At 48.8% G+C, this 239372-nt stretch overlaps 14 protein-coding genes across 19 annotated transcripts; 6 read left to right on the forward strand and 8 right to left on the reverse strand.

The window, feature by feature from the left end:
- The first annotated feature begins 24104 nt into the window (after window positions 1–24104).
- On the forward strand, window positions 24105–31966 carry LOC148837161 (profilin-2). 2 transcript variants are annotated; one of them, XM_088915082.1, is made up of 3 exons: window positions 24105–24671; window positions 26992–27184; window positions 30036–31966. In XM_088915082.1, the coding sequence occupies exons 1-3, from the start codon at window positions 24543–24545 to the stop codon at window positions 30131–30133; spliced, it is 420 nt and encodes a 139-aa protein (XP_088771208.1). In that variant the 5' UTR covers window positions 24105–24542; the 3' UTR covers window positions 30134–31966. The 2 variants fall into 2 exon arrangements, with proteins under 2 accessions (XP_088771208.1, XP_088771209.1); XM_088915083.1 differs by having other exon boundaries at window positions 24126–24671; window positions 29702–31966.
- Window positions 31967–33674: 1708 nt separating this feature from the next.
- Window positions 33675–70945, reverse strand: rnf13 (ring finger protein 13). 3 transcript variants are annotated; one of them, XM_088915079.1, is made up of 10 exons: window positions 70764–70945; window positions 64312–64446; window positions 63705–63785; window positions 56908–57033; window positions 46484–46571; window positions 45522–45612; window positions 44568–44673; window positions 43976–44069; window positions 36382–36462; window positions 33675–35341 (listed from the first exon to the last, which is right to left on the reverse strand). In XM_088915079.1, the coding sequence occupies exons 2-10, from the start codon at window positions 64423–64425 to the stop codon at window positions 34956–34958; spliced, it is 1167 nt and encodes a 388-aa protein (XP_088771205.1). In that variant the 5' UTR covers window positions 64426–64446; window positions 70764–70945; the 3' UTR covers window positions 33675–34955. The 3 variants fall into 3 exon arrangements, with proteins under 3 accessions (XP_088771205.1, XP_088771206.1, XP_088771207.1); XM_088915080.1 differs by having other exon boundaries at window positions 70555–70906; XM_088915081.1 differs by lacking the exon at window positions 70764–70945 and adding an exon at window positions 66375–66461.
- Window positions 70946–78383: 7438 nt separating this feature from the next.
- commd2 (COMM domain containing 2) lies at window positions 78384–82795 on the forward strand. The gene is made up of 5 exons (XM_088914586.1): window positions 78384–78585; window positions 78976–79053; window positions 79217–79299; window positions 79791–79964; window positions 81746–82795. The coding sequence occupies exons 1-5, from the start codon at window positions 78519–78521 to the stop codon at window positions 81941–81943; spliced, it is 600 nt and encodes a 199-aa protein (XP_088770712.1). The 5' UTR covers window positions 78384–78518; the 3' UTR covers window positions 81944–82795.
- Window positions 82796–86994: 4199 nt separating this feature from the next.
- wwtr1 (WW domain containing transcription regulator 1) lies at window positions 86995–134367 on the forward strand. Of its 2 annotated transcripts, XM_088915085.1 has the most exons (7): window positions 86995–87873; window positions 116936–117072; window positions 120559–120672; window positions 126217–126428; window positions 130675–130808; window positions 130962–131074; window positions 131464–134367. In XM_088915085.1, the coding sequence occupies exons 1-7, from the start codon at window positions 87467–87469 to the stop codon at window positions 131643–131645; spliced, it is 1299 nt and encodes a 432-aa protein (XP_088771211.1). In that variant the 5' UTR covers window positions 86995–87466; the 3' UTR covers window positions 131646–134367. The 2 variants fall into 2 exon arrangements, with proteins under 2 accessions (XP_088771211.1, XP_088771212.1); XM_088915086.1 differs by lacking the exon at window positions 120559–120672 and having other exon boundaries at window positions 86998–87873.
- Window positions 134368–136675: 2308 nt separating this feature from the next.
- Window positions 136676–141229, reverse strand: LOC148837165 (transmembrane 4 L6 family member 1-like). The gene is made up of 6 exons (XM_088914283.1): window positions 141086–141229; window positions 140881–141033; window positions 139890–139979; window positions 139271–139413; window positions 137328–137385; window positions 136676–137023 (listed from the first exon to the last, which is right to left on the reverse strand). The coding sequence occupies exons 1-6, from the start codon at window positions 141227–141229 to the stop codon at window positions 136676–136678; spliced, it is 936 nt and encodes a 311-aa protein (XP_088770409.1).
- Window positions 141230–142888: 1659 nt separating this feature from the next.
- Window positions 142889–148085, reverse strand: tm4sf4 (transmembrane 4 L six family member 4). Its single transcript, XM_088913712.1, has 5 exons — window positions 147788–148085; window positions 146267–146356; window positions 145201–145334; window positions 144105–144294; window positions 142889–143290 (listed from the first exon to the last, which is right to left on the reverse strand). The coding sequence occupies exons 1-5, from the start codon at window positions 147959–147961 to the stop codon at window positions 143273–143275; spliced, it is 606 nt and encodes a 201-aa protein (XP_088769838.1). The 5' UTR covers window positions 147962–148085; the 3' UTR covers window positions 142889–143272.
- Window positions 148086–151050: 2965 nt separating this feature from the next.
- On the forward strand, window positions 151051–169122 carry LOC148837167 (uncharacterized). Its single transcript, XM_088913902.1, has 11 exons — window positions 151051–151150; window positions 153893–154046; window positions 155075–155228; window positions 157097–157303; window positions 160050–160202; window positions 161037–161124; window positions 161612–161783; window positions 162900–163056; window positions 163594–163764; window positions 165496–165580; window positions 166462–169122. The coding sequence occupies exons 1-11, from the start codon at window positions 151051–151053 to the stop codon at window positions 166701–166703; spliced, it is 1683 nt and encodes a 560-aa protein (XP_088770028.1). The 3' UTR covers window positions 166704–169122.
- Window positions 169123–169795: 673 nt separating this feature from the next.
- On the forward strand, window positions 169796–177014 carry tm4sf1 (transmembrane 4 L six family member 1). Its single transcript, XM_088915087.1, has 4 exons — window positions 169796–170058; window positions 173082–173171; window positions 174794–174936; window positions 175645–177014. The coding sequence occupies exons 1-4, from the start codon at window positions 169882–169884 to the stop codon at window positions 175844–175846; spliced, it is 612 nt and encodes a 203-aa protein (XP_088771213.1). The 5' UTR covers window positions 169796–169881; the 3' UTR covers window positions 175847–177014.
- A 2344-nt stretch (window positions 177015–179358) lies between these two features.
- On the forward strand, window positions 179359–192722 carry cp (ceruloplasmin). The gene is made up of 19 exons (XM_088915088.1): window positions 179359–179545; window positions 180898–181142; window positions 181601–181813; window positions 182228–182401; window positions 182891–183145; window positions 183602–183767; window positions 184314–184453; window positions 185283–185423; window positions 185912–186126; window positions 186616–186766; window positions 187515–187727; window positions 188190–188400; window positions 188850–188989; window positions 189433–189561; window positions 189794–189900; window positions 190555–190774; window positions 191224–191363; window positions 191756–191918; window positions 192603–192722. Exons 1-19 carry the CDS (start codon window positions 179388–179390, stop codon window positions 192671–192673), a joined length of 3252 nt encoding a protein of 1083 aa, XP_088771214.1. The 5' UTR covers window positions 179359–179387; the 3' UTR covers window positions 192674–192722.
- hps3 (HPS3 biogenesis of lysosomal organelles complex 2 subunit 1) lies at window positions 192498–208382 on the reverse strand. 2 transcript variants are annotated; one of them, XM_088915090.1, is made up of 18 exons: window positions 207839–208382; window positions 206644–207159; window positions 206107–206293; window positions 204747–204835; window positions 203935–204121; window positions 203555–203636; window positions 201786–201943; window positions 200862–200963; window positions 199184–199292; window positions 198544–198731; window positions 198067–198244; window positions 197194–197424; window positions 196304–196492; window positions 195582–195776; window positions 195374–195481; window positions 195048–195254; window positions 194316–194406; window positions 193307–194185 (listed from the first exon to the last, which is right to left on the reverse strand). In XM_088915090.1, exons 1-18 carry the CDS (start codon window positions 208053–208055, stop codon window positions 194058–194060), a joined length of 3162 nt encoding a protein of 1053 aa, XP_088771216.1. In that variant the 5' UTR covers window positions 208056–208382; the 3' UTR covers window positions 193307–194057. The 2 variants fall into 2 exon arrangements, with proteins under 2 accessions (XP_088771215.1, XP_088771216.1); XM_088915089.1 differs by lacking the exon at window positions 200862–200963 and having other exon boundaries at window positions 192498–194185.
- Window positions 208383–209801: 1419 nt separating this feature from the next.
- Window positions 209802–214847, reverse strand: fetub (fetuin B). Its single transcript, XM_088915094.1, has 7 exons — window positions 214585–214847; window positions 213961–214074; window positions 213209–213296; window positions 212923–213089; window positions 212570–212683; window positions 211791–211889; window positions 209802–210458 (listed from the first exon to the last, which is right to left on the reverse strand). Exons 1-7 carry the CDS (start codon window positions 214795–214797, stop codon window positions 210153–210155), a joined length of 1101 nt encoding a protein of 366 aa, XP_088771220.1. The 5' UTR covers window positions 214798–214847; the 3' UTR covers window positions 209802–210152.
- A 115-nt stretch (window positions 214848–214962) lies between these two features.
- Window positions 214963–220501, reverse strand: LOC148837172 (fetuin-B-like). The gene is made up of 7 exons (XM_088915091.1): window positions 220085–220501; window positions 219333–219446; window positions 218696–218783; window positions 217621–217787; window positions 217369–217482; window positions 216979–217062; window positions 214963–216373 (listed from the first exon to the last, which is right to left on the reverse strand). The coding sequence occupies exons 1-7, from the start codon at window positions 220286–220288 to the stop codon at window positions 215969–215971; spliced, it is 1176 nt and encodes a 391-aa protein (XP_088771217.1). The 5' UTR covers window positions 220289–220501; the 3' UTR covers window positions 214963–215968.
- Window positions 220502–222904: 2403 nt separating this feature from the next.
- On the reverse strand, window positions 222905–228306 carry LOC148837173 (alpha-2-HS-glycoprotein-like). Its single transcript, XM_088915093.1, has 7 exons — window positions 228024–228306; window positions 227317–227427; window positions 226386–226470; window positions 225711–225877; window positions 225503–225619; window positions 224362–224448; window positions 222905–223546 (listed from the first exon to the last, which is right to left on the reverse strand). The coding sequence occupies exons 1-7, from the start codon at window positions 228243–228245 to the stop codon at window positions 223208–223210; spliced, it is 1128 nt and encodes a 375-aa protein (XP_088771219.1). The 5' UTR covers window positions 228246–228306; the 3' UTR covers window positions 222905–223207.
- Window positions 228307–229169: 863 nt separating this feature from the next.
- On the reverse strand, window positions 229170–237631 carry LOC148837174 (fetuin-B). The gene is made up of 7 exons (XM_088915092.1): window positions 237325–237631; window positions 234978–235088; window positions 233270–233357; window positions 231584–231750; window positions 230878–230991; window positions 229992–230075; window positions 229170–229700 (listed from the first exon to the last, which is right to left on the reverse strand). Exons 1-7 carry the CDS (start codon window positions 237526–237528, stop codon window positions 229323–229325), a joined length of 1146 nt encoding a protein of 381 aa, XP_088771218.1. The 5' UTR covers window positions 237529–237631; the 3' UTR covers window positions 229170–229322.
- Window positions 237632–239372: the final 1741 nt, after the last annotated feature.

Below are 239372 nucleotides of genomic sequence, written 5' to 3' on the forward strand. Positions count from 1 at the left end.
GTTAGAAAATGTATGTTTTAAAAGTACAAGACACAAGGTACAAGACATACCACGCACCATGGGGATCTACAAAAAATTAAGGAATGTCATTTTCTGCTGGGAGGGATAAAAATAAGTGATGTTCTGCTCCCTAGACTGAAGCTTGGTGTGATGGTCAGTGCTGCTGCCTCACAGCCTGTGCCCTGGGTTCGAGTCTGGCCGCAGGCGTGTGCTGTGTGGAGTGGCTGGCTGGGATCCCATCCTGCTTGGAGCCCTTCTCCCCCGGGACAGGCTCCAGGGTGTCCCAAGCCGGGCCAGGAGGCAGCCGTATCACGTATCACACTTTCTCATTCACATGGGGGGTCTCCTTCGGTTTTTCTGTCCGACGGGTTTCAAAATGATCCACAAGCATTCGTGGCGCCTCTCCTCTCCCGGGGGTTAAAGCAGACTGCACTCTGGACTGTGCGGCTCTGTCACACAGACTCTTCCACTCGCTTTGCTTGCCAAATAGGAAACATTGTTATTTAACTCTGAGCAAGTTACCTAACAGGATCACTTCTTAAACAAATGCTGACACTGTGCTTCTTTCTGTAAGCTAACCCACTAAAATGAGGGTTTTACTGAATAATCAAACACGCACCGCCAGGCCCTACAGCCATTCAAACCTTTTTATGAGTGTAGTTAGAGTCTGCCAGACTGATGTTGCAATGGTTCCCAGGGAAGCTGATTCAAGATGTTTGATTGATATGGTTTTATTAGGGTGCCAATTACTCTGCTCTGAAACTGGCTGTACCTAAGAGTTCTCGGCCAATTTCAAGAGGACTGTTTCACCCTCTCGGGTTTGGTCACGTGAGTGTATTTGAAACTTTTCTACCTTGTTAAGCGGTTAATTTTGTTACATTTCTCTCCGCTTCCAAAGCACCCAGCGGCCCATAGCCATTCTCACTTGGCAGTGGTCGTACGAGCAACGCTATCCATGTAATCACAAAGGGACTAACCGCAGCTCGGTTTACAGCTCAGAAACCCCCGTCATCGTGAACAGCCACAAAAAGACATGAATTCAATGTCGTCAGGTTTTTACTTTGTACAAAACACTTCCTGAGGCTCAGAAGGACAGGAGTTTGCGGCTCGGTCTTTGTGAACTGCGTAGAAATGCCATCAACACTTTCTATAAATGAGACAGGAAATACTCCAAGACACCATTTCTGGAGAATATGGCTGATGTACCACCCGGTGGTACATTTATTTTCCTCCTCTGTTTTTTTTTTCAGAGTGGGTTTAGTAACCAAAGGACCATTTACATTTTTTTTTTGCTTGTATGCTACAAGGTTCTGCCTTCATGCACAGTGTGGACCTTTCAGCAGTAACTGGTTCCAAATGTTCCAGGGGCTTCTCTAAACAAGGGTAGTTTATTTTAGCTGAATTTCACGTTCTGCCTTGAAGACGAAATTGAGCACGTTGAGCAGTCAAGTTTGTTTCCACCTGGACTTTGCCCAGGAGAGACTTGGCAAAACCTGAGGAAAAAACAGAGTTTTGGCCCCAGACTCACTAATCAGCTTCTGAAGGCCATTACTCTAGGCCTTCTGGGATTTTGTGAATCGGCCTCAATCTTGTGACCCTCAAGAAAACAGCAAATCATGCAAACATGTGGTGTTTGTCACAAGCGAAGGGGTTATTAATAGAAATTTATTTTTTTAAATAGCATCCCCTCTTTGAAGCTTTGTTTGTCCAAATTAATTATATTTAAATTTTTCCCTTTTTCACATAAATTCTTATCCTTCGTCCATCCACGGAGAAATCGTTTCTGTTGCTGGGAAGACAGCTAAAAGGGAAACCGATCACGTTGTGGTGTTTATTTTTAAGTTACTAACAGATGAAACAATCTGTAATTTGAAAAAAAAAAACTATTCCTTGCATCTCTTACCCTAAAAATAACCCATAGCCTTCGTGCAGTGTCAACATAGCTCACAGGGAGGTAAGAGATAATTGACGAAGCAAAAAGTCCACATTCCAAAGGTATCCATCAATCAAAAATATTTTGAGAGCCAATAATTATCCAGAAGTGGTCAAATGCAACAATGCACTTCAGCCCTCCTCTTCACATGCCATCCGTCACTCGTCTGAAGAGCAGGCAGTCCCTCCTGTCCTTTGGTGAAAGCGACAAGTTCGTGTAGCACTAGGAAACAGAAGGCAGGACCTGTGCGTGGCTATTCTGCCAACTGTGGTCCTGTGCCAAATCGGGGGACGAAGACGTGGTCTTGGACGAACGCTAGGAGGCCGAAGCCGGGAAGGTTCCGAGGAGGCGATGTACCAAAACGGGAGGCGAAGGCGTAGTCGAGGACGAGAGCGAAGAGTCGAAAATGACAGGACAAGAAAAGCACACATGTTTTTTGTCAGTGTTTAAATTCAGGTTAAATAATGGGTTAAACTAAATTTGTGCTCTCAATGATGCAATGCTTAATATTTTCATACCCAGATGAAAAGCATTACTCCATCCCAAAAGAACGTAAACACAGCAACATTTAATAATACACTAAAGCTAAAACAGCACTCATTGTTTTTAATTAACTATTAAATATAATTATTGGATGAAAGTGTTTCCACACTGAAAATCTAAAATGCAGAAATTATAGTGAGAAGCTCATGAAAACATAGTCCAGAAATTATATTAATTAATTTTAATCCCTAAGGTATTTATTTAATATTCTGGGTACTCAGCATTGTTTTTGTACTATTTCCCTATGACACTGTAGTCTCATTTTCCGCAAATGTAATGTGAAGACTGCTTGTAATGAAGATACACTGAACACGTTGTTTAGTTAGATTCTTCTGCAAGACAAACAAGTTACGTCCTTGGAGCTCACAGAGTCGGGCAGAATTCTGAGGGAATTCCTGCACGGACAGAGGCTGGAGTTCTGCCCCTTGTGAGGATCAGGGCGACGCTTGCAGGCCTGAAGGGCTCCTCGCCTTCAGGCTCCTGTGGAGATGAGCGGGGTGTATTTCTCACCTTGGCGAATGGAGGCACAGCGATCGAAGATCTTGGCTCTTCTCAAGGAAAGGACGTTCTGTCCTCATGTGAGAAATTCTCTCAAAATTGGTCTGCATGAAGTGTTAAGGGCAAAAGGTCCCGTTGATTGCCTGGGGTTGCTAGCAGAGGAATGGAATGGGCCTGGGATTTATACATCATGGAAGGAGGACTTCCAGCCCCCTCTCTATTATGCATCTGTCTGGTGCTTTTATCCAAGACAACTTACAGGCAGGTAATACACTATTGGCACAGGTGCAGGTTTATTCCATGCTGAAAAGGATAAGAATTTGTTTCAGCTGTGGAGCCTTCCTAGTGTGTCAAAGACACCTGACACCCGCCTGAGGAATGCTCCGCAGCTGAAACATTTTCTGTTCCTTTCTTCATGGAATAAACCTTCACCTGGTCCTTTGCAGCCCACGCCTGCTGATGCAGGTCCCTACCTGGACGTGTACAGCTGTTGGCACCCGTTGATACAGCCGGGCCTCTGGGAGCCCTACAGCAGCGGTGAAACAACCACCTTCTACCCAGGAGTCCAGAGCCCCGGGAGCTGCTCCGCACTGCCCCCTGCAGGAGAGAATTCTGTCAAATCGGGACATTGGACCCGGTCTTCAGAAGCAACAGTGAAGCGCAGAGGACCCAGGCGGAAACGACATGTAGGGGCTGTAAAAACCAAGAACGGGGTCGTTGGAGTCTGGAACAAGCTGCCCAGCTCCTTTTTGGAAACGTTTGAATGGGAACGCAAGATCTACTCGCTACTATTAAAAGTCTAGATGGGCGTAATGGCTTCCTCTCATTTGTAACCTCTCTAATGCTCCTGTGTTACTTAAAGAACACCCCAGAGTACTGAGTGAGCAGCACTGACAGACCCAGGTCAACGGTGATCAGCTCAAGCGATGATATTAGCCCCTTTTTTTAAAAAAAATAAAAACGCCTTCTCACGGTGTGTAGTGTATAGTTAGCATGCAGGAAGTGTGACTAAACTGTCAAACAAAATTTATTCAATCAGATTTAACGGAAGAAAAACAAAACCTATGCAAATTTGCATTTTAGGCTGGCGGACTATGGGAAACCACAGAACCATGTCGGTAGATATTCTCGGCAAATCGCTTGTCCGCCCCTTAACCTTGGCACGAACATCTGGCGAGATACAAATTAACAATTTGGACGGCATGTCTCAGGAAATACAAGCAACATGATTGTACCCGAGTCAGAGCGATATCAGATGAACGTCTTGTTAAAACCAGAAGGAGATCATATCGCCTCCCCCACCCCGCCAACCCTATTCTTAGAGTTTACACAGTTCACATAAAAGCAAACCTCAGCAACTGAAATAAACGGGAAAGCTGATCGACTAGTGCGGGTCGCCAGCTTTCCTTCCCGCCTGTGCAACGATGAATGTCGCCGCAGGCGGAGTATTTATAGAACAGGGGTTATAGATACACCTGGCTTGGAGGCAGGGGTGCGAGACGGTCCGGTTTTGCGCGATCTCGTCTCGGCTTGTCGCTGCCTGTCGGCTCCCAGCTCGAGGAATCTCTCCGGGCCCTCGGAGACGCCCGGGGCTCTGTCGGTTCGGGGGGATCCGGCTCTGTTCTCAGCCCGGACCCCCTCACCTGCCCGGGTGCGGGGCTGCTGCGTACGGGTGCTCTGACCCGTTGCAACCCGTGGTGGGAGGGAAAGGCGGCAGCTGACGTGAAACAACACTGGGAAAAGAACACGCACAGGCGCTTTCAGAGACACCTCTTCTTTTCTTTGTTTTCAGAGACGCCCCCTCACACACACACTTTTTTTTAAAAACAAAAAATACAATGAAACAAAGTTTCTTTCCATCAGAACAATTGGTGAGGCTCCTTATCACGCTAGGCACCCGCAGCACCCTCAGTAGAGTTCGGCCCCGGTCCCGAGACCGGTTCGAGAAAGAAGCCGCGTTTTTGTCAACAGGATCCAACAAGAGTCCCGCTCAGCTGCGGGTGGTAGATTTCAATATGAAAAGGGCGCTCGGTGATGAACGATAACGCGACGTACAGTGATGAATATACTGAATGTGTGTATGTGCATGGAGGAGGAGCAGGTGAGAGGTACGGTAAGCGCTCGGCTCCTGGTACCCAGACGGCGGTTCCGAAGTGGACGAGAAGGCGTCCGCTCCTCGATGCCTCACCAGCCGCGCTTGGAAAAGACTGCAGGTACCAGAAAAGAGCGACCGGCGTACCCTCGCCGCAGGATCTCCATCCTGACACCGTGTCCCGTCATACGGACTAACCAGGCTGCGGACAAGGTCCCGCTCGCTGCAACCCTGCAGCGCTCAGCTCACCCCAGCCAGCAACGAACCATGTGCTGGCAATCCTCGCTACAAGGAGCACAAACAAACAGACGTTTTGCTCCTGTCTACAATGTTAAACTTAAAGAAGAGTGAAGTGAAAAATCTCTATAAAACACACCTCAGCCTTTTGCACTCACGTAACCCGAATAAACACCTTTAAATAGGGAACACAAACAGCAAAGCCGTCATATATGTCCTATCTGATGAATAAACCTTAACTGTCTGTTTTCAAACTGTGTTTAATTACACTAATTAGGTGGGGGGAAAAAAAACGCTTTCTGGAAATGCGACAGGGTACGCGGTATTACCAAGAGTGACCGCTGGGTGGATCCGCTGCGCAATGACACTAGAAACACCCGCTGTAGTTCGAATCTGTGGATTTACTATGAACAGCAACAGTCGAGAGAGACTTAGATAAACAACGGGTTTTGTTTTCATATGAAGAGCGGTCTATGTTACAGGGTGCTAACGATGCATGCCAAGCTGGGTTAATCTGTGCACAGGTTTATGACGAAATGTTTACACTGTGTTATGTCATAGATTTTATTTACAGTATGAGGGTTGTTCAAGATACTCAGAGCTCTGGAGATGGTGACCCAAAGACTACACTCTGCACGATGCCTTGTGGAAGTTTCAAAGAGGGTTCAGATCACGCACTGGTCTTCCTGTTTATTTTTTTTTTTTGGTTTATCAAACTTCTTTGTAAATACTTTATTTCAGGCATTGGGCTTCATTGGTCCTCGAACCCTGTTCTTCAAGATCCCCAGTAAAGCAGGTTAAAATCAGGGTATCATTAAATCTCCAGTTTTTGCGCACCTGAAATGCTTTAACTGTGATCCGTTAAACTTCACACATCACTTTCAAAACTGCTCTCTCCAATTCAGAGTCAGGCTGGCCAGAACCCATCGCTAAGCTCACACAGACACACACACTGACTCAAACACACAGACACACACACACACACATGCATCAGGGCCAGTTCCACGATTCCGACAATTCGGACTGTGGGAGGAAACAGGAGCACCTGGAGAAAACCAACAAGGACACAGGGAAATAAGATCAGATCACTTTATTGGCCCTATACAATTTCTTGTATTAGGAATCTGTCTTTCCACAGACCCCAGCTTGCTCTCCATGAGACACACAGACAGGGAGAGAAGCTGGGGGTCAGAGCGCAGGGTCAGCCATTTATACAGCACCCCTGGAGCAGCTGGGGTTAAGGGCCTTGCTCAGGGGCCCAGGGGAGGAGGATTCCCCTGCAGGCCGCGGGATTCGAACCGGCAACCTTCCAGCCACAGGCGCAGAGCCTGAGCCACAGTGCCACCCAAATCATACAAACTCCACCCAGACAGCACCCTGGGAATTGAACCCAGGGCCCCAGTGCAGCAAGGCAGCAATACTGACTACTGCTCCACCCTCCCACCCTCCCGTTAAAACATCTGAGGAGTTAAGATGATGTAATTTAGCGATCAGCTGGAAGGAAAAATAGAATAACCTCCAGCCAAAGTCCAAAGCTCCCTTAACTGTGCTCCCATGTTCTTGTTAAATTGATCAATAATTGAATGAATCCATAAGTATTCTTGATCTTTGTACACCGTGTGATTTGCGTGACCCACCAGACTAATTGGTCAGACGTCCTGAGTCTTGCAGGGCAGGATTTCTGGTCTGAGGCTTCTTTGAGACAATTCAAAGAATTCAGTTAAAATCTTGCCCCCCCCCCGCCCATATTCAAAATGTGTGAAACTGGTGCTTAAGAACAGATCAGAACTCGTGCAGCGCCCAGTGTGCTCTCTGATTTCTGTTTCAACCTGTGCAGTCAGCGAACCCACTACCCTGGGTAATCTCTTAGCTGTGCACACGGACAGTCGATCACTCACACCACTCACTTCGGTAAAAGGTACAGTGAAGTATAAAACACACCAAGACCTAGCTAGAATATCTCAGTGAAGTAGTTAATGAAACAAACTACTTAGACCAACTTATGTCACAAAGGTTGGGGCCCATTCTGGGAGCCACTGAGCTCAACCAGTCCCTTTGATAATGAGAGGCTAAAAGCTCCACCTGTTTCTTATCTCATTTTTAATCCCCTGTGTTTCTTTGTTCCAGTTGTGTTAACTCCACTCTTGCTAATGTTTCTGTTTGTTTTAGCTGTTTTTTTACCTTTTCCTGTAAAGCCCTTTAAGAGGGTCCGTTTGAAAGTGCTATATAAAACAATTTGTTGTTGTTGTAATAAAGAACCGGGAGATTTTATTTTGAACAACATGATGGTGCAGCTTGTTCCACACTCCTACAACCCTTTGTGTAAAGAAACGTGCTTCCCGTGGAATCTTTGAGATGTTGTGGGGCAGACTCAGAAATGCTTCAAAGACACCCCGCTAAGTGAATAGGGAATTCATACACACAGTAGGAGCCCTTGCAGTGGCGTTTATAACCCCGCTGTTCGCCAGCTAGGTCTGATGCGGCTGTGAGCTACCAAACATCCAGGAGATCTACTCAGCTGGATGTCTGAAGAAGGCCAGGTCCATTCTCAAGGACCCCAGTCATCCCAGTCACAAACTGTTTTCCCTCCTACCGTCCGGTAAACGGTACCAAAGCATTCGGTCCAAGTCCAACAGACTACGGAACAGCTTCTACCTCCAGGCAATAAGACTGCTAAACAGCCAACCTGCAGCTCCTTCAGCAAATCCCCTGTAACGGCTACATGGACGCAGTTCTCACTGTATTCAGCATACTTCACTGCTTGGACATAATGTAGCGCATACACCCTGGACTTTGTCTGAGTTTATTTTATTCAATTTATATGGCACTGTTACCTATCGTTACGTCAACCTTATTTTGTAACTTTAATTTTGTGATTTATATCCCTCCTCCCCCGGTGCGCTCGTAGAAAGGACATTTCATTGCCAGAACCACTGCTGCACGCTGTATTGTTGTGCATTGGATAAATAAACCTCGATTGATTGGTTGGTTGACGTGATGTGAAGCGCGTTCGATGCGCCTGGGGAAGAGCTGTAGTGACAAAAGGTTCACCGCCAGAGGCCGCCAAACCCGACTGCGCATGGTTGGAGCTGTGAGGCGTGTGGATACGTGCAGCGTCATCACGGGGGTCTGGTGTGTGCCTAACCGGCCTCTCTGCGCGTCTTTACGTCCAGAGCTCTCTCCTCTGCAGACGTTTGCGTTTACTTGGCTTTCCGTTGCAGCTTTATTCGCAAATCTCAGTGAAGCCGGGGGCCCGCTCCTGGAGCCGGTACTTTCCGCCGCGGCTGCAGTGCACACGGATCCCAAGTCCACGAACAAGGGATCTTCGACAATGTCTGGTTATTTTTTTGGCGCTACCGAAAGCGCCTTCCTTTTTGCGCCATTAATCAGCTGTCCCTCCCAAGGAAGCAGGTGCTGCAGGCTGGTAGTCATTTCCTGTGACTCTGGTCACTGCAGGGGCGGTGAATTTGGCTCCCGCGCTGAACTGCCCTTCAGGACTGGGCGCACCTTTAACGTTCGCCACAAGGGGGCGCTTCCTTACCTGGAGGGTGGTCACAGTAACTCAGAATATGCCGTATTACACTACAGTTCGAATTTGCGTGAAGGTCGCCTTTTTGTGTGTGTGCAAGATTAGCACTCTTGAGTATTCACAGAAGGGGTACACATGGAGGTTGGGTTGGGGATGGGCTCAGCTGGGATAAAGCCAGGGTCTCAAACTCCATCCCCGAAGCAATTAGTCCAATTATTTAATGAGCTGTGCACTCGGGATGCTGCTCGCAGACCTCTGATGTGATTTATGAGGAACTGTAAATTCAATGAAGTGAAGTTCCTGTTGTAATCAACTGTAAAAGACTTTAAAAAAAGTCCTATGCGTTGCTAATTTAGAAAATAAGAAGACAAATTGTTCAATTGGATACTCCAAATGGAACAATAAACAAAAACACAAAGTCCTCCAGTCACCCTGTTTGAGATGCTGGGTTAGGCTTAATTGTCAAATGTCAAATTCAGCATTATCCCCAAGTTTTGTGATAGTAAACCAAAACTTGGTTTATGTTATAATAGCATAAAAAAGCATTGTTTTTCAAGCATATTGCAGATCACTGCATGCATCACATACCAACATTACCCTGATTTTTGTGTGCCAGCTACTCAGGAAGAGGCAGAGAGCAAGCCTGGTGGGAGATCGGTGCACTAGCCAGGCTGCCCTGGGCTGGAGAGCTCCACTTCGTGGGTTGATGGGTCAAACGCTGGCCGCAGGATTGTCACGGGGGCACTCAGAGTGTACTGTTGATTTTTACCATCGTGCTGTGTTGAAAAGCCTTTTTAAAAAACAATGCTCAACCTTTACACCTTTATTTCCATTTCCTGTTAACATTTTTCTTCCTGTCAAGTGCCTCTTGTTTTTCAAGGCACTATGTTTATTATTATTATTATTATTATTATTATTATTATTATTATTATTATTATTATAGATTGTTTTGGCCTGTCCAGTGCCGCATCATCTGGTCTTCAGGGTGTTAGGTCACCTAGTTCAGCAACAGTGACTGACAATCCCAGACCTGCTTTCTGGGCAGGAGTCCAGCATGCCACACTAGGACTGCATTCCTTCTCTAAGGGCTGCTGCCTGCAGAGTGCACGGAGGTGCTGTTCGACGTGTTTGAAACCAGGGACTCCAGCTCCTAGCCACTGTGCAGTGCAAGCCCCTGCAGGCAGGGCTGTGAATGTGTCAGGTGGTAGGGACACTCCCAGCCCTTCTGCGTGGAGATGTTCGTGTGTTTTACCCCCTCCTCTGCTGCTGCGCTGGAATCCCTGCAGTCTTGCAGCCCTGACTTATCATAATGAGGCCATTGTGACTTTAGACATGGATTCTCTCAATAGAGAACATTGATCTTCACAGCGAGGGGGAAGTGTGATTTAGCCACAAAGGACATAATCTATTACCAGAGGATCCTTTCTGTAGCACATAAAAAAATGTTCAGAACCGATAAACCCTCATTATGTGCGGAAATGTTTTGATACAATTGAGTCACAGGTGCTTTCAACATTGTGCAGATCTTTCTAAATGCTCTGTTAATCAATGATCTATCGGTTGTCTTATTGATGTCTTAATTTAAGACTGAGAAGCCCCTATTGAACAGGGAGCTGTATTTTTCTTTTATTCTTGTGACCTGCGTTATCTGAGCAGATTGACAGAAAGTGATGATCTTCTGCCTGAATTTCTGATAATCCTTTAGATTTTTGGGGGAATTTAGACGTTCTAGATTTTACAGGGTGTGTTTTAACCTCCCTGAACGTCAACTGCCCTGCGTTCAAAGTCGTGTTTCAACTCTCCCAGAGTTTCATAAAAAAATGTAAAGACATTTTCAATTTTAAAGAAAATGTCAAACCGGATTTTGGGAGATGGTCCAGTTACAAGCAACCACATAACCTTAATGGGCTGGAATGAAATTCCAGGAGGAGAGCACGGAGTTCAGTCAGCTTGTAACACAACTGGATACATTTATCTCCCAGACTGTGACCCATATGACTGCCATTCAGTTTTTGTTGAAGTATCTGTAACTTGCATCTCTGCTGCGTTTTTAGTCTCCCTTGATTGATCAGTGCCTCACCCCAGCACAAGGCTGCAGCGACCTGTTTTCCAAGGAGGGGTCAAGGTGGCAGTGCAGGCCTGAGCAGTTCCAGGAAGTGCCTGGGTGAGGAAGCAGGCAGGTGCACTTGTGTTCGAGGAGCAGGGCAGAAAAGGATATTCGAGCTAAAACAACAAGTCGGTGGTTGAATTAAAATAGTACAGGGCCTGCCAAAACCACTGGAGTTTTCTTCTGTTACTTTCAGGACTTCAGCTTTCAAACCTAAGTACGAATTTAAAGCTCCATCTAACTCTGCAGTGATCCAATATATTTAGAATCCTCTACTTATTTTTTAGGGATTAGGAGCTGATGCTGTTGCATGGCTGAACGGCTGGCCTTAAGAGAGAAAACGTTAATTCCAGTGAAAGGTCACCTCTACTACTCGTGCGCCACTAGAATAGGGATTTATCCCAGTAATGTGGAGATTGGAAACATGAGAAAATGACTCAGTAGCCGTTAGGTACAAAGCATGGATCTGGAGTTACATCAGGAATTCATCCAGCTACTCTTCTGTCGACTGATTTCTCATCCTTCCCCCCTCTAGTCAGCGCTGACTCTGCGGAACGGGGCTGTGCTGCCTGTGACGTGTTCAAACCCCAGCGACTCAAATGGCGAAGGGAAGGAGGAGTCTGCCTCCTCTTCCTCACTCTCCCCTGTGTGCGGCCACAGGCTTCATAATGGAGAGCTGAGAGGTGAAAACGCACAACTGCCTGTTCAAGATTGGCTGTGTGTTTATTTTATGATACATTTATTTAAGAAGAAACATACTTATTTTATAAATGTATACATTTTATTATACACCCATCCCTCTAGTATACAGCTAACATATCTTTCACTATTCTTCTGTTTCTGGACATAACCCTATCCATTAACCATCCACACGACTCTCTACCTCTGTCTATTACAAACCCACAGATTCACACAGTTACTGTATCTCCTGTACAGCTCCTTTCACCCCACAAATACTAAAAACTCTCTCCCTTTTCACAGTTCCTCAGGCTCCAACAACTAAGCAGTGATGACAGGGACTTCCATAACCAAGCATTCAAAATACACTCTTTTTTCATTAACAGAGGATACCTCATCCATGTTTTTGATTGGGCCCTCTCCCAAACCATAAATACCCCTCGGATTATTAACCCAATTAGGGACTCCTGGACCTATCGACCTAACGCCCTTTCTATCCTCAGGACTATTAATGATAACTTCTCCATCTTACAGGATGATCCCTCCACCAGTGCCCTTTTTTCTGACCGCCCCATCATCTCATATCACCGACCACCTAATCTGCACAACCTTCTTGTTCACAGCTCCCTTGACTGCCCTCAGCAACCATCCACACCAGGCACGTTCCCCTGCAACAGAGCTCCCTGGATCGTCTGCAAATATATATCCAATACCATGCTCATTCAAGGCCCCTCTGGACAATTCTGAATCACTCAGATGACATCTTGTACCTCCAGCAACCTTATTTACTGCATCTTTTGCAGAAAATGCCCAGGTATTTACATTGCTGAGACAGGAAAGAAACTGGGAGACCCTTTCAGGGAACGATGCCAGGGCTGTGAGGATCAAAGATCTCTCCAAGCCCAAAGTTTCCCATTCCACCTCTAAAGTCCATGATCACACTGATCTTTCCGTCTGTGTCCTTACATCCGAAACAAAAATTATCCTGAAACGAGGATAACACCTTCCCCCTTCTCTCAACGAGAGACTCATTTCCGTCGAATCTATTCTATTCTCTCTTCATTTGCAGGTTTTGACTTCACACCTCTCTCGACTCCACACCACCTGAGAGTCGATACTGCTTCTCTTCTGCTCCCAGCTCCTCTCCTCTCCCAGCTTTTGTTCTCCCATGCTTTATCAACTGCTGGTTTTACTCTCTCCTCCACACCCGAAGAAGGTTCCACAGCCGAAACATTGTGTCTCTTTTCTTTTCAGCATGGAGTAAACCTTTACCTGTTGCTTTGCAGCCTACGTATGCAGACGCAGCTACCTGCTTGAAGTCCTTTACACATTATTATCAAATTTCTCAGCTCATTATTATGTTTTTACATTTCTCGTGACTAAGAGGTCAAGGAACGCATGCAATATGCAGGCCGGAGTGTCAGACCAGACGTGCCACGATCTGGGCCTTCTGAGGCAGAAGTGCATGCCTGTTCTTGTTCATACAGTAAGGACATGAAGTAGCTGTGCTTTAAGTCAGGCTCAGGGCTCATACTGTGACTGACTGCTGTGTGTTTCACACAGTAAAGTGCTCTCTCTTGCACTGCTAGCCAGAGAAAAAAGCCAGGCAGGGATATTGAAATCCTCACCTGTACATTATTTTCCATGCCTGCCTCATGCTTGTTCAGACTGCGATCTCCAGGCATGTTTTTTATCTTAGAGAAGCGAACGTGACTGACATCAGTCTCCTTGCACTTTTACAATCAGTGATGTGGGCAGCCGTGACTAACCCTGACTCTAAAGTGCCTTGAATGAGCGTGGTATTGGATATATATGTACAGGTGATGCAGCGAGTTGTGTTGCTGGTGTGGATGATTGCTGAGGGCAGTCTTCTCTGGTCTATTTCTTCTGCCAGTCCAGAGTTCTGTTGGAAGAGGCTGCAGTACAGCTCCCATCTCTGCGCCTACTGGGCTTTGTTAACTCCCCCCAGAGCCGCGTGTGCATGTGTTTAATATTTCTCCCACGGAAAAACGGCAGAGGACAAGCACGCCGCGAGGGACATCTCCTTCGGAACCTGAGCTGGAGTAGTGGGGTTGCTTGCAGCCTCGATATCTTGCTCCCCTCTCCTTTGAGCTCTCAGGCTGCGCTCCTTCTGAAGGGCTCACTGCCGTGAGAGAGGAGAAAGACGCAGTGGAGGTATAGTGAAACCATGCAAACAAAAAAGCACGGGAGAGTGGAGAGCCTGTGGGAAGGATGGAGAATGCCCATGTCAGCTTGTGGTGGCAACGTTCCACCTGGGCCGGCCCAGAACCAGTCCAGCGCCCTCAGGGGACACAGAGGACACCTGCTACAGGTTGAACACACCGTCGCTGAACCTGCGCGTACAGATCGGGCACTGTTTCACACACACCAGGCACTGGTGTCTCAAGAGCTGCTAATGTGTTACCCCAGTGTCCTGGCCAAATTTCCCCCTGGCCTTTACCAGTCATGGCCTTCTAATGATCCCCATCTCTGAACTGGCTTCATCACTCTGCTCTCCTCCCACTGTGAGCTGGTGTGTGGGGAGCGGACTGGAGCATCTTTCAGGTGGGGATGCACACTGGTGGTGCTGGAAGGGATCCCCATGACCTGTAAAGCACTCTGAGTTGAGTTTCCAGAAAAGCGCTATATCAATTTAAGGATTATTATTATTATTATTAATGTATTACATAAATGATAACGTTTGGGAATTTCTCACTCTTTCACGCGGCCCATGATGGATTTTTGTAACCAGCCCGGTCCGTTCTGGGCGTGTTGTGATTCCCCTTGTGACTGATTTCCCATTTGCATTTCCTTTACTACTTAGTGTCTCAGGCAGCATTCTGAAACCTTTAGCATGCTGCTGGGTTTTTAAATACCACTCTGCTACTATTTTAAAGGAAACATAAATATGCGTGCCCTACGTATTTTAGATATGCTGGAGTGGGTTGCTGAGTGGGATCTTGTGGGGTACCTCCGCTGACATACACGAGAACTGGACGTCATGCGACTTCCTCTGCGATGCGGATTCAGATTCTGAGGTTTTCTGTCTGGACAGACTGAATAAACGACGTGACAGCGTGTTCTCACTGGCATCTGCTATTAAACAACAGCCTGGCCGTCTGCCGGGGGAATAACATTATCTTTCTGTGAGCAAAGGGCTGTGAAACAAACCAAAGAGCACAATTAACGGAGAACGGCCTTGTTAAGAGATCTTCGCTTCGGTGCGTTTCCTTCCCAGCGCCGAGAGGAGTGATACGTCTGGGAATACCAGTCCTTGAGTGTCATTACGTCATCATCCACATACAGACCACAAAGGGAGCGGGCGGATAATTTCCTTTTTATTTCATGTATCTCAGCTCTTGAAAAGTGCGGTCTGCTCACAGAACTCTCCAGTGGCAGAAGTTGTAGCATGTCACGTCGGACACGCCTTTGTTAGTCAAGGGAATGTTCCGTCTCAAGGAGACTGAGGCTCTAGTTTCGGGGTCTGGCGATATTGAAGACCGCAATTCCGGGTCGGACGGAATAAGTCACCGGCGCCGATGAGGATGAAGATGCAGAGCCGGACCCGCAACGCCTCGCCTTCTGGCACGGGCTGATTGATCTGTGATTGATCTGTGATTGCTGCGGGTTCTGGGGCGAGGACAGGAGCCAGTGGCGTCACCCATCCGCGTCACGGTGCGGGCAGCGGAGGCGTGACTGTGGTATAGCAGTCCGGAGACTCCGCTGGGGTTGCGATGTGAATCTTCTTAGCCGATGGCCAGAGTCGGCTTTAAAGAGTATGTTCATATTGATATCAATATATTAAATAGATATACCTGTTGTGTAGAGCGTGGATAGAGCAGTTACAAGCGCACATGTGCTTATCAACGCGTTTTGATATTACTCTATATTTTTTTTATCATTTGAAGACAACACTTTCGTGCTTCATATTCCGCGGTTTTTTTCATTATTTACGAAGAAGGCGGGCGTTTTGCGTCTTTTTAGAGCGTGATTTGTGTTTCTCATGTATTATTGACACAGAGCACTTATCGACTATGGTGTGCTTATCCCACCCCCTCCCCTCCACTCAACAGAGCCGATTCGTCTTGAAAGAGATACTGCCCAACGGGAGCAGTGTTATAAAACAGAACACTGATAGAACCACAGTGATAGTGAGTAACTATCAAACTATCACTGACGAAGTACAGGCTCAGTGACCACAGCCTGGCCATAGAAACTGGGCAACAAAGGCAGACCTGGCTGCCCAGAGAGGACAGGCTCAGTGACCACAGCCTGGCCATAGAAACTGGGTAACACAGGCAGACCTGGCTGCCCAGAGAGGACAGACTCAGTGACCACAGCCTGGCCATAGAAACTGGACACAGGCAGACCTGGCTGTCCAGAGAGGACAGGCTCAGTGACCACAGCCTGGCCATAGAAACTGGGTAACACAGGCAGACCTGGCTGTCCAGAGAGGACAGGCTCAGTGACCACAGCCTGGCCATAGAAACTGGGTAACACAGGCAGACCTGGCTGTCCAGAGAGGACAGGCTCAGTGACCACAGCCTGGCCATAGAAACTGGACACAGGCAGACCTGGCTGCCCAGAGAGGACAGACTGTGCTCCCACTGCCAGCGGGGAGAAATAGAGACAGAGGTGCACTTCCTACTGCACCGTGACAGATACTCTGACAGAACATTCTTCCCTAAATTCAGAATCACAACGGGTCCCAATCCTACTGGGAGAGGGAGGAGGGAACTCAGCTGAACTAACAGCCCAGTATGTGATCTCCTGTCCCAGCCTGAGGAACAGTGAGCCTGTCTCCCAGTAATGCTCAATATGTTTGCAGTATATGTAAATCTTATGATATGTCTTTGGTGTAAATGTCTGTAATATGTCTGTAGATTTTATTTGTTGTTTTGTTCCATGTGAATTTGCTTTGGCAACACTGATTGTACCCATCGGTCATGCTAATAAAGCACCTTGAATTGAATTGAACTATCTCCCTCTCACCGCCACACACGCGTTTTGGTATCAGCTTTACCCCGGGCTTTCTTCACAGGCGGAGCAAGGACACCTCGTAAACAACGTCAGCCTCCGCCTCGACTTCTTATCCCGTCTTTGAGGAGGTAGCTCCTGCTGTAGGAGTCCATTTGCCAGATTCAGTCCCAGGCAGTACTCTCGTTGATGTGGACGACAGAGGAGCAACAATCACTGTGAAGCAGGTTCACGTTCGGGGATTGTAACCAGGGAGTCGGGCTGTCTAGTCCTGCCGCTGGAGAAGCTAGTGTGCTGATTTACCGCAGCCGAAGTAATAGAGATTACCGGATAAACTGTCCCCGTGTCATAACTGTAAATGCAAATTTACTCTCAATCATTTTGCCTGGTTAAACGATGGATTAAAAAACCTGGATACTTTAGATCAGGGATGAGGTCAGGCTCAGAGTCGACTCCCAGAGAGCCCGGTGTCTGCTGGTGTTCCAATCTCGCCAGTCCATTGAACCATGAAACTGGCCATTATCCAGCCAAGGCAAAGGTGTCTAATAAATAACGACCTTAACCCCACTGTTGTTTACTCAAAACACAAACAACGTCTGCTGTTGTATCTCTACTCCAAATATTCACTTCATTGGAGACAATACGTCACGCGGAGCCGGGCTAGAAATATTAGGACTATGCAGCTAATTAAATAATTAGCCCCTGACCTGAGAATGTGGATGGAACAGAAACTAAAAGAACACCAGACCCCTGCCTTTCATCCTCCCTTCTGCTCCTGCTTGTTTTCATTCCGCCACAGCTCTTTCGCGGCTTAATTAAATCCATTAGTGACATAATTGGTTTTAATTACCACTGTCTGCACGGCTTTCGTCTGAGCCTCCCAGAAATCCTGCAAGGCTGTCTCCTCAAGAGGACGTCTAACTCAAGCCAGGCCGGCAGACCGCAGCGGCTGCTTTGACCCGGGTCTCGAGGAAACCAAACCTCACTAAAAAAGTCTCGAGGGGAAAACGGCGTTGAATGTCGGCCTCTTCAGTCGAGCCCGGAGGAGGTCAGGGTGCAGGAGGGGTTGTCTTTGTTTGCTGTCCAGCCAGAAGGTGACACAGCCTGTGTGTGAAGCCCTCTCTGGCTCACCTGCTGCTACTGCCTTGTCTTATCGGGCCCTGAATCGCCAGCAACATACCATGCCAACATGCCAGGGCCCAGAGCAGCCGGAAGAGGCCCTTCCCTGGAGACCAACAACTCTGTTTATTTAGCTCCATTGTTGACATGATATGGAACAGGAGCAGCGCTCGGTAGCCAAGGAAACATGTGCACTCGGTCAACAACAGCGCCACCGTGGCCGAAGCAGAGTGCATTGTGGTCCAGCGCGGGGGACAGGCCAACAGATCGAGCTCTTTGGCAAGAAAGAAAAACACGCGGTCGAAAAACAATTAATTCAATCATTCTGAATGAAAAGTACAAACACCAGCAGTTGTGGAAGTGGAGATTAATTAATAACAAAAATGCAAAAGGATAAACTGAGCCAGTGCAGTAACTCTGTGGATTTATCTAAAAATCCCTCACGCTGATTGCTGCTCACAATTCTGAGATGCTACATAATGCAATGGTACAGTGTCACATTAGATTATCATAATATAGCATCATGGCAACACAGCGGCGCAGTGTGAGTATTGCCACCTCTCAGCACTTCTGCACACAGCATGTTCTCCCCCTGTTTGTGTGGGTTTCCTCCCTGGGCGCTCTGTTTCCTTCCGCGCTCCAGAGGCGTGCTGGATAACTGCCTTCTGGGAAAACTGGCCCTGGTGTGAGTGTGTGTGTCTGTGTGTGTCCTGTGATGGACTGGCGTCCCGTCCAGGGTGTGTGTGTGTCCTGTGATGAACTGGTGTCCCGTCCATGGTGTGTGAGTGTGTCTGTGTGTGTTCTGTGATGGACTGGTGTCCCGTCCATGGTGTGTGTCTCTTGTGATGGACTGGCATCCCGTCCAGGGTGTACCCTCCCTTGTGCCCGATGCATGCTGGGATAGGCTCCGGCTCCCCATGGACCCTGTACTGGACAAAGAGGTTAGAAAATGGATGGATACAGAATGTAATATATAAGGATAAGGGTCCCCAAAGGAAGCTGAAACGTTTTACTCATGACTTGGTGAAATCAGAGGCTTGCTTCCCCTTTCCTCCGCACTGACGTGGCGAAGCTGGCCTTGTCGAGAGATGTCGTGGCCCACCACGTGAGCGCCAGTCTCCTGCCGCCCGGCCTGCACCCCAGCCTGGGGAGGCCCTCCCTCCAGAAAGGGACAGGCGAAAACCTTCCTCTGGAAAACCCTCCGTTCCCTCCGCTCGGCTTCCTCACATTACTCCCCGCTTCCTGCAGGGCGATGAAGCGCTGGCCCTGAGGATCCCCCGCTGCAAACAATGAACTTCCTCTCCGATAAGGATCTTAGGATTGTCCATCCAGCTCTCTCGAAGTGAGAAACATCCTTCTCCATGGAACAAAAGAGTCTGGAAACGCCTCTTTCAGGAACGTTAAGGACTATGCCTCTGCGTCCGATATCCTGTGATGGGGCTAATGGAAAACAGCAGGAAAACAAACGATCTTTTGCCTCCACATTTTCAATCACAGGAATGACTGTAAATCACCTGCCTGGAATGTTTTAACAGTTAAATCCGTTTCGGCAGATGCTCCCTCGTGTTACCTTTTAAAGATTTTCAGTCACATCTTAGCTTCTGTTGTGTCAGGTTTCCCAGTGTTGAGCCTTAAAAGGGGGGAAAGAAATGCTCATACGAGTTGGCTATTATAACGCTCATGCTGTGTGACTGCTGAGAAACTCCTCGTGCTGTGGGATGTCAGTTTAGAATCGTTTTCGGGATGAGTCTCTCATCAGAGGTGTACCTGGCAGAATATGAAGGGAGAAACGCACATCAACATGTGTAGAGTCACCTGCACCCTCGCCTGAGGTCAGGTAGGACACAGCGGTGAGCCAGCACCTGACCTGGGGACTGTGCAGCAGCAGCCTTCTGCCTGGCCAGCTCACCTGCCTCACAGCCTGATGCAGTACAGGAAACTTTCAACACAGAAAATAACCACAGCCCTTGGCCTCAGGAGTCCTGCACGAGGAGGTGACGAGAGGAAACGTTGGTACGAGGGGACAGGTCAGTGAGAAGACCGGGTGTGTGTCCACAGCAGTCAGTTGCGTGGCAGTTCGTCTCTCAGGGCCTACAGTGTGCTGCGCATCCCTTTGGAGAAAAGGAGAAGAGCCAGCAGGGATCAGAAGGCGTGGCCCATGGGCAGCGGCTTGATGCCACCTGGATGGGTCTCCATCCATTGACTGTACCATCCGAATTTGTGTCCCAAACTGCGGGGACAGCTGTGAGCTGCTCCGCTCCATGTTGCCCTGTGCGACTGTCATGTGACGTGTCAGGTGACACGTGCCATGTGATGTGTCATGTGAGGTGTCATATCAGGTCCCAAAGCGTGTGCGAAAACATGTCAAGTCTCAGGAGACTTCACTTGCAACTTCGGGTGGCAGCGCAATTCTGTAATAAAACAAATTAGCTCGCATGTATAGCTCATTATTTCTGCCCTAAGTGTGATTATGAATGGCACAAAGTTAAAATGTGAAGTCCCTGGACCTGCTATGTCCTTCCTATTCTTTCATGAGAACTCTTTCCTAGAATGCTGCCGATGAAGCTGGCTCACACTTCCCTGTCGTCTTCAGTTCAAGGAGGATTTCCATTCTCTCCCAGCTCTGGGGCAAATTCGTAGGACCCTCCTTATGCCCCGATGTTCCCAGGGTCCCAGCTGCCTTGTAAGATGGACCTTACTCTGAGGTGCCCTGCAGTGTCGACAGTGCCCGTGATGAAGCACAGTCTGCTCCTCAGCTGTGATGCAGCACAATCTCATTTCCTGTACACGCATGGATGTGAGGACGAAGTGGGCGAGAATACGCGACAAGATCGAGGGGAGTCTGCAGTCAGTCCCCCACCCTCCCCGTCTCACAGCTCCAGCCCAGCAGAGCAGACGCAGGCCGTGCTCAGCTCCTGCCTGTCCAGGGAGGAATGACAGAAATGCGAGGCTGGTTACTGTCCTGATGGTTATCTTCATGTGACACGGGATGTGGAATTGTGTCCCAGCCTCCCAGGGAGGAGGGAGTGCCCTGTGGGAATTAGGAAGGAGGCAGTCCTCATGGAAGAGCATGTCAAACCGGGAGCTGGAGGCACTTCTCTACGCAAAGGGTTGTGGGAGTATGGAACAAGCTAGCCAGCCACGATTGTCGAAGCCCATACTGTCGATTTTCTTTCACGAAAGGGAAGTAAGGGCTACTAAACCTCTCATTTGTAACTTTCCACGCTTTCTGGGGGTGTCTGAGGTGGGATCTCAGCTGTTATCTTCCCTGGCTGCTCTGTGGGCAGCCTGCGGCTTTGTTCTGTGATGAACTCCTTGCAGGAGGAAAATAAGGAAAATTAATGCTTTTCCTTGGAGGGAGTATTTTTCCACCAGCAAGCATTGAAGGGAAAAATGCTGACTGCTATACATGTGAACTGCGTATTTGTGATATTTAACAGATGCAATTGAATATTAAAGTTCAAGTTTTTTTCAGCAAAAATAACTGATTTTTATTGTTTTAGTCACCAATATTAGAATTTTAGATTCTAATCAGTGGTCTGATGCTTTTTAAAAGCTGTTCTCATGTTGTAGCTGTGTTCTTTTCTTTTGCTGAATCTCAAAATACTCTTTTAGAGGAGGAAAAAAAATGTCCCACTGTAATACACACCTGATGTAATCTTTCTTTTTGTCTGAAAAGAAATCTTACTAAGATTTGCAGGCTGTGTGTTTTCTTTATAGATCACAGCAGTCAAACTGTATTTAAACTTCAAGTCCCGCATTCTTGAGAGGAAAGCCAATCTTGAACGATCTTTTAATGCAATTTTAACTTTTTCATTTTACTTCTCAATGGTTCTTCAAATAGGCTATTGACTGTTCAGCTTCCAAGAGGCCTTGAGTGGGATTGTTATGGCTGGAATGATGGCCGCTTTGCAGTTTCGCTGAAGGAGAACACTTATTGAATTAAAATCTGTCAATTTATCGCTCTTTATGGAGAGCTACAGAGAACGTATACCACCTATAAATATGAATTCTCCGACAGGAGAAACTGTGTATTGCGGTGAGCTCTAAAACAGCAATACGCTTTGGTCTTGATAAGGGCGCATGCAGCAGTTGAGAACTCTAGTCCTCATCACAGCCCACAGTCATGACCCTCTACCCCTCTCTCTGCCTTTACCTGCCTCTTGAGCGACATGGACTTCATTCAGGGCAAAATCTTTGATATACCTGTAGTGTGTGACAGTGGGGCCTGTGGTCCACAGGAAATTGAGAACTCTAAATGGCTTCAGGGGAATTAAAAGGCAAGGGCAACACAAACAAAACCCCAGTGTGTTTGAGTGTGTGTCCTGTCTGTCCCTAATGTCTCTCAGCTTTTGTCTCAGTGCAGAGTTCTGCTGATGCTGGACCATGGCCGGTGGCTGATACTGGCAGCTGGTCCATCATCTCCGACTGTGAAGTTCTCTTCCCAGAGGAGTTAGGGAACGCGACTATCCCTGTGATTCGCCTTGAGACTTTCAGGCACCTTTTAAGATGTTCTTCCCAAAGATTGACTTACTGTCTGCTTTTAAAAGCCAGGACCGTCTTACATTGAGACAACTGAGGAAGCAATGTAAAATCAGCAATATGTGGACGCAGACATAAAACCTACAAGAAATAGGGGGGGGGGGGCAAAGTGTGAAGATTAAATGAGGGGGACCCCCTGTGCCCCCAGCACAGCGGAAAATGCCTCCCCAGTGACAATCCAGTGCTACTGTAGCAACACCCCAGTATTTATTAACACACAGTGCTTTGCAGGGTTGGCTTATTTCATTCTGCTCAATTTAAAACACTTGTTTTTTAAAACATTGATCTCACTTATTTTTTCATTGTCTATGCCATAGTTTCTAAATTAAAAAAGTATGTTTTTTCTAAAAAAGGAAATATTCCAAACGTTTGTCCTGTGGGAATACGTCTACACGGGTTGTAGTGCTTTGAACAGGAGAAAGCTAAGACAGTAATCGCTGTAAACAGTGTCAGGAGATGCCCCATGCCCATACAGCGACTGATGGGAACTTAGTCAACATTTCGTGCTTGGATTGAGCTGGGTCCTTCCCTGGAATATCAGCCTGAAACAGGGGTAACGCTCCTAGTAAATGTATTAAAAATGATTTTGCCATCACACGGTGTCACTAGACTCTAGATTACACTAGACTGGAGTGGACTGCACTGGAGTGGACCAGTCTAAACTAAACTGGACTGGATTTAAAAGGACTGGACTGGACTGTGCTTGACTGGACTAGAGTGGACTGGACTGAATTGTGGTGGACTGGACTAGACTGGATTGGACTGGGCTGGACTGGAATGGTACAGGGCTGGACTGGGATCGACTGGGCTGGGGGACCCTGCTGTTTAAGGTCTGGATAGTGGTGGATGTCTTTCACTGGGCTCAGCCCCAGATGTAACCGGTTCTGTGTGCGCACTTTCAGTGACCGACTTGAACTTCACCCTGAACAGGTCTTTTAGGGGCTCCTTGACTGCCTCCAAGGCCAAACTAAAACACACAGAGCTGTGGAGACCGGTTGGTTCCAGGGAACAGTTTCTACACAAAAAATAAGTTTATCCTGAAATAAAATTATTTTATTAAATAATTAAATTAAATTATCCTGAAACCCCCTTATTACTTTGTCAAACACAAATGCTCCCTCAGTAATTGATTGATTTGCAATATTTAATTTGGGTACCCTGCATTGACCGTGATTGTGTTACCTAAACTTCGTGTGTAAACAGATTTTCATAGTATTAGGCACAATTAAGGTCCGATTAAACTTTCCTACCGAACTTTTGATATTGTAGAAGTAGCCATACAATCCTTATTATCTATGTCAAAGAATTGTGTTGGGGTTAGGGTCTACATGAAAGATTGAGGAGAACGACCCAAAGTTTATTTTATAGAGGGGCTGGGGGGCAGGCAATTCGGGTGCTCTACGCTGGGTGTGCGTGCAAGAGCTTAGCAGACGAGCCGCTTTCCCCTTCATCGGAATAACTAACCGCCGCTTTTAAATATCAGATTGGATTATTATTAAGCGGGGCAACTTGGAAACCTCCCCCTTGCCAAAAAAAACATGAAACCTCCAAAAACTGCAAAACTGTTTTGTTTTGTTTTTTTTTTTCCCGTCCTCCTCCCACTCCCCCTCCCCACAACAACATAGAAATATCTCCCGGACCGGGTCCGAACCCGACCCCGTCCGGCAAGGGAAGGTGAAGTTCAGCCACGATCCAGACTGTTCCCCACCCGGACCTTTGCGGCTCTCCCAACACCCCTCCTTCTCCGCCGGCCCTTTCTCCCCCCCCCCTCCTCCTCTTCTTCTTCCTGCTGCTTGATCCCTCCGCCAGGCTATGGGAGGCGAGGCGAGGCGAGGCGGGCCGGGCCGCAGCGCAGCCGCGCGGAGTGATCTGGCGAGGGACTACACCCCGCTCGCGCTCCGCGATTTTACTCGGCGCCGCCGCGCAGCGCGAGCTCAGATCCGAGCGGGCACGAGACGGAGCGCCGGGCTGTGGCTGCCGCTGGAGAGACGCTTCGACTTCAGACTGCCCCCGTCCTCCTCCTCCTCCTGCTCCTCCTCCTCTTCCAAACGCATCCGACACCGCAGCGAGGCGTTTAAACGCGGCCAGATCACCCTCAGCAGCAGCAGCAGCAGCAGAAGAAAGCATCCTTCCCGGCTGGGTTATCTTTTTTTTTCCCCCCTTACCTCCCGGCTCCCTCCCCCCAGCAGCCAGCCCGCCTTCTTGCAGCTCTCCTGCTGTCTTTCCGCGTCGCCCGCTTTTCCGCCGGTCGTGTTCCAGAGGGGGAGAGATCGAGAGAGACGCAAGCATGTCCTGGCAGAGCTACGTGGATAACTTGATGGCCGACGGCAGCTGCCAGGACTCCGCCATCGTCGGTTACACGGACGCTAAGTACGTCTGGGCCGCGTCGGCCGGCGGGACTTTCCACAGCATGACGGTAAGCCGGGGGGGGGGGGCTTCAGGGCAGCCCGGGGATCGGCCTGTCGGTCCCCTCTCCGAGGAGCAGGCCTGGGCCGGGGCCGGGGCCGGAGGGGCCCGCCCGGCTGCGGGCCTGTGGTCCGGGGAGCCGCAGGCCGAGGCCCGGCGCTGGGGGTCCGTTAGATCTTTATTCCAGGGGAACTTCCACGGGGGAAGGAGGAGGAGGGAGGGAGGGAGGGGCGACAAACGGGATAACAGCCCCCGATGCCCTCTTTATTTCCACGCGTGGGTCGCTTCGAAACGTGCGGTGTGGGAAAGGAGGAGGAGGAGGAGGAGGGTGGGGGCGATGTGGCTTCGTCTGTTTTCTGGGGGGGGGATTCCCCCCCCCTCAGCACTTAAATGTACGGGTGTCTGCGACCGGCAATGCGGGAAAAGGCAGTGGTGGTGTGTGTGTGTTGCGGGCGGGAGGAGGGGGGGGGAGCCGAGAGAGACGATGAAATCAGGCCGGCCGTCCAGATTCGGAGAAAGTTACGCCAAGTTTCTGACGTAACCCGGCCGGGCGAGCGGGGCGGCTGCGGTGGGGACAGTGCGTACCGGGGCTTCGAGAATCCCGGCCGCGCTGTCGCGGCTGCCGCCTCCTTCGTGCTGCCCAAGATGGCGCCTCCCCGCGCTGGGTTTTTTTTTTTATTCATCCTAATAGCCCGGACTCCTGCCCGGCAACTCGCCGCATTACGTCCAACAATGCGGTGTTGGGGTTTGTTTTTTTTTTTAAAACCTGCTGTCGTCTCGTTTTTGCAGCAGCTATGAAGCGTCCGTTTGTTTTTTTTTTTGGGAGGAGGGGGGGGAAAGGGGGCAGCACCTTTTGTAAGACGAGTGAGAAGGCGAGAGATCCACCATTTTGTACGGACTGATCGAGGTTTTCTGCGAGCCGGTGCCGCTGTGTTTCGGTGACCCGGGGGTGCCGCTGGGGCTCCGCCCGGGTCGCCCTGCCCGTCCGTGGCGCGACGTGTCGCGGCGGCTTGGTTTTCTTTTGACCGGCGGTTTCCGAGCCTCGGCCGCATCTGTAGCCCGGCCGCTCCTGGGATGGGTGTTCCCACATGGCGACACGCATCCCATCTTTCTACCCCCCCCCCCTCTTGGATTTGTGGCTTGTTGACATGCAAAATGTCCTCCCCCCCCCCCCCCCAAATAAAAAGCTCTAGCGCGGATTGCGGATCTGGATGCTGGTTTTAAATGATGCATGATCTTAAGAGTCGAGATTCTCCCCCCCCCCCCCCCCCCCTTTTGTCCGCTCGGATCTCATGACAGCGGCCCTCAAAGTCATCGCCTTCGCCTGAATGGCTGTGGTCGCAGGGATTGTGCGAGTGGAGCGGACACGGAGACAGGGAGGAGGAGGAGGGAGGGAGGGGGGGGTTATGGCCGGGCCTGCTATGACTGTGCAGTTCTGCTGGAGGGCGACGCCTTCTCTTACACGGGTAGCTTTCCTCCAGGAGGGGTGGGGGAGGAAAGGGGGGAAAAAAAAAAAACCCCGGCTCGCAAACCAGCCCGCAGCCTTAATATCATCCCCCCCACCCTCCTCCCCACTCCTGAACGCGGACGCGCAAGGAACCTTCTGGACTGCGGCCGCGGCGTGGCGGCAGCCCGCATGGCCCCCCGGGCGTGAGCCGTGTGCGGGCCGGGCCGGGTCGAGCCCACTTGCACATTGGTCCCGTGCAGGAAACTGATGCATTGCTGTCTTTTTGTGTGTGTGTTTTTTTTTTTTACCGTGGAACTCCCTTTAAAAAAAAAAAAATCTCAGTAGCTTAAAAATGCCGTCGCCTGGGGTGACGTCGTCGTCTCCCTCCAGGTGAAGCGGTCAGTCCGCGTTGTGTCCGGCTCTTCCAGGCACAAAGCGTGGCGCTCTCATCAGAGCAGGGCTGCCTCGCTCTGCGTGCTTTCACTGGGCTGGGACTGCTGGGCCGCATCTCCAGACGGTGGGGTTTTTTTTCTGGGGGGGGGGCACCTCCTTGATGGGGCCAGTTCTCTTTATTCTTTGGATGACCTGCCACTGTGGTGGGTTTCACGATGCACCAGGGGCTGCTCTTGCGAACGTGATGGGGGGGGGGGGGGGGGAAACGATGGTGTTGGTCAGCGGTTTGTCCCCTGCACTGCATTTAGAAACAGCTGATCTGTCCATGTAGAGGAGGTTTAAGCGCATAGGATTAAATTCAGATATGACTGGGTCCAGTAAGGTTCTTCAGAATTTGAATTTTTACTTGCAGGATGACGTGAAAACATTGATGAGGGTGACATTTCTTAAATTGTGCAACATCTTAGTTCTTTTTTTTTGTACTTTCTAGCCCCAAGAAATTGATGTGATAGTTGGAAAAGACCGAGAGGGTTTCTTCACCAGCGGTCTGACCTTAGGTTCAAAGAAGTGCTCTGTGATCAGAGACAGTCTTCATGTTGAAGGGGACTGGACAATGGACATCAGGACAAAGAGTCAAGGTGGAGAGCCAACATATAATGTTTCTGTAGGCAGAGCCGGCAAAGGTAATATACTACTTTTTATATAAAATAACTTCTTAAATTGTAGATCTAAGTTTTAAAACAGATTATTCCAAGTTTCTCTGAAGTGCATGACCTAGAATCTTTTAAGTCTGTGGGATGAGCAACTGTATTAGTTTTTCAAAACGTAATGTCATTGGTATAGTTTTAAAGATCTCTTTCCTCAATATGTATTGGGTACTAGGTGAGACTGCTTTTGAGTTTGCTTCATCATGCTTGGCTCTTCCTAGTATGAGTGAGCAAAATGTCTGATACCCCAGCATCTTGTTGGGGGGGGAGGGAAGTGAGACTTTCTGTATTTGGGTACTGATCTTAGGTTTACCAGTTCGTATCTGTCTAGATCTGGATGTCAAAATCTGTAAAACGGTTTCCAGGATATTATTTCCTCAATACAAGCTTTTTATACAATTCAACAGGCTATTGGGTATAAAACACCTCGGAACACTTATCGGCACAAAAGTGCTGATGATTCATGATTTAATAAGATCTTGAGGAGAAATGTAGCGGGGGGGGGGGAAATCAGTTCCTTGCTGAATCCTGGATATCCAATTCAGCATTGTGCCTTTGTTTAGTATGCCTGTATGGTCCCTGTTCTCCTTGACAGACTAAGGAATAGAGTGATTCTGATTCAAACCTCAAACACCTTTCCGTGAATTATCACTACTAAACTTCACAGGGGAGGTTCTCCCCACTTTGTGCCAGGTGTCTCAAACCCCTTTCCTGGAGCTCCTTGTCTTCTGATGGTTGTTCCAGCATGAACACTTGACTTGGACTCAGATTAGTTTAACAATCGGCCATTCTACACTCTGTGACAGTACCTTCACTTCATTAAAGGTACATCAGAGCTAATTCAAGGCCAGATCATTGGTCTTGCTTAGCTAATTAGACCCACCCAACTTGTTACATAGTTGTACGAAAACTGGGAGACGCTAGGCCCACCAGGCTTTGAGGTTGAGACCCCTGCTGTATGGTTTGACACATCACTTTTCTGCTAAATGGCTCATCTTGGTGGAGTTAAGTCTACTGACAGCTGCATGTTTGTGTTCTTACTCGTTAACATTTTATTTTATACCACAGCTAATTTTAATTAGACCTTGTACATCCTTTTCCCCAAATTCTGGGTATTTTTCTGGTCCAGAAAAAACTATTTCTGGACACGAGCAGATCAGTTACTCGAAGACCTGGCGTTTGAAGCTCTACTGGCTCTACACAACGCAGGCATGGGTGGAGCCAGGCTCATCTACTCACCTCAATATAAAAATCAGACGTATTGAGGAAAGAGATCTGAATAAGTATAATGTGTTAAGTCAGTTCCACGTTGAAACTTTAAAAACTTTTTTCTTCCTCTCACCTTAAATATGAGGTTTTCAAAAGACTCATTTGGTCCCCATAAGAGGAATTATAATGTTCCATTCTTGTCAATCCACCTTATTGGCATCAGTGCTGCGTGGACAAACCTAGAAATTACACTTGCCAGCCACTTTCTCCCCCTGTAACGTTGTCATACTAATAGTGAACTAATCTCTTTTCTCCCTGGATTGTTTGCCATGCTGCTTGGCGTGGGTGAAACAGGCCTTGGTAGCCAGATGAGAAAAAAGTAATTTTTAACATCCAATGTGGATTGGAGGTCCAATTGGTTCTAAAAATAAATGCAAGATGCCAGACTAGAACCCCTGCAGTCTGTAAAGAGGACTGGTAACCGCTTGCTTTGGGGGGGGGGGGGGGGGATGCTGGCCCCCCAAAAAAATCAATGCAGTTGAGCAGTCTCTGGAATTAGGAGTTCCCTCAGACTGTTCCTGCGGCTGTTTTGGGATTTTATCTCCAGAGCATCCAATATAAGAGGACTTAGACCAGTTGAACCCTCTTCTGAGTGGGCTGGTCAACTCCTTTAACTGGTCTCAAGATGTTGGAGACTGGTGGCCCAAGGCCCTTAAGGCAGCAGTCCTCACCCTCCACCCCAGGTATAGTGGTTTACTTCTGATGCCCACCTACTCACTGACCACTTGCAGTGGTGGAGAGTCAGACATGGCTCTAGCTTTTGTAAAACAGCCGAGCTTGCATTTGCACTTGCAAAGCTCTGAACTCGTGATTCTGAGGGAGCCTCTCTCTCTCTTTCTGAGAGGCAGAACATAGCCTGTTCTATCTCCACTTTGGCACGTGTTGACAAGAATGGCATTTCTCAATTCAAATAACATGGATCACTCAGGCAAAACTTAATCTGCACATTGGGGCAAGTTCAGTTAAAACATTTATAGGAGCTTTAATTCACTTGCTCTCTGATCTGAGTATTAAGCACTGGTGATGGTGAAGAAAATGAATGCTTTGCTACAAAGTTTTTTTCTTTCGAAACAATATTAAACAACCTTATAACCTTGATCTAATCTTAACTTTGTGTCCTGCCAACTTTTAATTTTACAGTTTCTTTAACTTGAATACTTATTCTTCCTAACCCCTGTCACGTGCCGTTTTTCTAAACCTCCCTCTCTATCTCTTTTCTTTCAGTCTTGGTTCTTGTAATGGGAAAGGAAGGGGTCCATGGAGGAGGCTTGAATAAGAAGGCATACTCAATGGCAAAATACTTGAGGGATTCGGGGTTCTAGTTTAAAGTCAGGCTCGTTGTCAAGTAGTCAAATCGGGAGTAAAACAAAAAAACACAAAAAAACTAAAATTGCTATTAAGATTTCCCCTCTCAAGCAGTCACGTTAATGTCTTGGAAAAATTAATAGCAATGGAGGGTAATGGGGTATTTCTCCTTTGTATCCCTGTGTTAGTGGGGAAAGACTTTTTTTTTCCAGTTTTGTTCACTTTTGTTCTCTTGTTTCCTTGTGTACTCCAGCATTGGTTTTAGTCATGGGAAAGGAAGGTATCCATGGAGGGCAGCTCAACAAGAAAGCATTTACCATGGCTGAATACCTGAGGAAGTCTGGATATTAAGCAGCCTGTCCCCACCCATCTAGCAGCTCATTCTCATCACTCTGTTGCGTTGGCAGTGCTACCATGCTGTAGGCGGTAGTTGCTTTTGTTTTTCCTCCCGTTTTTTTGCCTCCCCTTCACTCTAATATCCTCGACTCTCCACCTCCTTTCACTTGTATGCATTAACACTGTGTAACCAATCCCATTCTGGCACTACTGTTCGCACCATAGTTAACACACGCATGTTATTACCGTGACATCGCAAACAAAAAAAAAACAACCAAAAAAAAAACAAAAAAAGAGAAAAAACTTAAAAGGAAAAAAAACTGGGCCGATTTATGTTAAATCTGGGCACTGCTTGGCATTAACATACAGAGGACTGTAGGTCAATGAAGTGTAGGTTAAGAATAACTCAACAGCTGATGTTTTGTGTGAGGGTGCCGGTAGTACAATCTTGGATTGATCAATGCCTTCTGAGCAGTAACCAAGCTCATATTGTCTTCCTTTTCTGAAGCATGTCTTGGAGGGAGAACTGCATGCATATCTTCTAGCTTATCTGACTTGTCCACTCCCTGTCCCATCAAAAGCTTAGATCTTCCCTCCCCCCCCCCCCCCCCATTATCTGACTTCATTCCTTGTAGGTTACACTACACCAGCACCATCACTACACCAGGAGGTCTGCTTTCCTCTGTTGTCAACCACTATACCTTTCTTGTTCCTTTCGATTCCTGCAACTGACATGAGGGGGGGGGAGTTTCCCCCCCAAGTTGCAGTACTTTGCCTTTGCTGTTGTACTTAGACATGGTCTTACAAGTAAATGGTTGTGTTGGATTGTTTTTGAGTGTAATGGCAAAATGCCTAAATGTTGAGGTGTGGGTACACTTGCCACCCTAGGCCCTCTGTCATATCCCCCTATTAGGTTCTCCACGGACATTCCATCGTTACAATAGCTCAGGCACTTAAGTATTTTTGCCAGCTCCTGTAATATACTTTTTTTTTTAGAAAACGCTGCCGTTTTGGACAGTAGCTATCCCAACATAACCATCTGGAGTATGTTCATTTTCTTTCGTAGGACCAATTTCAGTTGCAGCTTGGGATTTTACAAAAAAAATTGCTCCAAGTCATTGTAAAGGGTGACTGCTCGCTTCAACCATACACAGAAATGTAAAACGCTAACTTTTTAATACACTATCAAATAAACAGTAATCTCAACGTGCTGCTGAAATCAGTGTAAGAGTTGGACACAGCAGTCTCCTCATTTGACAACTGTTCTGTTTCAAACTATTTGAAATGAATTATTGCATTTGACCCTGTAAGCCCAGGCTGTGGAGAAAACTGTGGAATAAATTGCCTTGTGCTCTAGTTATCCCAAGATGTGGTATCAAGAAACTGTCTGTCAAAGCACGGTACTAAATGTTATGTCCAACTTAATTTTAAGAAGGAAAAACCCTGAAAGTTAAACTCTGTATACACTAAATAAATGGGAGATGGTATTGGTTGGAATAAGAAAACTTTTGGTTGTCTTGTGGAAAACTTTATACAAAATCTATGTATCCTGTGCCATAATATAGATATAATCTGTTGCTATTGTGAGATGGATTTTAACTGCTGCCCAGAAAAGTCACCCGAATGGCACTTCCTTAGGGATATTTTAGTGCAAGCTCGATGTTCAGGCCTTGTGGAATAATGTACAGATTAAACAGATCTTGTTGCTGATTTATGTTCACTTCTTTCCCTGCACTTTTTCTTACATCTGGGGTACAGTCTAACTCATCTGATTTATTATGCATACAAATGCCATAAATTGATAAACCACCTTGTTTACAGACAGATCAAATAAATTTATTCCAACCAGATCAATTGTAGATGTCGTCTTTGTGATTTGCCTTCATGCCGAGTGATAAGAAGATTCCAGAAACCTAAGTTTAAAAATTGGCTAAAGTCAAACGCCATTCAAAACATTCTGGAGAGCGAGAGTGCTTGGCCTTGCATTTAGACGTTCTCTCCTGCCCTCTAAATCCAGCGGTTAATTGGACTGTCAGGCTAAGGATGCTTATGTGCTTGTTAGTGAAACAAGATACCACATGCAGAGTTATGGTTTCTGTAATTGGTGATTTGAGTGCCAAATTCAGAAGCCTGATTTTGTTATTAGTATGTTTTTTTTTTGGGGTTGAAAGTGTATGTGTGGGGTGGGGGAGTCTTTTCAAACTCTTTAAACTACAATTTGCCAATGAAATTAGGTGATTTAATAAAGTTTAAAACTAATAACTGGGGGCTCATTACTTGAGGGGACAGTTGGGAGAACATGAACTGATATCCCCCAAGGTTGGGTAAAACCCAGATTATCTTAAATTTCACTGTCGAAGAAGGGTGGCTAGAGGATTGAGCGTTCCACCTTTGGAGGTGGGTGAACTCGAGGGGCTGTTCCTGTTCTTGGAGACATCCCTTCGCTGAGCTCCCCATTGTCGCACCACGGTGACCTGGACTTTTTTCCCCCCATTCGTTTCTGTCTGTAGACATGGTAAAAGCTTGCTTGTGCCTGAGGCCCATTCCATCACACGTCTTTTTAAGGCCCTAAGGGCATATCGTTTAAAACTGAACCAGCTAAGAGGAATTTTAAAACCCTTAAGAACAGAAGGGGGGGGGGGGAGTGCTCTTGTATGATGAATTAATGGGCCTTGTGTGGGATCTGGAAGCTTTCCATTATTTTAATCTGGTAGCGCACCAGTCGCTGGGCTCCTCCCAAATGGACGACACTGCTTCAGAGCTTGAGGGCAGGAGGGAGTTCTGAAGAGGCCGGCGCTGTCAGAGCCGGTACCCCAGGGCGCTCCTAGTGCGACCTCAGTGCTGAGAATGGCATGCTTGAAATAACGCGGGTAAGGCATGGAAACCTACCTTGTACAAAGGGCAATGGCGGTGGTACTGCTAGTGCCCCACCTTAACACCTTTGCTCACCTGTAATAAAGCAATAACATGGCCGTGTCCTGCACAGCTGCTGTTCTGTAATGAACTACAGCTTAGTGGGGTGCCAATACTGCATTGCTGGGAGATGTCCAGGAGAGAGAGAGAAGCAGTGTGGGTGATTGGTTCTTCCTGGTCCTGGCAAGATTGAAAATGTACTTTTCTCATCTATTTGAGATTGATCCCTAGATCTTAATTCAGAATTAGCTTGCTTGAAGTTCTGCAACACTGTTTTAGCGGTGTCAATTCATGCATTCCCATAAAAATTGCTGTAGCTGACCATTTTGTCTAAAGGGATGTTCAAGGGTCCCAGTTTTAACTTTTTAATAGTTTTAAAACAGGATTGACTAGCCTTTGAAATGACGATTTGATGCTCATGTGCTGTAAACTTTCCATAATGTCACTTTAAAACATGATTACTTGATATGTTTTGTGTACTAAAAACATTTTAGTTTAGACTTAATGGAATCATTAATTACAAACTTTGTTACCAGTCAAAGATGAGGTGTGGCTGAGCACTGCTTTGGTTATTGTACGGCAGTGCAGTACAGGAGCAGTTCAGAATAGTAGGAAATGCTGCAAATAACCAGTCAGGATCATCTTTAGTAAAAAACAATTTATGGAATTTAAACTTTAATTGTAATTCTAATACAGAGAGGGTGGTTGGAAGAAGCAGAGTTCACACAGGTATAGCTTACAATGAAGGCAATGGGAAAGACATTACAACATACATTGTAAAAGATGAGGCTTGATTAAAAAAAGGTATGAATACACCATTCGTCTTCACCTTCAGTCCTTAAGATATTAAAAGAAAATGTGTCCAGACTCCATCTACACAGCCCATTTGCATCGGTCTTTGAATAAAGATTGTGAATGACGGGTCGTTTTGTGTTTCGTGATCATTTACCAAAGAAAAGCCAAACGACGACCAAATCAACTTACATTACGAACAAATCGTTTTTAAGGGCGGACATTTTCTTTACCACTTATCCCAATGCTCGTTATCTCAAATGGCTTTGAGATGATGCCCAAGAATCATTTAAATGCTTAAGTACCCAACCATCTCAACTGGGAGCGGCGGCTATATTTCGACTATAAAAACTAACCCCTTGTCGATTTAAGCAAGGTGTGGTTTTGTCATGTGTCCCATGAATACAAGATTATAAGAGTGTAGAAAGAGTCAGGTCCTTTGACGACTCGTGTGAAATATGGAACAATGTACCATCACATTATTTCAGCACATACAAAACCACTGCACACGGTGGTTGATTAGGACTACGATATGCAGCGGATCACATATGTAACGCTCGTTTTAAGTAGAAAGCTTTGGGACCTTCTGATACAGAGGCTTAAAGGTATGTAGGCTAGAAGAATACATTTTATTTAAGGATTTTATTTCCTTTTCTATACAGGATATGTACATGTTTAAATTGCATCTCTTCATAAGTTATGGCAGGTGTGCAGTGTTATAAAAGTGGCATAGCATTGCGTTACTACAGACACTACAGGGCCCTCTGCGACGTGCCCTCTCCTCACAGTGAACACAGTGCCCACGCTGAACCCCTCTGACTGTCGGTCAACAGCTGGTGCACAGCCTAGCTCTGTGTGGCCCCAACAAGAGCCTGGGCTCCCAGCCGTGACCCCTGGCCGTTCAGACGTGACCTCTTCGGTACAGCTAACACCACACCAGGCATGTCCACACACTGATGGACCCAGTACCCGACACACAAAATCGCCATCTTCTCGGTTTAGTAAGCAAGGCTGTGAAACTCGGACAGGGTAAGAACAGGGATGTGCGTCTGAAAGGAGGTGTGGGGGGGGGCGGCGGTGCCGCTCGCTCCGGTGGGATCGTTGCGTTCGTGCTGTAAAAAACCCGTGGGGGTCAAGCGCTGGCGTGGTGGCTGGACGTCACGGGCTCGGGGCGGCTCTGCTGCAGCTGGACCACGACGGTCTCCACGGTGACCTGCTCCTCCTCCTCCTCCTCGCTGCTGTCCGCGTCCTCGTCGTCCTCGTACTCGGAGGACTCCTGGCCCGGGTCGCGCTGGGACAGGGAGCCCGACATGGTGCCGAAGGAGTGCGCGCTGGTGGAGGCCGAGGAGCGGAGCAGGGGCGTGCTCTCCGACACCTCGTCGTTCTCCTCGCGGCCGCTGTCCGCCTCGTCCGTGTCCGAGTCCGAGTCCCCCATCGAGGGCACCACCTTCTGCTTGCACACTGGGCACGTCTTCTTGGTCTTGGTCAGCCAGGGGTCCACACACCTGCAGTGGTAGGCTACGCGTGCCGGGGGGGGGGGGAGAGAGAGAGAACGTCAAGAGAGACCCGCTGCCGGGCTTGGCTTGCACATCTCCCCCGAACAGCACAGCGTCTGCACCCCCACCGTCGTCAATAAGGGCGATCGGCACCAGCATGGCCGGCGGGGCGGCCTGCACTCCAGGCTGCTTGCTGGGTGTCGTTCTGGGAGCCCTGTATTTTGCAGCTGGCTTGGCGACGCAGGAAATGTGTGAGTCAGGAGGGCACATTCCCATGCTGATAATATCGCGGTCACACTCGGGAGAAACCAGTTTATGGACATTGAGAAGTTAATCGCAAAAGCAAAAACTACAAAACAATAATGATACATTATTATTTATTATCCTCCATGCTAGACTTGTTAAACCTCTTCACTGGAAAAATACTAAGCATTCTGGAAGGGTCAGTTACTGACAATTCAAGCTTTAGGTGTATAAATAGGGCATTTTACGGCTTTTCAGATGTCCGTTTTTGTTACACTGTTTCTCTCCCCATTTTCCCAGAACTCGCGTTTTAAAATGCTTTGAAAATCTGTTTTTTTGCTCTCTGGTATCCTACAAGGGGAGGTTTTCAAGGTTTTATCTGTGGATTTTGTCTGGATTATTTAAATTGCTGATATCCCAACTTCTGTGAAATTCCATCCCATCCACGCACTTTGCAAAACAGTAAACCAAAACCTCTCTCTTGAGCCTCTCTCCCATACCCAATAAAAGAAAACAAACTTCCACAACATGACAAATCTCTCTCTTTCTGGCAATCCCGGAAAGCAATGGAGGGGGCACCCTGGCACACACAGACACACACTCACACCCTCATGCCAGAAGCCAATTAACCCACCTGTGGAAGGAAACCGAAGCACCTGGAGGAAACCCCCATGAACCAGGGGAGAACATGCAGGCTCCACACAGACAGCACCCTGGGGCCCCAGCATGGTGCCGCCGTGCAGTTCTCCAGTAACGCGTGTGTAGCGGAGGGAGAGGCAAGGGGCAGGCGGCGGACAGACGGACGCGCAGCGCACTCACCGTGAGAGCAGGGCAGCACGCGCAGCTTGTCTCCCTCCTCGTACTCGTCCAGGCAAATGGCGCACACGTCGTAGGCATCCCCTGCAACGACAGGGGGCACGCGTTACCCCCCTCGGCTCTGGACGCAGGCCAGTCAAAACATCTCGCCCGACGTCTCGTCATGGTGACCAGCCACACCAGGTGTCGACAGTGAGACCAAACTATACATGCACAGTGTGTGCGCGCGCGGAGCGGAGGGGGGTATTTTAGTAAAATGGACTCTAAGAGGATTAAAGTGTCTTTGTGCAATTACCTCTGTTCGGAAACATGGCACTGAAGAATCCAGTCTGGGAGACTAGCTGCAAAAAGAAGCCTTCCTCCCGGAATCCACGGGTGTCTGCGTTTCGTGTCTGCAACCCCTGAACTGCGACACGAGTTTCACCTCAGGTGACCCCCAGCTGCCCCCCTCTGGGCTGACACGTCTCAGGGTGGCGAGCTGGACGCCTGACACGCTCCTGTGATTTCAGTCACGCCGTGCGCAAGTTATCCGCGGGTGTTTCCAACACTCATATTTGAGACCTGAAGCCCCTTAGTTTAGAGGAAGGAGTGACCGGCTGGGGCACTAGCTGGAATCGGGTGACGCACGCCACGGTGTGGGAGAGAGGCCGCGCAGGAGGGCAGGAGGGCAGGAGGGCAGGCTGTCAGTTCCCCGCTGAGAACCGGGAGGCAAGAGCTCTGCGGCGCAGAGATCCGAGAGACCCAGTGGGGCACAGAAGAGGTCACAGTGGGGAGGCGATGGGCAAAAAGGGGGTAACTGGGCAGAGATGCGAGGGACACATTAAGGCCCAGATAACTGACTTTCCTGAATTCCAGTTCCCAGACCGACTAACTGCAGTGAAACAGAAGGGGCTGCGCCGAAATGCCCTTGCGTGTGCCGTTAACCTTCGAGCTCGGATAATAGGGGGTGAAAGTACTCCAGCGATGACCTCACTCTCCGGAAGAGGAGCCCGGACACGCCTGTTGGAGAGCGAGGGAGGAGGATGGAAGTTCCTTTTTCAGGTTTTCAGTCTTTTAAAGGACTCCTGCTAGCACAGGCAAGCGCTTGGCATACTAAGCGCAGGAGTTTGTGACGCGCCACTTCGGAGAGCAAACATCTTCCCTGAGCCCTTCTTTTTTTCGGGGGGGGGGTTGGAGGAAGGGGGAGGGCCCGAGAGGAGGGGAGTGCTCTGATGACATCCCGGTGTTTATGTAAGAAATGAGCATGTTTTTCCCCCTGCCTCTGAGACACTGCCAAGACTTTACGCGACCATATAAGGCAGCTTCGTAATTATTCCTCTCCGCCCTGTTCCTCACGCTGCTCTCGGCGACAGGACGGCCCAGGGGGCTAAGAACAGCTTTTGCGTTTAAAAACAATAAAAAAGCTTAATGAAGTCTGGAGTTTACTAGACCTCCATAGGGATGAAGTGGCATAAATCTGAGCTGCAAAAAAACCTTCTCCTTTACCAGCCTATAACTGAACACCCTACAGGAAGAGTGAGCTCATGCATAAGAGATTAGAGGTACATTCCTGTATGACTTGCAGTGCCTCCGTTTCCAACATAACCACGTTCAGCGCTCGACTTTTTCTATACCAGCAGCAAAACAAAACCTATTGTACTTCCAGCGGTTATCTGATCTTGGGAGACCACTCAATCTCTGTATGACTAGAATTCTTGAAAAGCCAAAAGGAACAATAAGCCATCACAGCGCTAAAAAAAAAGAAAAAAAGAGGTGGATAGGTTTGTAGACGCATCTAATTGTTACAGTTCAGGTGGGTAGCTGCGTCAGCATGCGTAGGCTGCAAAGGAACAATAGGTTTATTCCCTGCTGAAAAAAAGAAGAAAACGCAACGTTTCGGCCGTGGAGCCTTCTTCAGGTGTCACCTGAAGAAGGCTCCACGGCCGAAATGTTGTGTCTTTTTTTCAGCATGGAATACATCTAATTGTTACCCCAGGACAACCTAAAAGCATTTGGGGATCCTGTTGTATACTGTAATTATGGGAGCACAGTAGGACAATAAACTATCTGCTAAAATAATTCAGATCCTCTTTGTTCCGTTGTCTTCTCTTTTGATAACTCATAAATGTGCATGACTGTCGTTCTCCTACACCAGCACACACAAAGCCTCGTCAGCTAACACACCATGAAATGAATCATCCATTAGCCAAGAAAACAAGGATTTAAGGAGGGGAAATACAGAAGTACCTAAAGCACAGAAGAAAGGAATCCTTGTTTGAAACTGGGGGAAATTCTGCTGCAAAACGACTTTGCATCCGACTCCTTGAAAACACTCCATAAAAACACTTGTGTGCAGGACCCCGAGTTGCACCAGAAAGGCCTGAACTAGCTTGGATATAAGCGATATAAGTGAACTTGCACAACGTTCAGCTGTCTGGAGGTTTGCTGTGCTGTGTGCTGCCCACATCAGGACTCTGTGACTAGTGGGTGAGTAAGACCACTGAGTACAGTCATGCAGCGTTGTCCTCTGCTCAGACAGGAAGTGGTGCCCAGACCAGCACACGTGGAAGATGAGGCGTGTGCAGCACTGAGCTAAAATGCAAATGGCCATATTTGGAAAACTGTTAGGTTTCTTTATTTTCCTTTTAATAACGGAAAATACAACTGCCTGAGGTTAAACAAAACACAATTTAAAAAACAACAACTTTGAAATGTCTATCACTAACTCTTAATTCAGTGTCCTGAAAAATCTGTTGGGTGAAACTTTGTTGGTTTTTGTTTTCAGAAGGAAGTTCTAGTTCTATCTGGGCTTAACTTTTCAGCACCAAGACAAAAAAAATGATGTGGCCCCAACTCACTCCGGCTGCTATCCCAATCCTCTACAGACAAGACCAGACCCAGCTGTGAAAGGGACTGATATGGGGCTTCCGGGCCTCGTCTCTGTGCAGAGTGAACAAAGTGCACCTTCAGAACATGCCGCACCTTTGCAAACAAGCCAGATGGATTCACACATTGTTTTACACCTCGATCTTCTCCAGCAGAGCTGGTGCCGAGAGCCGAATGCCACTCCGCCAGTGCTCCCCTCCTCCCTCTGCTTTCGCTGGAGCTGCAGGGCGGCTCCAGCAGATATGATCAGCTCCCCTCAAGCCGAGCTGTACAGCCAGCCGGCCGAAAACCAGACGGAAGAATGCTCCTCAAAAGGGAAAGAGCTCCGCTCACGGGCTCCGGGACATTCCTGCAGCGCTGGCCAGTGCGGTGCATGTTCTTCAAACACGGGCTGTTCTCACTGCTGCTGTCAACGGAAAACTCAACACCGAATTGACTGAGTGACTCACACGCTACTGCTTTTACATGTGAAAATAATCCCCCGTCACAGCTGGAACCCTGTCATTTAAAATCGCACAGTCAGGCTTGCTGTCAAGCTGACATCATGCAAAATGACTTGTAGATCTTGTACTGCAAAAAAAAATACACCTGAAAATTGTAAGCTGGGAACCTCTCCTAAAACACACATCATTCAGATCCTCTTTGTTCTGTTGTCTTCGCTTTTGGTAACTCATATAGATGCGCATGACTGTTGTTCTCCTGCTCCAGCACACACAGAGCCTCGTCAGCGAGCACACCATGAGCCACTGACTCCGAGCTGGACAACACTCGCGTGCTTCTCAAATTAATGCCGCACAAACCGCGCCCCCCTCAGACCCGGCTCGCACACAGACCGGGGGCAGGAGCGAGAAAGACTGCCTCACCAGCAGGATCAAGGGGGCAATTCAGGAAGGTCAGCTCAAGCCCACAGCCGAATGCGGTCAGAACGGTCAGATTTGGTTTAACACGGGCTTAATCCTCTGAAAAGGGCCACGACACGTGTAATGGCCAAGCATTCCGATACTTGGCTTGATATCTTATACAATGGATGGCACCTGCCACGACACATTGTCCTCGGTCAGCAAACCGGGTCAACGGTCTGGAAATTCCTGTCCAGAGGGATAAACGCCACCTACTGGTCGACCACCACTTATATCACCAACCCGGTTTTCCTTCTCGTCTCCAAACCCAGTACTGACCAGGCCTGGCCCTGCTAGCATTGCTAAACTTCCAAGAGCTGACAAAGGAAGGCTACAGGATGGTACCACAGATCATCGTCTACCGGAGACTATCCCGGTCCAAAACACAGATAACGTTTCAAAAAGAATAAAACTGTACTCTTTACTGCAATGAAACAACTTTAACAGCAAAGGACAAGATACTTCCTTTGGCAAACGTGGATTTGAATGATGAGAATGCCTTGCAAGAAAATGTTGTGTAGCAGAAAACCAATATGAAACATCAACAAAAAAAACGTCCTGGGAGCCTGGGAGGCCTATTCGGCCGGAGCCGGGTGGCTGGAGGGTGTATGGGCAGTTGTGCTCTGCTCTGTTTATTCGATGTGTGTGTGCGTGCTGCCATCACCACTGTCTGAAAGGAAATGCCGGAACGTATTCTCCTGCCTCAGTGCTTCAGTGTGAGACATGAAAATCCGACATCTCCTCACGCCTACCTTTTTATTCCTGCCAGTTTCTTAATTAGCACTTGAGTGCTTCGCTGTGTAAGCAGGAGAGAAGAGAAACTGTTTAAGAATCCTCTGACATCCTCCAGGATTCTGAAAACTCAGTACGGTTCTTGTGGGGGGGGGGATTAATGACTGTTTATTCCTGGAAACGTGAATTTAAATCACATTACTACGCTATTTTCTTGCCAGTGTTGATAATGCAATCTTTGAAGTTTACAAATAAAGCTCGTTACAGAAGAATGTGAAAATAACCCAGACATTAACACGCTATTAAAGAGGAAAACAAAGAGGAACAGGATTATCAGTCTACAAAGAGAAGCCAGACTGATGTGCAGGACTGGGCTTTAAACTGAAGAATAAGACACAACAGTCCCTGTCATTTTAACTGCCTTGCTCACAGTCTCTGCACCTGGCATCTGTGTTTTCTGATGTGTAAAAATAAAATGTTTAGTTTTGGCATGTTCATTTTTGGATAAAAGTGTGTGGTATGTGTTCATTTGTTGCAGCTGAAATCGATTTCTGTATTGAAATTAAGAAACCCAAGAAGGTAATCAATGATGCTTAGAGGCATGCCATAGTTTAATTCTTTTCCCTTTTGCTGCTGTGCACTTATTAAGTCTTTTAATTGCTATCTGAGTATTTATATTTGGGGTTTCAAAGAACACAGCCCTTCTGAATGGAGGCGACTGTATTTTGATTCAATTTGACATGATCTCATACCAGCCGGACTGACGCAGATCATTCGTCCTTCAGGGGAACAGCAACTTGACCAAACCTGCACTTCCATAACTGCAGGCTCTGTTAAACCAGTTAAAGGCTTGGTAAATAAATAGCCATTATTGTGGATCACACTTGACTTTATGCAGGAATAAGTGATAATAATAAGCACACTGATGAGGAATCATGTGGTCACTGAAGAATAATCTGCTACTTGAGCAATCTTATTACTGTGGCGAGAGATATGAGCTCGTGTATCTAAAATCTACAAACAGGCAGTGTGCTGCTGACGAGCACAAGACTCATTGCCTAACAGCCTGGTTCAGTGCAATCAATCCAAAAACATCCAGCTTCAACATGTGTTGTTTTGCATGTAAGTCTATTGGTTGGTGCTTAAAAATGATTAAATAAATAATATCTAGGGGTACTCCACCTAGAACGAATTCAGAAGTTGCTCAGGAAATTGCGTATTTTTTACTGTTGCTAAGAATGGACTGAGGAGAAGCTGACCTAAATACTCTCAAACTGAAACTGATCTTCAGATCACAAACTACTTTACTACCAGTGATAAAGTACAGCACAGCCACTCAGAAGGCATCAATCCACTAACAACCAGATATTTCAAAGTAACACTATGTTTTATTGAAGGTTTGGTCAACGAGTTTGGCGCACGCACTCAAAAGTTATTCCCGTCATACAAATACTCTGGATGGATTAATTTTAATTGCACTGTGCAAAAAAAAACAAGGACAAAACAAGAAAGACTGACAACACCCACCTTTCTTCAACAACACCAGGTAAGAATTCAGACAAGGACTTTGGCAGCAGGCTATGGGAGTGAAGCAGATGAAAACTGCGCTTTGCAGAGCAGTTTTGGGCAGCCTTGCACAGCCCAGGAGAACAGGAGGCTGTCTGCTGCCAAGGCAGCTCGCTTTTTAATGCTGGAGGTTCTGTCTGCTAGAGCCCTCACCGGTGGCGCTCGATCGCATGTGCGGCCCAGCCAGCGCTCGCAAGCCGCTGCCCAGAGTCTGCCTCAGCCTCCTGCTTCGCTCTGGGGCCGTTAGAGAGGCAGGAGTCTCCATCACAAGCTCCGATTTGCTACAGGGGCAAGGTCAGCGTGCAGAGCTGAGAGAGCAGCGCGGAGGAGGCAAGATGGAAACCAGGGGCGCAAATTCATTTAGAGAAAACAGCCCAACACAGGGGGGGGTTTCAAGCAGTTGTAACTTGCTGCATGAGCTAAACTGTCCTAAATCTTTGAAGGCTATTCTCCGTCACCTGACCTGGACAGGACACTCGTCTCCCCTGTCGCAGGGTTGGCCAGTTTTGTCCAGACGAACACGAACCTTGTACCAGCACGGGTTTCACTCGTGCCTGTAAGGACCCAGGCAGTGTTTTTCCTCAGTGCCACTGGACGCCAATCAGGCTCAAGAGGGGGGTGGGGGCTCTCCAGCAAGCGACATTGTGTCCGGCTCCAGTGGTGCAGGGGTGCGATTCTGTGGTCTGCTTTTCCAGACATTAATCCAATGAGCTCCTTGCGGAGAGCTCCTACACATTCCTGCAGCCAGCGTCACATCACCCAGAGGGGAAAAAAAAAAGAGAACTTTGAGCGTCTGAAAAAAACGTCATCTTCTGCGCGTTCAGCCAAACGAGTGACGACATCGTGCTGACTGCAAGCCGCACGAGAGACAACGCCGCAGAGCTGGAAGCTTTCAAAGGCTTGGAAACTCGGTGAAAAGGCAGCTCTTATCTACGGAAGCATGAGGTAAGGCACTGGAGGCTCGGATCCCTGTCCCAGGAACAGATGAAAAACCACGTGTGGGTTAGTTAGGGGGTGAAACGGTCACCGCTGTGCGCTGCGCTCTGTGCTCCACAAGCAGCTGATTGTTCTAGTTTACCCTCATCCCGGATGAACAGTACCTTCTGTATCTGTTTCGCTCACTGACAACCCAGCTTCTTCATCCGTCTTGCGCTGGGAGGCCTATTTAAAGCTCCTGACTTGTCTTCTAACCTTACGCATGGGCTCACCTTGGGTCAGATGTGTTATCTGCAATGTGTGCGTCTCTCCCTGCCTGCAAAGCAAGCTTCCCGTCTGGGGCAAATAATGCAAGCAGGTTCTCTGCCACGCGAGCAACACGCGACGCAACATGCGCCGAACACGCCATGGAACACGCCATGGAACACGCCATGGAACACGCCATGAACAGGGGATGAACAGGGGATGAAGGCACAGTCCTCAGAGGACCTTCACACCAGCTGCGTCTCCCTGACTCGGGGAGCTGACGTCCGCTCCGCGGGGGGGGTGGGGGGGTTAGGGCACCCCCAAGCGTGGCTCATCCACGGGGCAGCTCCTACCTTTCTTGTATTTGTGGACCGGCAGCTTCTTCAGCTGGTCCTTCCGAAGGCGGCTCCTCCTGGCCCGGTGCCTGTCCTGCACGAACTTTGTGATCTGCAAACACGAGCGGAGAAATGACCGGCCCTTACAGGAATCGTCCAAAAAAAACAACCGATTCAAAGATTGTTTGGGCTGGCTGGAGCCTATCTCGGCCAGCAAAATTATACTTGAGAAGCTACGGTGAAAAGACAGACTTTCAGAGAATCCTATGCAGTGTTCGGGCAGTGAGTCCCGCAGACGCTCCGCTGCACACGAGAGGCTCTTTCACCCGCTGAGTGGAACCTGAATCAGCAGGGTTCAGATTCAGCGTTGGGCTGCACTCACGCAGTAAATCCCTCAGACTGCCTGGAGCTGGACTGTGCAGCACTTAATACAGGAGCGGAAGAACCCACGGTGCCACTCTAGATGTCACTGGAAGCCCGTGCGGCTGAGAGAGGACAGGAGTGATGTGCCTGTGCACGAGCCGCGCGTGTCTGTCAATACTGTCTGTTAGCACCCGGGAAGACGTCCCGGCGAATAAGGCGTCACAGGCAGAGGGAGAGAAGGACTCACCATAAAGACCACGATGAGTATCAGGCAGATCCCGACGATGATGAGGAAGGGGATCAGGTAGTATTCCAGCGGCAAGCTGAAGTCAGGCATGAGCACCACATGGCCGCTGGCAAACAGCAGAACAAGAGTCAATTCACTGAGACTCTTGTACGGAACAAACAGAATAACAACACCGACAAAAACAAGAAGCAGGGTCATTGAGAGCTGTCTTTCCCCCCAGTCACACTATTCTGCCCAGTCTGGACCGCTCCACTCCTTTACAAGTCAGTAAAACCCCCCACATGACTGGAAACTGCTCGCCCTGGAGCTGTGCCGGTCCCTATACACCTTCGCTCCTCGCCAGTGATGCCCTTTTCCTGCGGTGCTGAACCCCCTGGTGGTCGCGAGTTTTATCGCTCTGCAACATGCTGAACTTCCTGCTATCTCTGCTATCGAAAAATTACTTCCATATGCCCTTCCAGCAAAAGGCCTCTGCTGCTTAGAAGACAGCGGGAGGCTATTTCTTGCACTTTTCTCACATCCTCTGCCACGTTTCTAACGATCCTGACGCAGTGCTTTTTTGGACTACAGGCCCAAAGAAAAGAGTTAAATAGTCCAGACGTATGGAATCAATAAGCTGCATAAGCACTTTTCTGTCTCAAAGAAAACACCAGTAGCTGCTCATAACACCCCCATTTCTCGTTTTACTGAAGAGCACCCCAGAAACGCAGTGTGTCAAAGACGAGCGCGAGCTAACAGCAGGGAGCCATGAAAGAGTAATTTTAACAGTAAAAAAATAACACTTAACAGCTAACCAAAACTAGGAAACAAGGAGAAAAAAAAAATAAACTGCTACTTCCTCAGAGGTGCTACCGTACGTGCAGTCTTCCAAGAGAAGCCCCAGCCCCAGCAGCCTACAGAGCACGCTCCGCTGAAACTGTGCTCGCCTGAGTGGGACAGAAGGCTGAGAATTACCCTTTCTCATACACGTAGTCCTCCTTGAGGGACCTGGCAGTGTCTTCGCCCACGAACACCGAGGGAATGTCTATCTGCTTTAAAATGTCCACTGCAGGAAGACAGAGAGGGAAGCAGACGCGGTCAGAAGCTATGAAATGAAATGGCGGTGAAAAGAAAAACTGTGAATCGGCTGTGAAAGGTCAAACATGACCTGGCCTAGCAAAATTTGCACACTTCTCATCCTTCGGGTTTTCCAGGGAATACTGTATTTTTTTAAAACAAACTTTCCTCCTTCAATGCAGCTAAACATGTCGGGAACACCTTGATCTACAGGGCCCTGTTCCTGCAGCGAAACCAGTGCAGCTGTGGCTCTCCGGGATTCCAAGACCCACGGGGCACCAGCAGGCGGACGACGGAAACCACTAGGAGGATTGGAGGTGGGGCTGAAAGACCACCCCCTGCAGGACGGGAGAAAGCACACTCCTGCCCTCCTGCAGCAGAGGAATCGTGATCTGAACAAGTACTGCACAGCACCTCCAAACAGCACCATGGGTGGATTTGAGAAAAGAGCACCCACGATTGAACACTGTTCTGAAAGCAGCTGCAGAATCAAACATGACCTGCTCACTAAACACAAGGACAGAAATAAACTACCCTCTCAATACCGCAAACAAACAACACACCGCACATGCATTCCAAAACTAAATAAATTCCGTTTTTGCTGCGCATGACAGGACATCAAAAGACACCAGAACTTGATAAGATTTCTTAATTAAGGAATCAATGGACATCTATGAAAAATCAGTTGCTGTTACCAAGGGTGGAGAGTTTTAATCAAAAAGGGTTGATAAGGAGAGGGGCTTTCGCATCACTGTGTTACTGCCAAACGAGAAACAGAAACGATCACCACTGCAAAACGCAGCGCTGCAGCTCTGATGCACCTGTTGAGAATACGATGCACGTCTTTGAATAAAACTCACAGTCGTTGGATCCCATGCTGATCAGGTCGTCAGAGTCCACATTGTGAACTATGGCTGCCTTGTACCCCGCCTTCTGCGCATTCAGAACCTGGGGAAACAAACCTGGGCTGAGAACCGCAGAGAAGAGCACAGAACGACACACACACCCGTCACACAGATCCAGTCATCGCCACGCTGCGCACGACATCCAGCTCTGTTCCTTCGGCCCTGCCCAGGGGAGGGACAAGGCGCAGGACAGCGTGCTGCAGGCAGCCGAGGCCGGGATGTGAGCAGGGGCGGGAGGGAGGAGGAGCGCCTTCAGCCTCTCCCCCGGTGTGCGGCTCCAGCCCGGACTGTGCAGGAGTGACCGGTATTCCCTGTGCACGCCGGGCTGTGCGTCTCCAGCGCTGATCAGCAATGCGAAGAGCGTCTTCTTCCATAATATTGCCTCCGGCCTCATCTCTGCAGGCCGAGGTGAAACGCAGAACTTTGTTCAAACCATGTTTTTGCATCAGGACACAGCGCGACACGGGTTATAAGCACAGAAGCACCAGAATGCAGCTTCCCCCCCCCCCATCAGCATTCAGCTCAGAAACACTCTCTTCTGCAGCAGCACTGCTGTCTAGGAATAAGCATCTATACCCACACCAGCAGCTCAAAAGATCACAAACAGACTGAAGCACAAGCGTTTATTTTTCATTTTTTAGGCTTTTACTACCGCAACGGACATTTGTACTACCTTCGGAATAAAGCCTGAGAGAGCTTTTAAAATATCAGGCTTGTCTGTCATCTTGGAGCTGAAAACGGAAAAACAACAGGAAGGGGAAGAGCTGCAATAATAAAAGCAATGCCTGTGTTTAGAAAAACGACAGTACAGAGTACTTTCAGAAGGAAGCCAGGGTAAAATCGACACCATCTTTTATCACACCAGTCGTGGTACAATGACAAATACACCAGTTCAATTTCTCTTTTCCTCACACTGTACCTCTGGCTAGTGCATCACCACCAGAGAACACACAACAGACTCAAAAGGGTTTTAAGTGACGCCGATTCCTGACAATACAGGAAACAGCAGGGCCGTCCGGATGAGGCTATCTCCTGACAGGACACAGTGGCACAAGCCGTAGACAGGCTAGGAAGGCAGAGACAGGGTCACTCTCATCCACTCGATATACGGATCCAGTCATCACCCCCTGATCCACCTGGAGCCTACACAAACCCAGATCAGGTCAGATCAGATCAGGTTCACACCACATCTTTTTCTGGGATGCTATTCAGGAACGGTTACAAACGACAGGAGAACGTTTGCGCTATGCAGCCCAGTGGGTAGACGGCAGCAAAGAAAGCCGAGAATCCCCTCCAGCTGTTCCCAGAAGGAAGCCATCAGCATGGCGGCTAGGCAGCCTGCTCCTCCCTCCCACAGGCCTTTGGCTGAAGAGGTGCCAGCTGTTCTCAGCACTTCAATGCACTTCCCCTTAACTCTTTACTTGGGCCCTTCGGTTCTCTTCCACTGCTGCATCTGAAGCTCACCCAACAGCACCGGCGCCTTCGAGGAGCGTGAGTAATTGTATGAGGTCCCCTCACAGTCCCCTCTGTGCAGGGCTACAAATTGTTCAGGCCTACAGCCTGCCAGTGCAGGACATTGAGGACCAGAATGGATCTGGCTGCTCTCCCTAGGACTGATGCCAGAGCTATGTGTCCAGTCTGCTGCCATTTTAGTCATGCTCGGGCATGCTCAGGCATGATAATGATGTCAGGTCAAGAGCAAACAATGTGATTATATGGGCTGTCAAGTGGCCCACCCCTTGGAGGATGAAGCCTTTTCTCACTAAGGCAGATAGCTGTGCCTCATCACACCAGCTAGACAGACTGTTAACACACCACTTGTGCATTAGTGATCAGTAAGAGTAATAAGATATGGCTCTATAGATCTGGGTATATGGAGAGGGAGAGTTTTCTGGGCCTCCCGGTGTTTTACAATCTAGAAGCTCCATTAAAATCAACACAATTCTGGAATCCAGAGTGCCAATGGCCACAGAAAGCAGCTGCTTGCTGCTTCTTCGTCACTGCCGCTACAGAGGACGTGCCATGCCTTTGCTGGGCCCTGTTAGCGGAAAACTACAGAAAGCACTGCGGCTTAAGTCAGGCCTCCGCAATGACGCACAAACAGCTTCAGGAGAGCCAGAGATCTGCTTCTCAACACAAAGGCCTTTGGGCTGCGGCCAGAAAATTTGGCACAAACCTGTTGTCATGCGTCTCTGTGCCACTTTTCAAACCTTCTGAACACTAAAAGAGTGACATCAGGAAACCAATGAAAGAAAGCACAAAGAAATGCCCGCGAATTTAGTGAAGCGGACCAGAGCCCCCTGAACTCACCGAGCCACACCTCTGTCACTCAAAGGGGGTGACAGGGCTGTTTCCTGTTGCTGTGGAATCGGGAACGCACACAGGCAGGAAAACACGGAAACACCCTGCTGGCTCATCCCTCACCCACTGGGAAACCATCGTCTGTGGATTTGGATGCTGGGCTTTTTGTGACGGCTCCTCTGTGCTAACGTGCACCTCCTCTTCAAACAACATCATTAAGAATAAAGGAAGACAAGACGCAGAGCGTGCAATAGTCATACTTGGATCAGTAGTGCAATAGTCATCCTTGGATCAGTAGCAGCTCTCGGATGCTTTGAGACTCTTGATTTTCTTCGTATGGCCACAGTGCACAGCGCTCAACAGCGCTCAACAACAAAGTCAATCACACCTCTGTCCAAGCCCGCAGCAGGGCCGAGCGGACTTCACCAGCGACAAGATCCGCTGTCTGCTGCAGCGATCGAGGAGCTTAACGAACACCAAAGGGCGCTTTGATGCCGAGGTACTTTATTCTAACGGGTCTGGTGGGTAAGCGGGCTCAGGGCACGACGTACGGTTCTGCTGCTTCCAGCCTCCGTTTACAAACGAGTTGCAGACCAGGGCAGCTCTCCGGAGAGCAGACCGGCACAGAAACGCTGGGCTACACATCGACAGGGAGAGATAAGCGACGTTTACAGTTGACAGTGCACAGGCACGGGACGGGGGGAGGGGCGGGCGATTTGAAAGAACAGCCGGCGTGGCCAGATCTACCCCGATAAAACACCACGACAGCTTTCCAGACTCCCACAGCCCCGTGCGGAAAAACGAGCCAAGAAACCGCCGGAACAGACACGGAAAGAGAAAAATCCTGCTGTGTTTTCACATTTCACGTAAGAAGCTTGAAAAAATGAGCAGACAAAGAGCTGCACGCACATACAGCTGGTTTGTAACAGGAAGCCCTTCCACAGCACGTAAGCCCCACATCAGGAGCTGAAGGAGGGGGGCAGACGGGTCACTCACACACCCTAGGGACCTCTGACACACCGCTGCAGCAGCTGTGAAGGACCTCAAGGCTGACACTATGAGAGGTAAATGATGGCGGTATTTTTAGGTTACAGTTACAGGCAGTATCATGCAACTAACCACTGAGTGGGGAAGCAATACTTGACAGACAGGCTGCAGAGGCAGCCACACTGCAAAACTTCACACCTGCGCCGCCGACAGGCTCCACCCAGGAAGTGATGTCGGGCAGAAAAGCACCGCAGGTCACAGGGTTTACTCTGTTCCTCTCGGTCCAGCTCCACACAAAGGTTTGATGTTGAGCTGTTTTGTTTCTGCGGAGCTGAGTGGCTTAGTCTCGTGTCACAGTCAGAAACGAGGAATTGATCGTTTTGCCGTCTACGTGTTCTGGCCAACAAAATGGAGTGGAAAGGTCTGATAAATGCCCTTTTCTCCTGACGCCAGCCTTAACACTGCTTCAAAGTGACCAGGACAATACTGCTGGAAACAAAACTGTTCTCTAATGCTACTACAAATCTTGCCAACACAACAATGTGCATAAAAGTAACTGACTGGCAGGCACTGACTTCACTCGCAGAATGACAACCTTTCTCACTGACCAAGCAGCACAGTTACTGCCTTTATTTGAGCAGGTAGTATTTTCCACGCTGGTAATTACATCCATCAAATGTTTTTAGGAATCAGTTGGCATTGGCGAGTGATGTGAAAAGGACATTTTGATGGTGCCGCCTTCTGTCAGGATAATGAGATTGACTGCCGTGTGTGCACACACGGCATTTAATTTGGAAAGAAGTGCAAGATGGCAATAGTCTTTACTGCCACAGTAAGACAGACACTGGGGTTTATGAATAACCCCCACAGCATTCAGGATCCCAGGTCAGATAACCAGATCGTGTTTGTCTCCGCTGTCAAGCCACTAGTTTGCATCATGAGGGTGAATTATAAACACAGAGTACTCCTGGGTGGTGGCAGCACTTTGCTTAATCACGAGGCAGACAGAACCTTAAACTCTGCCAGGCCTCTGTTCCATCGCACCACATGCTAATACTCCCATCTTGAAATCGTGTTGGAACAACCGACGTGCTAAAAAAGAAAAACAACAAAAAGGGTTTCAACGGGGGGGGGGGAGGGTGAGAAAAGGTACCTGTTTGCGACACGCAGGTATTTGTGTGTGTAAAAGAAAAAAGTTGAGTCTCTTTTTTTTTTTGCACCAAACTGCAGCTGCAAAATCTAACCATATGATTCCCATTACATCTAATGACCCTATCAGAAGGCATGGGGAAAGTATCCATTTGTCTTCCTGTTCCCACACTAAAAAACTAATTCTCATTCTACATCCCACTTAGCAGAACACCACAGATCGCCGTGAAAAGATAAGCCACTGTGACCACCCACTTCATACTTTCTACCTTGGCCTCATTTCTGGACCCTAGGCCAAGCTAAATGTGTGCCTAAGCCACACGGACAAGAGACTCTGCAGAGCTTGCAGAGAGAAACTAAGACAGTTTGCCCTTTTCTGAAACATCTCGCGCCGAGATCGCGCCAACGTCGAATTAAGCAGCAGGACTGGTTCAACCATTTTAGTTGAAAAAAATGGCTATTATCAGCCCCAGTGTGCAAAATGTCAGCTACAGGAAATTCACTCCTGGCTTCATCGAAGAATGCTTGTAGAGGCCAAGATGAGCACATTCCAGGCATTCCGGAGACAGCCAGGCCGAGCACTCCTCCTCTGCAAACAGGGGAGGCCGGGGAACAAGACTGCTGTGGCCAAGAATGATCGATAATCCCTAAGGAAGACCAGCAGCCCTTTGAAACAGCTCTCCCCTCATCACAGCCTTCAGCTACAATGCATTTTCAAAACAAGCAAACAAAGGAACGGTGCCTCTGTACAGGAATTCAATTACACTACTGCCATACAACAAAGGCGTCGCACGTCTCCGAGTTTCGGTCCGAGAGCTACAACAGCTCATTCCTCCATTCATATACTTTTCCTCCCAAAGCTTCAGACCACAGATTTTTTTGTCTCGGCTCTCCTGCCTGAAGGTTCTGGCCTGCAATGGTGTAATTTGCACAGAATCGGATCTTCGCAAATCTGATATGAAAAATCCTCTTACTGCAGTTTTATGAAGCACCATGCTGTTGTGGAGAAGAGAATAATTCGACCAGCTGTTGAAATATAACCTTCTTTTCCCTTTTCCACTGCCCTTTGAAAGGTCATTTATCTGAGTGACAGGGCACCATGATACATATACAGCCCTGTCCCTTGATGAAAAGGAACCAGGATAAGTGCCTCTGCAAGATGAAATGGTTTCCTTGTGAACCGTTTTCACGTGCAATTCATTGGTTCGTGACCAGCACTGAGCCTCTGCAGATTTCTACAGCTTCTAAAAGCGGATGTCCCTCTCCTCAAAAGCTCCCGCCTTCTCGGGCATTACAGCCAGGAAGAATCCTGAAAAGTGACGGGATTTGTAGCCCTGACCACCGGCTTTCAATTCCACCACCTTTTCAATAATAACCCAGAAACTGAACTTGATGCTTACGATTCCCTCTGGTGCGTTCTCGGAACAGTGGCGGAACATGCCAGACCGACCTGTCCTGTCCGATTAAGCTCCACGTTCCTGTTCTCTTTCCGTCTTTAGCTTCGCTTAGGTGGGTGCGAACCGCAGAGCAGGTTAAGTCCGAAACTGCAAACACCTGGCTCTGTAGAGCTCAGAGTCTTGACTGTAGTTAAACTACTTAATCACAGTACGTTGGTGACTCCCCAGTCACAGCAGTCTTTTGTTCTTCTGCTGAGTTTTAACCAGGCTTCACGGTAACCCCCAGGCCCAGGCTGCAGTGTCGGTACACATAGCCAGGCATAGTTCATTTCAGCTGCCACTACTGACAGCCCTGTCAACACATCCTTGAGTTTCAAATAATTAAATGTAAGTATTGAAAACAACACACCGAATATCAGGCAGCTTTCTGACTGTCACTCCTGGGGCAAGAGCAAAATAATACTTAAGGCCTTTTAATCTAAAGCGACAATTAAAGTTTTTTAAAATTATTCAGAATTTCTGGCTCTGATCAACTTGCATTACAATTACAATCATGCCTTAAAAAGGACTGTAATCGGTCCATTGTATCATTACAACGCATGATACGTTCCCTAATTCATAATACATTGTTTCACTGTTCAATGATATTACACAAGAACACGTTCAGTACAGTCTTGCCACTTTAAATACGCAACGGTGACAAAGAGATGATGGTTATAACACATCACCAAGCATAAATCTGAGCAGACACAAACATCTCGGGGAAAAACCTGCCTGTCTTAAAATAACGGCAATTGGGCAGCAGTGTTGAGGAATGGTTATACTCCAGACTGGAGGGTCACCAGTTCAGATCTCGAGTGGGACACAGCTGTTGTGCCCTTGACCAAGAAAATTCTCTCTGGTAGATGTCCTGCTGTATACATGGGCCTCCAGGCTCCTTGCTAGACTCCCAGAAGGCAGTGAGGTGAGAAGAGATTGCCACCAGGAAGACTGATAAAACGAATAAGCCCCAAAAATAACATCAATAACAATCACGTCACCACCACCACCAATAACAACAACACAGATGGCCAGGAGGACAAAGGGCACGGCACAGCTCAGATCTGGCTGGATTAGTCCTGGAGAAGGGGCTACAGATGGGTGTTAGTGGGCCAGAAGCCGCCCATTTCTAACCAGGCACTGGACAGAACTGGGAGTCTATCTTTCTCCCGAACATCTCTCATTAGAAACTCGCGATGAAAACTGTGAATTCGTCACGCTGCAAACTCACAATGCGCTCGGCAGGGCGTGGCCCGTCTGACCCCGCGGTGCTCTGGGTGGAAGCCTACGTCCGCCACCACAGGGCCCTGCGGCCTTCCTCTGGGCAGCTCGTGGAATTTTCCAGCGGGCCTCCAGTGCTGCTGTGCTCATGGCAGGAACAACAGCCTGCTGAACAGAAGGCAGAGTCTGGCTCTGCACAGTGCTCACAGCCAGGCCGATGTGTCCATGTCAGCTCTGCCCCGAGCAGGGTTTCTGAATCTCATATTACCTACAAGTCTGTCTCAGCTGCTCTTTATTAATTTCAGCATGCACAAGGAAGATGTCCTTAAATGTTATATATATTTCCCAGTAAGTTATATTATAGCTCTGTCTTTAATCAGGGTACCGATTCTGAATCTATGGACAAATACAAATCAAGAGTTACGAAGTGTAACAACTCAGTGAAAAAGAAACAGGTGACAGCTGAACTAAGCGTGCTCCGGTTCAGATTACCTTCAAAATGGTAAGTGTGGTCTTATGACAAAATATTCCTGCGGTATTCTGCAGGATCAAGACAACGAAGCGGCCAGCAGAAACAGCACAAAAGGCCCTTGTCAGGTCACCACGTTCCCTACAGTAACAGCTCATTAATACATTAATACAGCCACCAGTAAGCAACTGGAAATAACCTGCCCCACACAAGTTATATCTCAGGGCTCTGCAAACATGATTGGTGTCAGGAGAGTCGTTATTCCCTAAACCCTGTCTGGGTGGCTCTCAGTTTTCCAGGCTTTTCCTTGGTGCAAAGCAACACAGGGTTTCAAAACTTAAATGGTTATAGAAGTGCGCAGGTGGAGATTAGATAAAAATATTGAAACTACAGGGAGGGGCTGTAAACTGATAAAACTGTTTGATGTTCTGGGTTGCTATTTTGCTTTGTATTGTATGTGACACATACACATGACTCGTACCACCACTCCCTCGTCTCATGGGTGGAAAGAGATCGTTTCCTAAAAGTGTCTAACATCAAATTCTCCTGCAACTGGGAAAAAGAGGCATCATAGATCAAATCTGGATGTCTTTTCGGACAACGTCTTTCCTATCTTTACTGCCTGAGACGAAAAACGCAAGAAAGACACTGGATTTAACAAGCAAAGCAGAGTAGTTCACGTTGAAAGCCTAGGCAGAGTGAAAAATGAAAGAGTGCACTAAACAGCTTCTTTTTTATTCAGACTTCATTTAAAGCTGATGTTTTGGTTTTTTTGGCAGGATAAAAGAGCAGGAGTGACTCATTCACATTTCATCCAGGTTCTATATCCTTTGACTAAATAATAATAGCCTATTTCAGGCTTGTTCAATCAGCAGTTCTGACTCGAGAACCGGCTGAAAGAAAGTCCCGCGCCGGACCCTCGCTGGGCACCCAGCCAGCGGGGAGAGAGAGAGAGAGAGAGAGGGGGGGGGCTGTGCCAGTTTGCATGTGGCAGCGCTGCAGCAGACAGGAAGGGGCTGATGACTTGGCCTTCCTCTCCCTCAGACTGGGGACTGTGGGCCCCCCGCCTCAGGCTGACGAAGTGTCAGGTTTCCCAGCAGTCCCTGCCCCTGCAGCTGGGGTCACAGAGGTCACACAGCTGCCGCTCCGCCGGACAGCCTCAGGAGCCGCGGTCAAGGAGACAGGAGGGTCTCCAGGGGGACACCCCCTCCTGATTTCAGACCCCCGACTCTTCCCTGCCTTCCTGAACAGCTGCCAGGCTTGAAGAAGTACACAGCCACAGCCGGACATCTCCCTCTCACTGATCGCAGTCCGTACCGAAAACCCCACTCACTGCTGGAATTAATCTTAACCTTTCTGCGCTTCTGTAGAGAAGCGGAGAAAACACGCAACAGCAATTTATAAAAGCTTAATAATATGCACATGGATAAGCTCAGATTTTACCCTGGATAAGATTGTTTGTACTGTATAGAAATATCATCAACAGATATCCGAGGGATATATTCTTATGCCCTCTATGCTGTAATTCTCTCTCTTGTTTTATTAAGATGGTAGCTTAACTGCCAATACTTGACAATAAAATCAGCGAGATGGTTATTGAACTGAATTGAACAGAATACCATACAGTTTACTTTTTAGAAACTCTCCAGCAAGCCTTCCAGCAATTTCAATTGCTCCAACTAATGATTAGTGGCTGTGGGCCTTTGTTGTTCTTTCTTAATCCCCTGAAACTACAGGGTCTAAAGTGTCTCTCTTCAAGCAACAGTAACACTCACGCAAAAACAGATAGAATTTCCTCAATCACTCTTTCCCCCCATTCAAAGGATTTAGCGCAAATCAATCACTTCTGCGGGCGGGCAGGCGACTCCAGAGAGGGGGTTTCTGGTTTCACAGCCCCGCCCCGGTCAGTCCAGCCCCCCCGGCCCACAGGGCGCGCTCATCACGCTCACACCGCGCTGTTATGACACAAGCGGCCTGCTATGCAGGTCTTTTGTTCGACGCGGGCTGTCTGAGAGCAGGGGCTGAGGGAAGAGCTGTCCCACATGTCCCGGTCCGTCACTCCCCGCTGAAACGCGAGTAAGGAAACCAGGCCGGCGCTCTGCCGCGTCACATACTTGAAAGGGAGTTGGATTTCAGCCCTGTCAAGGAATCACCTTCGTGATGCATGAAGGCTTTTTATGGTGTTTAAAGTTCACAGGCCCGTGGGAGTCTCACTCACTCACACACACGCACGCACAATGCCGGCTGACAGATCGAGCAATTCGGAGTTCTGTTCTGTGCTGTGCCCCCCATTCTGGTGAGGCCGAGGGAGAAACCTGCCAGCTAACGAGGTCCAATAACGACCCAGCGGTCGACTTAGGAAAGCGCTCTCAACCGCTCCTGTATTTAAAAAAAAAACTGAGCTGGGGGATGATAAAAACAGCCTTTGAATATCCAAAGAGTACACTCTACGCGAATAGAACCTTTTGTGTTACAACAAAGACACCGAACATGGAAGAGAAACACATTTATGAGCTCTGCGGTCACTTAAGGCCTCTCCCCCGTCTCCCAGCGCCTTCACTGGATTTGCATGCTGGCAGCTGAAGCGGCGCCAGTGTCTCTGTGACGGGCCTGCTCGGGTCAACACCGTGATCCTGATCCGCGCTCTGGATTCGCCACTGTGACTCAACCCCGGGCAACAGCACACAGGGCTCCGGGCTCAAAGGGCAGAGGCCGGCCCGGAAGAGCCCGCGACATGACGCAGGGGGAGAAAATCCCCACCGCAAGACTTCGCTCAAAGGCGGACAAATAAAAAAAAAAAAGACGATAAAACTTGCCTTAACGTCGAAATTGCAGTCAAAGCGCTTTATCAAGACGATGAAAGCCCCAGTCAGGTTTCCCTTCACGGGAGGCGGGTCTATGGGCTCGCAGGCGTTCTCCGGTCTGGCTCCGATCAGGAAACCCTAAGGCCAGAAAAACACATCTACCGTAAACACATGAATTAAGAAACAAGAGGAGGCCGTTCGGTGCATCTCTGGTAGCTTGTTTGGGGGTTAGTAGTTGACTTCAACAACGTGGCTAGGCAGCCTGTTGAAAAAAGGCAGCCTCTGTTCTCAGTTTTAAATGAGATAAGATCACTGTATTAGCCCTATACAATTTCTTGTATTAGGAATTTGTCTTTGCACAGACCCCAGCTTGCTCTTCATGAGACACACAGACAGGGAGAGAAGCTGGGGGTCAGAGCCCAGGGTCAGCCATTTATACGGCGCCCCTTGAGCAGTTGGGGTGAAGTGCTTTGCCCAGGGGCCCAACGGAGTAGGATTCCTCTGCCGGCTGCGGGATACGAACCAACAACCTTCCAGCCACAGGCACAGATACTTAGCCACAGAGCCAACGCATCACCCAAATGCATTTCCCCATAGTTTGCTCCAGACTTCTGGTTTGTGTGTTTAAAGGAGATTTTGCAACAAGTCTCCCTGCTTTTCAGTTGCAAGCTGCAGACCAAGTGCTCGATGGGATTTTGTTACAGACCTCCTGCTTCTGCTCAGTGAATCCCAGTCATCAAGCAATCTGTGATATGCAGGCATGTCAGTGCTCTCTTCAAGTGCAAGCTCTTGAATTTTTTAATCTTTTTTTATGCATTTGGTCACATATGACCGATTTCTTATTAGGGGTGATGTTTTTTTGTTACCGGGGTTCAAATTCTGGAGGAGAAAGAAATGAAAGCACTGCCTTTTATTACCTTCATTAACAAGCCTGATTATTATGTGAGAATTCTAAGAAATTGCTGTGTAGGATTTATTTTGCAGAAATTTCATACTTTTCTATTTAAAACACCCTTGTTGCAAATGCTGAGCCAAGGTGTCTCATCTAATGTGGCATGGAGACTAAACAGTGAACCAAAAGCAGGCAGGACTCCTACCCTGATCACAGATTCCATCAAGGTCTAACCAAAGCCTGTACATGAATTAGTTCAGAATGCAAAATGATCGAGTTGCACTGCTTTGTAAAGACGATGCACAAAATCCAATTCAACAAACACTCTACTAAGCTAAGTTTCTGTTCACATTCAACAGATTTGTGAACTGTGTTTCTGAAGTTGAAGATGAACGTAGAGACACCCACCCTCTTCGTGACTCTCCTACTTGTGATGCGCACACAGAATCCCAATAAGACATTTATACATATTTATACAATAAAGACATGCAGGTGTCTCAAAATTTTAGGTTCAGCACAGCACTGTGCGGCAAAACACTGACACAGACTCAGTGCGCTGTAGTTACACGTCAAAACCATGTAGGAAACCAGTGGCTTCACCTCCAGGGGAGCAGAAACTGGGAGGATCCAAACTGCTTCATCTGAACATCACGTCATCTCTAAAGTCCTGAAGATATGAAGGCTGGGGCTTCAGAGCTGCGCGAGGAAGTGTATTCATTCACGAGTGAGGATTCCGAAAGACAAGCTGAGAAATACTGCTCTGAACCACCTCCTTCCAAAGAAATCTGGCAAGACCATTTCACAGCTCATTGGTGATGCCACTCATCTCTTGCACTTGAGATTTCCCAATGCCTCCTCCCCTCCCCAGAAATAATAAGCTTACAAAACGCTTTGAAGTGCATCCTAGTCGGCATCACTCTCGGCAATCAATTCACTGAACATCTGGCCTGACAGCGCACACTTCAAAGGGGCACGGTTACAGTTACAGCAACGCTGGTTACAACACGTGATGACATCAGCTACATCATGTTATGCGGGCCATCACTAACGCCACAGCTGGATCTTTATCACATCTGGAGGTGCCCCAATATGGGCAAATATTTGGGAAACAGCACAAGGACAGATTCACGGGTGGTCTAAAAACCAAAACTGAAAACTTTATTATCCATTTCTAAGAGCCATGGTATATCTAATCTATTCATCACAACATGCACAAGGTTTTGTATTTCTGGTTAGTTCCTGTCTTTCAAAGCTGCGATCAGTAGTCTCTGGGACCCCTGTGTGGTATGACTTCTCTTAGGCTTTCAGATAGCTTTACCATGCTTGGCAGTGAGGAAAGCTAGATGAACACACCTGGTCTGCCAGGTGCTATTACCAGAAAAAAGGGAGTAAAATGGAGTTGGCCTTTTTTTTAAATAAAAAAGCAGACTCAGGTTGCTAGTATTGGAAGTATCTTCTTTTTGTACTCTTCAGGCATCCCTGTCTAAACTCTGTAGGCACATGAAGCCTCAGACAAATCTTTGCTTTTAGCAGCTTCGCAGGAAAGAGAATAAACTTCAGCTCAGCTGATCGGGGGGGACAGGATGGATTAACAGATTTGAGGTGGCAAAAATGTCCCGACCTTCCATCCATTCAGCTTGCAGGTCCGATTTAGCGAATAACCGCGAGTAATATCCCGATGCAGACACCGAGGGACTGCTCTCCCGCTGCTCCTGGTACTGGAGGTGTTCGTGTGGCCTCTGCTCTGTCACAGGGACCTGGCACTCGGGAGACCCTGCACCTCTCTGAAGCCCGGCGGCTGGACAGCCAGCAGTGCGGGAAACGTCGGCTCCAAACTTTAAAACCATCCCACGCCTGGAGCTTTCCTCAGACCGCTAAAAAAAAAAAAACGGGCAGTGTCCTTCTTGCTACACTCTGCGTGATAATTAACCCGCAGGTTTGGTATATTACTGTACATAAAGGGTTGCGGGAGTATGCAACAGCCTACCCAGCCATGATGTTGAAGCTGATAATCTGGCTTCTTTCAAGATCCTCCACTTAGGGCAGGAGGCACTACTTTACCCTTAGAGCTGTGGGAGTCTGGAGCAAGTGATCCAGTCATGTTGTTAAAACTGGTACCCTGGATTCTTTCCAGAGATGTCTGGACGAGATCTTCAGATGGAATAGCAACTACCAAACTACGCTAGATGAACGCGGTGGTATCCTCTAGAGACTGTTAAATTCTTAGACCTCTGTTTTGTTGTGTTGACTTCAATAAGCTATCTTGTAATAAGTTATACTAACAGTCTGGGCAGGGTGGGAGGTTGCTAAGGGAGAGGTGGGAACATTTTACTGTCAGTTTCATGCTGTAATTATTCGATGCTTTGTTTGACTCTGAAAATCCGATGTGCAAATAGGCTCATTCAAGCTACCAAGCAAAAAAAGCAACTAAAATGGACACCCTTCTGGTTCCAGCTAGTTGCAGCTCATCAAGGAACCAGTTAGACTTGAAAAAACAAGCCAGACCCGGCCCCCTTAACGCTACGCCCTGCGCCAAAGCCACGAAGGACCGCTTAAATAAAGACGCGGGCGAAAGACAACCTTGCAGCTCTGCCTCCGGTTCTGAGATCTCCGGGGAAGCGAGCGCACACCCCTCACACGGGGGAGTTCGGAAAGGAAAGGACGGGGGAGGAGGAGGCGACGTGTGGGAAACGGAAGCTGAGAATTGCAGTGGGATTCCCGGCCTCCGAGCTCGGCACGGGAGCGACAGCCGGAGAGGGTGGGGAGGGGAGGAGGGTGCCATGTCTCGCTCACCGGGGAAGCGACAGAGGAGACAAAAACCCCAGGCACTACAGAAGACTTCCCTGGTGTTTTACGACCTGGAGTGAAGGCCGGGGGAGAGCTCACAGCCACTGGACTGCAGGAATAACCCTGTTCTGGGGTGGAGCGGTCACTGTACTCCACAGCACACGGACCAGACAAGAAATAACTTTGTTGCTGCTATAACAGTGGTGTAATGAGTCCAGCAATTAATGTCTGAGAAATCTATTTTACAGGCTCTTAACTGAGCCCTGGGGGTCGGTGAATCCAAGCGTGTCCTGCATTCTGCTCTTCAGTTCAGCTCTACAGCAACAGATGTATTCAGCCCAGCAATAAAATAAACCTGCCCCTGATTATTTTTTTCATGCGCGTTCATCTAAATCTATACTGCGCTGGCAGGATGCATTTCACTCCACGGAACTCATTCAGAAAGAGGCTTTCATGCTTTTCCCCCCACACAGAGAGCTGCTGTGCAACGGGACTTTAAGGCCTCAGTGTGCAAATAGTTCTTCCCTCTGCTGCTCATGCCTGGCTGCCTTCTTCCAAGGTGCTGCTTCAGAAGCTGCGATGGCGCCCTCTGTTGGCAAAAGAGCACCTCAGCAACACCGCACATATAAACCATATAAATCTATGACAATATACCTTTTGAAACCTTATTTTTAACCTAGTTGCTGAGGAAGTTCTCTCATTTATCCTTCTACAGTGAGAAAACTTTCACTGGGGCTTTCCATTAAAGAATGCCTTTCAGTAAAACAGGTTCAGTAACCGAACTGTGATTACAGTCACGTTTCCAGAGTTTGCACCTCAACCCGTAATAACAGGATCTATAATCCAAGAGATACCTCGTTGCTTAATCCGGAGGATTTTGTTTACACAACCATGTGTCCCAGTACACGGCTAAAGCCAGAGACTCATCAACTGATCTGAAGCCCCACAGGCATGAACAGATTCAATCGGAGCTCTTGTTTTGTTCTGGAACAGAAGGTGTCCGTTTTCTAACAGTGGTGGGTTAACTGAGGAACAAGAACATCCGCTGTGCTGAGAATCTTGTTGTTTGTTTGTTTTTTTTTTGATGGCCACAACTTATTTTTAGGCAAAACGTACACAAAATAGGGAAAAGGTTAAAGGTTCAGAGTTAAGGTCAAAGGTTCCAGATGTAGGACCCAGAAGCCACATCGATAGGTTGGGGGGGGGGGGGGGGAAACTGCTGAAGAGCAAGCACAGGCTGTCCACTGTGTTGCCAGGTGACAGACTCACGGATTCAAATTCAGAAAGCTTTATTGGTATGGCCGAGGAATTGCAGTGATGCCAAAGCACCGATAAAGTTTTAAAAACAGTTGGCTATCATAGTAGCATGCTATTATTGGAGAGGCCCACAGCTCGTTCCTCAGGCTGGCCTGGGATCGGAGAGCTACACAACACTGGGCTGCAGCTCAGTTGAGTTTGCTTCCCCTGTAGGACTGGAAGTGGATTCTGGCAGGAATGGGAATTCTGGGAAGCGATTGGTCATTTCGGGGAAGACCCTGGAGCATCTGTTGGAGCCCAGCAGGAAATCTCTGCCTTTAGAGGGCAAACGGAGACTTTGAATGAGGATGCTGATGAAGGGGCTGACAAGACAAAAGAACTGACGTGCCAAGGGAACCTCGACCCCTGACCCCTGACCCCTGACCTCAGTGGTGACTAGGTGGTCTTCTCAGGTATGAGCAGCGTGCAGGAGAAGCAAAGCAGGAAGCAGGAATTGATGATGCTGGTGAAATCTGTGTCCACAGAGCAAAATACCATTGTGGGGCTTTCTTCTGCATTTCCAAATTAATACATTCACCACGCAGCACAGCGTTTACAGCACAGAGAGTCATGTGTTTGAACATACAGCTGGTACAGAAGTTTAACCGACACACTGCTCTGCAACTTTAAGAACCCACAGCATGAGCCTCCACAGATTGGCCTATTTATCTCATTATCTTCTGCACAGTAAACAGAAGCCAAATCCTTTCCTAGAGTTCACAGACTGAACTAACAATCTAAACTTCTTTAGACTCTGCTGAGCCATGTCTCAGTAACGTCTTTGAGAAGAAGCTTCAAGGAATGAAAGTTTTCCTCGTTCAGAGAAATCATGCAGGTTGGAAGAGCCGCAGGCATGGATTCGTCACATGGCTTCAAGACCGAGGGAGTCGGAGAGGTTTTCAGCAGCTCCTCGGGGGAGTCACGCAAGTCATGAAAGACGTCCTCTCCTCTTTGAGTTGGTGTTAAGTAATGCTCTCCGCTCAACTTTAAACTCATTCGGTACAGGCTAAGAAATTAAAACCTTAACACAAAACATTTTTACTTAAGCTAAGCGCTATACCATCCCTCAAACCACACAAGTGCTATGGTGAGCCCATAAAACGAGCTACACAATTTAACTGCCTCTGTATTCAGTAATTCGACAAAATCTTCTCAAGCAGAAGTCACCACTTAAGCAGTAAACACACTTGTTCTATATTAAATGATTTAACTACGCTAGTCACAAGAGTGACCTTTAAATGAACTCCAGCCTCCTTCCTTATCAACAAAATGTGAATGTTTTGCAGCCTAGATGCTCAAAAGCTGTCCTTTCTGTACTGTTCACATACAAAAGACCCAAGAGCCGGGAGAACTGGAGTTTTATCAGCTTCAAATCTGTTTGTTTCTGATCAACACTTTGTACTGGAACACACCTGTAATTGGAATAAACCCGCCTCTCGCTCCTCCTCTCTCCCAGCTTTTGTTCTCCCGCTACATTACCTTTGCCCACTGCCCTGTCATTCTCACACCTGAAGAAGGCTCCACGGCTGAAACGTTGTGTTTTCTCTCTTCTGTTTTCAGCAGGGAATAAACCTATTACTTGTTCCTTTGCAGCCTACGCATGCTGACGCAGCTCCCCACCTGGACTACCACACCTGTAATTACCACTTACCATCCATTTACAAAGCAATGCTTGGGGGCTGTTTCAATTACTTTCCGGTCCGACAGGGATCGTTAATATTTTGTAGATTAAAGTCCGATCGGGGGTGAGCCCCTGCAGGAGGTCGTCTCTACAGCTCCATCGCAGGAGTGACTGGGAGGTCAGTGCTGTCTGAGGGGCGGCTGGTCTCCTCACCTTTAACCCCTCACTGGGGAGTCTGTATCCAAATCTCGCTGGCAAGTCATCGAAATTCTGGCTCTTGTTGTCGAAAGAATACTGAAATACAAAACGCAACTTAACACAACGTTACGGCTTTGTGCGTGTCATTTTGAAAGGGTTGCATAAAACAGTTTACTACTAGCATTTAAAGGGGAACTGCAGTCCCAATTTTCTGAGAGCTGTTATTACATCTCGCTAACAAAATAAATTCATTGACTTTTACATATTTCAAATTGAGCACAAAATCGTGAACTTTGTGAAATTCCTGCAAGTCGCCATGTTGTCACCGACCCCTGGTAGCACCAACGGCGAGAGCAAAAGTTCAATCCAATGTATTTTTATGAAGCGCCTTTCACAACAAGGTTGCCCCAAAGCACTTAACAAAGCAGGTGACCCTACATGTTGTGAATACAGAACAGAAAAGACCAGAAGACAACGGAGGAGAGGAACCAAAAACTCTTTAGTAAGGAGAAAAAAAACCTCTAGGGGTCCAAGGTCAACTTCGTCTTGCCCGGTCTCCGCTTCCCATCCGTCACCAATGCCTGGCGAAACGAGGAAAGCTTGGAAAATTAACCGGACTTACCGCGGAGATGTCAGCCTCCACCGGCAGCAGGTTGAGGAAAGCGAACAGCTGCACAGTGAAGATGGTGTAGATCTGGGTGGCAGACAGCATCAGCATCCCCAGGGACAGCAGCATCTTTCATTACAGCAGAAGCACCTGCCAGGGAAACAGAGAAGGTCATCCGGCCGGCTCACACCACACCGGCCACAAGCCTGGAGGAACAACACAGGCCGGCTCACACCACAGTGGAAACGCTCCAGAGACGAGCACCCGGATTCACTGTGGGGCTTAAGGTGGGCACAGTCCCACACCGACAGGCTAAAGGAACTGCATCATTCTGGTCTTGAACAGAGCTGACTCTAGGGGTACCCTGCACAAGTACCCCCAAAATTCTGAAAAGGCACCACCAAGGTCAGCGCAGCCTAGGTCCTCAGAACCAGAAGAGAAACAGGGATCGGAGGACACAGCGGGGAACCACATGGGAAGTACACTTCTTTACACAAAGGGTGGTGGGAGTCTGGAACAGGCCGCCCTGGTTTCTTTTTATCACCCCTATACAATTTCTTGCATTAGGAATTTGTCTTTTCGCGTGCCCCAGCTTGCTCTCTCAATGAGACACATAGGCACACAGACGGGAAGAGAGAAGCCTGGGGGTCAGAGCGCAGGGTCAGCCATTTATATGGCGCCCCTGGAGCAGTTGGGGTGAAGGGCCTTGCTCAGGGGCCCAACGGTGGAGGATTCCTCTGCAGGTAAGGGATTCGAACCGGGAGCCTTCCAGCCACAGGCACAGAGCCTGAGCCCCAGAGCCACCGACCTGCCCTGTAACTGCTCTTATGCTCTTGCCGCCTCTTTCTGCCAGATTACACTTCCAAACTGAGGGGCGAATTCACCATTACCGTGTCTCAGGTCTTGCAGGCGACGAGCGTCTGGGGGAACAGGTGCCTGCAGGTCTCTGAAGCAGCACCCCTCTCCCCCCCCACACTCTCCCTGACACCCCAATCCAGGAGAAAAAAAGCCGCCCTGTTTTTAAAGAGCAGGAGGCCTGACACACAAGGTTTCAGAGACCGTTTAAACACCAGGTAGCAGCTCCCGGCCCTGCTGACTTCAGTCCCCACCCTGTCCCACACTCTGCTGCCAAGCCTCACAAGATGAGAGCAAAGCGCAGAGCCATTAAAAACCAGCCCGACCGCTTTCACAGGGAGGCGGGGGTGTGTGTGTGTGTGTGTGTGTGTGTGTGTGTGTGTGTGTGCGCGCGCGCGCGGGTGCGGGTGTTTGTTCCACTATGTTTTTATAAAAATAATATTCATGTTATGGTTCTGGAGCTAGTGAAAGCATTTCTAGTTCCCAGCAAGGTTACCTTATTCCATGAAATTTAGAGTAAAATGAATATCGTACAAGTGTGCCACAGTGGTCGGGGCTTCTGGGCTCATAACTGGAAGGTTGTGGGTTCGAATCCTAGGTGAGACACTTCTGTTGTACCCTTGAGCAAGGCACCTGAGCTGAACCGCTCCGGTAATAATACCCAGCTGTATAAATGGGAGTAGAAGACTCTGCCAAATATATTTGCAGCTAAAGTGTTCACACAGCTGCCACCTCTCCTTAAGACAAGTAAACACAGCAAAAAGATAGATAATCAAAGGAGTGGTACTTGTAATTAAACTAATTAATAATTATTAATTACAATCACCTGCCATATTAGAGCATCAACACTTAAATATTGGACACAGAATACACTATTGGAAACAAAGAGTTAAAATACAATACGTTATTATGTATTAGGAGCAGTAGCTCCTAAGCCTAACACTTTGCATTGCGAAATGCATCATACAAATGTGTCTGGTAAGGTCAGTAAGGCAGGCTTCCTGGGGAAGGGACATATACATGAACAGATCAACAGATCCCTAAGAGAAGATAAATACAGCGAGACGGTAAGTAAGCACAGGCGGGACAGAAGCTGGAGGCAGAAGAACATTGGACAGTGATGGTGCTCCCCTTTCAGAGGACTTGAGACCAGATTCTGTCCAGGTAAGGGATCACTGGTAAGGAACAGCCCTCATCATAAAGGCAGCTTCTGTCTTGCATACCTGCGGAAACTCTGACTGCCTGTGCTATTATGGCATCCCAGGCAAGAGTCCCGCCATGGTCAGTGATGCGGTTTGGAATGGGGAGACAGATTCACATAGCATCCACTTATAAAGAGACATCTAGGCCTGGGCAGGATCCTTGGTGTTTAATAGGACACACGTTCCCTCTTTCCCACTGGAGGTGCTTTGCATGTAGATGACAAGGATAGAAATATGTATTTTTAATCTGCCTGTAGAAAGCAGGGCTCCTGAACTCACAGGCTAGTAAAGATCTGTTTATAGCTGTAATTGTGGCATGTGGCATGGTTGTGTTATTTACTGTAATAAACGCTTGTCCATCTTTGCGAGTGCAGCCTGGTCAATGCTCCATTATCAAGTTATGCCAGAGAATAAAGACCTTTACATGTTGTGTAATTGCTCAATATTGCCCGACTACAGGAATTATTAATCATCTTTATAATTTGTTTGTGCTGCAAGCTGGTATCAGGACCAGATGGTGGTTTGATAACTCCTCATTCTACAATTATAACTCCCTAAACCAATACAATAATCTTTACAGCATCTCTCATTTTAATACCACTGCACCACTGGAGCTTCAGTCAATTCACCACACAGTGCAAGATATTAAAATAATAAATCTGGTCGCTAATGTGGTTATCAAAACTGTTATTTAATTTTACATCGTATCCCTTGATTTAAATTCTATTCTTTTAACTGTATATTAAGCATTAAGTATTTTTTAATTGCTTTTTTAAGTGTGACCCTACATTGTCTAGATATTTAAATGACAAATAAACACAAAGACCTAGGCTTTTTCTTAAATGTTGCCATGGCCAATATAAGCCCAAATAAGCAACTTCCAAAAAAACAAACAAACAAACAAACAGAATAAACGCAGCCTCGACAATCAGAAACTCTGAGACTTTGGGGGGGAAAAAACAAGCCTAGTTCCACTAATTACGAGTGGGCTGGCAACACACAATGTGCTTGTAAAACGCATGTGCCCGTCTGTGAGCAGTCTGTCTCGGCAGTCGAGAAAGAGGAGAGGAGAGCACAGTAAAAACCTGCAGAGAGACACAAACCAGTGAAGAGATTCCAGACTGACAGTGCCCCCACCCTCTTCCGACACGGAACTCGGGTTCGAAAGACAAAACAGCCAGGCCGGCGGCGACTTACAGACGCAGCCTTTCGTCAATGACTCCTCTTTAATTTCTGAAGTACTAGTACAAGAGGAGCCGCAGAGCGTCGACTTTTCTCCTTGCTATACAAGACGACGCAGAAAGCGGACTCACTTGGTCAGAGAGAAGGGCACATGAATTCTCCAGGGAACTGCTTCGGACCGTGCACGAGCTCCTGGCTGGGAGCTGGGAATACGTGTAGAAGGATTTCTATTTCGGAAGCCCATTTTTAAACACCTTTTTTGCCACGTACAGGGGACATGGTGTAAAATAACTCCCAGACCTTGTGATACATGCGCTGAAAATTTCCAAACTCTTAAGATTTCTTAGCTTGCTAACAGGCAGCATGTTACAGAAAAAGCCCAAATCCAGGGCAGTTAGCACCACAGCTCACATCCCAGTCTCATTTGCCTGAAAGCCTTTTAGCTTCAACACTGTTTCTGTTTCAGACAGGTTAAACGTGTTTGATACGCAGTGCTAGAAATCCAGATGCCCTGCTTGGAACACTGTGTGTGTGTTTTGAACAGTCCTGGGGAAAACTTGCTTTTAAAAAGTAATACATTGCAATTACAAGCTGCTTGCGGAACGGATTATACTTTTTCAAATGAACAAAGTGTAAAGTCCTAACTTTCCAGGAATAATGTACTTCTCGCACATTTTGCACAGTAACTATACTCAATCGATATTGTAGCTGATTAACATTTAAAATAATTTCCTCCCCCCAGCTTCAAGTTTTTTAAAGACAAAAACACAATTGCACAATTAATGTTTACAGTAATTGTAATGGGTTACTCATCTTGAATATTATTACAAACAAAAGTTCTACCACAATCGAGGTTTGTGACGTGGTTTGCAGATGTACTGAACTAAACCAACGTGTAAAGAGTTAAGTCGAAACTGCTGTGGCAAATCAGCTTAGTCAGAAAAATATGATTGCGGCTTACATAATAAATCAGGTGGCTGTAATTAGGCGTGTTTGATTTTCTGTGGGTAAATGAAGTAAACATGCACGTGCAAGTTTTAACTGGGCAATGACCGATGTGCTGCACCTCAATAGGAAATAAGTATTTTTTAAACAAGCCAGATCTGCTCCTTCAAGTCAGACTGGTCATAGTCTTATCAGAGCTTGTCTACATGATGAAAATAATAATTCCTCACACTTATGTAGCGCTCTTCTGGATACTCCACTCAAAGCGCTGTACAGGTAATGGGGATCTCCTCCTGCACCACCAGTGTGCAGCCCCACCTGGATGATGCTCCAGTACTCTCCCCACACACCAGCTCTTAGTGGGGAGGAGAGCAGAGTGATGAAGCCAGTTCAGAGATAGGATTAGGAGGCCATGACTGGTAAAGGCCAGGGGGAAATTTGGCCAGGACACCGGGGTTACACCCCTACTCTTTTTGGGAAACACCATGGGAATGTTAATGACCACAGAGATCTCAGTTTTACGCCTCATACAAAGGACGGCACCTGTTTACAGTATAGTGTCCCTGAGGCACTATACTGGGGCATTTGGACCCACACCGACCACAGGGTGAGCGCCCCCTGCTGGCCCCAAAATAAAAAGACATTACTTATGGTACATTTTGCACAGTTAACTGTACAACATCTCTATCACAGCTCTCGGTTTTAAATGCACTTCCACACCGTTTCACACAGGTCACAGGTCAGCTCAGCACCTGGACTCCCGCACAGCTGTGCGCGGTCAGCCCGCGAGCCACGCCCCCCGCCCTCTCCCACCCAGAACTTGCTAACTGCCTCACAGCAACCCGGCAGCCTGCGAAAGAGCCCACCGAGACCCCCGTCGCCTAACCGTCCCGTCCTCGCCTCACGCACCGCTACTCCGCCGCATTCCTGACGCATTTTAAGCACCGCGCTACTTCGCTTATTGCGTGGGAGGGTTAACAGTAAAAACGGCTATAAAACCCCAGAAGGATCGGGTCAGGCTGGTTGCAATAGTTTCTGAACTGCACCTGCATCCCGACAGAGGGTCACCTAGACGCCGAAGCACCGTCCGCTGCTCTGCAATTCAACAGGTTCAGGAGATCACACCGCCTCCTGAACGCTAGAGAACTCACACTTCAGAGCTCCACAGTCTTTCACACGCCAGGCAGAAACCAAGCCAGGTCTTCCCCTCTCTGCAGAACACCGAACCACATGTGTGCAGTGCGATCAGGCCGGTTAGTTATGCAGGCCTCCGTGTGCAGCACTGGAAACCGGGCTTCTGCGGAAAACACGTTCAAACCAGTTCTGCTCTGATGTCGTTCCTCTGGTGTCCTGATCTCCACGCAACTTGTTTTTTTTTTAAAAAGTTCTTTGACCGCTGCACGCGAAAGCACTTTCATCTACCCCTAAGCAGAACATTGCCGTGCAAAAAAAAAAAACTGGAGAAAGGGCAATAAACAGTTGAATAACGGGGATAAATAACCGAGCGTGTTTATACAATCTCTGCAGCGTGAGAGCGTACCGTGCCCCGCCGAGCGAAGGTCCCCGAGGCTGGACTGGGGTTTCACGGACACGGACTGGACACGAAGTGGACACGGTGCCCCCTGCCCCCCCCCCAGCTGGGGTCCCGCTGCCCCCACGCAGAGCCCCGGCCCACCGCATCAGAATGTAAATCGCCCGGAGCACAGCAAAGGCTGCGGGTTATATCATTATAGATCACGGCGTTCCCCTGCAGGTCTTACGTCGATGACCCACGTTAATGCGAGGGGGCTTCACTTTTGGAATTGATCAGAAATTACGTGGCGGGCCTAATTTCTACTCGCGAACAGCGGTTTTCAGAGCGACAGTCGTTCTGGTGTCCCGCATGCATTTCAGAATAACGCCGGAATTCCCCGCACAGCTGAATCAATCAATCAATCAATCGGATTAGGAGGCAGGGGTTGCACAACAGCAACAGCGACAACAACAACAACACACTGTGCAGCTCAGCGACCCGTGTGAACCCCCTCCCGGGCGCTGCGCTTTCACTGCCTTGCGCAAACTGAAAGATGCTCACCGGGGCGCCGGAGCCCGTCTGGGCTAGGGACACGCTCTGCAAATCTCGCCCCCAGACTGCGCAGTTGAATCGCTGCCGGGACAGACTGCACGTCCTGCTGACCCGCCGCACAGAAAGTGCTGAGCTCATCAGAAACGACGACAACAAGCAGGAGGAGCAGCAACAGGAAAAGGGGGGTCAAGGCGAGCCGGGCGGGTCAGCCGCCTTACCGTTGCGACCGACGGAACCGTTCTCCTGAAAGCGGGCAGGAGTTCTGGCGAGGCGGGCATCACAGTCCTGCGCTCCGGGCGTGCGGGTCCAGCAGGCACGGCGGTGCGGCAGGATGTCAACAGAGAGCCCCGGCCTGCCCCCCGCTTCCCACTCCCCTGCACGGAAGTCCCGCCCCCCCCTGGCCCGGCTCTCGGTGCCGATTGGTGCGCCGGCCGCCAGAGGAGGAGGGGGGAGTTCCTGCCTGGGCCGACCCGGCCCACGTGACTCGGGCCGACCGTGGCCGACCGTCCCCGGCTCGCCTGTCCCCTCGTCCCTCCTCCCCACTCCGGCCAAATTAGAAGGCGTCTGCGGTTTCAGTAAATGGACGGAACTGCATGATCACGTAGGAGGTGGGGCAGGAGGGGAAGGGGTTGGATGATATTCGCCGTCGAGGCGCAAGGGGGGTTGTTTGAAGGCCGTGCATTTGACGCGCCTTGAGCTCACCGGTGCTCGTTTCGCAGCGAGAAAGGGAGCCGGCTCCGTCTGAGAACAAATGCCAAAAGCGGGGACCCTACTGTCAAATCCGTTCACTGCAAGCTCGATTTCTCCCCCTCCCCCCCCCAAAAAAACTGTTTTCTAGAAGATTGTGTTTTTTTTTAAGAGCGTGTATTTTGCACTCTTCCACTGGCGTAACGTGCCCCCTCACCCGTGTTTAATTTTAAACGGAATTATCTTCGGGTTTTCCAGAGTGCGAAAAGTCCCCAAACTTTCACGCTAATTTCTTAAACACTTGGCGCCACCTGGCGTTTGTTTGGCAGAACGACAGCTGTGTGTGCACTGCGGTTCGCTCAGAGAGGGGAGGGAGTCATGTTCCTCTCACCACTCCGGCATCACTGTCTCATCAGTCAAGGCAGTATGTACCTTAAGCGAATCAAATCTGAGAGGTTTAAAAGACTGACCCACCCGCAGAAACTTGAAACGACTGGAACAAACTGAGTTTGAAAATATTAAAAATGTGCAGTTTTATTTCACATTGGTTGCTGTTTGAAACCAGTAGACCTCAGGGCAAGTATAAACATTTTTGTCTTTTTCTTCCTCATCCCCATTCTGTGCCTATGTGTACTGTATCTTACTGTTTTTGAAGCATTTACAGCAATGTCATTATCAAGATGTCTGCTAGAGATACATACATATAGTTCAGGTGGGTAGCTGTTTCAGCATGCATAGGCTGCAAAGGAACAAGTAATAGGTTTATTCCCTGCTGAAAAGAGAAGAAAGAGAACACAATGTTTCATCCGTGGAGCCTCACACCTAAAGAAGGCTTCACAGCCGAAACGCTGTGCTTTCTTTCATCTCTTTTCAGCATGAAATAAACCCATTACTTGTTCCTAAATAATTATTAACTACAATTACCTGCCATATTAGAACATCAACACTTAAAGATTGGACACAGAATACACTATTGGAAACAAAGAGTTAAAATACAATACGTTATTATGTATTAGGAGCAGTAACTCCTAAGCCTAACACTTCGCATTGCGAAATGCAGAATACAAATGTGTCTGGTAAGGTCAGTAAGGCAGGCTTCCTGGGGAAGGGACATATACATGAACAGATCAACAGATCCCTAAGAGAAGATAAATACAGCGAGACGGTAAGTAAGCACAGGTGGGACAGAAGAAGGGGGCCGTCCTCATCGCTGGAGGTAGAGGAAGATTGGACAGTGATGTGAACACTTAAAGAAGGCTCCATTGCCAAAACGTTGTGTTTTCTTACTTCTCTTTTCAGCAGGGAATAAACCTATTACTTGTTCCCATACATACATATTGTATATACTCTCTCTCTTTCCTAGCATTAATCCTGCATCAGCAGGGTCCGCTTGTCGGTCTCCACACCAGTCTCCATTTGGTGGTTTGAACCAAATCTTTGAGCTGACGTTGCCATTAACTGCGACCGAGAATACTCCAACCGGCGCGTCGCTCCGCCTGCCGTCGGAGTGGGAGGAGGGGGAAGGAGAACAAAGTAATGTAGCCAATTCATAGAGGGGGATTATTAGGAGGCATGGGAAATTTGGCCAGGATGCCGGGGTTACACCCCTACTCTTTTCGAGAAACGTCCTGGGATTTTTAATGACCACAGAGAATCAGGACCTCGGGTTTACGTCTCATCCGAAGGACAGCGCTTATTTACAGTATAGTGTCCCCATCACTATACTGGGGCATTAGGACCCACATGGACCGCAGGGTGAGCGCCCCCTGCTGGCCCCACTAACACCTCTTCCAGCAGCAACCTTAGTTTTTCCCAGGAGGTCTCCCATCCAGGTACTGACAAGGCTCACACCTGCTGAGCTTCAGCGGGTTGCCAGTTGTGAGTTGCAAGATACTGTCACCTATAATAATAACATTTATAGATCACCTTTCCGGCCCCAAGAAAAAAACAAAAAGGAATTGAACTGTAGAAGAAAAAATACATAAACAAGAACATACATGATATAACGTAGGGCCATCAGACCTAGGCCCTGGGTAGCAAGGTGGGTTTTAAGTTTGGATTTGAAGGGTCAGAGAACTTTTCTCTCATGGAGCCAGAAAAGGGACAGTCCATAACAAAGGGCAGTGAGAGAAAAAGCACAAGATCTTATATTGAAAGTGTAGCTTAACTGGCAACCCATGCAGAGACGTCAGTGCAGGAGTGATATGCTGCCAGGGTCTGGTGTGAGTTAGAGGTGTAGCTGCGGAGTTCTGGACAAATTGCAGCTTGTTGACAAGAGAGTTAGGGAGCCCATAGAGCAAAGAGTGGCAGAAGTCAAGCCTTAATGTGATGAATGAATGACGAATGCATGAATCAGGCACTCAGCATCAGAGACATTGATAGAAATTGCCTACTGAGGGCAATCTTTCTAAGGTGAAAAAAGATGTCATAATCATTTTTTTTTACATAGGGATCAAAAGACAGGGGAGGATCAAGTGTGACTCCTATAAGGCAGAGAGTTACATGTGCACTCCATGCCCACCCTTTCCTTTGTTTCCTTGATCCTTTATACGTCTACGTTCAAACTCATGCTAAGAATTTCAAACAAACCCGTCAATAAAGGAACAGGGCAAGACCAGTGTGTTCCATCTTGGATCTGGAGATGGAAGTTAATTCAGCGGGACTGCATTGTGTCTGAAAATACTGCACCACTTAGGTTTCCAGCAGTCTGGTCAGTGAGCCGGACAGTGGCTTCTCCTCATGGGAATTCTTCAATGTCTCAGACCCCCCGGGTGACCAGCTTCTCCATCTGCCAATGAAGGCAGAGCTGCTCTCTTTCTGTCATCTTCCCAGCGGTCTCGGGTGCGTGTAGCTGTCAGAATGTTCTTGTTTGTGTACTTTAACAGCACCAAGCCCCCAGATCCATTGCCTTTCTGCCCTCCGGGTCGCTATGGAAACCATGCTCACCCCTCAAGCTCGTTTCCCATAAACCCCTGGCCTCGCCTCCTCTCAGACTGCGGGGTGTAACCCTTTCCTGCTCGTAGGCGAGGGTGCCGTGCCCCCTGCTTTCTAGAAAGGCAGAGTCACCTACAGTGTGTCCTGATGACAGAGAGCAGGGGCTCCAGTCCCGGTCCTGCAGGCCTGCTGAGTTTTGTTCCAGCTGAGCTTAATTACTTAATTAATTGAAGCCTTAATTGAATTAGCAAGTCTGGGATTTTTTTTGCAATTTTCTTCCCCCCCCCCCCCCCCCCTGTTCCTCTCAGGTGGACCTCCCGGCTCTGGACTCTTTGCCTTGTCTCAGATTCCCCCTTGGACTCACTTCTGGACTGTTTGCCTCGGCCACACCTCCCCCGAACACCAGCGCACCGTGGACACGCCCCCTGTTTTCATTCCTGACCCCTGCTGCTTTCCCCCCGTGTTTTCCTCTCTCTACCCTGGATTGTGTCGTCTGCATAGGGTCCGGAAAGAGCGCTTCGTGACAGCGTGCTCTCCCCGTCAGCTGGCTCGGGCAGAGCAGCCTCCTGGCTCTGGGCAGCATGCGCTCAGGGGGCTGTCTCTGCCCCTCTCCGCTCTCTCCCCCAGGGAGCACCCCGTCTGCAGCCAGTCCTGCCCCCCATGTGCCGGCCTGCCCCCCATGTGCCGGCCTGCCGATGGGCACCTGGCGTCCCTCCGCGGAATACAGGGCAGAGAGTAGCAGCGTCTCTGCGTCCAGCGATGGGGATCTTCATAGTGTCACAGATATATTTCACCCTTGTGCTGTTAAACCTGTATTGCCTTGCAGAAGTGCAGCGGTGTTTGAATCATTTGAAGGGGGTGCTTTTTCCAAAAATTCCTCATTAAGATTTCTTCTTCTGCACAAGATCTGGGGGTAGGGAGGGGTGAAGGGTTCGGGTGCTGTCTTGTTCTTCGTTGACCAAGTTTGCCTCTTTCATTTCTCAAACTGACCATAAGGAGGAGGCCAAGTATTGGCAGAGCCCATAAGCTAAAGTTTGAAAGCAAGGGAATTCCTGTACAAATGCAGGTTGACGGCGCTGTGACAATGTGAGGACTGTTCTGTAGCTTCTGACGCTTTAACCTTCGTTGTGCTTTGCTGTGGCGAGTTCAAGTTTGTGCCCTGTCCCTCTCACACTCTCCCCAGGCCGCTGTGAAGGACCACTTCTGCACGCAACTGTCTGACAGCAGTGCAGGGGCCACTCTGGAGGACAGCTGGGCCCTGGCCGATGTGGGAATCACCCCTGCGGTCACCCTCAGGTGTGTCCTTAAGGTGCGGCTCCCACCAGCCTCAGAGGGCCGGGGGTTTGGTGGGATCTGTGGGCGCAAAGGTAAAAAAAACTGGGAGGCATGCGTTATTTAAAAAGACTTGCTAAAGATTCCTGCAATGAATGCAGTGGAATACCCGAACAGCGCTGTTCTGATCCTGTTTCTCTAGAAACTCTGTCATATATTGGTCCTTCAGCCTTGTGTTTCACTGGCAGGAGTGGAAAATGTCTTGACCCCATGGAGCTAAAGGCATTATGCTCTGTGAAGACGCCCCCTCACTCATGTCTAAAGCAGGAGACCTGGCTCTTGGTTATCTTATGGTCCCACTGCATGAGTGTAGCCCAGCTCTTAATTAGAGCACAAATAATTCAGTGCTTCTCATTCAGATGAAGCCCAGGCGTCTCCTGTCCAGCACCAGGTCTTTATCACTTGCTTAAAGATCTGTCTTTTCACTTAAACACTAACCATGTAATGCGCTTGGACTCTGGGACTCACTGGGTCATTTTTGCTCATCGGTCTTCCTGTTTTTATATCAGTTACATGGCTGACGCTAATGCTGTTGTACAGCATTTGGTTTGCTTATGAACTTGTATTAGGTTTGTGATATAATGACTCTTTGATTGTGGCAGTGGTGGCGGTAAGGGTCACTGGGGTGAAACGTGGATTGCGTGAGTCTCACCACAGATCTTATCCCCATGCAGTACTGGAACACCTGTCTGTCACCCGACCAGACTGGCCGGATGTTCAACCTGGGTAGAAACAATCTTCTTTCTTCAAGCACACGTCTAGAACATTTACATCGAGTCCTTTTGAGTCGAAATTTCTCATCTCCTTATGTTAGCTTGGCTGGACAAACTGCAGGACTTCCAGGCTCGATGGGGTGCGCTCTTCTCCTGTTAAGGCAACGCCCAACAGGGCTTCATCATTTTATTAGCATTATTTTATCTTCAGCAGAAAAATAAGGCAAAAGCATTCCGCTGCCTGGAGCATAAGGATCAAATCCGATGTCAGGCCTAGAGAAGAGCATCATGCCAAAGGCAGGAATCTGGGATTTTGCAGGACCCCAGCTTACGTTTCCTCTGCTGTTTCTGGAGCCCTTGTGATTGAACCTCTGGTCCAGGAGGAAGACAAGCCCATCCTGCGAGTGTTCAGCACTGTCACCAAGGAAACCTTCCTCATCATGGGAAACGTCTTCCTCCTGACTATGACCGTGTCCAGCCTGAAGACCTCGATCTCGCAGCAGTCTGGCCCCCCGGTCAGCGTGTTCAGGCTCAGCACTCAGTCCGGGCTGGAACTATTCAACTGCAACTGCCTGGATGACTATGGGATAGATGTAGGTATGACCACATCTTAGTCTTGCAGTTTCCTGGTGCTGGAGAGAGAGGTGTGTCATAGATTTTAAATCCAGCTGGGCTCTTAAAGACTTCAATCAGCTCATTATTAGCTCAGATTGACAAATTCCCCAAGGAATGATCAAATTATTGTGTCAAATCCTGTTCTGAAGTCAGATTTCTCCCTCAGAGCAGAGGGGCTGTGCCATATATTTTGGATACGAGAATATTTCTTTTGTTCTTTTATCTCCCTGGTCCAGAATGCTGGTCCTTTTAATTCCTCAGCATTGCGGAAGTTAAATCTCTTTTGCAATATCAAGGCTCTCCCCACGGCGCCGGACTGCTGCTGTATCTGCGTGATAATCTAACCCAGGTCTCTCAGCTACAGGGTGAAGGAATGCCTTGGTATGCAAGGCTATCACAGCTGGGCAAAAACACAGGCTAACTATGTCTAGTATGCAGGCTTTCCAAGTACCTGCTGATAGACTGTTTCTCATCATAAAGGCCTGTGAGGAATAGACAGGGTCTGTCATCCTGTCTGGTGCTGTGAACGTTCTCACGGGTCCTTATGCCAATATTCTGTTGGTTAAGAGAGGTGTATAAAATGACAGGCTTAATTTTCTTTGGACAATTCAGAACATGCTGAACATCAAAAAATACATATCATCTTGCAACAAATATATACAGAATTTTATCTCTGTTGTCATTGTGTCACCGTTTTTCACAGCAGGTATACTGACATGTTGATGAAGAGACAAAATGGTGGGTTCATATGAAAAATCACCAAAGGGGGTCAAATGGAAAAGGTACAGCCCAGTAGTGCGTCTGGACACACCTGACGCCATGCCAGCTGCCCCTCTGTGGCTCTTGTGAGCTTCTGTCCTGTTCCTCTTACACTGCCTGGGCAAGCACACACCTGTTCACTGGTCTCCAAGATGCCACAGGTCATCCCAGCTCATCCCAAAAGTGTTCTGGCGGCGGCGGAGGGGGGGTAAAGCTTGGGGTTTGGGCGTCTACGAGAAGATTGCCACGCCCCCCAGTCGGGAGACAGCTGTCGCTCTGTGAACAGCATGAAGATGCGTGCTGCCTCGCTGGGATGTGCTGGACAGGATGAGCCCCCGCAGGGAGGGCAGGGAGGGAGCGCCCAGGACCGGACCAGGTAGCGCTGCACAGACGGGTGGGCATCAGTCACAAGCGCGCGCCGTGCTGGTGAGTAATCTCTGCCAATCTGACCAGTCGAAGGGGAACTACAAGGGGGGCATCGCAGCCATGAATGATTAAATTAAAGTCATTTAATCAATATCCAACATAAGTATCCTTTTAAAAACACACACACACACGCACAGAGTGATATGTTTATTTTGATGGTACAGATTACACGGTATAGCGTATTTCCTTGAGCATGAGTGTGTTGGATTTTTGGGGGCTACGTTTAAAACAGAAGGCTCATGGAAAGCATGCTGAAGGTTTGCTGCGAGGGGAGGCTGGAAGACTCTTCTTTGTTGTTGCGCTCCAATTCCGCGGGGAGGCGCGCCTGAGACGGGAAATCGATGCCTGCTCGTCCGCTCGGAACTAAAGTGCCGAGTTACTTGTTTCGGGCGGAATGTTAAATTAGCGACAAACTAGCCAGCGCAGTCATGTGATGGCTGAATAAGATTCTTGGGGTTACTCTATGGTGATTTGCCGAAATTGGGAGTTTGCAATTATCCAAGCAAGATGCTTTTAGTTCTGACAGATGAGCACAAAGAGCATCTGGGTTTCCTGCCGGAAGTGGACTCGGCAGGTAACTTCACTGTAATTGAATATTTGACATGATTCGGGTCTTTAACTGCGTTTAATTGTGCAGTTTATCACTAGAAATGCTTCTCTTAAATATTTTTGATATGGTGCGTCTTGTGTAAAAACGAATGACAGCTTTAGAAAACGTTAAGATGTAACTGCTTACTGAAGTAGTGTTGCATGTTTCTCAATTGCACTGCTTGCGGATTTACGGACTGTGCAACTAATGGTCAGATACGAATTAAATATTGTACCTTAGAGCAGCGTGAACAAACAAAAACGACAGGTTGAAGTATGATATTGAATCATGCAATTCATATGTTTAGCGTCTGTTATTGTCTCAAATGAACAACTGCATCATCTGCAGAATTTGCCCAATTGTTATTGTTTTCAGTTGTTGGAGAATTTGGACGGATAGCTGTGGAGTTTTTAAAGAAAGGTTCAAACCCTAAGATCTATGAAGGAGCAGCGAGTAAGTAGCCATTATTGTATAACATATTTTACAAAGCTCTATTAAAAACAGTGTTAACTCGCCTCAACTACTACTAGCAATGTGCAGTGAATTTTACAGTAATTATCAACACGGTTGCTTTGAGCTGAACTTCACGAGTGCTTGTGGTGGGTTTTGCCTGCAGGAAAGTTAAGTGTTCCTGTGGACACTGTCCAGCATGGGGTGGAGGGTCTGATGTACCTCCTCACGGAGAGCTCCAAGCTCATGGTAGGTGGATCTGTCTTGTGCCACACGTTCATGATAGAGAATTGCAAAATAGAGATCATGCAGAGGTCTCAGTCCTGCTCCGCATTTGTGACATTATTTCCCAAATGTGGTATCAGGAAATGGATGAAGCTCCAATAAAACGTACATGACAATCTGGGAAAGGCTTCTGGAAATAGAAGCCGATCTGGATGCTGAGGAGTAAAAAGTAGTCTGTGACATTTCTGAAACTGTAGTGCACCCACATGTTTTTATGGGGCATTATTTTATTTATCAAACCACGGAGCCCAATTAAATTGACTGAAAACAAAGCCAGTTAAATAAAATCAAGTCTTCAGTTCTGTACTACAGCATTATCGGACGTAATCCTTCTGTTCCAGGGGAGGTTCTCTGCTTTAAAACAAGTGTGGTGTGTTTTATTCAGAAAAAAAAACTACCATCACCTTCACACTGCTGGATGAACCTCTCCCGACCTCGGAATGGTTTTGTTGCAGATCTCTGAGGTGGATTTCCAGGACTCGGTGTTGGTGCTGGGCTTCCCGGAGGAGCTGAACGAGCTCCTGCTCCAGCTGTACCTGGACAACAGGAAGGAGATCAGGAATATCCTGTGTGAGCTGGCGCCAGCTGTCCCTCATTACCACAACCTGGAGTGGAGGCTGGACGTTCAGGTTCGCCTGCTTTCTCGTTCTGTCGATAATTCCCCTTGCTTGTTTTTTTTCTTTGTGATGTGTTATATCTGGTCGCACCTCAACCTCCAGGTTGGGCAGACTCAGTTTGTAAATCAGTGCAGTTTATTTGTCATGTGCACAAGTGCGGTAAAATGCTTATTTGTGTGTATGCTCCAATACAAAGACTTTAAGGAAACACCGGACACAGAACAACAACAACAACAACAACAACAGCAGCAGCAGCAGCAGCAGCAACAACAACTAAGTTAAAACTGAAATAAAAGTCAGCACAAGCACTGTGCAAAAAAAACCATTATAAATGCCTTGGCTGCTGATCCCTTCGAGTTTACATTACTGCCTTAGAGGTCTCATACTGGTCGTTTCAGTCAAGCCGCTGGCTCTTGGTGTGAAATGGGATCACAGCCCAGACCAGAGCTCTGGAAACCCTTGAGGTCAGTGGTTGGGCCTCAGTAGAGAACCATAGCAAACACACAGCTGAACCGTTGAAGGCGATGGGCAAAAGAAAGCGCTATATTTTGGGGCCTCTTGAGGGGCTGTCCAAGTAAAGGTGCCTACCTGGGCACAGGCCAAGCTGTCGGATCGCGGGTTCGAGTCTGGGTTCGTGTCACTAGCCAACTGTGACCGGGACTCCCCAGGTGATGCTGCACGGTTATCTGAGCACCTCCAAGAATGGGGTGGGATTAGTTGCCCAGGGCTCTCTTGGCTCTCGACACAGCGCCCCCCCCTGCGGACTCCGGGGCACTTGCAGGCCTGCGGTGCGGTCGGTGAGGGACGCAGCTCTCCTCCAGCCTGCGCGGGCCCAGCGGGCCGGGGCGGTGCTGAACGTGACGTGTTCAAACACCAGCGGCTGGAAGGCGAGGCGGAGGAGGAGCCGCGCGGAGGTGTGAAAAAGACAATCAGCAGCACTGCTGGTGAAGATAAAGCAGCAACCATACAAAACCATACAAAATCCACTCCGGTCTGCTCTGTGAAGCTGGAATACCAGTTTAACGGGCTCTGGGATTAGAGAGCATTGTCGCCTGTAACCTCTGTGACAGTGACAGTGAGGCAGAATTAATGAGCGGCTGTGAACTGAAGGGAAAAGCGGCCCGGCCTAATTACCTAATTAAAGGAACAAGTACACGTTGTGTGTGTTGTTGTTGTGTGTGTGTGTTGTTGTGTTTACACACACGTTGGGCGTGGTTCTTTCCTTTGGGGTGGAGCGGTGGCTCTGTGGCTAAGGATCTGTGCCTGTGACTGAAAGGTTGCTGGTTCAAATCCCGCGGCCGGCAGAGGAATCCTACTCCGTTGGGCCCCTGAGCAAGGCCCTTAACCCCAGCTGCTCCAGGGGCGCTGTATAAATGGCTGACCCTGCGCTCTGACCCCAGGCTTCTCTCCCTGTCTGTGTCTCATTGAGAAAAGCTGGGGTATGCGAAAAGACAAATTCCTAATGCAAGAAATTGTATAGGGCTAATAAAGAAACAAACAAACAAGTAATAGGTTTATTCCCTGCTGAAAAGAGAAGAGAGAAAACACAACGTTTCGGCTGTGGAGCCTTCTTCAGGTGTTGTTATGTAACTAGTTTATTTTTAAACTGGGGAAACAGAATTGCCTAAATGAGGAATTTGCCTTTCTTGACCTGAGCTAGGCAATAAGGGGCAGAGATCTGTGACGCCCAGTAAAATGGACAGATGGGGGCGGGAGGGGTGCTCCTGTGTGGTCCCTGCCCCGCGCCTGCGTACGTCTCATTGTGCCCCCCCCCCCCCTCCCTCCCTCCGCAGCTGGCCAGCAGAGCTCTCAGGCAGCAGGTGAAGCCGGCGGTGACCCTCCAGCTGCACCTGCAGCACGGCGGGGAGCGGAGTGGCAGGGTGCTGCAGACCGACCCCCCCACCCTGCTGCACCTGATCCGGGAGCTGGAGCAGGCCCTGGCGGAGATGAAGACCAGCCACTGCCGCCGGATCGCGCGCAACATCAAATAGGGCGCACCCCGCCGCCCTTTCCCTCTTCCTGTCTTTATTTTTTTGCACTTTTTTGCATTATATTTGATAAAATGGGGAAATAAAAGCCTTAAGAGTTTATTTTAAATAAACCCCCGCGTGCCAACCTTCAGCTCGGCTGACTGCAGGGGGAGCACCACAATGACCTAAAGATGACGTTGGGTCCTGTAAAATAATGAGCAGATTACTGTCCTGGCTGGTCCCAGCTCATCTTTAATACAGGTGCTGCGCATCTCGCACATTCACCTATCAAGCAAGCTCGAAATGAGCAGCCGAGAAGTCATTTCTGCGCTGCGCGGTTTTAAATTCTGAACACGGCTTGTTTGCATTCCGGCGCTGTTCCGGCTGGATTTGAATCCGAGTGATCTGGTCCTTTTTTCCCATACAGTATGCGTGTTGGGTTTTCCTTCCTGGGGCTTGATAATTCAGGCCTACCGTGCGGCAGTTCCAGAACGGGACCACGCTTGTGATAACTGGAGGAAAAGGGCAGAGCGTATGGAGGAGTACACTGTCAGTGTTCTGTTCGCTGCAGTGATGATAAACGAGCCTTCTGTGGAACAGGTGTTAAAGATTGAGAATGTTGCTCAGCCAGTGAGATTGCTGTTGCCGATTTCTATAGACACTAAATTTAGCCTAATTGCATCCATAACTCGAGGATTCGCTGTATCAGGTCATAGACTAAACCTATAACACAGGGGATTTTAAATGATTACTTTTATAGTTGAAGCAAGATCTCTTCTTCGGTGGATATAAATTATAATGTGTCTTAATTTTTTTTCAGATGTCTTTTTTACATTCTCTCCACTGGGAATGAAATAAAAACCAAATGCCAAATATCTCATGTCTATCAAATGCATGTTTGCCTTAGATAGCAGTGACAGTATCCTACAAAGTGGCGTCAGTGTCTTCATGTTGCTGTTGGGACTGGATTTTGGTTAAAAAACAAACTGAACAGCTCAGATGTCCTGATGTGTTTTTATAAAAAGAGAAAACTTGTCAGATTGAACTGGTCTGCTTTCTCAAGGTGTGATGCTACACACACCCCTGTTCCCTTTCCTGGAGGAAGTGAATGGTCTTTTCTGGTCCTTACTGGACTTGCAAGTGTTTAAAAGCTTGTAATTTAAGAAACATACCACATGATAAGAAATTGGGGACCCTGAATATATTTTTTCTATACTTTGGTTTATGTTACAGTTTTCACATATAATCTTTCTTAAAGATTGTTGCCCTTTTTTAAATATTTTTGCATCCTGAAGTGTTTTATTTTGAGTAGTGTGTTTCAGATTGCTCTTAAAAAACATCTTTTTTATTATTGTATCCGATTTTAAAACCCGACAAGGATAATGTATAGTGTGTGAAGTGACCAACAGGGGGCGTAGTTTCTACATGTTCACTAGCATCGAAGACAAACGATGGATTCAGTTACCCCGAATCAGCCTCACTTGAGGTGGAAAGTGTTGTGGACTGTATCATGCAAGCCTTATTGCACAGGGTCATCAGATAGAGGGCAGCTGTCGCAGGTGCCATTGTTGTTTGGGATGTGTGAGGAAAATGACAAAATACGTCAGCATGTGCTGTCGTCATCAGCGCTTTAAGAAGCGGAGTGTTTGTTTTTTTATGTCATGTTGGGATGTTAATGATGTAATTAAGATGCCTCCTCTCTGAACTGGGCAAAATGCTTCATTACTTGGCATCAGTCATTTTTTTTTTTGTAACTGGGGGGAAATGCATTATAAATATTGAAAGCACGGCGTGGCTTCGGGACCTGAACTGTGAAAGCAAAGAAACCAGGGCGTGAGCGCGTGTGGAGCAGCGCGTACCGCTGCGATTCAGAGGCCTGGTCTGCGGGGAGCTGTGGGAAACGAGGAGAAGACCGCCCTGCCCCTCGCAGCGGGCTCTGGGGCTGCTCCGCGGTTGTGCGCGCGAGTGGAAATCTTTCCATTCCACAGGTGGTTCCTGCGCCGCGCAGGAACCCGACGATCATCCACGTCTCGGCACGGCCCCCGCCCGCGTGCGTCAGCGGGGCTCTGGAACCACCTGGCCTGCCCTGGGAGCTGCTGCGCATCCAGGAGTTTGGAAATCCAGGAAAGAAGGGATGTGGGCGGGTCTTGTTTGCTTTTTTGGCAGCAGCTCAGAAGGCCTTGCGGTTTCTCCGTGAAAGAGCGAGACCCGGGGAGAAATTGCACGTGCTGCTCGGGCCCGTCTGAGTCCGTCGACATCGTGATAATGTAATAATGATAATGTTGCTTTATCAGCCCTATACAATTTCTTGCATGAGGAATTCGTCTTTCCGCAGACCCCAGCTCGCTCTCCATGAGACACACAGACAGGGAGAGAAGCTGGGGGTCAGAGGGCAGGGTCAGCCGTTTATACGGCGCCCCTGGAGCAGCTGGGGTGAAGGGCCTTGCTCGGGGGCCCAGGGGAGGAGGATTCCCCTGCAGGCCGCGGGATTCGAACCGGCAACCTTCCAGCCAAAGAGAGAATTTCCCAGGTGGAAAGGAAACCAGGTCTTCTGCTCCCGTGCAGTTGTCACCACTGGTCTTCAAGAACAGCACACAGACTTGGGAGTCTTCCTGGAGCTCCTTCTCACAGGGGGTTTGGGGTGACAGGTGCTCTTTTTGAAGGGGTGAAATGAACGCGTTCAGCTGAGGCCCTTCCCAAGGCATCTGTGCTTTAACGCAGGTGGCCTCCAGCGAGCAGGTGCAGCTCTGTGTGCGTGCGTGGGGTTGGCTGGTGTCTGCTGTGGGGAAGAGGGGGTTAAGTGAGATGAAGCACAATTTAACTGTGGAAGAAGATGAAAGGAAGGAATGAAACTGACTCCGCTGAGGAGCCCGACTGACCAACGGGCACCAGTACCAAGCAGTACAGGAGAGAACCCACCTGCTGTCCGTTCCTGCCTCCCTCTCTCTTCAGTTCAGGGCCTACATTTGGCGTGGATATGTGTTCCAGTATGCATAAATGCTGACCGTGAAGGGGTGGCTCATATCGTTACCTTCTTAGATTAAATCTCATCGGTTATTTTCTGTGCCGTTTCGCTATGCGTTCGGAATTCCAGCTCTTCTGACATCTACCAGAGTGTCAGGCCATTATAAATAATTGAATACAATTTATACACACATTTTAGTTCTGTAAAGACAAACTTTTTTTTCCAGTTGTTGAAATTTGACGAAAGCCTGTAGCTTTCAAGCGCACTGCGATCGAGTATAGTTTAAGGTCAGCGGTAATGGACGGCGTGTTTCAGGAAGTCGTTGATCCTGTAATTTCGGCTTTTCCCCTCTTCTGGGTCCTTAATTGCCGGCTGAGATTCGCGCACGCAACGGGATTGCACTCCGCGCGAGACTGGAGACAGGCTAGCGTGTGAAAAGCGGCGCCCGAGGGAGTCGTTTCGCCCTTTTAACGCTTCAACCCGTTGACATGTTTGAAATCATTCATGTCGTGGAAAATGAGCTATGTTAGCTGTGCCTCCCTAGGGTTGAACTTGATTCTGATGTTATTTCCAATTCGTGACTCTATAAACGTGCCGAACTTTCTGTTAACACGTTCACTAACACAACCAGACATCCCATGACTGCACGTATGCACAGTGCGAAATCGTGTTAACTCGACCCCTACAAAAGAAAACAGAAATATTAATAAAATTGAAGATGCCGAGGGCCAGAAAGCACTACTGAAGTGTGAAGGCGTCAGTGTGACGAGGTGTGATTTGCTCAGCACACAATCACTCCTTTCTCTGACATTTTATGAACGGGAATGTGCCTCTTCGTCTTCAGCAGGTTAATCTACAGTCAGAACACCTGTTGTAGTGAATTAGTGTGGTCTGAAGGGCAGCACTTTGATTCAGCGGGGCCCTAACTCGTGCTGTGTCACTCCCAGTATAACCTTTAACCAGCTCAAGCTTTGAACGGTAGCTGACCACCCAGAGACTGACCAACGCTGTCTGAACCGTCCCTGGAGTTTCGTCTTTAATGGTGTTTCCACGTGTATACTTTTAAACCACAGAGCCCCTCGACATCATACAGAACACGCTCTTCATTCTTGACGCACTGTTATACAGAGATCAGCTACAGCGCGTCAAAACAACCACACACAAAAATAACAGTGCCAAGTTGCACTAAAATTATATTACTGGTTCCCGAAACGACGAGACATTAAGGACGAACTATCAAGAAGTTTCATGAGTTCAATCTCAGTTTGAAATCTTTTCATTCCCTTCCGCTTCGTACTTATTGATCCGAGTTTTCCCCCTGCTAGCGGTGTTATTTGAAAAAGCACCGACAGCCCACTTTTCCTTCTGAAATATACTTAGTTGGCCTTTCGAAATAATAATAAAACCACGAACTGCTTTGCGCGTCATTAAATGACGTCTACGACATCTCGGCATTACTCTTGGTCTAGTGGATGGCTTTGTCCACACGTGTTATTTAACGACCGGGGAAAGTAACTATCCACGAGGCGGTTCTAAGACAATACAGATTAAAAAAAAAACAAACTAAAACTATTCCGCTCAATGGATGCCGTCGCTTTCTGTCGTCACATGCATTTTTAAGCCGCAGTTTACGGCCCCATCAACGCTCCGGTCTTGAGACGCGCAGCCGCTATTGTGAAACAAGGTTGCGGAGTCTTAACAAACGTGGGCGCGGTTTCTAACTCCTCTGCCTATATATGGTCAGGTTAGGAGGCGATTCCGAAAAGCACAGGAGAGAGAGAAAATGAATGTAAAATCCGAAAACACTTCATCTACGAGGAGAAAAATGATTTTAGGATTCAAAGAATTTCACGTTCTGAAGCACTTCTTTAGCGCGACTAATCTAATGTTTTTTTGCGTGCGCGCTCACACGCAATCCTCAACTGTGTCGTTCTGTGCGCCTGGAGTTGACAGCTGTGATTTATCGAGAGAGCCTTAAAAAAAAAGTCGTGCCCCCCAACTTAAACTGTGGTTTCAATTTTCCTATTCGCAACCCCCCCCCCCCCAACCTGCTTGGTGTAGGTGGAGGGGAGAGGCTAAAGTACGGTCTCAGCTGCGTGTTTTTGCGAGCAAGTTTCGCTCCTGTCACTGAAACGCGCACTCAACTTTTTTTTCGAAGCCAGCTGAGCCTCCGCGCTTGTGAATAATTCATGAGCTAACGCGACCACGGGCAGCGCAGGAAAGTGGAGTTTACAAACTTTGGTGTCACTGCAACTAGAAAGTACTCATCCGTGTGGAAGGAGGGGGGGGGGAAGGCTGAACTTTTTTACTTAAAAAAAATAACTTTTCCCAAGACGGGGGAAGAGAGGTCGATGCGTTTCAGAAAGTATTTACGTAAATAACATAGGTATTACTTGCTCGCATAAATGATCTGAAGAAAAGACTAGATGGACTGTGTGTACAGTTAAAAAAAAAAACTTTGAGCAAAACACCGCTCAACTACAAAGCCTGTGAAGGCTGGGAAATCGCTTTAGTCGGGTTTGCGGGATTGAAAATCTTTTCTTCTCGTATTAACCTCCTGCACTCTCCGAGCGAAGAAAATGAGCAGCAATCCTCTACAGCCCTTGCCGGGACAGCAAGTGATCCACGTCGCGCAGGACCTGGACACGGATCTCGAAGCGCTGTTCAACTCGGTCATGAACCCGAAGCCCAGCTCCTGGCGGAAGAAGGTCCTGCCCGAGTCCTTCTTCAAGGAGCCGGACTCGGGGTCGCATTCCCGGCAGTCCAGTACCGACTCCGGGAGCCAGGCGCCCCGGCTGACAGTACAGCACGCCCGGTCCTACTCCTCCCCGGCCTCGTTCCGCCTGGAGACCGGCGCCAGCGCGACCCCCAGCCCGGAGCACCACGCTCATCTGCGGCAACAGTCTTTCGATGTCGCCGATGAATTACCACTGCCCCCGGGCTGGGAGATGGCGTTCACCTCCAATGGTCAGAGGTACTTTTTAAAGTAAGTGATCGTGAAGGAGGGGAGAGGAGGAGGAGGGGGGTATATATATTTTAAAATTAAACTTAAATAAGTTTGAAAAACACTTTTGAAAGGCTCTGCATGTTGACATTGTGTTGGCAGTTCTCGGTGGAGGCGAAATTGTGACCGGCTTTGTGATCATGTGCGGTTTGCGTGTGGTAATTTTTTTATTTCCACGGCGCAGAATCAAGTGTTTCAGACAGAAAATTGTATCGGTGTCGGAGACGCACCGTCGCACCACACTGCTCAGCGTATGGAGCTGTGGACACCGGCTAAGAGCTGGTTTTGCGCAAGAAGTTGTAAATAAACAAGGCACGGAAAGGCTGATTTCAGATAACTGACAACTGCGAGTACACTACACAATCTGTGGATGGTGTTGATAACCTACAATGAGTATTTCTGTCATGTCCAGCTGAAGAATACAAACTTTGAATGCTGGTGCTTCATTTAAAGCTGGGCCACCGAAGTCCAGCATCGATATCGGTGCAAAATAAATGTTTTGAACGACGTTTGCTATTCGAAAACTCCTTTTTTTCACATTTGGCGTGCACTTTCTTTTCTGCTGTACTTTGTCAGATGCGTTACTTAGCTGTGCTGGCACGGCGTTGGTGTCAGTGCAAAAGAAGAAAAAAGAGAGAGACAGGTTTATAAGGAGTCGCCTGAGCTGTGATTTACGCAGCCCTAACCGACAACGCGCCCGGAAACATGACCTGGTATCTATGATTACAAAAACGACTAAAACTGGAGAGATTAACACAGCGATTCGCTTCAACTGCGTTATGATAAGTGTCTATAAAGTAATTTAACACCCCGATTATCGAAACCCATTCTGCGTTTTTTAAATTCGCTCATTTATTTGCGGCTTCGCTGAGTAGTTTTGTAAAATACAGCGCAATACACTTTTTCTTTGCCTGGACCGGTAATCAGTGATCTAGAATGAGTCTCGCGTAAAACAGTGCCAGTTTAAGCGAGTTCATGTCTTGGGCAGAGAACAGCAGTTGCAGCACTGCCCTCAGGTGATCTTTAGAGAAACCATAAATAAGAACCGAGTTAATTCAAAGTTTACCCTCCAAAACCCGACACAGCAGCCGCCGCTGTGTATCTCGGTCGATTTGCACGAGCAGGCATTGATCACATTCATGCGTTTTGGACTTTTTTTGGTGTTGAGCAGTAAGGACTGAGGCACCCTGTCCTCTCTTAATACGCAGGGTCTGTGTAGGGAAACGCTTCAGATGCCCGCGTGTGTACATATAGTTTAAAGCTTATTTTGCAGTGTGAAATAAGTGATTTTTCTTCCTGTAATTTAGTCGTAGTTTGTAGTTTTTTGGGGGGGGGGCGCTTTTCCAGTCAGGGGTTTGAATCTCGCCTTACAATCATGTTTTTGCCCACACGAGTTCCTCCCGCGGTGTTAAAATGAAATTCCTGCGCCGTGTGGCCCCTTCACCACTAAAAGTGTCCTGTAAGAAAAAAAACTCAAGAGGGGTGGATTAAAGAAAAACTTAAAAGCCCTTCCAGGGAGGGCAGGCAGAGCCAGACAGGTGGCAAATACTGTACAGCACGGGGCTTTAATGACATTTGTGTGGAGATGAATTCTGGAAGTTGCAGGTGAGATGAGAAGCACACAGAGACGGGCAGATAACCCTGCCAAGCAGAGGAGCACCTCTGGAGCCCAGTGTGGGCGAGCCTGCCCTCCGTGGCTCTTCCCTGGGCGTCTGTTCGGTTAGGGAGAAGGAAAGAGGTGGGTTAACGTTGCTGTGGTCTCTCTCTTTCTGTTGTTTCTGCGGGCCCGATGATAGCGCAGTTGTCAGTGGGTTGCTGGTGGGCCCAGAGCCTGTCTCGGAGGCGCTCTGTCTGGCTCAGCGGGAGTCTCCTGTTGTGGGCATTTCGGCTCCAGGCTATCTGCCGGACGGGCAGAGTGGCCCCCTGTCTTTCGCAAGGCTTTCTCCCCTACTCCTCCCTCGCTCCTGGGCGCAGAAGAGGGCGAATCTCGCAGGGGGGTGCAGCCAAGGTCGTCGGTCACGTCTTCAGGCCACACGCTGGGCGGCCCTGTCTCAGGGCTCTGTCTCAGACACAGGGCACCGCTGCCGCAGGAGACGCGGCCCGGCCAACCAAAATCTTGAAGCCTGAGGGGAGCTGGTGTTCAGAAATCACAGCGCCTTTTTGACTTCACTCACCTCCCACTTACAGATAAGGAAGCGCTGCCTCCGATTAAAAAGCAGAGGTGTGGATGAAATCGTGTCGCCCCAGACTGCAGAATCCGAACATCTCCAGTCTCCGTCCCGGAGTGGTGGGAGTGAACGAGGCGTTTTGGTTTTCCCGGTCTTGAGGAAGTGGGCTGGGGGGCCGGCTGGTGGCGGACCCTGACCCGGCCTGTGGGGAGAGAGCGGTCTGGGGTCTGTCTCTACAGGTCTGGGGCTCGTTTGCTGACTGCACACATTAAAGCTTGTCGGTTCCTGTTGAAGATGCCGGGGTTGGCAGCACAAGAGACAAAGCAAAGCCAGAACACAACCCCACCCTTTAATTTAAGTATCCAGGAAAACAAAGTCTGGCTGTCTGCATAATTACTTTTTTTTTACACCAGCCAAGTGTCTCCCTGGTTGCGAGGTGTCTCGTACACTTCTGAGAGCTTGGCACGCCCTGGGTTGAGGTTAAAGATGGTGCAAGTGAGCAAGTGAAGAATAGTGATTTTAAAATCACTTTTAGGGATGGGGACACCATACTGTAAAAAGGCGCAGTCCTTCAGATGAGATGTAAAACCGAGGTCCTGACTCTTTGTGGTCAATAACAATCCCAGGGAGTTTCTCGAAAAGAGTAGGGCTGTTACCCCTGGTGTCCTGGCCAAATTTCCCCCTGGCCTTTACCAGTCATGGCCTCCTTATAATCCCCATCTCTGAACTGGCTTCATCACTCTGCTCTCCTCCCCACTGAGAGCTGGTGTGTGGGGAGGGCACTGGTGCATCATCCAGGTGGGGCTGCACACTGGTGGTGGTGGAGGGGATCCCCATTACCTGTACAGCGCTTTGAGTGGAGTGTCCAGAAAAACACTATATTAGAATTAGGAATGATTTACTATTATAACAGTTCAGCTAGTTAAGTATGTGTGTGGGTGAATCTCTTGATATGCAAAATACGTGCACAGGAATATGTTCTTTCCACTGTGTCGCTCTTGGCTCTGAGTGAGCCTGTCCCTTCTCTGGAACCTGGAACCAGTGAGCAGCTGCAACTTCCTGGAGGGCGTGCTGCGCAGGGCCTGACGCATGCGCTTGCCCTGGGTTTTGTAGCGCGGGTGTGGGTTAACCTGCACAATACGGACCCGGGGCTGTCCGGAGTGAAACAGGCAGGGCTCTCCAGCGAAAGCAAACCCCGGCTTGCAAATTCGGATACCGCGAGGGTGGGCAACATTAGCGAAGCAGACGGCGTTTCCTCTGGTGTCTACAGGCTTGATTAAAATCCCTTTTAGTGGGTGTTTGAAAGCAGACCTTCACAAAGAAAAGAGAGAAGCCAGTCCATTTTCTCGGAAAGACCGCAGAAGCATTGTTTAGGAAACAAACAACAAACAAGGTACCAATACCAAATACAAAATCTTCAATTTCCTACCATGTAGCTACCAAGAAGTTTGGCTGAGTCACTGAGCTTGGGGAGCACAGAAACAGGCTCTTCTTGAGCTTCAGTCTGAACTGCTGACTCACGACAATGTTTCCTGAACAATAACAAGCTTGGAAAGATTCCTGATGCAAAACACCAGGGCCTGCTGCTAGGACTCTGGGCTGCATCTTTCTTGAAAACAGATGGGTTTTTTTTTTCATGTCGAAGTCTGTGGCTCTGTCTGCATATGAACACCAGAAATTGGAAGTGGAAGTTTATTGAAGCAGCTCCTCCAGCTTTTTAGCAAAACTGTACGTTTCAATTAAACAAGGACAGTCAGTCCTTCTTCATTGTGAGATAGAATTGTTTTGTTTTTTTTGCTTGTTTAGCTAGAAGTATTTTTGTCATCCTGCGTTTTGTTGGGCCTGTTTCAGTGTGATTAGTGTGGCATATTTTTATCATCAAACTGAAGGGAACACGCATTCATTTGACTTGTCTAGATGAAAAGGAAAGCTTTAGTACTTGTTTGTCCTGAACAGAGAAAACTCTGAGGGGACTTGATAAAAGTAGAGGCATTAGAGGCCTTGACTACCCATTGGGTTTCTTCAGAATGAACCTGGGTCAGAGGGCACAGGTGGAAACTCCATGACAACGAGAACAGGAGGCATTTCTTTGCCCATAGGGTTTGTGGGACTTGGGAACAAGCTTCCCAGCCATGCTGGTGAAGCCGACAGCCTGGTTTCTTTCAAGAAACAGCTGCACGAGAGCCGGGGATGATTGAGCTACTACAAACCGGGAGGCCGAATGGCTGCCTCTCGCTGGAGGCCTGTCTAGTGTAACCAGGTGACGTGCTTTTATTTTGTTTGTTTTTTTTCTGTTTGGTTGGTGTTCCTCGACACCTGTTACGTTGTCACCTCAGTACGGCCGCTCACATCAAGTGGACCAGTCTGTTTCAGGTTCCCCGTGCACCTCCGCTCTGTGTTTGTGAGTGAGGTGCGCGTGGCGTGGCATGACAAGAGTGGACGCACCCGCTGCGTTTCAGATGACTGGCAGAAGACTGCGTCTGAGTAGAAACCACACACCCGGGGGGGGGGGGGGTGTTGTTCTGTACGTTTAAATAAATAGATTTGACCTCTCCTGACTTAAGTCGCTAGGAGCTGCGTGACTTGTCAGTTGGCGACCTCCAGGTCGTGACAGACGCAGCGATCTGTGTCCTACAGTGCCTTTTGCGATCCGCAGGGGCTGATTGGTTGCCCATTGGTTGGCCTGGGTGAACTGGCGCTGCCCACAAGCCAGTTCCTCATTGGCGGACTGTGGGGCGGGCATTATTCCTGTAATGTCTTGGCGTGCGCTTGAAGGCTGCAATGTGGTCAAGAAAGCCCCGCTCCCGGCGCTACCTCTGTTAGCTTTGTGCGTCGGCTGCTTGACTGAACCCCCGGTAGCACCGCTGATGGTAAAGACAGGCAAGAATGCTACCTGAAGCTGCGCTGCCGCTGCCTTTCAGCGGGGGTTGAGTAACGGCCTGTTTCATGAAGTCTTTCCACTGATAAAAAGGGGAGAGTTGGTGAAGGGGGATGTAGGATGCTTTGTTCACGCTGGCCTTTAGGTCTGGAAATTTAGTGATTGATGCGATCGCAGGAAAAGGTCAGCTTTCAGCGTTCGGCGAGCTGGAGAGCCGGAGAGGAGCTCTTTGTGCGGGGAGCTCTGGAGGGCTTGTCGAGGCACGCAGGGGCTGGGGGGGGGGGGGCGCAGCAGGATGATGGAAACGAGTAATAAAACGAGATCAATGTTTTGCGGCGCTGGCCTGCAGCTGCCTCCAGATTCCTGGGTAGGGATTCCTGCAGCGCTCTCGCCAGGCACAGCCGCGGAGCTGAGGACGGCTCCTGAGCCCAGCTCGCGGGGTCTGTGGGACACGAGCGCCAAGCATGTCATCGCGCAAAGTCGCGCATCGTGTTCAGCACCCTGGGTGTCTGTTTTTCCTAAAGTGCTGCTTTTTGGCTCCCAGCGTGTAAAGGAATTCAAGTCTGCTCTGTGCCCCACGTTGCATCTTTGTGCTTTTTGAAACCATCGTTCTCTGTATCGTCAGATACCCCCCCCCCCCCCCCCCCCCCGTCCCTGCTGTTGTCTGCAGGCTGTAGGTATGTTGTTGACCTCTCACGGTTACTGTTGCAGTCTGCGAGTGCCTGGCTGTTCTTTGTACACACCTGATTTCGCGCAGAATTTACTGCCCTGGTGAAAAGGAAGACCAGAAACAAAAAGTCGCTGTTTGTGCTGTGCTGAAAGCAGGCACGCAACTGCCCTGGTGCCAGGAACCGCGCGATCAATACACCTCTCCAGGGTCTTTGTCTACCTTGTTTGCACTCGGCTTACATTTTAATCACAATCCAGCGGCAGGTTGTTTACAGCGGAGATCATGTCAAACAATGGGATTCTCATTCGGAGGGAAGGAGTGAGAGATATTTCCTGGCGCTTCAGCAGGGATTGTTTCAGCTGTGGGCATGTGTGCTGTGTGTGCGCAGCGGGTGGGGGCATTCAAGACATTTAAGTATCTTATATCTTTTGAAATGTGACGTTACAGTGATAATTGATAAGGTTATCTTTACTTTTAGCTTCAAGCCTTTTAGGTTCCTTGGGCCTGCAGAAAATAAGAGTTCTGAAGCTCTTGGCCTTTTCCCTGCCCTGCCTGATAAGTTGAAAGTAGTGCAGTTTACAGCTGTCCAATTCTAGCTGCTGGGCTGCCGGTTTTCATTCTTACAGCCCGGTGTCAGTCAGATCATTACTGGCTTAATTGGATCAATTCAGCAGCTCCTCCCAGGTCTTCAGATGCTGCTGCTGCTGCTCTAAAAGAGCCCCGAGAAGCCCGCAGACGCAGCGCCCCCTGCAGGGCTGGACCTGGACAGCCCGGCTGCGGCCTCATGACTGACGGTTTCTTGCCGTGACTCCGGCGAAAACAGGCATCAGCCGAGCTCGAGAGGCAGCTCCAAAGAGCGGAGCGTTACAGGCTGTTGAGAGGATAATGCCGCTAGTCTAGAGGAGTGTTTCTCATCTGGCGTTCATGGACACGCCGCCGAGATTCAGGAAAGGTCGCATACAGTAAAGCAGCTCTGCGGTCAAGGCAAACTCGGATTAGCACAGAACATTATTACAGTATTATTGATAATGTGCGCAGGCTGGGGCTGAGTGGGTGACTGGGCGGGCAGGTTGTACTGTGAGAATTTTCTGTTTGTTGGAGTGTGTCTCGGGATGGAGAGGGTTGAGAAATGGCGCTCTAGTGTCCTGGCGGCCTGAACTAGCCGTTGAGAGAATCCGCGGACGTTCCTTTCGCTGTAGTGTACTCTGGAACCTTCGGGGTGTCTCCCAGACTTCTCCCTGTGGACACCCCCGCTGCCTCGGCCTGCTACAGCCCTCATTCGACAGCAGATTGAGCGGGTGTGGTGGCTACACCTCAAGAAGAGCCGCCATCTGATCCCCCAAAAATGTCTCCCCTTCAGGCGTGCTTGAGCCGGAACCCACCCCTCAGCTCAGAACTCGCAACTTTCCAGGGCCTGTCGCCTCTTCAGCTACAAGCTCTTGGAGACGTACTGCTTTGGCCTCTAACTGCAAAATAAGAATTCCCCCGGTATCTTTCAACCTGCGTGTTTATTTATGTTTTTTTTTTAAAAAAAGACACAGTTGTTGTGACGCACATGCGCGTAAAGACCCGTGTTCGAGCCTGCCAGCCCCGTAGCTGCACTGAGAGCTGTGTTTACCAGAGCGTGGTCTTGAACTCGGAGAACCACCTCTCGCCGCCCCGATGTGGGGAGGAGCGCGGCCCAGCTCCCTGGGCTGTGTGTCGGGGTGCAGCCGTGACAGATGTGTTTATCTGCACTGCAAGCCGGTTGGCTCCCGAGCCAGGAGGGGAATGTGAGCTCTTCGTCGAGTGGAAGAGCCGGCGGCGAGGCCGGCCGACTTCCTGTTTAAAGAGTGCTTAGGAAGAGCAGGAAAACCTGGTTGTTTCACTCCCTCAGCTGCGTCTTTCTCACTGGCCTCTCGTCGGCCGATCGAGGCTGTCGCAGGACAAGAGCTTCTTTGTGGCAAGAGCATGCTTAGCGCTCCGGGGCCTAGCGTGACTCTCGGACATAAATTGTATGGAAGCAATTAAACTTGAAGGAAATATCATGTGGGCTGAATTTAAACCTATGGGGTTTTATACTGAATAACGTTTGATCCGCTGTGCTGTACCGCTCCGTGTTCAGAGCCCTAGTTGGCAACTGCACAGATCTGACAGAGGACAGGCTCCTCATCTGGGAGACCTTCGTAATTACTGTTTCTAAAAACATCTCAGTGGTGCTGCGTCCCATCATCAGACTAATGCAAACGGTCTTGAGCTACGCTGTGAAGTTGCTGTGTAAAGACATTATAAAAGGTCTTGCGTGTCTTGCAAGACTAAGGAAGGCACGCACACGCAAAGTAGCACGGGACGCTAAGATCACGCCAACTGTTGACCACTTTCGTTTCTGACGCCTTTGGAAATCAGTTTTTTTCCTAAGACACGGGGCTGCAGAACAGTGCAGACCAGTCGGGCCACTGGAGTCACGATTGCAGTTCACAGTCTATTAAATCACGACTGGAGATTTTGCATAGAATTTCGTTTACATGTGTTCTAAGACTTTTTTTAAAAGAAGCATAACACTCCACTTCTTATCTACAAACCTCCCTTTTGCTCCTCTTATGGGGTCCTAATGCAGGGGGTCTTCAGAATCCCAGCCTCCGAGATTCCCAAGGGCTACGTTATGTGCCAGGCTCCACGTAAGACTGGGGAAGCTGATCGGGTGCAGACAGAACAAATTTCATCTTGACGCCCCCCTCGGTTTCGCGAGGGGAAAGAAACAGAGCACCTGAGAGGTATCAAGCACCACGAAGGGAGTGACTGCCAGCTGGGGTGTCTGGGAGTGAGACATGAGCCAGATGATGCCAGTGGAAACTCAGTGGAAGTGCATTTAAAACTGAATACGGGAGGCGTGTCTTTACGCAAAGGGTTGTGGGAGCGTGGCACAAAGTGCTAGCCATGTCGTTAAAGCGGAAAACCTGGCGTCTCTCAAGCCGGACGAGGTATTTAGCAGGGCGCAGAGAGAGGCTGCCGGTTGTGGCGGCCTGTGTCTGTGTGAACGGCCGCAGGTGAACTCTCGAGTTCTCGGGGTCGGCCTTTGGAGCTGCCCATCACCCACACAACAGCTGATGTGTTCATTTTCTCGTCCTCCCCCTAGCTCGGGCCTCCTGCTTCAGAGATATTCAATCCACAGGGCGGTTTGTTATTTATGGTGCCTGGGCACTAGACAGGGACTGCCAGACCCCAGTTGACTTTTGACCTTTGATGACCTTTTAAAAGGAGTTGCTTCAGTTGTTGTGGCCGTGGCTGAATTTAGAGTCCTGGCTCTTGTCTTCGGCCTTTTGTTCAGCGCCGGGCCTTTATTTGTCATTGGTCTCTGATGCATTCCTCTGCATTACAACTGTACTCTATTTTTAACACGTATAATATCCCAAAAAATTGGCGCTGGTGCCTTGGGATTGTTCACTGAAAGCCCTTGTGCGTGTGCAAGGGCAGCATGTTCAATGCTTACTACATCTTCCCTGCACGTAAATCAGATTTTGGCTGGAAAAGAGCTGCCCGGAGTGGCGCTTGAGTGACACCGACTCCGCTGGGCGTTATTGTTCATTTCTGAGGCAGGGCGCCCCCGACAGGAGGTGCTTTAACTCGATTTGTTTTCGGCACGTGCGTCATTCTGCACGCGCGTGCGTTTGGTGATCGACTCGCACCCGGGACCTCATGGAGGCAGAGTGCCTCATGGGAAGAGGGCTGTAACCCCTTAACAGCTTGGCCGCAGGAGAATTCCGGCCAGCGAGGTTCATGCGAATGAAGCCCGACTCTTTACATGACCCTGTCATTGCATGTCAGCAGCATTGCTTTACCAGAGTGCACCCTGACGGGTTTTTTTTTACGTTTTCACAAAAAAAAAGCATCCAGCTTTCATTTCCAGAGAAAATCCAAGCTGGACCTTCGGGTCCTGCGGCTGGTTATGTTCCACGAAGCCTGCGGTTAGGGCAGACGCCAGCCAGCACGAACCAAGCGAACGGTAAACTTTTACCCAACTCTGTGTGTCCATGTGCCTCAGCTTCCCTGCATTCCTCTGTCTGTGTTTTGCTTGGCGTGTTTCTGGAGCGTAACACGACTTATTTGTTCTTGTCCATGTATTTCTCCACTTTGCCTCCATAAATAAAACCCCAGTGCCAAAGTTTACATATGGCAGTGCGGATAGACGTTTTATGTTCAGGACCAGCATTTTCCACTTGTCTCCCCCTGGCCTGGGCGCTCTGAAGCGATGGCTGTGAGGAGGCAGTGCGCGGGTCATTTCCTGTGTTACAGGAATAATGGCTGGAGGGACAGAGCAGCCCGCCTTCTGGGCTCTGGGCTGTAAAAACAATAAACATGACTCAGAGGACTTCAAAAGGCGCCCGAAAAAAGAAAGAAACAGGATAAAGCTGTGGCTTACCTCACTGCAGAAAGAAGTTTTGTTTTCCCTTTGTTGTCATAATATCCTGTAGATTAGCGTTACCGACCAGTTTGCTACAATATTGTTTCTCAAAGCTGCAGATCGTGGTCTTGAAGTGAATAGGGATAATCAAGGGGAAACCTGTCTTAGTCTCTTCCCAGCGCAGTTTTTTTGTGGGTTGTTGTTGATTGTTTTTTTGCCTTTAGGTTGTGGGTTAAGATCTAAGGATGTGATTCTCAGAATCGAGTGCAGCTCTAGAACTTGTGTTACAGTCCCCAGTAGGTGATGACGCGGAGAATTTTGTTCAAGTTCCAGCAAACACTCTTTCTCGGGGGGACACATCTGTTAGCTTGAATAGAAAAAAACATGTTTTAAATTCATAATAACCATGTCTGTCCCCTAATCACGACTTTGTGAAAGGTGGAGAAGGCTAGGAGGGCACCTGATAGAAGTATTCACAATCCTCAAAGACCCCGACAAAGACAGCCCAGCAGAATGAACAGTGAGACACGAACCCGAAGATACCAGTGGAAACCATGTGAAATTGCATTTAAAACTGAGAACAGAAGGCACTTCTTCACACAAAGATTTGTGGGAGTGTGGCACAAAGTACCAGCCATGTTGCAACCTGGCGTCTTTCAGGCTGTGGATGAGATCTTTGCATCAGTTAGCTGCTAACAAACAGGCCTGATGGGCTGAAATGCCTCCTCTCGTCTGTAACCTTTCTTATGTTCTTTTTTTTCCCTTGTCGGAATGAATGCTTTTCTTTCACCGAAGTAACATTATGCAGAACAGCCTGTGAAGCCAGCAAAAAACTTTCCCAGTGAAATGCCCTCTGCTTCAAAACCCAGAGAATTGTTTTGTAACTCCAGAAGCCCTGACATCTGTGCTGTAGACACAATGGATGTAATTATCCTTAAAAACAAATTCCCTGTGCCTTCGCACTCCATGAGAGCTGCCAATAGTTTGCCAAGGGTTCATAACAGAGACACAAGACATGCGGACATGCACTGGGAGAAAGCTTGCTATCATGTCATAGTTTCACATGTTTTTGAAGGAGGCTGAAGAGCAGCCCCTTGTTGATTAGGCCCACGATGCCAGTGTGAAAATGTGAATATGACAATTATAGAAATACAGCCTCATGGGTCGTTTTTCTTTTTTTGTCACTTCTGTCTGTGTTATTGGTAAGTCTGAAAATATTCGTGTTAAGAATGTGTGAAATTGAATCCAAAAGCTCTTGTGCTATTTCACTATTAGCTTGAGAATGTGTAAAAAAATAACTATTCAGCTGGAACCTTTGTGTACAGCAGGACCGTCTGGATCTAGCTAGGTGGCTCCCAGTGCTGGTCCCAGCTTCATTGGAAAATTTGCCTTACGCTTCTTGTCACAGGTTTGCGATTTTGTTTCACTTACAAAGTTAAAACTCCAAACGTGTGTAAGAGCTGGGCACAGATAGTTCAGATTCATCTGACTATTATCGAGTCGGTGGAGGGTTTGATTGTGTAACTGAAGGCTCGTCTGGAACAGGCGTCAAACCGACAGGCGTGTGAGCCACCAGGACCAGGATTGGGAACCACTGCTGCAGCTCGTTGACTTCCTAGCAGCTAATTGAACCAAAGATCTAGTCCGGCCGTTTCATGAAAGAATGCAGGTTGTCAGGTTGGACAGTGTGACTGGAAATCTAATTCCACACTCCCACAACCTCTGTACACAAAAGGAGTTTGGATGTCTAAACACTCCCTTTGTGTGAAGGGGTGCCCCCTGTTGTCAGTCAAAAGTGCCTTTCTTGGTGTTCACTTGATCTCTGATTCTCGTTTCATTACTGTTCTCCTCTCCTGACATCCCTCACAGCCTTGGATGGTGGTCATCCATCTTGTCTGGGATCTGCAGGTGGCTGATGAGATCAGTCTGGGATTAACAGAGGCGGTCGCAGTTTGGGCCAGGTGTTTCCCACTAGAATGAAGGGTTCTGGCGTGTTGATCAGGTCCCTGACACACTGATGTTCTCGCCATACAGCATATACGGTTTTGAAGTTCTGAGATGAGAGAAAACTAAGACTGAGAAACCCAATATAAGACGATCCTGGTCAGTAGTTGCTCATGAGTTGGTCTTAATGTTCAGATTCCTCATGTTGGCCCTGAGGACATCATCGAAGAGCTTTTCCAACCCTCCTCTTGTGCACTAACCTTGCCAACAGCGTCTCGGCCGATGAGAGGGATCTGAGTGTTAACAGGTCGTCCCTCAGTTCTGCTTCATTCCTGGGACTCGGGAGGTGTGGTCTGCAACCGCTGAGAGTTGATCCAGAGGCCCGGTTTTGACGGCGCTGACACATCCCTGCAGATTGTAGACTTTGGTGAGACGCCAGATCAGCTTGGCCTTGTCTTCCCACCAGCTTTGCTTCATATCAGGTCTCCTGTTCAGTCGTGTTCGCTTGACGTTGCTGTGCTGATCTCGGGGAAGTCCACTGAGTTAGCTTCTACTAAAAACTGGGGACTTTCATCACTTGAATCCAGTACCGTAGTATTCATCGCTGTCGAAGACTCCAAGATGGTGGCCTGAGATACAGTATTCTCAGGGAGGTCTCACAGTATAACCAGTCCTATTGCTTCACCTCCGTTGCTAAATGCCAAAGCGTTTTGACACCTCTTTCTGAAGCCCTAACAAGAGGCACTCTGTTGTATCCGTGTATCATCACCAAAATGAGATAAGGGATGAGTATGAACGTGCAGCCTCTTACTTTTCAGGAGGGTTTCACAAAAGCAAGCAGTTGAAATCTCTTGCTTGAAGAAGAAATCCGTTGTTTGCACTGCCCTCTGGAACGCAATTGAACATTTGAAAGTGCCTGTGTGACTCATCCCAGTGTTAGTGACTCTCCATCCAGCAAGATGGCAGACCTGCAGAATAAAACACTCTTGAGCAAAAGGATGTAGGATATGTATATGAAGTATGGATATTAAGCATTGTCATGATCTGCTTAATTTTTTAATTTTGTAAAGTGTTAACATCGAAGGACACCATTGTGTGTTTCTCTAAGTGCTGTGATGGCTGTGTGGTGTAGTGTGTGTGTGTGGTGTCTCTGTGCTGTGATGGCTGTGTGGTGTAGTGTGTGTGTGTGTGTGGTGTCTCTGTCCTGTGATGGCTGTGTGGTGTAGTGTGTGTGTGTGTGGTGTCTCTGTGCTGTGATGGCTGTGTGGTGTACTGTGTGTGTGTGTGTGTGTGTGTGTGTGTGTGTGTGTGTGTGTGTGTCTCTGTCCTGTGATGGCTGTGTGGTGTAGTGTGTGTGTGTGTGGTGTCTCTGTGCTGTGATGGCTGTGTGGTGTAGTGTGTGTGTGTGGTGTCTCTGTGCTGTGATGGCTGTGTGGTGTAGTGTGTGTGTGTGGTGTCTCTGTGCTGTGATGGCTGTGTGGTGTAGTGTGTGTGTGTGGTGTCTCTGTGCTGTGATGGCTGTGTGGTGTAGTGTGTGTGTGTGTGTGTGGTGTCTCTGTGCTGTGATGGCTGTGTGGTGTAGTGTGTGTGTGTGTGGTGTCTCTGTGCTGTGATGGCTATGTGGTGTAGTGTGTGTGTGTGGTGTCTCTGTGCTGTGATGGCTGTGTGGTGTAGTGTGTGTGTGTGTAGTGTCTCTGTGCTGTGATGGCTGTGTGGTGTAGTGTGTGTGTGTGTAGTGTCTCTGTGCTGTGATGGCTGTGTGGTGTAGTGTGTCGTTGTGCTGTTGGGGAAATGGAGCCCTACAGTGTAACATGAAGCATGTGCACGTTCACTCTGCTGCTCTGTTCTATCCCAGCTCTTGCTCTCTCTCCCTGCGTCTCTCCCTCTCTCTCTCTATTCATCCCTCTGGAATGTGAGCAGTAGCTATGTGGGCGTATTGTTCACCACAAGAGAAAGGATTTATCAACCCAACTGCTTTTCTATACTGTCGGCATTTCATTCACCAGTCTAAATCAGTGCGTGTTTTAAGATAAGGAATGAAAATAGGATGCATGCTCTTTTAATTCCAGCTAGTGCTCTGGTGTAAGATATCGAACATTCGTTTCTTTTATCAGAGACAGAGGACGTGTGTGTTTGCGGCCTTGCAGTGCGTATTATACAGTACATTTATTCTGTGCTTTGTGTAGGCAGCTATACATATACACTGTGCTTCTTTTGATCTGCTAAGATGATGGATATCACACTGTAGTCCCCTTTTCTTTAAACAATTCCCTTGTGTGGTACAAGTGGATATTAAGAAATTGTATATCGGGGGGGGGAAAGTGCTGTAAGAAACTAGTTCTGAGCCACTGAATATTTACAGTTTTTAAACTGGTGGTCATCTCCTGCAGATGTCTGAACATTACTCCTGTTCGTCTGCAGTCACACCACCGAGCTGCACCGAGTCTGACGTGTTGCTGGGACGGAACTTTGGACAGATCAGGAGGACAGCGCTTTAGGACGCTGGGACACCGCAGTGCGGTCTTTGCGTTCAGTGCCGGCTTTTTATCGATGGCCCGCGTGAGAGGAAGCCTTCGCCCCCTCCCACCTGCTAAAACATTCACTCCTCTTTGAAAGCTCGCCCCTCCCTGACACAAGAGAAGGATGGCGCCCCTGTTTCAGAGAAGGAGCTTTAGGGTAAGAGTGTGGCGCTTAATCCCAAAACAACAAGCCTGCCCCCCCCCCCCCCCCAAAAAAAAATGTTAAATTTTATATTCAGTTTTTCAGTCCAACAAATAAACTGAAATAATTCATGAGCTGAGAAGAAAACCAGGCAGACGCAAAGCTGAGTCGGTGAGGGCTCTGCAGTGCGGGTGAGGGAGTGCTCTTCACCTGAGGGCGATCTTGGCTCCGGTTTTCATTTCAAGCTCCAGCCAGTGTCTCCGATGCCCGGCAGGTGTTGGAGAGCGGCCGCAGGATGGTTCGTCTTGCAGCAGAAGCGCTCGAGAACCTTTTGTCCTGATGAGGGTTACACATTAACGTACCCAATTTTTTTTTTTTGCCAAGACAAGCCCTCCGCTTGAAGAGAAAGAGGAGGAACGGTCGTCTCGCTCTGACAGAGCAGTGGAGGCCTGTCCCCAGGCGCCTGCACGAGTCCAGTGTCGGCTCAGTGGCTTTGTGTCTTATTATTAGACCTGCAACATTACACCCTGCTTCTTGGAACACTAGGGACTTAAAAGAAGATAAAAAAGAGAAGAAAATGTATATTTTTCTGTTGCCTGTGCTGGTAGACAATGAAGCCCTTTCACGAACATTGGCAGAGGAACAAAACTTGTGATTTTTTTTTTTGTAAATAAAATCATATGAGATAATTAAAGCCCAACCTCTGTCTCGCTTAACAGTGTTGAGTGGACTTCAGGCAGTTCCCAGACTTTTCTAATCCGTTTAATAAAAATTCAGATTACAGCTGTTTTCTTGAGACCCCTATAGTCACCGTTTGTTGTGTCTGTATAGCCAGAGGTTATGGACTGAAAGACACTCTTCAGGTGGATTCTTGGGTATCTGGTGCTGCTGAGCTGAGCAGTGGAGGACTTTATTATTATAGATTATAGATATATTATAGACATTATAGAAGAAAAATTAATAAACATGTCTTTAAATTTTTTCTGTCACTGCAGTTCATAGTGTTTGATGTGTGGATAGCCAAGAATAACTCAAGTTGAGGCTAACAATCTGACAATGTTTGTGGTACAAAGCCGGATGGAAATTGCTAACATCTTTAAAAAGGGCACTATGACATTACTAATGTTCTTTTTTCCCCCCAAACATGATCTGATTGTTGTCAAATTCTCTGCCAAGCAGGTGGAATTAAAAAAAAAAACAACAACTCCCAAGTTTGAAAGGCCAAAAAGAATGGCTATTTACCGAGTACAAAAGAGATTTAATTACAGAGATCAGTGTTAATAATAAAACAGTCTGTACTTGCCAGCCTTCATGCCAGAGGAGGCTGTAAATTATTTTTCTAAAAAGGAGCATAGATATAAAGAATGAAGAAGAGGCTGGTAACTCTAGAGCAGGAGGTCCCTCACTCTTCGTGCCAAAATATTCATCATAAATCCGCTGTGAAAAAGAGACAAGTTTCTGTGTGGAGCCTGACTTCATTTCCATGTCTGCTGCGAGCTTATTAACAAAGAGCTCTTTGTGCAGAGACGTGAAGTTTAATTTCAGTCGAGTGATTTATTATTTTGTTTCAGGAGTGCCTATGCCGTGTGCTCTTGGGGCGAGCTGTTGTGTACATCCTCGGAGTGAAAGGTGAAACGCTGCTGTTGTCGGGTCCAGGATGAGACCACATGGCGAAGCGAGAGAAACGCGCGGGGGGTGGGGTGGCGTGCGTATAAGAGAAAACTTTGATTTAAACAGAAGGGGGGCATTTATCCTCCATAAGAAGAGGTGGCAGTGACTAGGATTGTCTAACCAGAGAAGCTGGTGTATAACTTCTGGCTTGAATGACGCCACTGATTTATTCAGAGACTAGCATGTCAATTTTGGAAACCTGCGATCAGGTGAACTGGCGAGAATTGCGCCGTGCGTATTTGGGTCAGTTCATATTCTTGTAGGCCCGCATTTTGAGATAGTGGCAACACAGCCTCACCTGTTCAGGCTATTAAAAATACAGCAGTGCTTCTGCCAGGGGAATTATCACATCCTGGCAAATCGTGCTGCCCATTGCTTTACCTACAGACTAATAACCTAGCTGTTTTGTGTAGTGCATCTCAAATGGGCTTCAGTACATGCACGAAACATTGCTGCTTTAGATGGTGAAGCTGCACATTAGCTAGTACAGGCCAGAGTCAGTGAAGAAACCTTAATGGGGCTGGGTGGCCAGAAGAAGCCAAGGCCTGGAGTGGCCTGAGTGCTCAGATGCTGGAGAGCTGCAGGAGCTCTCCTGCCTCCCCAAGCCAGGGTCAGCGCCCAGACAGCAGACACCAGTCTCTTTATCTTGGAAGTGCGCTCCCTGGGCACAGAGCTCTCTGTCCAGCCTGCTGCCAAAGTCTGTTTGTGATGGCAGCTGGACCGTTTTTCCTAGGCTCCGGCAAACAGCGGCTGTCTGGCAGGGCCCTCTGGAAACAGCGCTCTTCCAGATGAGCAAGGTGACATTGCTGGAAGTGAGGAGAGGGGAAATGTCTGTGTTTCAGCCAGTCGTTCACTGGAGCTTCTGAAGAACTCCCATTATGTTGAGATTAAACCTGGCACGGTGACGCGCCTCTCTCAAGTGCCCGTTCTTGTGATTTTCTAGTTTGTGCCGAGGCTGAGCAAATACTGCGTTGTTCGCCAAGTTTAGAAAGGTCTTTTTTTGTTAATGATCTTTGAACATGCATAGTGTAAGAGACCCGTTTGGCCAAGAGGTACATTTATGAGATTGTGATATATATGAAGAATCTGGCGTTTGTTTTTCTTTGCAGCTGGAGTTGAATCTGCGTTTGGGGGTCAGAACTCCTCTGTACATCCTAATGGAAAATAATTGGTTGGTGTACATTTTCAAACACGATCTGCAGAGAATCCTAGAACCCTGGAATGTTGCTCGGCGACCGGTTAATGGCCCATTGCCATGGCGATGTAGAAAATGCAGCTTAAAGTCTGCAGTCCATCGCTGCTGCATTCCTGACGCTAAAGAGAGGGCTTGCACCTCTGGGTCGCTGAGGTACGGCCAGGAATCTGGTGGCCAGCGTTTTTTGTGAGCTAATTAATTTAGTGACCTGGAAGCTGGAGGTTGTGAGAGTGGTTTCTGCTGGGCCCTGATGGCTTTATCCCCAAGGTACTAACACCATGGAGGCCCCTGTCCCCTGGCACTGGGGTGCCGTGGGTCAGGGGGTCACCCCTTCATGGTCATTCCTGCCTTTAGTGGGTCTGTTGTCTCATCCCGGGGTAATTAAGCAGGGAGCTTGATTTCAGAAGGAGCCTGCTTTTATCCTTCGCCGAGTTCTATTTTTAAAAGAAGAGCTGCCGGCTCAAATACTCGGCCAATTGCTCCATTTCGTCAGCGGACTGGCGTCACCGAGGTCACCTGTCAGAGCGGTCAGCCCACTGTCCCTCCTGCAGGCGTCTTGCCTTCAGAGGGTAATGACCGGGCCTATCCTCCAGGACTTGGGCACCGAGACTGAAACCCCACGGGTTCTCCTCTTGTTGATGGTTGAAAAAACATGAGTGTTTATTTTGTCATAATTTCATTGAAAGTCCATAGTTAAATGGGTTTTTTTAAAGTAGGAAGAAAAGGCAGAATTAGACATGAAGTGTCGTCACTTGGAGTGATCCCCACCATTGGAAGATGAGTTGAGAATGGTTAGAAACAAGAGGGAATTGGGCCATCTGACTCATTTAGCTAACTGATCTCGGCCAGAAGCGGTCTGGACTTTGAGAACTGTTCCATTCTCCCACCACCGTTTGTGTAAAGCAGTGTCTCCAGTCCACATCTGTCTCTGCTCTGCTTGTGCCAAGTCCTGCTGTCTAGATTAATTTGCAAAGTTCCCATGAAGAGGCACCTCCATCTCATTACTTCTCCAGTTACCGTGTTTTACAAGAGCTTTCTTGCTGTGCTGTCTTGGCACAAGTTTAAACACAAGCCCCCCACTTAATTTCAGACTCCCAGCATTGTATACCCTCTGATACGTAATTTTATGCATGTGAAAATTCTAATAAAACCTAGCGAAAATACAGACACGCAGGCGTTGCAGAAGCTCTGAAAGGTGCCTTTTTATTTAATCAGATTTGGTTTTAAAGGTAATTGCTCAAGTCACCCCAGCAATTGGGATGCCATTTAATACTTTCAGACCGCTCCAGTGTCAAACATGCCCTTGAAATGTCTCACTGTCGCCTGTCAGTTAATAAAAATGTATTGTAACAAGGGGTTAATTATATGCACAAATCCCCGTTATGAGTTCAGAAAAGGGGGTGTTATCCATAAAGCTGTGCCCTGAAACATTCGAGCTTTTTGAGATTCAGTCTGACAATTTTCTTCTTGTCTGCTGCTGAGCTGGGGTCAGAAAGTCTGCGAGGCGTCGCACACACTGGGCCTGGAGCCAGATTCTACATGTTATAATATTCAATATGGCTGAATGATGCGTTTGTTTCTGCCTCGCGTCGCTGGCGCTGCTGCGTCAGGAAGTACTGGAGAAATTAATTTGACACGGGGAGGGGGAAATGAGCCTTAATAGTTTAAACTGTAATTTTGTCCGGGACTGGGCGAACGGGCAGCGGCTCTGAATCGCAAGCTTGGAGCTAAAGCTCACGTGAGATATTTTTCTAAAGGCGGAGCTTCGGACATCAGACTTGACGAAGACGGGGGAAGACTCTCTTGAGCTTCTGTTTCTCGAGGGCTGACCGTTAGGCAATATGGAGCCAAAGAGGCTTTGCTCTGCTGTGATCCATGACATTTCTTTCTCTTGTCGGTTGAATAACATTTCAATAACCTGTTGCTCAAATGTTTTTTTTTTGGGGGGGGGGGGGGGCTGATATATGGCTTGGATTATAATTTATCGACCAGTGTTTGTGTTTCACAAAGTGGTTCATTTTGGGGGTTTTCTGGAGCCAATTTGTTTGCGGAGGAGGCACTGGAACCCCCCAAAACAAGATCCAATGGGTGTTAATTCATTCGCGGTCTCTTGTAGTTGCAGATGCACGGAGAAGGAAGGCTTGGCTGCCTGTTGGTGCGGTTGGTTTGGGCACTTGGTAGAGAGGTGTTGCGACCCCCGGGCAGGTCCAGTCTGCAGCTTCAGCAGGGTGCGGGCTCCACGCTCTGAATGCAAGTTCCTGGGGACTCCATGAAGGGCTGATAGCCGCAGATCATGGCCATACAGAAGCTATAGTTAGAACGGCCAGCCAACAGCTGGTGCTCAGGGCTGCTCCCAGCAGCTGTTTCATCAGTAACAAGAGGAGCCACCCATAGTGCTTTGCAACAACTGGGGAAAACCAGGCTCATCCTCGGAGCTCACAAGCATTTTAGGATTGCACTAAGAATAAATGCTTCTAATATAGCCTGGGATATTGTGACCTTGATAACAGGGGTTGCAGAGCGTTTTTAATCGGTGTATGTTGCTTTGAGCCCAGATAACGCACGTCCCTGCCCAGATCTAGGTGCTCTCTTGGTTACACAACACTCCTGTAAGTCAATTAAAGAACTCCTGTTTGTCCATTTGGGTTTTAAACCTCAACTACAGCTGCCTAGCAGTTCTTAAATTGACGTTGGCTCTTTAATCAATGGGCTTTAATTTCTAGGGAGTCCATGGATGTTTTCTTGTTTTCCTTGCCGAATACAGTGTGTATGTTACTTTACTGAATGTGCTCAGAGAGGAACCTGCTGACGTCAAACTGGGACAGTGTGCACATGGCTCAGGTGTGAAATCCGACTTGGGTAAAATTCGTCTTCCAGACCTTTCTCACAGCTGTCACAGCAGCGTCAGGGGTGTTTGCAGACAGCCCATGACTCATCCCTGGTAGAGCGATTGTGCTCATGATGTGGACAACATGGGGTTCGATCCCCAACTCCTCGTTCTGCTGGCCAGCAGGAGCCCCCACTTGTTTCCTTTAAAGGGGAGACCTCCACCCTCTTGTGGGATTGACTGGAGCTCTTCATTCTCCTTACACGTGTAAAAAGATAATATTTGTTTTTTTCGTCAGGTACCGTCTTTGTTTCACCTACATCTCGACCCGGGGTCTCAGGGGGGCTGGTGTTCCCTGGCTTTTGTTCCCTCCTGAGCAGTCGCTTGAACAATTAAGCCGTTTTCTAAACTGAACACGGGATTTTTAAGGTCTTTTAGGAGGTCTGAAAGCCTTTTGCAGTTGATTACACAAGACATTCACTTCGTCAAGGGTACAGTCACCTGTAAATCGCCTCAGAGTCTGGGTTATGTAACTAATTCCCGAAACCAATTATGTAACGGAGAGCTCGGGTGTAGCAAAGGGCAGGAGACGCCAGGCCCTCCAGGAATGGAGGTGGAGACCCCTGGTCCTGATGCTGTGACACAGGGCTGGGCAGACTCGAGCTCATGTTCCAGGTTCCTGCGGCCTCCAGTCGGGCTTTCCAGTCAGTGCCCCCGATTCAGACCCGAGGAACACCGCTGACCCCTCTTCTTGTCCACCCAGTAGTTTCGGACCAGTCACCAGGGTCTGGGGCGCCTCCAGTCCGCCCTGTGCTGCGGCGTGCTAGTGGCCGTATTGATCCCAACTAATGAGTTGAAGCAGGTGGAGTAGTCCTGCTCTGGGCCCTCGGTAGGTCGGGTTAACGTACGCTGGGCGGAGCGCCACGCGGATCAGTGTGCGATCTGGGTTTTCGGAGATCTCCCAGGAGGCGGTGCGGCCCGGGACCTGCCCTCTGGACTCTCTCGGGGTCACTGCTCACCTGAGGAAGCCAGACGCTGACCCCTGCTCCTCCTGCTCCTCGGCACCCTGGTGCTGGGAGGGTTAACGGGATGGTCTATTAATAGAACGCATTCCATTTCCTGCTCGCCACCTCCCTTCCCATTGTGTAATTGAATTTAGTGCATCTGCTTCCAAACTCTCCAGCTGGTGTTCCTAAATGCGCAGCTCCAGCTCATAACAATTTGAAGGCTCGATCCGAGCTCTCTCTTTGGGTTGGGTGGTTGGATGTTTGCGCCGTTTTGTTTTTTTTATAAGACTTTTTTCGTCGAGCCTGCACCCTGGGTTGTTAAAATAAGAATAAAACCGTGCTGATGCCAGAGCTTTGAGGAAGTGGAGAACGCCGTACTTTGCGCTCCTGTTTTTAATTAACCAGTGGAGCTAAGAGCTGGGGCGAAACCTTACCATGCCAGTGCTGTGGCATTATTTTGTTTCATCTGGCCAGTTTGCAAATTAATTTGTTTGCGAGTCTGTAAACCCAGAGTCCTGACAGGAAATGCCTTGTTTACTGTTGAACAGGCAGATTTTTAAAGGCTTCTCTGTTAGGAGCTCTGACTCTAGAAATAGCCTCCGGAGAAAATAAACTTTTTTTTTCCAGGGGTATTGACCTTTTCTGTTGGATGCTGGGGAAAGTATCTTCAGCTCTGTTTGCGAATCTCATGGCTGCTGTTTTGGGGGAGTTCAGGGTCTTCCTTGATTGAGGCGATTGGTGTGGGAAATTATCTGTGAGCTCATGAGCAGCACCCATGTGTCTCTGTGAAACGTCATGTTCTTGATATCCCAGTTATGACATTAGAGTAACCTGCTCAGGCTGGGTCGGTCTGACTCGGGATAGGTATGACTCCACAGGGACTCCGCAGCTGGCGTGGGGATCTGTATGTTTTCTGTCTGAGCTAGATACCATAGTCATAACGGCAAACTCAGATCCACTCTATGAATTTTATCCTTTCTTTTTGTAGTGACTTACTGTGAACTTTTGATCAGTTGGAAACTTTGCTTTAACATGTCAGGGATGGAAATAACCCTCTTATTGTATAGTGAGATACAGGGTACATACAGTATAGTATGTATTGTGCAATGTGATACAGGGTAAATGTAGTATATGGTTTAGTGTATATTGTACAGTGTGATACAGGGTATATAAGGATGACTCTGATCCACTCGCAGTTTTACAAGCTTGAAGGTTTTGCATGAAACCAAAACTACAGTAGATTTTGAAGTATTGTTTCCAGCAAACATGTTGAAAGATGCTTTTACGCTTTATCTGTTAAACTGGGAAGGGCCAGGAGTCTAGATATCTCTGAAACGTTAAAGAACTGAAACCCCAAAGGTGATTCCGTTGTCTGTTACAGTTGCTTCAGAGATGGACACTCAGTCAAGACATTCGGCAGCGTCCCAAGGGGGGGTTTGAATGCAGCTTAGTCCTGTTCTGTTGCTATGAATATTCAGCACTTTGAGCATATATAAATAAAATGGTCTTATTATATCTCAAATACATTGTGCAGTTGTTACCTTATTTCATTCTCTGATGGTGTAAAAGAAACCTGCAGGTCATGCAAAGTAAATATCGGCACTTACAGGTTATCAGCTGCTAAGAGAAGCAAGAGCTGTGTAAATAAGCAGCTTTCATTCCTACACTTGCAGGCAGAGACACCTTGTTTCCCCTTTGCAGTGAGTCAAGGCCTTTTCTCTTTAAGTTCTGATAAGAGGTGTTAACTGTGCTCAGCACGTTTCCTCCCCCCCCCCCCCCCCCCCCATGAACCAGGTGCTCGCTCAGTCACTTTGAAAGGAGCTCTGCGCCAGACTCCACTTTCTGGCTCGGCAGATGTCATGCAGTCAGACGGGCTTCTGTGATGCTGAAAGGTTGTTTTTTCGGGGCAGTGTTGTAAATTCTTGCAAAATAAAGGAGAGGTGATCACAGCCGTGATTATAAACAGGGGTGTGTTTAACTCTGAGTATCTGTATCAAGGGTTTTTTTTTAAAGGAGCCAACCTAAACATACGCTTTTGTAATGTTGCCACGGCGACAGACAGCCCCAGCAGTTGAAGAGGCATCAAAGACAAACCAGGAGAGCAGAAATTAAAAAAAGTTTCAGAAAACAATTTTCAGGCATTTACCTTGTAGACGTATTCTCTAAATATATAATTTACCCCCCCCCCCCCCCCGCCACCACCACAGCAAAAGAGAACAAATGAAAAACTGGGAGTGCAGCAGGAGGCCTCTAAATACAGGGATCAAAAGCAGAGACAGTCTGACTCCCTCAGCTCCCTGTGTGCTCTGGGGGACAGTCAAGTATCACAGGGGGTCCTGAGAAGTAATTGTTAGAACTGGATTTGAAACCGTGTTTTCAGTTCAGTGCTGAAGGCGCCGTGAGCGCAGGGGAAGGGAGCGCGGCGCTGTGCTCGGCGTGTGGGTCCCCGGGCGGGTGTGGCGGGGGGGGGCTGTCCGCTCTCCGTGACCGGCGCAGCTGCCCCAGTATCCCCAGCCTCAGCATCTTCGCCCAGCCCTTTTATTTTAAGACTGCTCTCCCACATTCTTGGAGGGGCCCGCCCGTCGGGGATGACAGCACATGGCACTGAGCACCCCGCCGGATCCCGGGCACACCAATAATATTATTTTATCCACGCTTTCCTTCCCTGTGTGACCTGACCGAGGGCTGGACACGGCCGTCTCGTTACCTGCCCAGGCGTCACTGCGCTGGCGTAGACGGTGGCTTTAGTGCGGTCAGACGGTCCGTGTGCCTTTATCCCTTTTCGGTAGCTTTGTTTTCAGATCTGTCTCCGGTTCTCAGTTAATAACTGCCTCTCCTTCTCCCAGTTCCACGGGGGGGGGGCGCGGCATGTGTGAGCAGTGGGGTGCAGGAGTTTGGGAGAGGGGACACACGTGCTCTGTCCCCTGTCTCTGCTTCAATGCCCTCCCCCCCCCCAGAGACCAGCCTGTACGGTCTCGTCCCACCAGAGCCGAGTCCAGACCAACCTGGAGCTCTAGCTAGCTAGTTTCCCTGGCTCTGCTCTTCCGGAGGCCGTGTGCGGCTGGCGCGGATGTGGCAGAAGTGTTGTCCCAGCCACCCGGTTCCCCCTCTCCAGTGGGACACGTTCTAGCCTCGCGCACAGCGGCGTGGAGCTTCCCGGAACGGCTCGCACCGCGAGCCAGGTTCATACGCTCCGGGTAGAGAGGGAGAGAGGCGAGCCGCCTCTGTGTTGTAAGGCTTTGATCTGAAAGGAGCCAAACGCGCTGTTCCTGTTCCGAGTGGGCATCGCAGGGCGAAGGGGAGGAGCCAGTCACTGACGGGGCTTCCCGCCGTCACGTCAGCGCGCACATCTGTGGCCCTGGGAAGGGGGGCGCAGTTACGGGGGGCTTGAATCGGCCGGGCTGTCCCGACGGGGGCGGCTCGCCTCGCAGAGGGGGCTGGTGAGGAGCAGTCCTTGCCCCTCGCAGCTGCCAGACACCTGTCCGGCCCCCCAGGGGCTGCAGCACAGACACCGGCGCCCAGGCTCGGCCCCTGGGGGGCTCCAGGAGGGGCTCCTCCATCTCCTGCTGCCTGCGGGGTCGCCAGGGGGTGCTGGAAGTTCGCTGCCGTCCCGGGAGTTAGCCTCACACGCACGCGGAAGTCATCTCTTCGAGTCGGAGAAAGTTCAGTGTCCTGCCATGTTGCCGGACTGGGAAAGCTGGGAATGTTGAGCGGTGCAAATGGCAGTAGTAGCAGTGTAGGGGTGTTTTGAATGTCCTTTGACCCAGGGAGAGCTTCGTGAGATGAGCAGGCCTTTCAGGAACGCGGAGCCGAGGTTCCCTGGGGCAAATGTTGTGGGAGGCGGCCCCTGTCATGCGGAGATGTGTTCCGGCTTTCTCTCCTTGCAGAATGACCGTTTAGATGTTCTATGAAATCAGCCATGTGCCCGAGGCTTGTGGAGTGATCCCTTCAGCGGGGCCGGGCTGTCTTGTGAGAGTCCTCTGTGGGCTATGGCAGGCCCGGTGTTGTGTAATAGCCGGGCTTTACCAGCAGAAAGTAAGGAACAAACAGGTTTCCTGGCGTTCCACAGACAGGGAGCAGCGCAGCAGGAAGCGGCTAATCTCTTGAGCTGGCGGTGAACAGGCCCGGGTGAGTCATGGCCTGTGGGCTGCTCTTTGTGCAGGGTGACTCACCGATTAGTTCCTGGTGCTGCACGGGTTTGCCTCCCAAGTGCCTCTGTGGACAAACAGGCCCACGCAGCCCCGAGCTCCCGAGACCGAGCTGGAGAAGGGCAGCAGGGATCTGACCTGTGGGCTCCGTCCTCAATCAGAGAGGCCTGCGGCCGAGCGGGCACAATCAGCAGGCAGGAACGATGCTCTCCTAACGTAAGAGCAGCGCTGACAAACGCACACGTGGCGGTGTGAAGAGTGTGAAGAGTGAAACGTTGTCGGACAAAGTCCCAGGCACCGAAAAGTGGCTCAGGACGAAGGGACTGGTGCAGAAATAATTCAGAACTTCTAAACAAAGCACCAGAATGGGATTTCTGTTTTCACACCCTTTAGATATATTTTGAGGTTAGCTATTTTGGCAACAGCAGTCGTGACAGGGAGTGTGCAGCGGAGAGGAATAAGATAGTTTCACCGCTGTCACCTCTGAAGAATGTGGAGGAAGATCCCCTTTTCCAGGTGACTGCTTGGGGGCCTTTGCACACCCTTTCTCTCGAGGCGAGACACGAGTTAAAGTTCGGGAGTTGCCCCTGGCGTTGCTGTGCCGAGTTTGGCCCACGGGGGCACGAGGGAAGAAGCCCTCAGTCAGGGCTCGAGGGTTGGCACTGTGCAGAGACTCGGGCCAGAAGCCGCCCTCACACATACTGGCTTTGCCTGAGACGCAAACACTCACACAGCCCCCTGTGAGCATTCAGACACTGGGCTAGTGGGGTCATTACACCGCCCTGCCACCGGGGGCAGTCCACCACACCGTAGTGTGTTTTTCCCGCAGCTCCTGAGATCTGGCAGGGCTGGACACACGTTGCTCAATAATGCATTTCTCAGTCTCCCTGGCTCGAGGTCTTAAAAGGGATTAGTATTCAAATTCTTCCTCTCCCAAGCTCAATACCACAATCCTGAGGGATCTCTCCCCAGACTCGACTCCGTAATCTGTCTGCGTTCTGAAGCCCAAATAAACAGTTTTAAGGGCGGCAGAGATTTCTGAGCAGTACCTGCCAGCAAGGTCAGCGGGCGGCTCTGTCCCCGTCTGTGTGAGAAACCTTTGAGACGGGGAGACAAAGCCCTTGTTCAGGAATGCCAGCAGACTGCCAGGGGCTTAGCCTGTAAGGTGCCAGGCTTCACAGTCTGTGACAGGTTGAGCCAAAAAGATGTGTTTTCCCAGGGTTTGTGCGCTGGGTGTCGCAGGTTTTAGCACAATTCCAGCACGACAGCAGACTACCGTCTGGAGAGTGATATCACACTGGGGTAGACCATACCTTTCAGACAATGGGAGCACTTTCGCTTTTACTTTTAGCGTAGTAAATTTGAGTAAATCACGTATTTTTGAGCCTACAGGGAGAAACCGGAACGGAGCTGGGATTTTTGTGCCTCTCATTCTGTAAAGTCTGGTGTGAGCAGCTGAGATTTTGTGGCCTTTTCTGAACCTATAATCCCCTACCTGATGGACCTGTTATGTTAGTAATTTATCTCAGCATCACTGTTCAGGTAGAACACTTGTGCCTAAAAGCTGGGGGAGTTGGAAAAGAGAGGTTACAGAGAGTTCACTTGAAGATGCTTTTTAAAAAAATTACATTTATTACTAATCTCATAGGAAGGCAGGCAGACCACCAGTAACTTCTTGCTGAACTTCATTGTACTTCAGGAGTAGAAAGCAAAATGAAATGCATAGTATTTTAAACTGGTGTTAGTCCTTAACGTCGGTGTGAAACTTAAAGGGCTTTGGATGCTCTCCTCTCGGCGCCGTGAGCTTGCAGTAGAAGAGGAGCTGTGCCTGGGTTAGCTGTCACAAAAATGTGGGCCAGCCAGAATTTCCCGTAGCGCGGAGACAGGTGTGGGGCGCCCGTCACGGGGAAGAGGGGCAGAAGCAGCGATGCGGGCTGAGGCACGAGGACAGGAGAGGGGGGGGTGGCGGTTGGCGGCAGAGGTGAAGAACAGAAGGAAGGCTCCCCTCTGGTCCGTCTGGTACTTAATAGTCAACTGATTCAAAGATCTCATCCACACCCGGAAAAGGCTCCACATCCGAAACGTTGTGTTTCTTTTCTTCTCTCTTCAGCAGGGAATAAACCTGTACTTGTTCCTTTGCTCCTTCATTTACCTTTGTGTAAAACAGTGCCTCCTGTCCTGATTGGAGGGTCCCATTCCAATGTTGCTTCCTATATGCCCAGTTATTGGCTTCAACAACAGGGCTGGGCAGCTTGTTCCACACTCCCACCACCCTTTGTGTAAAGTAGTGCTGCCCCTACCCCCGTCCTGATTGAAGCACTTTCTTGATGTAAGCTAGGCTATCATTTACCTTTGCATAAAGCAGTGCCTCCTGTCCTGATTGGAGGGTCTCATCCTGCTGTTGCTTGATATGTGCTCGTTATTGGCTTCAACAACAGGGCTGGGCAGCTTGTTCCATACTCCCACCACCCTCAGTGTCCCCCCTGCCCTCGTGCCGTCCTGATGAGAGATTCTCATCCGCCACTCCTTGTAAGAAGCCAGGGTTGAGTGGCAGTCTGGTGTCCCTCAGGTCTCATTGGCTGTTTAAACTTGGAAACAGGAGGAGGAGGTGGCCGCCTGTCTTATTGTGCTGTGAAGGGAGATGAGTTGGAATTAAAATCTGAACCCTATAGTGTAACAAACCGTTTATTTCTTTGTTGCCAAAAAATAAATAAGAGGCATAACCAGAACAGTTTGCTCGGTGGTGCCACGGCAGATTAGAATGATTCAGTTAATTCCCATCTTTAAAAAACAAATGTCAGTCATTTTTGCTCAGTCTTTAATGAAGTTATAATGAGGTATCAATGAAGCTGCCACAAATTTATGTAACGCCTTTGAGCAACAAGATTAACGTTTTTCGTGTGTCCGTCAGACCTTCAGAAAATGGCCGCAGGACGTGTCTGGAGAGAGTAACCCTTTAATCTGAGCCGCGCTGACAGAAATGTTTCTTTTCCGGCAAACTTTTTGTGGTGTCTAAACGTTTTCAACGATCAAAAACGGAAAAACGGAAAGCTGCTCTCCGATTGTGCAGGTTCATCGGTTGCAGTCTTTTCAGTTGACCTGTTGACCTACTGGACCAGCATCTTACTGCTCTGTACAAATCTGTATCGTATGAGCCCAGTGGAATATTTAAATATAAGTCAATATAATTTTATTTTAGATTGGGCTTTTTTACAGTTGATGTCATCCACCTGAAAAAGGTTTTGCACAGAATGGAAATGTTGGCTGGATGAGAAGGGTTTGCATTTATTATTAGACCATCAGAAAAGTCCCAAAACGATGAGAGGATTCCAGCCCCGTTGGGTTGCCAGTGGCTACAAAACCAGAGGGTCTCACCCAGCTGTGACAGCATGTCCGGGCAGCATGTTCCACGCCCCCGCCGCCCTGGGTGTAAAGAAAGCCGTTTCCGTGGCCGGGCACTGACGTGGCGTTCCCGCGCCCTCCTCTCTCCGCAGCCACGTCGAGAAGGTCACCACGTGGCAGGACCCCCGCAAGACCATGACGTCGGCCGTGACCCCGATGAGCCTCCACGCCCCGGCCACGCCGGCCCCGGTTCAGCAGAGACCCATGGCCCTGTCTCAGCCCAACCTCGGTGAGTGCGTCAGGAGGGGTGGGTGTTTGAAGAGTGCGCAGGAGCTGCGGGGCGTCCGCTCCCCGGGGCGGGCTGGGGGGTAGCTGTGCGCCCCCATGGGTTTGCACCACTCTGGGACTTGGCTGTGGAGCAGCGTGGCTCACATGCCTGGCAGCAGCTGGCCTCTGCATAGGAATGGGCTGTAGCTGTTACACCGCCCGGCGTGGCTTCTCCACTGGCTGCTCCACGCCTCGCTTTTAATTAAATCAGTAATGAGACGACATTTATGGCCCTCATAAAATACAGCCTGGTAGCAATTTGAGGAGAGGGTAATAAAATGTGTTAACTCCAGCGTCGCTGTAATCTTATTCGTTTCTGACCTGATCAGGATGAAACAGCACGGTTTTGTGATTTTAAAACTTCTGTGTTTTCTGGCTTCCAATCAGAACATGCACAGTGTTCCAGTCAGCTACTAATTCATTGTTGCATTGAATTACAAAATCCGTAGTTAATTATGGTTGAGTTTGTGTTTGAGCATCCTTATTGTCATGATGACTCGCTTACCGTTAAATTAGGAAAGCGCCCGGGTGTAGAAACTAAATTAGATTTCTCTTCACACTCGGCTTGATGAGTTTCTCTGAATCTGCTGCTCACTTTTAAGTGTCCAGACCAGTTTTGGGCAAATAGATCAGGACACTAATGATCAGATGTTACTAACACAGGAAACTTGAATATGATATGACCTTTTCTTGCATTTTTTCATAGCCTGATGTTTTGTAACTGGAACAAAACCCTAATACTTAGGCTGGTTTGTCACAGCTGTCTATCCAGTCAGATATTAAATGGAAGTTTAAGGAAATCCGTGCCATTTTTTTTAGTGGGATATATTTTTGTAATCCCCAAGAACAGTAAACAACAATTACCTTTTCATGAGGGAGACAGTCCCTACTCCCCACGCTAAGAGCTAGAAAAGATATTTAAGAGGAATCCAGAGAGTCAAAATGCTGGTAAACCTGTTGGAATACATCAGCTACTGCGATGTACGTTATGAGGATCGTTTTTTAACGTTGTGCCGCTGAAGGAGGGATTAAAGAAATACTGCCTTGTGGTGTTTGTTTAGCCTTCTTCATCCTTTGTTAATCAGTACAGTAAATGAGGACCAAATGTGTGGCTTGTTAGGCTCTCGATGAAATGGAAAAATGTGTCGTCGGCGCGGTTCGCCAAGAGCATTTGTATGACTGCAGTTGCTGAAAGGCTGTAAAACCTTCCAAGAAAACCAGCCCTGAGCAAGCAGGTGCTCGAAGTAAAAAGGTTCTTCCAGGGCTGCACAGTGAGGAGAGCTGGTTTTCTTTGCAGCGGTTTTGGGAGCGCGTAGCCGAGGATGAGTAACGACCTTTCACGCAGTCTGGCTCAGCGGCACGTGACTCAACTGGGATTCCCGTATGTGTGTACCAGGCTACATTTCCTGGTACAGGTCCTGTGTGAATGGAGTCGGTCATCCTGAAATAAAGGACACGTCCACCGCACTGACAGAAGCATGCGATCGCCGAACAACTGTTTCAGAAGAATTGGACAGAGCCCCATGCTCCTCCCTGTCTTGGCACTCTCGCATACCAGAACAGAGAGAGCTTTTTTTCAAATAGAGAAACCCCCCACCTCCAGGACTGCGTTTGCATTCAGATTTGCTGTTTAAATGTGTCAGTCTACCAAAGTATAAAGAAAATATTGCATTACCCATTTTATCGAAACATGTTCATTTCGTGCAACTTACTGCCATCGATCTCAGCCGGCTATCATGCTTAGATCTTTCCTGTGTCGCTGTAGTGCACCAGTGTGAGCATGAAGTAAAAACCAGCAGTGCAATGCTGCCAGTGTACCTGAGCCAGGTCCTCTTGGTTCTGTCTCCTGCTGCAGCAGAACTCTTAAGTGAGTTTGGCTCTGGAAAGGCAAAAGAGCTGCACTTCAGCGTGATTGTGAATTGAAGGCTGGATGCATTAATTAAAGAAACCATATTTTGGGAAGTACCAGTTCTCCTTCAGTCCATGGGGTTTGTTTGGGTGGAAATGTATTCGAGAGACGTCAAGGCTTATGGAGGTAATATCATATGCTGTGGATAGTTTTAAAAACCAGAAAAGGACAATTTCAGTGTACCAGGCTGCTGAACCTGCCCCCAGCTTGTCAACAATACAGGAGGCCCAGGCGCTGTGGAGGGGAATTTTTTTAATTGGCTGAGCCCTGCAGGGAGCTGTAACCTCTCTGTGTGGCTGTGCCATCAGAGCTTCACAGCGTCTGATACAGCCCTCTATCAGGACTGCAGTGTCAACACAACACACCACTCCCCACCTCCCCCAGCACAGAAAGACCAGTTGGAACAATGCTGGAACAGATCCCGAAGCTGTCAAGTAGGGAATTCTATCCGCTGAGGCCTCTGTTGTTCTGAAGGGCGTTTTCCTCTCTTTTACTTAAAAGCGCTCCTTCCCTTGCGTAAGTAAATCTCACTGACACTGACGTACAGCTTAGCTATGGTACCTGCCTGCTTGTGGTGCAGTAAAGGTTTATGGTTACAGAATGTCAGAGAGCAGTGCAATGTTTGCGTTTGCAAACCATGGTAAGAGTATTGGAGTTGTTACAAATGAGAGGAAGCCTTGGGGGCCACTAGCTTGTTTGTGAGCTGCCTCTGTACATCCTCGGGTAGTTTTGAAAAAGCTTGCATGACGCAGCTCCTAACACTTGGTCGCTGTTCCAGAGCGTTTTCCATTTGGCAAGATATTGGTGCATGTATAGTGATGAGTGTCGTTGCTGAAGTGTGACGAAGTGGTAGCAGTTTTTTGCAAGCTGTCATGCACAGGTGTTCATCCTGTTAAAAATAAAATAGTCTTTTCTGATGACTACTGAAAACTGACCTTAGTCTCGGTTCTAGCAAGTTTTCTGGGTAAAATGTGAGTGTAGTGTATTTCAAAATTCTAAAAATGTAGAATTGTGAAGCTCCCCCCTTTTCAAAATATGATCCTGTCTGCTTGTTCCACATGTCCCCGGAGAGCAGTGCTGCAGGTCTGTTCTTCTGCATATAAAGCTGTAGTGTGGGTCTCACAGTGTCGCACTGCTACAGCCTCGTCTCTCAGGGCATAAAGCAGTTCTTCCACAGCCTGTTGTACAGCTGCACAGCCGTGATCCAGGTAGATGGGCCAGGAGCATGATCACCAGGCTCGGCATCATTCCTGCTGCTCCAGTGCATCCTTCTGTGTACAAGCACAGAGCTGACTCCCTGACTTTTTCAAGTCAATGATGAAAACCCCTCCTGTCTTGTTGTGTCACGACCTGATTAATGTCATCAGTCGTTATCAACCTGGTGCACACTGTGATAAACACAGTACGGTCAGGCAGAGTCTGCTGGGAAGCAGTGTGGGGGGTTCAGGAAAGAGCTCCTTCGTGTGTGATGGCTTAGACATACTCGAAAGGCTCTTGGCTGTTTGCTGACGGGTCCTTCTGATGTTCCTGCTTGAACAGGACAATTGCCTGAAGGCTGGGAACAAGCAGTGACCCCTCAGGGAGAAATTTACTTCATTGACCACAAAACCCAGAGCACGTCCTGGCTTGACCCGCGGGTGGACACGCGCCTCAGTAAGTACCCTGCAGCCCCAGACTGGCACTGCAGCTCCTCCCCCACTAATCCTCTCACCCCAGGGCTCTCCGACGCCGGTTCTCGAGGCCAGCAGGGTCTGAGTTTTTCATTTCTTTTGGTTCCAGCTGAGCTCCTTTAACGTATTAATTGCTTTAATATTTAAATCATCTTTTAGCAAAAGGCTTTCGCTGTAATCATCACGTGTATTATACCTCAGGCAGGAGAGTGGGAAAGTGATTTGGAGCACACAGGTGCTGTGTTACTGAGACCTGAGAGACCCCTGCAGGCCGCTGGGATACCTGCTCGGACCCTCGCAGCCCAGGCCTGTGCCAGCGTGCTCTCCGCCGGCGGGCGGGGCTCCTGCAGCAGGGCTGCTTGTTTCGGGCAGATCGGGAGCCAGGTGAGCTGGATCAGAGAAGAGCTCGTTGCTGGAGTTCTCAGTCACGACGGATTTCTTTTTCAAGATAACTAGCTCAGCTGTGATCAGATACCCCCTCCCCCCCAACCCCGCCAACTTGTCCTGAGAGCGCTGTGCAGCATTAACGCACGGTTTTAGCTATATTACCGGTGCACGTAGTACTCCCACCCACCTGTCCTGCCCTTTCATGGCTTTGAGATGTATCTAGTGGAGAAGTCGGGACGGTGAAGTCGTGAGACGGAGGTCTTCCCTGCAAATGAAACCCCTGACCCCCCTGGGGAAAAAGAAACATGCCTGTGTCACTCTGCCCTCTGACGTGGGACTGGCTCCGCGGCTGCCCAGCCTGTGGCAGCTGACAGGATCCCCCACGCGGTGCGCAGGCAGGCTGTGATGAGTGGTGCCAGGCCGGGCCTTGTTTAGACACTGCTGTCCTCCCATCTGTAGTAACTGGCCTGTCTGCTGCTCCAGGGTTATCTCCCTGCACAGTAGGTTCAACTGCTCTGGAAAAGACACGACAGCATCTGCTGCCGTGTAGAATTCTGCAGTCTCGACAGCTTTTTCAGGACTTTTTTTAAAGCTTTTACCTTCCTCATACTGTAGAAAGAGCACACCTAACAAAAAAAAAATGCCAGACGTTTTGAAGACTTCTAAGCAAATCACTTCCAAGCAAGTCACCACCATCCCACTGTAACAGGATGAGTGCACTGCCTCTGAGCAAGGGAGAAACGATGACGGCCCCTCATACGATTGGAGCTCGCTGGGAAAACAGATTTTAAAGAAGAGTGCTTTGTGGTATTGGATGCATTTCCCATTTCCCCAAGCACGTGATGAGCCCCTGTGGGCTTTCAAGTGTTGCTGGGCGCAAGCGGCAGAGGACAGAAGCAGGTTACAGTGTGACGACACCTGGCGGATTTCATTTCTACCAGCGCAGTGGATCCTAAGGCAGCAGTAGCTGGATGTCATGTCGGATTGTACAGGATTCCGGTTTTGCTGTATGTGGATAGCATTTGACACCAAGTGGGGAGTGAATCGGCCAAACTGCGTTTGAAGGAGAGGGCTTTGCCTTTTCCCCAAACGGGTGGGGATTCGTTGTGAGGGGGTAAAGTGCTGCTGTAGCCTGTGACATGCAGCTCTTCAGCGGGTCTGCGTCAGGCAGGGCGGTGGTTTCCAAGACACCAGCAGTTGATGTTTAGCAAACAAAATGGCGGTCAGGCATCCATTGTGGTTTAAGCAAGAACATTATTTCTCCTTATGCCAACTGCGTTGTTACTGGAATGATGATACCTGTCGAGTTTGTAGTTAATTGGCCAAACGGGAGGAATTGGTGTAAGTGGCTGAGTTGTGATTCAGTTAGTGCAGTTGTGAGAAGAAAACATTCTCTCCCAGGGGCACGCTGTGGTGCAGGAATGCCGGTGCTCCAGATGATAACTGTGCGCAGATTACAACGAAACCAAGTCTGGCGTTAGTCTGGCAGAATGGTTTTTACACACAGGGGGGGAGTTATGGGCAGGGTCCCCCTTTCCACATGTGATGATCTTGAGGGCGCTAGACGCACACCCGTGAAGTTTGGATTTCATTCGCCGAACGGTTTTCGAGTGTTTTTGCACGTTCCAAGTAGTGTGTTGAGAACTGCCTTTGGCAGGCCGATGAAATCGAGCAGGTTTCTATTCAGGTTCGTAAGGACATGGTTTTGGATGGGATTTCTGTGTGCGTGGGTCAGGCGTCCAGTTTGAGCCGTTAATTTAATGACTTCTACGTACCAGGGGGTCCCCGTTGGGAAAGAATATACCTCAGATGATGATGATTATGATGGTCCTTCAAAAGGGGAAAGTGTTTTTAAAGAGAAATGGTATTCATACCTCTGCTAGCAAGGAGAACACATTTACGAAGAACAGTGTTTTATTAATGAAAGAGCAGTCAGACGTTTTTGCAGTGCTTGTTTTAACAGTAGTGGTTTGCTTTGGAGGTGAATTTATCTTGTATTCTAAGTGTGGAAGAGCTGTAGGGTACTTGAAAGAGTGTATGTAAAAAAACAAATGTTTTGGTTTTTTTTAAATATACAAAATATACAAAATCTCTTTTCCTTTTCCTGGAAAAAAAAATCTTAAATGAACACACTGATGAATACATAAGGATTTTAAGCTTTTTTTTCTTTCTTGGTAAAGTACGAGCTGTGCTCTTTGGATTACCCCCCAAGATACACGTCTGCATGCTCTATAGTATATAAAGTGCAGACTGCAGCACAGAGCAGCTCTCCACAGACCATGTGTGTGTAAATAATTAGTGTCTCAGGCCCTGCCTTTTCAATCAGAGCAGGTTCAGGGAGATCGCTGCGCGGCTACCCCTGGCTGTCTGCGAAAGAAGGAGTCCTGTTTGGAATGGGATACTGCAGACTTTAATGCATTACAGACCTTTTGGAGTGGAAAAAAGTCCTCTTAACTCGAACGCCAGTCTTTTTTTTTGCTTACCCTTTTGGATAGCTGACACTATTTCTGAGAAACAAACGAAACAAGAAACCTTTGCTGGCAGGGTCGGGGCGCTGGCCTGCTCTGCGCGCGGTGTTGTGACTCAGCTGGCGGGTGCTTGTCTGCTCGGCACAAGCATGTGTTTTTCATCATGGTGGGCTGTGACACCCTGCACTAGCCTGCAGGAGGGGGGAGGGGGTGGAATTGAGCTTCAAGTCACTGTGAAAGCTGAGACTGAGGTCTTTCACAGCTGGTCTCTGAAACGCTCAACGCTAGAGTAATAGCTTTAACAAGCAGGGCCGTGCGTCTGTCAGGAACAATTTCACCTGGACATCTGGAACTCTGCTAGTAACCTTCGGCACAGGGCCATACCCTTGATCTCGCCACCGTAGACAAATTTAGGATCTGTGTCAAGAAACAAAACAAACTGCCATGATATAGTGTACCTAGTGAACATTTTAATCAAAGACCGTGCCTGGCCTGCTGTCTACATAACAATCGTCTGCAGCCTGCTCAACACTTCCAGAGAGCAGTGGTGTCTGGTGTTCACCTTGTGAACCTGTAATATAAGTCTTAGCTGCCACTCAAGCCCAGCTTGATAAGCACCCTGTACAATGCCAGACTGGCACAAACGAGGTTTCTGGGCATGGCTGACTCACTCTGGGAGAGGATACATTTTAGCATCTGCCAGCGCATTAATATCCTTCCTGCAATATTTATTTTTCTTGCAACTGACAGATTTTTTTTTTCCTGATTGGGGAACAGTGTAGTGTTTTTTTCCCCTTGCATTAGATGCACACCACTACAAGGTTTCAAAAAATGAAAACAGGAGAAAAACATCCCAAGGCCCAGTTTATTTGTCCTAATAATATGTACATTTGTGTATTCTTCATTATATGGAGTTTTTAATGAAAGTTCGGGAGGAATGAAGGCAGCCGCGCTCATTCGACACAGCTGCTGCAATTCTCACTAATTCTGACGTAAGCAACCGGTCTCCATAAATATCAAACGTCACTCTCTCCTCTTCCTCGTTCGTTTTCTGCATCCCTCCTCCACCCCCTCTCCACCTTTGCAGCTACCCCATTGGTCGCATGGGGGTCCTATCCTCCCCGTCCGACGGCCGGGAGGTTGGCCCTCAGCCAAGCGGGTTACGCCAAATCTCCACATCACAATAAACGATTCTAATTTCTCCCAAGCTTTTGGCTGCTGTCATTCCTCGTGAAATGTAATCTGAGGGTCACGTTACATTTTAAAATTCTGTTTTACTGCTTATCTCTTCTTTGCGCTTTGGGGGAAAATGCGGCCTTCGCTGGTCTAAACGTACACTGGCTGTGAACGCAGTGAATCAGGTCTTGCTGTCTTAGCTGTGTGAAGGTCTGCTGTCGAGATTCCTCGCTTCAGACATCCAGACACCTGTAGAACGTCAGTCCTCTCCTTATCGCTGGAGGCCACATGCACCGCATTTCCACGTTTGTGCGCATACCCAGAATTCCCGGAGGCAGACGGCTGTCGCTGAGAAGTAAAAACAGAAGAGTGAGGTTGAATCAGAGGCGGCGCTGTGGCATGGCGCCGAGCGCTGCTGCCTCCCAGCTCGTAAGTCCTGGCTTCAGCTCTGGACTGGGTTGCCTTCTGTGCGGAGTCTGCATGTTCCCCGTCGTCGCAAGGGCCTTTGGCACATTTGCACATTTTCTCTCACATCCGATGGATGTGCGGCTTGGGACACCGGGTGTCTCTGGTTTATCCCTGTGTTTGTGAATGAAAGCCGTCTTGCAGGTGGGGCTGCACACTGGTGGGGGTGGAGGGGATCCCCATGACCTGTAAAGCACCTTGAGTGGAGTGTCCAGAAAAGCGCTATATAAGTTTAAGCAATTATTATTATTATTATTATCCCATCTTTATTCCTGTGATTCCTGGATGGGCTCCAGGTTGTCATGATTACTGATCAGGAACAAGTGGCTTTTTGGATAAAGGACAGATCAGATAGGTGGTTAGGTAAGCTGTACAGCTGGTGTGTCTGAATGACAGGCCTGTGTTAATGCCTTATCAGGGATCATTTATCATTAGTGCTAGTGCTGAGACAGCCAGACTGTGGCACCACGCATGGCACAGTAAACACGTGGCCTGGCGACCCCTGGTGGTTGTGTTTGGGATCACAAGTCAGTGATCCCAAAAAAGTCGGATCACAAGTTGGATCCCAAAAAAAAGCACACTGGACACTGTTGATCCTGTCCAAAGTCCAAAGTCCATCAGTGGCCTTCAGTTTAATTGTTATCAAAATTAATGCTGTCACATTTAAAATATATTCTGTTGCTTAGGTTGAAAACAATATATTCATGTTTTAAGATGTCATATCTCTTCCAGCTGTTTCTCGAGAGAAACCAGGGTATCAGCTTCAACTACATGACTGCGTTATTTGTTCCATGCTCCCACAACCCTCTGTGTAAAGCGGTGCCAAGAGGTGTTCTCGTTTTTAACTGCGCTTCTGTGTAAATGCGCTCCTGCGAGCCCTGCTCCGTGTTCCGCTGCTGACTCTGAGGGAGTCCTCTGGGTCGCTCCCGTCGATGCCTGTGAACTCAGTGCTGTTCGAATTGAGTGGCCCCATCAGCTCCATCCGCCTGTCAGCGTGGGTCACGGGTGCCCCTGTCGGTTTCTCTCCGCAGTGCTGAGCCACCACCCCCAGCACCCCCAGCGCCAGCCGCCGCCGCCCCCGCAGGTGCCCCCCAGCCCGGCCGTGTCCCAGCAGAGTGCCCCGCTGATGACCCTGCCCCACCCCTTGACCACTCAGCAGCAGCACCAGCAGAAGATGCGGCTCCAGAGGATCCAGCTGGAGAGAGAGCGCATCCGGAAGAGACAGGAGGAGCTCATGAGACAGGTACGCTCATGTGGGGCGCAGGGGGAGCTCATGAGACAGGTACGCTCATGTGGGGCGCAGGGGGAGCTCATGAGACAGGTACGCTGGTTGTGGGGTGCAGGGGGAGCTCATGAGACAGATACACTGGCTGTGGGGCGCAGGGGGAGCTCATGAGACAGGTACGCTCATGTGGGGCGCAGGGGGAGCTCATGAGACAGGTACGCTCATGTGGGGCGCAGGGGGAGCTCATGAGACAGGTACGCTCATGTGGGGCGCAGGAGGAGCTCATGAGACAGGTGTGGAGTAGCTCTCTAGGGTCCAGGGAGAGCAGGTGTTGCTAGTCAAGACTCAAGCAGGTTTGAGACCAGAAAGCAGTGAGTGCCCTGCGGAAGTGCAGGTTGAGCTCGGGACTCCAGAGTTGAGCTCCGGGCTGCACAGCTGACTACAGACCAGGGTCCCAGAGGGTTTCTGGATTCAAGCGAGTATGAGGTGCTTAATGACCAGGTGTGCAACACTGTATTGTCATCACATCACTCCCCCCTTTGATGCTGTGGGGCTGGCAGAGTAAAAAGTGGCCAGTGCAATAATAAATTAGCAACTCCTTGCAGAAAGGACCTCATATCTCTTGACATGTAACAGGGGGCCCACTTTATCCCCCAGTGAAGTACAGCAAACGCCCCCAGCAGCCCCACTGCACAGCAAACCAGTTGAATTAAAAGGGTGTCTAGGGGAAGGCCAGAGTAATATTAGAATGTTACTCGGTGATGTGATTGTAATATTATAATATTTCAGGTTAATATTATATACCAGACTTATTTCAGCATTAGTTTGCCTCAAGGAGCATAGTTACGTTATCCTGGTAGAAATTGACAACAGTGACACTCAGAGCTCCCAGAGTTCCCTGTTTTTTTCCCCATGAAAGTTAAAAAGCCGAACTCGCCCCACAGATGGTCTCCACACGGGTCATGGCGTCTGTCTCGTGTGTCCGCGCCAAACGTGCGACGATATACAATTTATTCATTTTTTCCTCTCTCGTACGCGAGTCTTCCGAAATTCTGCGGCGCACCCGTTAATGTCGGAAGACTCGTCGGCTGAGAAACGCTGCGCTCGAGTGTCAAGTGAGAAACAATAACCAGATCCGCTTGGGAAAAAAACAAGCTGCCAAGAGTCTCAGCTCGTCAGTTGTTGTGAGTTTATGCAGCCCAGGGGCACAGGAACTTGAGGTGTAGCCTGTTAAAGGAAACTTCCAAAGGTATCCAATAAAAATACATGACCTTGCCGGTTAGTTTGTGAGAATGAGCGTTTCCTCTCACACGGACAGCGTGCAGAGCAGTCATCTCCTGAGCCCAGGCTTCCTGCTGGAGGTTCTGTTTGCAACACAAAACCCCCCAGGCACTCGAGCTGTCCACAGCAGTGCATCCTGAACGCTTGCCCCTGCCACAAATCCACTCCAGTAAAGGGCGCCTGGCCTCCTGCCTCTCCTGTCGGACTCCAGTGAACCTGAGGCCCAGCCGTCCCGCTCGGGTCTGTATGGGTGTGGGGTGGCTCTGCAGTGCTGTCCTGTGCCTTGTGTGAGGGCCACCTTGACGCACAGCCTAGAGACACAGCCAGAGCGTGCTGACACACACAGAGCAATAATCAAGAGATGAGGGCTCAGCGAGAACATGCAGTGAGTGGTTATGAATACAAATACTAGTTATTCTTATTTATAAAGTACCTTTCTAAACCCAAGCACGCTGTACATAGTCATGAAGAAAAAGGCAAACAAAAAGTACAATAAAAAGTAAAACACAAATAAACAAACACTTCACGGATTCATGCAGATTGAATGTAGGCTAATGAGATACAGCTCTTAGTAAAGAGATTACTTTTGAGTTTAGATTTGAAGCCAATCAGAGAATCTCTGAAGAGTCGGAGGAAGGACATTCCATAACACTGGGGCAGCGACAGAAAAGACACGGTCACCACAAGTCCGAAACTTAGTCCCTGGTACAGAAAGCAAAGGAGCAGCCTCCACTGAAGGGAGCCCACAGGAGGGAGTGTGGACATGAGGTTCAAAGATGCGTGATGGAGACAGATTTCTAAAGTCTTAAAAGTCATTAACAAGATTTTATGTTGAATATGTGAATTAACTGGCAACCCATGCGGAGACGTCAGTGCAGGAGTGATATGCTGCCAGGGTCTGGTGTGAGTTAGAGGTGTAGCTGCGGAGTTCTGGACAAATTGCAGCTTGTTGACAAGAGAGTTAGGGAGCCCAAAGAGCAAAGAGTGGCAGAAATCTTGATTTGCACGAAACAGGCGCTCAGCATCGGACATTGATAGACGTTGCCTAATCTGGGCAATATTTCTACAGTTTATAGTTTTCATTGGAGTTTCCTGTTCTTGTGCCCATTCCAGACTATTCCTTAGTGGTGGGGTCCCATTCTATAAAGACAAACTCAAAACGTATGGATCTGAATTTGCTACATGTGACTCTTGGTTAAAAAATGGTGTGTGCTTCAGAAAGTGACAGTGCCACACCAGAGCTAACGGGCTCCGTTCCTGCCATCGGGATTAGAATGGCAGAGTTAACTGGGCAGCTGGCTGGACTGGGGATCCCCCAGAGATCCCTGCGAACCGAGCACAGCGCCAGCTTGTGAGCTGGTAGGCAGACGGTCCTCAGGGACGGCGTTTGTCTTCCCAAGGACGGTTCCAGCACGTTCCGCTGTCTTGAGGCGTCGGCCAGTAGGGAGGGGACCCGTCGGTTTTCAGCGTGACGGGAGGTCGGGACGACGAGTTCGAGAAGCGGCCCGTGTCCCCGCTGCTCCAGCTGGGCCGGTGCTGGGCAGGGCCGTCGTCGCTGCGCCCTCTCCTGGGCTGGATGGGAGCCCAGCTGGCGCTCGGCAGGCTGACATCATGCGGGCAGAGTGGTGGGAAGCCTGGAGCAGCCTTCCTCCCCCATCACTCTTCCGTCTTTGAAAAACAATAGCCCTGGAAATCTAGACCCTCCCTCGCGCTGCTGACGGAGCTGCTGGGAACACTTGGTTTACAAGGAAGCTAGAAGAGGGGCTGTTTTTCTTTCCTAACGGAAACTTTCAAGTGCTCTCTGGCAAAAGAGTGCACGCTGCTCCCCCCCCCCCCCCCCTCGTGTCAGTATGCAGAACCACGGTGACATAGCGCCAGTCATTGCTTCAGCGCTGGGCTGTCCCCTGCTCACACCCGCACATGACGGAAAAGGCTGGACAGTCACGTGACAATGAGAAGACGGTGTTCATTCGCAGGTTTCTGGAATTTGATTGCCCATACACCTGGAGTACACCCCTTCTAGTAATCCGGCTTCAGGCTTCATGAGCCCTGGAGAAGATTCTAATTCATACAGACCTGTAGGTGATTCCGAGCTTGAAGCCCACTGGAATAACAGTCTCCCTGTTCTGGACGTTCCTCACACAGCTCGCCTCCTAGCATAACTGAAATCACACTTTCGACCAGCTGCTGAGGAGGAGGTAGCTGGCAGTTATAAAAACGTTTTTTTTTTTCAGACTTTGCTTCTGTTTTGTTATTGGCTTGTTTTTTTTGTTCCCATTGTACTTATGAAATCCCAAGTGCTCTGGAAATGATCGACACCTTTGTCGTTGCTTCAGAGGCAGCTTTCAGCTATGAAAGAGGCGAGAGGCAAAGCTGAATTAAAACATGATCTTCCGATGTCATCACAGCCTTGTAATTCAGCCTTTTTAGAGAATCAGAGTGGCTTAAGGGACAGGGAGTATTCAGTTTCATTGGTGGTTGTTTGCCTCCTGCGATGATGTGCTGTGCAAAATCGAGGTTGCTATTAATGCCACTGCAAGCGTGGCTGCTTCTAAATGTGACGACAGGCCCTGTTACACATTGCGTGTGACTGGATCTATCAAAAGATGTCCAGTTTTACCTGTTAATACAAAAGTTCAAATGCCCGTGTACCGAGTGACATGCCACAGTGCAGTACACCGTGTGGACTGTTGTGACTGCGCTGTGATCAGTGTTCTTGTGCTTGACCATGTCCTTTGGTTCCTATACTGCAAAGGTTCAAATAATCCTAGCTAAAAGTTCCCTTTTCATCTTTTTTATCTCTGGGGGGGTTAACCGGTCAATTGAAAACCCTGTTCATTTACACGCCACTCAGCTTGGATTCTCCCCTTCTCCTCAGTGGTACACGAGGGTGGTGAGTAAGTGGTGTCTGAGCTGAGTGGAGCTGGGGGCTGTGCTGGTTTTCGCCTCCGGCCCGCTGGTGACTGGTGTTGCTTGTCCGCAGGAGGTGGCTCTTTGCAGGCAGCTCCCCATGGAATCGGAAGGCATGCTTGCAGTTCCCCCAGCGGTCAGCTCCTCCGCCATGACCCAGGACATGAGGACAGTCCCGTCCCATGGCTCGGACCCCTTCCTCAACAGGCAAGTCCCCCCCCCCCCATCTCGACGGCGAGTCTCGGCTCCAGTGGAGGAGGGAGGGGGGCGGCGAGTACCGGTGGCGTCTGTGACGGGTCGCTGTGGAGGGGGGATGTGTAACTGACGGGCTGTGATTTTCCACTCTCCCCCCCCCCCCAGTGGGCCATACCACTCCAGAGAGCAGAGCACGGACAGCGGCCTGGGCCTGGGCTGCTACAGCATCCCCACCACCCCTGAAGACTTCCTCGGCAACGTGGATGAAATGGACACAGGTGAGGGCGGCCGATCCTCTCCTCGGTGGGGGTGGTGTTAGTCCGGCGAGTCCTGCGCCCGAGTTTCAGCTCCTGCGGCTCCTGCGGGGGGGCCGCTGTCGCGTGGACGAGGCGTCGGCGAGGGGCGGTGGGGGGCAGGGAGCAGAGGCGAAGCACCTCGCTGGGGGAACTCTGTAACCGGCACTGGTCGTAATGGGAACGTGCCCCGCCCCCCCGCTGGAGAATTTAGAGTTACCGGTTGAACCTGACTGGGAGGTGGGAGGAGCCAGAGTCCCAGGGGAGCGTGCAGACTCCACACAGACCGGCGCGCCGAGCCGGAATGGAACCCGGGAGCCGTGAGGCAGCCCCGTGTGTACCTTGGCGCTAACGCCGTGGCCTGTTGTTCGCAGGGGACAGCATGGGCACGGGCACCATGAGCGTCGGCCCGCAGAGCCGCTTCCCGGACTTCCTGGACTCGCTCCCCGGGACCAACGTGGACCTGGGCACGCTGGAGGGCGCCGACCTCATCCCCATCCTCAATGACGTGGAGTCGGTGCTCAACAAGAGCGAGCCCTTCCTCACGTGGCTCTAGGAGAGAGACCGGCCCGGGGTTCGAACGAACCAGCCGCCCCCAGCAGCGCTTCTTCCCAGAGACGGAGGACCCTCTCGGCATCCGGCCTGCGGTTCGAACCGGGCCCCAGTCTGCACCCCTCCTCCTTCTCGGCTAACCAGAGGCTGTGTGCGACGGATGTCACGTCATCACAGCTTCCTCACAGTTGGACAGAACAAAGCTTGACGTTTGAGAACAATTCGGAAAATTTGGCATTGTTTGTTCGGCTCCATTATTCCCCGCCACACCCCCGTCTTGATTTTGTCGGTTTTCATTCACGCCCGATTTTTCACGCATTCCTGCGGGAGAGTCGCATTTCCTTTCCCACATGGCCCTAGCGGCTTGCTTACTTGTGTTGGCTGTTGATGTTTTTTCCTCACTTGTGAGGTTTGTTAAGGCACACGACCCCCAGGGGAGGGCAGAGGCTGCTTGTGGACATCCAGTCCTCCAGGGGTCACTGTTGTGTGACGCGTAGCTCCCTTTGTGCTCCGGTGGGGAATTCTGGGCCACAGCTGGTTTTGTAACTTTTTTCCTGGCTTTCACCAGAGTTACAATCTGCTCACCCCTGGAGCAATAATAAGTGTTTTATTCTTGCCTCGGAAATTAAACCAAAAATATTTCTTTCCATAATGTGCATTGTGATCAAAAGCTTTAAAGACAAAAGATTTTTTTTTAAACATTAAATGGTGTATTTACAATTTAAAGTTGTTTTTTTAATGGTTTTGTTGGCATTTAAACAAATTGTATTCTAGTCTTTATTTGAATTGATGTGTTTTATATACGTGTACTTACCTGTGTAGCTTTTAGAACACTAATTCTTAAATGCCTCAAAATTTGCAAAATTGCAGATGTTTTGTATTATGTATCTTTTTTATAACACAGTATTCCTTTTATATACTGTAAAATAGTCCAGATTAGTTATTTTAAAAGCGACATCTGGTGCCATTTTAGAGTTTTTTTAATATAGAGTTTGCATTTTAATATTTATCAAGAGCTATGATTTTTTAGAGAGAGATTTTAGTTGTTTTTTAAAAGAATTTGATACATCAAAGCACTACATTTTACATAAGCCGTTACGGATTTAAAGATTTCTCTACATGAAATGAATGTTGTGTTTCAGATGATGACTTGATTACACGAGAAGCTTGCACTTTGTAAATGCAAGTGTTGCTACATGAATAGTTTCTAATGGAGTTATAAGGAATAACAACTTCAGAAATATTTTATACTTACAAAGGGTCAATATTTAAAACCCAAAGTATAACACTTCTGTTTAATATTTGTACTGCAGGGAATAAACAAAGCAGAATTTTGCATCTCTTGTAATATTCAGCTAGAACAACATTGTGGGTCGATGAATAGGTTTAATTCTGCAAAACCTATACAGTAGTTGGACTGTTTTTTTAATGTGCATGTTAAAGTACTCACTTGCTATGCCTAGTGTAGGTGGTTTATAATCATACTATTTATCATGATTATACTGTGTTATATTATAGACCTTTAGGACTGAGAAGGCAACAAATCAGATAATAGTAAAGTCATCTGAAAAACAGAAAAAAAGACAGCTTTTGAGTATGTATGTATTTAACAGGGATCGATGGAACCTATTAAGAGCAGTGTAGTTCGCTGGGAACCTGAGGCCTGAGTGGACTAGACTTCTGCCCAGTCTTTTGGCGTTGCAGAACTCACCACAGTCCACTGGAAGCTGGGACATTTTTGAGGTCTGTGATCGAATCCCAGCGGAGCTACAGTACGTACTGATACCTGAGGCGTTTAGATACTGCTCGTGATGTGGTAAAGCCAGATTAAATTCGATAGATTGACTTGATTTTTTGGGAGGGGGGTTCATTGCAGTCAACAGCCAGAAACTCTTTCCCCTCTGACGGGCGGTTTTGCTTCGCCGCAGGACGTGGGGTTTGGATTAGCCTGCTGGCTGAGGGAGTGAGCGAGGGGGGTGATCTGCATGTTCACAAGTGGCCACTTTGTTTCTACAGCGAGTGGTACCGTGTCCTTGGAGTGTTCTGGAAGGTCGGGGTTAGAAAATGGCCGCTAGCTCATCGGTGGAGAAAGAGAATTTGAAAAAAAACTGTTGCCAAAAAGCAGTAAAAAGAAGCAAGTTCATCCGTAAACGTCGGAATGAGAACCTGGAGAAAAGTCCAATTTATAATTTCTTAAACTCTTAATTCCTGTATGTGAGACAAACACTTGATGAGAGAACACTAAAAAAATGAACAAATAATGCAGTACTGTAGATATTTTGTTTGAATTCCAAGCTATTTTCCAGCGTTTTTCTCTAAATAAAAAACTTCTATCTACATTTATGTTGAAAATATTTTTAAAAGACATTTCCAGAGTTTCTTTCTACTGACTTAGGACTGCCGTGTGTGGGATATTTTAAACTAGAGGGGAAAGGGAGGTTTTGTGGCCTGCTACAGTGCTCACGCAGGCCTGCTGGAACCAGAGGGAAAGTATGCTGTGTGCTCTTAACGGGAGAAGGTTTCAGGAAATGTGAATGTCGCTAGCATGCTCACGAATTAATAAAATCACAGGCTAACAAGTTCTATGTTTATCTAGCAGCAGTGTGGCATCCACGTCTGGGAATGTAATCTTAACAAAGAGTTTCTGAAATTGAGACAATGCCCTTGTACCTTCCTTTAAAAAAATCAATAAATTTAATGGTTTCAGGATCCAGAGTTCTTAAAAAGTCGTTTGCTTTATGTGTTTCTTTGACTGTTCATCGTTTCTTTCAAATGTGGACGGCTGTATTCAGTGCTGACAGACTAGTGAAAGAATGCACTTCTGTAATGTCTTAGAAACTATCCACCATTACTTTGCCATCACTTTAGTGTGATGCCCCCGGAATATCCTGCCTTTTATTGTTTGAGAAATTACTCTCTGAACATATTAAAGGTAGTGTGCCTTACTTTATTATTCTGTAAAGCTTCACCAACAGTGTACCCCTAGGAGTGGCGACTGCTCGCTTTGTGGTGCTCCTGGCTTCTGGTGGGCTGTTGAGAGCCTGGTGGGGCTTATTGCAGTCTGGGCTCGTCACCCGAGACACCTCTTTGAGGAGCTCCCAATTAACTGGGGCGGTGCAGCTTCATGGTTTTGTTCCATTAACCCACGTGTGTCTGTCTGAGCGAGTGCTTACGATTCTACTGCACTCAGCTCTCATGAGAGCCCCTCGCACCTTCGGCTTGTTGACTGGAGCTGCAGGCGTCGGTCCTGTGTCCTCAACCCACATCGAGCTGGACAGGACAGCAGCTGCTAACGAGTCCCTCACTAGCGAGCTCTGGGTCTAGGCCAGATACAGGCTAAGGGCTGAAATTACTCTGAAACGTGACTTTCAACCATCACACACCTGTTCAGTGGAATGCTATAGTTTTGTCAAGGAATGCAATTTCAGCCCCCTGAGGGGTCCAGTTAAACTTGACATCGTCTGATTATTTTTTTTGTCTCGACCTCAACTGTAACCTCTGTTCTTGTCGGCTTTTGTCTGCTAAGTTGCATGGGGGGGAATCCTTAACCTGGCATCTGCATATTGAAACATTCCCAAATGATTTTTAAAAGATTCTCAGGACAGCCCTCATATTGCACATTACTGCAACTCGTTAGTGGTCACTTGGACACAGCAGACCACCAGGGTCCTGATGCACAGGTTTAAAACCCTGAGAGGCCACTGACAGCCCAGCAGGATTCTTCAGAATGAACAGTGAAACTCCAACTGGAGGGCACAGCTGGCACCTGTGTGGCAGTGTATTAAAAGCCAAGGGCCCTCTCCGAGCCTGCCTTCCACCATGATCCCCTCCCTCTCTCTGGACATGATAAGAGACTCACGTGCGGTGGCACTTTTCAGCACATCCCTGACACCATGACGCTGGCCTCCAGAGCTGTGGGGTGGGAGTTCGAGCTGTCCCTTCGGAGAAAATGGAACCAGCACTGAGCCTGATACTGCTCGTGTTGAAGAACCACTGGAGCCAAGTTCCTGTGCTCCAGTGAACAGGAGCTGGGGAGTTTGGGGGGGGGAGTTTGGGGGGGGGAGTTCATGTGCTTCCCTGTGTAAATGCAAAGGGATTCCTTTGGATTTCCTACAACTGATATAACTCAAACGATCTGGGGTGGTTCCGAAAAACCCCCCAGAAACGATCAATGAAGAGAATCGTGCATTAATGCAATGGTAAGTGCAGCGCATGAGCTTCTCCGCAAGCTTCGAAAAAGTTAGTGCAGCTTCCAATTCTATCCACTAGGTGGCGCACTGAAACAACATAAAAAAGACACTTCGCCTTACGGACGGAAAAATATTGAACAAGTTTCCTTTTCCTTTCCCTTTTTTTATTAATTATATACAGTGTTGTGCACTCAAATGACAAGCTTGTGTTTCTGAATTGTCAATGTTATATAATTTTCATAGTATAAAATAATAATTTTGATAATCTTAATCTTAATAATACTAAATACACAATTTAACATTTTAGTTCAGGTGGGGAGCTGCGTCAGCATGCGTAGGCTGCAAAGGAACAAGTAATAGGTTTATTCCCTGCTGAAAAAAAGAAGAAAGAGAACACAACGTTTCGGCCGTGGAGCCTTCTTCAGGTGTGAGGCTTCAGGTGTGAGCCTTCCTCACACCTGAAGAAGGCTCCACGGCCGAAACGTTGTGTTCTCTTTCTTCTTTTTTTTCAGCAGGGAATAAACCATTTAACATTTTAAACAATACAATACAATAGGCATTGTATAATACAAGGCATTGTATCAAAATCATAATACCGCTGCTCCAAAAAAATACAGGACACTTCAACATCTCAGTAAGTTTTCTTGTGGATCGCACTTATCCGGGGCTTCGTCTTTCAAGCCTCAGGTCCGATACTCTACAGGGAAGGGAGGGAGAAGAGACAACATAATAAGAATAATTAATTAAGGAAGGACTAATGTTTTACAAAATTTCGAGGGTGGGGCTGGAGGCGCCGTGTCCTTGTCAAACCTGGAGCGCATGTCAGCGCGTCTGGGGGAGGACATCACGCGTGTTGATGTGGACCTTTTGAAAGCTCCGCTTCGACTCGCGAGAGACGGCTGACGCGCCTCTTTTGACACACCTGTCTGCAGCAGCCGGCGCATATCCCGCAGAGTCCCAGGAGGAAAGTGTTCAGAAGCCTGAAGAAGAAAATGACGAACTCCGTGGCCCCCAGGCCGAGGAGCATGGAGAAGAGGGACACGTTCCACACGACGATGCGAGCTGGCTCCTTGCAGCTGCTCCACTTCGTGGTATTAAACAGGTAACTGCGTAGGACAAGACCAGGAGAGGCAGTGAAGTCGAGTATCGGTAAGCACAGAGGCTGAGTGGAAGACGCGCCAGGGACGGGCGTCTATTAGCGACCCTGTGGAAGTAAAACGAAACGAGATAACGCTGCAAGAATTATTACGTAAATAATGTCGACACAATGTCTTAAAACAGTGCAATAATATTGTCCCATGCGAAGTTCCATTTTTCCTTAACAAAACTAAAATATCTTCACACTCACGTTTGTGCAAATAAAGTGGTATAAAGGAGCACGTACTGTGTCGTGTCTTTCCTGTACGTCAAGTGTGACACCGTGTCTTTGAGCATTCCTGGGCTAAACAAGTGTGTGTTTTACCTTTTAGCGAAAAGCAGAAAAGACACGGCTTTACAAACTTGTTATTCTTTATGTGAATCTGCAGACACATGTAGGATAGGTTTTTGCCTGATCTTTAAACATAAGGCAGAATACATTTACATAAGGTATTTAAACCTCCTGTTAAGTTTACAGTCGTTCTGCATTGAAGCATAAAAACACAAAAAGCTTTCAGCCTATCCTCCTATCGAAATATTACCTGAATTGGATTTACGCAGCAAACGGCACGAAATACGAAAGGGGAAGAAACTGACAGTATTTCTGCAACATTCAAAATAATAATAATAATAATAATAATATTTTTTAAAAAATTCCAGGACGAGAGTTGCCGTAGAGAATCGTGCATTTATTAAGGAGTCCTGCTGGTTGCGATGTATTAGCAGCAACATCTCGAAATAACGCCGTGTTATCTCGTTTTAGACGCGATATTTTTTTCTTTCGCGGCGCTAAGAACCCTTACATCCAGTCAGGGCGCCTCGAGTGCCGAAGAACAAGAAAAGGAATCTTCCTCCTTCGTGTTTGCATTTTCTTTTTTATCTTCTTATCTAACGTCGGAAGAATATAAAGATAAAACACATATTAAATACTTTACTGCTTTCATCTTTCAGTTTGCAATTATATAAATGTTTTTTTTTTATAACTAGCCATTTCCATTATGTCAGCCCGTTCAGCACCCCGGGGTGGCAATGAAGGCTCATTTCTTCAGGGGTTGGTGGTGTGTTTCATCCTTCATCCTTTAGAGCAGGGGTTCCCAGTGCTGGTCCTGGTGAGCCCCACACCTGCTGGGTTTCATTCCCTCCCTCCTCCAGCAGATAACTGAGGCCTTACCGGATCAGCAAGGAGCTGCGTCAATTCAGCATTCGCATTTTGTTAGTAGTCACAAGTTTGGGATTTTTATTCCATTTACACAGTACAGCAGTTAAAGAGCTGGGAACAAACAGTTCAGGTTAATCTTGTTATTATAAGTCAACGAAGGGTTTGATTGTGTCAAAGAAAAGGAAGGCTCGGCTGGCATGAACGCCAGCAGGCGCGCGTGTCACCAGGACGGGGACTGGGGACCACTGCTTTAGAGAAAGGAAACGTCTGGAGAGCTTCAGTAATTTCCCGTTTATACCGCACTGTTGTGCTGTGTTGCTCTTGCCTATCTGGCTATCGAGACCGGGGAGGCATGCAGCACCAAGTAAATAAGCTGCAAATGTACCAGTTCTAGCTCTGAAACACAACCAGACACGGAAAACTGCTGCTGCGTGATATTTCTGAAGCCGCTTCATCATCATCATCAGTAGTCTTTCTCTGTACTCCTCCCTCTCAGGGTGGGGCCGGCCTGTTTTAACACGGCAGCGCAGGCTGGGTTCAGGACCTGCAGACAGGGCTTGGAGCGGCCACATCTACTGTCGCTTTTTTGGTTGTGCTTGCGATCTGGGTCGGCGCCACTACTTACAGGGCCAGTCGAGCACCGGCTGCCCACTGATACAGTGAGGCAGCTAGATCGTTTCAGTCCCGAATACAGGAGAGATCGCAGGAGGGTCTGACCACGTTACTCAGAATCCTGAAAGGTGCTGACGAAGGCAAAACCACAGGACAGAAGTGAAGGGCAGTTTGGGAGCAAGAATGGGAAAATACACTTTACACAAAGAGGGGTGGGTGTCTCCATCACATTGCCCCCCCCCCCCCTCTTCTCCTGAAGCCAAGGGGTAGGATCCCTGGGGACAACAGATTCATGAATGAAGAAGCTCCTTTCAGTCATATGAGCAAAAATCCCTGCATGACCTCCCCCTTGTCTATAACAGTGGAGTGTTACTGTACCTGTTGGCGCTGAAGAGACCTCTCTTTAGGACTGGGTAATGTCTGCACTCTAAAAAACAATGGCTGATTAAAGCAAAGAGCTCGGCATTGCGTTTATCAACGGAGCCTGGCTCTAGAAAAGCAGCCCTGTCCTGTGTGCCTGTAGGACATTACCTGCCTGAGCTGTTGGCGAACGGGTAGTCCCAGCCAGTGGCAGATATGCAGTAGGGCCCCTCAGTCAGTGCCAGCGCAGACACTAACAAGCAGTACAGGGACCCTGTCATTCCAAACAGCGTGGCCACAAGTGAGCTCAGCATCTGGAAAGCAAACCACATGCGATCATAGACAAATTCATTCATTTCAATCAATCATTCAATCATCAGTCTCTGAATAGACTCATGCATGAAATGTGTCTCATAAGTAATAGTTAAAATATTTTTTTCAGCTGTTCTGAACTAGTCAACAAGCTGTCGTGTGATCTGGTATTTTATCTGTTGGATGAGCAGACCTCAGAATCCCAGTCTTTAGGAACACGTGTCGCATGGATGTTTTCCGAACTGCAAAATGAAACGAGAACCTATTTCCCCTGTCCTGTACATGTCAACGACTTCAAGCCCTCTGTAGAAACCGGTAAAATAAAGTGATGCAGGGAGCAAAGTGTGGACCAGACCGAGATAGCTGTGTGCTGTAAATCACACACGCTTCGCTACAGACACTGAGAGCTGTGCCGGTCCTTCTGTCAGAGCTGGGAGGTGAGGAGGATGGTGGCGTGACCGCGGTGGGCAGAACTCACCGGGCAGCCCTCGGCACACGCCACCTGCCCCTCTCGCGCACAGCAACATCTTCCTTCCGGCCCCCGCAGCATCCAGGCAGGAGCGATGACCTGGAGCGCAGCAGAGACACCGCGGTCAGAGCTCCGAGGAATCCGCGCCCGTCCGGCCTGCAGCAGGCACATGTCCTGGCTTTGTGTGCTGGGGGCAGGACGTGTTCGCCGGGGGCGAGTGTGCGTGTAGCCTGAGCCTCCAGTTTGGGTGACTTTAGGGATTGGGGGTGCTGGCACCCGGTCAGCAGGGAAGTGTGCGTGTTTTTAAAAAAATATATTGTTGTCACCTTTGACATCGTTCTTGCAGACTCATTTCATTTGATTCGCCCGGCGGAGATGTGATGGATTTGTTTCTGTAAACCTGCCCTTACTGTACAGGTACAGCTGTGTAGGTCATACTGGTAGTTGGGGTAACAGGAACATTGGTGTCTTTAGCAGTAGCACTAATCGCAGCTGTATCAATCATGACAGCTATGCAGTACTTCACTGCACTTGACAGTGGCTGTTATCTCCAATTTAACCTGAAGATTAAGGCTCTTTATTTTTGTCTTGATCACACTTAAGGGACTGCAGCATGCCAACGAAACTCAACAGATGCTCTTTTTGAGCTGTAAAATTTTGGTTTTTAATCTTGGCTGCTCTGTGATCAAAACAGTTTGTGAGAGTAAGGATAGCCTGCTGAAGAAGTTCTGTTTCTTTTCCTTTGGATTTTAGAGGTTTCAGTTTCACTGAATGATTATTCACATCGAGTACACTGCGACTCCATGTTAGTGTTCTATATTAAAGAATTTGGCTTACAATTTTTTTATCATCACAATGAGCGTATATCTCTTGTATGCTGGTATGAAATACACTAGTGTATTAACCTATGTTTTGTATAAAAAAAACACAACAGAAAACCGTTCTTTTACTTTCACAACGCACATCACGCTGGTCTTTGAAACGTTGGCATAACACTTACCAGGAGGCCGCCTCCGATAATTCCTCCGAAAAACCACACGAAGTTGGTCAGCTGGTTCTCACTGGCGTAGCGGGTCTCTCCATTGGGAAAGTACAGCAGCACGTTGGCCAGGATGCTCAGGGCCGCCAGTGGGAAGAGAGGAGCCCTGGTGCACTGCTCGAGGCACATGGTGTGTCGCCCCCGGGCACCTCAGGGTGGCCCACACCCGCAGCCCCAGACTGTTCGGCCGCGCGCTCGTAACGCCCGCGAACAACTGCCCAGGGGAGTCCTCTCCCTGTCTCCCTGCGTCCCGACTGTTTACAGCCGCCTCTGCCCTCTGTTTGCTCACGCGGTTTGGTTTCCATGGCATGGTGTGTTATTTTAAGGCCATCCCAGTGGTTTTTGAAAAGAAGGGGAAAGCGACCGTGCGGCTGAGCCTTATAACAGTTTGTCTTACCACATGTAGAGATGTTGTCTTTCCTCGTTTCGAAGGGTATTGACTGGCTCCAGTCGTGTGGTGTGATACAGCTCCCATCGGGAATTCCATCCCCAGTTTCTCCTCGGAAATGATCACGCCAGGAGGAACACGATCGCAGAAGCGAGTAATTTCCAGACTCAGAGACAGCTTTTTCCCTCAAGCTGTCAAGATTACTGAACTCTACCCCCACCACTGGCTCACATTGATGGGGTTTCTTTCTAAGATGTATGTTATTTTACTTGCTGCAGTTGCTGGTGTTCTGTGTTTTTGGTGTTTCCTTGGTGTCTTTGTATCGGAGCACACATGCAAATAAGCCTTTCATTGCACTTGTGCAGATGACATTAAACTCTACTCTACTACTCTACTCTAAGGGAGATGGAAGAGGCACCCTGAAGGTTGTGCCCAAGAAGTACTTAAACCTTAATTGCTTTAATTGATCAGGGGTCTGATCCCAAACAGGTAAGAAAAAATTCATTTTCTTTTAACCTGCTGCTGTCTAGTCACAGATGCCGCAGGTGGCGTTACCCACTCCAGTTCCATACAAAAATCTTCAGTTCTGATTAAGCTGGACTTTAACAGGCCCTTCCTTAATATTCCTTATCTCTCACTGCCTTCTTTTAAGGATCTAGTGCTGGGGATGTAGGCTCTGCATGGTACGCTCATATCAAACAATTGAGGTGTCATTCTCAAGGAACAATGAGTCAATGAATATCGAATGGATTGTCCCAAGAACTTTCTGATGTTGGCTGTTTCATTCATATTCATCATCTGAGCCATTTTACTCTGATTCAGCTGCAATATGCAGTGTCTGACAAGGTGGTGTGTATTTTTCCTTTGTGGGCTAGATACAGTGTCCATGGCACCATTACAGGGTAATTCATGGGTGTGAATATTCTGTTGAAATGGACCTGATCAACAAGACCTGGGCCACATGTTCTACTGCTGTCTGGAGTATCATGTTATTTTCTACCTTGGGGAAAAAAAATAAATTAAAATTTGTGTTTCTAGAGACCATATGTGAACTGAGGTATAACCATATTAATGGGTCAGTCAGTTGATTCTCAGGGTTAGTTTACAGACCCCCCATCAGAAAAAGTCCTTGTTTATTTAAATGAGTCTAAAGTGGTCCGTCGTTAATGGAGCAGGCTTTGTGACCCTACAGGGACACAGAGAAATCATCAACTTGAAATGGGTAAAAATTAGATCTGCAGAAATGACCAGAGAGAAAAGTCACTTTAAGGGAGGCGTATCTGTTGAGTGTGACAGCTTTAAGTTAGTCCTGTTTTTCTTTTGGCTCTTTGTTTCACATTTATTGTGGAATCATAATCCATCACAGTCTTGCTTTTACCTGCCAGCAGGCAGGCAATGTAAAGAATAAAGTGCTCATTGGAACCTGATAATCAACAGATAAAAATGAACATTGTTTAACTAACATAGAGGAAATGCCTGGTGTTCATCTTACTACATAGGTGATTTGTCTTGTTTATCTTTAGTACACAGTTATAAATGACTCGATTCCCAAAACTGTTAGAAGAACAACACAAATATCAATTAAATCAAACAGTTCCGCCTTTATTTAATGTTTGGGTTTGAGCAGGGTGGTGTTGAAAATAACATTTTCAGTATTTAATCTGTCGGACGTTGGGATTAAAGTAGGTTTTTGTTCTAAAAGCATTCTGAAGTTAAATATCTTGAAATGCAGCCAGCCAGTCAATAAATATGCCGTAGTAAAACAGCACAAACCGCTTTGCCATCACCAGACCACTGACCACGAGGTCCTCTGACAAAAAAAATCCACACTGTCAAAGTTGGGTAATAATAGAATCTCTTCAGAATAGCAAAATAAAACTTTACAAATGTATATATTTATAAAAAATACACCTTATGTTTCCCGTATATCCTGGATGTACAGGGTCTTTATAAATACAATTCCACTCAAACAGCCCCATCTCCCTACAAAAAAAAGAACAGAAAATAATGATTAAATAAATTTATCATCTGCATGATGATACAACAGCTGACATTATAATAATGGCCAAGTATCCACTGGTACAGGTAAAATAAACCTTAGCACTAACGGAATAATGACGTCTCCCAGTCTCTAAAATCATTTATAACAATTTTCTGTGTTCTTAACGCAGGGCTATTATTCAAAGTTTCTAGTCTTTCCAATCCAATTTATATGAAATACAAATGTTTCCATTCATTTACATTAAATGCCGATCACACTTAATATCACAGTAAAAAAATCAATGACCCCCTTCGGCTTGAGCTACAGCAAAAGGTGCCCCCACTGCATCCTGATCAACATTTGATTCATTTTCCAAGACTGGGCTCCAATCCAAAGAAAGGAAGGCGTCTTTCCTTGCGCTGCCTCTGCGCAGAAGTTGAAACGATTACTTTTCTTCACTCCTCGCTCCAGGAACAGCGAGAGGTAGAATTTACGCCGTTTCACTTAAATAAGCTCAAGCTTTTCTCGAAACACGTAGCCTAACCCTCACCTTGGCCCTCCTGACATCACGGCACAAGGGATTCTCACAACCTTATGACGAAAGGCCCCTAAACGCCGCTGGCGCGTTTGCGTCAAAATTCCGGTGTTTCGGATGCGGGGATCCAGGGAACTTGGTTCGGCGTCGGACGCGCACGATAAAAACAGAGCCGCGAAAAGTGAACGGCGCATGAAGAGCCGCCACCGCACCGGGAACGGATCGGTCAGTAGATGAATGAATAAATAAACACATGCGACAGGCGGTGAACCAATACTCACCCCGCAGCAGCCGCAGCAGCCGCAGTCCCCGCAGATGGTGCCGATGAGGCCGTTGACCACCTGGACGGCGCAGAGGACGATCTCCACCCCGCTCATGATCAGCAGCAGGGAGAACAGCGTCAGGTTCCAGGGCACGACGTCCGTGGGCTTGTCGCAGTCGCCCCAGATGGAGTTGTTGGACAGGTAATTCCTGCCGGGAACAAAACAGCGACGGGGGTCAGCTCAGGACACAAAACAAGGACAGCCATCGCAACTTTCCCGTGTGTTACACACCCCCTCCCCCCAAAAAGACTGCTGGTCGAACTCGAAACTTCGACTAACTCCAGGATTGCTCGGACCTGATTTAGGGCAGAGTTCCCGGAGCGTCTTGTGTTCAGAAAACCCATCACCGAGACCTGTGCTTGCAATCTGTGACTGGCAGGTGCGTCAGATTTCTTATTTAATCTATACCTGCGCCAGACCGAAAGAAGGCCTTCGTCACACGTGAAATGTCAGCTGTAATAAGCTCAAACGCACAGACCAGTTTGCGTGGTTTGTGAAATAAACACCGGAGAAACACCGGTGTAACAGCTACTCAAGGTACTGGAACCACAGGCCTAGTGAGGAGGATTAAAACTCGCAGAGCTGTTTCAGCGAGGCCGTTGAGGCTGTGACAAACCTGGCAATCGCATCCAACTCCAAAATAATATTTATGTGTAGGACAGCCGTGTGGCAATTTATTAAGGTGTTCCTAGTGAACTAAAATCGATTCATAACGCTCGGAACAGGGACGGGACACATTATAAGGCGGGGGTTGAAGGTGCATGTGGATTAAAGATGGTGCTAATGAAGCTACAGTGCCTCACTGCTGGTTTTCTTTAACGCTGTGCCCTGTGCGTGTTGTGGAACGTTTTGAGTTTAAAACCGTTTGGTCAAAAGGATGTACAGTACCACGTACAAAAGCCAAGGTAATACAGAAAGAACGTGGGTTCAGGGCGTGTGTGAGTTGTGCTCTCGGATAAGTACTTCACATGACCGAATGTAGTCAGTTCTGACAAACTTCGCTCTTGTTGCTCAAGTTAACTGTCTCGAGCCCGAAAACTCTTGTCTCCCTTACCCGTTTTCAAAAGGGTAACTCCAGTTCCCGTTGTGGAAGCATTTGGGGCCTCGATTAATAGCCACAGAAGATATTATGAAGGAATAACCAGCTCCCAGGACTCCAATTCCTGCAAATATGATGGACGTAAACATCTGCGAAAGAAAGGGTATTCGTATCAGCGTGAACCTGATGCCCTTACGAACAATGTCTGAGCAAAGACAGCATTTAGTGACTGGATTCTCGATTTGTGAAGAGTGAAGCACTCTAGAGCAATTAATACCATAAAAAAGGGGAGTCGTCCTTCTGATGAGGGGTAAAACCGAAGTCCTGACTCTCCGTGGCCATTAAAAATCCTGTTTCTCGAAAAGAGTAGGGGTGTTACCCCAGTGTCCTGGCCAGATTTCCCCCTGGCCTTTACCCATCATGGGCTCCTAATGGCTCTCCTCCCCACTGAGAGCTGGTGTGCGGGGAGCGGACTGGTGCATCATTTGGGGCTGCACACTGGTGGTGGTGGAGGGGATCCCCATTACCTGCAAATCACTTTGAGTGGAGTGTCCAGAAAAGCGCAATATACTGTAAGTGTAAGCAATTATTATTATAAATTTAACCAAAAAAGTGTTTGGGAAAGGCTGTTCACCAAGGTTTTGAATTTGAAAAAAAATACACCCCCCCCTTTTGGATTATTATAAACCATAAAACATTACATGCAAATCAGTAGAAGGAGATTTTCTTCCTATCACGTGTCTGAGTAAGAACTGGACGTATGTGCAGCTCTTCCATTTTCTGAGTAAATTACAGGTGTCGGATGAGAACGGGAGCAGCCGGAGGATTCGGCTGGTGAGCCCACGATCCCGGGGGTTCAGTGCGCGAGCCGTGACTGCACCCGACCCTCAGTAACACCAGAGTCACGCGGGCATCCCGTTGTCAAGACATCTGCTTTCAAAGGCTTCGCTCGGATCCGTGTCTCTGCCTGAGACGGCAGCAGAGCTCTGCGTGGCGGAGAAACTGCAGGAGAATGTCACTGCTGCCCTAACGGAGCAGGTGTGGTGCCGGCCGCGCGTCGGCGGTCCCGCCAGCGCCTCACCGCGAATCGCTTGCCGCAGTCCTCGTTGCCACAGCAGCCACAGCAGTCGTTGTTGTTCAGACCCAGGAAGACCAGGGCCGGGAAGATCATCTGGAGAGGAGAGAGGCGATGTCACCGCGCCAGGCCTCGGAGCTCTTTTTATTGTTCACACCCCAGTCCACTCCGAGCCGCTCCCGCAAACTCTAAACATTTTCAATTTTCCAAACGTTTTAATTGGGTTCCCAATATTAAGGGGCATTAAGCGGTGAGCAAAGAGAAATGGAACTTTTCTTTTCCTCTGAAACCTAGTTTAAATAAACAGGGGTCAGGGGTTCTGCAATTCCCCTCACGGGATCAATAAAGTCTCTATCTATCTAAACACGTTTGCACAAAGATGAAGGGCTTGAGATGTGTTCCAGACGTCTGCCACCGCCATCGCTGTGACTCCCCTGCCTTTGAGCCAAGGCTGTGTTTCAGAGGCACAGCCTGGGGCTCCTGTCTGTCTTGTGCCTCGACTGGGGTGACCACCAATCTCTAATACAGAACACGTTTGAATGAAAAACACCTCGACCGTTACTGTTAAGGGAGAAGCTGATTTGCCCTGAATATAGCTTAACTGCCGTTAAATCCCCCACTCAGCTTGAGTGCTCAATCTCCTTCTTTCACCCTGGATTGGGAACAAACAATCCAAAATCCACGTTTGGAGAGATAAAAAGGCCCATTACAATCCCCCCAATTCAACCCCTTCTATTCCTCCAGTGCAGAGATGAAAAGTCTTGAACCCCCACTCCTGAAAATTCCTAAATGTTTGTTCTCTGACATTCTGGAATCCAATCCAAATCTTAAACTGGCCCTACTTGGCTCAGCAATGCTTAGCTGCTGAAGCACACTTTTTTCAAGTTAGACAAATCGTCAGACAGAAACATACTCCTATACTGCATGTGCGGCTACGGCTCATTTGTGGTTTTTACTTCTCCTGGTCTGCTCATCCACAACCACTGGGATTAGGAAAGTGCTTCTGAAAATTGCCAGCTTCTAAATATTGGGATAGGAGATCCAGGTTTCTTTTCTTCTACTTATAGATGTGTTTTAGGACTCACCTGTAAACTTTAAATAGAAAGAGTAGGCTAAATTCGAATTAGTCAGTACAATTTCTCCTAATTTTGTGAAAGTTATTTTTGACATTCTGACCTGTAATACACGGGAAGACCATGGAATCAAGCCTTAGGTGCAGAGTAATTGTGAAATGTAACAAATACACCCTGCTTGTGGTTGTTCTTTGTTTCAAATTTCATTCCGCAGTTAAAATTGTGTTACAGAACAGTCAGACAGCTGTGTGGAAATCCGTTCAGTCAGAGCTGTCCTGACACTGTCGGGATCAAACTTTTCAGCTGATACAGAAAGGTACCCAAAGAACAGGATTTAGCTGGAGATCACAATGTAAAAAGAAGGATTCCATTTATTAAGGCTTAAAATACACGGCTAAACGTTGTAATTACTAGATACAACCCTTTTCTCTCTCTTCCCTGTTATCCCACTTACCAAAACTCCTGATCCAAGTATCCCTCCGAAATACCACACCTCTTCAGTGATCTGGTCATTGTTCTCCACTGTTTTTCCTCCTGGGAAAAACAGCAGGATATTTGCGAGGACACACAGGATGGCCAGAGGGATGAGGGTGATGCCGAGGCATTTAGCGAAACTCCCAGAACACATGGCTCCTGCAAAAATCAAGCACACAGTCCGAAAGATTTTAAACGTCTTCCACCTTTGTGCACAAAATCCAGACTCTGGATGTGGAGATATTCTCCCAGACCTGACTGCACACTTCAAGGCTGCGGTTTGAAGATGTATTTATAGATTTTGATGCCCATGATGTCACTGCAACCAACCTTAAATTCGATTTATAGCAGTTGCATGTGCTATGACAACCATCTGCCTCGGTTAATATTCTACTAAATTTTCAAGATAACCTCACAAGCTCTGGGTTATTGAACACTGCAGCTCACCTTTCCTCTGCTACAGCTCCCTTTGTGTGTGTCGAATTCATCAATCGATCAATTAACCGTCATCAGTGGAGTTTGATTTCTTAATGTGAGCCAGGCAGGCATTCGACCACCCATCTTGTACCTCTGATGCTTTATGACTTAGCACTGTCTCTGTTATTTGCCTTTCTAAGAGTAATGACTCCATGTGAAATACAGGACTATTGCATTAACACTTCAGTAATTGTTGTATCTCAATATCCTAACTGCCCCATTCCTTTAATAAATGTCAATATATTTACTATTACTTGGTGATGGTTTTGACTGGCAGAAAGCTGCTGTTAACTAGAACTCAAATGGCTGTCCACGTTCCATACACTGGCTGTATCATTTTTGTTTTTCTCTTGGAAATATCCGAGTTAAACAATATCATCTCAGATCGTGTCCTTACTAAAAAGACAGAAGAAGGTAGTGTGTTTTCGGGACCAGAGACAGTGCTTGCTGATGAGATGTCCTGCCTGCAGTTTTCCACAATGCTGTAGTGCTGTGGAGCACACACTGGTTCCACAACGGTGTACTGATTTCACAATGATCTCTATCTTGAACCTCTTGGTTTTCCGAATTGCTGGCCTGACCCCCCCCCCCAAAGTATTTCTCCCTTATCTATTAACCTGCTCCAGGTACACTCTGTTCAGGTGTCCCCCAAAACACAAGAGCACCTTTCAGGCAAAGCCCAGCAGTGTGTCAAACGAAGACCATGCCTGTGACGGACGTGCTGACCTTCAGTTCTGATTTTTAAGATTGTACAGTTGATGTGAGTATTACTTGCTGAGAATTGTTTTTGAGCTTTGTACTGGGAGGTCTTTGCTGACAATGAAAGTGCCTTATAAAAGTATAGTTTGTGAGTAGCGTTACTATTGTTAGATAGATAGATACTTTATTGATCCTGTGACGGAAATTGCAGAATGTTGTTGATGTTTTTGTTCACTAATGGCTCTCCTCAGAGTTGTCACTGGCTATAGACTCTGAGTAGGGAGCCAAGCCAGTGTGTTTTGGTGTGTGGTGGCTGCAAAGGACCAAGTGAAGGACTGGTGTCCCCGTCACTCTACTGGGGCATTAGGACCCACACAGACTGCAGGTTGAGCGCCCCCTGCTGGCCCCACTAACACCTCCTCCAGCAGCAGCCTTAATTTTCCCAGGAGTCTCCCCTCCAGGTAAGTAGAAAGAAGAATCACTTCTGGGCTGTCGAGCCTCCATCAGGCCACTCACACGTAAAGGAGACTCAGCAGTTGAAGCTTTGCGTTTCTTCCGTCTGCTTTTCTTAGTGGAATTAACCTGTACTTGTTCCTTTGAAGCTACAGACTCCTACTCTGATACTGGATATGTAACAGAAAACAGTCCACAGCTGCTTACAGGAGGGTTAACACCTATACATCATGAAGTTATGAGCTATTATGTAAATATCCCTCATATATGCAAAGCAAACACAAACACACATGCTCCTTAATGGGTCCAGGTCATTCATAGAGAAACCTGTACAGTCATGTACTGTGTTTAAATTTCTTTCAGTTCAGATTTCTGGTTTCTCTTCTTACAGGTTTGGAAACCTCCAGTCTAAATGTTTATGCAATAGTCTTTGGGTCCAATATGTGTGCGGTTCTATCTCTAAGGTTGTGTATATATGTGCGGTTTAAAAAAAATACTGTAACGCAACGGGGGCTCAGGCGGGCGCCCTTGGCGCATTGGGTCGGCTCCCCATCGTCGGGGGCTCGAACCCGGGACTCCCGCGTCACTCAGCAGGGACCCCGCCCGGTGAGCCAAAGAGAGATCTCTCCAGAGCCCAGGGGCTGTGGTCCTGCCATCACTGGGAAGGGCGGTGACGTCACCTGCTCTGGTACGCCGGCTCTTACACAGTACCTGTCGGCCGTAAGCGTTACAATACAGTATAGTAAAAAACTAAATTATGCAGATTTTATATCACTTTTAAAAAATGGAGAAGCGTTCATCTTTCAGGAATATGTTCAATGGGAGACGTACTACATGCTTTCCTTGTTTAATGTTGAGGTTAATTTCGCACGTTTTAAACTCAGGGGTTGATTTTCTTCCGTTCACGGCCCTCACTGGCGATGCGCACTGCGCATGTCACTGGAAATTGACCGTGGGTGTCGATGTATCCCAAGATCCTTTGCAAGGCTGGTAGAGGTGCTGCATAGTTTGAGCTCTCGGTAAAACAGATGTATTTTGATTAACATTTGAGCGGCTTGTCGTAGTGGATTAATGTCCTGTGAGACGGTTGTAGTTACCCCAAATCAGATTTTAATCACACTGGGACGTCCGGTGAATTTAAATCACAATATCAATATGCTTTTGCGTTCGTTGCCGATTAACTTTTATTACGGACTGCTTAATTTGATTTAAAGTCTCGGTATAATGAAGTACACTTTCTGCATTCGGGTTCAGATTTTCGCGTCACAAGACACTGAACCAATCTGTCCCGGATTTTGTCTTAAGACTGTCTATAACAGTGAATTCTGGTGTTTGCGCAGTACATTACTGCCACAGAGCTGCGCGGAGGAGCTGTGTTGGAGGAGGATACGTGTATCAGTGAAGTCACCAATATGCAAACATCTTTTGTTTTAAAATCCTCTCCCCTGGCCTTTGCATTTAAAAAAAACAACACAGTAGTTATAAAAGCGTACTATTTTCTGCAAGTTCCACAAGTCCAGAAGTACGTTGTAAAACTCCGGAGTCGTGGTCTGTAGAGGGAGCTGGTAGTAAGACCATGCGATATGCATTTACATCTCATCTTTTTAGGGAGAAATGCTGCCCCAAATGACTTTCTCTTCTCGCCGGTCACCCGTTGTTTGCTTAAACGGCTGTGTAGCTTCCAGCCAGCCCTTAGCCTCTCTTGTGGGTCTTGGTAAGTGTTCAATCGTCACTTTTGGAGGAGGTAAATGAAGGGTGGGAGACGTCTGGGATGGTGGAAAAGAAACCATTCAGCATTCCCGAATTCCACTGGGGCTCTGTGAGCATTAAGGTTGAAGAAATGGCAGAAAATGAAAGAGCCTTTAATCCAGCAGACAGTGGAGCTGGGCAGCACAGGGTTTCACATTGCTGCTTCGCAACGCTGGGGCCCTGGGTTCAATTCCTGGGGTGCTGTCTGCATGGCATTTGTATGCTCTCCCCATATTCTCAGTCCAGACCCATGCTGGTAGATTAATTGGCTTCTGGGAAAATTGGCCCTGGTGTAAGTGTGTGTGTCTGAGTGTGACCAGTTTAGGACTAGTGTCCTGTCCGGGGTGTACCCTGCCTTGTGCTCGTTGCTTCCTCGGGTTAGTCTCCCAGGTCTCTGACGATCCTGACTGGTTTAGAAAATGACTAGATGGATGGGCGTGTGCAAAACTGAGCAGGGGGTTGTAACAGGAACACGTGTACAAACACTTCAGTTAGACGTGAGAGTTACCTGCTCCTGACTAAAACACTGAGGGGATTTTAGACTCCTGATTCAAAGCAGTTAGATCTATTACTTGGCTTAATAAATTGTGTGCTCTGGTATGATATTTGTAAACGTAACACATAAATTCTACATACTAGAGTAGGAGTGTAACCCTGGTATCCTGGCCAAATTTGGCCTTTAACAATCATGGCCTCCTAATAACCCCTGTCTCTGAACTGGCTTCGTTACTCTGCTCTCCTCCCCACTGAGAGCTGGTGTGTGGGGATCTGGTGCTGGTGCACCATCCAGGTGGGGGTACACACTGGTGGTGGTGGAGGGGATCCCCATGACCTGTAAAATGCTTTGAGCGGAGTGTCCAGAAAAGCGCTATACAAGTGTAAGCATTTATTATTAATTATTATTACTATACAAATGGTAGTAGTTTGTCTTATATATTGGTATATATCTATGGATTTGCTAATCTGCTGAAAATGAGGAAATCAGCCTGAAATATCTTCTGCATCTAATACAGGTTTAGATGCAGCTGAAAGTAGAGTCTGTAAGAAATTGGAAATGACTCTAGCTGCTGTTGAGATGGATTGTGTTTTCTATCCTTGCTAACGTTTTTGTATGAAACTCCAAATTCAAGACTGATTTATCAAATTAATGACTAATGACTGGATATTTGAGTTTTTTATTGGTTTAAAAAGAGTTAATTAACAAAGGATTTCCTGAGGTATCCTTCTGGGAAAACTGTTGTGTTTTCCTGTAACCAAGTCTATTTTTGTGAGTTTTAGATGCTGTTATACCCAAAACATGAATCTTTGTTTCTCACCTTCTTTTTCCTTATCTTTGATGATTCATTAATGTGTCTGGTAGTTTTACTGGAGGTTTGTAACGTTTTCAAGAGCTTTGTTTTCTTTAGAGTCATTACTTTCAGAAAGTGTACTGGCTAAATAATGAAAGATACAATGTGATTTTAGCTGATTACTGTAGATGTGCGCAGATCGTGGTGATTTAAAACCTGTCCAGATTACACACTGTAGAAGAGTGGTCCAGGTTAGGGAGCTCATATCAGTTAGTTGTCTTTTCATTGCGCGCTCAGTTGATAATTGAGAGCTGTTAATGGAATCAGGCCCTAGAGAGCTCATACTGTGGCTCTCTGCTGTAGTAGCTCCGTGTCACTAACTGGACTGGCCTCACCCAATTTGGAGGAAATCGCAAATAATGGGGTTGTTTGAATCTGTACCTCACAGCGCAGGTGTTTTCAGGATAGTCGTTGCTAGAAGGCTCTGTGTCGGTCTACTAGCTGAAAAGAATCGTGGCTTAGTTTTAAAGTTAATGAAAGCAGCATTCCAGTTTGTTATTATTATTATTGTTATTGTTGTTATTATTATTATAGGCTGAATATTTTAAGTACAGCCACTTGAATTTCTGCCCACTAATACAGCTGGGTCTTTGTGCTTTGTGAGTGACACACCTTGCTCATGAGTGCAGCAGTCGTGCCCCTGCTGAGATTCGAACCCACAGCCTCCCAGCTGCAATCCCAGAGTTCAAACCACTGCAGAAGAAGAACTGTAACACAGCCGCAGAACAGACAGGCCGGTCACTGCAGTGTGGTTCCTGTCCATCCGTTTTTTAATAACTGCTTGGTGCAGGACAAGCAGGGTTGTGATGGGCCAGGGCCTAACCCAGCAGACAATGGGCAGAAGAGAACCTAGATGGGACACCAGCCCTCTTTGGAGCACACGCACTCTCACATGGAGACAACACTTCACCAGGGAACCCGGGTCCGATGCGGCAGCAGAGCCTGCCCCTCCACTGTCGCCCCCTGCAGGGCCGCGTTACTTACTGCGGGGCTGTGGTTTGGGTGTTTCTAGGTGCACTGGTAGAGAGCACAGAGTGCGGCTGAGGTGCTCGGGTGCGCCGTCAGCAGGACGGATTTCGTTCTGCGGTTGCTTTTCAGTTGTGCTGCTACTCTGTTGGCAGCTGAATGGATTGATGCTCTGCTGTCCCAGCGCTTTTGTCCCACTCCACCCTCATAAACAACCACAGTGCTGTCGAGAGCGCGTCCTGCTGTGCTCCACGGTCTGGACGCCAGTCCCCGTCGTGTCCGTCTCCGTCTCTGTCGTCGAGGCTGTTGCTAACCCGCTGGTTGTCCTCTCGGCCTGCTGTGGCGGCCGGGGGTGCCTGACGTGTTGACCCCCCCCCCCCCACTCCCCGCAGATATTTTAAAGAAAGGGGGCAACGCAGCTGACGCGGCCGTGGCGGTGGCGGCTGCCCTGAGCGTCACCGAGCCCTGCAGTACCGGCGTCGGAGGAGACTGCTTCTGCCTCTTCTACGACGCCAAGACCCGGGAGGTCCAGGGCCTGAACGGCAGGTGAGACCAGGGCCGGGTTTGGAGGCGCTGTCCGCGTCCGCCAGCTTACGCAGCGCGCAGTCGTTTTTGGGGTACAGGCTTACCAAAGGGAGTAAGAGCAATTAGTGATATATTGGATTCTGACCGTTTTTTTTATCCCACTGTTTAACAAAGCATTCAACATAAACCTACATAAATTCTTTAATCCTTTTTAAGTCTCTTTGTTGCGGTGGTTACTGCACATTACAAAGTCATTCCACTTAGGGAATTCAGCCCCCTGTAAGGCTCTCTCATTCACCATTATCATGGTCTAGTTTTAGACCACAGCACTGGTGTTATCTGTTGGCGTGCATTGTACTTTTATGGTGCTGTTTTTTTTTTAATTCAGCTCCGAACGACTCTGGAAGAAGGTTTTTACAGCTTTTTCTAGTTACATCTTAACACGTAATGGGATCTGTAAGGGTGTTTGTACCAGTCTCAACTAAAATTGACTTCTGTTGGTATTCTTAATCCGTTTTCCTTATCTTTAAATAATAATTCTGCTGCTTTCCTGTTGCGTACACGCACAACAAACTTTGTCTTACCCTCCTCTGAGCTGCTCAGACACACTTTGTGAGGGACTTTCCCTAAAACAAGAAGCCAATTCTACGATGGATCAGATAAAGGTTTACTCCATGCTGAAAAGAGAAGAGAAGAAACAACGTTTTGGATGTGGAGCCTATTTTAGGTGTGTGAAGGCTGAAGAAGGCTCCACAGCCGAAACATTGTGTTTCCTTTCTTCTCTTTCAGCAGGAAATAAACCTTCACTTGTTCTTCTGCAGCCTGCGCATGCTGACGCAGCTCCCTGCTCAGACTTATTCTTCGGTGGCTTGGAAAACAAAAAGAATATCAGAGGTGCATAGATCATTTCAAAGACAGGCGTTTGGATTTTTGTAAAAGGCCTGTTTCACCGCACGGAAGGTGAGAAGGGAAGCGTGGAGCCCTCGGGCGTCGCCTGCCCTCAGCTCCGCTGCACTGCCCCTGCCGACGGCTGTCCGCTCTGTTCCCAGTGGCAGGTCCCCCAGGGCGCTGACCCTGGACGCCTTGGAGCGGCTGGGTTTCAGCGAGAGCAACCCGCCTTCCCCCTTTCACGCCCTGCAGGTCACTGTGCCAGGGGCGGCGGCCGGCTGGTGCGACGCCGTGCAGAACTTCGGCAGCAAGAAGGTACCCACACCTCGGCTCTCTCCTTTCGCTATTAGTTTACTTCCTCAATTAAAGAACAGCTTTCTAATTAGCAAGCGGCAGGGTCACACCCTGTGGTTAGAGGGAACTGACACAACCGCGCAGCAGCTGCTGCTGTGTGCGGTGCTCAGAGCCTACTGACAAACTGGCTGGAGTCGTGCCAGCGAGCATCGGCTCCCCGTGTCTTGTGTTCACTAGGAGTCTTCACTGCAGCTCAGCAGACTCACTGCAGACTCCTCAGCGCTTCACTAGGCTGCATTAGGGCCCAGTACAAGTCAGTCAGAGGAGATTTCATGGTGAAATTGGTAACAATACTTGTTCCACTTACACTTACTGAGATGTTATTGAATGTCAAGGTCTGTTGCTATATTCCATAAAAATGGTATTCAACGATTAAAACTCTCGATTGTTTTGTTTTAGAATTTTAATCGGCTAAATGGGACTGCTCAAATTTAAGAACAGCGACACCGATGTCATTAAACTTGTTAATGGTGCCGAGCATTTACTTTCTGTTAAAGCTTTATCATATCTGTTTTTCACTAAAGGCTCAGTATTGGAACTGCTGGCACTGATATTTGAGCTGGGAATTCTGAACCTCGCAGCAAAGAGGAATGTGATTTGCATCCTTAGATAAATAAAAACTTAGCATAAGTTTAAAACTTCAGTTACAACTTGGCAGAACTTGTAACTGAAGACATTCTGTAGGGAATCTGGGCTGAAACTGTAGCAACCGAGAAATATCATCCCGTTGTTAATCCGCAACAATAAATAATTGATAGAAAAGGATAAGTTTTTCTGTAAAGTGCGCTTGGCTTCGTACAGGTCTCAGAATAAACTGTAACTGTGGGACCAGAAAGTATGATTGTTATTATTACGCATGGAATGAGTGTTAGATTAAATTCAGGAAGGCCCTGCCTATTCCCCAGTGCCAAGCCTGTGTGTTTAGACTTCACAACAGAGCAGATTTTTTTTTATATTAAGCCTTGACCTGACCATGTAAGGCTATTAAGTGGGCTTTTAAATTTATCGCAGCGTGCAGGATTTCCCGTGCTGAGGGGAGGCGAGTTGGCGTTCCTTGTTTGTTGTTCCTCGTCATCCATCCCCAGCGAATAACGTTTTTCCTCACGTTCGGTGTGAGTAAGAGCCCTCCGACCGGTGTGCCTGCGGTGGTCTCCTAGGCTCCCCACAGACCGACAGTGCACCTTCTTTCCTCGTAGCTGGTGAAACTCCCAAGCCAGCCCATGGCATCAGCCTTAGTTGTGTTGTTCACAGCACCGGCACCATGCTTTCAGCCCCTCAGCGTTTTCCTCTCACCGGCAGCGGCACTAGTTCAGGAATTTCGTTTGTATGTCATGGACCGTGTTCAGTGTTTACACCGTGTTCAGTGTTTACAGGGTGTTCCCCGGCAGGGGACGTCCTTTCGGACTTGTCTTTGTCCAGTTCGGTTGCTCAGTTATGCTCTGAATCCAGGCCTGATCTGCTTTTCGCTGAACATCTCAGCCCCCTACGTTTGGCCAAAAAAATCAGCCAAAAAGCCCGTTTAATGTTGTAGTGGACAGTTTTGCTGCAGCTTACCAGGTGAATATTTTCACCAGCCGTTGAATGTGGGAGCCAGACAAGATTCTTTTCAACAGAGCTCAATAGTTAGCCTTACAAATCTTATAATAATTAAGGGTCGTCATGATAAAAACATAGTACAGTACCCAGGGGGGCATGTTTTCGAATTGGAATCAAACCTGAGTCAATAGCCTGGAAGGCAGTGAGCTGGTGTACAGTACAGCCAGCTGTTGTACGTGTTTGTGTTGAACTGTGTGTTTGCCAGTGAATGATTAAAGCTCGCTGTGTTGCAGCTCTCTCTTGGTGACATTCTGCAACCCGCCATTGACCTTGCTGAAAGGGGCTTCCCTGTGGCCGGAATCACAGCACACCACTGGGAAAAATGGGCAAAGACTTTGGAGAGTGCTGGAAAAAAACTCGCAGAGAATTTCCTTTTAAACAGCAAAGCACCAAAACAGGGGGAAGTGTTTGCTAACCCTCTGCTGGCTCAGACATTCAAGGTAATTTAAGTCTGGGAACGCATACTTCCTGGTTTCTAATTCTCGTACTGGTCGTGTAAACAGGTGTGCTGCTGAATTCAACGGATTTTCGATTCCTATAGGGAGAAATGTTGAAATATCAACACACTTTCAATTTGTTAATTAATTTGTGAGCCCACTGGCAGATTTCAATACTAAAAGGGAAGTGCAGAGAAATCCCTGGCATTTTTCTGTATTTCTGTATCAGTATTTCTGCTCCATTTACTGTGTTGTTACAGTACGTATAATTTACAGCACGTTTCACCTGCATTAGCAAAGCTTTGCTATGTTGTCAGAACATCAGGAGGCATTAGGACTTTGTTCTATAGTAATAGCTTAGGACACTACCAATCCTCCGCGCTCTACTCAGTAAAAATCTCAAGACACCTGCAGAGGCGCCTAAACCAGTCTGTTTGTCAAGAAATGTAGATTTACAGAACATAACCGGTCTTCTGCGCATCAGTTTGGTTCTTATTTACATTATGGTTTTTCAAGGGTGAGGCAGCAGGAGACTGAAATCCTGTTTGAATGTTTGGCTTGCGGTCGGATCTTCCTCTTCAGCTCATGTTTACACACAGGAAAGGAGGCTGATCTGTTACCCACTCGCATTGTTTCTGAAACATCATACACCGGTTCTCCCTTTATAAAACGTGACCTCGTTGCTGGGTGTGTGTGTGGTTTTTTTTTTTGGTTCGTTCTGCTTGGAATTCTTCGAGACCGGCTGCAGTTGACCGAGCGCGGCCCACGGGTGGCTCGGCGGTGGCGCGATGTCCCGTGAGGACTGTGCATCTGTCCCGCGCGGGACGAAACGAGAGCGCGTTGCGTGACCGGCCAGAACGCGCCCTGGCAGTGTGAGGGAGGTAGGGGAGGGGAGTGTGCCGCCCACAGCTCATCAGCAAGCCTCTGAGGGAGCTCCTCAGGGACACCGGCCTTTGTCCTGAGAAACAGAGGTTGTGTGAGAAACAGAGAAACCTGTGAGGTTGGCAAGTCCCCAGGGGACTGAAGGCACCTTCCATTTCCTCCTGGAGTCCTCCAGGACTGGAGCTGCATATCCCCTTGGCTCCTTGCATTATTTATTTACCTGTTCGGTACAGATCTGATCCTTATTAGTGCTGCAACTCCTGCGTTGATGATGATATAATAATAAACTTTTATTTTATGTCGCGCCATTAAAGGTGGCTTCTCAAAGTGCTTTACAGAATGACAACAGCAACAAATTAAAAGAATCCACAATGTAAAACACAGTTACAATACACAGAGGAGACCGTGGATGGTGGTACTAAGTATAGTAGGAGCAGAGGGGTAAAGAATGGGACCAGTTCAGTAAGGGCTCTTCTAAAGAAGAAGGTTTTGAGTCCTGATTTGAAGGAGTTTATAGAAGATGACTCTCTGATATCCTTGGGCAGAGAGTTCCAGAGCTTTAGGGCATAACAGGAGAAGGCCCTGTCACCCATAGAATGTGGATGGGCTTGGGGGACAGTTAGGAGACCAGAATTAGAAGATCGAAGGTTGCGAGGTGGGGAGTAGGGCGATAATAGTTCAGACAGGTACTGAGATGCCAAGCCATGCAGAGCCTTATAGGTGAGCATGAGGATTTTAAAGTCCACACGGAATTTGACAGGAAGCCAGTGCAAGGACTCCAGGATAGGAGTAATGTGATCACTTGCACTAGACCTGGTCAGGATTCTGGCTGCCAAATTTCGGACATACTGCAGTTGGGCCAATGTAGATTTAGATACCCCAGAGAGCAGAGCATCACAGTAGTCAATTCGGGAGAACAGAAATGTGTTGATCAGTTTTTCAGCCCCAGTTAGTGATAACATAGGGCGTAGTCTAGCGATATTTCTGAGGTGAAAAAAAGCTGCATCGATCAGCATCTGTTTCTCATGTGTGGACTCTGCAGCTCCATGGAGCCCCACAGGAGAGCCAGCGCAGATTGGGAGAGAGAGGCATCAATCACTCGTTCCCTCGTAGTGTTGGTCATTCGTGTGCTGCCACAGGGGTGGGCCCATCATCCAGAGGGTCACGTGCTGTACGGTTCACGCGCAGGGTCGTGAGCTGCTCATCATTTACTGCGTTATCTCTTCTGTTCCAGTCCGTGGCTTGAGTCAGTCATTCGGAGACTGACTAGGGCCCCTCCCTGGTGCTACAGTGATGTTAACTTAAGCAAATGACCTGAACTTTAGCAGCACGTTGAAGATAGAAGAAATATTGTTCAGCATTACCTGAACAATTGTTGCCTTTTGTGTCTTTTATTGTACCTAGAGCAGCAAGACATTGAGCTGGCAGCAGTGCTGTTCATGTCACTACCAACAGCTCTTGTTATGGTTCACAAGAACTTAAAATTACCAGGAAATCAAAGCAGATACAAACCATATCCATCATGATCAGTGGTTTATGGATCTGGATAGATACTTAATGGTGAACCTTATGGTTCATATTTCTATGAAGGTCCATTTTTTGCTCACTAACAGAGCCCATATATAAATCAGTATCAAACACTAGTTTTAAACTTATAGTCATGCTTCCAATTTGGAAAAATCAGGTTTGCGTGTTCTGTCATTTGTAAATGTCTGTGTATACCGGGACTGTCTTTTTTTAACAGAGTGGAAAAGGCTTCCCTGCTTCTCTAGAGGTAAATGGTAAGCGCACAGGTACTGTGGTTTTGGGAACAGTAGACGGAGGGAGGTGAAATGGATGAAAAATAATTTTGCTGTTTCGTTCACAGGAGATCGCCCTGCACGGGAAGTCTGGATTTTATGAAGGGAGAATAGCAGAAGCTGTGGTGGATGTTGTCCGTAACAATGGTGGAGTTATGTGCTTAGAGGACCTCAAGTGTCACACCAGTTCCAGGGTTCGGCCCATTTACACAGATTACAAAGTAAGCGAGAGGCCTTAGGCCCCGCCCAGGAAACTGGGACTTCCCCCAGTGCGGTGGGCTTCCTCTGCAGCTTTTCAAACCCAGTGGTGTCTCACCTCTCCGTGTCTTGTGCTCTCAAAACACAAAAACATTAGAAAGCTTACAAGCAAGTGGAGACCATCTGGCCCATCTTGGCTGCTTAGCCTTGGCTACTAGTACCCAACTGATTCAGGATTTTCATTCAGCTGTTTCAACAATATAGCTGGGCAGCTTTTTCCTGGGTGCAGCTATGTGGAACAACATATTTGTGTATATCTTGGGCACTTACGGCATGGAGCAGGTAACTTTATATTTACAGATTGAAAACATAAACTCTGGTTCCTGAAGTCCATTAAAGCTTGACAAATAGACTAACATTTCAAACTCATCCCGGAATGTAGTGCTTTGGGATTTAAAGGTAATGTTAGGATATTTTCCACTTGAATTCGCTATAGTGTGAGGAATTCCCTAGTTGGTTCACTTTTAAATCCCTTCATAATGTCAGACTCTGAAGCGAGCGACTCATGCTATTCTGTTCCAAGGTTATAGGAAATGCTGGCAGCCGAAGAGACATGTTTTAAAAATAAAAGAACAAAAGATTGTGACGTTTTATGTAAAGAATTCACAAAGGCGGTTCGTAGTCCGGCGTGCCTGAATTTTGTTGACATTGTCATGGCCCAGAATGCACCTCGGAGCTCACGCGCTCTCTGCTAGTTGAATCTGGGAGTGGGGGTGCGTTTCACAGGGAGGTCTGTCGGATCTGCTCTCCCACAGGAAGGGTGTTGTTTCAGGGCCGCTGTGCTTAATGTCTTGCAGGGCGTCAGGCTCTGGGAAATTCCTCCCAACGGACAAGGGATAGCAGCTCTGATTGCTCTCAACATTCTGGAGAACTTCTCTGTCCAAGGTAGCCCCGGCTTCAAGGAGGTCTCCTTCAGGAATGGGGCTCCTCCTGACAGAGCCTGACTGTAAGCCTCTCTTTGTTAAAGCCAGGGACGGTGCCTGTTTGACCTGCGGCACCCACTTACAGGCTTTCCCGACTCATTCAGAGATGGCACCACAAACGCATTTAAGCGATCGAGCGGGAAGTATCAACGTATAAGTGTGAAATTCTCATCTGCACACCATCTGATTTTATGGCAGATGCTTCGCAGCATGGGACTCAGTGCTTTTGAAAGCCTTTGAAATCCAGAGTAAGCACGCATGTGACACTGCTGCACTCTGTTTCCGTTGCCTTTAATTTCCACTGTCCATTTAAGTATCAGACGTTTGAGTTTCATTTCTCACTCCATTATTATACCATACTGCTTTACAGCTGGTATACACAACCTTTCTTTGTGCTCTGAGAGCGACTGTTCTGACGCTGTGGCCTCTCTGCTTCCCCCCCCGTCCAGAGATGGGCCACAACAGCGCGGACTACCTCCACGTCCTGACGGAGGCCCTGAAACTCGGCGTCTCGGACACGTCCTGCTACTGCGCCGACCCCGAGCAGGTGCACGTGCCGGTGGGGGGACTTTTGGAGAAGGAGTACAGCCGACGGCGGTCGGGGCTCATCAGCTTGGAGAAGTAAGTTTTCATTTCGGTTGCCGCGGCGCTGGAAAGTGGGAACATGGCCTTGCCAGCGAATGACTGGCTCTTTGTTTGGGAACAGTAGAATTCTGTTACTGAGTGACTGTGTGCATCATGCACCCTCCCTGCCCATAACTCGGTACTGCCTGTGTCAGGCACCGACTGTTTACTTTAGATAGGAGAGTTTACTCACCTTTGCTGTAATCACCATCTAAAAAAAGAGCATGAGCCTGCCTCTTGTTTGGAGAGCATGATGGAAAGGGTTTATTGATCTAGTCATGGACAGCCCCAAGCTTCAGGCGGACTTTGCCCTCTGGGGTTGCTCACCGAAATGCTGTCCTGCGTTTGCTGGTGTCATATAACCCCTGGGTAGCGATGAAGTCATAAGAAGCAGGTTGTACTTGTTCTAAATAGTGTTTAAGCCTTTTTTAACCTGTTAATTTCACCTGTTGTACTCTAATACAAGTTTAATAGGACATCTGTTTATTTGTCACAACAATTCGGACACTCTCATTTTCTCTTACATTATTTTGCATGAGACTCGACTGAAAAGAGTTAGAGTTAAAAGTTAGTCTGGTCAGCCAGTCATAAATTACAAGCTGTTTTTCTTTTTGTTTCTGTTTTTCATGAGCTTTCTAGTCCCACCTATAATATAAGAGAGATAAGATATAAGATCACTATACAATTAATAAAATTGAATAGCCCTATACAATTTCTTGCATTAGGAATTTGTCTTTTCGCAGACCCCAGGTTGCTCTCCATGAGACACACAGACGGGGAGAAAGCTGGGGGTCAGAGCGCAGGGTCAGCCATTTATACGGCACCCCTGGAGCAGTTGGGGTTAAGGGCTTGGAAGGGTTAAGGGTTCAGGGGCCCAACAGAGGAGGATTCCTCTGCTGGCTGCAGGATTTGAACCGGCAACCCTTCAGCCACAGGCACAGATCCTGAGCCACAGAGCCACCGCTCTGCCCTCTATCAGCCTGCCGGTATTTTGCTTATGGCACCAGTTTCCCAAGCTTTTCGGCACTGGTGTTTAATGTGCTATTTACCACGGTCTGAAGTCCTGCAGGTCTGCAGGTCCATGTTGTTTCTTTTCACACTTCCTGCGAACAGGGCGAGCAGCAGCCTGGAGCATGGGGCTCCGGAGGGCGGGGACACGGTGTACTTCACTGTGGTGGACCGGGAGGGCAACGCCTGCTCCTTCATCAACAGCAACTACATGGGCTTTGGGACGGGCCTTGCTCCTGCCGGCTGTGGCTTCACTCTGCAGGTAGACCCGACAGGACAGCTGAACAAGAGCTGCCCTGTTCCTGAAAGGTCCAGACACGCAGGAGCACATCGCTAGTACTAACCGTAGTATTAACATTTATGTTCTGTTACGGGCTGTTTAGTATGTTATTGTTTAAAGCAGTGAAGGTAATAACATTTTACATTGCCTTTCTTATAAATGGATACATTTATTCAGGGATCAGAAAGCCTGCTGTTCCCTGTAAAGTTTACGGAGCCTCTTCCGGAAACACAGGGCACAAAGTGGGATCCGCCCTGGGATTGTGTTTGGTACTTTCAAAGTTATGCTAAAAAAGTTTAGACCTTAGACTTTAAAAGGAGAAAATTAAAATGGTTGCAGGACATTTCCCCACTGTGATTTCACTGCAAAACTTCCTAAAGAATCCCCCATATCTTCAAAATAAATAATATGATTCCGAAAAGACAACAACAACAACAACAACAACCAAAAAGACTCTGTTTATCTTAGCTGCTTCCTGTATTTTGAGTGTTTTGTGTCTGTCCTCGTTCCTCCTGCTAGAACAGGGGAAGTGGCTTCTCTCTGCTCCGTGAGCACAGAAACTGCGTGGGGCCTGCGAAGAGGCCTTTCCACACCATCATCCCGGCTCTGCTGACCGCTGTGGACACGGGCCGGCTGCTGTGCACCTTCGGGGTCATGGGGGCCTTAATGCAGCCGCAGGGACACGTTCAGGTGACCGGCGCCCCCCGTCTGCCCTCCGGGTGACACGTTCGACTGCGGTCCTGGCTGCTTGGTCAGCAGGGGTCATTAGGGCTGTTCGGAAGAGGAGGGGTGTCCTGAGCCCCGGTGTCCAGGCCTCCCTGCGGTTCCCCCTTAATCGCGGGGGGCATCAGCAGGGGGTGGAGGGGTAAAGGGGGTAAATTGCTTTGTGCTCCTTTGCAGATGAAAGGCGCCATATAAAGTACTTTTTGATCATTTTGCATGAAAAGGAAGGAGAAAAAGTGGTTGTTTTTTTATTTTCTCCAAAAAAGAAGGTGATAGGCTGTTATTACACCGAGAGTTGTAACGCAGTTAACAGCCCGTGGGCTGTACAGTATGTTTCCATTAACTGTGAGAAGCAGTGTACGGATTCAGTCTCGGGGGATCTGGGTCTTCTGGTTACTGTTCTTAATTGATACTGCCGCTTTGATTAGACCGATTTAAAGCTTTTTTCCAGCTCTGCATCTGTTGCTGATTTTAACAGAGACCAGTAAAGTAAGACTTAACCATTGGCCAAAGATTCTACTCCAGTGCATAGGAGCTAGGGTTTACCTCCCCAAGAAGGATATTTCCCATTAGTAACCTTTGTAGTGATCATAAATAGTGATATTGATTATGAATATATGAGAATTGCCTGTGAATTTTATAACTCTTCTATCTCGATCTTCTATTACAAGGGGTGGGTACTCTCTAGACCACTACACTCTGGACTTGCAGAAATGGCAGTCTTACGTAAACCAGCAGTTGTGCAAGAGTCTGCCGGTCTTTTCACAGCGATCCAGGGCTGACAGTTCCTGCTGAAGGAGAGTGAAATCTAGGCAGGTCAGACTTGAAGCTGAGCAATTTAGATCAGATCATTTTATCACCCCTATACAATTTCTTGCATTAGGAATTCGTCTTTCCGCAGACCCCAGCTTGCTCTCCATGAGACACACAGACAGGGAGAGAGAAGCTGGGGGTCAGAGCGCAGGGTCAGCCCTTTATACGGCGCCCCTGGAGCAGCTGGGGTGAAGGGTCTTGCTCAGGGGCCCAACAGAGTAGGATTCCTCTGCCGGCTGCAGGATTCAAACCAGCAACCTTCCAGCCACAGGCACAGATCCAATTTGACCTCATTGACCACCAAGTCCTTTTTAAATCTTTCATTCAACCCCATTATAACATTGTCAATACAAGCTAATGACTTAAGTCTTATGTTCGCTGTTTTCAAAGTATTGGCAGGCAAATTGGTGACATTCCTGAAACTGCGTGTTCTCCTGTTTCGTGGTATGAGGTGCCACTGCTGCTCCGCGATCGCGATCTGGCTTCAAGGGGTGTGGAATACTGCACATTAGGGGTGGCTGGATCATTTTTTTAAAACAATACCTGTCTTTGAAATGGCAGCAGAGCTGATAGTTGTGTCCGCACAGTGAAGTATTGCTGCTGGTATCATGAACGGTGAAAACCAGACCACAGGGACACAAGTGGAAAGTACGTTGAAGTGCATGATAAACAGAGCAGGAGGCACATCTTTACGCAAAAGATGGTAGGAGTGTGGAACAAGATGTCGTGTCATACTGTTGAAGCTGGTAGCCTAGTCTGGACGACATCCTCGGATGAATTGGCTACTCTGAAACGAGCTGGATGGGTCACAGGGCCTGCTCTTGTTTGGATCTGTTGCTCTGCGTGTCATGGCCTGCAGTTTCACAGGTGCTCTGGTCTTGTTAGGTGCTGCTTAACATGCTGGAGTTTGGAATGAATCCACAAGAAGCTCTCGATGCCCCTCGGATCTTCGTCCAGTATAACAAGCGCAGTAAGTCAGTGACCACATTGTTTGAGAGCCTGGAGCAACACAGCAGCTCACGTGCTTTTTTTAGAGGGACATCTGACCCGCCTGCTCACTGGGAATTGGAATCCAGTGTTTAGTCTAGTTGACCGTGGACAGGCCGTCAGTCATGATCGAGGGCGAGGGTTTGGAATCGGTGATTGGCAGCTCGATCTGACGTGTTCATTTAAACTGGGCTTAAGAAACATTCAGAGATTACAATGGCTCACTTTCTACCTTTGTCTGATGTGGTAATTTTCCGAGTCCATCCATTCCTTTCTAACCGCTGCATCCAATTCAGGATCACGGGGAAGCAGGAGCCGGGCCTGTCAAGCAACAGGCGCAAGGCAGCGTGCACGAGGCTGGACAAGACGCCAGTCCATCACAGGGCACACAGAGACACAGACACACACACTCACTCCAGGGCCGGGTTTCCCAGAAACCAATAAGGCTGCCAGTACATCTTTGGACTGGGAGAGGAAATCAGAGCACCCTGAGGAAATCCACACACACACGGGGGTGAACATGCAAACTCCACACAGACAGCACCCCAGGTCCAGACTTGAACCCAGCGTGGTGAGGCAGCAGTGCCAACCACTGCACCACCATGCTGCCCATTTCCAGAGTCCTTGAATCAGAATTCTTTATCAGAACCAAGTGTGCTGACATGCAGAGCTCCGGCAGTCTTGTCAGTTCCAGTGTGGTGACTTGAGCAAGCCCACGTGAGACGGAATAACTGCAAACAGCACATAGGGCATAACAACTATGTTCTCTCTTTGCAGAGTTGCAATTCAGAAAGGGCATTGATAAATAAAAAAGGGATTGGGGGGTGTACAAGACCATGAATATCTCTCTTTTCTCTGAAACAGTGCAGGCATGGCAGCTGTCACTGGAGGAGGGCATTATGGAAGGTGTGGCAAAGGAATTGGAGCACCGAGGGCACAGTGTTCGCTGGCCGGTGTCCGGACACGACCGGGCAGAATTTGGACGTGGACAGGTCATCGCTGAAGGGTGTTGGTGGGACCCAGGCTCCTACAGCCCTGAGCAGTCGGGGAGGGTGTGGTGGGCAGGCTCTGACCCCAGGGCAGATGGCTGTGCTGTGGGGTATTAAGCTGTGCCATTGTCAAGTTCAAATATTTTATTCATTGTGATTACTTTTTTAATTGCTGGCGAGTTTTAACATTTATCCTGAGCATGAATACGATGGAAGGCCTTATAGAACTGATCAAATAGTATTCTCGCTGATGTACTTGGTGGAATCCAGTTTTAAACTCTTTCTTAATGTAGAATATAGTTTCTCTGTACCGGTGTACACAGATGCACCACTGATCCAGAATCCAGATGTTGGAGAATTAACACTAGTTTATGTTTTGCTTACTGTGCTGTGTAACAATGTACAGTATAGATGCCTTTATGAGATTCAAGTGTTGGAACCATTCTGAACTCCAATTCTTCCAGAATATTCATGGCTGTTGAAGCCAGTACCCTGGTTTCTTTCAAGAAACAGCTGGATGAGATCCTTAGATCATCTCACTACTAATTTTAACTTCCAAACGAGCCGGATAGACTGAATGACCTCTCGTCGGTGACCTTTCTTCAGTTCTCAACACCTCCAGCTAAGTTTTAATTGCCTTATTTTAATTGCCTCTTTGAATGCTGGTCCCAGCTCTGGGAGCCCAAATTGTGTGACGGAATAAGAGTTCATGAGAGAGGACGTTTTGCCTCCCAGTACAACTCGGACTTGTGTAATCTCATATGTCCTGGGACACAGGCTCAGTTCTCAGAGAGCCCAGTGTCTCCCAGGTTCTGTTCCACTCAATCTCTTAGTCGCATAGTTGTACTGATAATTTACTGCATGACTATAAGACTTCTTGGCTGGCTCCATTGTTCCCCACGGTTAATGAAACTCATGCTTTGAGTAATCAGCCTCAAAAGGCCCGATAAATTCTTATTTATCTCAGAAAATGACTGTTAATGGTTTAACGACTTGGGTTGGACCAAAAGCTGGAGGTCGACAGGAATCCGCCTCCTTTAGGGCTTTGCCTCTCGGAGAAAGTGAGCGTGACTCCTCGGCTCCTGGCCCTTGTCCCTCTTTCCTGTTTCCTGCGTCTCTGTCGGGGGACTTGCGTTGAGTCACCGCTCTGGAATTTTCGGAGATATTTCGAAACTGATGTGGAGGGTGCTGGAAGGTGGCGGCCTTCCCGAGTAAATACCGTTCCCTGTTTTCACTTGCTATCCGTGTTTTTAAACATTTCCCTTACACAGTCCAGACCCATGCAGAAGGACAGGAGCCCTGCAGAGGACTGACATATTTTAGAGAAAAACAAGTGGCAAAACTTACACCAGTGAACTTAACTCTGAACAGTGAGAATTAATCCACTAGAAATCTGACATCTTGCTATTCTGGGAAGAATGATGTTTCAATAAAGGTTTAGCAGGTGTAGCTGCCACATCAGTGTGACAAACTGTTTATTACTCACAGTAAATTAATAAGCAAGTGTAGCTGGCTGTATACTGTATGGTGGCCGTTCTTATGCGTTCTGTATACTTATGAAAAAGACTTATGCGGACACATCGATAACATCTAGGCAACACGAAGAAAGGCGAAAGAAAGTTAGGATAGTTACAAGTTTAGATTTGAAACAAAGGAATGTGATGTGAAAACTGTAATGCATTAGTAAGGTGTCACTTAGATTATTGTGTACAATTATGGTCACCATATTATAGAAAATATATTGCTGCTGTGGAATTGATCCAGAGAGGAGACACCAGGTATATTCTGAAGTGAAAAGTCCTGCACTGACAAGCATCGGGAACTGAACCATTTTAGTCTTGAATGCAGACTGCGAGGGAACCTGATACAGGGATTCAAGATCCTCAGAAGCACTGAAGATGTCATCCCCCTTCCATACCACAAGGGTTGCGGGGGTGTGGAACAAGCTGCCCAGCCTTGTTGCTGAAGCCCGATACCCTGGCTTCTTTCAAGAAACAGCTGGATGAAATCCGATTAGCTTCTAACTACCCAACAAGCTAGCTGGGCCAAATGACCTCCCTTCTGTTGATACTGTTTATACCTGTTTTATACCTTTCTAATATATATATACACACATATTCGTTCCTTATGAATAGCACACATAGAAAATGGCAAAACCCCAGTACAATAAAATGCTTTTGCTATGCACAATCACTATCAGAGGGTGTTGTGCTGACTGGATCGGTATAAATGGTTATTGCTCACAAACTATATTTGGATAATTATAAATAGATAGTAGAGGGGAAAGCCCTTTGGGACATGTAAGGTTCTCTATTTAAATCATGCTGCCATGAAAAGAGGAACTGTTTGTTTTTCTTTTTGCATGTTTTCCTCCGAGGTCTCGCTGCACGTTGGTTACCAGTGAAGAGCACTGTTCCATTTGTGTTAAACTGCAGAGAAAAAAACTGTTCTTGTGGTTTTCTTGGTAACTGTATGAACCCTAGTCCTTTCAATGCGTGTTTGTGGCTTGTATGTAAATGAAATGAATGGCAAGACATGATCAGTTGTGCTTTTTGGTTATTACCGCAGGAACAAAGAAAGTCATACCCTATGTAAGTTATGTACAGTAGCTTTGATTTCTCCTGTTGATATGATGGACCATGGGCACAATAGTATGGAAGATGGCACGGATCTCTGACATCACTTCAGTCCGCTGTGAACAGTTTCACGGGGGTTTGACCAGGTGAGAATAACTTGTAACGCCCTGCTGTGATGGTGTAAGGGATCAGCTCGTGTCTGAACGAAATCACCAAGTTTAAGCCACAGCGATCTGCTTTTACCAGCCCTGCTGTTTTGTGATGTGCAGGCCTGTATTGGAAAGAAAATGCTTGTTCCAACAAGGGCATGTCACACTGTCTGCTCCGCTCATGTCACACTCCCTGCTGAAAATAGTGGACTCCTTCATCCCGTGCTGTGCTAGTTTCTAGAAAGCATGTGACCTCAACCCCCACGTCAGTATTTCCAGTTGTTTGCTTGTGCAGGAACAATTGCTTAAAAGCAGGACTTGGACAGCGGCCATGGAGACGGCGTTACTAAGAAGGGCTTGCTTGTTTATTCTGGGGGGCCTCTGGAACAATGGGGCCCTTCATCCTTTCTGAAGCGGAACAGCCCCTCCCTCTGGGGTCGGCCGCCAGGGCCTCTGCTCAGCTGGAGCGCTCGCTCATGTGCTCGTAGGAAACGGGGTCGCGCTACTTAAGGAGCAGCTGCCTGGACTGCAGCTGGAGTGTCTGACAGCGGTGCCTGCCGTTCACCGACCATGTGCTCCCGGAGCTGTGCCCAGTGCATCGGCTACACCTTGATGCCTCTGGCCGTGTGCTGCATCGTAGCCAACATCTTACTCTACTTCCCCGATGGAGACGCCACATATGCCAAAGACGGTCATCTCACTACGTACGTCTGGTTCTTTGCTGGGATAGTTGGAGGAGGGGTGCTGGTGAGTAACCTGGTTCTCCTTTGCTCGTTTTCCTGCTGCACGGATCTTGAGTTTGGGTTTGAAAGGATCAAGCCGACCTACGGTGTTATCCTCCTATCCTTGTGCACGGGGCGCCTGCAGCACTGCACGCTTCGCACGCTTGTGTGTGGAAGAGCACATGGTTTGGAAGCCTTCGAGGATCACCGCGCAAATCTGTGTTCTCCACTCAAAGCCAGCAGCCCGTAGATGGGGACTGCGTATTGGACAGAATTTCTTCTTCTTTACAACCAGATTGCACACAATCACAACTCAGAAATGACCTGTTTTTAATCGCGCTATTAAAGGTCTTCTTTGCTCTTTTTGAGCGCATCTTGGCTTACAAACAACAGCTTTCAGATGGAGCAGATTGTAAAGCAATCGACGAGCTCATGTTTAAGGGGGAAATGAGACGGACTGTATGGTTAACGAAAAAGCAACGGCTTTTGGTTAACGTCGTTTAAAATAATGGAACAAGCAAGGGTCACGTCGAAGCTGAAAAGCGGTGAGAATCACTGTGTTTCAGCTGTGGAGCCTCTACAGCTAGCTGTTTCTGTGCAGCTGACTCACTGACGCCCATCCCTGCTCTGTCCTCTTCAACAACACCCTATTGATTGAACTGGCTGCGAGACGTGAGTTTCCTGAGAATGTGAATAACGTTATAACAATTAAATGCAACAAAAGTATCTTGTATGTGCGTCGTCAGTTAGGTATTTCCAGAACTCGCCAGTACAGGTTCTGGGAGGACGGAAGCAACTATTATAAAAATTTTAAATTCATTTTAAAAATAGAGGTCGTCAAAATAACCAAAACCTCACACGAGCTGTTGCGGGTAATATAAATAAATGTGATGTTCGCGTCATGGTATCGCGGTTGATAATCACACAGCAGGCGTGATCGTTGTAATAAACTTCGTTGTTAAAAAAAAACTGTTCTTTTACCGCCACCTGGTGGCAGGGATGTGCATCGTCGTTACTGTGATGCTACTCAGAAGCCGAGAATCTCTGAAATCCGATTTACAGTACTTCCTATTTAAGCAGTTCTTTAAAAACACTCACCGCTAGGTAGGACGCTTCCTTATCCAGTCTGGAAAACACTGAAGCCCTGAAGAAAATTAGAAAACAGCAGCGCAGTCCTTAAGGACGTTTGCATAAGACCCTGTAACTCATTGTGTATCTGTTCCCACAACTCTTTGTCATGTAGTCTTTCTCAGAACTGAACAATTTTAAAAGAAAAGAATTTTACAGCATCACAAAAATACAACAAATACGGTAGAAGAAAATGTAAAGTGAAAATGTAGAAGACACGTTCTTAAAAAGAGATTCGCAAACGAGAGAGAGAGAGAGAAGCAGCAATGTGGCCAGACAGACACACTTTATTGGCCAGATACAATTTCTTGCATTCGGAATTCGTCTTTTCACAGACCCCAGCTTGCTCTCCATGAGACACACAGACAGGGAGAGAGAAGTTTGAAGTCAGAGCGCAGGGTCAGCCATTTATACAGCACCCCTGGAGCAGTTGGGCTTAAGGGTCTTGCTCTGGGGCCCAACGGAGCTGGATTCCTCTGCCAGCCGTGGGATTTGAGCCAGCAACCGTCCAGCCACAGGCGCAGGTCCTGAGCCCCAGAGCCGCCGCTCCGCCCCTGTGTCCCTCTGCTACAGGCCAGCGTAGCTTGGCGCCAGTTCTTTCTGTAAGAACGGGTTCTGGAAACGATAGCAGGAGGACTGGCCGTAACCCAAGCACCTTCACTGAGCAGGACCAGTCACACCAGTTTCCTCTACCCAAACCCCACACACCCCGACTGAGTCAGGAATAACCTCCGTCTGGAGCACTGTGAATTGGTTTTACACCAACAGAACAGAGTCTGAACAGAATACAAGAACAGAAGGAGAGAGAAATGGCTGTTCAGTCCGTCTACTTTTCCTATCCTATATAAAGGTGAACGATTTTCAGATGTCGGGAAGAAAGTTAGATGAAATTCCGTTCCTTCTGCGTAAAGACAGACTGCTACCTGGGCGGTTTTCTAACTCCCGAGGAAATGAACGGATCTCCCACACGGTGGCGCTCTGGTGCAGAATTCCCCCGCCTCTGTCGGAGGAATTCACGCCGGGTGAATTTAGACTGTAAACCAAACCCACCGAGGGCATTCACTTATTTTTCTCAAAGACTTTAAAGTTAGGGTAATACAAATTTAGCTTTACCTCTCACCAACGCGAGGACACTCGTCTTCTTCCTAAGCGACGAAGACGATGTGTGAATTAAGTGCGGACGCCCAGCGTGTCAAGTCTCGCTGGGAACCTTTTCCGTTCCGGTAGTGAAACCGCACCTGCTCCGCCATGTCTGAGAATCGAGACCAAATGCTCCTTTCCTGCAGGATCACCAGACGTCGTGGTGATATCTTGGACCTCACCGAGATCCTGACTCTCTCTGGTCGTGATAAATCCCAGGGTGTTTCTCGAAAAAGAAAATTTGTGTCCTGGCCAAATTTCCCCCCTTTCCCCCTGTCCTTTACCGATCATGACCTCCTAATAATCCTCCTCTCTGAACTGGCTTCATCACTCTGCTCGCCTCCCACTGAGAGCTGGTGTGTGGGGAGCGGACTGGGTCACTCTGGCTGCACACTGGTGGTGCTGGAGGGGATCCCCATTACATGCAAAGCACTCTGAGTGGAGTGTCCAGGGAAAAGCCCTACATAAGTGTGAGGAATTAATAATAAAACTATTATTATTATTATTTTATTATATGGAATACGATGACATACTGTACAAACTAACAAACTGAGCAGATGCCCCATCACCAGATGAGACGGGTCGAGTGTTTCTAGGTGGGGGCTACACAGTGCTTTGAGTGGAGTGTCCAAAAGTCTTATATAAAGGTGTAAGGAATAATAATAATAATAAACGTGTCACATTCGTACAAAGCCATCGGATCCCCGTGTGAACTGCGGCGCCCGTCCCGTGTGGGAACAGAGTCGAGGAAACTCAGGGCCCTCTTCTCCGGCTTTTCAGATGTTCCTGCCCGCAGGCGTGTTCATCTGCTTGGGCGACTATGAGTGCTGCGACTGCTGCGGACACCGTGGCTGTGGAGAATGTTGCGCGGTAAGTCCTGCTGCTGTCAGGCGTGGGGCGGGGTCGCGTTCTGCCGCGTGGGTAGAGAGGGAGACTCGGAGCCCAGCCGAAACGGGACCGGTTCTGATTAACGACACGGCACAGCCTCTGGCCGCGGATCCGTGAAATGCCGACCTTCATCATTTTGACCAAATACAATACTTTCACATATACAAGTAATAGGTTGATTCCCTGCTGAAAAAAAGGGAGAAAGAAAACACAACGTTTCGGCCGTGGAGCCTTCTTCAGGTGTGAGAAAGACAGGGCAGCAGGCAAAGGTAATGTAGCGGGAGAAAAAAGGCTGGGAGAGAGGAGGAGTGAGAGGCCAATCTCTGGGATTAGAGAAACATTCTTCCCTAAATTCAGAAATCTAATCCCAGAGTTCCAACACCTGCCAGAATCACAACGGGTCCCAATCCTACTGGGAGAGGGAGGAGGGAACTAAGTGGAACTGGCAGCCCAGTATGTGATCTCCTGTCACAGCCTGAGGAACAGTGAGTCTGTCTCCTAATAATGCTCCTTCTGTCTACAGTATATGTAAATATTTTATAATATGTCTTTGTTGTAAATGTCTGTAGATTTTATTTGTTGTTTTGTTCCATGTGAATTTGCTTTGGCAACACTGATTGTACCCATCGGTCATGCTAATAAAGCACCTTGAATTGAATTGAATTGAATTGAGAGGCCAATCAAAAGGTATGAAGTCAGGATAGGTGTAGAGAGGTGTGAAATGAAACTTCCAATGAATAGAGAGAATTGAGAAGAAAAGTAGTCTGTCGTTAAGAGAAGGGGGAAGGTGTGATCCTAGCTGCAGGATAATTTTGGTTTCTGTAGTCTTTCTGATGTATGAGTTCGGAAAACCATCTTTGAGAACACAGACGGAGAGAGTAGAGCCCTCATGAACTTCATTGGGTGTAGAATACAATAGACACGAGGTATTGTGAAAAGAACTAGAAGTAGCCTTATAACATTTTTAGGGTTTCCTCTCGCAGTCCATCGACAGGCTGGGAGGTTCATTGGCTTCTGGGATGCCTGTCCCGCTGTGAGAGTGCGTCTCTGTGTCTGTGTCCCGCTGAGGGTGAACTTTTTCTGAAGTTATTAGAAAATGGATGGATGAATAGTCTTAAAATCAACACGTGCCCCTCACTTGTTGTAGCTGCTCCACGCTGAGTTTCCCTGCGTTGTGTAACTCTATGTATTAGGCTGAATGTGTTGCTGCACATGGGTACAATATCCTCTGCTTACAGTCGCATAACTGAAATAATAGTCTAATAATAATAATAATAATAATAGTCTAATTTAAGTTTCTGAGATTAACATTATATAATGTAATTATATTATTATTGACTAAGAACAGAAGTTAAATCCATACCTTTAGAATGTGAGCAAGCCATGTGATGTGTCACCTGTTCATACTGCTCATCTCCTCCTGTGTTCACTTCTCACTGTCATACCTGGTAGATTCAATCAATCGATCAATCGATCGATCAGTCAACCAATCAATCAAGCAGTCAATCAGCACATTCCTTCAGCCACTAGAGTTCCCAGGGGTGCTCTCAGAAAGTGGGGCTTGGGTGAGGCAGGCGTGCTAACTGCTGTTTTTCTTTGTTCAGATGCTGGGCTCGATCTTGGTGGCTCTGATTGGAGCACTGGGGTCTGCATACTGCTTTATTGTCTCTGCAATCGCCCTGACAATTGGACCACTCTGCTACACACAGCAAAACTGGAAGTACCCTTTCGAAAATGAAACTGGAGAGTAAGTACTGTCTGTAGCTCCGTTTCTTACAGTGTGTGAGTGCTCTCTTGAAACCTGATTGTTCAGTGCGGATTTTCCAGGGGGGATCCTCCTGCAAGAGAGAACCCAGGTGTGAAAAAGAGGAAATGACAATATGGCATGTCTTACCACCTTGAGCTTTGATCTCACTGAATCTCAGAAGCTCAGCAGCACTGGGCCTGGGCTGTACTGCAGTAGGAGAACTTGGGGGCAAATCGGGTTGCTGCTGTAAGTGTTGGTGGTAGACCAGTAGGTGGCGCTTTTCCCTCTGAACTGGAATTTCCAAACCAGCACCTCAGTATGGGGAAGGGAGGTGCTGTCCTTTTGATAAGAAATTTAACTGAGGCCTTTAGTACTTTGTCATTAAAAATCTCGTGGCACTATTCGAAAGAGAATGGGTGTCACGACTACGACCCACCCAGGGCTGCCCAAGCTGACCTCCCTAAAGACCCCGTTTAATTTGGTTGGTGAAGCAGTTTTTCTCTCCTCTGCCTGTTTATCTGTGCAGTGGGGCTGCTGGCACAGACAGGCAAATTGCCACTGCGGGTGCTGTACTTCAGACTGTATAAGCACTGTATCAAGTGGTGCTGAGGAGAGTCAGGTGGAAGAGGAGCAGGTTCTGTGCCGGAGTGAGAAAGCGTTGCTAACTTGTCTTTTTGTGTGTGTGTGTGTGTGTGTACGCTGTAACAGGTATCTGACAAACTTCAACAGCTGGAGCACCTGCGAAAAGCCCAAGAACGTGGTAGTGTGGAACGTCTCCCTGTTCTCCATCCTCCTGGGGCTCAGTGGCATCGAGTTCCTCATGTGCGCCATGCAGGTCATCAACGGGCTCGTTGGCGCCATCTGTGGGCCGTGCTGCAACAGACAGCAGTACGCCATGAACAAGGCATGAAGACGCAGGCTGTGTTCCTACAGGAGGGTTCTCTGTCCCTCTCCCCTCTCAGCCTCCCTCGGGTAATAGCTGAACAAAGGTGTATAAAACGTTTTTTGGGATATTTGACTTTATCTTGGCTTTCCTCTCAAAAAACCTTAATATTTTATTTTCCAGCAAATGCAAAAAAAAATGCCATTTCAAAGGATATTGTTTTTCCAATAGGTGCGGTTTGGCTGCAGTCAGTTTTGCGAAGGATAGCCTTTGTGAGGTGGGTCCACATCAAGCTTAGCAGCGCTGTGGTCTTGTCCTGTGGTCTCAGTGTACATTTATGGATTTGCAGGTGAAGTAATTGACTGATTATCGCACCCCAAGAACTGCTTAGTATGTACAGGCAAGTTGCATGCAGAATTAGTTTTTTCAGAAGCACCAGTTACAAAAAGTCTGAACTGTACCAGTTCTCACAATGTTTAAACTGTTATAGTCAAGGATTCAGAATAAGATGATTGGGGCCTCTCTGCTAGGAATGTGGATGTCAGTACGGCGCACCACTGACATGTCTAAAATCTCATGGTAATTCAAGATCATCAGGGCGGATGACCAAATGAACGATGACATCATAGATGTGAGCTGTATAAAATGAAACTCACGAGGGTGTGGAAAGAGGAATATGCCGTGTTGTGTAAATACTGGTGTAGCAGCAAATGATTTATTTTAATGGGAGGATGGTAGACGTGATTGTCATGGACTGGTGTAACTCCTACTTGAATACTGAGGCATTTCAAGGTCGGGTGTAGCACATGGACAGTTGTAGTTCACAGAGATTTAGTATAATTTAATCTGGTTCTTTTAAGAAGGTAGGGCTTTTATATCAGATTATAAAATGTAACAGGCATGTGTGCAAGTGTAGCATCTGTTTTAACATTTTGTACATGTATTTGATTATGCACTTATTTTCTGTTCAGTATTTTTTGTAAAGTAATATATAGATGGTTTATGTTACAGTTCTTTTTCACCTTTTCAGAACAAACAAGGAACAACTGTATATTGTAAATTATTTTAATATCCATTATTTTGATATAAATGCAAATGAATTACATGAGAATGTGTTTGAGGTATAAATGTTTTTCTTCTTTTATTTTTACAATGCTCCTGCTGCCTTCACTAAATAAACGTTTTTTTTAATGAAGGTCTCATTTCATCCCGGACATTTAATGACTTTAAACTACAAGTTAATAATTAATAATCCACAGATTAAAAATTAAAACTTAAGTTTTAATTGAGGATGAATGTCAGCAGACAGACTGATCCACAATTCCAGATGTTTACAAAGTGCATCTCCCACCCAGTGTCTCTGGTCTTGGTAAGGGATTGCAGTCTGGGCTGTGTCACCAAGCTGTGCATCAGGAGCATCACACAGAGGTCTGCGGATCTGCGAGGACTGTCTCATGCAATAAGCCCTTCTCCCCGGCTGGACTGCAGTGTCCTCTACAAACACTGCTGGACGCTATGGGGGGAAATCAGCTGGGCACAGGTGCAGTGGAAATTCCAGCACCGACCTTTGGAGTTAAATCGTTTTATACCTAATCTTAGTGGAGGGGGCTGTCTCTCTCTCTCTCTGTTGTTTGAAAAGCAGAGCCACGAGTTCAGCTCCTCGGGTCAGTGATCCGAAGCCAGGTTTCCCAATCCTGGTGCTGGATCTAACGCCTCTGTATCTTCTCCTTCCTGGCCCCCGAATTCCAGCGTCTTCCTCTCTTCCTGCCAGTCAAGCCCTCTGTTGACTCAAGCCTTTAACTGAGCTACTAGTTCATTCTTCGTCTCCTTTATTTGCCTAGATCTCAGGTGGGCAAGCCCTGTCTTCTCAGACTGAGTGCTGGACTTCCCAGCCCTGTGTTCTGGCAACACCTCCTCCTGTGAATTACTGGAAGCCCTTCTGGCTTTCATCACTGGTCATGCATCATCACTGGCTTGCTTTGTACTTCTCATTCTTGTGCAATATTTACAGGATGGCATTTTCCGTAATGTTGAGCCCAGTCTCGGCACAATCAGTTCTGATGTTCTCGGCACAATCAGTTCTGATGTGTTAAAGTCCGGTGTGAGTAACAATTCTCAGACCCCTCACAGTAAGGTGCTTTTGAGCAGGTTTTATATGTGACTGGCCTAACGTAGGTAGGTAACAAGTGACGGTTTCAGCAAAAAGTAGATTTTTCAGATTTTTCCAGAGATAATCTTGCTTTGGATCTTTTAAAGAAGCACCTTTGGTGAGCGTAAAAATTTGTTAACTTCCAAAGGTTTTTAGAACTTTCAGCTGATTTTATTCAGCAATACGTGAAGACACTTTCCTCCAGAAAGCACACACTCACACATCCTGGGCGGGACACCAGTCCATCACAAGAGACACACAGACACACACACACACCCTGGATGGGACACCAGTCCATCACAGGACACACACACACTCACACCAGAAACTAGCCTACCAGTATGTTTTTGGACTGTAGGAGAAAATGGGAGCACATGGAGGAAACTCACACCAACACAGGGAGAGCATACAAACTCCACACAGATAGTACCCAGGGTCCAGAATTGAACCCAGGGCCCCAGCAGTGGGGAGACAGCAGGGCTAGCCACTGAGCCCCCATGCCACACTCGTTTGTTGTTGTTCGTTTCAATTTTTGGTCACCAGGATATCACCAAACTTTCACAGGAATAAACTTCTGGGAGGAAACTTCCTCAGTCTGCTCCTGCGTGTGGCAATAAGGAACATAAAGTGGTTGTGCCAACTTTCTCTAAATTTACAGGGGGTGACCTGGAGGTGAAGACTCCTGCCTCACATCTCCAAGACCATGGGTTCGATCCCAAATTGGGGCACATGTCTGTGTGGAGTTTGCATGTTCTCCTCAGATTCATGTTGTGCTCTAGGTTCCCACCTGGCTCCCAAAGACCTTATCTGCTGCTCTAAATTGTCCTGTACTTAGATACAGATAGAGAGAATCAATGAGCCCGATGGGGTGAATGGATTTCTTCGTCTGGCCCTTCTGATTACATTTTACATTGTGTTTCCTCTCCACCCTTCTCCTTTCTAAAAGCAGGCTAAAGAGCATTCCAGCTGTGGCTCTCCAAGAGGTCACAAAAGAGCTTGGTCATGGAAAGTAATAACAAAACGCAAATGAAGGAGATAGCGTGCACAATCACTCCAAGGTTGGATACAATGGTCTCCTACCAGGCTGTCTCCTGTTGCTAATTTCCCATCGATTAGATCATTTTGGAAATGACCACAGTCCTCAGCCTGCTGACATTTGGCCAGGTTAGTAATCTCAGCGGTTTCGTCTCCTAAAAGCTGAGTCTGCAAGAACTCTCACACACAGAAACTTTCCAGATCAGTTCAGCGCTCGCTGAATGGAGCATTCTGTTTGCTGTGATAACACCAGCTGGGCCGAGTCCTGGCCAGCTCCTGGGCTCTGATTGGATAAAGCACAAGTGGTCACTGGCTGACCTTATAAATGCCTTGTGGGAGCTGTACCTCAGATGCCACCCCAGGCTTGTTCCTTCACTCAGCAGAATGACCTACTTGGGAAACGTTCTGTCCCTGCTGCTCTGCTTGACCGGCGCGGTGTGTGGAGTTCAGAGGGAGTATTTTATAGGCATCAAGGAAGTACAGTGGGATTATGCACCAAGTAAAATGAATTTGATTCTCAACCAGTCTTTGAATGAGGATGAGTAAGTATGCATGTCGTATTTATAAAAAAAAATCTCTTTAACATGGTTTCCTGGTATCTCTTACAATAAACTTCAGAGGCATTATTAGAAAATTGTTTTAAAGGTCATTACTTACAAAATACTGTATATGGCATACGTGTTTGGTTGTTTCCTTCAGTGTGTACGTATAAAAGTGGGAGAATTTATTTTAATCCGAGAAGTGACAGAAGCCATAGTCACCGTATTCTCATTTTATGACAGATGTCAGAGGTTCTAGTACAATAAAAATCACCAGAGCTCTAAAGTAAAACGGTATGTTGTGCCGTGCCATATTACAATGAGCACCCTTAATCCTTTCTGGTGTTGTGGTCGTGCCTGAGGTCTGTACAGCTCTGCCTTTTACCTCATTCGTAAGGGCAAAACTTCCAGCTACAGGTTTCAGCTCTTCTTTGAGCTTGTGACACACACACTACCTCAGAGCTGCTTCTCCGACATAGCCAGGACAAACTCCCTTTAAACAAGGTATTGTGATGACTCCTCCAGTCTCGGAGCCTGTTATCACGTTGTATAGAAATTGTCGTCGCTGCGTACAGTAGCTTCGATATAGGACGTAATAGTGTAGAAATGAGCCCCGTTGTGAGAGGAAACAATAATTAAGATGCAAACTTCATCGGGCGCCAGCCTGACACCGTTTTAAACCAACCAGCCAGCGAGCGAGGGGTTAATAAAGCATGTTAGCACAACGCACCAGGCTGAAGGAAACGCGACGCGTCGGACAATCGTATTATTGCGCGTCTTTGAGCAACAGCGAAGCGACCTCGGTTGTTTGCGCAGACCTTTCGCCTAGCTCTCTTTCAATCAAAAATTATAAGAGAAAGCAAAAAGTATTTTGGGAAGAATGTTGTTCTACGGCTTGCACAACAGATCTTTCGCCGGTGTTTTGCCTTGTGGTGAGTGTTGTTGAAACCGGAGTGAAAAATACGTTTATTGTGGAAGGAAAAACATTTTCTTAAAAACGGGCTTCTTGTTCGCTATATTTTGCAATGTAGAGTTTGTTTCTTTTGGAATATGAATTAAAAAAAAATTAAAGCGCCACGTGCGATCGTAAATACAAAGCGATTATTGAAGATGTCTGAGAGGAATTAAAAAAGTAAAAAACAGAAAGTTGCAAATAGAATAATAATGATAAAAAACTTGTGTGTATAATACTAAACTGATCTAACGAAAACCCTGCGGGACATAATCCTGCCTGTTTCAGTTAAAGTAAATTAAATTAAGATGCACTACGGCCTCTTTATGTGAGAGAGTGACTCATGTTCATGACTCAGTCAGTCGGTCAATCCGTCGATCAATGTTTCGGTGGTGTGTCTCAGGCACGTCGCCACGTTTCTGCGGCGTGGGGAGGACCGCATCGGCAGCGTGTACAAGAAGGCCGTTTACCTGCAGTACACCAGCGCCACCTACAGGGAGGAGGTGGAGAAGCCGCAGTGGCTGGGCTTCCTGGGGCCCCTCATCGCGGCGGAGGAGGGGGACACCGTGGTCATCCATCTGAAGAACTTCGCCTCGAGGGCCTACACCCTCCACTCCCACGGCATGAAGTACACCAAGGACAACGAAGGTACAGGCCGCAGACCGAGCCCGGGTCCCGCTCTCCCCAGCGTGGCTCTGGAAGGGGCGCAGGGCAGGTGTGGGTTCACATCCCAGCGGAGATGCTGCAGTAGTGCCCTCGCACGAGATGGCATGAGGGCCCACTGCTTCCTCACCGTGAGATGAGAAGTCTGTCTTTTCTGTTTGTCCTCGGTCTTTGAAAACATCTTTTCCATTCCTGCTTACCTGTCTTCTTTCATTTCTCCTGCTCCGAGGGCACCTCGCATGCTTTGATAAAGTCACGGAGCTGTTCCAACAGCTGGCCTTATTGACAGTTTTCTTCCCCACGACATTAGTCAGTTCATAGTTCAGAAACTCCTAGAAAGCCTCCAGGAGCTCAGGCTTAGAGGTCCGGGGTTTTATAAAGCCCAGACTGAAATGAAAGATTGAAACTCCTTCGTTGCTCTTGCTCCTGCGGCTCCTGCTTAGGTGCGTTTTACCCCGACCACACCAGCAACGGAGACAAAAGGGACGACCACATTCAGCCTGGGGCGAACTACACGTACGTGTGGGAGATGACCACGCCCCACGCGCCCGCCAAGGACGACACCAACTGCCTCACCCGAATCTACCACTCACACATCGACGCCCCCAGGGACGTGTCCTCCGGCCTCATCGGACCCCTCATCATCTGCAGAAAAGGTAACAGCGGTGAAACGCGGAATTACAGCTCCGAAAGGTGGAACGTGACGTTCTTAGTGTCTTAGTGAAGTTCTCCTTCAGTGGTCCCCTCTAAGAAAAAGACCTTTTCCTCCAGATTTCTCATACCGTCTTCAATGCAAATGGAAAAAGGTGTTTCATTAAATACCCCTCTTTCTGTCTCTGCCTTTCCGATTTTCCGATTTGTTCCCGAGTTGTAGCTCCTGGGGTGTCCCTGCTCTTCTCTGCACATAACCCTAACCCTTACCCTCCCGCACCCCCTGGCCTTACCACACGCCCCACACAGAGTGGTCTGCGGTCCGCTCGCGTGCGCTGTGGACGTGTGGACGTTCCCAGAGGGTTTTTAAGCAGATCGGTCAGCTGTCACAGTCCCTTTGGCTCTGCTCTTCCCTTCAGGCACGCTGGACGTGTTCGGCGACAGCGCGGCCACATACCTCTACGCGCTGTTGTTCACGGTGTCTGACGAAAACCTCAGCTGGTACCTGGATGACAACATCCAGACGTACTGCTCTGCTCCCGACAAAGTGGACAAAGAAGATGAAGACTTTCAGGAGAGCAACAAGATGCACTGTGGGTACCTGACACACCTTTCCAGCTGCTGACATTGTCCTATTTCAGGGAAACAGTGTCCCAGCAATGGCCTTTCTAACCAGTCTGCAGCGCAGGACACTGGATTAAAAGTGAAGTAAAACTGGGATGCATCTCATAAAACTGTCATCGTTTGGATGATACAACATGTTACTTTGGCTCAATGGCCTTTAGCACATTAAAAACGCATAGAGACTTGGAGTGTCTCTATCATCAGAAGACCAACAAAAGAAAAACACAGTTTGCTATTTACAACACCAACTAGCACTTTATATACCAACCATTCTTAATCATACCCATGTGAGAATGTGCCCTGTAAACCAATAATTCCATTAATTCACAATAATCACCCAGTGTGTTTATTTACAGTGATTCTAGAGTCCTTTAGTGGCCTCTAGTGGCAGGTTGAGGTAACATCTCTCTCTCCCGACCCTGCTTGCCACTGTATTGTTGTCATTTCCTTTCTTCCAGCCATCAACGGCTACGTGTATGGAAACCTGCCAGGCCTGACGATGTGCGTGGGGGACAAAATCCACTGGCACCTGTTCGGGATGGGCAACGAGGTGGACGTCCACTCCGCCTTTTTCCACGGGCAGATCCTGACGGAGAGGAAGCACCACGTCGACACCATCAGCCTCTTCCCGGCGACGTTCGTCAATGCCGAGATGGTGCCCGCGAACCCGGGGAAGTGGCTGCTCAGCTGCCAGGTCAACGATCATGTGGAAGGTAAAGCGGACGGACCCCCAGGCGCGCCTCTGTCCTCTTACACTGCGTCTCCCCAAGCTGGGCCGCTGCTGGGCCAGAAAGGAGTTCCTGCTAGAAGTGGCAACTCAAGCAGTTCGCAACTGCTTTGGTACTATTACTGCATGGTCTGTTCAGTACATCCTTGTTTGGCTCATGGCTTGCCTGGCATTTAAGAGTGTAACATGAGGGCTGAGGTATCAGTAGGCTAGAGCTGACCGGCAGCACACAGCAGGTCAGCGCGCGGGAGAGGAAAACGCCAGTCACCATCCTCACGGCCAGTGAGACCTGGCCAACACGCAGTGTCGCAGCGGCAGTGTGACCGTTGTGAGTCACGTGTGCCCAGAGTCTATTTAACACCAGTTGTTTGATGAATCATTCCGGACTGAAATGAAGGGGTGACGCTTAAAAAAAGCATTTCTTTTTCTTTTTCGATCTCAGGTGGGATGCAAGCGTTTTTTGAAGTCAGGAACTGTTTCCCCAAAGTCCACCCTGGCAAACCCCGAGGAACAGTCCGGCAGTACTACATTGCGGCTGAAGAGGTCATCTGGGATTATGGGCCCAGCCAGATTAACCAGTTCACAGGAAACCCCTTAAAATCCGACAGGTGCGCCGAACAAACCACAACTTCCGTTCTTCAGTTTTAAATCTGAAATTTCCAAAACAGCAACCTAAAAATTGTTTCGCTCTGACATCTGGGCAGTTCAGGCCTCAGAGGAGGCCCGGCGTTTGGGCTGTGGAGCCTTCTTTACATGCCTGAAGGTGCCTTCACACCTGAAGAAGCTCCACAGCCAGAATGTTTTATTTTCCTTTCAGCATTGGAACAAACCAGTACTTGTGTGTTGGCAGCCTCCGCATGCTGCCGCAGCTCCCTGCCTGAACCTCTCAGAGGAGAGGAGACTGCTGGCCGTCAGGATGCAGCATTTTGCTCTGCAGCACTTCATGGTCCCAGACCTGGGCATGTTCGACTTTCAGAGCCACGTGTGTGTTTATCCATGTTTTCATCCACTTACTGTGTGGATAAACGGGTCTGCTAATCGCACAAATCGTGTAACGCGAACGATTTCAGCCCTAGTTTGCTGTACTTCTGCAGGATTGTTTTTTTTGTTTGTTCAGAGTAAAACCAGTGCTGACCAAAGCTCTGTCTCACCAGAGATTCGGAGCCCTTCTTTGAAACTGGGAGCGACAGGATTGGAGGAAAGTACAAGAAGGCAGTCTACGTGGAGTACACAGACCACAGCTTCACAAAGCGCAAGGAGAGGACGCCCGAGGAAGAGCACTTGGGAATTCTGGGTACTGACCCACACGCTTCTTTATTTTAGAGAAAGACCGCATGTCAGGCACCAATGGCACAGATGTTTGACACAGACCGCATGTGCCCAGTACAGTAATGCACATAAATATCATACGTAGACATCTGTTTTTGCTTTATGTTTTTGCAAATAGTTTTGCGGGTTTTGTAATCAAAGAGCTATGGACTCTTAAAACAGGGAAGCTGCGTAATCTTTTGTGATTATAGAGAGGGAGAAAAGCACTTTACTTTGGAAGTGTGACAAGAACAACAAAAGGAGCAAACATATTTTCTTATTCTGTATCTCAGTCGATAACTTAAGAAGATGGATGTTTGCCCGTTATGCCTTCCAGCATGTAGGGGCAGTAACATCCTGTTGCTGTTTCCCTAACATCAGGTTTTTACGGGTCAGGGTTGTTAGCCTTGAATTTAAGAAGAGAATGTTTTCCGTTAGATATTTTATTTACTTAATTGGTCCAATCATTCTTTGTTGTTGAGTCAGGGAGAAGCCTCCTTCTTATTATAGACTTTTTAATTGCAGATAAACTAACCGGCATTCTATTGCTGGTACCACTTCCCTGCTTAAGCAAAAAAGGTGTTTTTAGCAATGCCCTCAGAGGCTGGAACGGGAGGTTGTATATTTGTATGCTTACACGTCTCTCATGCTTGCTGAAATGTCCACTTTCCACAGCAAGGACGCACCTGGAAGCTTGCATCTCTTTCCTTTTTCAGGAGTACTGCCATATTAAAACCATTGAAGTCTTCTGTAATACAGTGTAGGTCACGTGCTGGTAAACCTTCATTAAGAATGAACTCTGGTCCCTTTCGCAGGTCCCGTCATAAGGTCTGAAGTTGGAGACACCATCCGGGTGACTTTCTGGAACAACGCCACCCGTCCTTACAGCATCCAGCCACACGGGGTGCTGTACACTAAAGACAACGAGGGGACTTTGTACAACTCCATTCCTGGAGGTAAACAAGCAGGAAGAGCATTGATCTGTGAATACTCTGAAGGCTTGAGTAAACACTGAGCCTCTGTTAGCTGACTAACACCACCTAACAGTTGTTCAGACACCAGCTGTAAGAAATAAGCAATGCTTAATGTAGCATCAATGCTTTGTTGTAGCATAAATAAGGAAACTTACATTCATTTTCTATTTCAGCATGCAGCCTGTGTTTTGCTCACACTTGACCGAGAATGAAATTTATTGTGCCCCTTGTAGTGCACTGGGGCATGTTTTAAGCAGAAGGGTGCAAACCTACGCAGACAGCACTTGGGTATGCTGTCTGCCTGGAGTGTGACCTGCAGCCTGTAAATAATGACATATTTTAAAAATATATAAAGGTATCCACTAGAAACTGTGGAAATCTGATAGTTCTGCCGTGTGAATGCCTTGGGCCAGTCGCAAATGTGTTTGTGCAGCGTTGAAGGTGTTGTGAGGAATGAGTCTCACTCCCAGGTCACGTGACGCCTTCCTTCGCTGCCCACGTGCTTCCCGGCTCCAACGTGACCTACGAGTGGACGGTTCCTCTGGACAGCGGGCCGGCCGCCGATGACCCCGACTGCATCAACTGGCTCTACTTCTCTGCAGTGGACACCGTGAAAGACCCCAGCTCCGGGCTGGTGGGACCGCTCCTGGTCTGCAAGCGCAACACCCTGAAGTCAGGCAAACAGGTAGAGACCCAGACCCCCCCAGGTCCGCACAGGCCCAGAGCTCAGACCTGGTCCCGCCAGCAGGAAGGTTTAAGCACCCAGCGCATAGCTCAGCTTCCTCTTGTCCACGTGCAGTAAGCGCGCGCGTGCTTTCAGAGCTCTCAAGTGTGATCAGGACCTTCGCTGCTTTGAAATCTCAGTATTTAAGGGAAATAACATCAGATTTTACTGATCTGTGTTTTTACTCTGATATGTTTAATTACAACTCGCATGTGCGTATGTGCTGTTTTTTTAGGGAGAAATTTACAAGTTCTGTTTGCTGTTGATGAATCGAACGCAGCTGTCAGAAACTAACCCCACCTTTCCCTCACACTCAACGCGGTGGTTTTCAGGAAAGTAACCCCTGCAAGTTGGCGAAAGGAGCTTAACACTCAACTAACATACTGTAGCCGACCCCCTGTGCAGCCACAACGATATCTGTATATTTACAGCTTCTCTTGAATCTTTCAGAAAAACATCGACAAAGAATTCCATCTCCTCGCCACCGTGTTTGACGAGAACCTGAGCTGGTATTTGGATGAGAACATTAAGATGTTTGCCGGAGCTCCTGACACAGTGCAGAAGGAGGACGCGGACTTTGATGAGTCCAACAAGATGCACTGTGAGTTTGGATCAGACTGACCAGACAGCCGAGTCCTCACGCACTGAGGTGTAGCCGTGTCCAGAAAACACCTGTATGCATTCACCGCAATGCACATATCCAGGCATACCCAGGAAGAGAAGTTTTTTAAAACAAGCATTAAGTTGCCCGATTCCTGTCGAGTAATCACAGCCAGGTTCGCATTAAGACAGTTGTACTAAAAGTATATAATGCATTGGTGCAACTGCATGTATAAGATTTTAAAAAGATTGCAACTCAAACATTTTTACATGGAACAGAAAGAAAACAGTTTTGAAGGATACGTTGTTTGGTATTGACACATGAGAGAAATTTAATCTTCTTAGTCTGGAGCAAATACGTCTTGAGAGGGAGATTTGAAGCACAGTTAGAAAAGGGAGAGACAATGCCAGCTCACATGGTCAGTTCAGATACTACAGACCAGAGACACAGGGGAGAGGAGAAAATGAAGTTCAGTCATTTGCACAGTTTTGTCACACAGAAGGTTATAGTGAGGTGGAATGACCTGCAGAGACATGCAGACATACAGAGACCCGTGGCTGTTGGGTTACTAGGAGGTTTCAAGGTGAGTCTTCACAGGTTCAGTAATCTCTACACATCCAGAAGAACAGGACTGGCCACAGAAGACTGTTGTTTAACCTTTCTTGTTGAAAGTATCGTTTAATTACACAAAGTGTAGTATGGATGACTCCCAATGTCTCTGATAAACTTTTTGCTTTCTTTAATTCAGCAATCAATGGATATATGTATGGCAACCTGAAAGGACTGAAAATGTGTTTAGGAGACAAGGTGTCCTGGCACCTCTATGGCCTGGGGTCAGAGGTCGACATGCACGGTATATTTTTCAACGGCAACACCTTCATTACCAAGGGGACCAGGAGAGACGTAGTTAATCTCTTTCCACACATTTCTCAGACTCTCATCATGCAGCCTGATGCCATAGGTAATGTTTCTCCCTTTCCGTTCTGAACCTGGATTCGCTGTGTTTTCAACATTGTGCACATTCTCGGACTTCACTTTGTACAGCTCACGCACAGCAGCCGCTGTCAGAGAGAGCAGAGGTTGTGCACACCGTCGAGGAGCTAAATGAAACTACAGAAGCTCTGATCACATTCACCCACAGCAGAGGAAAAATTCCACACTTGCATATTATTTTATTTAAACAGGAAAACATTGCATTGAAATAGGATTAGTCTGTTTGTTGAAGGCTTGAATTACAACATTACAGCCAGGTAATATTCTGTTAGGACAGCGTGCAAACGCCAGGTCTAGGCTGTTTTGCAGTATGTTTTGAGTTGAATTACTGTATGTTCCTTTAATACATGACCAAACAAATGCAAAGCTGTCGTGGGCGTGCAGTACGAGTCCGTGTCTCGGCTGAGCGTCCGTTGTGCGCTGTGCGCAGGAGAGTTCGGCGTGGTCTGCAGGACCACGGACCACTACAGAGGCGGGATGAAGGAGAAATACACAGTGGAGAAATGCAGCTGGTGGAACAGCGGCAAAGACCTCACGTTCTTCTACGACAAAACGTACTACATCGCGGCCGTGGAGACGGAATGGGACTATTCTCCGAACCGCACGTGGGAGGAGGAAAGGCACACGTTTCACGACGAGAGGTACCGTTTGGGCCGGGCCCCCCCCCATCCCGGGCTGCGAGCGAGCTCGGAAGTCCTTGGTTCGGTGTGCAACAGCACCTCCCTGTGGCTTCGAGCTTGCAGTGCAGCTGGTGAAAGCTGAGCCCCACTGTCCCTGCAGTGCTGTAGCTCAGTGAGGCCCTGACCCTAGTGTCTCCTGCGCTCCCAGTGACAATCCCTGCGGGGCTTCCTCAGCTGAAGAGCGATAACGAACGTAGGAAGAAAGACTTGCAGTCGAGCCTCCGTAATTCTAGGAAAGCTCTAGAGGTCAAGAAATGACTCCAGTATCAATTAAATGGTATAGAACATGGAATATGAATCTTCCATTTTATTAAAACAAAAAATCCCTACTGCACAAGTTATCTCTAAGAGAAAATTGCTCTCAGACGAGCATTGTTTCAGTCTACAATTTGCTGTTTTGTTGTCCTCAGCCCTGGAAATACCTTCATTAACAAGGAGGACAAGTTCATAGGCTCCAAGTACAAGAAGGTGTTGTACAGGGAATTCACTGACCGCACCTTCACCACACCCAAGAGGAGGGGGGAGGACGAGACGCACCTCGAGATCCTAGGTATGTGTTGCAAAGGTTGCTTTTATGTCGGTGTGTGAAATGTGAAATGATGTGAAATGTTAACGCATGGAGTGTGTTAATGTAGTTGAGATCTTCAGTACAGGCAAGAAGGTCTGCAATGACTAATGATGAAGAATATAGTTCAGCATCAATTTCTTATGGGTCCGTGGTGGACAACACAGTAACTTAGCAGCTTTGAAGCTTAACTCCTAGGCTGAAAACCACAAGAAATAATCGAGCGTTCAGCCGGGCTGTATGAGAATGCTGATGTGCGTCTGAAAGTGTCTCGAGTGTTGTGCATACAGAGATCGTAACGTCGCTCAGAGCGCGGGCAGGAGGTGGAGACCCAGTGCAGCTGCTCTGGGCTTGTACCTTGTGCTCACTGGGTCTCATAGCATCAACACTGAAGCAACAAAGAAAAAAATGTTTTTGTTTTTCCCAAGGTCCTATCATCCACGCTGAGGTCGGCAACAAGATAAAAATTGTGTTCAAAAACATGGCGGGGAGGAATTTTTCCATCCACGCGCACGGGGTGAAGACCGAGAGTCCCAGGATTAAAGAAACTGCACCGGGTAAGGCAGCGTGTTTAGACCAGACATCGTGCTCTGCGCGGTCTGGATCTGACAAGAGCAGGCCCAGGGCCAGCTCCTGGTTGGGAGACTGCCGGGCTCGTCCACTGCAGTTTGGACAGGGGTCTGCGAGGAGAAAGCCGCCCTGAGCCTCGCACAGCCCTGTCCTGCGCGTAGGTGTTTCACTGGGTTACAGGGTTTCCTGTAAAGCTAAAGCGGACCTGTCTCGTCTCAGGCGAGATCCAGGAGTACACCTGGATCATCCCGAAGAAAGGCGGGCCCGCGCCAGGAGAGGCAGAGTGCAGCATCGCAGCCTACTTCTCCACAGCGGACCTCATCAAGGTAACCCAAGCAGCAGCACGGTGACAGCACCGCGGGAATCGCTGCCTTACAGACAACCATGCCCTGAACTAGGATGTACTTTACAAAACCACTTCTCCTAGCCAGCTGTTATACCACCTTGCAGCTCACAGCTGCCAGCCCACTGGAGCTCAGCAGTGTGAGCCTGGACAGTACATGGATGGGAGACTCCTGGGAAAAACTAAGGCTGCTGCTGGAAGAGGTGTTAGTGGGGCCAGTAGGGGGCGCTCTCCCTGCAGTATGTGTGGGTCTTAATGCCTCAGTATAGTGACAGGGACATTATAAATAAATCGTAAAAAGGCACTGATCCTGAGGTCTCGACTCCCTGGGGCCATTAACAATCCCAGGCTGTTTCTCTGTAAGTGGTCTTACCCCGGCGTCCTGGCCAAATTTCCCCCTGGCCTTTACCAGTCATGGCCTCCTAATAATCCCCATCTCTGAACTGGCTTCACCACTCTGCTCTCCTCCCCACTTATAGCTGGTGTGTGGGGAGCATACTGGCTCATCCAATGATCACCCAGGTGGGGTTGTGCACTGGTGGTGGTGGATGGGAGTCCCCATTACTGGTAAAGCGCTCTGCGTGGGGTGTCCAGAAAAGCACTGTCTGTTGACCGCTGGGTGGTCACTCCCTTTCAGGACATGTACAGCGGCCTGATCGGCCCCATCGTCGTGTGCCGGAAGGACTTCCTGAGGAAGATCGGGCTGAAGAAGCAGATCGAGGAGTTCGTCCTGCTCTTCCTGGTGTTCGACGAGAACGAGTCGTGGTACCTGGATGAGAACATCAAGACCTACGTGAAGGAGCCAGCGAAGGCGCGCAAAGATGACGAGGAGTTCATCGAAAGCAACAAGATGCACGGTACATTGGCGCAGCAGCTCCCTGTGCCTGATCGATCTAGAAATAGGATCATTTCCCATTGCTTTCAGGTCCTTAACTGAAGAGAGCTCGCCTTCCCGCTCTCACCTTTCTTAATTTAAAATCTCTTGGCTTTGGGTAGAACAGGTCCGAATCAAGCAGCTTGTTATTTTAATGAAACTGTTAATGAACTGAGCAGGTGTGTGTCAAAGAGCAAGACCAGGGCTCTAATTAACATGCACACTACTGCTCAGTCTGGAGAGCACCTCCCTCAGTGAGTAGAGTCCAATCCTGATCTGTTAGGATTTGTTGCAGCTGAGTTCTCAATCACAGGCTGATCGATTTCAGTTTTCTAGTTGGGACAATTGATTAAATCAGCTTTCAGCTCTCGAAGGGTCCAGTGGGATTCGTAATTTTGAGAGTTTTTTCCGACGCGTCCCTGTATCTTGCAGCAATGAATGGGAGGATATATGGAAACCTGGAGGGCCTGACGATGCACGCAGGAGACCATGTGTACTGGTACCTGATGGGAATGGGCAACGAAGTGGACATGCACACGGTTCACTTCCACGGGCACAGCTTTGACTACAAGGTAACTGCGCTGCCGCAGGCTGGCCTGGCAGAGCACTGGTACCATCACAACACCAGCCCCAGTCCAGCACAGATCCCACAATAACACTGGCCCCAGTCCAGCACAGATCCCATCACAACACCGGCCCCAGTACTGGTCCTATCACAACATCACAGCCCCTTTCTTCCAGTCACATTTTACAGTCTTGAAAAGAAGTACTGTATTATCTTCCAATTAATCAAATAATCAGAAGAATGAACTAAACTCCTACTCTGCACAGAAAGCCCCGTGGCCATGACTGAGTCTCACTGTGGGACTCTTAACCACTAAAATCTGCCTTCTGACTTGTGCCAGTCGTCCGTCTCGTCTGGGAAACATGGTGTTTGACTCTCCCTCTGTCCCTCTGGGTCTAGCTGAGCGGCACCCACCGCACGGACGTCTTCGACCTGTTTCCCGCCACCTTCCAGACGGTGGAGATGAGGCCCGAGTACCTGGGCACCTGGCTGATCCACTGTCACGTGACCGATCACATCCACGCGGGCATGGAGGCCACCTACACCGTGCTGGAGAAGGAGGGTGAGAGAGGAAGCAGGCATGGGGGGGGACTCTCACCTCGGGCTTTAGCACGTTCGGGAGTGTGGGTGTAGTAGAGACGTTCATCAGGCTCTTCAGTGGTTTCACATGTCGTATTCATGCATTAGTGCTAAAATCACATTTATTACCTCCCCACTGGCTCAACGGGTAAAGGTGGGCGCAGGTTGAACTGCCGGACCGTGGGTTCAAGCCTGGGTAATGTCAATAGCCGACTATAACTGAGACTCCCCAAGTGGTGCCACATAGTTGGCTGAGCACAATCTGTGATACAGCGATGCAACGACCCCTGTGGACTCCAGGGCACTTGCAGGCTTGTGGTGCAGTCAGTGAGGGATGCGGCTCTCCTCCAGTCGGCGCTGACCCTGCACGGTGGGAGACTCGGGTGCAGTAGGGTTCCGCTGTGTTTCCTAAGCTCCCCGTGTGCGGTTGTGGGGTTGTAGCTGCAAGCCAAGATCAGAAAAACAACTGGCTGCTCCAATCAGCGTGGGGTGGCCATGGAAAAAAACAAAACTGGCGATTCTGAAATGTAAAAAAAAATCATACGCAGTATACATCATCACATCGCATTATCAATCTGTGTTTAATGGCCAGTTGTGCTTTTTTATGCTGTAATTATTGTACGTGCCAGCTTCACAGAGGATTAATAACACTCTTTTTGATTTGCAGAGTCCCGCGGTCCCCTGCAAGGCATGAAGGACTTGCTAAAGAAACACTTAGGATTCAAATCCCCACTGTAAATCCCCAATGTTGCTGTGGTCATTGTATTAAAATTTATTACTTTTAACATTTCTGGACTACTGAAGTGCACTTTCCTGTTACGATGAGCAGTATCTTATTCCTACCCAGAAAGGCCTCCGTTATGAAAGTACTCCGTAACGCCGCTGCAGAAGCTGATCGGCACTCGTGTTTAAAGTGGGCACTCTTCCTGGTGAGCAGCAGGCATGGGCACAGGCTGGCAGAGGACAGGGTGGCTCAGGAGGAACCAGGTGCTGGAAAGTGCTGCACCAGCACTAAGCCGGGTCTCTGTTCCTGCCCCGGAGGCTCTGCAGCTGCAGCTTCTGTGCTGGCCACTCAGGTCTTAAACCAGCGGTCTCGCTCAAGCGCTGGAAGGCCAGCTGTCCCCGTCCGGGTCTTTGTTCCAACACGAGCAGTCGATTAAACAATTAACCTCATTACTGTTTTTTTCTTACTTAAGATATAAATAGTATTTTTTACTGGTGATTACTCAAATCTTTCACTTACCTAACAAACAAACAAACAAACAAACTGCATCCAGGTTAGAAGTGTTACAGTTATGCTGCTAATTGCTGCTAACAATTAAAGCTCAGATGGAATAAAAACCAAACTACAGCAGACCCTCCAGGAATTAAGTGAAAGACTTCTGTTTTAAAAACAGATACGATTTCTCTTCACATTAAGGTCTTTGTACAAAGTCTATCACATGTTACTGTAAATCTCATGATCTAGTAAATGACTGTACTCAGAATGCACACATCATGTATTCTCAACAGTTGTGTTGACCTGCTCTTGGACTGCACTGCCTGGATAAAGACTCACGGATTTCCTACCTTAACACACCCATCAGGTTTAAAAAAACCCCCCATAGCTGCTCTCAGATATATTTGTTAATGATTCCTTCTATGAGTTAAGTGCTCCTGGGGAAATCAACATTCATCCGTTATGGGTAACTCCTGCCTCTTTAGACAAGAAGCTGGCTGGATTACCTTGTTCAAATAACCTTGTCTAGATTCCACAAGCCATCTGCCACTTCCCTGCACTGCCCTCTGGTGGCTAAAATACAAACTGTTCAGCCCACTCCAGGTATGTCGAGTTACAGAACAGGCCTGTATGGACCCACTGAAGGAAAGGTGCAGGACACTGTGCTTTCAAGCCCTGAAGAAGAAGCTGGAACGTCACTCAGCAAGGAGGAGAAAAAAAAAACCTGCAGCTTGTAACAGCGTGGAGTTCAAAACCAGCCACATTTCACAGTCATAATCCGAGGCCTGTTTTCAGTGGGTCTGCGGAGAGTTCACCACGTCAACACTGAAGGTAAAGCCAAGTGAGGATTCAAAAGATGGCGTGCCGTCTGCCCACTCCTCCAGCCCAGGGACTGTGCCAGCCTCACGCCGCCGAGCCCCTCTGGCAGCACTCAAGCAGGTAGGGCAGGAAGAACTCCGCTGAGCCGTCGCTGGGCAGCACCTGGAGGAAATCCAGTGGGCCCAGCTCCCTGGACACCACCTGCAGCGTCTCTGTTCAAGACAAGGAGGAGCTGAAATGAGATTCCCCTGTTGCGGAGGGACACGTGTTCAGCGCTGTGCAGTGTACCGCGGGCAGGTGTAAATGTCACGCCTGTTCGTGCAGAAACGGAGCCAGCCTGACCTCTCAGCGCAGACAGCAACACCGCGCCTGCAGCCCCACAGGACCTGTTTCTTCGGCACAGCTCGGGCAGGAGCTTCTGCCACCAGAGCACCTACAAGAGGAGAGCACGATTCAGGACTGTCCAGCACGGACCCTGCAGTGAACTCTGTTAGCCTTCACCCATCATTGAGCAGAGCTCTAGCAAGCATGTGAATTCCTCCTACTGTACGTAACTCACTTAACTGAAGGATTCAATTAAGTTGATTTGGTGGCTGGGTGCATCAAATATAACGCAGAACGAAACTTTCTTTTCTTTTTTCTCCCTGTGCAAAGACCACCACCTCCACAGTGCTATAAATGAATTATACAGATCCTCTTCCCAGCACCCAGCCTCCAGGGAATACAGAGAGTATCTTTGCCTCATTTCCAAGATAACACTCCAGCAAGCATGTGAATTTCCCCCCACTTAATTGACTTAACTGAAGAATGCAATTAAGCCATTAATGTGCATCAAACAGAACTGAGAACACAACTTTCTTTTTTTTCCCCTGTGTGAAAGGATTACTGCCTCCAGACTGCTGTAAATGAATTATACAGACCCTCTTCCTTGCACTCGGCCTACACGGGATACAGGGCAAATCTTTTCCTTATTTCCAGATAACACTCCAGTTGTTTGCGGCCAGCCTCAGTAAGGTACTAGAACTCTGGGCGAGAACGTTCCTGCTGGCCCTGCGCGCTGTGATCAGTACGAACCGTTTTCTCGCTCTGCAGTTCCTGGTGGGCGTAGGCCACGATGGCTTCTGGGCAGCTGTCCAGGAGCTTGTCGATGCAGCTCTCGTGCTGGCCCAGCTTGGTGGCGCAGAGCAGGTGCACGCTGAGCCCGGCGCCCTCGCCGTCGGAGAGCTGCTCCAGCAGGGCCAACACAGAGGAGCCGCCCAGGGAGGGACCGCACAGCAGAGACTGCAGGGGGCGCGGGAGGGAGACGAGAGGGGAAAGGCTTCAGAGAGGAGCTCAAAGCACAAGATAGAGACCACGCCGGGCACAAACAGGCCGCAGCGACACCAGTCTTTAAGACTCGCCTGTAACTTCTGCAGGTCTTCCTGGTAGTCGTGGGCGATGTCGAACCGGGCCGGTGCGACGATGCTCACCCATGGGAAAAGCAAGCCGTAGTGGGAACAGGAATTGATCTGCAGGAATGAAAAGGGGAGGGGAGGAGGGGTATAAAACGGGGCTTCATTTTTTCGTGACACACGCAACGCAACGGCGCGCGGCCCTGCAGCTGCTCACCAGATCCTCGGCGGTCTTCAGGGGCTTGGCGCTGCACCTCTCCCTCCTGGCGACGCGGTCGATGTACACCGAGGCCAGCCTGAACAGGAGGTCCTGAATCACTGCTTCCTGGGCTGACGCCACCACGAGGGCTTCCCAGAAGTCCACCAGGAGCTGCGGCCCGCTCTCCTCGTCCCTGCTCTCCTTGCACAGCTCCTTAACGGCCACCAGGGGAGACGGACCCAGCGGTCAGCCACCTGAAACTGTCCTCCCCTGAGCCTTACTGCTCCAGTCCTCGACGATCCGACATCCAACCTCACATTTGACCATTTCTCAAGTTCAATAGATACAGCAATTACCCCTTCACATCTACTGTAGGCCATCCTCGCACCAGCACACCATACACTCAAGAAGTTTGCAATCTCCCACACGTGTGTAGCATGCCCCAACAGGCACTGAAAGCACATGAAGACTGAAAGCGAAGGAAACGGCAGAAACATTCACTGCCCTGTTAACCAGGGCTGGGAACCCTTCAGCCTCACGGCTCCAGGGCACCGGGTGAGAGTCCAGTTTAAGGTGACTATCTGTGTGGAGTCTGCGTGTTCTCCCTGTGCTCAGGTGGGCCTCCATACACATGAACAGCAGTGCAGGGGCCTGCTGGCGCAACGCTGCCATCACCACCCCGTACCGGAATGGCACTAGCCCTGCCAGGCACCGCCGGGAAGCAGGACGGGGGAACGCACCTGGAAGAACGCGTCGGCCTCCTCCAGCTTCACCTTGCCGTTCTCGTACAGGGCCACCGCGGCCGCCACCAGCAGCCCCTCCTGCGTGTCCCTCAGCCAGAGCGCCAGCTCGGTCGGCGCCACGGCCCCCCCGGTGCGCCGCAGCAGCAGCAGCCTCGGCTCCTCCAGGAATCCGTACACCTGCAGCATCTAGCGGGAGACGAGCCATACTCCAGTGCGGGGCTTCGCTGGGCCCGGGCCACAGACCGGCTGCCCTTCACTCCAGCTGAGCTTCATTACCGCACTGAAGCCTCCTGCGCCTAACGAGGTGCTGCATGGTTTTCAGCTCTTAAACATGCTGGGGGGAAGTGTCAACGAACTACTGCATTTGAAAAGGAACAGAAAATTCCAAGATTTTGAGCAGAAACTAATCAAAATTAGTTTGACTCTTAAGCCAGTTAAGGGTTCAGTAGTGTAACCAAGAGCTTGGATGAACCCAGCACAGAACCCAGCAGGTGTGGGGTCCTCCAGCACCAGGGCTGGGAACCCTCTTGCTTCACGAGTCTGGGGCCCTGGGTTACAGCTCAGCTCCGCTCAGGGTGACTGTCTGTGTGGAGTCTGCATGTTCTCCCCGTGTTCAGATAGGCCTTCACCAGGTACTCCCCCACCTCCCAGGGCCATGCAGCGTAGATCTTACTAGCTGTTCTAGACCTGCCCTTTCTCAGCTGGTGTTTAAACTTGGCGGCTCGCTCCCAGTACACCCGTACACTGGCTACAGGGCGACAGACGAAGCGAACCCAATGGAGGACGACCCTTGGACAGGCTGGGTACCATGCTGTGTGCATTCTGACGAGACCCCTCCCCCTGTCCCGGCCCGCCCGCCCCTGCCCCGCCCCCGCCCCGCCCCCTACCTCTGCATGGCGGTCCATGTGCTGCTTGTACTGCTGCAGGCTGCCCATCCGCAGCGCCACGGCTGCCTTGGAGAGGGACACGGCCACGGAGGGCACCGCCGCCTCCAGCCGGTCCAGCAGGGCGAAGGCGGCGGCGGCGCTGGCGTTCTTCATGGCCGGGCTGCACACCGCGTGGGGCAGCTGGGAGGGCTCGGCTGAGCCGAGGACCTCCAGCACCTTGTCGGCGGTCTCCTGCCGGGAAGCAGAGGCTTGGATTGGGAAGCAGCCCTTCTGTCAGGGACAAGCACAGGCTGGCGCGCCAGTGAGAAAAGGGGGCGTTGCTGCTTAAGCAGAGTACAGAAGAACAACAATAAATAATAACTTCTTGTACTTAAATAGCTCTTTTCTTGACACTCCACTCAAAGAGCTTTAGAGGGAAAGACCTAGTAATCCAGGTAATCACCTGGATGATGCGACGGCAGCCACAGTGCGCCAGTCCGCTTCCCACACACCAGCTCTCAGTGGGGAGGAGAGCAGAGTGATGAAGCCAGTTCAGAGAGGAGGATTATTAGGAGGCCAATTTTGACCAGGACACCAGGGTAACACCCCTACTCTTGTCAAAAAACTCCCTGGGATTGTTAATGACCACAGAGAGTCAGGACCTCGGTTTTACATCTCATTTTCAGACCTTCTGTTACACTGACACAGCTGAATTGTGCTTTTCAGACAGGTGATGCTTAGAAAGCACCTGAGCTACGTTTCACAGTGCGACAGAAGTTTTGAAATTTGCTCAGGGAAAATCAGAGATGCACGAGGACGGTTCTGTGAAACTGCTGGTTTCCCCTGTATGCCTGACTTAGTGTAGCACTACACACCGTCGCGATTCTCGCTTACTGTGCTCAACTCCTCCGTCATCTCCTCGTCGAGCGCATGCTTCAGAAAGAACAGGAAGCCTTTTCCAAAGCTTTCGCTGCTGCGTGGAAACTCCAGGTTTCTGTTGATGATCTCGGTCATGGACAGGCCAGACATCTTGTAGTAGGGCAGGGTGAGATGATAGTCCCTCTTGTGAAACCTCGAAGACAAGAGACACTGTTAACTCGGTTTGCTCGTGTGGCACCCAGAACGGGGAACCCAAATATCCATGTGTGGTACTATCCACCCCCTCTCCATCATCTACACACCTTCACACGGACAGGCCTGAAAATGCAGAAGAGCTAGAAGGATCCCCACCTGCTGTAACCATCTCCCAGCAGCACAGAGCTCTGCTGGCGCCCCACCTGCTGTAACTGTCTCTTAGCAACACAGAGCTCTGCTGGTGCCCCACCTGCTGTAAGAGTCTGCCAGCAGCACACAGCTCTGCTGGTGCCCCACCTGCTGTAACAGTCTCCTAGCAGGGCGCAGCTCTCCTGGAAAGCAGCCTGCAGCTCCTCTTTGTCCACAGGCCCAGACGCAGTGGGGTCCAGCAGTGCCGCCCGGAGCAACAGGTGGGCCTCGCTCAGCAGGTGCAGAGAGCTCTGGGAATGCAGGTTGGCCGACTCGTGCTTCTTACTGTACTCCACCTGGACAAGAGCACACCAGGTCACTGCTCGGCTGCCACGCTCCCAGGCCAGAGCACACCAGATTCTCACTGTAGGGCATCCCATAATTCACTTCTTTCACCTTTACCTTTCCTGGAGGTCCTACTGACACTTATGCCCAGGGAGATGCGGTGAGGCAGGGCTGTGGCAGTATTCAGGGCCTACTCCAGTTAAGTTAGACTGGACCTTTAACTTGACCAGAGCTTATACAGTCTTTCTAGATTTGGCTCAGAATGTGTGATCAAACTCTCCTGCGACTACAAGAAGTGTAGCCAGATTCCTAACCCCCGTTCCCATCCCTGCATCTTGCCAAATTTCTAGGCTTTTCACATCCGTGTTGTTCATCCTGGGAGATTGATAATAAAGCCTGGCTTTGCAGTGAGATGCGCTGTTAGTGTAGCTCTTCGTGTGCTCAGTAAGCCGTGTATCCCTACCATCTCTCTGTACAGCTGCACAGCAGGAACAGTGCTGATCAAGTACAGGTTCCAGCCGTGGCCGGTCTCCTCCGGTTCCTTCGGCCTGGGGGCTGCCAGCTTTCTTGACCTGCAGGGCAGTGAAGCACAGAGCACGGTCAGCAGGGGAGAGAGTGACCTGCTCTGGGGTCAGGCTGTGTTTCACCACCCCACTGGGCAGAGCACCACCCCAGCTGCACTCTCAAGAAACGCCAGTCTGCCTGCATCGCCTCCTCCCCCCACCCGGGGGAGCCCCTGAGCCACGCAGACACAAGCCAGGTGTCCTTCCCTGCTGTGGCCGTTTCCACAGGCTCCAGCTCGGGACCGGCCCCGTCTCCCCTGTTCTCCAGCAGTATGACACTCAGTGTCTCTGTGCAGAGAGAAAGGCACTTATTCCTAGTCAGGATCACAGCACGGCTACACCCCTGGAAGGGACCTCCACCTGTCACAGCTGGGGGGTCTCTAGCTCGAGTAAAAGTGCCTGGATTTCCCAGCTTCCAGAGGCTCAGAGAGGCAACCCCTTTCCACCGCCTTCTAACACTGCGTCTCCAGAGAACAAGAGACAGGAAGCACAAAGCAGGCCAGGTCTATTTCATTAAGAAATAGACTGAAACCACAGACTAGTTGCAAATGACAAACCCTAATTGTTCAACTGGCTGTTCTTAACTGGTTGCTGAAAAGCTAAAACTGACTATGCCTTGGAAGAACTATTCAGCACAATCCAGAAGCCAAGTGGAATCCAAGATCTGCCCATTCTGTTAGCCCTGGAGGGAGTTACTGTTCAGCTAGGATTGTCTGCAAAGCAGACAAGTAAAATCACCTGAAATGTAAAAGCTTTCCCTTGTAATCTAACCCAGTGGGGTAGCCAAACAGATGTGCCCAAGTCTCCCAGCAGCAGTGTTAATGATGTTGAACACAGTATATCAGCTGTTAAATGTCCGGTAAGTATCGCACAGGGCTGAGGAAGGTTGCCGAGGCTCACGAAAATGAAATATTCGATTTGATCTTACATATCCTGATGGTTAGAAAGGTTAGTGTGGATTCTGGGGAAAAAAATGGGATTGTTTTAGTATCTCAGTGACAACAAACCTCTCCCAGGAGCTGCGCAGTCAGTCCATCCTGCAACACTTAGTGCGAACCACTGATCAGGGAAGAGATTTCATGAGCTCGCCCAAAGTCAGAAAAAGTGCTTCTCAACCAGCACACACCTGGATACTCTTTTAAAAGAGCGAACACTGCTCTGTGTTGTAAGATGGATCAAGAGCATTACTGGGGGTTTGCTTTTATTTTTTCGGTTGAATTTAGTTTAAATTTGTATCTACTGAGCTACACCTTCTACACCCCCCCCCCATGATCAAGGCTGGAAAATTAGGTCCCCAATAAAGGAGAGCCAACTGGTGTGGAATGCAAGCATCACAGTGGCGCCTGCAGGCTGCTGTGGAACAAGCCACTGAAATCAATTTACCGTACATCTGTTAAGCATTGGCGCCGTTTGATTGACAGGCCGCAGTCCACACAAGATAGCAGGAGAAAAGAATCAGACGGACGCTCAGGTTTAGTTGAGTGACAGCACAGAGCCTAGTCTGGAAAAGCCGACCCACAGAAGAAAAGCAAATACAAAAATCACAGACTATTAAAGCCAGGTGAGGCAGTAACTTACAAATACGCTTTTGACAGCAGGCTCTCTAATCCTGGTGAAGACGATGGCTCTATGCCTACAGCTAGGAAAATCCCTGAAAGGGTTTTTTGATCTTTTGATTCACTACAACAAAGTTACAAAATGTTTATATCGCAGGTGCACAAATCAGTAAAGTTACACAAAAATGCATTCAAAAAGCAAAACTATAACACTGTAAATAATTCATTCCCAGTCACGATTCACTGAGTCTTGTCCCAATGGCAGACTGCCCTTGAGAGAAAAACTGAGCAGGCCACCAGGGGGAGCTCTTTACAAGACAAACCATTACTTGGAAACTGCATTAAAGTAATCGGGCATTACTGCTGGCTTAACACAGTACCTGGGGTGGTATCCGATACTTCGAATGGGTTCCAGAAAGTCTTTTAATATCCTCTTTCCAGTCACTTTATTTTCTCTCATGTGCACAAATGTTCAAATGACTTCTCCGTTAAAATGCCTCAACACTTGGCACTTGGGGAGGAGAGGGGGGGGTGCATGCTTTTAAGACAAAGATAAAAGACAGGGCTGTGCGTCTACCTTTAAGCCCACGGAGACTGACTGGTTATTTAAAACTACGTTTTGGGCCTTTCTGATCAGATTTCCTTTCATCTCTGCATCATAACGATGAGAGAGCGATGTGTGGCTTCTCTGCATTTCTGTCCCTGCTGATGCAGACCGAAGGGGTTCAGTCTGCTCTTCCTCCGCAGGCCGTGGGGAAACTGGATCCACTGCGGCCTGGAGTTTCATACCTGGCTGGTGACAGCCCAGGAACCTGAGAGTAAATTCGTCCGAGCAGAACCTTGCTTCCTGAACACAACCACATAGACCAGACGTGTCAGAACGCCGGTCTTTCCAGCCCCGGCTTCGCCCCGAGCCTCACACCGCACCCCGAGTCCGGACACGTACTGCGCCCTGCGCGAGGCCCTGGCCGCCTCCTCCTCCTCGCTGTCCACGTCGGCCGCCGTCAGCAGGAAGACGCGGCCCCGCGCCTGGCAGAGCGCCCGCAGCCCGATGAAGAGCTGGATCCGCAGCGCGCTCACGTCCATGGTGGGGGGGGGGCAGGCCTGCGGGGAGAGAGGTCAGCAAGAGCTTCGCCGGGACAGCCAATCATAACATAACATCACTTTATCACCCCTATACAATTTCTTGCATTAGGAATCTGTCTTTTCCTGGTCTTGCTCTCCAAGATTTACCCCAGCTTGCTCTCCATGAGACACACAGACAGGGAGAGATGCTGGGGGTCAGAGCGTAGGGTCAGCCATTTATACAGCGCCCCTGGAGCAGCTGGGGTGAAGGGCCTTGCTCAGGGGCCCAATGGAGTAGGATTCCTCTGCCAGCTGCAGGATTTGAACCAGCAACCCTTCAGCCACAGGCACAGATCCTGAGCCCCAGAGCCACCACTACACCCAATAAAAAAGCCGCAATCGAAGCCGCCCGTCACAACCGCACTGGCGGATGAGCCCGTGTCGGACCGCTTAATCGCATCGGGCAACCCAGTGGGGGTGTTTTTTTAACGAAAGGAACCTAATTCCCCCAACAGAAAATGGGGGATCTCCTCTCTTCCGCCACTCGGGATGCATCAGCACAATCGCAGGCCTTTTTCAATAGGTTTTTTTTCCGCGTCAAGAATCGCCGACTGTTTTCTGGAAACCAGCGCAAGCCGCTGATGGAGGAGGAGTGGGAACCAGCACAGGGGCTTGAGCCCACAGCAGCGGGGCGCGCATTCCCTCTCATTTTTAGTGTCCTGAGCGCGCAAACATTTCAAGTTGTGCGAATTTTTTTCCCCCAGTGACAAAAACTGGTGCGCACTAAATTGAGTGTGTGCAAAATTGTAAACCTGAAATTATATTTTTTATATATATATTTATATAGTCATCCTCATAGAAGCATAGAGATCCAAAAGACCGGGACAGCGGCTCAGCGAGCCCAGTCATGGGGACTGAGTGTGGAGCGAGCAGGAGCAGGGAGATACGAGACGACAAGAGCAGAGATATCGATGATCGAGCAGCAGTAATAACGCACACAGCCAGGCTGGGCCTCTCGCAGACAGTCTCATGTGGTCAAGCTAGCATTTTTCAATCGACGACCGTGTTTGTTTTTATTTTAATTTTTTTTCATTTCATTTTTTGTGCGCAGTTCAATTTCCTGTGTGTGCTGATTTCACAACCTGAGCGGTGCTCAGTCCTGGTGCTGGTGGCCCCCACACCTGCTGGTTTTCCCTTGGTTCCACAATCAAACCCTTCACTCACCTATTATCATAAAAATAAGAATAATGTGAACTATTTGCTATCAGCTCTTACACACGCTGGAGTTTTAACTCTTATATTTTGTAAGGGAACTAAAATCCCAAGCTTGTGACTAGAAACAAAATGCGAATGCTGAATTGACGCAGCTCCTTGCTGATCCGGTAAGGCCTCAGTTATCTGCTGGAGGAGGAAGGGAATGAAACCCAGCAGGTGTGGGGCTCACCAGGACCACCACTGGGAACCCCTGCTTTATGGAAAGGAGTAAGAAAATGCCCATTTAAAAAAAAACACACACGAGCTGGAGTGAGACAACCCAACGGACTAGTTGGAAGCGACAGCAGCCACGTCGCCACGAAAGCGGACCGATCTCGCGCTCTTGCAAACCCCCGGCTCCGCGTCGGCTCAGGAGACGGGGCGCAGGGGTCGCACCTTCAGCATCGTGTCAATGTAGGGGTCCAGGCAGCGAGCCGCCACCGCGCTGCAGCGCACGCTGAAGCACATCAGCGCATTCCTGCGGGGAGACAAGAGAGGCCGTTCTGTCTCCTTCTGTACGCCGATAAATACGAAACAGCTCGGGCTCTAGCGCTATCGTTCATACCCACGATGCACAGCGGCAGCACATTCTTAAAAAAACACCACAGCCCTGGAGTTTCTCCTGCCCTCCTAGTGTCCTACCCTTTAGAAAGAGCCTTCTGGAAACGAGCACCCCTGCTGTAGAGACAGCCAAATGCCCAAAGAGCAGATCAGACGGGCAGCAGTGTTGGTCACAGTCTCCAGCAGGGCCTGACACCGATGTACTGGGGCCTCACCTGGTGATGACGTGCAGGAAGAGGCCAGTCAGGGTAGCCTGCTGGGCTTTCTCAGGGTACAGGTAGGTGGAGACCAGCTCCACGCTGCTCTCAATGCTGTACAGGTAGCCGGTGTTGGGCAGGGAGAAGAAACAGAACACCGAGATGGGCTCTCTGTGCTTCGCCCCATCAGCTACGTCCTGATCGCCTGCAGACAGAGACACAAGGCAGGAGCACTGACTGACGACCCCAGACAACCACCTGCGCTAGAGCAAGCACGCTGGCCTGTGAGCATCCAAGCTGTCCACATTTCCCATCTAGACACAGTCAAACCCAAGGCCAGCTGGGCCGGAACTGGGCGACAAAGACCAAGTGTCCCTCACACTGTCTCCCCTGTCCCTGCTATCTCCTCTGTCCCTGCGTCCCCCTGTCTCTACTGTCCCCGCTATCTCCCCTGTCTCCCCTGTCCCCGCTGTCTCCCCTGTCCTTGCTGTCCCCGCTATCTCCCATGTCCCCCTGTCTCCCCTGTTCCTGCTGTCCACCTGTCCCTGCTATCTCCCTTGTCCCTGCTGTCCCCACTATCTCCCCTGTCACTGCTGTCTCCTCTGTCCCTGCTGCCCCCGCTATCTCCCGTCTCCCCTGTCCGTGCTGTCTCCCCTATCCCTGCTATCTTCCCTGTCTCCCTTGTCCCTATTGTCACCTCTGTCCCTGCTGTCCCCCTGTCTCTGCTGTCCCCGCTGTGTCCCCTGTTTCTACTGTCCCCGTCTCTGCTGTCCCCCCATCTCTGCTGTCTCCCCTGTTCCCGCTGTCCCAGTCAGCGCCTCCATACTCACTGGGCCCAGCGAAGATGGGGAGCAGCTGCAGGGAGTGCAGACGGGTGTCCTCGACGCTGCAGCCTTCACTGAAATCAGGAGCAAAGCGCCTGGTCCAAGAAAAAAGCAACAACAGAAGGTGAAGTCGCTACCCTGACATCTCTCAGAACATAAAAACCTGACTTTGCTTGAACACAGCGTTGCATTCCGAGCTTCAAACACCGTCTTCAGGGTTTACTTCCGTCAACACAGCTGAACCACTGCGACATTACACGACCTCTCCAGGTCACAGTCAGGAGGCACCACAGCGCAGCATTTGTGCCAGTTCCTGCTTTCAACACGCCCTGCGTTAACTACCAGCTCTCTCTCTGGGAGTGAGAATGGTGCAGAGCACTCTCTCTGGGAGTGAGAATGGTGCAGAGCACTCTCTTTGGGAGTGAGAATGGTGGAGAGCACTCTCTCTGGGAGTGAGAATGGTGGAGAGCACTCTCTCTGGGAGTGAGAATGGTGCAGAGCACTCTCTCTGGGAGTGAGTATGGTGCAGAGCACTCTCTCTTGTAGTGAGTATGGTGCAGAGCACTCTCTCTGGTAGGGAGAATGGTGCAGAGCACTCTCTCTGGTAGTGAGAATGATGCAGAGCACTCTCTTGTAGTGAGTATGGTGCAGAGCACTCTCTCTGGTAGGGAGAATGGTGCAGAGCACTCTCTCTGGTAGTGAGTATGATGCAGAGCACTCTCTCTGGTAGTGAGTATGGTGCAGAGCACTCTCTCTGGTAGTGAGAATGGTGCAGAGCACTCTCTCTGGTAGTGAGAATGGTGCAGAGCACTCTCTCTGGTAGTGAGAATGGTGCAGAGCACTCTCTCTGGTAGTGAGAATGGTGCAGAGCACTCTCTCTGGCAGAGCGGTGGCACTGTGGCTAAGGATCTGCGCTCTGACCCCAAGCTTCTCTCTCCCTGTCTGTGCATCTCATGGAGAGCAAGCTGGGGTCTGCAAAAAGACAAATTCCTAATGCAAGAAATTGTAAATGGCCAATAAAGTGATCTTATCTTATCTCCTCACTGACGCACTGCGTTGGCACTGTATAAGACATGCTGGGCCAGCTCTTACCCTGTCAGCTCAGCGCACGACCCTTGTTCCGGAAAGGAACCGCAGGTTTCCTCTAGCAAGGATATCGCAAATCTTCCGCCCGACACAGCTCTGCTCAGGTTCTCAAACCTGCACTCTGAACGGCTGAGGCCAGACCAAAGCCCGACAGACGACAGCCGCGGGGGCACACCTTCTAACGGAAGGAGTTCATATTTCTTGCGCAGCGCATCTGAAACTGTACACTGTCTCGTGTCTCGGGCTGTTTCCACAGATGGGGCGGGCGGTGGGGACGCACCTGTAGAGCACGTAGGTCACCCCCAGCTCGGCCCAGGACTCCTGCTCCAGGCTGGTGCTCTCCAGGGTGACCGACACCCCGCACTCGCGCGCCTCCTCTCCCAGCAGCTCCTGGTTTCTCGGACACAAGTAGAAGTCCTCCGGATCCGGGAGAGATCCCCCTGCGGGGCCACCTTCTCCCCCCGAATCTAGGCGACAACACGGGACCTCCTCAATATTTCGGGTTTACAGAGCAGGTGCAAAGCCAGACACTGCAAGCAGCACTCACAGTGCCACACTTCCCACTGGCTAACAGGGCTAAAGCTGATTGCCGTTGTGGGGTCAGGTAGTAACACACAGTGAGTGGCACAGGGGAAATGTCAAGAGAGCGGCCAAACCTAAGACAGGGAGAATTCTGGGAATGTGGACATTTCAGAGAATGGACAAGCCACAGGTGGCATTCTGGGAGCAGAAGCACGTGAAAGATGCTATTTAAAAGAGATGTTCTAGCTGGGGGCACCGCACTCGGGTTAGAATTCACATCGCACTGCCAGCCCACCTGCCCCGCCTCCCTCGGCGGACGCCACGACTATATCCGCAGGCACCAGGGCGCGGTCCGGGCGGGGCCCGTCCGCGGGGCGGGGCCCGAGCCGCCGCAGCCTGACCACCAGCACGTCCAGGTCCCGCTGCAGCGCCACGTGCTCCCCGCAGAGTGCGGCCCGGGAGGCGGTCCAGCCCGGCGTGTGCAGGACCAGGACGCGCTCGAAGTCCAGCACGGCGCGCTGCTCGCCCAGCACCTGCCTGCGCAGGCTGAAGACCACCGCGCCGTCGGCGCAGCCCACCAGCAGGCTGCCCGTGGCCCCACAGCACGCCACGCAGGCCGGGGGCTCCCGCAGCGGGATCTCGATGATCTCCATCTGCTCCCTGGGGGCCGCCCGGACGGAGGGGCCCCGCAGGAAGTGGCCCAGCAGCCGCACCCCGACCCGCGTCTTCTCGGCCGCCTGGTAGCGCCAGTTGGTGTACGCCCGCAGGTAGGTGGCCTGGTTCTTCTCCTCGATGGTGACGAGGTAGTCCCCTGGGGGGCGAGCAGACAAGACAGGCTGCTGAGATTTTGAAAACGCATCACAGGGAGCACTGCCTGATCGCTTTAAAGACCAACAACAATACTGCTGGGTGGCTGCAAAGGAGCAACTAATAGGTTTATCCCCTGCTGAAAAGAGAAGACAGAAAACACAACGTTTCGGCCGTGGAGCCTTCTTCAGGTGTGTGAAGAAGGCTGAAGAAGGGTCACACCTGAAGGAGGCTCCACGGCCGAAACGTTGTGTTTTCTGTCTTCTCTTTTCAGCAGGGAATAAACCTATTACTAGTTCCTAATAATAATAATAATACTGCCTCACACTTATATAGTGGTTTTCTGGACTCTCCACTTTACAGGTAATGGGGACTCCCCTCCGGCCCCACCTGGATGATGCACACGACACAGCAGCTCAGACACTCTGACCGACACGAGGAAATGTATCGCCCGTGTTTAACAGCGTCGCGCTCACGCGAAGAGAGAACAAGCGCAAAACTAGCAGCTTGTTCTCTCTTCAGTAACTTCGCTGTCGACCAAAGCGGTTATTTATATAGGGACGATCTGTAAGCCGTTTTCAGTCAGTAAGCGTCCTGCCTCCCCGTCCCCCCGATAAAACAACATTAAACTTGCCTCAGCTGACTCCAGAAAGCGCACAACTGACCAGTGACCCCGCCCCTACCTGTCTCGCAGTAGGCGATGGTCTGCACCTTCCCCATGGCGGAGAACCTGCAGATCAGCGTGCAGCCCTCCTCCCGCACCCGAAACGCCTCGATCTTGCACCCGCCGCCGGACACCACGAACAGCGCGTCCCCGCCGCAGCAAACCAGCCCCGGCTCCTGCTCCGTGGGGACGATTTGCTGGGACGCGAACGGGTGGCAGTTGTAGACGTGCACCATTTTCTCTGCAACAGCCTTTCCCTACTTTTCTTTTTTCTTTTTTGCTGGGGAGGGGGGCGAGGTCGCAGGAGCTGGGGGTACACCCGCCTGGGGTCAGCTGGATGATCCCTGTCACATGCTGGGCCGCCTCAGGTCGGATAGCGGCGCCGCTGCTTCTGCCGGAGACCGCCGCTGAGTTCCGCTGCCCCCGCTCCCCAAAACGCCCTTTTCCCAAAACACTCGGTGATTGCGCGTGTAATATGCCGGCAGGAACACATAAAATTAAGAACTCGTGACGACCAACCCGCAAAAGCGGACCCCTGTTTACCAAGATGTCAAAAATGAGAGGAAGCCCCGCCCAACCTCCCTCTCATTGGCTCATACAAGACAGGAATTCGGCTGCGACTTTGTCTGCACTTTTCATTGGTGTGTGGGGCTGTCAGTTGAAAGGCACGCCCACGTCGTGAAATAACGTGCTCCCCTATTGGCTATCTACGATAAACCCGCCCCTCTGCCGCAGCGTTCACGTGTTCCCGAGTGAGAAGGGGTGTTGAGAGCTGAGCTTGTTCTCGTCTGACAGTCTTCAGGTCTGGTCATTTCGTGGAAGGGAGCACCATGTAAATGGTCGAGGAAAGTTTGGGTCTCTTTTTTTATCAGTAATTATTTCAATCACTTCTCTGTCACAAATCACAAATCAAGCCTTTCTGGTGGAACTGATATCTGATAATGCTCTTGATTACAGCACGGTAAAAGAGTAGCATTACTTCCTGTCGAACCCCGAACACTCTTAGTCTTCGCAAGAAATATAAGCGCTGCTGAACTTTGGAGCAAACACTCTCAACATGAGTAGACCAGCAAAGGTTACTGTCTATGTGTCCACCTAAGTACTTATATGGATCAACCTGAGTGATAAGTTCATTGTGGATTACTACACGTAAGTGATCACCAACTGCTCTGGGATCAAAAACTATTTCTTTTGTTTTTTTAACATTCAGAATTAGGCTATTGTTGTCACACCATTGCACAAACCTTTGGATTTCTGACATCTATAGTTGAGCTGCTACCTCTATGCATTAAGCCAAGAACAGCTGTATCATCTGAGAATGTGAAAATGAAGTTGCTTTGACTACTGCTTGTACAATCGCTTGTATAAAGTGTGAACAGAACTGGAGAGCTCACACAGCCCTGAGGAGCACCTGTGCTAATAGATCGTGACTCGGAAAGAGTTTTGTTGACCCTGACATACTGTGTACGATTTGTTACAAATGAATGGTACCATCTTATAATGTTATGGTTAACGGACATTTGCTTCAACTTGCTTATCAATAGATTGGGCTGCAGCGTATTAAGTCCACAAACAGCATCCGAGCATAGGCATTGGGGTCCTTTAGGTGTTTAAGAACAAGATGCATAATGCTGTTGATTGCATCATCGGTGCCCCACCGGTGTTTATATGCAAACTGATATGGATCCAGTACAGTGTTCACCTCTGAGCACAGCATGGATACCATAATCCTCTCAAAGCATTTCATCACAACAGATGTCAGTGCTACCGGCCTGTAGTCATTGTCATAATAATCCTCCTCTCTGAACGGGCTCCATCACTCTGCTCTCCTCCCCACTGAGAGCTGGTGTGTGGGGAGCAGACTGGCGCATCGTCCAGGTGGGGCTGCATACTACATTAATTTTATGTTATTATTGTTGTTCTTAAAGAAAATTTCAGAAGATGCCCTGCTAGCGTGCCATTCACTACTCTTGACTCGGATACCAGTGCGAAATGCTTTATTAAACCAAGATCTGGAGAGCCAGATAGAGACCAGTCTGTTCAGAGGTTTATCATCTGTTTCAAAACAAGGAAATTAATCACATTGTTTAAAAAACAAGGTAGCAGCTTTTCAAAGAAATACATTGGTCTTTCAGGTCTACCCTTTCACTCAATCCCTTGGAGATAATACTGGAAATAGTTTTGCGCTATTAAAATGATTTCCTTGCGTAGTTTCGTACTGCGCCTGATTTCTGACACAGTCTTGTGCACCTCAACAGGGGCAAAGTCACTTCATGCTCGTTTAGAAAAGTCGCCGTGTGACGGCGTTGTGTAAGAAAGCATGCAGGGACGTTTCACACAAACACGTGCTTCTTTTTTCCCGGACACTGGTTGGCGGCGGTGTGGTGGTCCGCGAGCAGGTGGAAGACTCTGGGCTGGCTCTCGTCCGGGGGCAGCTCCTGCACGGTGCCCAGCGGTCCCGGGTGCGGCTGGGTGCCCGTGTCGCTGGCGTTGTGATGGTGGTGCTCGTGGGCGTGCAGGTGCTGGTGCTCGTGCAGGTGCTGCTCGTGGCTCTCGTGCTGCTCCCCAGGGGCGTGGCTGTGAACCCCGTGTCCCTGCGGCGCTGCTTCCTTGTGCCGCTGCTCCTCCTTCCGCGAGGCCTGAGCAACGCACACGCACATACGTGCAAGGCACATGCGCACATGCAAAACACAAGCAACACACACACACAGACACCCAACGCACATGCACACACAAGCAACACACACGCAGACGCCCAACGCACACGCAATACACATGCACACACAAGCAACACACATGCAGACGCCCAACGCACATGCACACACAAGCAACACACACGCAGACGCCCAACGCACACGCAATGCACATGCACACACAAGCAACACACACGCACACGCAACAAACACACGCACACACATTAGTGGACAATCAAACCAGTCATTAAGCGATGGTGTGAGTGTTTTTCATTACCGATTCAAATCTGCCACGCGCACGGGCCTTCAGGCTAACTGTGAGTTTTTGGTGTCTGAAACCCCCTTTGCACCAACAGTTCTCCCTGTGTGCCCAGTTGGATATGACCTTGAGAAAATGTTCCAAACGAGAGGAGGCCAATGGGTCCGCCTAGTCCATGTGGTTCATGGATAATTGATTAAAGAATCTTATGCAGCCATTTCTCGAAAAAAAGCATGGGATTTGGCTTCAACAGCATGGCTGGGCAGCTTGTTCCAGACCCCCACAACCCTCAGGGTACAGTAGTGCCTCCTCACATTTAAAGGTTTCCCTGTTGTTTGTGTTTCACTATACATTCTGAAGAAATCCACCTGCTGGAATTTGTCAATTCCTTCATAATTAGATAATTAGATCGAGAAAATTATTAGGACTTCCCAAACAATCTTGAGTTAAAAAAATAAACATTTTTGATCATGTGCTGAAAAGGACAAGATTATATATTTCTTTTAACTTCACTCATCCATTACTAGAAAGATGCTTAATCCTGTTTAGAATCAGTTTAAACCAGAGCCCTTCCTAGAAGCACAGGGCACAGGGTGGGAACCCCACCCCATATGGGACACACGCAGGGACAGTCCAAGGTAGGAGGACACAGTGGAACTGGGAAATGGAAATGGGAAGAACATGCAGACTCCACAGAGAAGGTGTCATAGTCTGAAATCAATCCCAGGACCCCAAAGCTGTGAAGCAGCCGTTCTAGTCACTAGGAGGTGGTGCCTCTGCTTTTACATTAACATGTAATGTTTTTGTAAAAGGTTTTGTTTTCTTTAAACGGTTTCTGTTAAAGCAGTATAACCTAGAAATGTTTCACTAATTTTAATTAGAAGTAATCAGCAAATTCTACAAGCCAGATATAGTGGTTCTATATACATGAGAAACAGCTTGATGTCTTGCGCTTTTCTCAGCGCTGTATGTCTGTTTCACGGTTTCTTCTAGACATAGTGAGTGTGAGAGTTTCTTACCTCTGGTTCAAAGATTTCACAGGTGGCAGTGATGTGATTGTCACCGGTGAGCAGTGGGGGAAAGGGTTTGTAATAGCTTCCCTTGCAAAAACCTGTGTGCTGTATTTTTGAAAGAAAAACATTTTCACTCTTTCTCACACAGCTGATAGGACTTTGTTTCATTAACAAAATCCAGTGGATTAAACACAAAGCACTAATTAATTTCCATGAATAATAATAATGATAATGTTGCTTTATTGGCCCCTATACAATTTCTTGCATTAGGAATTCGTCTATTCACAGACCCCAGCTTGCTCTCCATGAGACACACAGACAGGGAGAGAAGCTGGGGGTCAGAGCACAGGGTCAGCCATTTATACGGCGCCCCTGGAGCAGTTGGGATTAAGGGCCTTGCTCAGGGGCCCAATGGAGTAGGATTCCTCTGCCAGCTGCAGGATTTGAACCAGCAACCTTCCAGTCACAGACACAGATCCTGAGCCCCAGAGTCACCGGTCTGCCAGTTTCAGGGCAGTTTCCATGGTTTGTTGAGAAATGTGGGACATATACATAAACTTCCAGAACTGTTCCAACCGTTCTTGTGGTTTTGCTGAGGATTAAGAGCAGGGAATTATTCGAGCCAGGGACGAGATGGAAGTTTGTCCCACATTTCTCGACAAACCATGGAAGCTCTGCCCTGAAACTCTGATGGGGGGATTCTGAGTATTTGTATTATTAATGACAATTAACGTATTTTGATCTACGGCGAGAGCTGGACTCAAGGAGCCTTGGTTGTTACTCACAGCAAACTCACAGTCCATCAGTTTGCATTTGGAAAGATCCACGTCAGTGTTGTCCTTGGTGCACTCTGTCTCCTGGATGATGTACTCCACACTGTAGCGGAACACCTGGAACCACTGCAAAAAATAACCGCTGAAACTTTCACAATGTGTTTAAATACAGAGTCTTTAATAACCTTTTCATTGAAGGGGGTCAGTCTCACGAGTTATGTGTTGAGCTGTGGAAATGTCTGCCCCCTGTTTTGTCTGATGCACTCACAGAACACGTGACAACAATACAAGACCTTTCATTACAATCACGCAGAGACTAAGACTAAGATCTCCAGTCTCATCGAGTCTGGGAGAATGCAGCTCACCGTCGAGCGCGCATTTGTGACGTTGCGGAGGGCGAAGTACTTTGTTTGTCCGCTGCCGTTGTTGTACTTGGCCAGGGAATTCTCTACAGCCAGTAACACAGCAGGATCGTCGAGCCCCACTAACGTTGGGCAGTCGGGACAAACGCTGACGACCCTGGAGGCGGATACTGAAAATCGAGATGGCAAGATAAAATATGACACAGCAATCAACGCCCGGCAGGGAAACCTTAACAACCCGACGGGTCTGACCCAGAGGTACGCCTGCAGAGAATGAGGTAAGACGCACCTGGCCGGAGAGTGCAGTTGTAGTAGCGCAGATCGACGATCCGGCGAACTTTGTTTATGTATATCGAGGCCTCACATTTCCCGTAGGACTGTGGGAAGAAACGGAGAGCTGTTTACACTCCAGCTTTCTGCGAGAATTGTCCCAGATTGGGTACGCAATTCGCACGCTCTCCGATAAGAGCGCCAATGACGCCCATTTACAGTTTTGTGCTTGAAGTATTTTCTAAGGAGGCAGAGACAATGCGATACAGCATTTAAAGGTGAAAATGTGTGACTGATTGTTGCAATGACACTTTTTCAGCCATTGTGTTCTGGTTCAATAAAAACACACATTTACATTACAGAGCTGTGTGTCATATTGGAGAACTGCAGTTGCTCTATCAGGGCCTTTTGCACTTCTGGGCAAGCGTAGAAGACTGTAGTAAACTCTAAATATAAATAATAAAAATAAGATTTTAGATCATTAAGTTTAGCAACAAAAAAAACACTTCAAAGATACTGAGTTTCTATTACAAATCATTAAAAGTAGTGAATTCAACTGGGTGCACACTCTACTCCACACTTGTTAACATTTCTTCACGAACAAGCTTTCAACAAACGATATACAAATATAAGGTCTGGCTTGCTTTAGCCACAGGTGAGCCAGTATTGTTACTTTCAAGCGCATCTGCTGAGCAGTAAGTTTAGATTTGATTTAAAAAAAAAGGACCAGTCCTGACTACAGTGGAGCTTTTGCAGTCGTCTGGAGCTTACTGGGGTAACGTGCATCTCTTTGACCTCACAAGACTTCCAGTCTCTCTTGCTGAGCACGTGGCAGGAAGTATCCAGCACGTCCAGAGTCAGCAGGTAGACAACCCCTGTGTCCTCCTGTTGGCAAGAAAAGGGCTTGGTTACGTCCGCAAGAGGAGAGGCCTGCTTTCCTGGGGCCTTCATCTCCCCCTCGAGGCCCTGATGCCTTCACATCAACCCCACTCTGCGTTGGCGCTGACGCCCCCAGAGCCAGAGTCAGGGCCAGACTGTGGTGTCTGTAGGCCCCAGGCAGTTTCTCTTCGGAATGTGCCAAAAGAGGGGTGAACGCCAATTGAATTACGTCGATTGACGGAGTGAGTCGAGCCACCGTCACTTGGATCCTTCTAGTCTCTAGAACAGCTGCTGGGGAGCGCAGGATTATTGATCTGGAGCACCTCCGGTCGATCGCGAGCCTGTTGTTTCAGCTCGTTTCTCGTTAGTCGCTAATGTTTCCTTCCTTCGTGGGCCCTAAAAAAGTCTGTAGGCCTGCCGACAGAGCCTAAGAGGGAATCCGGCACTGGTCAGAGTGGGAAAGAAATCCACACCTTCTGCAGAGCCGAGCCAAAGCGAGTCGCGGGCCGAACTCACCTCCTGCCTCTGCTGGACGTCGTGGACGCGGTTCAGGCTGTAAACGTAGCCTTCCCGGCGGTCGGCGTTTATTTTGCCCAGGGCCAGTCCGGCTGCAGCCAGGACGGCCGGGTCTTCGCAGGAGCCCGGCTGCAGAGGGGCCTGAGCCTCTCCGCGCGCCCCCTCACACAGCAGCAGGGCGCTCAGCAGCGGCAGCAGCACACGGGGCTTCATCTCTCTCCGGATCTCTGCACGGGGTCCAGTCTGAGCGGACTGAGGCCAGGCAGGCACCGGTCCCCTTTATAGCCTGGGTTATCAGGGGGGCTCCAGGAATGCGGGACTTTGCCCAGTCGTGATGAGCCTGTGCAAACACAGCCTTGAGGAGAGAGTGGGGGTGGTATTGACCAAACAGCTAACAGAATGACCACCTACTGGTCTCTGCCAGCAAACTGACACCTCCACCGGTCAGGCAAGGGGCCGTCAGAGCGCCCTCATCTGCATGATTTACGAGCATCTACTGTACATAAAACAATCAGACTGTTGCGCAATGTGTGGCTGGATGTGTTGTCAACATGGCGTGAAGTGGGTTTATTAAGTAGGAACATCGGCGGGACTATAATCCCGGCACTTCTGTGGGAGCAGGACAGGAGTGTTAGAATTGGGATCTTCCCAATATTCCCATCCATTTTCTTACGGCTTTATCTAGTACAGGGGTCGCGGGGGGAGCCGGAGCCTGTCCCAGTGAGCAAAGGGCATGAGGCAGGGTACGCCCTGCGAGAGACACCAGTCCATCACAGGATACAGCAGACATGAACACGGACACACAGGCCAGTTCTCCCAGAAGCAACAGTAACCAGCTCTCTTAAGTGCCATAGGAATAGGGGAGCTGTCGGGATGGTATTTAATTGGAGGATTTTGCTCAGGTCTGGTCCTTTGTGCTTTGATAGCGTCATGTACATACATCCTCCCCAACTTCACTGCGTCTTGAAACTTCTCCTCTTTTCACGGCTCTGGATGTAAAACCCATGACACTGTTGGATACATAGACAGGGAAGCAGCACTCTTCAAAAGCAACGCTTTTGTTGCACAGTTGCGTAATTCTTATTACAGAATTCTTAAAACTGAATTTTTATTACTTCTGGTAATACCTTGAATTTTTGCACGCCTATATTTCGTTTAAACCTCTAGAAACTGTTTTGCCTGTACAGCTAAAACAGGGATGACAAAGAGCTTTACACAGGCAGCTGAATCTTGCAAACGCTTTATTTCTGGCAAAGCAGCAGCTCGTGTTGTTTCCCTGCATACTAACGGTCACGGTTTGGTCGACGGCGCAGAGAGACGCCGGGGTTTTTAACAAACGTTTTCTGAAAAGCTTGTTCGCGCAGTCCAGCAAGCGGAGAGGAGATCACCCTGCGATATCGACAGGGTGGTAGAAAAGAGGATCCTCTTGAAAGAGCTCCTGTAACAGAGCGTCTCCGTGCCTGGGCTCTCCGGGACACTCCGTGGCACGGACCCCAGGGAAGGGGCTGGGGGCCGACACCCTCTCCCAGGGTGGCTGCTGCTCCCCACTCTCGGAAACACCTGGGAGTTCGTCGGAAGCGATAGTCCCGTCAGGAGAAGGAGGGAAGGCCATCGGCTGGTCCAAGGCTGGGAGGTACTGGACAGTACCCAGCAGGCCCTTGGAAGGGGCGGGGCTGGCTGCTGCTGCCGCGTCGCCGTGGAGATGGAGGTGCTGGTGTCCCAGCCCATGGTCAAGACTGTGGCTGCCTTCCCCACCCAGCAAGTGGTGTCTTTTCTCAGTCTCCGAGCCCTTCAGGCAAATAAGGCAGTTTAGTTTGCATATCACGTGACCTCTGCATTTGCTAGAAGCAAGTATCCAGTCATGAGTGCCGCCCAAAGCGTATATTTGACTCCCTGTACTGTGGGCTAGATAATGTCCTGGCTTACAGTCAGAACTGGTATATAATGCCGAGACCTCTGGTAGTGACATGCATTTTGACATACTGAGGTTTCACTAAAACCCTGGCCATCTAAGTCCTGGATTAAATCACACCCTCGATCCCAAAATCCAGGACTTGACAGCCAGAGCCCACTGAAAGAAGCAAGAAGCTTCTGGGGAAAAAAGCCACCATCAGGTTTCACTGTAATCCAAATCAAAGGGCTGGTCCCCTTTGAGAGACTACAGATTCTTGCTTTAAGCAATATTCATCACAGTACTTTTTCTGAACCGGCTGGCATTTTTATCCTTCATTGCAACTTTTCTATAAGCCCTATGAAGAGTTTCTTAAATCCTCTCTACTAATTTTCTTTAGAATCAGTCCTATGTAAGGGAAGTAAGATTGCTCATCCTAAGATATTATTCCAATATTTGTTTTCAACTAAATTAAATGCAAAGACGAGCGTTTCATGTCCTACCGCGGGTTCAAAGATTTCGCAGGAAACAGAGACATTGGCTTGACCCAGTAACTGTGAGTGTGATCCTCTGCAGTGGCCCTTGTGCTAGGAAGACAAATGAGAATGATCTGGGTATTGCTCTGCTCACACTTTTTGGGCACGGAGCTCAATAACATAGGTCAGGCCTTGTCAGCCATGTAGCACCTGTAGCAAGCGGAGCAGCCTTTCTAGTGATTTGCAGGGCACATACACACACACTCGCACACTACACCCACATACACACACACTCACACACTACACCCACATACACACACACTCACACACTACACCCACATGCACACACCGTGAGTTTTCCTACAGCTGATCCATCTGCCAGCATGTTCTTTGGACTGGCTTTCTGTTTTCACGTACAGCAAACTTGGAGTCCATCAGCGCACATCTGGAAACATCTGCAACGTCTGAGCTGTTGCTGCACACAGTCTCCTGGATGGTGAATTCCACGAAATAGAACAGGCCCAATCCTCCCTCCGGACCACCCGGGAAAAACAGGAAAGAAATGTGAGTGCAACTAGGTAATACTGTTTAAAAACTGTATATTCCTATTTAATCTAGCTTTAAACTGCGCATAGTATGTGTTCCGGGGAAGAGGGAAGCTCGACTCACCTGTGAGGAAGCCCTGGTCACAGCCAGGAGAGAGAAGTAGTTGGGCATCCTGCTTTCTCGGTTGTATTTCTGCAGGGTCTCGTTCACGGCCCTCAGGATGTTATTGTCGGACACAGACAGTGGGCGGGGGCAGTCAGGGCACGACAGAAAGATTTTGGAGCGAGGGGCTACCGAAGCAATAGACACGTTATCCTTGAACAGTGTGACAGTAGAACTTCACCTCCCAGTACAGTTCTTCAATACCTATATTATAGGAGCTTTTACTGTCTAATTAAAATCCAGGAATAGTACAATTCAGATTTTAATATTAAAAGCAATTACAGAGGTCTGAAAGTATTTTGCTGACACAGATGCCTTTCCTTCAAGAGGAGGGAACAGTAACATTTCAGTATGTTTCCACAGCAATTTATCTGTTAAGTACATGTTACAAACACCATGAGCTGCATGTTCTTCATCGAACCCTTAACGGAGGGAATAACTCTCTTGAAGAGAAACCTTTCAGTGTTCCCAGCTCTTATTAAGTTGCAAATTTGAGGCTACTGACGGTTTTTCCACAGAATATGAAGTCTCCTCAAATTTAAGAACAAAAGATAATTGAAAAGGCCTGATTAGCAGGTTATTCTATTTTGTTCCTGTCCAGGTAAGTAAAAGAAAGTCCAGCTACACAGACACAGAGACAGTGGCATGCAGGAGTTCAGGACTGCCTGTGTCAAGGGGACACACACTCACAGTTGAACATTTCTCTCCGGTGTCTGAACAAAACCAAACTTTGAAAATAATGGAGCTGTGGAAGCAGTTTTGCTGTTGCCGTTAACGTGTGGTTGTGACTGATGCCTCCCTCCCCCCTTTCCTGTCTCGTGTGGACCCTGAGATCGGGTCGGAACCGGAAATGCCCCGACTCGGTTCTGCAGGGGTCTGGTTTGGCTTCTAAGTGCTGGCTGGGAACCCTGCTCCCTCTCCGCCACACTTTTCCGTGATGCGGTTCTGGACCGTCAGCGCCGAGGCGAAGCGGGCCGGACCGCATGAGGAGACACGTGTCCAGCAGTATTCAGCAAGGTGCCGTACGGTACCGTACCTGGCCTAAGGGTACAGTTATAGCTGGAGACCTGCACGACTCTCTGGACTCCAGTGGTGTAGGCTCTGGCCTTACACTGGCCATAGACCTGTGAAGGAATGGAGAAGAAATAGTGCCAGTGAGCTGAGACGCTATACAGTACATCTGTGTGTTTTCCTACACCTACAAATAACTCACAGTTCAGTGAGAGGTTGAGCTCTTGCCCTGTGTGGTTTTGTGAGAGTTTTTGTGAGGTCCTGGGGAACCCACCCCTGTCAACTTTGGTTCCACCTGGACACCCTGATTAAATAACTGAACCCTCAACGGCCCTAATAAGAGGTTTAATTTGCACGCTTCAATTGCTTTCAGATCCTACACATGCAGGAGGTGTCCTTTCGCTGTCAGGGATGGAAAGCAGCCTTCCCAGCAGCCTGTGGGCTCAGATAAGGACTCACGTCAGCCAAGAGCTCAGCTGCTATGAGAGCCCACTTGCAGCGTGGGGTGCCCCAGGCCGGGTAGGGGAACCCCTGCTGTAAACTATGTGGATGAGAATTGCTCCCTCGGATGCTCCCCGTAGGGAAGTGTTCCGGGTTCGAAATTTCAGCACCCGTGCAGATTGTGCAGATTGTGCGCTTTCCCGAGCAGGGCGGAGACCTACGGGCGTGTCTTGTCTCCGGCGGATGCCGCAGCCCCTCCAGTCCCTCCCGCTGAGCGCGTGGCACGTGGTCTCCAGCACGTCCAAGGTCAGGTGGAACACCGCTGTGTCCGGGCCCTGCGAGCAAGGGGCAGCCGTGGTGGTCAGGACCCTCCGAGCGCAAGCCCCTCCTTCGCTCGTCGGAGCCCCACTGGAACAGCCGCCACTGGGGCGGGTTAGTCAGACAGCAGCCCATCTCGTTCGAGACCGCACAACGTGAGAGCTTGAGACCCTGCCAGGCAGCGGTCTCCATCACTAAATGAGTATAGAGCCCTGAGTACCCACCGTCTGGAGGGGAGACGAGAACAGCAGCCTCATGGCGCAGTACAGTGGCCCTTTTTTCTTTGACATTTTGACACAGGGCAGTGCTCAAATAAACCAGTTCAGTAATTGAATGTCAATTCTGAGAAGTGGCCTGCTGTACTCTGCAAGCCAAGCCCAGTCAATACTGCGAATGCTCAGGTACAGCTCTGATAACAGGGCTCGCTTGGAGACACGGGGGGAGGTGGTGACACAATGTGTTTTTGAAACAGACCTGTGTACGAAAACAAGATCCTTTCGCGCTGAAACGGCAAGAGTGCCGGAGCCTCATTTTCACTGCCTGTGAGCAGGAGAGGCTCATCCTGACGAATACATTTTCCTTCTGTGATGAAATGTAATGATCTCGTGGATCACCCTGCTCGCGTTCCCGGAGCTCTCGTGCGGCTGCTACTCACGCGCTCTAGGCGGGCGCTGTGGAGGCGGTGCAGGCTGAGGACGTGTCCCTCTCTCCGGTCGGCGTTGATGCGGCTGAGGGCCAGCTCGGCGACCGCCGCCGTGCTGGGGTCCGCGCAGGAGCCCTGCTCCGCTGGGCGGTGGTGGGGGGGCCCCGTGTGCGCCGCACCGCAGCACAGCAGCAGCGACAGCACGCACAGCTTCATCTCCGACCTGCGCCAGCGGCTTGTGCAAGAATAACCCTGGTGCCTGCCGTGCAGGATCACCCGATCGTCACCGCGGCCCCTGCAGCCTTGACCCCGGCCACTAACCCGCCGGGTGAAGCCGAACCTTTATCTCTCCGAGTGTTGCAGACCGCCACAGAGCATTCAGGTCTTGCTTGCTGTTGTCCCTAGTGGACCCTCAGCATCTCCATGGCTGTCTTTATAAAGAACGTGGTATTATGTGGCTAATCATCTTTCTAGATGTTAATTCTAACTGCTTACCCCACAGGTCGCTCCTGAGCGTTAGTGTAAGGTCAGTAGTGGGGAGGGGGGGTTGGGCCACAGAATTTCCCAGCTCCTCAATAAGACTCTCACATTTCCTCTTGAGTTTCCCAGCAGCAGGGACTTCAGTGAGCTCCCATAGGAAGCTGTAATTGTCTCCTGTCCCATCCTGAAGCAGCAGAGATCTGTGCTGCTTGCTCCATGCACGGTATTTGAAGGTGTTCTTCATTTCCTCTCAGTCGCCTTTGTTTTATTCACTCTTCTGTTCCGAAAACGGCCCTTTTCCACAAATAAAAAAGGTTTTTCTGTGCTGGACTTGTTGCACAAAGTAACATTATTATTATTAATATTATTCATTTTTTAACTGCTAAATCCAATTCAGGGTCCGAAGCCTTACCTGGCAAGCAATGGGCACAAGGTGGGGTACACTCTGAACAGGGAAACTTGAGCACCCACTCTCTCAGCAGGGCCGGTTTTCCCAGAAGCAACAGTGACCAGCTCTCTGAAGGGCCAGAAGAACAGGGAAGCTACAGGAAGTGGTGTTTAACTGGAGGAGTTCTGCTCCGTCCTGCTCCTTTGTGTTTTGACAGCTTCCTCCTCAAGTTCACTGTGTCTGGGTGCTTCCCCTCTTTTCACCCCACTGGATTTAAAACCACAATCATGCTCCGCCAGACTTCAGCACACAGTACCTTTCTATTGGTGTGCCGAGCTCTGCTGGATACGTAGACGGGGCAGCAGTAGGGTATATCCAGCTCTCCAGCCAACCCGTACTGGGTAAAGTGGTGAAAACTGGATGGATTACTGTACAGTGTCATTATTAAAAATATCTTTTCTTTCATTCTGACAACAGACATTCTCTTCAGTAAAATGGGGATCCGTGCTCAGCTCAGGATTGAAGCTGAAGGAAAGCTGTGTTTGCAGAGGTTAAACAAGCTGAGCGAATGATTAACCTGAGTGCCATGTGCCGAGGGTCACTGACTGAAGATGAGCTTTTTGAATCAATGGGTTAATGTACAACGGATCTGAAAGACGGCCATGTGTGCTCCCAGATAAATCCAGATAAACAATCTTCCTCTCACTGCAGAGCACAGGCTGCTCCTTTCAATAAGTTTGGAAGCAGTCAGGAAGATGTTAATCATTACTGATCAGATGAGGAGCCTAATTAAGTCAAAACTGAAACCCAGCAGATGTCTGAATTTCCGAATGAAGCCTGACTCCTTCCTCTTCCCCTGTATAAATGTCCCTTGTGCGGTCGGCACTTTATAGCCTCCACACTTCTCCGTGCCCGTCTTCTGGGCTGTGCCCTTCGGATCTGCCCAGTCCATCACTGGGGTTGCTCTCCCATCCATCCAGGACATTTATGACAGACGGTGCTTGAGGAAAGACAGTGCCTTCTCTCTTTATCAGAACTCAAACACACATTGAAATCTACCTCCACCTCACATGTTAAGAAGTTCACTCCTCCTACTTTTCTATCCTTTATTTTATTCTGTTGATGTATGATTTGGCACAACTGTTGTTGTTTTGCACACTGCCTGTTGTCTCTGTCTTTCTTTTCTTATACAGTTGTCTTGTTGTTTTTTTCTTGTACTGCTCACCGTCTCAGAGCTAGCTAAATAGCATTTCGTTATACCATACAGCGGTGTATGAGCACAGTGACAATAGACTTGAACTTGATTGTTTTGCTGACTGACCCACAGGGCTGTGGGACTGCGCTTTGTTAAGAACGGCTGCCTCTTGTGTCGCGACGGGGCCCTGTGTGTGCACTCCTTCCTCCTGGCCGTCTGGCACAGCAGCTGGCACTCAAGGGCACAGCAGTCCGATCCTCGGAAGCTCTGTCGGGCTGGACCTGGTCAGTGCTGAGACCGGAGACCTCGAAGGAAGAAGCTGCAGGTGTCGTTGGGGTACCAGTAGGGGGCGCCCTTCCTTCGGAAGAGACATTAAACCGAGTTCCTCATTGCTAGGGCATGAAGATCCCATGGCAAAAGAGTAGAGGTCTGCTGGCTGAACTTCACTTCGACGGAGGAATCCTCCTCCCCTGGGCCCCTGAGCAAGGCCCTTCACCCCAACTGCTCCATGGGCGCCGTATAAATGGCTGACCCTGCGCTCTGACCCCCAGCTTCTCTCCCTGTCTGTGTGTCTCATGGAGAGCAAGCTGGGGTCTGCGAAAAGACAAATTCCTCATGCAAGAAATTGTATAGGGCCAATAAAGTGATCGTGTCTTAATAGAACTCCTTTATTGCAGATGCGGTAGTTGGACTTACTTGTGATAGAGCCACCCCTCCCCACTCAGACACCAAGAAAGGAGGCATGAGACCCCAAAGAAGAATCAAACCGTTAAAGTTAAATTGTTTTTATTCCTCTGTATTGTAAGCACCACAGGTAATGATAATCAATGTGTATACAGTGTAGCTTAAGCAACTTTAGTTCCAGATTCTGAGTGAACGATCCAGCAGAAGGATATAGCACCATCTCAATTTAGTGGAATTACAGTTTTTTTCCCCTCCTCTTTATTCCTTTGTCCTTGGCTCCAAGCAGTGACTTCTCTGTGCCCACCTGCGGGGCGCGACACCTCCGAGGCCAGTCCGGACTGGCAGGTGCGCAGGTCGGGGGCGTCAGCACGCCCGGGGGGGTCCCCACCTAGAAGTGCCTGATCCGCCCGGGGCACACGGCCGGCAGGGGCACGGCCGCCTGACCCGGGGCGGCTGGCGCCGGCGGGGCCGGTGCCGCGGCGGGGTCAGCCGCTACCTCTCTCTTGACCACCTGCGCGGGCACGGACGCGGGCACGGCCTCGGCCGACTCGGAGGAGAAGAGGCCGGGCGTCACGTCCCCGTGGACGGTGGTCAGCTGGTGGTGCTTGAAGCCGTGGAAGTGCGGCCTCTGCCCGGCCTGCTCGTGGTGGTGGACAACTGGGGGGCCGGCGGGGGGCCCGGCGGGGACGGCCTGGCTGTCGTTGGACACAATCAGGATCTCCGGGCCCTGCAGCAGCGCGGGAGGGAGGAAGAGAGAGAGAGAGAGCTTGATTCAGGAGCCCCAGGGCCAGAGACCGGCGCGCCAGCGCTCTTGAGATGGGACTAGAGCCCGTGCTTCTGCAGGTCACAAGGCCTCTCCTGGGGCGCGATCAGGCCGCTCTCGGGCTGCCAGAGGGTTTCAGCCCTCGGATTCGTTATGAGAAGAAAAGCTTTCCGTACAGGCCGGGCCCTGCAACCGCCCAGGCTGGAGAAAAATAGAACAGACGTAAACGCAGATCCCCCTGACGGTCCTTTTTCTAGCCTCCGCGGGGAAACATTGTGTAGTTTTGGTTTCATTTCTAAGAAGGTATAAGTAAATACTAATACAATCTAATGCAGATATGGCTGGGCTTTAAAACAAAGGTCTAGAAATAGTCTTTCAGTGCTTTCTTTCTTCCCGAGAATGTATGATAGGGGGTACATCTTGCTGATTAGTACATTTTATAGCAAGAGCACTTTTTTACCCAAAGGGTTGTTGGAGTATGAAACAAGCTGCCCAGTCATGAGAATCGGCTGGGATCAAATAAATACCAGCTACCAACTGGGCTAGATGTACCAAATGGATTCTCTTCGTGTATAACTTTTCTTATGTTGTTATTCCAAATCCTGCTGTGTTGACCAATGGTCTGGCTCCACCTAGTGTTCGACTAATGACACTACCGCTGGCGATTTTCACCGGTCTAACTTGACCGCAGAGGGGGTTTCGGAGTTGTTGTTTTCGGTTACATGCTAGCGCAGTGCCTTCTCCCGCATTTTTAAAGACAGAAAGTACTGAAAGGTTACCGCAGCGGCAAAGATATCGCAGTCCACCGTTACGACGGGCTCCGGAGGAACTCCAGGAAGGACACTACCGGTGCAGAAACCGTGACGCTGAAAAGAAAGGGGACAGTCAGAGCACTTTCCTAACAGGGGGGAACAGTTCTAGAGTTAAAATAAAATGTGCTCGTAAAGACAAACACGGGAGGACGTTCGACTGAAGTCCCGGGCTGTTCGATCAGTTTTAGACAAGGGAGGCGTCAGATTATAAACATTCAGGTGGGGAGCTGCGTCAGCGTGCGTAGGCTCCAAAGGAACAAGTATAATAGGTTTATTCCATGCTGAAAAAAAGAAGAAAGAGAATCTTCTCTTCTTTTTTTCAGCATGGAATAAACCTATTATACTTGTTCCTTTGCAGATTATAAACATTGCCTTGGTGATAATTCTCTTAACGGTAAACCAGTGTAACTCGGGTGCTGGATGGACTGGAAAGGAACAGGTCGCCGGTATCAGCTGTAGAGAGTACAGTACGTTATTAGTGAGTTCGCTTTTTTTTTTCTTTCGCACAGATTTTCAGGATATCCATCCTGCCGCTGCTTCTCTTTCGCTTCAGCACTGACAATCCCTCGTTCAGCGAGGAATTCACGATCTTTCGTGATGCCACAAACGTGAAAACGCCGTTTTCCAACAACCCCCCCAAACCGTAACGCATCGAAAACTGCACGTTTTCACTTGCGTTAGAAAACGTAAACTGAAACGAGAGTTTGCAAGGGTTTTTTTATTTTTAAGGAGATCTCAATTTTCCAAAGAACAAAATATTTCAATCCAAGCAGGGAGCTGCGTCAGTACGCGTAGGCTTGCAAAGCAACAAGTAAAGGTTTATTCTCTGCAGATACCGATATCTGAATAGTCTATTTATTTCAGCGTGGAATAAACCTTTACCTGTGCCTTTGCAAAACTTTTGAATGGCGCGTTGCCACTATTCGCAGTCACTATAACCGGTTTTGTGTCCGATTGTTTCTTTTAAAAAAATGCGGTGGCTCTTTTTAGCCAAATTAAGCCACGTCCAAGCTCCTTCGCAAGGCGTGTCCACCCTCCTGTTCCAGCCCAACGTCGACACCTAGCGACGTGAAGCGCGTACGACTCCCCCCCCGGCGCCAGTACTCACGGCCAGGCTCTCGCTGAGGGGGACGCAGACCGCCTGTGGGTCGGCCGCCTCGAGGTCGGTGCAGTTTGTCTCCACGATGGCGAACTCGGTGATGTACTTTGGTCCTCCCCCCACCACCTGCACGGAAGAACCGGGGTCACTCAGAGCGGCTGCGAGCTTTCCAAGCGGTGCCCGGCGCGCTCGCCCGTGAGGAGGCGGGCCTACCCACCTGCGTCGCCAGTCTCCCGACCTCCATCAGCTCGAAGTGAGCCGTCTCGTTGGGCCCAGCGTTGAACGTGGTCAGCGAGTTGGTGACGGCCTGCAGCGCCAGCGTGTCGTTCAGCGGCAGGAGGGAGGGGCAGCCGACACACAGCCGGGTCACGTCTTCCGCCGAATCTGCGGCCGGGAGAGGCAGCGGCGTGAGTCGAGTCCGCGTTTCATTATCCGCTGGTGGAAAGGACTGCGCCGCCCAGCTGGGCAGTACAGCCAGGCACGCACACTCATCACCAGCAAAGAAGACGGTGCAACAGTGTCACAGGAGATGAGGGATGTCACTGCACCTCGCTGGGGAGCGTGTTTGCACTCACCGTTCGTCTGAGTCTCTCAGTTTCACACCTTTCTTCTTAACCCAACCCAAGTACGCTGTGTTAATCGTCTTATCGATGAACGTCTTTCAAATATGTGTGGTGCACATTCGATATTGCTGAACTCAAAATCCCATTCTCAGTCTTTCTAAAAGCTCGGTGCTCTGATACATCATATAATTTATTTTTCCGAAAATATATAAAAAACATCAATTTAAGTATTAATAGCAGTAGTGGCGGCCGTAGTGATGTGACAAAGCATCGTCCCGAACTAGTTCATTCTGTAATCTTTCACATCTTTAAAAAATAACGAAACTGACCTGGTTTGCTTTTACATTTGTACGCGGTCACAGTGAAGACCCCATCAACTTTGGACAAGATCACGTCACAGTCTCCCTCGACTTTCTAGAAGAAGAGAAAACACGTATCTCATCACGCCTTTAGCTGCGGGCCAGAGGCCTGTTTTTAATCTTTGGGATGCTGTAGCTTGCCCGGCCCGGCCACTCTCCCCAGACACAGCCCTTCAATCGCTTGCTAATTGAAAGGTTCAGAGGTTCTGCAGATTTTGCACAGTGCCATCTCGATTACCGGCATGCCTGCTGGTTTTATTAAGGCAGGTTTAAAGGTTATAGTCATCACTGGGTTTAAAACGCTAAACGGCGTGGAATCGAAACAGCAGAACGGCGCGTTCTGTAAACACAGCGAGCCCTGCGCGCTTTGACAGGGATCAGAACAGGGCTGAAGATCACACGGCGACTCCCACACAGAAAAAGGAGCTTTTGTGAGACAGATTTGTCAGCCCCCAAGTCCAAGAGATAAGAGATCGGGAAAACGTTTTTTGGGGAGAACGATCTGATTCTGCATTGTCGAGCCAAGATGTTTGAGAAAGCCTCCCTGAACTCATTCTGACAGGCTCGTCACTCAGCTACAGTAACACCTGACTCTCAGGCGCTGGTGCTGCACAGACAGGACTCTTCCTTTTAGAGCAGACTCAGTCAGGTTAGTTAAACTGTCTTTAAAAAAATGGTGTATCTCCTGATATATTCTTTATTCAAACCCGTCGTGTTCATGGGCCAAATATGCAGATTTGTATTTGCCATGAACCCCGAGTCTCATCCAAAACGTATTTATCGTTCTAACTCTATTTTTAATAAATGTCAGTAGCCTTGTGAGGTTCCTAACCTGCAGACCCTTTCTGTCTGTTCCGATCCCAAACCTTTAACGCGTTGTTTCCGAACGGTAGATCCTCACCGTTTCCACGGGTGGCCTCACTGGACAGTCCTGAGCTGGAGTGGGGCTCACGATGTGGCACTTGGTCTCCAGCAGGTCCAGCTCCATGATGTAGGTCTCTCCAGCGGGCAGCTGGGGCGGAGGAGGAGGTAGGTTAGTCCCTGGACCCTGTTACCCACACAGGGACAGGCCATGCCCGTCCCCTTCCTCGCACGCTCATTTGCTAACAGCAGCCTCTCCGCCCATCACCCCTGTCCCGTCTACACTGCACTGGCTGCCTGTGAGATATGACTTTCACTGTGAGTCGATCATAAGGCCCTGCTGCAAGGCCTAGCTCCGTGTTTCCTTCAGCCTCGCCTGCGTATGGAGCGATATACGGTTCAGCCTAGTTCCAGCAGGGAGCTGCGTCAGCGTGCGCAGGCTGCAGAAGAACAAGTTAAAGGTTTATTCCCCGCTGAAAAGGGAAGAGACACCTTTTGGCTGTGGAGCCTTCCTCAGGTGTGTGAATGCTCCTCAGCCGAAACGCTGTGTTTCTTCTTTTCTCTTTTCAGCGGGGAATAAACTTTTAACCTGTTCCTCTGCAGTACAACCTGGCCTCCCGTCTCAAAACGCAGCTTGCTGGTGAAGCATCCTGGGCACGACCCCCAGCCCCGTACGCTACCGTGCCCCGTGCCAGGGTGCGCCAGGGCACTCGCGCCCCGAGCAGGAGGAGCAGGGTCGGCACTCACCCTGGGCAGCACCCTGACTTCCTCGATCCTGTTCAGGGTGTGCTTGTATCCGTGGTGATGGTGCGCGTTGATGAAGTCGACAGCCGCCAGGGCGGCCGCCTCGGCCTCGGCGGAGTCGCAGGGCGGGAAGCGGGCGCCCTGCAGGGTGGCGCCGGGCGGCAGGCCCGCGGCCCAGGCCGCGGCCAGCAGGGACAGGAAGGCCAGGGCGCCGGCGGTTTCCATGGCAGTGGCTGGGGCTCACGAGAGAGGCAGGCAGGAGCGGAGAGAGAGCGGGCTCCGAGTGGGACAGAGCGTGGCTCGCCGCCCGCCGTTTATAGCGCGCCCGCCCGCCCGCCTGCCCGCCCGCCCGCTCTGACGCAAGCGCCGCGGCCCTGAACCCCCGGAGGTCTTACGCAAGAGAACAGCGGGGCGCGCCTGCCAATGTCAACACAGGTCTGCAGAGACGGGACGGCTCCCAAAAAAAACAAACACATTTCCAGGAGCAGCTCGCATCGACCTCGTCGCGGCCTGCCCTGGGGGCGCGCGGCAGGAAGCAGAGAAGGGAGACCATGCGGACCCCCCGGCTCTACAACACCCCCAGCAGCCTGTGCGCCCGCACTGCAAACACAGCGCCCCCCTCTGACCAGAGGAAATCCCTAGGCAGATCTCTGCCATACATCGGGACTCCGTCCGTCCTGCAGGAACTCCTCAACACCTACAGAAAACACAGGCAGGACATGCTGGGCACCCTGCCACTGCTGTGGAGGGCTGTCTGCGACGTGGCCGAGCTGTGAAAGCGGCGATGGATTAGCTAGGAGGATTCGTCCAGCTGCAGGGCACCAGCTTGGACATCTGTCTGGGTGGAGTCTGCACGGTCGTGTTTGTTCACTACAGGCCAGGCGAGGCCCGGTTGGCGCAATGAGGAGTGACGTGGAAAGTCTGGAAGCCGTGGCCGAAACAGCGGAGAGAATGGAGGCGAGGGATTAGGGGGCTGCGGTTGGCAGGAGCCGCGCGACGGGGTGGTGATTCCCGGGAGGGGCAGCTGAGGCGCCGCTCTCCGGCCACGTCTGCGCTGGGTAACCGTGCTGCAAGCCGCCGAGTGTTTTAATGAAAGGCGTGATGTTTTAAAAGCCAAGAAATGAAGACCACATACCCTGGAGTTTTCCAGTTCAGACCCATTTATTTAATTTATTTCAAGCGTTTAACGGTACACATCTGCGAGACGACGTCACTTCAGGTGGGAATGCTGCTGGACACTGCGGAGGAGCCCGTCGTGGTGTGGCAGCGGTGTCGCGGTCAGAACCGACTGGGCCCGGGGCTCTACAGCACCTCGTGTCTCGGGGCGCCGGGGCAGGCGGGGGAGGGGGAGTCGGGGAACACGGTCAGGAACACAGGCAGGGGGGCAGGCCCAGGCGTCGCGGCGTTCCGGCGTTGCCGCGGGGCTCCGGGCCACTTGAAGTTCCCGGGCGGCATGACCCCGCCTTCCTCGGAGGACTCCGATTCGGAGGAGAGGCGGAACCGCCTGGGCTCCGGGGCGGCAGGGAGTTTGGGGTACGGGTAGCCGGGGGGCGTGGGCTTGGGTCTCCTGCGCGGGCCCTCCCTGGGCGGGACAGGCGTCACTTGCGCGCCCAGCGGCTCCCTGTTGGTGTCCGGGCCAGCTGGAACGCCCCCCACCGCCCGATCCACAGCCGCGGCCCCCTGGAACAGAGCAGAGCGGGAATTTCACTGGTCTCAAGTTTAATTAGAGTCCCTACAGCGATTGCCAAAGCCCTGGCCTGGCGGAGCTTTTGGCCTGTTAGGGTAAATCACTCGCCAAAAGCAATACTGAGTCCTCTTTCACCAGGACGGGTCGCTGTGCCTTTGCCTAAGTTCCTGATCCAGGAATTATATCCACTCTGTGTGGGGTCATCCCTGCAAGAGACTTTGGAATCTGCTGTATTTTTTTTATCATTTTGCTGCAGAAGGATGAACAAAAAAAGCTCACAGTACCATAACGTTGTAGATCTCACAGGAGACTTCCACTGTCGGCTCACCGATTCCTCGGGGAAAAACAGCAGCGACACAGAAACCGGCCTGTTGGAGCACAAAAGCTGTGTGCTTTAGGGATTTGTACCTGTGCCATTTTTTGGAAGGTTAAGGAGTTAATTGCTTTACACCAGGTATGAATTAAAGGAGAAAAGTATTCCTGATGACTTCTAAAGAGCACTGATTTTAGTCATTACACAGAAAGAAATGCTTCATTATTTCATCAAGGTAAGATTACTGTAACATCTTTCTTTCTAGGGTGTCTGCTAAGGTGCTAAGTAGGCTACGTATGTCCACAGGTTTGCAGCTCATTTGCTAAAAGCAACATCTCTGCCTCAGCACATCGCCATAACTCCTGTCCCGTGTACACTGCGCTGGCTGCCTGTGAAATATTACTTTACTTCATATAAGTTAATCATAAGGTCCTCCTACTGTAAGACATTGACCAGTCTCGCTCCACGTTTCCCTCAGCCTTGCCTGAGTATAGTCCAATATACAATCAGATCTCTGCTGACACAGGGATTTTCACCATTTTGAAGACGAGGCTAAACACAGGGGGTGAGTCTTCTCATGAGCAGCACCACAAATCCATTAGAGACTCTGTGACTGTGAAAACTTTAAAATCTTTTACTATTACGTCTAATGCAGAATTTCTGGTTGTTGTTTTTTTACCCAGTTCAGCTACTGTGGGATCTATTGTGTGTAAGTGTGTATCTATGTGCACAGCGCTTTGAGGTTTTGAAAAGAGCCTCTAAATGAAACATTATTATTCATAATTAGTAATCCTTGGGTAAACAAGCAAAGAAAACTCAGATGTTCAAGAACTCATCTTCTGATGATCAGTGCTTACAGCTGTATCGGAGGCTTTGGGAATGCAGGGATGACCGTCAGTATCTCCGTGTTGCTTGGAGCAGCCTGTGTCTTGAATCGTATACTCAACAAAGCTGACATGCTCGGGGTTTGTCTGTGACATACAGAACAGTAGGCACGTGCATTAAGGAGTTTACTTCATTGAAGAAAAGATTTCTACATCTTAAAGATCCTAGTGCACACCCCTCCCAATTAAGTCTGTGTTAGTACTTCTGCCCCGGTCTCCTTGATTAATTTCACGTCCTGCATTATTCCTTGTCCTGGAGCTGAAGTTTGAAAGGGTTACTTCCACACCGACTGAACTTCGACTCCGGGTTCAATAACAACTCCAGCCCCGTTAGGAGCAATGTTTGGAGAGAGGACCTCTTGCAGGACTGAAAGTCGTTCGAAGCCCAGCTCTAAAACTCACGTAAACAAATTACGATGGCACCCGAAAACGAAAAGGCTACGCTGAAGCCCGGGTTATGAAACGCGACACTCTGAACGCCTGAAAACAAACTTGAGTGGTGCTCGTCTTTGTGCTGGGTGCCACTCCCGCGAAGCAGCCTGCTTCTAAAAGAAAAAAATCTTTTTTTCTCTCTCTTTTCCGACATAAGAAGATGAAGACGGGGGTTATTTAGCCAAACGCGCTGTCAGAATGCTGGAGCCATCTCAGCGCGGCGCTCGGGCGGGAGCTTGGCGGCCACCTGAGAGGACGCCCGGGTGACGTTGAGAAGCGAGAAGGCGGCAGGAGCGGCTCTGGCTCTGTTGTACTCGTCCAGGGAGACCTGCGCAGCCTGGAGCGCCTCAGGACTGTCCACCGGCAGCAGCAGGGGGCAGTCGGGGCAAATGCTCCGGACTTTCTCCGGCTGATCTGCAGGGCAAAAAAAAAAAAAGAAAAAGAAATCATTCACAACCGGAACCTGCTTGAGCGAATGAATGCATATAAAACTAAGCGCTTTGAAGTAATGCTGCCACTTTTAAATAAACTGGGAGTCCTGTAGAACTTCACTGCTCACTTTCAATGACCACTTTGTACTGTGTAGTTAGTTATGCAGCTCACCTGGCAGGGAAGACCTATCTGGTATAAAGCTCAGATCCCCAAAACAAGGTGTGCTGTGTCTGATTAGTGCAGTGTGTTCAGATACTGTTAAAAGGACACGATAAAGTCTAATAATAGCAGATATAGAATTTAAGTTTTGCGCAGGTCTTTGCTGGGATGTTGAGAACTGGTATTTAAAGGCTTCATAAATGTGTACCTTTCCAACAGAATCTTTTTGGTATACATATTTTTTTGCAGGCTACACTGCATATTAACATATTTGTCCATTCAATCATTTTCCCTGTGGACTCTTGAGCAAAAAGCTAGTAGATTGTTTGAAAATCAGTTTTGCTTTTTGCATATTTTATAAAAAGCAGAAAAACAGACTATAAACTATAAAAAATCAAAATTATTCTGGTCTGCAGTTTTAGTACATTCTACTGCTAAACATCCTTATCCGTCACTGCAAGGCCTCGGAAGCAGCTCAGTGGGTTTTCACAGTGACAGTACTTCAGTACCACACTGGTGATTCTGCCTTACATATTTACTGTCTGTAAGGTTTTTAAAATGTGAGCCTTTCGAGAGAGAAGATAGATTTGCAGTATGTAGGACCCACATCCCCTGAAATGTGCCATACACGTGTTCTGTGTGAAGAATGGGGATGCGCGCGAAGTGTTTCACTGAAGGTTATGAAAGACGCGCTGTTCAGCACAGTTGAATTGCTGGCCAACAGTGACCACAGGTGTTAGACAGGACTGCTCAATACTGCCTTGGAGGCCTATTCATGTTTAACCTGAGCGAAAGCCATCAGAATGGGTCATCTTCTGAAATAACTTGGGAGTTATTCTTCAAAGGAGAAGCCTGCACAGTGGACCTATCACAGGTGGACACGGGCGCCACTTAAAATAAAACACTGCTCCTGTTACTGAACTATTTCTGAACCTCATCTTTTTTTCCCAATAGTTCTAAATGGTAAATTCCTGATAATTAATCAATTCATTATGTGTCTGACATCAGACTTCATCTCAGGACAAGGACTGCAGCACAAGGATTAGTGGCACTGCCTGGCTTCACAGTCCAGTTCAGTTTTGTGTGCGAACAGCAGAGCTGGTCCGATTCTGTCAAAAGGCTCTTCTCAATTAAGGCCATTTTGCTAACTTTTAAGCCATGACTTAGTTCTTACATTACTCAATTGGTCGTTAAGTAGTTGTGCCTGCTTTTGAAAGTCACCTAAAAAAATTAGATGATTGGTCAGATGGATGAGAATCAATATCATCTCCATCTCTAACACGTTCTCTGTAGGGAGGGATTATAAGTTTGCTTTCCAAGACAAAGACACAAAGTACTGTACCTGGAATCAGATTGCAGTCATAGCTGTACAGGTAGGTGGGTCCTTGAGGTGTACTGAGAAGAATGGTCTTGCAGTTTCCAGAGCTTTTCTAAAGAAGCATAACACAGTATATTTAGTATAAATCATCTTAGCTTTCCTTTTGTCCGGAAGCACTGGCCTTAGTGACCTGGCCTTCCACGTCCTCATCAGAGACACAGAAGACTGCTAATTCAGACTGCACTTCCATTGTGTGTCATCTGTACTCATTCCATTGCCATAGAAAGTGACTCAGATTTTGTTACTTTCTAGGTAGGTCCCTTTTCAGGCCATCAAGGCCAAGAGGGAATGGGGGGAATGGGGGGCAAGGGCCACCATTTTTCATGACCGTCCAACACTGGAGGTGGAGGTGATGTGCTTTCTAGGTGGTTTCTAATGGGGTTTTTTTCCCTGAAAGAGTTCAGACGAGCTCTACAGCAGTCACAGGTAGCTCACGGCACTCCTGACACTTGCTGTGTTTTACTGAAGGACATGAAATCACGGAAGCCAGTGAAAGCTGCCAGAAACTCTCACCACAAGCCCCACTGTCTGCTGGGTTGGACCACACAACGGCTCGCAGCTGTCCTGCTGTCTTGCACGTTTGTGCGTTGCTTGTCACAGGAAGCTTACTGCTTAATTGTGCCAGAACAGCCCGCCATTCAAATCCACAGCAAATGACTGTAATGTGCCTCCTGGAAGAACTAATCTGAAACCGTCTGGGCACAACCCATATTGTGAGGGAAACGAGAAAATGGAGAGGAAACTGGATAAGCAGATATTATCTTTAATTACTGCCGATTCAGTGTTATATTCAGTAGAAGATATACCGAGAGGCATTGAAAATACAATAAAAGCTATTAGTTCCAGATTTCAGGGCTCTTGGTATATTTGGGGCTGCATGGTGTGGGGCTGAGTGCTGCTGCCTCACAGCTCTGGGGTCCTTGCCCTGTTCCAGAATGGGATACCTTCTGTGTGGGTTTTGCATGTTCTTTTCTGCCCCTGTGGGTTTTCTCTGGATGCTCTGGCTTGCTCAGGCCTTAAGACAGACACATGTATGAGTGCAGCCTGTGTCTCTAAATCGTCCCGTGTCTGTTTGTAGCCTGGATGTACTTCTGCTTTGTGTCCCATGTCACCTGCTGCGGTTCTGGGGTTCCGTCGTCCCTACAGATAATGGATTTTTAAATATTTAAAATGTTACTGTGAGATGTTACTTTCTCTGTAAAAATGCCGCCTTTGAGGTTCCAGTATTAGGAAAAATGTCCTCTGTTCTGTAGTGGTGTGTCTTATGTGTCACAGAGCCCTGCCTTAATCAGATGAGTAAGCAGGATATTTGATCACTGGAATGTGTGCTTCAGAGCACGTACATTTCACACATACTTTTGCAAGGAAGACCGTGCCTCTGTATTCTTCACGGCTGATCACCAGGTAGCCTGGCCTGTTTTTTCAGTGTCCAGCGGGGTGTGGATTGCCTGTGCTTTAATATTCCTCACCCGAGAGCCTGTCAGCTTTGGAGCACTCCAGCACAATGTGCTCCTTTGTAAAGCGTTCTAACACCAATTGGGAAGGAGGGCATGGGGGCTGAGCAAGGGCACCTCTGAGGAATGAATCAGGCCCCACTAAAGTGAGTCACCCCTGGAGAACGGCAGCAGTCCCACCTCACGGGCCACACGTCTTCCTGAACCCTCTGCCTTACTGTTTCTGCAAACGGCCTGATCTCGCAGTCCTCCCAGGCTCTGGGGCTCTTCACGTAGCACTTGGTCTCCAGCACATCCAGGTCCAGGTAGAAGACCGTTCCAGCGGGGCCCTGCGAATCACACACATCAGCCTCCGTGAGGGAGCACAGTAGCAAGGATCTGCTTTTACGAAAGGAAAAAAAAAACGTTTGCAGAAACACATGGCGCTCCCGCAGTTGTGTGCTCGGCCACATGTTGCAAGCTTCTGTAACCTCTGTTTCTGGATCCGCGTTTTTTTTTTTTTGGCTCGGGAACATCTGCTTCCTGTTTCTCTGGCTCTCAAGATAAAAAGAACCCAGAGAAAATGAGGGGGTCGTGGAGGTCAGGAGGTAAAGCGCAGCTGTCAAACATCACGAGCCCAGGCTGAAGTGGCAGATCACTCCCCTGCAGTCGCAAACATGTCAAGGCCAGCCAGAGACCACTCTGGGGTCCACCATTCCCTTCGGCTTATTCATTTCCTCCCCAGAACTCCTGCAGTCTGTCTTCTGTATTAGTGGAGATGCCTCTCCTGCTGCAGCAGCTTTGATGAAGACTGTGCTTATTGGAAAAGACTCCTGCACCCAGGCCCTGATGTATCTTAATCATAACTCTTTGCAATATGTGCTTAAACAGTCCAGTGCCGGTGATGCCTTTTGGAATGTATTCTACCACATATGCATGCGCTATGTACTGTATATTATTAGATAGTATATACTGTAAGAGCATAGCTGGCTCCGATAGGAGAGTAGCCCTGTCTGAACCAGCTGTGCTCTTACAATACATTGCATATTAGAACACAAGACAGGTTACAGAGAAGAGGAGGACATTCGGCTCATCCAGCTCGTTTGATAGTAGCTAATTGTCACAAGGAGCTCATCCAGCAGTTTCTTGAAAGAAGCCAGGGTATCGGCTTCAACCACACGGCTGGGGAGTTTGTTCCACACTCCTACAGCCCTTCGTGGGAGTTAAAGAGCTGCTCCCTGGTCCCGGCATTAATTATTTCATATTATCGATATATAGAGCAAGAGAGAGTTTATAACTTATTTTATATCAGCCTAAAAAAAAGTCTAAAAAAAGTTCCAGCCTCATTCGTGTTCCCCAGATCAGCAAGGACAGACCCTGCCACACAGCACAGGAACACTGGGCAGTTCTGCACATTTAAATTCGGCAGAGCTCTGCAGCTGGGTTCCAAATTGAGTATGCACTGGAAATATTTTTTTTTAAATGGAAGAGAGGCTTCTGATGCACTGGACAGCAGCTGTGTTTTTTAGGGACAGGGGTGTGCTTTTGGAGTTATGACAGAGTCTAATGAAGGCTTGGTTTTCCTCTGCAGTCAACATTTCTGTATGCTTTCCGAGCCCTGAATTTACAAGAACTGAAACGTGAAATAAATAAAACAAAACGAATCCCAGTCTAAAAACAAAAGAACAAATCACATATTGAGATGATACAATACAGCATAGTGCACTGCAAACCTTAAATATTTTTGTCTACAAATGTAAGCATCTTTGTGGTGCTAATGTTTACAGGTTTAAGCATTTACTATTTATCAATATGAATATAGTGTAAATAAAATTGCACTGTAATGCAAACTGATGAGCATTTTTCAGATTCAGTTATAACAACACTTGCAGACCTTGTGTCATTGTAAAAGGGTCTCTGCTGAGCCTTAGCAATTGGTTACAACCACGAAAGAAGGCAGATACTTGGGCAATTAAAAAAACATCGTGCAACTGGAACTTTGTCAGGACAAATAGGAAATCCAGCCAGCACTGAAGTCAGTAAACACACGATTTTTTTTTGTTGTTTTTAAAGGAAATCGGTCTTCTCTGTTACTGATCTGCTGTGTTATCAGGTTCCTTCTTTCCTCGGGTGCTGAAAAAGACAGTTTCATGCCAACAGAGTCTTAGGTTGGTCTGGTAAAACCTTCCCAAGCAAATTCAATGTTTATATTTTGATTTTTAAATGAGGGGGTCAATTAATTCGCATGGACTGCACCAATATCTATTGCACAACATCTTTAAAAGGTTTTCCTCCCGTGTGGAACTAAATGTGTTGCCTTTTATAATTGCCCTAAACACAAAATGCAGAACACATTTTTCAAAACTCAATAACAGTAATACAGTAGCTCCACTCTGTAGCTTTTCACTTGGCTGATGTGCCTGATGTCCCCGGACACCCCCTGACAAAACCCCTCAGTATTAACTTCCTTCCCATTTCCCAACCCACACTTTTGCAAATGCCCTTTCTTTTCTCATCAAGCTGCACTGAAGGACCAGATGAGCTACTGCTGCGGTTCGTTTCCTCCGCCGAAGCCCGTCTACCGACCTGCTCGTGCAGATGGACGTTATTGACTCTGTTCAGGCTGAACTTGTAGCCTTCTGTCCGGTCCTCGTTGATGTAGGAGAGGGCCAGCTGAGCCCTGTGCGCCACGGTCCTGTCGCTGCAGGGAGCAGGGAAGATGTCCGCTGAGTGGCCCCAGGATGCCGCCAGCCGGGCGCTCAAAAGAAGAAGAAACGGGAGATTCCTCATCTCAGGTTTATTTCTTTATAACTTGTCTTCTTCTACTACTTCTTCTCCTACAGTGGTCCCTGTTGCTATTCTTTTTAAAAAAAGACGTTTAAAAAAGTTTGCGGGTCATACGAGGTTGTTCAAACACTCGGAGATAAGCACTTTTTTTTTTTTGCTGATGCAAAATGTCAAACTTCTGTGTGCTTTTGCTCTGGAAATCGGAATTAAAAGACAAATAAAAGGTGAATGATTTCTAAGTGGTGGCGGGGAATGATGAAGATGATAAAATAGATAAAATTCTGTAAGGTCAGGGAGCTCAGAAACCGGAACAGGAAACTTCCCATTCGGTATCGTTGTGAGTCTCCGTCTGCTTCTGAACGTTTCTCACTCACAGCTCAAAACCAGGGGCCCGCCTCGGTCCTGCAGGGCCGGTGTGACTGCAGGGTTTTATGCAGGTCAGCATTTATTACTGGAGAAATTCTCTCCTCTTGATAGCCCTGATCAACATATTGTAACGCTTACGGCCGTCAGGTACTGTGTAAGAGCCGGCGTACCAGAGCAGGTGACGTCACCGCCCTTCCCTATGATAGCAGGACTACAGCTACTGGGCTGGAAAGAGATCTCTCTTTAGCTCACGGGGCTGGGTCGCTGCAGAGAGACGCGGAAGTCGCGGGTTCGAGCCCCGGACGGTGTGGGGCCGACCAGATGCGGCAAGGGCGCCCGCCTGAGCCCCCGTTGCGTTACATTGGTGTCAGAAGCGGGGTGGGATAGCCCTTCGCCGGGGACGGCGATTTAAGCGGGGGAGAGTGTAACGCTTACGGCCGTCAGGTACTGTGTAAGAGCCGGCGTACCAGAGCAGGTGACGTCACCGCCCTTCCCTATGATAGCAGGACTACAGCTACTGGGCTGGAGAGAGATCTCTCTTTAGCTCACGGTGCTGGGTCGCTGCAGAGAGACGCGGAAGTCCCGGGTTCGAGCCACCTATACTTTGGGCCGACCTGATGCGGCAAGGGCGCCCGCCTGAGCCCCCGTTGCGTTCCATTGGTGTCAGAAGCGGGGTGGGATAGCCCTTCGCCGGGGACGGCGATTTAAGCGGGGGAGAGTGTAACGCTTACGGCCGTCAGGTACTGTGTAAGAGCCGGCGTACCAGAGCAGGTGACGTCACCGCCCTTCCCTATGATAGCAGGACTACAGCTACTGGGCTGGGAAGAGATCTCTCTTTAGCTCACGGGGCTGGGTCGCTGCAGAGAGACGCGGAAGTCCCGGGTTCGAGCCTCCAGTCGGGATGGGGCCGACCTGATGCGGCAAGGGCGCCCGCCTGAGCCCCCGTTGCGTTACATTGGTGTCAGAAGTGGGATGGGATAGCCCTTCGCCGGGGACGGCGATTTAAGCGGGGGAGAGTGTAACGCTTACGGCCGTCAGGTACTGTGTAAGAGCCGGCGTACCAGAGCAGGTGACGTCACCGCCCTTCCCTATGATAGCAGGACTACAGCTACTGGGCTGGAGAGAGATCTCTCTTTAGCTCACGGTGCTGGGTCGCTGCAGAGAGACGCGGAAGTCCCGGGTTCGAGCCTCAGTCGGGATGGGGCCGACCAGATGCGGCAAGGGCGCCCGCCTGAGCCCCCGTTGCGTTCCATTGGTGTCAGAAGTGGGATGGGATAGCCCTTCGCCGGGGACGGCGATTTAAGCGGGGGAGAGTGTAACGCTTACGGCCGTCAGGTACTGTGTAAGAGCCGGCGTACCAGAGCAGGTGACGTCACCGCCCTTCCCTATGATAGCAGGACTACAGCTACTGGGCTGGGAAGAGATCTCTCTTTAGCTCACGGTGCTGGGTCGCTGCAGAGAGACGCGGAAGTCCCGGGTTC

Source organism: Atractosteus spatula, chromosome 4 (genome assembly GCF_055471065.1).
Source record: "Atractosteus spatula isolate fAtrSpa1 chromosome 4, fAtrSpa1.hap1, whole genome shotgun sequence".
Classification (NCBI taxonomy): Eukaryota; Metazoa; Chordata; class Actinopteri; order Semionotiformes; family Lepisosteidae; genus Atractosteus; species Atractosteus spatula.

Bases quoted from the DNA above. Each gene is read 5' to 3' on its own strand.
- hps3 (XM_088915090.1), bottom strand. From the start codon at position 208,055: ATGGTGCACGTCTACAACTGCCACCCGTTCGCGTCCCAGCAAATCGTC. The intron at 197,425-198,066 runs GTAAGCGAGAAT...GCTTCCCGGCAG, and splicing joins TGACGGAGGAGTTGAGCACA to GAGACCGCCGACAAGGTGCT. The intron at 196,493-197,193 runs GTAGGGGGCGGG...GTCTCCCGCTAG, and splicing joins ACATGGACCGCCATGCAGAG to ATGCTGCAGGTGTACGGATT.
- cp (XM_088915088.1), top strand. From the start codon at position 179,388: ATGACCTACTTGGGAAACGTTCTGTCCCTGCTGCTCTGCTTGACCGGC. The intron at 182,402-182,890 runs GTGGGTACCTGA...CCTTTCTTCCAG, and splicing joins GGAGAGCAACAAGATGCACT to CCATCAACGGCTACGTGTAT. The intron at 191,364-191,755 runs GTAACTGCGCTG...CTCTGGGTCTAG, and splicing joins GGCACAGCTTTGACTACAAG to CTGAGCGGCACCCACCGCAC.
- LOC148837172 (XM_088915091.1), bottom strand. From the start codon at position 220,288: ATGAAGCTGTGCGTGCTGTCGCTGCTGCTGTGCTGCGGTGCGGCGCAC. The intron at 219,447-220,084 runs GTGAGTAGCAGC...CCTTGCTCGCAG, and splicing joins ACAGCGCCCGCCTAGAGCGC to GGCCCGGACACAGCGGTGTT. The intron at 217,483-217,620 runs GTGAGTCGAGCT...GGTGGTCCGGAG, and splicing joins TGACCAGGGCTTCCTCACAG to GGAGGATTGGGCCTGTTCTA.
- LOC148837165 (XM_088914283.1), bottom strand. From the start codon at position 141,229: ATGCCATGGAAACCAAACCGCGTGAGCAAACAGAGGGCAGAGGCGGCT. The intron at 141,034-141,085 runs GTGTGGGCCACC...TGCCTCGAGCAG, and splicing joins CGAACAGTCTGGGGCTGCGG to TGCACCAGGGCTCCTCTCTT. The intron at 137,386-139,270 runs GTAATGTCCTAC...TTATGTTTAAAG, and splicing joins TTCGCCAACAGCTCAGGCAG to ATCAGGCAAAAACCTATCCT.
- LOC148837174 (XM_088915092.1), bottom strand. From the start codon at position 237,528: ATGAGGAATCTCCCGTTTCTTCTTCTTTTGAGCGCCCGGCTGGCGGCA. The intron at 233,358-234,977 runs GTAAGGCAGAGG...ATGCTTCTTTAG, and splicing joins TCAGGCCGTTTGCAGAAACA to AAAAGCTCTGGAAACTGCAA. The intron at 229,701-229,991 runs GTACTGTGAGCT...GCTCTGTTCCAG, and splicing joins GTGAGATCTACAACGTTATG to GGGGCCGCGGCTGTGGATCG.
- wwtr1 (XM_088915085.1), top strand. From the start codon at position 87,467: ATGAGCAGCAATCCTCTACAGCCCTTGCCGGGACAGCAAGTGATCCAC. The intron at 87,874-116,935 runs GTAAGTGATCGT...CTCTCTCCGCAG, and splicing joins GGTCAGAGGTACTTTTTAAA to CCACGTCGAGAAGGTCACCA. The intron at 131,075-131,463 runs GTGAGGGCGGCC...TGTTGTTCGCAG, and splicing joins CGTGGATGAAATGGACACAG to GGGACAGCATGGGCACGGGC.
- commd2 (XM_088914586.1), top strand. From the start codon at position 78,519: ATGCTTTTAGTTCTGACAGATGAGCACAAAGAGCATCTGGGTTTCCTG. The intron at 79,054-79,216 runs GTAAGTAGCCAT...TTTTGCCTGCAG, and splicing joins GATCTATGAAGGAGCAGCGA to GAAAGTTAAGTGTTCCTGTG. The intron at 79,300-79,790 runs GTAGGTGGATCT...GTTTTGTTGCAG, and splicing joins CGGAGAGCTCCAAGCTCATG to ATCTCTGAGGTGGATTTCCA.
- rnf13 (XM_088915079.1), bottom strand. From the start codon at position 64,425: ATGCTGCTGTCCCTGGGGATGCTGATGCTGTCTGCCACCCAGATCTAC. The intron at 45,613-46,483 runs GTGAGTTTTATT...GTCTTCCTGCAG, and splicing joins CAGCATGGGATCCAACGACT to TGGACATTTTAAAGCAGATA. The intron at 36,463-43,975 runs GTAGGAGCTGCC...CTGTCGTTGCAG, and splicing joins GGTCCACAAATACAAGAAAG to GGGATGCCTACGACGTGTGC.
- LOC148837173 (XM_088915093.1), bottom strand. From the start codon at position 228,245: ATGGAAACCGCCGGCGCCCTGGCCTTCCTGTCCCTGCTGGCCGCGGCC. The intron at 225,620-225,710 runs GTGGGTAGGCCC...TCTTCCGTGCAG, and splicing joins TCGGGAGACTGGCGACGCAG to GTGGTGGGGGGAGGACCAAA. The intron at 224,449-225,502 runs GTGAGTACTGGC...CTTTCTTTTCAG, and splicing joins CCCTCAGCGAGAGCCTGGCC to CGTCACGGTTTCTGCACCGG.
- LOC148837161 (XM_088915082.1), top strand. From the start codon at position 24,543: ATGTCCTGGCAGAGCTACGTGGATAACTTGATGGCCGACGGCAGCTGC. The intron at 24,672-26,991 runs GTAAGCCGGGGG...TGTACTTTCTAG, and splicing joins GGACTTTCCACAGCATGACG to CCCCAAGAAATTGATGTGAT. The intron at 27,185-30,035 runs GTAATATACTAC...TGTGTACTCCAG, and splicing joins TGTAGGCAGAGCCGGCAAAG to CATTGGTTTTAGTCATGGGA.
- fetub (XM_088915094.1), bottom strand. From the start codon at position 214,797: ATGAAGCCCCGTGTGCTGCTGCCGCTGCTGAGCGCCCTGCTGCTGTGT. The intron at 213,090-213,208 runs GTGCGTCTTACC...CTCGATTTTCAG, and splicing joins CAACTGCACTCTCCGGCCAG to TATCCGCCTCCAGGGTCGTC. The intron at 210,459-211,790 runs GTAAGAAACTCT...TGCGTTGCTCAG, and splicing joins GTGAAATCTTTGAACCAGAG to GCCTCGCGGAAGGAGGAGCA.
- tm4sf4 (XM_088913712.1), bottom strand. From the start codon at position 147,961: ATGTGTTCTGGGAGTTTCGCTAAATGCCTCGGCATCACCCTCATCCCT. The intron at 146,357-147,787 runs GTAAGTGGGATA...TCTCCTCTCCAG, and splicing joins TACTTGGATCAGGAGTTTTG to ATGATCTTCCCGGCCCTGGT. The intron at 145,335-146,266 runs GTGAGGCGCTGG...TTTCTTTCGCAG, and splicing joins ACTGCGGCAAGCGATTCGCG to ATGTTTACGTCCATCATATT.
- LOC148837167 (XM_088913902.1), top strand. From the start codon at position 151,051: ATGCTGCCCCAAATGACTTTCTCTTCTCGCCGGTCACCCGTTGTTTGC. The intron at 154,047-155,074 runs GTGAGACCAGGG...CTCTGTTCCCAG, and splicing joins GTCCAGGGCCTGAACGGCAG to TGGCAGGTCCCCCAGGGCGC. The intron at 165,581-166,461 runs GTAAGTCAGTGA...TCTCTGAAACAG, and splicing joins CGTCCAGTATAACAAGCGCA to TGCAGGCATGGCAGCTGTCA.
- tm4sf1 (XM_088915087.1), top strand. From the start codon at position 169,882: ATGTGCTCCCGGAGCTGTGCCCAGTGCATCGGCTACACCTTGATGCCT. The intron at 170,059-173,081 runs GTGAGTAACCTG...CCGGCTTTTCAG, and splicing joins TAGTTGGAGGAGGGGTGCTG to ATGTTCCTGCCCGCAGGCGT. The intron at 173,172-174,793 runs GTAAGTCCTGCT...TTCTTTGTTCAG, and splicing joins GCTGTGGAGAATGTTGCGCG to ATGCTGGGCTCGATCTTGGT.